Source organism: Schistosoma haematobium, chromosome 2, assembly GCF_000699445.3.
Source record: "Schistosoma haematobium chromosome 2, whole genome shotgun sequence".
In the NCBI taxonomy this organism is placed as follows: Eukaryota; Metazoa; Platyhelminthes; class Trematoda; order Strigeidida; family Schistosomatidae; genus Schistosoma; species Schistosoma haematobium.
This window is the reverse complement of record NC_067197.1, coordinates 17,025,657-17,310,753: the sequence shown is the minus strand read 5'-3', so window position 1 is coordinate 17,310,753 and position 285,097 is coordinate 17,025,657. Positions and strand designations below refer to the sequence as shown.

General features: G+C 35.3%; 9 protein-coding genes across 12 annotated transcripts; 6 read left to right on the top strand and 3 right to left on the bottom strand.

Annotated features, from left to right (window-relative positions):
• Window positions 1-19,535: 19,535 nt before the first annotated feature.
• On the top strand, window positions 19,536-25,542 carry MS3_00006352 (eukaryotic translation initiation factor 4E; the record flags this gene model as incomplete). 3 transcript variants are annotated; one of them, XM_051214480.1, is made up of 9 exons in its annotated part: window positions 19,536-19,748; window positions 19,787-19,925; window positions 19,964-20,746; window positions 20,789-20,860; window positions 20,900-21,234; window positions 21,496-21,589; window positions 21,621-21,692; window positions 21,727-21,909; window positions 23,254-24,077. In XM_051214480.1, exons 2-9 carry the CDS (start codon window positions 19,868-19,870, stop codon window positions 23,625-23,627), a joined length of 1,971 nt encoding a protein of 656 aa, XP_051067659.1. In that variant the 5' UTR covers window positions 19,536-19,748; window positions 19,787-19,867. The 3 variants fall into 3 exon arrangements, with proteins under 3 accessions (XP_051067659.1, XP_012792997.2, XP_051067658.1); XM_012937543.2 differs by having other exon boundaries at window positions 19,964-20,860; window positions 21,496-21,692; window positions 21,749-21,909; window positions 23,254-23,627; XM_051214479.1 differs by having other exon boundaries at window positions 19,536-20,746; window positions 21,621-25,542.
• A 15,397-nt stretch (window positions 25,543-40,939) lies between these two features.
• C1D (DNA-binding protein c1d) lies at window positions 40,940-47,077 on the bottom strand. Its single transcript, XM_035732299.2, has 5 exons — window positions 46,993-47,077; window positions 43,855-44,021; window positions 43,749-43,815; window positions 43,654-43,709; window positions 40,940-41,548 (listed from the first exon to the last, which is right to left on the bottom strand). The coding sequence occupies exons 2-5, from the start codon at window positions 43,987-43,989 to the stop codon at window positions 41,384-41,386; spliced, it is 423 nt and encodes a 140-aa protein (XP_035587607.1). The 5' UTR covers window positions 43,990-44,021; window positions 46,993-47,077; the 3' UTR covers window positions 40,940-41,383.
• A 12,125-nt stretch (window positions 47,078-59,202) lies between these two features.
• MS3_00010771 (uncharacterized protein) lies at window positions 59,203-72,391 on the top strand. The gene is made up of 4 exons (XM_051219172.1): window positions 59,203-59,440; window positions 64,756-65,214; window positions 66,772-67,350; window positions 71,526-72,391. Exons 1-4 carry the CDS (start codon window positions 59,225-59,227, stop codon window positions 71,778-71,780), a joined length of 1,509 nt encoding a protein of 502 aa, XP_051067657.1. The 5' UTR covers window positions 59,203-59,224; the 3' UTR covers window positions 71,781-72,391.
• A 50,691-nt stretch (window positions 72,392-123,082) lies between these two features.
• On the top strand, window positions 123,083-127,563 carry MS3_00000251 (uncharacterized protein). The gene is made up of 2 exons (XM_051208092.1): window positions 123,083-127,434; window positions 127,484-127,563. Exon 1 carries the CDS (start codon window positions 124,127-124,129, stop codon window positions 126,884-126,886), a length of 2,760 nt encoding a protein of 919 aa, XP_051067656.1. The 5' UTR covers window positions 123,083-124,126; the 3' UTR covers window positions 126,887-127,434; window positions 127,484-127,563.
• A 9,815-nt stretch (window positions 127,564-137,378) lies between these two features.
• NR5A2_1 (Nuclear receptor sub 5 group A member 2) lies at window positions 137,379-154,923 on the top strand (the record flags this gene model as incomplete). 2 transcript variants are annotated; one of them, XM_012937544.3, is made up of 10 exons in its annotated part: window positions 137,379-137,881; window positions 138,158-138,460; window positions 139,547-139,696; window positions 143,645-143,879; window positions 145,601-146,007; window positions 146,677-146,944; window positions 149,511-150,016; window positions 150,557-150,859; window positions 151,771-151,936; window positions 153,651-154,195. In XM_012937544.3, the coding sequence occupies exons 1-10, from the start codon at window positions 137,765-137,767 to the stop codon at window positions 154,193-154,195; spliced, it is 3,000 nt and encodes a 999-aa protein (XP_012792998.2). In that variant the 5' UTR covers window positions 137,379-137,764. The 2 variants fall into 2 exon arrangements, with proteins under 2 accessions (XP_012792998.2, XP_051067655.1); XM_051214478.1 differs by having other exon boundaries at window positions 137,379-138,460; window positions 153,651-154,923.
• Window positions 154,924-161,471: 6,548 nt separating this feature from the next.
• On the top strand, window positions 161,472-201,321 carry MS3_00006347 (uncharacterized protein). Its single transcript, XM_012937538.2, has 6 exons — window positions 161,472-163,424; window positions 182,271-182,644; window positions 185,574-185,661; window positions 193,765-193,818; window positions 199,175-199,288; window positions 200,016-201,321. The coding sequence occupies exons 1-6, from the start codon at window positions 163,355-163,357 to the stop codon at window positions 201,110-201,112; spliced, it is 1,797 nt and encodes a 598-aa protein (XP_012792992.2). The 5' UTR covers window positions 161,472-163,354; the 3' UTR covers window positions 201,113-201,321.
• Window positions 201,322-201,498: 177 nt separating this feature from the next.
• Window positions 201,499-208,506, bottom strand: MRPS24 (28S ribosomal protein S24, mitochondrial). Its single transcript, XM_012937537.3, has 3 exons — window positions 208,252-208,506; window positions 206,225-206,664; window positions 201,499-203,588 (listed from the first exon to the last, which is right to left on the bottom strand). The coding sequence occupies exons 2-3, from the start codon at window positions 206,534-206,536 to the stop codon at window positions 203,400-203,402; spliced, it is 501 nt and encodes a 166-aa protein (XP_012792991.2). The 5' UTR covers window positions 206,537-206,664; window positions 208,252-208,506; the 3' UTR covers window positions 201,499-203,399.
• Window positions 208,507-218,296: 9,790 nt separating this feature from the next.
• Window positions 218,297-230,904, bottom strand: MS3_00006345 (uncharacterized protein). Its single transcript, XM_051214477.1, has 5 exons — window positions 230,766-230,904; window positions 230,618-230,728; window positions 223,682-224,014; window positions 220,350-220,424; window positions 218,297-218,515 (listed from the first exon to the last, which is right to left on the bottom strand). Exons 2-5 carry the CDS (start codon window positions 230,627-230,629, stop codon window positions 218,411-218,413), a joined length of 525 nt encoding a protein of 174 aa, XP_051067654.1. The 5' UTR covers window positions 230,630-230,728; window positions 230,766-230,904; the 3' UTR covers window positions 218,297-218,410.
• Window positions 230,905-242,693: 11,789 nt separating this feature from the next.
• Window positions 242,694-256,531, top strand: GIGYF1_1 (GRB10 interacting GYF protein 1; the record flags this gene model as incomplete). Its single annotated transcript, XM_012937552.3, has 4 exons — window positions 242,694-242,781; window positions 249,009-249,565; window positions 253,671-253,869; window positions 256,197-256,531. The coding sequence occupies exons 1-4, from the start codon at window positions 242,742-242,744 to the stop codon at window positions 256,529-256,531; spliced, it is 1,131 nt and encodes a 376-aa protein (XP_012793006.1). The 5' UTR covers window positions 242,694-242,741.
• Between the last annotated feature and the right edge of the window lie 28,566 nt (window positions 256,532-285,097).

Here is a 285,097-nt window from a genome sequence, read left to right as displayed (position 1 = left end):
CAGTCGCCCATAAATTACATTTAATGACAAAACCTTGCTAATATCTTTGAAGGTATTCAACGTAATTAGTAAAAACAAACAAAATTATTCACTTATCCCGAAACTCGATTGAGTAATCGTTGTAGATGGTAATTTTATACCTTACTACAAAGTGGAATTTTGACAAATCTATGTAATCTACATTTGTGATTGATTTTTTTTATTATCTAGAACACTCACATACTCATTCATTTGGTGGCTAATCTAATGAGCATAAATGACGATGACTTACTATGAACTTCTAGTTATGTAATCTATTTCGTTTGATCCTCTTTGTATATACATATTGAAACAATGTCCTCAAGAAGTATTTTTTTGTACTATACTCGTTTACCTTGTTTTTAATATGATAATATTTTTGTCCTAATTAAACCATTTGTATAAGTATGTCATCCATAGAATGAATTACATCAAGTGAATTTCCTCTGAATTGTTCAACGTCACAGGACTGTGACCACGAAAACATGATTGCCAATTTAGATACTCCGACTTATACGACCAACTAATTACACAAACACCAGTAAGGGCAGCCAAGAGTCCTGATTGGTCCTTTTCCCGCCCAATCCTACCTGTTGAGTTCAGAACGCCAGTTTCAGCTTCCGCGATATGAATAATGTATTTCAAACTTACTAGGTTTATATTACCAACAAATCAGACCGCATAACACCATAATATAGAAAATAACATTTGTACAAAATCTAACCAAAAGTGGCTGTGATTGTGAGAAACTGTTACTAGTAAATTGGGAATATCTCAAGAATAGTAAATCGTATAATAATAGTCAATAGGTGAAATAAAAGCTCATAATGAAAGGAATATGAATAAACATATGTATAGCCACTTAACAGTTATACAATAAGAATATACATATAATATTAGTCCATAAATAATTACTAGCCGTTACCATTGATTTATTCTCGTTTGGATATCACGAAAATAAATACATAAAATTTAGGAATTAGGGCATAAGTATTTAACAATAAGATTTTCGGAAGAAAACATGCAACTAACGAAGGTCATATTTTTTCATCTTGAGTTTCTTTCATGATCGTCATCGATGAAAGCTTTCTTGTAGCTGTCCGACCAGATTATATGCTGAACTTTAGATAATATCTTGATTGAATTAAAAGTTTATGTTACTGAGAGGTCTGCAACAATAGAGCTACCATGGTAATTTTTTAAAGGATTTCATAATTTATACAAACATTATAAGCAAAGATGAATAGTGGTTAGCAGTGGAATCCAGGACGCGCGTTTCGTCCTACTCGGGACTCGTCAGTTGGACATACCTGCATTTCAGAGTTGATGTTCACTCCGAGACTCGAACACAGTAATGTTCGCTTCAAACGCCATCACGTTATCCACTTATCTATTGAGTCCTGATAGCCACCTGCTTGTGCAATGGGGTGAAATTATATTCACCTGATGTTGTTTACTTGAATCTTCCCATTATTATTTAGGACTACAATTGATCTGTCTCTTATTGATATGCAGGTACATCCAGCTGACAAGTCCCAAATAAGGCTAAACGTGAGTCCTAGATTCCACTGCTAGCAACTAACCATCTTTGCTTATAATGCTTGTGAATTAAGGCAATATACACATATGCCAATAAGAGACTGATCAATTGCAGTCCTAAACAACAATTGGGAAGATACAAGTAAACAATACCAAGTAAATTTATACAAATATTGTTTGAACGTATATTTTGCAACTGAACTCATCATAAGAATAATAATGAAGAGTCGTATAGTGAATCAAATTGATTTCTTTTTTCTAACTAGATTGACTTTCATTGTTAATATCATTCATCAAATTTTTTTTAACCTAATACATTTAAGTAATATGGTGTATGTGTAGCAATTAATCTTGTAAACTGAGAATTATATTCTTCCTTGTTTCCTTTCATTTTTAATTAGTTTAAAATTTTATCAAATAGTAATAGATCATTGATACTGTGTGTTCTTAATTAATATTCATTTAATCACATGTTCATTATAATCATATGATACATCACTTGGATATACACAAAAGATTTTTTTAAAAAATAGGGTAGTTACTATTTCTTAATTGTAATAAAACTACTTTAAAGAAGGAACGAATTGAGCGAAGAAATTTCTTTTCAATTAGTTTTTCATTATGGCTCTACACTAATATATATACGTTTTACAATAATAATATAATACTCATCGAGTAGATACGTTACGTAATAATTACATAATGACATTTAAATTAACCGTTTAAAGATCCCCGTCATATTAAAAGACTAATATTTGAACGAAGAATATTCTTTTCGATAAATTCTCTTCAGGTTCTACAATTATATATCCAAATTATTAATCCGAAAAATGGCCAGGTTAGGGGCAAAATACATCGTTTAGAGCATGTGAATTTAGGATTGTGATAAACAAAATACAATAAAATTGTTAATGTTAATATGACTCATATAGAATGTAAACTTGAATCAACTTATATGTTAAGTGAAATTTTAAGATCCATGATCAGAATAAATAAGAGTCAAATAGGGTGACAGAGAAATAATAGTGCAATTACAATTCGATCAAATAAGTAAGAGGTAATACGGAGGGATGAATGTGAAGTGAATGAATCATGTATAGGGAGATTAGTGATGTTTAACCAATAATACGAATAATAATAATAATAATAAAGAGTAATAATACGAATAATACAAAGATTTATGAATAAAGATAACAGGGACAATTACAATTGACTACGAAAGGTCATAGTCAAATTGGGTCATTCAATAGTTAAGATTACGATTGATTAATTGGCCTTGATGTTGGCCAGGGGAGGAGGAGTGGCTGAATATATTTCTTCTGTACGCATAGATCCGGTTTCTTCATTCGGATGGCTACTGCTTCAGCCGTTTGAAGGATTTTCAGTCTGACCAGTTTTGGCAAAAAATTACTTACCTTATAAATAATTGAAAAAGATTGGTTTATACTGGCACTATGACCGGTTTGTACTAAATGGGCAAATATTGAGCTGTTCACCTTCTTCATCAAACCTTTGTTTAACCACGCTGGAAGGTGTTCACGAGCACGAAAATGCAAATTCCTAGAACTTCGACCAATATAACTCGCTCCACAGGAGCAGTTGAACTGATAAATACAAAATGAGGTGGTCATTCTAGGTAATTCATCTTTTAGCTTCGGTGTAATCATTGGGCGCATAGAAAATACTAATCGTAGTTCTCCGGCGTTAAAAGACTTTTGTATTGTCCTACGTAATCTCTGAGTTAGTATTTCGCTAGCCGCATCCCCTCTGAATTGTAGACGCATGAACAGGGATTTCTTCTTCACTGTTTGTATTTCGCCTACTTTCGCCTTCGTGACCATATATTTAATTATAAACTTTCTAGGGTAGCCGTTCTCCCTGAGAGTATTATGCAAGGTGATAGGCTCTTGTTCGACTATATCAGCAGAACATATAGTGCGAATACGGTAACTAAGGTTTTTGATCAAATTCCGTTTGTACTGAAGAGGTACAAAGCTCAGGAAATTCGTATTCTGCCCAGTCCATGTACTTTTTCTGTTTATATTCCTTTTTAACGATCCATCCACTCTCTTAGTCAAGAGAACGTCCAAAAAGGCTATTCGGCCATCATTCTCTTCTTCAGATGTAAACTGAATGGCTGGATGCACTTCATTAAATCGTCTAAGGACCTCTTGCGGCGACGTATTATCTTTACAGAGGATGAACGTGTCATCCACGTATCTACAGTAAAATGTGAAGTTGTGAATAATCTTTTTCAGTGGACCATTTTCTAGTTTGGCTAGAAAAATATCAGCTAGTATAGGGCCCAGTGGTGAACCCATTGCAATACCATCTGTTTGTCTATATATTTCACCGTTGAACTTGAAATTTACATTCATGGTGCATTTGAGTAATAACTCTTTCACGACGCTAATAGGGACAGTAGTTTCAATTTCATTTTCTATCAGCTGTTCACCTATATATTCTACAGTCTCTATGAGTGGGACGTTTGTGAATAACGATGTTACATCCAATGACATCATCTTTAGTCCCAACGTATTCGCGTTTTTGATTTTATCAACAAATTGCAACACATCCTTAACACTATATTTTACAAGCTTTTCGTGTAGAGGTTTCAATACAGTTACCAGCCATTTAGCTATAGTATGGTAAGGAGAGTTATACATATCTAAAATAGGTCTTAATGGGACCCCCGTTTTGTGCACCTTTGGCAATCCATACAATCTCGGCAGATGGGTTCCCACTGGTTTAATCATTTCATATAAATCCGATGGGATAGCCTGTTGGTCCCTGAGCTTCTTCATATTATATTTTGTATATATTGTATATATTGTATTTTGTTTATCACAATCCTAAATTCACATGCTCTAAACGATGTACTTTACCCTTAACTTGGCCATTTTTCGGATTAATAATTTAGATATATAATTATAGAACCTGAAGAGAATTTATCGAAAAGAATATTCTTCGTTCAAATATTAGTCATTTAAATTAACGTTGATTAATTGGAAGAAAGAGGATTATTAATATTCAGAGTGATCAAGAAGTTGCTACGTTGCGTAATGTAAGAAACGTAGCAACTTCTTGATCACTCTGAATATTAATAATCCTCTTTCTTCCAATTAATCAATATTAATTTAAATGTCATTATGTAATTATTACGTAACGTATCTACTCGATGAGTATTATATTATTATTGTAAAACGTATATATATTAGTGTAGAGCCATGATGAAAAACTAATTGAAAAGAAATTTCTTCGCTCAATTCGTTCCTTCTTTATTTACCAAATGGCAAAATGGGAATTTTCACTATATTAAAACTAATTTACGTCCATTTACTCTATAACTAGTTAAACTTAGTGACAATTCAATGAAGGCAAAATAATATCCATTGAAATTGACTATATCTGTTAAATAAAACTTTCATTATATATTTTTATATTCTTTCTTTATAATCAAATTATGGAAATATAGTATTACATCAGTATTATCATTATTTACTAATTAATGAAAGAAAATTTTCTTTACATACTTTAGCTGTATCTTCATTTGCAAAAGAAATTAAAAAAACACTAAATAAGAGTTAAAGTTAAGATTGATGTAGGAACATGAAATTGTTTTTGATTGAGATCATGAACCAATTGATGTTAGATCACCATTGAAAACCTGGAAGCACTGGATGGCCAATTCGTCCTAATGTGGAACTCCTCAGCAGTGTATATTCACGTTTCTGCTAGCGGGATGAAATTATATTTGCTTGCTTGAAATAGTTGCCAGTATAAACAATTAGTGTAGAAAGGAAAATGGGATAAGTTCATCAGTTTTCTGTGAAAAACAGTTTCAGATATTCTTTCTGTACAGTCAGTATAATCCATAAATCTAGAATTATCATTTTTTTACAAAACGTTTAGTTTTTAAGATTGAATGGACAATGAACACCGTTCCTAACTAATTATAATCAAATATCAGCTTAAAAATTCACTTGGCATTGTTTGCTTGTATCTTCCCCTAATAAGACGAATCGTGAGTCCTGCATTTAACTCCTAACCACTATTTATCTTTAGTTAAATATCAGAGTAATTTTTCAGAAATTGAAATGAAAATCTGATCAACAGTTTCTGAAACACAATCACTTATCACAACAAGATATAATCAGAAATAAATTTCTAAAGTTCAATTAACCGCTATTTAAAGTAACACACGGCACAAAAAAAATACATGACTGATACTTTATTTCATATACATAACTGTGTGATAAGAAGAAAACTAACATTTTCAGTCCTGTAGCTTCTTTAACCAGGCTATCAACTAACTAAAGCCTTACGAGAGAAGAAACTAATCTCTGTTTGTTCAGGTTTTGTACTCATTCTCTCTAGTTTAATAACCATAATTTTAAACTGTCTATAATTAATATAATACGGTTTGCTTTACTGAAGAAATCGTATGCCTGAAATATGAAGGTGTCTTATTACTTAATGTCATGATTAATGAGAGATCGCAATTTAAGTTTGTATATCAGCTCGACGTTCTTGAAGTCTATTAGTTATTCAATCTCTCTCCCTTAAGAATTGATTGTGAATAATACAGATCAAGTTGGAACATGGTGACAAAGCTAGTTTCTATATTTTTCACTTGTTTGCAATGTTTTAAACCAAGTCACAACAAAGTTGTCGTTTAAAAACATAAAATTCCAAAGCTATTAGTGAATACTTATTAATCATAATTAAACAAACTGATATATTATCAAAAATCTGCTTTTTGATTGGAAATATTACAGACAAGTAGAAAATATAGAAACTAGCTTCGTCACAATGTCCCATATTGATCTGTATCATTTAAAACCAATTCTTAAGGGAGAGAGATGAATTAATTAATAGACTTCAAGAACATAAAGCTGATATACACTTTTAAACTGTCCAAGGTCTGCGTTACAAGTCACATCTTATTTTATTCACTCTTAACAGATACGTTTGAATAAAGTTCCATCGGACATGTTGGAATACATTACAATTTATTCTGTATAATGATGATAAGTAAATTATTTGACTTTTACAAATAGCTACATAATTCATGTTAGTGTTGATTTATGCAAGTAACTATATTTATTTGTTGATCACCAACATAGAAGATCTATGTCGAATGATTGGGGGCCTACTCGAGTTAGACGGGAATGGTGTGACCAACAGCTAAAGTCGGAATCACACCTCATGGTGTGCGACCACCACCACATGGGCCAGTTCATGGCATACGATTAAGTGATGTGCGTTGTTTTTCTTTGACACTGACAGGGATCGATGATCTGTTCGATCTCCAGAGACCCAACTGCCGGATGATTTGGCTAAGGCTCACTGACATTTCACTAGCCCTATATATTTGTCTAATCAAAATTATTCAAATGATGTTTACAAAAACTCTTGATTTATTAATCAATCAATGAATATGTTGAATATATGTAAATCGCAGATAATGAGATAGAAATGGGCATATACTTAGATATGAGTGGATTGAATGAATACATGAATCACTTCATTTATCAGTCATCGTTTATTTATGATATGACGGGATTAAAAAGGCAAAATTACATTGTTTTACTCAATGTGATGATTATTCAGAGTAATATTTGTTTTGTTTCCCAGTGTGATATTTCATTCGGTATAACATATGATATTCTTGTATTAAATTAACAGGGACCATGCTCAGCATGACATGCAGCATTAGATTTGTTATAAACCCAAGTATTTTTCATATATGTGATTTTATCCTAATTATTAATTAAATTGGGTGTACAGTCAATATAGAAATGAGTGTAATTTAGACTAGGGGTGGCGTCGTCGTGTTTTGTATTTAATCAATCTCCACTTGTACCAGCCTTGGTGTTCTTACTTCACCTCGTCGGAATTGCAGTGGTTACTAGTTTTACAAGTCTAAGTAATAAGCGATTCCGACATAGCAATCAGCGACAACCAGACATAATAATTTAATCAATGATCAATCTTAAAAACGTGTGTTATGGCCTAAAAAAAATAAATATATTGAGAATTTTTATGTTTATGATTGTCAAGATTTTACATTCGACTTGGTCAAGAAATAAGCTCAGAGATTTTTTTCAGGTTTCGAATTTCATTGGTAAGTGAGCATTAACCCAAACAATATAATCTTAGTCATTCTTATTAGAATCTATATTTCCCAATGAGTGTAAAAACAAAACATCATTTACTCAATGCCCAATTTTTGTAAAACCCTTGGATCTGAACTTGATTTTAACATCTTTACAGAAAGATCATAATTTCATTGACTGATTAATAACTTTAAAAACACCTATAATACACTATCTCATGGTTTAAATGACTTTTGATCATGTGTAATTTCTAGTTAAATATTTTTCAGATACGTGGATTTGAGTTATGTAGTAGATATTAACTTGTAGCGTGGCGTCGAGTCGCGGTTGACTATGAACACCATTACCAAGAAACACGTGTCAAATAAATCCCCCGGAAGCCAAATATCAGGAGATAGTTAATGGACCAAGTCGAGATATATTTGCTGGCGATCTCGTGGTATCGAAAGAATACCGAGATCATGCCAGGATACAAGTTTGGTTATAGAGCGTAACCGAATTCGCGCGAGTTCACAATCAAAGTGTAGGAATAATAATGGAAGCATAATATAGCTGTCATTAGCACAGTTAAACAAAGAGCACATTAAGCAAGCACAGGTAAAATTGGTTATAATAATAATTGTTTTCATTAAACCAATCGTGTTCTCGTGATAAAAGTGTGTCACCACAAACTCAACGATTGAGTGACACATTAAATTCCAAATCTAAACGAAAGGATTATCTGACGAACAACATATATGTAAAATATTAACAAACCACAACTCTTTAGATGTCCGTAACGTTGTACTCATCAATATATACAATAAAAAAAATTATATCAGAAGGGGTTTTGTGGATAAATAGTTATATAAAAATTATTTACAAACATATGATAGTGTAAATAATAGTTAGAAGCTGTGTCTACATTCGCAATCCTTGTCAACAATAATAATGAAGGCGATTGTCACAAAAAATGGAAACGGTTACATTTAAACAAGAGCTTGATGAATGTATGAAAATTATAAGTAACTATCAAGAGTATTAAGAGATTGTCATCTGAATAATAAAAAATGAAATGTTATGGGCTCAAGTAAATTGTAGTGTCGGTAGCTATGTTAAGTTCACACAGATTATTCTAGCTTTAGGACTGGCCAATTTATTCATCTTTCTTGAGTCACATTTTGACCTTGTTACTTATTCGCTTATCAACCTTAACTGTTTTTATATGAGCATATGTGTATGCACTTCCTATCCTATTCATCACATGTCTACAACTTATTTTCATCTAACTATAAATATCGATTAACATTTGATTAAATTGTGTCTGCTCAGATGCCTTCTCCACTGCGTGTTATTTAGCTTGGTTCTCTTCTCTTTGCTTCCTTCACTTCGTCCCTCTGATTGCCTGACCAGACCAACGAGTGTACAAAATATACGTATTCAAAAGTCCATTCTCGTATTTGACTTATTTAATTCCGTTATTCACTAACGCGATTTAAGTCGATGATTATATACGAGGATTGGTGAAATATATATTTCGACAGCAATCATTCAATAACAATCATTTATACAATCTAGTTGCAGTCAGATTCAGCACCACAAAAAATTACTCTGTAATGACACACAACAACCAAGGTGAGTTCTTCATCTTATGCTCATACTGATCAACATCGAAGTTGTTTAGTGAATTTCAAACAGTGTAACTTGATACAGAAACAATTAAAATATGAGTTATGATCAAAATGGAGGGTAATTCTGGATTCCAATGTTGATCATTTGAGGATATTGCGTTGGTGATCCTATTTTAGTGATAAATCATTTGACCAATTATGAATTCTAATTAAACATATAATTGTAAATCTACACCTCTACATAATTTATGCAACAATCTTTAATAATAAGTTTTCTAATAAAACCGTAAGAACGACTTAGTACAGAAATTCGGTACGCAAACCTCTGCAACAGCCTTACAAAGGACCTTTTCACGTGATTTCTCGTCACGAAAAGACCTTCAAGGTTGATCGACGCGGCCGTCGTTGAAAAAGTTGTAAAGACAACTAATAGTGCATTAAAATACCAACACACATGTAAAAATGCTGCTCTTTACTTACATTGTTTGTTACAAGAGTGTCTGAGATTTTGTCATGTAATCCATAATTATAATAAGTAGTTGGTAATTCCGGACACGACATGCATGATCCAAGGTAATGTATATCGGGAATAATCGAGTTATGAGGACGCTATTTGTATCCATAAATGTGTATAGCAATTACGTTACAGAACTGTTAACGTAGCAGCCGATAAAGTGAGAACGAGAAGCGTACGGGCAGAAATGGATCTGTCAGCGATAACTAGTATGCTATGCAAACACAAAACAAAACAATGACGGAAAAGTCACGCCCGAATTCAGGCAACAGTTTTGCGATCAGAAACAGTGAATGTATAAACTATATGCAACTATGGAAAATGTGTAAAATGACAAAAGTTTATTACAAAACTAGTTTAACAGTAAAAGTCTTCGAATAAATAGATCTGTGAGTTTCCGACATTGATGCTGACCTCGTTAATTTTACTGGACACAGCTAGCTGAAGGCGGTCGGTCACGCATAGGCACCAGATCACGAGTAGACCGTGCTTTGCATCCCTTACAACTGCCAACCAACTTAGATTAAACGCCTCTTGGCATAACGATAGCCTCCCAAATATATTTTCGAACCACTTTATTTCTGACTTCTGATTTCACTGGGTTGGTTTACTTACATTTTAAAGGTATTATAAGCAAAAGTGTTTTAAAACTCCGAATACTTGTGTCATCTTTACAAGTTAATGTGAGCCATCTCCATCTAACAACCAGAGCAAAAATTTTTATAGGTACATGGAACGTTCGAACAATGTGGGAAACCGGGAAGACCAGTCAAATATCAATGGAAATGAGGAGATACAACTTAGCAGTACTGGGAATCAGCGAAACCCACTGGACCCAAGCTGGACAGAAAAGGCTAGCTACGGGAGAGATGCTGCTATACTCCGGTCACGAAGAGGACAATGCTCCACACACTCAGGGAGTCGCTCTTATGCTGTCCAAAGTAGCGCGAAATGCACTTGTAAGATGGGAATCTCACGGATCCAAAATCATCAAAGCATGATTCAAAACAAAGAAGGAGGGGATCACGATTAATATTATCTAATGTTATGCACCCAACAATTACAGCAACGACGACATTAAAGATCAATTCTATGGGGGGGGCTGCAATCAATCATAGAGAAGTGCCCAAGAAAGGACCTCACCATTCTGATGGGAGATCCAAATGCCAAAGTTGGAACAGATAACATCGGATATGAAGATATTATGGGACGACATGGACTGGGACAGAGAAACGAAAATGGAGGAAGATTTGCAAATCTATGTGCATTCAACAAATTGGTCATAGGGGGCACAGTATTTCCACACAAGCGTATACACGAGGCTACATGGATCTCACCGGACCACACTACAGAGAACCAGATAGATCATATTTGCATCAATAAAGAATTCCGAAGGACAATGGAAGATGTGAGAACCAGGAGAGGTGCTGACGTAGCTTCAGATCACCACCTAGTTGTAGCCAATTTAAAACTGAAGCTAAAAAAGAACTGGACAAGTGGACAAACAGCAATACAAAGGTTCAATACAGCCCTCCTTGGAGATACTGACAAACTCAATGAATTCAAGATAGCTCTCAACAACAGGTTCCAAGCCTTACAAGATCTACTGAAAGAAGAAGAAACTACTATGGAGGACAACTGGAAAGGCATCAAGGAAGCATTAACTTCAGAGTGTCAAGAGGTTCTGGGTCTAAAGAAGTACCATCATAAGGAATGGATCTCTACAGAAACACTGGACAAGATCAAAGAAAGGAAGAACAAGAAAGCAGCAATAAACAACAGCCAAACACGAGCAGAGAAAGTTCAAGTATAACTTGAGTACATAGAAGCAAACAAGCAAGTGAAGAGGAGCATTAGAGCCGACAAGAAGAAATACGTGGAAGAACTAGCAACGACGGCAGAAAAAGCTGCTAGAGAAGGAAATATGAAACAGCTTTACAATACAACGAAGAAACTAGCAGGGAAATATAGTAAACCAGAGAGACCGGTAAAGGACAAAGAAGGCAGGCCAATCACTGAAATTCAACAGCAGCGGAACAGGTGGGTAGAGCACTTCGAGGAACTCCTGAATAAGCCGGCTCCAATGAATCCACCGAACATCGAAGCAGCACACACAGATCTTCCTATAAATGTCAATCTACCAACGACGGAAAAAATCAGGATGGCCATCAGACAAATCAAGAGCGGGAAGCAGCAGGACCCGACAACATACCAGCTGAAGCACTGAAGTCAGACATCGAAGCAACCACAAGCATGTTTTATCTTCTATTCAAAAAGATATGGGAGGAGGAACAAGTGCCGATGGACTGGAAAGAAGGACACCTCATCAAGATTCGAAAGAAAGGAGATCTGAGCAAATGTGAAAACTACAGAGGCATTACACTACTGTCAATACCAGGGAAAGTCTTCAACAGAGTGTTGCTGAACCGGATGAAGGATGCAGTAGACGCCCAATTTCGAGATCAACAAGCTGGATTCCGTAAGGATCGGTCGTGCGCAGACCAAATTGCAACACTACGGATCATCGTCGAACAATCAGTTGAGTGGAACTCATCACTGTATATCAACTTCATTGATTATGAAAAGGCATTCGACAGTGTAGATAGGAGAACGTTATGGCAACTTCTTCGACACTACAGAGTTCCTGAGAAGATTGTCAATATTGTCCGGAACTCATACGACGGACTACAGTGCAAAGTCGTGCATGAAGGACAGCTGACAGATGCATTCTAAGTAAAGACCGGACTCAGACAAGGCTGTTTACTCTCTCCCTTCCTCTTTCTTCTGGTGGTCGACTGGATTATGAAGACCTCAACATCTGAAGGAAAACACGGAATACAATGGACAGCTCAGAATCAATTAGACGATTTGGACTTCGCAGATGACCTAGCCCTCCTATCACGTACACGTGAACAGATGCAGATGAAGACAGCCAGTGTAGCAGCAGTCTCCGCATCAGTAGGCCTCAGCATACACAAAGGGAAAACTAAGGTCCTCAAATTCAAAGCGGAGAACAGCAATCCAATCACACTTGATGGCGAAACTCTGGAAGATGTAGAATCCTTCAGAAAACTGGGAAGCATAATCGATTAACAAGGAGGATCCGATGCAGACGTAAAGACGAGGATCGGCAAAGCAAGGGTCGCATTCCTACAATTGAAGAATATATGGAACTCAAAACAACTTTCAACCAATATCAAAGTGAGAATCTTCAATACGAACGTCAAGGCAGTTCTACTGTATGGAGCTGAAACTTGGAGAACTACAACAACCATCATCAAGAAGGTGCAAGTATTTATAAATAACTGTCTACGCAAGATACTCAACATCCATTGGCCGGATACCATCAGCAATAGCCTTCTGTGGGAGAGAACAAACCAACTTCCAGCTGAAGAAGAAATTAGGAAAAGACGATGGAAATGGATAGGACATACATTACGCAAATCGTCAAACTGCATCACGAGGCAAGCCCTAGCTTGGAATCCTGAAGGGAAGCGGAAAAGAGGAAGGCCAAAGAACACATTGCGTCGGATAATAGAAGCAGATATGAAAACGATGAATTACAACTGGACGGAGCTAGAAAGGATTGTCCAGGACAGGGTTGGATGGCGAGTGCTGGTGGGTGGCCTATGCTCCTTCACGAGGAGTAACAGGCGTAAGTAAGTAAGTAGTAATCTCCATATTTTGTCAGAAAAATGAAAAAACGGTGTCTTATGAATTCTTTCTTATACATACGCTTTCTGTCCTCCCTAGTTCTAATAGTGAATGGAGCGTCTAAGTTCTAAGCGTCTTCACGCTGTTCCGAGTTACGGGTATGTATTCGAAGTGATGATGTCACAGGTATTCAGTGTTTGACAACGCTTCTACCAGTAACACCTTCTAATATATTTCGTTCCCACCAAGAGAAATCAAAAGACAGAGTCGAGGAGACCGGAAGAGTATATTTGGCGATGACCAATATATCGGAATTCTCTGATCTAATCTGGCTAGCGATTGCGGTTGATGTTGAGCACGGCGTTACCACACGTGATCTGGTGCGGATGCCTGACCGAGCGCCTTCAGCTAGATGAGTCCACTAAAACATATGGTCAGCATCCAATGTCGAAAACTTACAGAGCTATTTATTTTAGGGATTTATTTACCGCTACAGATCACTCCCCCCCTAGTGGGGCAGTGACGACCCTAAGACGTGGCCAGCCAGAAGTTTAAACCCAACGAGTTTGTCGTTGGTAAACACTCTTCTGATAGCTTACTAAATTTAGCAGCGTCTGGTCGTCTTTCCTTACTATATGGGACGGAGGTTCAACATAGTAAAAAAGAAAATGTACAATGAAAATTTCGGATCCTCATAAACGTCATCGTTCTTTTCCAGCCGTCCTGGAAAAGAAAAATAAAATGTAAGTGCATGTCGAAATACACTCGTATGTGTGTAAAAGCACAATGTCAGAGAAAAAAATGGAAAATAAACTCATGAACACGTAATAGCGTTAAAAAAATTGTTTTTTTGTTTTGTTTTTTTTTAAATAGAAATAAAAATATATAAGCATATTAAAATTGTTTTTTTTTAAAAAATAATATACAATGTCGAGAAGTGCCTTACGTGCAATAGTCGTTTAAATGTTCTGGAAATCTCACCCTTCTTCCAGAACGCGTCGTTTTAAGTTTATTTTCGGATACTGTCGAAGTATCTTCGTGTGTGTTGGTTGTCGGATGAGGTATTATAAGTGTCGGAGTCGTGTCGTTCGATTGTACCGAAGGAAAATCCACGTAGATAGGATTTCCTTCTAAATACGCTGCTTTTAAGCGATCGATGCTGATGCTATCGTTGGTTCCGTTCTTATCGACTATATAGTACTTAGATTCACGTTGAAGAACTTTGAAGGGTCCTTCGTATGCTGATTCGAATGGTCGTCGATGCGAGTCTCGACGAACGAAAACGTGTGTACTATATCGTAAGTCAGGTTGAACGAAAACATCAGTTGATTGAGGTCGAGTGAAAGCAGGTTTAACTGAACGCATTGCGTTTGTAAGCCTGTTCGTGTAGGAGGTTAGATCCATGTTCATTGAAGAGGATGAAGGATCCACGAATTCTCCTGGAAGTCGAAGTGTCGTTCCATAAACGAGTTGAGACGCAGTGTATCCAATGTCAGCTTTCACTGCATTGCGGATACCTAGTAAGACGAGTGGAAGAGCGTCGATCCATTGTGAAACGTTTGCAGCTGATAGCGAAGCTTTCAGTTGTCGGTGAAAACGTTCTACCAACCCGTTTGCTTGTGGATGGTAGGCGGTCGTTCGGAAGCGAGTGATTCCTAAAAGTGTGGTCAGACGACGGAAAAGATCGGATTCAAACTGACGTCCGCGGTCTGTAGTGATGGTTGAAGGGCAACCGAAGTTTGCTACCCATCGTTCGACGAAGGTGCGGGCCACTGTTTCAGCAGTGATGTCCTTAATAGGTACTGCTTCTGGCCATCGAGTGAAACGGTCTACGCAGGTTAAGAGATAAGAGTATCCATTTGAATCTGGTAAAGGTCCTACCAAATCCAGATGAACATGGTCGAAACGGGCATCGGGAGTTTTAAACGAGCCTAAGGGACATTTATTGTGTCTGATAACCTTAGATTTTTGGCAGCTTACACAGGAGCGTGCCCACTCCCTCACGTCTTTATTCATTCCAGGCCAGCAAAACCGTTCTGCTATAAGCTTGATGGTTGCACGAACACCTGGATGAGAAAGTTTGTGCAATGTGTTGAAGACATTGCGTCGATAATGTTTCGGCACGATTGGGCGATCCCTACCTGTAGATGTGTCACAAAGCAGAGTTTCCTTACCTGTTCCCATCTGTTTGATGCGTAGTTTAAGTGTTGTGGACGATAACTCGTGCTGAAGATCACTGTCTTCTTTTGAAGCTCGGCGAGTTTAAGAAGGTCGATTCCTTGGAAACTGTTCAAGGAAGTTATACGAGATAAAGCGTCTGCAACTACATTGTTTGCTCCAGAGATGTGTTGAATGTCTGAAGTAAACTGCGAAATGTAGTCCAGTTGTCGAGACTCACGGGGAGAGTACTTGTCAGAAGGAGAGCTTAACGAGAAAGTGTGCGGTTTATGGTCCGTGAAAAGAGTGAATTCACGACCTTCGATGTAGTGTTGGAAATGCCGTACAGAACAATACATAGCTAGGAGTTCCCTACCGAATGTGCTGTACCTCGATTCGGTGTCTAGCAACCTTCTAGAGACAAATGCCAAGGGTTGCCAGGAGTTGTTAACCCATTGTTGTAAGACTCCTCCGATTGCTGAGTCGGATGCGTCTACTGCGATGCTAATGGGTGCTCGGGTGTCCTGATGTGCGAGCATTGTTGCTTTAGCAATCAGTTCCTTAACTGTGGAGAATGCTTTTCGTGCGGTGTCGTCCAAATTAATGGATTTCGCATTTCCACGAAGTTGGTCGGTCAGAGGTTTCATAAGTAATGCGCATTTGGGTATGAAACGTCTATAGAAACTTACGAGGCCGTTGAACGTGCGTAATTGCTTGACGGTGGTCGGTTCTGGGTAATCCAGAATGGCCGCCACTTTGGTCCTAAGAGGTCGAATGCCTTGAGCATCGATAGTGTGTCCCAGAAAGTCTAACGAGTCGGTTCCGAATTGGCATTTCTGAACGTTTACAGTAATGCCATGTTTTTGAAGTCGTTCGAAAACAAGATCCAGATGCTTGAGATGTGTTTCTCTGTCCGGACTTGCGATTAGACAGTCATCAACATACGCGTGTACGAAGTTGAGACCTCGAAAAACGTCGTCTATGAATCTTTGGAATGTTTGAGCAGCATTCCTTAGACCGAAAAGCATTCGCAAAAATTCATAGAGTCCGAAAGGAGTTATGATAGCTGTTTTCGGTATGTCGTCAGTAGCCATAGGGATTTGGTTATACGCTTTAACCAAGTCGATTTTCGAAAAGACAGTTGTACCTTTCAAGGTAGCTGTCAAATCGTGAATGTGAGGCAACGGGTAACAATCGGGAATGGTTTTCGCGTTCAATCGCCGATAGTCACCAGTTGGACGCCAATCGTTGCTGTCCTTTTTAGGGACCATGTGCAACGGAGATGCATATGGGCTACTTGACGGTCGTATGATTCCTAAGTCCATCATGTGATCGAATTCGTTTTTCGCTAACCTTAGCTTTTCAGGAGCTAGTCGTCGTGCTTTAGAGAATACAGGTGGTCCTGTAGTCGTGATGTGATGTGTAACGTTGCTGGTTACACACGGTAGTTTCGGTTGAGTTTGTTGTATCCCAGGGTACTTATCGAGTAGTGGTTGATAGAGTGGGTCTATCATATGTTTAACTGTGACTGGGGATACTCTACAACCAGTAAAAGAAGTTACGCAAACGGGCAAATTAGTGTTCCCGTCTACTAGCCTCCGTTTGCGCGCATCGATGATCAGATTGTGGTGTTGTAGAAGGTCCATACCAATGATTGGTATAGAAACATCTGCAACAACGAAAATCCAGTGTATGGGTTTGCGTAAACCCACGTTAAGGTAAACGTACCTTTTGCCATACGTAGCGATCGGTTTTCCGTTTGCCGCCTGTAAGTTTAGAATCGATTCGTGAAGCCGGTCGTTAGGATTTGCTGGGAGAACGATAACTTCTGCGCCAGTGTCGACGAGGTAGCGAACTCTCGTTGTCACATCTGTGACGAATAACAGACGGCTTTGTTCGCCGGCTACGGTTGCCGTTAACGCGTGCCGGCCTGGAAGTTTCCCGAATTGTTTTTCGAATCAGTCGGTTTCGTGCTGGGAAAATTGCAGGGTTTTCTGCAATTTCTGGAAAACCTTCCATACTGGTTATGATAACAGCACCAGTCGGGGTTATCCATCCCTCGTGGTCTAGAGACCGATCGCTTACGTGAAATGCTTCTACGTGGGCTGTGTGAGCGATTACGGTCGTTACGAAGATTAAGATAACGCGTGAGTGTATGACATAACTCGGTTATGTCATTCTGAGTCGTGTGAGGCTTTTCTTTGACTGAAAATACCTCTGTAGTAGACGATTTCGCTATTTCTAAAATACGATCGGCAGATGCAGCCAGCTCGTCTAAGGCGTTGTTCTGGAACGAGACCAGAACTGCCTGCACCTGTTGAGGAAGTTTAGATAAGAAAAGTTGTTTGAATAGACCTTCGTTGAAAGTTCTTAGGCCTATAACCTCTCTCATCCGTTGCAACATGTCTGTCGCAGAACCGTGTTGCAGGTCGATGTTATTGAAGAGTTGATCTAACCTTTGTCGATCGGTTAGATCTCCTCGTTTAAGAATCGAGCGTTTTAAGATTTCGTAAGGATCGGAAACATCACTAGTAAACATACTAGGTGTTACGTACCTGTTGAATTCGCGCGGTAGTGCCTTGACTACTGCGAGGAATTGTGCACGTGTGTCGATCACGCCGTGCTCGGAGAAGTCGGCTTCTGCGTAGCAAAACCAGGCTTCGATGTTGTCGGGCCAGAAAGGCATCAGTTGAAACGAAGGTGGGGACAAAGTCTTAAGCTTGAGTACTTTAGGTGTCTGTTCAGTCATGATGAAGTATGAAGTACGATAATGAACGAGGGGAAAATATATATATATCCAAGAAAAAACACGAAAAAAAAATCACAATGTTTAAAAAAAAAATAAAAAACAAGGCAATGATATATAAAAATCCCAAAAAGGAACAGACTCACAGTTGCAATTAGGTGTACCAGATCACGTCGGGTTCACCAATGATGATGTCACAGGTATTCAGTGTTTGACAACGCTTCTACCAGTAACACCTTCTAATATATTTCGTTCCCACCAAGAGAAATCAAAAGACAGAGTCGAGGAGACCGGAAGAGTATATTTGGCGATGACCAATATATCGGAATTCTCTGATCTAATCTGGCTAGCGATTGCGGTTGATGTTGAGCACGGCGTTACCACACGTGATCTGGTGCGGATGCCTGACCGAGCGCCTTCAGCTAGATGAGTCCACTAAAACATATGGTCAGCATCCAATGTCGAAAACTTACAGAGCTATTTATTTTAGGGATTTATTTACCGCTACAGAAGTATGGGTAAGTAGTTCAGGATTGCTGTTTTTCTCTCAAACGGGCATCAGATATGACGAAAAGATGCTCTGTAACCACATGGAAAGATGAATTTTGCAAAAAGCGCATTAAGAATTGTTTGATTAGCTCTTGCTTAAAACTCAAATAGATCTAGGTCACGGGTGTTTATAGGAATTGGTGTATTGGGTCGATTTACCTGTTATATGCAATCTACAGTGACGGAATTGAATATTTGATGCTTTCAACACTATCAATCCATCCTACGTTGGCAAAGGTGACTTTTCGTTAGCATTTTACGCGTTTTCAGATGTAAACAACAGTGTTTCGAATACATGTTAAACGTAGCGTTTAGATTTACGCACATGAATTTCATCCTGACTGGCTCTTCAAATTGTATTTAAAGTTGTAACCGTACTTAAACACAAACGACGTACAAACTAATGGTCATGATATACAAACGTCACAATACATCTAAAGAAAAGGAGACACCACAGTCAATTGTGAGGGTTCTAACATCACAAAGATATAAGTTGATGCCCCTTCATGCTTTGATTTAGCAGAGAGTTATCCAGTCCCTCAGAGATTACACTTCTAGAACCTCAGTTGAACATGATCGGCTTATCTAGACATGTTGTAGCTATAATTTTCACGATTGAATTTGTATTGCAGCGCTACTTCCCGTTAGTGAGGCGGACTGTTTGGAGCTTACGATTTCATGTACTCTTAGTAGGGGCTTGGGTTGTTGCAGGTATTGGGTTTGTTTTTGGCTGTTTCCTGGCCACTTATCAAATTGACAATCCTCCCTGCGTTTTTCAAATGGGTGAACGTAAGTCTGATGGTCAATGTGAGTCTAAGAGCTGTCGAATCCATTATACCCGAGTAAGTTTGTTCGACAAAATAATGTTCTACGCTATTAGGAAGAAATCCTGGCAGTTAAAGAAAATGCGGTTTCTACTGCTGAATTTTCGGACGAATTCTCTCGGATAAATGCTTCTGTTATGCGTTCAACTCGCGGAAGGCCTAGACCCAATTCTTTTTCTAAAACTCAGGGAGGTGGTACGTTAAGTAAATTCATTAACAAACGGTTTGTACAGAGAAGACTCGAGATGCTTCCAACATAGTCCTCGGTCCTCAAAAACGTTCGTGGAACACTGGTTGTCATGTCTCTCAACAGCCTCAAGGTCGTGAAACGTCAGATGCAAACAATTCTACTCGTTGGCCTAAATTTAGCTCAGAAAACCGATCCTACGACAAGCAGCATTGTAAAACGACTAGTGACTACAAAAGAGAGTATCGGTCCAACGATATTCGTGGCTCCGGTCGAGGTCGTGATCGCGGGCTGGGAAAACATGCTGAAAGTGCTCCGTTTGTTAAAAACCACAGCAGAGAAGACCGTTACAGTCATGACCGTCGAATTTCTTGTTCGCACAGCGATGATGAACCTGAGTGGTTTGCAGAAGGTCCTACCACGGTTAACGAAACGATTGAACTTGGAGGAATTTTAGAAGAAACCGTGGAATGTGGCTCACTCAGAAAGTGCGTAGGAGTGGAAAATGATATTTCGCAAGTTGATGATAGTATATTGACAAATTCGAGCATTAGTAATAGAAACGTCTTTGATGACAAAGCCTTGGAAGACGACAGCAATGCATTCCCTGAACAACCAAGCAAATCCACAACGAGTGTCACGGATCAGGTGATGTCCGATAATCAGGGAAGCCGTTTCAAACACCTGTTTCAAAAGAATGAGATATCAGATGAAAACAAGCTTCCGAACAAACCAGCTTCTTTAGACAATATCAACGAACAGTTACTTAAGTTGCTGAAAGGTCCATGCGGAAATTCTGCCAGTCATCTCAGTCCTGAAAAGAACAGTGGTATGGTATCTACAAATCCTAATTCTTTTTCAACTCTTCAAGTTGAAAATAAGCTTCGCTCTATTCTACTTGGACATGGCCCTGTTAATCCCCCGAATGTTGGGCCGGTCAAAGGTGAGTGCACCCTGATAATCATATAACTTAATTATTTAGAATCAAAACCAGCAGTACTAACTGTTGAAGAAATTGAAGCTCAGCTTAAATTACCTCAAGGAGATTCAACTGATATAAACGAGTCAATCGATCCAATCGTTGATCCTCTTACTCATTATTCGGATCCTTTCATAGATGATCAAGCCATTAAATCTCGTGGCATACCTATTGGCTCATCAAAAAACTGTGGCTTGTTTTCTCAGTCAGGAACGACTTCCAATCTGGTGCCTATTTTGCAATCACTGATGATCAGGAAACAGCAAAACTCCGTCTACTCTCAGTCTACAAATCCGCAGGATTCACACTCACATTTTGGACTGGTCTCAAATTTTATGGTATGCAATCTTTTCTGTGGACATTAACTATCGATAAATTCTCACATGTTTACTATTTTCTTATTGGCTCAATACAATAGTTTGCGTATGTTTCTTAATAGCTTGGTACTACCATTGAAGTACCTACTATGAATGTTAATGAGGTGTAGCAGCTTAGACCGATGCATATATGTACCTGGTCCTACTTTGTAGCTGACTGATTGACTGAACTTGGTATAACAATTTCATTTGCTCATCTAACTGATTTTTTCTTTCTTTTAGGGAGATGCCACGTCTGCAGGTCCATGTATTAGTCGATTGCAAAACCCAGGTGTCCCCCTTGACGTACCTTGTGATGTCGATCTACCTTCGCATGGTATAGTGATTTTCCTTAAATTACTTTTTAGGTCCCCTTCGTCAAATTTGGAATGGCACGAGGGATGTTGCTTCTCACACAAGCCCACAACTGCACCCCTTAGGTAATAACAGCAGTTTTACTGAATCTAAGTTTAGGTTTGTATCCTGATGCATCTAGATGTCAAACTATTAAAACTCCGGACTCAGGATTACCTGGAAGACCTATAGTTAAGGCCCAACAAAATATTTTCGCTGATTACAACTCAAATAAACAGGCACCAAACTCTACTTTCAATAATAACCAAAGCCATTTGTCTGTCAATCCATCAGTTCACCAAGGTAGGTAATGCCGTTTCTGTGTGTGTATGTAGTTGTGAAGGTTAGTTGTATCTAAGATTACTTATCCTCTTACATGTGATACAATCTTAATGACTACATTGTGAAATGTAATTTCCATATAATTCATAATTGATTCCTTTTTGTTGGAAGTTTGACTAATTTGAACTGACATTGCTCATCTTGCGTTTCGTTCATCTCATTTAGTTTTACGAAATGGCAAACTTTTCACTCGAAGCATTAAACTAAGATTGATGCCTGAGTAATTCTTATCATAATGCCTATTCATAATCAAAGCCATACTACTTCCCGAACATGAATACTACAGTAGTAAGCTGTTTCCCATAAGCATTATGTTCTGTTCCCTTGTCATTTGCTTTCTGTTCTTAGGAGCAAAATTATCAATTAACAGTCATCTCCAAAGTGTGTAGCTTCGTCATCAGTATTCTTTTAAAGTCTTATCATTTTGCTTCGTATCTTGCATCTAGCTTCAGCCCTGTTTACTCGGTGGTCCCAGCATTCTTTAGCAATGCTTCATAGTTACTTTTAATCAAGTAGTAACAACCGGATATTTGTTTTTTAAGGTCAGTTTTCACAGCCATAAGGCTAAGATGAAACCAGTTGCTGTTCGGCTTACTCGTTCTTGTTTTGCAAACAGACATCTTACCTACACCACGGGTGACTCATGCTGACAAAAGTCAAGCGGCCAGGTGGATGAGATTATGTTCATTTCCCAGACTCGCTGGTGTTTCAGTTTGTCGAATTGGTTAACCTAAACTATCCTAAAAGAGTTTAACGCATCATAACCCACTAAAATCCCTCGCTTTAAATTAACTTTAGTCCTGTCAACTGTATTAAGAGTTGGGAGGAGCCTATTTAAATCTACCATTTTCCAATTAGGCCCTCAATATAAATGAGTTGCATAATTATTATAACTTAGACCCAAGTTGTAATTGACAATTGCTACAGCCAGGTAATGTGACATTTTGGAGAGTGTTGCAAACAACTCTAGATTTTGGTGTTGGGATCGAAAATTTTTGTTATTTCTAACTAATGAATTTTAACCCCTCTCATCTGTGTAAAATAAATTGGTAGATATGCTAGTTTTCTACATTAAACACAGTTACTACCAACGTCCTTGTAAAGTCTGTAGTACGATTTCAACCTTGAACCGAAAAGTGAGTAGTCACTGTAAAGACATGTCCATACTCTGATCTGATCGTTTACATATTGCATACAACGAACCTAGGTGAGTTATACTGCGTTAAAGCAAAATTAACTCTTGGTTTACTGCAGTTAATTCATGTTTTATGAATGTTTTTAACTTTTTGTAATTATTATCTTCAGACTCTAGCCATCGTCTGCTTGATATGAATGTGAAGCAGTTCTACCTTGGCAGTATTGAGCCCTCAAATCTAAATAATTCTCATGGATCTTTACCGTGTTCAAAACAAAACTATGGAAATTTATTGCCGTTCCAAAGCTCAAGCCCATCACTAGCGTCATCTATTAATTGGAATAAGAATTCCTCTGCTCAACACCAAACTAAGGTTAATGAATCTCTAACTAGTAATGGAAGTTTGACTTTGTTATCACAACTAGTTGAGTGGGAAAAATCAAAACAACCACTTAGATCTAATCCATCCTTTAATCCAACGAAGGCGAAAACGCTAGAAGAAATAGAACAAGCAGAGTCTTCAAGAGCTAATATATTCTTTTGAATTTGCAAAACTCGTGTACCTAGATTAGAGACTCCCAGAAATTTCGTCGGGTTAATTTCATTCCTTACCAGATCTTGTAAATTTATTTTCTATATAAGATCTGCGTAGTTTTCGCATGTGCGGAAACAGTGTACATAATTTAATTTTCTTCACAAGATTGCGATATACTTGTTTGCGTAACTATTTAATTCTGTCAATACTTTTCTGTGAATATTTCCCTTTATACTGGAATTCCAGTAACAGATCCCTTTTGGTTTCCTAAAATTGCACTTCAGATGTGCTCAGTTTATTCTCATTTTCCCTTATTTTGTTGAATAACCACAGTTTATGCATTTCTTTCTGACAGTTTCGTGTTTTGTCGTTACTGACGTTCGAAAATAAAAAAAATGTTTCTTGGATACGTGTATATCTAAAAAAACATTTGTCTCAATAAATAAAAGTTAAGTCAGGAAATTTTTTCGTAGTTGAGATATCTATTAAACCTAGTCGTGAATGTGATTGTGCAATATGAACTGAAGCTCTTAACTGTTACTCGAATAGATCTAGTTGGACGTAGTGAAATACTGAGGATGGACAAACTGGTAAGTGAAGTCTTGACAAATGTTTAGGACGCACTATACGTTTTGTAAATAGCATTCAAGTACAAAGTACTTCGTGTTTCGATAAATTTAAATTATTAAATTAAATATTTTTGCCAGTTTCCGAAATATGAGGTTATTTAACTGAGTAACTAGATATATTCACTGTTTATGGTGGTCTTGAATCATGTACAAGGATCAGTTGACATTTTAATGTTGGAAAGTAAACTTGTTTTAGTCTAACGATCCTACTAACCTGTGCTATGCGTGGCATCACACCTAAACCGTACATTAGTTATGTTAGAGGGGAGTGTTTTCCAAAACGATGAGAGTTAGGATAAAAATGTGATGGATGTAGGATCACTGTTGAAATAAAAGTAGTGGACAATTCGCACCTACCAAGGATTTCTGTACAAAATTTTCAGCTTGTAACATTCAGTTTATTTGTAATGATAAGATTACATTGAAAGTTACGTCTACATTTTACTAGAAGAGAATCAGAGTGATAGATTCTGACGTCACATTGATATACAACATAATGGCAACGAGGAATTTTGTTTAATTAGAAATAGTCTGGTTTTTTAATTAAGTGTATTTTTCGGTATGTCGTCTGCTAACACTTTCCTGAAAAAGTTATTTTGGAGAGTTTTTTAAATTCGTTATTAGGCGTCACATAAAACTATGATTCCATTTCAAATAGACAAGGGTGTCGATTTTTACGGAAATATATTAGCAAATTTAAAAGATCCTTTGTTGGAAAAAGTTAATAAAAAATGAAAGTCCTATAATCTATCGCTTATGGATTTAAAAGTGCATATTACTTAGTAGTTTCTGAGTCAGGATAAAACAAATTACAATCATTTTTCTATTTTAAAATGGTTTCCTAACTAGTTATGTATTTATCCATGAGCCACATGATGAGAACTGTTAGTTTTTCTTCTGTCAACAAAAGTGTAAGATATTTTGTGTAATCCACAGTGTAACTATGACCACATATTTCAGATTGGAATTGATATCCATTAATTTTTGATTTCCAGTGAAATCTGTCCATGGTCTTTTCCATTCATTCCGTCGTCATAAGTTTTCGTTTTTTCTCTTCGCGTATAAATAAAACCAGTACGCTAGCTATAAGTCGTCAGATTCACTAAACTGGATTTGTCACACGTCAACTAATTAGTACTACACAAATAAAATTTCTGAAAGTTCATATATTCTTGGTCTAATTAGGTTTCATAAATTTAAAATCCTAACCATTTCGTCGAACCTAGACTTATTGACAGACTGTTATATATCCCAGTTCTTTTTCGTAATATTTATTACGAATATTTCTATCTGTCGAAGTTAATTCAAACATCCATGAGTAGTAAGTAATCTGTTAGAATAAAGCGTTGAATAAATTGTTCTGTAATATATATGTATATGGCTTAGTGGTTAAAGTTTTTAACTAACTGTCCTCTCCCTACTTCAGTTTCGAAAACCGGGTTGTGGTATTAGCTCTCACACTCAGAGTGTGATGAGTGGCTAAAATTCGTAGTTCTTTAGGCATGTAATAACGACCGTAGTACATGTTTCGAAATGGAGTATGTTGACACTTGCTAGGCTATAGTCGTGTACATAAGTATCTTTACAACAATTGAGCATTGTCTTTTAAGTATGGTCTTTGGAATAAAGGGAACAAATATTGTGGTGTGAAGTAGACTCATTTAATTTAATACGCTTTAAATATTTACTTATTAATTCCAATATGAAATGTAGTTTTGCATACTGAAGTCGTGGAATAATAAAATAGTACGTGATTCTGAGGATTTTCCTCATCCACACATGTTCAATCCATATAAAAGAAATCGATCATAGCAAACAAAATATCAATTAAAAATGTAGGCAAGTTGGTATAGTTTTTTACTAATCATATAGACGATAATGAACTGCTCACAGTAGTTTGTAAATATGTTTAAGAAGAAAAACGGTACAGTAGCTAGTACGGAAACATTTTCATTAGAGAAATCATGTGTCTAGTGATAATACCGTACAACAGCTTTGATCATGACTAAACTAAGTAAGAAATGCATCAATCAAATTGAATGAAGTACGATGACGAGATAAATAATTTCTATAAAATAATGGAAACATTCGTTAAAAAATGTTAAATTAGTAAAGCGATGCTCGTTAATCTATTAGCCACCTTTGTACAACAAGAAAATTTGGTTTCAAACGACGTGTTTGTGTAAAAGGGGGGGGGGCAGAAATTTTTATTATACAGATATCTACTTAATAAAGTAGTTTAACTATAAATGAGATCATGTTAACTTCACTTATTGTGATATTTGATTCCAGTATTATTGTTTTATTCAGACGCGTCCATATAAAAATTTTACAGTCAGTATCACAGGACTGTATATGGATTCGATAATCGCCGACTACGGCATCCAATTAATATAACATATACAGCAGATTAAATTATGTACTCCTAGTTTAAATTAATCCTATCGATTCTCTTTGAAAATATTAAAACCATTCTGCAAATTACAAATAAATATTCTCTTAAGGTTGACCGAATGCATAATCTTTAAGGTGAGCTCGTGAAGCACAGAGTAGGTCATTGTAAAATAATAAGATAAGGTGTGACCGATGTTTTCTTCTAATTCTTAGATAGGCAATAGAACGTTTTTGGTTTCAAAAATTTACGGTGTATTCAGGAGCTGGCCATACATCTGACCATTCTTGTTCTTAGTTTATTGTGTTGATTATCCTTTACAGAGGAAAAGTAAGTTTACTCCTTTCTTCATTTTCAAAAGACAATATCATTTGTATGAAACAAATAATATTGTCTTCTAAACAATCACATTAGGAATTCTTTTAGGAATTATACTAGTTCAACAATAAATCCTCATGAGGTATAATTATGATATTGTATTGATTTAATTTAAATTGACAGTTAACCTTGATTGATTCCAGATCTAGAGTAGTAAATCTTGATTTACTATCCCAAATACGTAATGGCAAAACTTTTAATTGCCAGTATATTATTTTAAACAATCATTCCCTTTAAAAAAATATATAGCTGGAACAGGTCATAAGACTGAATTAAATCCAGTCATTTTAGTTTGATATAGGAGTGATCTAGAGAGTGTATTTAAATTTATTAAGCTATTAATCATGCGAAAATTCGGATCCTCTTGTGTATTGAAAAATACTTACATTAAACTTACTCTATTATTATTGATTTCAACAATAAATGTGATATGATTGATGATTTTTCTCTTATTCTCCTTGTTCTTTGTTTGTCTCCATTTGTTTAGTTTGACCTTTTTAATTTGTATAAAAATATTTTAATATGTGATCAAAATATAATCTAATATGTCATGATCTAATGTTGTAGAATGATTCAGATAAATTTTATCTGATCGGTACAATATTCAAAATTCATATCAAATCAATGTTATGTAATACTCCTTAAATAAGATGCCCTATACAAACGGGGAAAGTGTAATGTACATTGTTTAGTATCATGTCATTAATTTATGCTAAATAAAAAAGGTTTTTAGTTGAAACACGTTTTAAATAAAGAGGGCAAAATACATATTATTAAACAGGTTTTCTCCAGATACTGGGATGCATTATATATTGTACCTTAATAACGAACAGAGCCAAATACAGTAATGGTCGGAAGGGACAGTATACTTAACCTTAGCCAACATTATGTACCGCCTAAACTTTAAGCAGATAGAAGCGACATTCGGTAGTTCATAGTTCAATTATGTAAAATATCAAATAGTATGTAGAATGAAGTTAAACATGTCGTGTATGTCGAAATGAACCAAACTCCTGAAATTCTAATTTTTTTTTGTTGATAATTAAACTTTTGATACTAAAGTATATGACTTGAAAATATCATTTTAAAATTTTCTTACTAATGGAGTAAATATGCCGACCTCACTTAATAATAATTACAACTTAAATACGTTTCCAGTTACTTAACAGAAATATCTGTGATTGGGACCATGGGTAACGGAGGCATATAACAGAGAAATTATTTACTCATAGTTACAACACAACTTGGTCATGATTTTCAATCTTGAAGGAAAATTTCCTAATCCACTGACTTCATACCTCTAAAAAGAAATACACTATGGTGTCCTTCCAACTAATCTAGTGGGAAAATTGCATTCTTTGATTGATATACTTTGATTAGGATTTATAGTCTCCCTACAATACCACTTATTTGAAGACCGATTTTCATATTCACATTTTTGTTGGATTTTCTCAGCGCATAAATGGGATTTACACCCATTATAAACAGTCTCATAGATGAATAACTGTATTTTTCACAACAGCACAAAAACAAATGATCAGAAGTGATCACATATATTAACTCAACGGGTCCAACCAAAGGACGGGTTTACTGCACAGCAGTTCGTTCTGATAAGAGTAGAGGATATTCGTAGGCTACTAGTATTCGATCATATGTGTCTTCGAAGCATTGCTCGTATATCCTGGGACGACCGGGTAAGTAATGCAGTTATTAGGAAACGGGTACCAACTAGGTAAGAATAACAAGTTGATTGATGAAGTCGTGAAAATTCATCAGTTGAGATGGCTGGGACATTTGTTACTTATGCCCAACCACCAACTACCCCGACGTGCGATATTTTATGGTACAGAATAGTGTAGGTTAGAAGAAAGCTAGGGGGAGCCAGACTAAAAGGTGGCACAAATCCATGAAGTCATTGACAAGTGGACTGAGCCATGTTGATAGGTGTAGACTACCTGGTTGGGATCCGCGAGATGATAGCAACCGATGGTTAGAGACCTTGAATGACATGGCTCAAAATCGTTTGCAATGACGCAGGTGCACCCACTCTTTGTGTTCTCTCAAATTCTAATCTGAATTCTTCGTATTCCTTTTTTTCGCTTTCCAAATTTATTTCACTGGATTATACTCCTTGAATAACATCTTCAAACCCTAATATTTCCGATCACTGCTTATACTCTTACTACCTCTACCACTACGAGATTTGAATCGACCACTGCATCTCTGTGCTAATGTGGTGTGGCAACTCGAACTGATGTACGTACGTACGAAGTTCTACGTTGTTACTGACTGACTCAACGGGTACTATAGTTTTAGTAGTACAATTGTATACAAATAAGCAGATAACGAAGCAATTATTTAAACACATACTAACTGATAGCTAAGTAGTAACCAATATTGTGTTGACTTAAACCTTGGTAACGATCTAATTTTAGCAACTCAGTTACGATGTGGAAACCAGTCCAAGTGTCTCGAAATTGTGTACACGATTTGTAGGTGGTTGAAAATTAATTTTGTGCCCACTATGTGACTCCTCCATGAACGATAAATTAGCCGTGAGTTTAAATTCGCAGTCTGATTTCGTATATTCTATTTAGGCTAATTGCGCTTGGGCAACGGTAGTAAGTAGAAAGCTAAATATTAATTAAGTTGGACGGATTTATTTCAGACATTCTTTTACACTGACAGACGATGAAAGAAACAAACGTGCCAACTTAGTGAGTAATAAGTGATTCAATATTTGTTAGTATGCATCAAATACAAGTAAGTATACAGACACATGATCACTAGCATAAATACATATATAAAGCATGATCAAGGTTACATGTGAGTAGTTGGCATAGCTAAGCAAATATCATCAACTCTGGGATGCAGGTATATCCAGCTGACGAGTCCTGGATTCCGATGCTAGCCATCATCCATCTTTACTTATAAGATGAGACTTAATTTGTTTTTTAAAGAAAAACATTGAATTCATGATTAAAATCAGAATCTGAAGTAGGCAAACGTGCAAATTATCGATCTGACATATCAATAATTATATAAACAAATAGGTTACTGTAGTAATTGATATTTAAGTGAATAATACTCATAATTTTAAAGATTTTAATGTGACACTTAAGTGTAAATAAGAATCTCGAAATTAAAAAAATCGATTAAAATCATCCGTATAATTTATTGATACATTAGATGAATCGATATAATTGATTTATTAAATCCTCCACTTAACAATACTGTTTTTAAAAATTTTAAGAATAAAAGTAAATTATTATTTACGTTCTAAAATAAATGTATTTGGTCATTAAATCAAATTAGGGTTGTGAATTATTGATAATCCAAAAAGAAAAGAAAGCTCATGGAATCAAGAACCATTAAGAGTAAACACTATTAGAAGAGAGGGGTTTTTTGGAGATTGTAGTCATCTAATAGTTGAATTCATAAGTCAATTAAAGCTAGACAACTATGAAAAATCTGGAAGAACTAGACAGTAGTTTCGTCCTAGTATAAGACTTCTCAGCAGTGCACATCCACAATCTCATACGTTCATCCAGTGCTTCCAGGTTTTTCAAGGTGGTCTAGCTTTAAATGACTCATGAATTTAACTATTGAAATTACTAAAATCTCCACAAAACCCCTTCTGATGATAAATAATTAATAAATCTACAAGGCATTTATAATATTACATTCGGTTCAGATTAATGCTTTAGTCTATTTTCAAGTTAGTAAGGCAGATAATATGGATAAACTACTTATTTTCCAAACAATATTAAAGAATAAATAAATACAGTGAAAATACGGAGACTATTTTTATTTTGGACTATCTTGATTAAAGGGAAACAGGATGATGCCTCAACATAAATTATCATTTGAACGAATATCAGTTTATTCAGTTGATTAAGTTAATGAGATAAATCCACTGTGAAGATGGTTTTTATCACAAACTGTATTCAACTGGTTTATTACTAAAGATTGAGAAGTATTGAACAGTTATTTCATCTTAGTTCGAAACGTCTCATCTGTATACAACTATGGCCATTCTAGAGAATGAATTTAAACCTCGTGGTCATTATGTCACCTTTAAATGACTAAGTTGAAATCCTATGATACATAATTCTAATTTTAATGAATTCATTATCTATTATCATCGAGGATAGCTATACTATTTCCTACATAGATGAAAGCCAGTATTCATGACTACTTACTAGGATTTTAGTAATCTATTTCAAAATTAGTCACGAATAGTTTATCACACAAACCAATTATCCGCCAATAAACTGTTCTTGAATAAAGTTATCTAAGACTACTTTTATTTAAGAGTTGGGTTGTTCACATAGATATTAACTTAAACTGCAACAGGGAATGTCGTAATAATAATTAGTATGGTAAAATAAAATGTACAACTTAAGTAAATGATTTCATCGAAAAGAAAATTTTATTCGCTGAATTCTCTTTATTTTTAATCATGTATTTGTTTATGGAATCTTTACAGTATGTCGTACATGTAAGAGATGACTAAGTAAGATACATTAATATTACAGTAAATTAATTAGGCAGTGAAATTATCAAATCACTATTCTGTTAAGAGATAAGATCAAAACGTTTTATTAGTAGATAGGATTAGAATTATTCAGACACATTTCAATGTCCAAGTAAGAAAATCATTATTATTCTACTTGACCAATTTGTTGATAATGTTAGACGGGAAAAAAGTCGAATATAAAGGACTTTTGATAGAAAGGGCTTTTGGTAAAAAAAAGCAATTCAATGATGAAATTTTTATTTCTGATAATACCGTTTACTAAAGCTGTACAATCGTATTCATAGTGATTTCATAAACATATATAAGTCTGGAGAAGAATGGAAAGTCTAGTCACGCAGCATCACCAGAATCATTCTTTAAAATCATTTACACGACCGGATGAGTGGAGACAAGGGGAGGTCAAGTAAGAAACTTGTGTACTGCTAAGATTATGGTAATTCATCACTTGAAGCCTGAAATTTGTGTGTATGAAACCAACACGTTCAATAACTGGTTAGTGTCCTCAAAGTAAAATATAAAAAATTTTAATAATAAAAACATAAAACCAACTGAAAAGAATATCAAGGCTACAGAAGGATGAGAGATTCTTTAGCAAACACAAATTTCAGGCTTCAAGTGATGAATTACCATAATCTTAGCAGTACACAAGTTTCTTACTTGACCTCCCCTTGTCTCCACTCATCCGGTCGTGTAAATGATTTTAAAGAATGATTCTGGTGATGCTGCGTGACTAGACTTTCCATTCTTCTCCAGACTTATATATGTTTATGAAATCACTATGAATACGATTGTACAGTTTTAGTAAATGGTATTATCAAAAATAAAAAATTTTCTGCTGATTTACCTATTTCTTCTTCAATGATAAAATCACTTACTTTTATCATTTGAAAATCTTATTTTGTTACGGTCTGACCATTACCCCTGTAGGAGAATGAGAAATTAAAATACTAAAACATCGACAGTGTAATACAAAATAAAAGCAATCAACAGAAATCAAAATTGAGAACAAATATACATTGTTTTCATTTATCGTAATCTGTTATTATTATTTACTACGACTAATACTATTTTCATTTCCATTACTTTTGTATTTGAATATGTTCCTTTTCCCTAAAACATTTTTTTCGCATTTCCTTCATTATTTCATACCAGATTATTTACGGCATCGTTTTAATTATTTTCCCTCTCGGTACTTCCATGTGTGAACGAAACATTCTGTGTTGATTCAATTTCCCTACTCATTATGCAATGCTTTGATTAATTACAGTCCTACATATCAATGGGAACATTCAAGTAATTAATACAAATAAATGGATGTGTTATTAGTTTTGTTAATTTTACACTACTTCGTTTATAAACAATTTATGGAAGCTACGCAATCTTGCATTGTTATCATTTTACACTATATAGCTCAGGATGTATAGCTTATGAACATTCAGTGTTCAAATCTACTGTTATGGTGGGACAAATATTGGGAAAGTTGGAACTTTCGGAGCTATTTCTCGGATTATTATTTAGATCTTTATGGTATAGTTAGTAAATGACTGCATGATTGCATTTTTATATTATCTTTGTCCCAAGCTTTCATTGGATCTATTGACTGTCGTTGTACGTTTTACTATTGATGATTAATTATGTACTGTTTACTCCGCCTTCGATCACTTACGGTATGATTTTGCTTAAGGTTTGACTTCTTATTTTTTGTGCTGTATGCTCGGTCATTGTAAGCATATTATTGCATGAGTTTCGAGTCATGATTAGATGTAACTGAATACAACAGTGAACTAATTTGCTTCCTGTCGGCATCTTCTGGTTGAGTAATGGATCAGAAAAAACTCAAGGATCAATAAGCGTTAAAGTCTTGATTATTGTTCATTAGTCATTGTGTAAATTTATGAAGTCACCGATCTGAGTGGGAATATGGTAGGCGATATCAATTAGTATGCCAAGCCATGACAAATCAGCGTTTCACAAAGTACGATATTTACACATGATATCAATAACCTAATACTAAGAAATAAATGGATTCGTTGAAATGAGATCTATTCACTGAATTTCGTGAGTTTGATGTGTTAACGGGAATTATTGATTTAAAAATTCAAGGATTTATAAGTGGTTTTCATCACATACTGATCTCACTTAAAGTACCAATGGAAACTAATGAGCAATGGACAACTGATTCATCCTAGTGTGGAACTCAGTGGTGCATTAATAATCTCACCAAGGATCTCGTGGAGAGCGCTTAATCACTAGGATACCGGGTTCATATCCGACAATAAACATTTCCAACTTCGACCAGCTTCAGATACAGCACCGTCGTCGTATGATTTCAGTTGTTACAATCCTAAATCCAACTGGTCAAGACTTCTTACTAGAACCTCGGAGCAAGTCACAAGTGAACATAGGATTATTGTCTTGTCAGAGAAATTTTCTCTTGAACAATGTTTCAAGTATAACTTGTTTTTCTTAATCAAATCAGTGTTTACACGATTATGAAAGGCACTTAATATAGAACAGATGGAATGTAGTTAGCAGTGAAATCCAGGAGGCCCGGTTCGTTTTATTTAAGACTCATCAGTTGGATGTACTTGCATCCCAGAGTCGATTTTCACTCCAGGTTTATTATATTTTAATAGTAAGCTAAATTTCTAACCTCAAATACTCGAACGACTGCAGAATTTGATGGATTGAACTGTTATATTCATTTAGATCAATAAAATATTTTAATCTGCAGTAGTTTATTATAAACAAACTATGCATTATACCTAAGTCCTTTGGAAATATTTCAACTACCTTTGAACTCGTCCTTGATCGTCCTGTGATTAGCCTTGCTTTATAAAAAAAATAGTAAAAGAAACTATATGCATGAAACTAATAAATCTTTCAATAAATGCTTGGTAATTAATATGGTTGTAACTCTCTAGTCTTTACATTTTCAGAGAAAATAGATAAGAGAGCAGGAGAGTCTAACGGTATTTGTTTGCTTAGCTGTTGACGAAACTAAACAAAATGTTTATTAAATGATGTTTCAGTAAACAAACAGTTTTCACTTACATAATAAAACTTAGAATAAATGATAAAAGTTAATGAATCACAAGTGTGTATACGTAAAGTTTTAGAGTTTAAAACCGGAAATACATTGAATATAGATTAAAATATGTAGCAACGACTTTATATATAATGGAATAACCTAATTTGTCATCCCCTTTTTCAGTAAAGTAATTCTTTTTCTATTTTTTTAAATAATCACAAGATTTTAACACAATATTATGCGCTCGCGCGCGAGAATGGTGTGTCCTGGGTTCGAATCCCACGAGATGAGATCGTGGATGCGCATTGCTGAGAGGTCCTACAATGGGCCGTCCAGTGCTTCCATTGACTCATGATCTCAACTATTGAAATAAATACAATCTCCACAAAACCCCTTCTGATATTACCTTTGTATTTTTGTATTATTTCAAACTTATAATAAAAGAAATCTATAGTAAATAGTTTGCTTTTAAATATTTTAATATAAGGTATTGTGAACTGAGTTATGATTTTTTTGACTACAGTTTCTCATAGATTCTTGTTCAAAATCATTACTGGAAGAGCTCGAGTAAAATATTTGTAGGTAAAAAATGGAACACTGAAGAAGCACAATAATAAAATATACACTGATATAATGTGTAGTAATCTTTAATGAACATTTTCAATATACTAAAACTCCAGAAACCAGTTGAATGTAACAGCCGAACTGATGAAGCACGGTTAAAGTTCAAGCTATTTCATATATGTACAGTATTTTCGCTACTGAAAATATAACTGTACATCCTGTGTGTATATTGGGTTTGTATTATAAGACAATAAATGAAGAGATTAGAAATAATCTGGTCATCAGATGAAGAAAAAAATATGAGTCATCTGTGATCTAACCGATTGCATTTAAAAAACAATTTGTGATTCATTTGATTAAACCGCACCAAATATAAAAAAACAAAAAAAGTCGGGAATTATTTATCCATAATACACTAACATCTGTGCTCATATGTAGAATTTTCTAAAGTAAGCAATATAAAGTCGATCGATGGGATTGTCATAGGTTGAGAAGATTTTATCCACTATACCGTGTCAGCATTTCTCTCTCCTAATAGGCTTGGTATAAACTGTTAGAAAAACAAAAGTTTGACAACATAGAATGATTAACTTTATGAACAACATAGACTGTTATTCTAGTTGGTTTTTCGATCAATAAAGTATGTTTTTCACATATATAGGTCTTGGTCACTTAATCGTGATCATTTAGTACAGTTATGGATTAAAACACCATACATAAATCTTAGTCCTCATTTCATTCAGTATTTGGAATTTAATGTTTATCAAACATACGGCTGATATATGTGATGAAAACTGTTAAATATCGATTATCGCACTCGGTTGCATTTGATCTAAAATTGTTTCTATAGTCAAGACAAGAACAGTTCGTTAAGTTCTATATATAAGAAGTTGATAATATCAAAAGAAAAGCCTAGCATATTACCTAAACTATTTATCTCATTCACATGTTACTAGGTTGGTGTGTCCTGTATAATTAATGAGTTCATAGTTCGACTTAATAAAGAATAAAAGGTCAGTTTATTGTGTTTAAAATTCCAAACCTATTTATGAGTCTTGTTCATCTGAGAAAAAACAAAATAGTGATTGAAAATTGAAAGTTGCACTACAAAATTCTTAACAATCACACTCTCTTGCTATAATACCTTAGGATTATTGTCAACAGACAAGAAACTTATTCCCACTAACCAAATAGACTGTTATTTGTTATCCATAAGAAATAAAGTAAACTGTCCTATTATTACTTGTTAAATTATTACGAATAATAGAGTAAAATATATTCATTTATATTATTTGATATTTTCTTGAAAATCAAGATATCAACTAAAAACAAATTCACATTTAATACATATGTAGAAATTTGGACCAAAACAATAGAAGGTAAAGGATTTACAAAACAGGGAAAAATGTGATAATTTCCTAGGATTTGAAATTCCACCATTGATTTGTGATGTAGTAATTTAAAAAAAAAACAATTATCTGGGTTTCAATATTGCAGTACGATTGACCTGCAGGTTGTTTTCAGTGAAATATAAAAAGAATTTTGTTCTAAATAGGAAAAACCTTAAAAATGATCAACTATTGTTTTACTGATACCGATTGTAACTCTTAGAGACTTGGGAAATACAACTCCTGAACATTTTATGACAATTTTTAATTAAGAAACAAATTGGTTCTTCGAAGAGCCCCTTCATTTGTTTCATTCTTTAATCTGTGCAATCGTAAATATATACACAACTCACCATGATAATTTATAAAGTTTGTTAATAATGACGATACTTTATCGATTATGGGGACAAAAAAATGAACTAAGGTGTGGAAAATATTGTTCTTATTACGAAACTAAAAAACGGAATTTGTGAATATTGTATAGTTTTCAGTTTAAATCATGAACTAATCTTGACTAGACCACCATTGGACACCTAAAGGCACTAGATGGCCGCTTCCTCCTAGTACGGGACTGCTCATGGATACCCAGTCACGACCTTGCATTGAGGAGTCAAGCCCAGAACTTTCAGTCTCACATGTAAACGCTTGGCCTCTTGACTACTGAGCCGGCATCCAATAGTGTCAATGTCTAACTTCGAATCTGCAATGCGGAGTCGTGGGTGCACACTTCTGGAAAGTTTCATAATAAGACAAAACGCCCGTCAAGGGCTTTCAGGTTTTTAATGGTGGTCTAGCTAGGATCAGTTTGTGACTTACACTATAGAGGTGGAACTTTGTAGAGTTTGATAAGATAATAAGCAGTGCCAAATGGTCGGTATTTCTGAGTTACTCCCTTATTGCACTTTCTATGAATTTACTGATACCAATTTTGAATCATACCTTTTTGAGCTATTCACACTAAACTCGATTCCTACCATTGGTATGGCTCCAAAAGAGCAAGTACACTGATAAATATATCGAATTGCCCGGATGCGAGAGCCTATCCTTTGGATTACTGATATCCATAAAGAAACTAATTAATACTGGTCTCAAAGTTTTTGAGAATGAAACGTTCAAGAGATCTCGCTACCACTCTATTTTATCTTATGTATTAGTGAATGTTTCCCATTTACTAATAAAGCCGTTCTCCACCAATTACCAAAACATTTTGTCAGCTCACTTTTCTGATTGATCAGTCAGGGTATCATCTAAAAGACCTTCCAGTAATCAATAAATCGCACTTAGTGGGAAAACTAATAGAGCTAAGAGATGGCGTTTATATTCAAAGATTAAAATATGGTCAAAACTTAAGAGCATAAATTACACTACTCGCTATTACTAAGTAATATAATCACTAGCAATTGTTTGAGGATCCATATTAATCTGAAATTGTTTTATATTTCCCATATATTTGAGAAGTATGATAACTTAATAATTAGTTATGAAAACCTTATAATTCTCGACGAAATATCTTTGAGATCTCTTCAAATTAAATTTTCAAAAATCTACATCGTGGAAATCGATATCCAATCAAACTTATCCACAGACACATGACGACAGCGACTGTCCCAAAGTAACTAATCTCAAAACTACAGTTCAAAAACAATGTTATTTGTGAGAAAGAAATTTAACGTAGAAGAAATTAGCTGTAGGATCAGTTACATAAGGAAAACAGTTAGTCAAGCCTGTTATTGTATCTTTGGACACCATGCGGCATGGTTGAGCAAATGATAGTTAAGGATGATTGTGAGTTCCAATCATTCAGACTTAATTGATATATGAAATCAGGTGTACTTGACTGGAGATTTTCACTTTATTTATAATAAAATAAATGGCTTCATGTGTTCGGCATTTTTATGCTTCCTAAAGTATCGGAATTCGTCCACAAACCAATCATTTAACTACAGAATAAGTTTGTACTATTCCTCTGCCTACTTAGCCACCGATATATCCCACACAAAAGAGGCCAAAAAATAAATTTTACCCTCTACTTTTCCTAGATTTCTTTTTACTTTTGTATTTCTACATAACCTTAGTATTCAGCTCTCAACTTAAGTAAAATTTGACTTATTGACGAAAATGTTTTGCTTATTCTCCGATTATATATCACGCAATCTATCACCCAATTAATTATATGTCTTAATTCGTTCATAAATAAATACTTCGGTCGCTAAAAGTACTCTATCTCTCTTCTTTCTTCAAATACTTCGTTAATCACAAGTATTTAACTTGCGTCCCGTAAGACTACTGTTGTTAGACCCAAAAAACCGTTGTTTCTAGCCATATCACAAGAAGGGTGCGCAAACCGAAATCTAAAGATGTTTTTTACTCCTTACTGGTTACGTTCATTATCCTCATTTCGTTCTTAGACTATGCACTGTACCATTTCCAGCATTTTTAGTTAACCGTAATTTGTACTTAAATTTCATCGTGTTGAATAAATGTATACATCATTTCAGCACATATACATCCCCAAATCAAGTAAATAAATCGTCAGAACTAATAATAATTAATTCATTTAATGTCCAACAGTAGTTCATAATTCTTAAGGTACCAATAAAACTAGCTAAAGATATACGATAAAACACTCGCCATTTAGAGTCCTATGTGCACTGCTCGTATATGCTCTCTACCTAGCCAGCTCATAAATATTGCTTCCTGTTTAGAAACTCTAGTAGTTACATGGTTAAGAAGATATGAGTTAAATATTTAAAATGGATACGATAGGCTTAGTCTAGTTTAATCCTGAGAGTTGTAAAGAAAGTTATGAATTGATGTGATCTGCTCACATAAAAATTCAACTAAAATGAGTTGTATTTTATCAATTCGAAAACTTAACCTTAAATTATTAGGTTATAGGACCAAAATCAACACTAAACTACAGTCAGTCAGTCAGTAACAACGTAGAACTTCGTACGTACGTTCATCAGTTCGAGTTTCCATGCCACAATTAGCACAGAGATGCAGTGGTCGATTCAAATCCCGTAGTGGTAGAGGCAATAAGAGTATAAGCAGTGATCGGGAAGATTAGGGTTTGGAGATGTTACTTAAAGAGTATAATACAGTGAAATAAATTTGGAAAGAGAAAAAAAGAGACAAGGAGGATTCAGGAGATCAAGATTTGGGAGAACACAAAGAGTGGGTGCACCTGCGTCATTGCAAACGATTTTGAGCCATGTCATTCAAAGTCTCTAACCATCGGTTGCTATCATCTCGCGGATCCCAACCAGGTAGTCTACACCTACCAACATGACTCAGTCCACTTGTCAATGACTTCATGGATTTGTGCCACCTTTTAGTCTGGCTCCCCCTAGCTTTCTTCTAACCTACACTATTCTGTACCATAAAATATCGCACGTCGGGGTAGTCGGTGGTTGGGCATAAGTAACAAATGGCCCAGCCATCCTTACCTAGTACCCGTTTCCTAACAACTTTGTTACTTACTCGGTGGTCCCAGGATATACGAGCAATGTTTCGAAGACACCTATGATCAAATACTAGTAGCCTACGGATATCCTCTACTCTTACCGGCCATGTTTCACTGCCATAAAGTAGGACAGAACGAACTGCTGCGCAGTAAACACGTCCTTTGGTTGATAGACGGATATCTGGCCTACGCCATAAATGACGCAAGTTGGCAAAAGCTAGTCGAGCCTTCTGTATCCGTGCTGAGATTTCGTCACACACCAGACCACAAGGGCTGATGAGACTTCCAAGATAAGTGAAGCGGTCGACACGTTCAATTACTTCACTCCCTATCATTAGTTCGGGTGTCAATGCAACCCAATCCTGAAGCAACATTTTGCATTTCGAGGGGGAGAATCGCATCCCGAACATGCTTGCATTGTTGCTTAGAGTGGTCAGAAGACTCTGCATTTGTCAGCGTCTTCACCAAATAAAACTATGTCATCAACATATTCTAAGTAAACAAGTGAACCTCCCGGTAGTAGTTCAAACCCTGGAAATCTAGACGAGGAAAGTGTTATCTCTAAACGACAAAGATGAACAAGAATGGAGAGAGTGGGCAGCCCTGACGAACACCACTTGAGATAATCAATTCTGATGACAGTTCGCCATAAGCTCTCACTCGACCAGTTGTGTTCGAGTAGAGAGCCTTCATAAGGTTAATGTACTTCTTTGGTACTCCTTTCAGTGACAAACACTGCCATAGAACCTCACGATCGACAGAGTCGAATGCTGCTTTAAGGTCGAGAAATACTACGACTGTGGGGCGTCTGAACGTGTGTCTGTGTTCTAGAACCTGACGTAGTGTGAATATCTGGTCTATACAACCACGTCCAGGTCGAAAACCAGCCTGATTTTCTCTAGTCTGCTCTTCACGAGCTTTGGTTAGGTGTCGAAGTATTATTGAAGCTAATATTTTAGACACTATATTAGTCAAACTGATTCCTCTGTGATTGTCACAAGAGGACTTTTGTCCTTTCTTATAGACTGGCACAATCAGTGATTGAGACCAGTCAGATGGGATTACGTCCAGTTCCCAAATTCTACCCAAGACCTCAGTTAATCTCATTGCTAATACTGGACCACCATCCTTAAAAATCTCAGGAGTAAACCTGTCAGGGCCTGCACAGTCAGGCTATACTCCTAACCCATACACAAAAGGCGACATAATTGATATATTACAGGTACTGATCACACCATTTGTACAATGAATTTATTCAAATGAGAAAAAACATCTGGAAAAGTATAAGTTTACATTTGATTGCTAATTCGTTTTTATACATACAAAACGAAACAAAATGAAGGTCTTCTCAATTAAGAATTATTATCATCACCAATACTAACTAGATGAATCCATGCGACGTTTCTTAGTTTTAGTATGAGCAGATTTCCATAAGGCATGTTTTACAAATCTTGTTGTAGCTTCTTTGTCCAATTTCAAACGTGCAGAGCCTTCTCTTTCGACTAACGATCTACACCTTTTCAACGCATTCATTACACGATCCTTTGCAAAAAATAAAAATAAACACATAAACAACACACAATTACAGACAAATAACGCGTTAGATGAGTGCAACTTATTTTTTTAAAAATCGTGAGCCCATAAAACTGTAATGCTAGGTAAGTAATGTTTTCAGTTTACTTGTTGATAGATATTTGTAGACTAGTGATTCAGAATGTCGTCAGTTTACAAATAATGAATCACAGATCCATAGTTATTTAGAGCTTTGACCACTCTCCTTATCTTGGAAGTCTCACAAGCACTCACTACAGATTTAGAAAACTCCCTTGGTTTTTGTCGAATTCCATCGCTTGTAGTATAGACAATAACTCCTACTCCCAACCAAGGGACGAGTGTACCGCATAGTAGTTCGCTTTGTCTTACGTTATAACTGTGAAACATGACATTTGTAAGTAATCAGTACTTGACTACAGGTGCCTATGAAGCATGTGAATTGTGACCAACTGGATTATTTCATCCAATTTTATTTTGAACAGTTTAGTAGACTTTCAAGACTTAAAGATAAGAGATATCGATTATAACCCTGTACATAAGTTTAAACTTAGTTAACAGAGTATAATTTTATTTTCCTAAATGTGGTGGATAGTTAATCGTATGCAAATAATAAGTTGTTGAGGCTTGTCAATAAGTGTTTTTTTGTTGCATTTAAAATTTGTTGCAAAAATGTCTGTAATATGACGGACGAGATATCAAGGATAAGACACGTTTCTATTACTGAATGGTGAAATTTACTTTTGCTTAAAGAAAAGTAGATCAATTTGATGGATCAAATGTATTTCAAAACTGACACGTTAATTTACAGAATATATAAATGATAAATAACACTAGGTTATGTACGTAGGCGCTTTTTAGTCCTGGGAAGTTATAACAATCAAGCAAACACACACTAAAAGCTAATGACTTCTACACTCAGACATGTTGCTATAGAACTAGCGGTAAATTTGGTTACTTGAGCACCAATAGAGGATGAGAGGTTTCCTGCCATAACATGAATATCCTACGGACGGGCTCATGGTTGAGCACTGTTGAGTTGTTCCACAATAGGACGAAATGGCCATCCAGTGCTTCCAATTTTCCAATGGTAGTCAAACATCGATCGGTCCTACTCACTGCCTTCTCGTGGCGGGGCTGTTGATTGCGAAATTGAGGGACGAAAAGCGGATGTCCGGCGCTTTAACCGGGTTGGTGGATACGGAGGATCCTTAGAAAACCACCTGCTTCGGATTTGGGCACCCGGGCAGTATCCTAACCCTCACATAAATCGAATGATTTATGCGGCACATATCTGTTTGGTGCCTCATACGAATGTTTATGTGTTTAAACAATAATAATTTCAACGAAATCTAAAAGCTCAAGCTTAATTTCATACTTATGTTGACCGAAATAGGAAGTCATAGGTTATATTATTTATTGATAAAAAAGGAGGTTAAATGATCATAATAAAACATACAGTTTGTTTAAAAATATGACATAAGAATAGGTGGTCTAGCAGGTAAAGCAATCAGCTCCAACAGTCAGGTAGAGGGTTTGAACTCCACTACACCTACTTCGGTTCGGAAAGTCTTATAGTACTGATAATCCATTCACAAAATTTAGTTTAAAGCCGATCACGTAAACCTGTACTTAACAGAGAAGTTACATTAGGCGGTGAATTAAAATTGCAGCTGGTTAAATTAACCCGTATTCTGTTTTCGAGCATATATCACACAAAATAAAATACTAAAATAGTAAATATAAGGAATATTTTGATAGATTTCTATGGGTAGTGAAGTCGTATTAGGTCAGTGTTCTAAGTCCAAAAGCAACCCGGAAACGAATTTTGCTATTACAACATAACAGTGAATGGCTTCTATAGAAACAGAACGTTTGTAAACAATTAGTAGAAAATGTGTTGTTCGTTGTTTGATTTAATTTAGGACGAAGGACTCAACACTTATTAATCGGTACAACATCCAAATTATAACCTATGTACAGGCTTCTCATTTAAAATGACAAACTGAAAGTTTTTAATGGTGAAAAACACCGTAAGAATACTGTCCATTATCATGAAAGAATAAGTATAACAAATACTAAAATAACGATCTTACCAATTCCTGCATAATAGGATGGCTTTGAGTTTCTACACCATTGCACCTAAGATACACTGAAGAGAATTATTAAAAAGGAATTCCTATCGACTTACTGAAAAACAAAGCATTAAAGGCGTAGCATAAAGACAGATCAGTTTTGATGGTATCCAAATCACTGACCTAAGACATTTTCTTGTTAATAAATTTCAATAGCATTACCTCAGTATTAGAATCATTCGAAAAGTTGCTAATTTTTTTTACAAGCTGTTCAATATCATCAGTAGCTTCTGAAAAAGAAACTAACTGAGCGCTTATTTCTTCAGGTATTTCATCAAAAATACTGCTGTCAACCATTCCAAGTCAACAAGACTGTGCAGTGCATAAGGCTAAGATGTAAAAATAATAGTAAACAACAGCAACTCAATCTGGCGACAATACTAATACAATTTATCAAATTACTACTTGCTTTACAATCTAGACAAGTAGTCTGTTAGGTTTACGGGTTCTCACCAATAATGGACGACCGTTCGTATGTTAATGGCTTTACCAACCAGTCAAATTGGCTTAACTGTACCCGCAGTGACATGATATAAACATGAGGTTATGAAACCATTACTCCTGGAAAGTATTTCCTTAGTTGTGAATTCTTAGAATAGTTTGAAACTATATACAAACGATCGAGCAAGCTGATTCCATAGGAAGATGTTCATTGCCAAGTGTTGGTCCGTCAGTCGATAGGCTTTATGGTACTAAAGCATATCGAAAAGAATACCAAAGTGCACCCTATGGAAGCTTTCTACTAAGACACTACAGGTTGATCCTCGGCTTTCGTCAAACTATTGTCTGAACCGACTAGGTTTATTGTTTAACTAGGTTGGCCATATTATTTAATTTTGGTACATGTATACCTCAAATGGTGATGAACTCTTCGTTTGACATTTTAGAGGCTGATGTAACATGAATCAACTCCTTAGATTCAACTATCTGGATAGTATACGACAGTTTAGTGGGGACACTTAGTAAAATCAGTTTTTGAATACTAAATGACAGAGCACGAAATTTTGAGATCTTGCTTTCGCTCATCAATGCATTAATCCGACCATAGTGACTAAAGTAGCGGAGCATGTTGGAGCGGTTATAATTTGTCAGTCAACCAGCTACAACATAAGACCAGGCATATATATGCGTCGGTCCAAGTTGCCACACTTCATTAGTAGAACAAAATGAACACCGAATTCATAGAGGCAATTACTTGAATGGCAGTAATACATAAAAAGGATTGCATACAAGGATATGATAGAGAGATAGAATTAGTTAATAAAGAGGAAGGTATAAAGTAATCTCACAGTTCAAGGGAAGACAAAGATTTTATACACCGGCGCTATTATGATCGATTCTGAGCCATGTCACCCGGAGTCTCCAATCACTGATTTTGATAGTCGCGCGTACCCCAACCAAGAAGTCTGAATCTACCAACATGGCTCAGACCAGAAGTTATAATTTGTGGACGAACTAATCAAATTTCAGATAGTCTTGTATTTTGGTGCGAAATTCATCCATCCATATGGTTAAATTGCAATTTAGTACTACAGCTGTCAGTTAGTGATGAAAACCCTAACCCTAATGTGTAGTCATAAATTCGTACTCTAGATCCAAGTTCAAACTTTTCGCACTAATTTATAACCCTTTTTGACCCTAGTAAGTAAGCGAATTTCCTGAAGATCACTTTGGCCTCGAAGATCGTCTATAGAGTATAGCCTCATCAACATGTCCACCACTTTACTGTCCATTAGTTTCACTGGTATTGTTAAATCAACATACCAAAAGGTCAATTAGTCTCGCTCAACTAGCGCAGCAAACGCGAAAGGACTGGATATACGTCTACATACCAAAAGGTGGGTGTACTGTTCAACAGTTCGCCCTGTATTCATTTATGGCTACTAAACATGGTCCGTGAGAGAAAAATCGTTCTTACGTTGTTTAGTCGTAAACAACTTCAAAGAATAGCTTAGGTATGTTGAAATCTCAGGAATATTTAATGCCAATTTTTAGTTTAGAATAACACAATGATAAACCGTGTGGTCAGGCTGTTTACCGAAAAGATAAGTGATCAGGAATTATGATACATACTCCTAGTTGATGCGTACCCTGATATGCAGTTCATACTGTGAATTGGAACCATGTTGCGAGTTGAGGACTTTTTGTTTGTTCTGTACAATAACAAGAATCTGTATTTCAAGACCCTAGGTTTTATATTTTTCACTAAGTTTATCTCCTATATTGACAATTCATTACAATCAATTTAAACACTTTTGATTTTGTTTTCAATCGTGTTAGCTCGAGTTGACGCATAATTCTACAAAATTTTATGTTATCCACAACTGGCTGTATATTAGGAAGCAATAAGCTTGAAGCATTACTGATAACCAAGTGACAGTCTCTGAGTTTAACTGACCAATCCATTTGAAAATGGGTTATGTGGTGGACGGCAGTTACTTTTTAAGCCAAGCTACAACCCATGTTGTAATGTACCCAATCTCCAAAGTTCGGAGAGCATCTCAGGTTTTCCTTAAAACTTTTTCACATCAGACCATGGGAGATTTTCAGGTTTTAACCCTAACTTTCCTAAATCTTCGATCGGAACTTCGCCAAGACTTCCAAACATACAGAGATTGCACATCCATCTGAGTAGTAATTACTACTTTTCGTTAACGAAAAAGTGAAACTTAACTGACATTATCTCTAGGAATATAACGGATATTATTAAAATATGCAAAGGTCGAAACACCATCAAAAGTATAATTACTTGCGAAGAAAAGTTGTAACGACCCAAACTCCCAATTTCTGGGGAAATTTCGTCCGTTTTGGATAAATTTAAAGAATGCCGCAGTAGAAAACTTTGGTAAAATGGCACAAAGACCCCAAGATTTCCCCAGGTCTGGGGGGAATCCCCAAGATGTTTGAGAAATTTTGGGTTTTCTCCATTATTTCCCCAGAATCACATAACACTGAGGTTTTTCCCCAAGATATCCTAGGGATAGAAAATACTTCGGAACTCGACTAATTAGTCAAATAAAACGATGATCAGTCTTGATGTTTATGAAAGCTCAAGCCATAGATTTTCAGCAAACGTTTACTCAGAGATATCCGATTGCAAAACTAACGTTTAAGACAAAATCGATAGTCGACTCTGATCATAGTTACCGGCTTTATACAACCGTTGGATTTCAATTAGAGTACGAAATAACACTCCTTAGAAGCAAAAAGCTCTAGAGAGCACTTAAAACATTTTAAGCTGATATAAATACGTAAACATCACTGCGCAGCATATGGAATAGTAGTTATTGAGATACTAACCAAACAACCTCGAAAAGAGTCTGCGTCAAGTTTGCCTTTACGACCTTGAACGGTTTTGTCCACCGCGGGCAATTTATACTTGAAGAGAGTGCTAGTTTGCATAGGTTCAAATGGTTCAAATGGTTGTGGACGGAATAGAAGAAGCTTTCGCTTAACAGGCTTCCGTGTCTAGTATCAGGGGATCACCAAATCCTCCAGGCAGGAATCTAGGTATATTAACAAGAAAACAGGAAAAGAAATTGATAAATCATAGTGCGATACTATCCTTAGTCCTTAAGAATAGTCCAAGTTGCCTCTTAAAGGACTCCTGGGAAGTCGCTTGAACTAGCTCGGCCGGCAGCGAATTCCAGTATTTGACAACTCTTAAGGAGTGGAAGTTGTGTCTACATTCCGTTCTGCTATGTTGTGTCTCCAGTTTTTGAGTGTTACCCTGTAGGGCCAGTGAAATGTCACTGAGCCCTAGCCAAATCATCCGGCAGTTGGATCACTGAATGTCGAACAGATCATCGCTCCCTGCCAAGGTCATGTACAAGCAACGCGCATTAGTTAATCATACGCCATGGACTGGCCCATGCGGCAGTGGTCTTACTTTCGCCTGTATCTACCTTAACTAATATATTTCTGTAATAACGTCCTTTGTGTTGTACAGTCTTCAAAGTATCTATGGTACCTTGATACGTCAATGGGGGTAGTCCACGTAAGATGCTGACCACAAGGTGTGACTTCGACATTAGCTAGTTTGTCACACCATTCATGTCTAACTCGAGTAGGCCTCCAATCATTTCGACATAGATCATCTACGTTGGTGATCAACACTGGTGAGCAAGACTTCGAGTAACGCAACCTATCACTATAATCTTTATTATTGTATTCTATACTTATTCTTTTTCATTTTTATCATCGCCTATGTTAATCTATCACTGTGAACTTTCGTTGCTTCATGTCAATGTTGATTAGTATTTAAACTTAAATACTTAGTTCAATCGACAGAACTAACCAATCAACTACGATTATAATCGCCTATCGTGGTTCTTTAACAAGCATTAGCAGCATGTAAATGCTCCTGTGTAATATGTTTGTTAAAATATCAACCACTCGTGAGTATAGCCACAAGGCAACACGAACGCATATCTCTTTGTACCTTATCCACTGGTATAAATAAGACAAGATTAACTATCGACTATAAATTCATCTTTCTGCTTAACCACTATCCACTAGAATGTTTTGCTTTTTTTACCACTGTCTGCCTAATTTCCAATTGCTGAGTTCCATGGCCAAACAGAGGATACGAATGCTAGAAATTCACGGTGAGTTTGAACTATAAATTTCCTGCGATCTTAGATCTCGTTTAGACTGTTCGTCAGTCTACAACGCTGTGTTAATCGAAAAATTTAATCAACAGTACCTCGTACATAATCCAGATTCAAACTACTGCCTACTTCATATCTTCATTACTTAGAGGCAAGAGTAACCCAGGCGAGTTTCATAATTTCATTAGATTATTTCGTACTATATTTATGATGCGTGATAACATTTCGTAGTTGCTTTCACGTAAACTAGTCATATATTCTGTCACTGCCGTCAAGTTTTAGTCGAAATCATGTACATTTATGACTCGTTAGTCGACATACTGTGGTAAAACATATTGCATGTACACGAGCACGCTTAGTCCATACCCCAAGTACACATGTTGTCGTACTTAATATGTCACTTAATGCTAGGTAATAAGCTCTTTGTATCATCCTTTTACGAAATGGCCACGTTACCTGGACCCTCTAAACCTTAGTTACATTGGTGGTTACCATTTTAATTAATGTTTATTATACCCCTTGTATTTGCTAATAATTCACACGGTAAATCATGGCTCGATTTCCTTATTACACAACAGTCGTTTTAATTCTATTTTCGGTTTATTTACATGCGATACGGGTTTGGAAAATATCTAAACGTCCTCGAAAATTCTCCACGAACCCAACCATAGTTTCGTATATGTTTTTATTCACACATCCAACTGTTACGCTAATCATACCTAAGCGAACGTTCAGTGCAACTGTCAATATACGTAAGAACGATGTTATTTAGACTTGACATTGTAACACATCTGAACTATTGTAGTTGTTCTACTTCGATGTCGTACTTCATTTTATGAAGTATTGTTTCCTCGTGGCTGTTATTTAACAGATGATTCCGGTACATCAATCGGCTGCTCAACTACTCGACGATTTACAACCTGTCCAGTTCAATTGGTGGTCTGACGACAATATCATTCGCGCGAATCATCAGTTTATGCAGTCGAGCGAATCTCCTGCAAACTGAAAACGATATTGTCGCCTCTATCCCAACACTGACAGCGTTTTTCATGGGTATCATTGACATGAGTCCAGAGTGACACTCTTGGTTTCTTATGTTCTTTTCGATATTTTTCTGTTCACTAATCGAACAAACACGCAGCATTCACCGTTTATCATCTTTTAGAGACTTCATCGTGCCACCTTTTGCTGTCGATTTGTAGCCTTCAACCCTTACTGACTGTAACAGCAGTCATCGACTTTTCAAACTGTGACTACAAGTTGGTCAATAGCTTCGCACAACGAAATCACGACCACTCTTCACTGTTATACTTCTGTACTTACGGTTAGTCTGTTAGATATAGGTATAACTAGAATTTGACACTAATTAATAGCTGTCAACGACACTGTCCGACTTACAACTTTAAACTAATGACAGTACAAATATGGATATCGATTGATAATACACTTATCCTACTATCGCTATAGCATCATTACTCTTGCGGCAGACTTAACGTTTGTCATCGGAGGAACTGAATTACTTTTCAAGGCTATATATTTCAGCGCGACTTGATAGAACAATAAAACGTTTTGTTCTTTTCATTATTTCTATGGTTAATCGCTTTACGTTTAACCAACGTCCTACTAACATATTATGACTCGCTGTTTCCCGACCAGTTTCTGCCGCCTCCTTTCCATTTGTTTTACAGATAAGCAATACCTGGAGAATTTATAATATTCGTTTGGCACTCTCTGGCGCGCGACTGCTCCCAACATGTTTGGTACCGATTCAAACGGCCGTTGAATCTGGTGGGGGAGTATTGTAGGGCCAGTGAAATGTCACTGAGCCCTAGCCAAATCATCCGGCAGTTGGATCACTGAATGTCGAACAGATCATCGCTCCCTGCCAAGGTCATGTACAAGCAACGCGCATTAGTTAATCATACGCCATGGACTGGCCCATGCGGCAGTGGTCTTACTTTCGCCTGTATCTACCTTAACTAATATATTTCTGTAATAACGTCCTTTGTGTTGTACAGTCTTCAAAGTATCTATGGTACCTTGATACGTCAATGGGGGTAGTCCACGTAAGGTGCTGACCACGAGGTGTGGCTTCGACGTTAGTTGGTTCGTCACACTATTCACGTCTAACTCGAGTAGGCCTCCAATCATTTCGACATAGATCATCTACGTTGGTGATCTACAACCCCTTAGGTTAGTGTTGGAACTAAGCTTAAATAGGTGTTTGAGAGGATGTCCGGAAGTGTTCAGGATACTATAAGCCATCAGAAGGTCACCTCTAAAACGTCTATATTCTAATGGGTAAAGGTTAAGTGAATGGAGGCGCTCTTCGTAAGGTTTAAATTTGAGTCCTCGAACTGATTTCGTGGCTCGCCGTTGGATACGCTTCAGCGTGTCCTTATCCTTTTGGAGTGAGGGGAGAAATACTATGTTTCCGTACTCTAAATGGGGACGGATGAAACTATTGAAGATTATATGGAAAGTTCTTCCGTCAAACTGTCCAAAAATGCGCTTCAATGTTGCCAGTGCAAGGTTTGCTGGGAAGGCATTTTTGTCATAGTTAGCGTAAGACTTTAAATCGTAGGGCACCAGGACTCCCAAATCTTTTTCGACTTGGATACTACTAGAGAGGAGTTTCCTAAGTTATAACTGTAGTTTGCGACATGTCGCAGATGGACTACTTTACACTTTGAAGTGTTGAAGGTAAGTCCGTTATCGTCTGCCAAACTTTGAAGTCGAGTCAGATCCTCCTGAAGTGCCTGTAGATCGTCCTGGTTGCGCATCACTCTCCAAAGTTTCACGTCGTCGGCAAAAGTAATAAGTCTGATGTTACCTGCTGAGGAAGATCATTTATGTAGATCAAGAAGAGAAGAGGTCCTAGTATTGAGCCCTAGGGGACCCCACTAGGACATTCCATAGCCTGAGATAAAGTGAAATTAACCCTGACCTTAAAATGTCGATTTTTCAGGTATGAATTGAGCCAATCGCTTAGAGGTGGTCTGATACCCAATCGTTTAGGCTTATTGATAAGACACAATTGGTTAACCTTATCAAAACCTTTTGAGAAGTCTAGGTGGATGATATCAACCTTCCCCTTGTGATCAAGGATGCTTGTCCATCTGTCCACCCCAGTCAGCAGGTTGGTAATACAAGAGTAACCCTTCCTGAAACCATGCTGTTGGAGTGAGAAGAAATTTAAGGACAGTAAATAGTCGTTTACACCATCACATATCAGGGACTCCATGATTTTTGAAGGTATGGAGAGAAGAGCCACCGGTCGGTAACTTGAAGGTTCATTGCGTTGACCTCCTTTGAAAATTGGTGTGATGTGAGCCAGCCTCCAATTTTCCGGTAGTGTGTGAGAACATCATGCTAAGCGGCGTTGCCAAGATTGAGGCTGCTTCCCTCAGTATAGCGGAATGGACCATGTCCGGGCCAGGAGAAGTGTCTAATCTTAAGTGATGCAGTTTCCGGAACACCAAGTCAGCGCTTAGGTTCACTTCGGAGAGTCCTGTGGAATTGCAAACGAAACTATCATCATTAAAGTTAATGTCGGTCGGTTGAAATGTCTGGGAGTATTGTTCAGCCAGAAGGTAAGCGGTGTCGCCATCGTTGTTGATCGGGCCGTTAAGACCTAGCAGTTGGGAAACTCCAGTTTTGACTTGACGAAGAGAGGCTGCATAACGGAATAAGCTTTTAGGATTAGAGGCAAGTTTGTCCATAAGCTTTGTTTGGTACTGGAGCCTGTCTCCTCTTATAGCCTTCGTGCACATGTTCCTGATATGTTTATATTGCCTGTACGCTCCGTCGTTATCAGTTCGCTTGTATTCCGCCCAACAGTGCCTTTTGCGGCTTAGCGGGCGAAGGGTTTGCATAAATAAGTACTCTGCTGACGCCCGACAGCCCGGAAACGTCGTTGAAAATCATTTCAAGTGTGCCATCTTCCTTTTTTATTGTCAAGTGTGAAGATTTATAATAAGTACGCAAATGCGGGATCAATTTAAAATAATCAAAGCCTAGTGGGCTTAAATTCCTTTTGCGATTTTAAAATCTTAGGAAGCTGTTATATTAGGACTGGAAAATTATTGCGGCCCATTTACTGGGTTACAGCTAGTTAAAATAACGATTCGAAAAATCATTCAGTCATTAATAAGTTGATGAATCGTGGGGGTTATTATTACTTATTCTTCCTCTGGAAAATTTGCACGAATATTCTGCCTTTTGTTTTTGCTGATTTCATCTACTTAGTAAACCTGTAGAATTATGGTCTACTATGATATTAGTACTGCTCTAATAATAGACCTAATCCTAAATTTGTAGATTTGTCATGATATAACTGCCTAATCCATAAGATCTTACGTGGAAGTCACACCATCGACTACACCAACTCACTGTATCGTATCAATTACCAATACATGATGTAGAACAAGGTTAGGCTAGAGAAAGAACAATATATTTAATATGAATAGAAGATATAAGGTAACATTCGGCAGAGACCACGCCTGCATGGCCGAGCCATGCCACTCGATCAACCCCAGTCCATTCAATTCATTCTTCGCGCCTTCTCTATCGTTAGATATTTATCCGCGTTAAATATTGAATATCTATTTTCTGAGTAGTCTCGTGTTCAGCTTTGTGGATTGTGCGGTTATTGTTCAATGCCACTACACTACTCTCCCACTAGAATCAACGTGATGTTGGTTCGATACCGAATTGGATGGGATCGTCGTGCGCCGAAAGTTACCAAGACTAGGAAGAATCCCCCGGGTAATGATAAGCTGAAAGATAAATCAAAAAGGCGGCAGCATCTGGTCGGGAAATACATGTAAGAATTTTTTTAAAAAATCTGCCTTCATGCTTAACACACTTAAAATGACAATTTGGGTGAAGATTATTTGAGCTATAAAAAAATGGGATTACAATAATAATAATAATAAAACGATGCGTGTTAATAGCCGTTGGTTAATAACTTAACGTATAGGTAGTAAGTATTTTGTGTTTAGAAATATTAAAGTAATGAATATTGTAGAAATGTTAATATTGGTATTAGTTTTGGTTTAAATTATGAAATCAAATAACGATTATGCCGGTAAGTTGTCCATATGAGTTGAATTCCAATTGCATCTGTATTAGTAGGCTAACTGAAGGAACAAAAGTATTACCGTGGAGAAGAATTCCAACTAGTGTTCCAGTTAGTTTGATACGGTTTATTTAGTTACGGGGAGATTTCCTCAACCTCATTTTTACTTGACCGTGATAGAATTTAGTAATACTACTAATACGCATGAATGGTTATCACAACAAAATTTAAATACGTGAATGATAATTGTATGAATTTTGGACAGATAACTAAGAGCGATTCGTTAAACATGATTGTATTCGTATGAGACATGGTTCAGACTCAATGTTCCGATCTGCCATAGAATATTTATTTATATTTATACCTACCGGTTGATGGTGCATACAAGTTAGTTGCAAGTATGCAGTCTATCATAAGGCGAAATACGAGTTAATTGAGATATAGTGATTAAGTTATTGAAATCAGTTAAGCTTATTTGTCATATTACGAAGTGATGTGGTGCTGCAAGATGTATTTAGCTAAATAAGTTTTTACAAGACGATTAATAGTGAGTGATGCTCATGTGATTATCAGGGAGAACATAAGTTGTAACCAGGGGGAGTACACTCCCAACTCATGTCTATGATAATGGCTTGAACCTTAGTCAGTGTTGGGGTAAATTCGACATTAATGTTTTCAGTTTGCAGGAGATTTGCTCGACTGCTTATACTGATTATTTGCATGCATGATTGTGTCGCTAAACCATCAATTAGACTGACAAGGTTTCGAGATATTTACTGAGTGAGCATCTGATAGAGAAACATACTGTAATCATCTATAGTGAATGAAGATAAAAGAAAAACAACACTAGCGATAATTATAAGTCAATTTGCTGACCGATTTTGTTAATAGTTTCATTAATTATATCAGTCATATTACGTGATTGTCAAGTTATGACAATGCTTTATGACGATATCCTGAAACTATTAAATTTAACTAGTTAGTGTTGAATGAGGATTAGTCAGTGGAAAAATAGGTATTGTTGCTTTAGGTGATTCGAAATTATCAGAAATTTATAACGTTAAAGAATCCGAGACACCTAATTTAATTATAAATTTCAATTCAGAAATATTCGTTTAGTGTTAATTCTAGTAGGCTACGGAGTTTTGGTTTTAAACGTTTGTTTAGCCAACAGCTACCTAGGGATTTAGTTATTTTACTAGTGCAGTTGATAGTACTTAAATTTGTAATCTAATTATCTAAACTATGTTCGCATTTTAGGCTGCTAATATGATAAACCAATCCATAAACCCAAATACGATTAGCAACAACGACTATGATGGGTTTATTGATAAATGTTAAAGGCGATCCAGATGATTTCTAAATTTAGAAGAAATGGAGATATAGTGTGACGTATGTACGGGCCAGGTTAACAAGCAGGTTGTTGACGTATATGACGATTTAAAAATAATGAACATGACCAGAAAATAATTTTAAAGTTTAGACTGCTTGTGAAACTTCGGGCAGGAATATGATGCGTTATAAACATTCCATAAGAAGTTACTGCATTTAGCCTAGGGACACTTACAAATATATAGCAAAAGGAACCGGAAAACATATACATGTTAAGTAAAAAAATTATTAAGTAAAATAGTTGAACTCGCCTGGGTTATTTTTGAAAATTAGATTATTCAGTGGACGAAATATATAACGCCATTCGTGAGTAGTATTGATCCAAAAGTATCCAGAATAAAACATGCAGTATGGCAATTAATTCCAGGGTGCGTGATGCTGTTGAGGTTTTTGACACTCGCTCGGATCAGAACAATCGAATGAATCCAGATAATTGTATGGTTGTCATTGAACGAACCATCTAAAAATGATTGCAGGAAACTTATAGCTGAAACTCACCGTATGTTTTTGGAGTAGTCATCCTCGTTGTTTGGCAATGGAACTCGAGAATATGAAATTAGGCAGGCAGTGGTCGGAAGAAAAGATATTACAGGATAGTGCATCGTTTAAAACAGGATGAGGTGTTAAGTGAAGGAACACTGAGAATTAGATCCAGATAACTATTTAGTCCTTGATCGCATTGTTAGTCAATGTATATTTACGCTATTTACAGGTCATATTTGCTAGAGCTTGATGTTTAAACAAGACTATGTCGCTGAAGCATGTAAATGCTATTACAGCTTGTTAACAAATCATCAAAGCTAATTAGTTAATATAGACGACCAGTTTTTATTATCGATTGAGCTAGTTTGTCATGAGGACTAATCAATATAACATTACGATAATGCATGTGAGCATTATTCAGAGGACTATTAGAATACAGGGTTAACATAAATATAAAATCGATCGAGAAAGTTGAAGTGGAAATAAGGATTAATAATAATAGGTTGCGTTTCTTTAGTTGGGCTCACCAATGTAGAATTATGGTCTACTATGATATTAGTACTGCTCTAATAATAGACCTAATCCTAAATTTGTAGATTTGTCATGATATAACTGCCTAATCCATAAGATCTTACGTGGAAGTCACACCATCGACTACACCAACTCACTGTATCGTATCAATTACCAATACATGATGTAGAACAAGGTTAGGCTAGAGAAAGAACAATATATTTAATATGAATAGAAGATATAAGGTAACATTCGGCAGAGACCACGCCTGCATGGCCGAGCCATGCCACTCGATCAACCCCAGTCCATTCAATTCATTCTTCGCGCCTTCTCTATCGTTAGATATTTATCCGCGTTAAATATTGAATATCTATTTTCTGAGTAGTCTCGTGTTCAGCTTTGTGGATTGTGCGGTTATTGTTCAATGCCACTACAAACCTAATTAAGTAGGGCTTAATATGCGAACCAATCTTGTAAACTGTAAATCACGCCTGCAAATATGGCGTATGCGTGCTCCGGCGAAAATATAATAATATTATCAGCTGCTTTTACTGCAAAGCTGTTCGACTTTTATCTTAAAATCTTCTTTATTCCGTCAAGTCATACTACTGTGACCTGTATATTCGGTGATTTTTGTGATGACAAAATAAAGATCTCATTTTTCGCCATTTGTCACACATTATATGCAACTGCATTTATATAAATTATCTATTGTCGCTCTGTATTGATGGTAAAAAACGGATACAATTGTTTGGCTATAATATACACACTGCCGTCATTGTTTCAAAATAAACACCATCTCCGGCATCTGTTCGGATTTATTGACCACGGCCGTTGGTTGAAGATTATAATAGCGTTATGATATCATTTCAGGCCTTCTCACACTACGTCGGAAATTTGGCTCGGATTATTATGAAATAATATTGTTGGATTTAATCTTCCTCATTATGTCGTTGGTGCCACCTCGTGTAGAGGAACCTTGTTAACTCAGTGAACTCATTTGTCACTGTTATCTCAGAGTGCAGCTTACAGGTAACATTCACTTCATGACAAACGTTATCATTTTTCTAATTTTTATAGCATTTATATTGTAACTGTAATTTGTTACCCATTGCTTTACTAATAAACAGACACTTTGGTTTATAGGGCTAATTCTTTTGGTATATCATCGGTAACTTCGCCTACTGTCGTATCTTAAACAAGCTCTTTTGCTGAGATCCACCACAATAAAAAGTCCTCAATCACTATGTATCGACGTTTATTGCACTGCACGGAAAGCAGGCTAAACCCCTACTGAATTTAGCTAAACAAACAGACACTACATTAAACAATATAGGAGATTGAAGGACATAATATTCAGATAAAATAAGTTAGTAAATATGTTTAAATTCTAACTTCAATGAGACGTTGTAGGCGAACATTTAGCCTCATAATTTCGTCTGCTACCGCTTTAATACGTAGTTTTTCAGTTCACCTGACTCCTACCATCCATGTAACGTTCTATACTGACAATAATTGGTGTAACTAAACGACTATTATTATTTTTCAGAGTACACGGTAACTCAATTATTGTTCAAATGAATTTAGTCACCCATGCTTATCTAAAAGTAACGCAATCCAATGAGTTAAAGAAGTGGCCTCTCCCTAGCTAAGTGGCTAGGCTATCCTGATCATGCAGCTTACGCTAAGAATACACAAAGTCTCTCTAGCAAACAACCTGTCTATTGAGTAGTAGAGGATGAATTATAAAAAGGAAAATACACGATGAAGTGATAGATAGATCATAAAATTAGACCATCACACAAATCATTTTCATTAATTTGGATAACGAAGATCAATATTGACAAGTCACCGGACTGGAAAACTGGGGACTTGTAGTAGTATTGGTTCTTAAAACATGACCTATGAAGATGAGCGTCCAATTACCTAAAAGATCTATTCAACAGTGATGAATGTGGCAACAAGGAATCGAACTCGCATGGCTTGGTCATACAGGCATGGTCATGCTGCATAACCTATCGTTTTTGTGTTGAATATAGTATATCTACCTAACCAAAATGTGTTCTTCGGAAACGTCAGACGTTATATTGCTGACTGTTACGTAGGATGAGCTAGTGTAGATAATAACTTAACTCTCACATAGGATCTTATAGATTAAACACTCACATAGTGACGAGTCTACAGTTTTGAGATTTAGTCAGTCATTTTGGTACCGAAGATAAATGTCCAAATAATGTATTTGGTCATAATTTTACAGACTGATTGTTCTGATTCAATGTGGAAACATCTAGGATGGTCTATTAACAAGGATCTTCACTTATTACACTCTCAATTCAATAGGAGAGCGCTATCAACCCCATAGTCTTCAGAGATGGCATAAATAATCCAAACCAACACCCAACAAAACTGTTTCTCTGTCAACGGTGTTATGCGTAGGCGCGGTGAGAAGTATGGTAGCGAAATGACGCTAGGCTTAAACTCCAACGTCTAGAAAGACAAAGGGTTCTATCACCAGTTTCATTCTCAGCTTGGGCAGCTCTCATTACGATCCTACGATTTCATTAATACTTACAGCAGATGCATCCACATATGGTGTGTGGGCTGTAATTTCACACAAATTCCATAATGGAATGAAAAACAGCAATACATGCATCTCGATCACTAACATCAGCAGAGAAACGGTATGGTCAAATAGAAAGAGAAGCGTTGGCGATTTTTTTTTGTTGTATGCAGTTTTCACAAAATGCTTTAGGGAAGAAAGTTTACGTTCTTGACTGACCACAAACCCTTTCACATAGAAAAATTTTCGATTAGGGGGATTAAACCTTCAGTAAAGTATGAATATCACTTAAAATAGTATAGAAATGTTCAAATCTGAAAATTTAAAGTAGTTCATTTGTAGCACTGTACCTCGCATGCAATTCTCGATTTCAGGTATCACAAGAAGGAAAACGATAGGTGTTTAAGTTCTTTAAGACTTTAACACAAACTTTCATTGTGACATAAATTTATTTCTAGTCAATCTATGAAAAGTATATTTAGCTAGGAGAACACTAGTAGATTAATCCAATACGTCACTGGAATAATTATAAAACTGTGAATAGCGTAAAAATATCCTGAACTTATATCAATTATAACGGCTTTATTCAAAACTCACTTGAACTCGCTTCGCAACACTACTGATTTATTGTTACAAGCTAGGGAAATGAATAGGAAAAGTTTACATTTTATTTACAAACATTTGGATGCATGCCCTAAATTGCCTTCAGGAAGAATGTTGTTAAGTGGTAACCACATTGATTCTGAATGTCTCGTTCATCAGAATTTCATACCTATTTAAGTTGTATTCAGAAAATTAGTTCAAAGTATTTCTCTAAATTAGACAAAGCAGTAAATTGACCTCTCAGGGACAACCTCCTTTCAAGGCGGGAATTCAAACGGCTGGTTTTATGTTCTCATGTGGTCGGTGGAGTACGACTTGGGTTTGGAAGAAAGTTTGACTAGAGATGAGTTGTCAGTACTTCATCAGTTTTATGAAAGAATGCTCAGTTGTCCACTTGATATATGCCGATCGAAACGTTATCTTGTCCGTTGGCTGCGCGCTCGCAGTTGGGATGTTGATGAAGCAGAAAAAATGCTGTATTCTCACATAAAATGGAGAGATGTTCAGAAGGTAATGCTCATGTTTAACATAAATAAGTTACCCACTTTCGTTTGTGGCTGTCTTTACTACTGGTTTCATTTTCTACTAATTTTTCGACTTTGCGATATTACCTATAGGGATTATAATCCCCCGACTTTGGGTAAATAGTGGGCTATTCTTCAAGCTCAACGAGAAACTAGTAATTTTCCCCATAGACTGGATGAGCTTTAGGGAGACGTTTAAATAAGTCAATCAGATATTGGCTCATTATTCACCCTTGCTGATGTCCTTTGTTAGTAAAGAAACTTATTTCTCTCATAGGGGTTTGCTATTTACGTTAAAACCTTACGAATTATAACTTCGATCCTAATGCATTCCGCAACGCTCTTCTGATCATAATGTGGTTCAAGTTTGTTCGCATACTTCACTTTCACCTGTCATGGTTATAAATTCATATGTCCAGTATAGGTAAATACAATGCACATATACCCAAAGGTGGCAAGTCTTATGCTTCACTGATAAAATCAAACTCATGTTTTTCAAGAAAATCACTATTATTCCCTAGTTTTTGTAATAAGCTTTCTGTAATGTCACGTTTTAACATTTCTTTTTCGCTCGCTAACGACCATTGCTTGATTCCAGTGATCAGTTGCCTGCAACCGCATTCGGTTTCTTATATCTATGCAAGCTATATTGAAAATCATATTAGCTTCCTGAGTAACTTTGTTGGTGTGTTTACATTCAATAATTTGTAACTTCTAATATCTTGTTGAAATGACATGCAATGCTGACTAGTGTTGGAGACGGCTGGAAGGAAGTTAGGGGTGGCCAAACCAAAACTTAGCATTAGTCGTTGAAGTTACTAACTTCTAGTCTGAGCCATGTTGGTATGTGCAGACTACTTGGAGTCCGCGTGACTATCGTAACCATTGGTTGGAGACTCTGGGTGGCATGACTCAGAATCGATCATAATGGCGCCAGCATATACACTCTTTATCTTCCCTTGGACTGACAAATTAAAGTGCCTCCCTTCCTGTATTGTATACACAATCCTTCTTTTATATATTACTGTCATTGAAGTGACTAATGTGAATTTGGTATTCATCTTGTTCCTGGTCCTACGCTTTAGCTGACTAATTTACTACACCCTGTTAACTAAATTAAACTTCTGGAGATAATCGTACAAGTGGAGCAATTAACAGACTCGGTTACCCTATCCTGTGTTTTTTAAAAAAAAGTAAATAAAGATTAGTGGCAAAGCACTACATATCAGTGAAACGTCATTTTAGCTACGGTGTCTGTGAAAGTCCCTAAACTTAGTGTAGATTTAGTTAATCTCATTACTAAGGACTGTAGTTTCACATCAAACTGTCTAACTGCAAGCTTTCGAGGTAAATGTGACGGTAGGTCATCAGTAAGAATAACCATTTGGGACGTTTTCGTACCGATTTGACTCATGGACTTACAAATAGCTGTTGTGAATCATGTACGTAAGATTTTTGATTTCAATTTGCGAGCTGCTAGCTGCAAGGCTGAAACACTCAAAGTTAATTACGATGGTACGGGTTCGTTCAGTTTTTGTTCCACTCTAAACTTTCATGCTTTTATTACCTTATAGTCAAACTCCTCCATTATTTCGTAGTATTCCATCTAGTTTTCTGCTCTTTTGTCTGTAACTGTTGACTGCCCATTACTTCTTTGTTCCGCTTTATACTTTGTGATATGTTGTTTGGTCGATCACTTCTCGTGGTTTATTATGTATCTTCGTGTCAGTAGATTTGAAATCTAACTACTAATCTGTAACTCGCAAATTTAAATTCATTTCGCTTACGAATATTCGGACAGCCAGTTGATTTTTCTATTTGCTACAAAGTGTGACTACTAGATGGATATTTAATAAGTTGCTATGTTCCGTTATTACTATTACTTTTATTATGGTAGCTTACTATTCAGGCATTAACATTGGCAAACAATAGCCCAAAGTGTCAATCTAAGCACATATTTATCAAATTATAGATGTCATCTGCCGGTCGATAGAAGTCGATTCTGTTTATTTTATTTCTAATTGCGCTTCATTCGAAGCTCCACTGTGATTATCATAAAAAACAGCAGTGTTCAGCTGTGATTTAGTGATTTAAGCGTATAACCTCCAACTGCTGAGTTGGATGTTCAAATTTCTCCTCGTTTATCTAGGTTTGAGCAACTGAGTAGTATCACTTTCACACTGAGAGTAAGGGAATCTGTACTAGGCTACTAATTAGCATCATCACTTTGCTACAATTAATTTTCCAAGCCAGTGGTGTTCAATCATGCATCTTTGGTTGTGAGATATTACCTCGGGAAAAATAAAGCTATTTTTGCAGACAATATCATACTTGAATACAAAATACCCACTAGACAGTCTCGTGGTGTACCATTGTTTTCTGTAAGTACCATACATCACAGCAAAAAAGCAGCTGGAAATCAATACAACTAAGTGTTCAGAGAGGATGTGATTTAAGCTAACTACCGTTATCAGTTACTTCTTACTGTCGGTGAGAATAAAAATAGTGGAAGACAGCACATTATACGAATAATGTTTACCTCTTGTTAATCTGTAATATCTGGCAAAAAGTTGTGGCTAATACATACATAAAACATATAGATGTAGTTTTTAGTGTGACTTAAGGTGATTCGAAATCGGGACTCGTTCCATTGCTATACAAACGTCGATTTCTCACTTCAAGTTCATTTACGACGAAGAAGAATATGATCAGAGGTACTTCAAGCAATTTGTCCCCTTGATAAATTTCGATAGTATAACAAGAAGACAAAGATTACCAGAACTATGTGATATATTAGCGCAATACATTTCGAACATCCTGATCACATATATACTTATTAAGAACATTTATTTACAAAAATGAAAGGTCAACTAGACTAGAAATGGAGGGTAAGAGGAAACAAGCATAATAAAAAAAATAATATGAAAAAATTCGAAACCTCGTCACTCTGGATAATAAGCTAATATTGTCAGAGTAGGTGAGAACAAACTGTTTTTGAATACACAAAGGGGGCTTGAATTTTCGTATGGCTAAGGCTTCGTTAAACCTTAGTATACGCCCTCTTACATTTTTGTACAACACCACAAAAGCCAAGTTAAAATCAACCTTATGACCTGTTCTAATTGTGTTTGGCAACAGAGGGTGATGGATGTTTATCCTTTACTATCTATCGTAACCAATGGTTGGAGACTCTGTGTGACATGGTTCAGAATCGATCACAATGACTTAGGTGTATACACTATTTGTCTTCCTTCAAACTATGAGATTAAAATCGTTCCATATCTTTCTTTCTACGTAGTAAATCTTTCTTCCTATACTCTATCCTTATATGCAATCTTTCTTTTATATATTTCCACCACTGAATTAAATACTTCTATGAAGTCGGTGTTCATCTTGTTGTGCTAATGAGGTATGGCAACTTGAACCGATGCACATGTGTCTGGTTCTACGTTGTAGCTGACTGACTGACTCTTATCGGGTCATTTGATTCTATTTGCTTCTGCAACCATTTATGTACGTATAGGTATCATTACCAAGGTCTGATTTGATCATTTCGAATAAATTGAGCATTGAGTAGATTGTTATAAATAAATAGTATATTTGTAATATCCCGATGAGTAGAAAAATTAGATTTTCTGACGTTTCGTGGCTTAGTGTAAGTCACTTCTTCAGAGAATAAATAACCAAATTCAATTTAGTTATTACAAATATACTATTTATTTACATTTATGTACATGTTCACACACCCTAATTTTGTGATCACGATTACTCCTCCCTATTTTTGTGTGACCACACACATGTTAATTGGTAGACACAGTGAGATGTGACGCAATCGTTTTTATGTCTTCTAGGTTTCCTATGAAGCATGAACCTTGTTCTTTCCTTGATAGTGACCTTCGCTGCCTAATACGTCTTGTTATTGACTGATTTAAACCTTTGTTTCTATAAATGACTATTTGAATCACCTCTAAACGGTAAGGTGATGTGGACAGGCTTCTTTTCTGCCAGTGCCATAGTACGTCTCACTGTAGCATGAACTCTCCATCTATTTATGAATTTAAGGGGATAGATATTTTCCATTAATGTTTTGTTTGACAATCTAACATCATCAGGAGCGTCATTTGTGCAAGTACGACCAAGCTTGTTAAATAAGCACCTTATCAAACCCCATTTGTATTGCACAGGGCAATAACTATAATAACTGAGGTATTGGCCTGTCCACGTTTGTTTTCTAAAAGTGAATCGTTTGATTAAGCCATCTTCTCATTTATTTAGAAGTATATCTAGAAAGGGAAGCTGGTCGTTCCTCTCCTCTTCGCATGAGAGACTAATATGGTTTTGAAGTGTTAAGTTTATTCAATAAACAGTTCATATCCTCCTTTCTTTCACAGACAACTAAGATATCGTCCACATGCCTCTCATAAAGTAACGTATTTTCGATTAGGTCTTCAGCCAGATTTTCAACATTTGTCACAAACACATCTAGAAATGGTCCTAACGGACTACCCATAGCAACCCCATTGATCTAGCGAAGGTATTTATCTTCAAAGTGAACTGGAATTTGTCAGTACATAATAGTAGTAAATCTAAGAATTTTTAAAGGGACAGGTAATTTAAAGATATGTAGTCACATAATATATCAATAGTCTCTTTGAAAGGTACATTTGTGAACAAGGGATTCAAGTCAAATGAACCCATTGCCCTTCCATTGATATCGATATCATCTAGATGATCGACCAATTCAAAAGAATCCTTCAGAGAATACTTACATAAACGTTTTGGGATAGGATCCAGCAATTTCTTTAGCCATTTGGCTAGGTTATATGTAGGTGATTGGCATATTGATAAAGTTGGGCGTAAAGGAATGTTTGATTTGTGAATTTTAGATAGTTCATATAAATACTCAGAACATATAGGTTTTAGAAAATTAAATTCCTCTTTATCAGTAATATTCTTGTGTAGTAATTTTACTAGGTTTGAATTTACTCTTCCCTTTAGTTTGCTAATACCTCCGAATTCAACACCAGGCATACACTTACTTTAATCACTGCGGATGGATAACATCTTACTTTTATATTCACATTTGTTCATGTTAACTGCGCCTGATCCTTTATCAGGTTTCAAAAAGACAATATCAGGGTTTGTTCGTAATTATTTTAGTGATTTAAAATGCTGAGTTGATATGCTTCTCTGCTTTTGTCCAGCATTATGAAATTGGTGTGCTATATTTGTTTTTAATGGACTTGTTTAATTATTTATAGTTGTATTCAGTTCATTTCTATCGTTTCCCGTCATTTATAGGTTGATACATTACTTGATTGCTATGAAATCCCAGACGTTATACAGAAATACTTTCCCGGTGGATTTTGTGGTGAAGATAAAGAAGGCTGTCCATTGTTCTGTGCTCCTGTTGGTCGATTCGACCCAGGTGGTTTTATGAAAGCCACTACACACGCAGAGTTTATTCAAAGTAGAATTTATTTTATGGAATATATCATACAGAGAGTTTTTTATGAGAAATCAAAAGAACATAATCGTTGTATTGACCAGCTGACACTTATATTAGACATGAAACATTTAAGTTTGAAACATATGCATCCATCTTGGATCCCCGTATTTTCGGAAATGATGACAATAATGGAAGCAAATTATCCTGAGTTTTTACGCATTTGTTATGTGATTAATGCTCCACCAATATTTGGAACTATATTCAACTTCATTAAACCTCTGTTAAGTAAACTTACACAAGAAAAAATCCATGTAAGTGCTACATTTATTCTAAGACCCACAATCACTTATTTAAACAGTTAACTCGTTTCATCTGGTGATGTTTCTTAATCAAATTAGATTTAAATTAGAAGGCTGTTTAGGGTCGCACTAGAGATTGTGATTGAAATAAATTCAGAACATTTAGCTCTTGAAGATGAAGTTTTAAAGATATTAGTGCTATCAGAACCCCAACATCGTAGAATAACAATGTATGCCATCATAAATCATAACATCACATGAACTGAATTTCTGTGATGATATATTACTGATGATTTTGTGTAGAATTTCTGGTAAATGAAAATCAGTAGTATAAATATAATTGATCAAGTGCTAACAGCACATATATACTATGAATAACGGTGAACTAGAATAATGGGATGTTTATTGCTTTTATTGTGGAAATCGATAAATAGACCTATTCTGATAAGGTTAGTTTCCAGTCATGTTGTCTCAAGTCTTAACAGATTTTTACCGTCTCAAGATGTAAATGTGCTTCAGTTAGGGTGTCAGTTTGTCTTGTCTGCTCTATTCCTTGAGATAAGTAGGAATTTCAGAGACTACAAATCCAATTCCAGCTTTACACGCCACTGCAAAATCTTGGGGTTAAGGTCTGTTCAACATTTTAAAATAATATCAGTCAATATAAGTTCACAATTAAAACTGTTCTCAATATAAACCCTGAATATTTCGTCCCTCTTCATTTTTTCAACCGAGTATATGTACTCCTTGTTTATTTTTACTCTCTTTGTGGCACAGTTAATTATTCATATATTTAAACAGCTGAAAATAAGTACAAATGGGTACTAAAATATATATGCACACGCAAAATTTGTGTTTGTGCTGGGATACTGTCCGTTTGCCCAAACCGAAGCAGGTGGTTTTCTTGGGGCCACTCCCCAAGCCTTTGACCTAGAGACCTAATCCACAAGAAAATGGAGCAACGTTAGGAAATGTGGTCCCATGATAGTCGGTGACCAAAAATAGGTTCACACGCCATTTATTCCCCTAGGATCCTGGAGCCCATGTGTACCATTCGCTTGGGATAGAGGTTTCCTGGCTCTCATATGTGTATCCTCGGTACCCGCCAACCTGGTTTATGCACTGGACATTTACTTTTCATCCTCCCAATTCCGTGAGCAACACCCCTATCACTAGAAGGCAGTGAGTAGGAATTCCCTGGCAGTGGCTGTATACGCGCGACCATATGAGAGCATTTCGGAAGGGATGGTAGACTCCTCCTCTCAACTGTACCAAGGGATTTTGGGGCATAGTGCAGTTAAAGAGAGGAATCTTAGGTTTTTACTTTGAACCACTAAAATTTGCATGTCTCAGAAAATATGCCACTGCTTTTTCACTTTTTTGTTCATTACGGTTTATTTTGACTGCTTCTCGTCTAACAGTTTTGATATCCAAAATAGACATTTTGTCACATTTTCTTCTAATAAACTAATCAAATAATATGTGGCGTCATTATCTTACAATGTTTTCTAATCTCATCATTTCACACATGAAACAATTATTAATTTTACGCTAACTTGTCGTTTTTAGGTATTAAAATCGGACTATCGTGCTACTTTACTCCAAGTAATTGACTCAAGTAAATTACCAGCCTGTTACGGTGGGAAAATAACTGATCCTAATGGTGATCCTCAATGTCCATCAAAAATTTCATGGGCTGGCCCCGTCCCTGCCTCTCTTTTTCGTAAAAAGCTATCAGATGATAAGCCGTCTGTGCCCAAACAGTCCGAAGTATCTGAAGAGGTGAAACGTTTTACAGATTGCGGCCGGGATTTGACTATGGTTGAAGTTGGTCCAGCTTCACGTAAAGATATTTCTATTGGAATGGTCGATGTAGGTGATGAGATTAAATGGTGGCTTTCATGTGAAACGCATGACATTGCAGTTGGTGTGTTCATGAAAAATTGTATTACAAATGATGGAAAAGTTACAAGTGATCCAAGTAAAAGTTCAGATACCTATATCGAAATGATCCCAATGAAACGTGTATCATCACATGAAAAAATTGTTCAAGGAACTCTCAGTGTTGAAAACTCGGGTGTATACATCCTTGTCTTAGATAATACTTACAGTTGGACAAAATCAAAACGCTTATGGTATCACTTAAGTGTAAGTTTATTTAAAGAAGTTCAGAATAGCGACCAATTTGTGTGAATTTCTGTTCTTATGTGAATTGATTACTTGGTGGTTGATCCAAACTATAGCTCAAATCCAGTTTCCACGTTTTTGATTTCAGTAGCTACTTATTCCTCTCAGACTCTAAGAAGCAGCCACTTAAAGTCAGGCAGGTTAGAAACTATGGGAAAATATTACCAACCCAATTTGTTAAAGTTTAGATGACAGACATCAGTCCATTTTACCAATAAATTATAATAGAGAAATGCATAGTCTCTTAAATACCTATAGTTATAATAGAAACTTTCTCCTTTCATAATCAGGTTGGCTTTTTCCCTACCTTCGGCCTACATTTGTCGAGAATCAGGTTAGAGACAGTCAAAATCTTGGTCCAGGATCTTTCTCTGACTAAATCTAAGCATTCAGAATACTCTATTTACCTTACTTCCTTTTACTGAAGACACCATATTGCATGATTTTAGATAAAGTTACGATTATTACCGTTATCATTACTACTCATTTCTTATTGACCTTAGCTGCTACCTTGATGTGGTAGTCGGGGTTGCCTATCGTAATAACTCAACCGATCTTTATTGGTTGGAACACATGTTTCTTTAGGCCCTACCGTGCTAAACAGGTTGATTGGTCAGTCAGTGCTCTTAAGTGCTGTTGGCAGTATGGGGGCGGTCATCACTTCCCGGTTGCCCACACCGTGAAAGGGTTCTTCTGGGGCTACCCAAAAAGGAAACTGGATTAAAGGCGGTCTTAGAGACCTGAGAGCGTGACCACAGTGCCCAAGGGACAACTGCTTGAGGTCGGTCACACACGACCTTTTTGTGGGTGATTTTCGTGTCAGCTCCGTACTTGTTGAGACCTTACCCCTGGAGACGGATATCCGTGGGATAAGGCGAGCTGTGCATTTTTAGGGTCGACCTTTTCTAACCACACGCCTGATTGTGGAAAGGCAGCATCGCTGTTATGCTGGTTGTCTGAGGGAAACATCTTACTACCGTCACACCTCTGTACAGTCAGCAATACAACTTCGCCCTCAGACTTTTGTTTTGCTGCTTTTAGTTTTACCGCTCTTTAACCGACCTGTCTGGCATGGTAGAACTTTGAGGAACTATTGTCTCAGCCCCCAAATGCCCTGGTACGACCGATAGTGGGGAGAGTCCGCCCTCCCTCTCGAAATGCTCTCACATGGCCACGCGTATATAGCCTCTGCCAGGGAAGTCCTACTCATTGCCTTCTGGTGGCGGGGGTGTTGTTTACGAAATTGAGAGGACGAAAAACGAATGTCCGGCGCTTTAACCGGGTTGGTGGACATGCAGAGTCCACCTAGGGGAGTTGGAAAACCTTGATTCCAAACCAACGGTGCAAATGGGCTCCAGTATCCTGTAGGAACAAATGGCACATAAACCAATCGTTGGTCACCGGCTACTATGGGACTGCATCTTCTTACGATGCTCCACTGCATTGTGGATCGGACCTCCAGGTCGAAGGCTCCGGGTGTGGGGCTCCCTAAGAACACCACCTGCTTCGGTTTGGGCACTCGGGTAGTATCACAGCCCTCACAGATATCAAATGAGATTTGTGTGGCGCATATATATTTGGTGCCTCCTTGTACCAATATCTGTGTTCAAATAATAATATAATATAAATGTCCCAGCCAGTATTGCTCGATTGGTTCATCAAGATAGGCAGGCCTGATCATCACGTCAAGGTAGCAACAACGGTCTTTTGATTGGAGAACGGTAAGCTAAATAAAGCCCATAGGCGAAGTCGTACTAGTGACTGTAGAGGCGTGTGACAACAGTAAGTTGTTTCCCCCTGACAGCCATTATCCACAGCGATGTTGCCTTCTCACAACGGAAGGAAGGGTTAGTAAATGTCGACCCTTAAAATATCATATCTTACCTCACCGCACAGATTTCCGTCTCCGTGAGTAAGGCCTTTTGGAATGCGGGGCTGACACATCGAAATCTTCCCATAAAAATGCGATGCACTGACGGCCTCAAGCAATTGTTCCTTTGTCTCTGTGTTTACACTCCCAGGTCGCTAAGACCAGTAGTAATTCAGGTTCCTTAGGAAGAAATACTCTTCCACAGTACAGACAGCCTAAAAGTGATAACGGCCCTCATACTTTTATCGGCACCCAAAATCATCTTGTTGACGATCGAATCCGTCCCTCACTTAATAATTCTTCTATTCCCTCAACTAACCCTTCTTATATATCTTTAACACAACGCACTACTGATGCTAATGATTCGAGTTCACGAAATGCTATTCCTGGTCTATTGAAACCACTCTAAACTACATGTTGCAGCTTTTAGTGTTTGAACCTTGTGTCAGATAGGAAAACAGGCTTTTTTATCTGGGACCCGAGAATCTTTCGATATCGCTGTATGTAGCGTCTCCGAAGTGCGCATACAGAATCCAAATACGGTCATTCATTTGACCTCACCCTGTCGATATTAAGCTTCGGCATGATTTACCCTTCGAGTGTCTGGATACCCCACTACTTCTTCCTACAGCCTCGTTGGTGTAGGTATGGCATTAAGTTCAAAAGCAGAACAGGCTTTGTTGAACTGTATCCCATTAGAAAGTCTCTTGTGCGCTGTTTGACTAAGCGGGACATTAAGAACTCGAAAAGATAGGAGCACACGCTGTTGCCTTTTCGTTATCTTTGCCGACGTTCCCACTGATTATAGCTCGTATGAAGTTAACAGTGAATTTTGTAGGAATTTATCCAACCTACTTCTAAAAGCTAAACGCTCTGATGTAATAACAGGTTACTTTAATGTTCAAGTAAACTAAACCAAACCGAAAGACACTTCGTCGGATCTTACTGTGTTGCGACTTAGCGAACAGATAATGGCGACGGTCTGTTGCAGCTGTGCTTAAAAAATCGTCTGTTTTTGGCAAACACCAACTTTAAACATAAGGAGAAACAGTCTGACGTGGATACATCCACAATCGACTCATCGATGGACTCAAATAAATCACATTGCCATCAGCTCATTCTAGAGCATATGTTTGGATTTGAATCACGCTCTAGTTCCAGCGTGCATATGTCTGCGTCTTACGGGACTTAGGAAACCTACAGCAAAAGCCCTTCAAAAGATATCCGTCTTCCAAACAAAGGGCGAGTTTACTGCTCAGCCATTCTCTCCGTTCTACTCCATGGATATGAAACATGGTCATTAGTAATAGAGGATTTTGGTAGGTTACTGGTACTAAGCATTGCTCGTGTATTCTGGGACCACGAAGTAAGAAATGCCTGGGTTTTGAGTAAAGTAGTTGGTAAATATGGGAAATGAATAATGGAGTAGTAAATCTTCATCAACTGAGGTGGTCGGGACGTGTTTTGCGTATGTCCAACCACCACCTACCGCGACGGGTGGTGTTTTCTGGTTCAGGAGTAGGCTGGAAGAAAGCTAGGGGCTGCCAAACCAAAACATGACGTCAGTCTATGGAAACATTGACAATTGGGCTTGGCCATGTTAATAAATACAGACTACCTGGCTAGAGTCCACGTGATTATCGTAACCAGTGGTTAGAGACTGAATGAAATTGCTCGAAATCGTTTGCAATGGCGCAGGTGCATCCATTCCTTGTTTTCCCCTAAATCCTGAGATTCTAAATTTCTCACAACGTTTTCGTTTTCATTTCGCTAATTTATATTTTCTTTCTGAGTCATATATTCGATGCCTAATCCTCCTTATTGCCAGTGATACTTTTACTACCTATTTTCTAGGATTTAGCCTGGCATCATCTCTCTGTGCTAATGGGGTTTGGCAACTTGGATCGATGCACATAAGTACAGGTTCTCCGTCGTGACTGATTGATCTCTTCGGATATATTCATATCGACTACTTTTTAATATATCCACTCAAATCTATTTGATCCATTTCACAAGTCTGATTTCTTAGATTTTATTCTCAAAAGCACCCATCATTTCTGTGTGTGGTTAGCTAACACTTTCAGGCTGCGGTTGTTTACGATTCATGTGTATTATTATTGTTGTTGTTATTGCTATCGTTATTATTATTATTATTATTATTACTGTCGGTTAGTATTACATTGTGGTAGTTTATTCTTGTTTTGATGACCTAATTCCTAGTGTCTCCTTTCTTTACTTTCTACCCTTCTCCATATATATTGTTCAGGTCACTGACAGAGTAGAGGATAATAAAAACAGTTGTACAATGTCAATGCCTTCACCAATAGAATCTTTGAATTCTAATTATAAACAACTCACTGATACACCTGTTAGTGATATAACCGTGATACCAATTCCAGAAGAGAATTATTATGCTTGTCGTATGGAGACTGGTGGAAGTATGGATTTAAATGTTAGTATTTTATTCCGCTTTCTTGTACAAATACTTATTCTACCAAAAATTAAACAACGTCCCAATTAAACTGGTGAAATCAATGAAGTGCACACATATATACACAAATACACACAACGTTCTAAAATCAATAAGAAAAAAACCAGCCTAACGAATTTATTACAACTAATTGGTTAGGTCAAATCACTACCATTTGAAAGTCTTTCAGTTATCCTGTAATTACCTGTTTTCGAATTTTTTAAAGTTTACTAAACATATAAAAAAAAGGATGATTAAGTATGCGATATTGCTTCCTTATAAACTTGCACTGCTCATTTTTTCCTTCTTCCTCCTTTGTAATATTTCTTTTCATTAAAATTGAATAGCTACATATCTTTGTTTCTAAGGTGTATTATACTACTAAGAATGTGTATTGTATTTATATTTCTTACATCAGGGCAATCTCTGGTGGAATACAAAAAATGGTTAAATAATAAAAACAGTTTGGGAATAAAACTTTAAATGTGCCTTTTTTTTTCTTTTCAAGCTTTCAAATTAGTGCCTCTTAAAGCATACTTCTAATTACTAAAAAAATACTTTATTGTTACAAGAGTTTCCTAATCTCTTCTGTTTCTTTATTTTCTTGTTAATATCTGAGAGTTGATTTTTTGTTACTCGAAAAAATACCATTTATTGAATAATTTCTTTATTCTGTTTACTACCGTTTTAAAAAAAAAATTAAATATGATGTGAATAGTTGTTTAAAGTAAATATGTGACATGAATTAGTGGATTTTCAATGAAATATGCACATTCTTGATGTCATTGAAAATTGAAATTAGTCAAAGAATCTGTATGAATTCGGGAGAATATTTAATAGGTGTTTCATCTTAGTTTTGATGCTTTTTTGAGATGGTAATCATTATCATGTTTCTGGAGAGTGGATGGCCTAGTAGTTTGAACGTCCAACTTTCAACCGTTGTGTCACTTCAATCTCGCATTTCGGTTTGGACAATCAGACACTGTTACAAATCAATGTTACTCAAAGTCAATTACGTAAACTTGTATTTGATTACTGAGTTGTATCAAATCTAATTAAGTCTTTTCAGATTAAATCTAAAACTAAGTTTTCAAGGTGAACAAACAGCCACTTGCTTAATTAAGAGAATTTCGATTGTATACGGTTTTTTGGGATTGAGAAAAACCAACAGGATGGTGCTCGTTTATCAATCTTGGAGAACCCCATATTTTCCTACCTATTTAGTAGATTATGATCAGCAGCGACTTTTTCCCAGTAGTTGTTGTATTGCATCAAGATCATCACGTAATTTACTGTTAAGTTTCATGCTTAAACTTTTGTTTGGTAGTTTATATTTAAGTGGTGTTCAGACGATGGCTTACTCATCAGAACACTTTTGTCAGTTTTGAACCCTGGTGCATATTACTTTGTTTCAAGCAGTTCACGTGTATAGCTATTACATAAAAAAATTCGTCGCTCAAAACTCAGTACACAAATCTTCACACGATTAATGAGTTACATTATTGACTAATCAACTGAATGGTAATTAACTTTATTGTGTCACAGGAAGTGCATAATTATTTTCTAAAACATTGTTTGAGCCTACCAGAAATTTGTTTTATAGAATCTCACATAAAACTATCTTGTTATTTTTCATTAGAAAACCATTTATTGTGCTTTAAACTAACCACCTGAGTATATATTCAGTGGTCAACTTCTTATACTTTTCCATAATAATACATGTCGAGGAACAGCTGTTAGTTTACTTAGAAATTCTGGTAACAATTTTAGTGGTACGAGTTATTTTGATTTAATGGAATTCTATCGTATTTATCATCTTAGTTTATTAAGTCATCATGAAGTTTTGTTATGGTGTTAAATTATAATGGTCTAAAAGTTCCTTTCGTAATTGAATTTACTAAAAAGTAATTTTATGAAAATGAATATTCAATAATAAGTTTTGTATCTACGTAAATGGAATTGGAGTTCAATATTTCATTAATTCGATCTGAACTCCTATACACCTAACAAGATCAACTTATTCAATTTGTAAAAAGTATTAAACTTTAAACTATATTTTTGTGGTTTCTTTGAACAATTAAAGTAAAATGTACTGTGGAAATTGTTTAATTCTAGTATAGCTTTCATCAAAAAATGGCTTTAATCGATTAACTATTGGGAACGAGAGATTGAACCTAAGGTCTCATACCATTCGTGATGTCCTTAGAACACTGGTTGGAAGCCATTATGCTCCACCTTGCCAACTTCAGTCAGTATTCAAAACCAGTCAACGAACATTCAGTGTTGTCGGTAACGTCTATCTAACTGTCGTCTTAGATTCCACCAGCTATTACCTGCCAAGAGTACTTCAAAAATTCATCTCAAAGCCAATTACTAGTGATTAAACAATCATTATTGTTTGCGGAGATTGTTCTTTTTGAATTTAGTTTTCACCGCAGTCTGATATTCAGTCAATTACCATTAAAGCTATAAAAGGTAAACGAGTGTTTAATTCGCATCTGTCGGGTCGTGAGCACTCAATCCTGAATTTGTTGAATGAGTACTTTTTTATTTCCTAGTAAAATTATTTTAAAAATCTAATTTATTAGACTAATGCGTTTGTAACGTACTTCTAGATTTCTAATAAACGAGTTGTATTTTTATTAGACACCAATTTAACGTTTATTTCACCTTTTCTATAACATGTTTAAGAGATGTTTTTTTCTTCATCAGCGGGTATCATTTTTCAACAACTAAATACATACGGGTTGATACTCAATAGTCTATTCTTCATAGTTTGTTTCTGTTTTTTAAATAACCACTTTTATTGGAACTTGTGTAAAAAAATTTAGAAACTAGTTACCCTTATGGTGTAAATGTTTTCAATATGTTCTATGCTTCCTATATTCAGTATTGATGAGTCGTTTTCTACCAATAAACTTTTGACAAACTGACAGTTAACTTATATTTTGATATTGTTCACTATTCAATTGTCCATGGAATAGACACGCGAGAAATATTGAAATTTGATAAGATTCATGTGAAATATGGTGTGACATTCCTTTTCATTATATCAAGTCCAACATAGTCTTATGCACAATTTTGTTTGATGTATATTTCAGAATATATAAGGCACGTTATTGTTGTTATTACTATTCAATTCATTGTTTAAATAACAAGAACTAAATTCAATATTCATTTATTCAACGTAACACTATCAATATTACTGAAATAGTTCATCTATATAGTATATGTGTTTCTCAAAAAGAGTTATATGAAATAAGCCAAACCTCAACGACCAGATCTTGCATAACTTATTTTCGAATATATACTTTGCAACACGAATCGGTCCTAATGAGACATTCATTTGAAACCATGTGTTTCATCTTTGTTTAGAAACCCTCAATTGTGGACACCTACCAGTCGTCTCAGATTCAACTTGGTTGTTGACGTCATGTTACCGAAACACATTCGCCATACCATGCCATATTTGGTGGTAAACACCTGAAATTATTCAACGAAAAACTATGAATTCTGAGCACATCGTAGGCGGGTTTTTTCAAATAGTGACTATTTTTGACAGGTGGTCCTCTGAGTTCCAATGGGAAGCCATGAACGGTAAAGCTCAACCATTTTGGGTGGGAGTCAATTACTCACCAATAGCATTTGAAGATATTTACACAATATTGCGAACTGACTGAAGTTATAAATATGGGCCACTAATTATATATACGGTGATATAGAGGTTGGACGCTCCGTGGGACAAGAATGTACTGGGTTTGATCCCCCGTGACATATCGCTGATGCGCACTTCTGAAGCGTCCCATACCATAACGAAGAAGCTTTCTGACTTCAGTGGTGCATAGTACGACAAATATGTATTCAGATTGATTGAGTCAGTAAACACTTGATTGTTCCAAAAGTAACACAGCGTTGTTGACGCAACGTAAAACGATTTATGGATAGGAACATATAAACTGAATAAAAAATATATTTCGTGTTCTAATTTGTGTCTTTCCCATTTCCAACTTATCGTATAGGCTTATCTGCATTCCAATGAGGTTTGGTGCTTCTGATGAGTCTCAAACTCAACACCGCGGCGAGACTATAATCTGTAGACGAACCAATCACATTTAAGTTAACAGGTCTTGGGTTTTGGCGTGAAATTCATTCACCCATACGGTTGAATAGCATTTTGGCATTCTAGTTGACTTCAGTTGGTAATGAAAACTAACTGCGATTCCTAACCTTAACGTCCGACTGTAAATCCTAATTCCTCACACTGGTTTATAACCTTCATTTAACCCTAGTGGGTGGGTGGACACAAGATCACCTAAAGATTGTTTAAAGATTCTCCATAAATTATAGCCTCTTACCCACAACGCTTTCAACACCAAGGTTGTATGCAATAGGCTACCAAACTTATGACAACTACCTCATGTTCAGTAAATATTAGTTTTAAATGATTCCTTCAGTCCTGAAGCAAATAATTATGAACGAGAAATCGCATCTCTAGGTTATAGAAGACTAGTTAAACTGAATATCAGCATTGTACAAAATAAATAAATGTAAGTTGTTTGTTTTTATCTCTAGTGTGCACACGTGATCACAGTTTTTGCTCGACCAACAAAACAATTAAAAATGTGTAGATGATCGCTAACGTATATTTGCGAAACCCAGGATAGAAGGAAGTTACAATTGACAAAACTAATCATTCTATGGGTTTTAAATACATGTCTTTGTCTATTCGAAATTTTGTCCAAGGTTACTATAGATAACACAACAAATAGCTATCCATCTGATCTATTATATGTCACTCTCTCGTTGACACTAAGCATAGAACTTAACATCCCGCTAATTAGCAAAAGCTATAGGGTTCTGTCATCATACCATCATCACAGACTGGACTATACGTTTTAATCATTGATATTTACGTGTTTTCAGTAGATTAAAACAGCGCTGGTAGTAGTGACGCGATAAATGTAAAACATTTTCTCATGTTTATTTGCTTTCCAAGTACATAGAAAATCATATTTACTCTTACCTCTGCGTTGTTCACCTCTAAATTTTATTTCATAATTTAGTCCAAGTCTATTTAAACATGAAACAAGTATTTATTTCATTTTAATGTGATTCAACTGACCTGGCTACCTGATTTAGTAATAATTACTAATTACATGAATTTACGACAAATTCACCAGAATATTGTAGTGGACACTACTCATAAGATTGTTTGTAATATGTTGCGGAACGTGGCGTCGAAGTTGAAACAGTCGTCAGACATAGAGAAGAGTTCCAGTAAAGTGAAAGCACGACTTAGGCAGAATACAAGGAGACTAGTTGTGAAGACTGAACGATGGGAATGGATAACTGAAGACTATTGTAGCAGCTCACGTGCAATTGAGCTTGTCCACATTTAATTATTTTAAACCCTTTTGCTAACTTATTTAACGGACAGAGTCATCAGTACAATAACAACTTATCTATATCATTGTACCTTTATTATTGTTGCACTTGTATGATTATGTATGTTTGAACATTGCTTACTGTCGATGCATATATTCATTCTGCTAGCCTTACTATTAGTCCCTTAACTGATTCGATGATTCATTCATTTCACTATATGTATATATGTACATTTTAATCCTGTTCATTGACTCGCTTATTCGACTCTCACGCTCACTGGGTTGCCAGCTTGCTTTTCGGCACTACTCTGTCTTGCTTGCTTAGCGTACCTATAGTTTTGGTTATCTGTGCGTGGTGCAATAATAAACATCAAAACTTCATATTCGCCTTCTGAATAATAAACCGTTGGAGCGTCATCTAGTGACGGTTATCAGGACGAACTGTATACGAAGTCTAAGGATTATATTGAATACCGACCACCACACTATGTAATATGTGTTATGTAAATGTACTTTAACTCACTATAAATATAGGTTCCTTCTGTTTATTGCCTTCCCCTACTCTATGAAATTACAAGTGAAATTCCTAAGCTTGAAATAAACAAATTAAGTTATTCGAATGAATTTTACAAAGATTGATTTAATTTGTCAGTTCTCATCAACTGAAATTAATTAATAACGAATACAATCTACAAATTAACTAGGTTTTCAGATAATAACTTTTTGTTTGAAGTTGAAATTTTCATATCCCTTTTGAAAATTCTGTTGTACTAATTGAGAATTTTGCCTGTCATATATATTATTTTTAAATTAGATTGAAATGTATGTTTAACAATTTATGAACTATCATCTAATCTTGATTTACTGAACAATTGTTGGAGTAAGTATCGTTACCAGGGTTGGACTTGATACCTTCAAATAAATTGAGCATTGGGTCGATTTTTACTCATAAAAATATAGTTGTAATATCCCAGTGAGTAGAAAAACTAAATTTTCGGATCTTTTGTGACTCGGTGTGGACCATTTCATTGGAGAATAACTATGTAGACAAATTAAGTCAACCCGTTTTCATAGTACAAAGGAATAAACAAGAAATATCTAGTACAATCAACGAAATCAGGTCTGACTAAGTCAATGTCATTACGGCAAATGTGATTTATGTGAGATATGTTTGTGTATTTATGTGTAAGCCTCTTCTATATGCAGTGTATTCACTTTTTCTTCATGAGCTGAACAATATACAAAACTGAATCAGTATGGGGCTCAATAAGGTAGCTGAGTGGTGTTCAAAAGAGAAGTTGGGGTTTATATGGCTGAGTGTATATGGATATTCTCTTGTAATACTTTACTCAACCTAGAAATATGCATAAATGACAAATTGTTATCCAAGTTTTATACAGTAGTAGATATAAGTTTCAGGTATTCCTACAGTTTGTCCTGATCAGAATAGGTCTCAAAATAAACTTCCAAGTCTCAACATCTGGGTTGCATAATTTGTAATCTTCATAACAATGAGTCAACTAATTTAATTTATAAAGTATTTGTTCGACCACATCTAGAGTACTGCATGTTTATTCTTAGTAGTGTTCTCGCAAAGGATAAATTGATGCTAGAATCCATTCAGATACGATTTACACTTTGCATTCTTGAGACTGATTGTATCTTAAATTATAAATCCAGTTGTAACAGACTCAGACTTGACCCTTTATGGGAGCGTAGAGTTAAATTCAAACTATTATTTTTCTTCAAAGTGTATAATAAACTATCTTTTACAGCCAATCAGGCAATTCAACATGCAGAAATTCCTAGTTATAGCATTTGTAACTTTGTCAGTGGTGGAACAATCTCATTCTAAATCTCTTCATATGAATTACTTTACCAGTAATGTTTCGAGACTCTAGAATAATTTACCACAATCTCTCTGTGAAATAAAATCACTCCCAACCTTTTTTCACTGCTTACACTTCTAAGGATACTCCATTCCACAAATGAGACTATAGAGACTCTGTATGTCTAGTTATTTTTATTGCTGAGCCCACTAAGTAAACCCCTGTATGCAGGTACTTGACACAAACAACGTCATTGACAACCTTAACTAGTCTGAATAATATTTAACACGAATAGTAGAGCATAAAATAACCTGATACATCTATTGTTGCACATATGACTGAATGACCTATTGAAGTAATCATTGCTTTCGTTGTTCCGTGCTTTCTGTTTCCATTTATTTTCCTCTAGTTATAGATGATTACAATCAGTCCGTTATGGCATTGGAAATGATCTTAAATATACCGTCCATAGATCAAAAAGATTCTCACTTAAAAATAGTTAATAGTTTCCGACTGACGCCTTGGATTGTTGGAATACATGTGAAAAATGTACTGCCTAAACAATTTCAGAACTAGAATACTTTACTCAATCTAATATTACATATGTCCTCTATCTTTAATATTCTTATCTATGTCAAGCTGATCACCCCTGTAAACTAACATGAATTCTGTAACTATTATTTTCAGTGTATATTTATTATTAGGTGGTTTTCTGTGTACCAAAGATTTTCTTTCGCTTGCGTCAAGGTTTCATGAGATGACTCTTCAATATAGAAGGCATCACAAACAATATATTCTAATCTTTAGACGAAATTCTGTGTTGTGGATCTTATTCTTTATAGGAACTAAAGCATTTAGAATGGTATTAGTTGTTTTGTAGTATATTTTAATTCTGTATTGTTCAAGGACATTTTGGGGTTGTATTGAACTATGGCAGTATGGAAAAACTACAGTACTAATTTATGGTATTTTATTCGAACTATTGGACTTTTAATGATCTTCATATGAAAATTATTAAATTGTAAAATGTTACTTTTATGCCTCCGTTCCTTTTGTCTACCATCTTCAGATGTAATAGCCTTGTTTGTTCATTCAAAGAGATTTAGGGCCAGAGACATTTTTGCACTGAATGGATGTATTGAATTAAAGTCAATATAATGATTAGAATGTGTAGGTTTTTAGTAGATAATTAGATTTAGAGCTTCATTTAGATTTCTTCTTATTAAGCAATCTAAAAATAATAGCTCACCAAGTTCACTTTCATTCTCGTAATTAAATTTGATATGGGATGAGAACGTATCGGTCAGTTTAGAAAAAGTTTATAAGAGTTTCTTCCTTTTCATGACAACAAAAGTATCTATCCATATATCCGGCCCGAATTCATGGTTTAATTTCATCGGCAAAAATATTTGATTCTGTATATGACATCAAATAGGTTGGAAACGAGAAATCCCATTACTGACTCTGTTTACTTACTTGTATAACGTCACTTCATGATTTCAGTTATGTTGATTTTCCATTATTTTGATAATCACAATTTCTAATATTTTGTTATGCCAAGTTTTCTATTCCCCATTTCTTAAGCTCTAATTCAAAATCTCTATTAAAAAAATTGTTTTTATAAATTCTAATCAATTTATTCTACTAGTTTTTTTTCTTAGGATTACTTAATAAGTGATGCCAATTTTTTTTTGCTTTTTATAAAACATACTTATCTCTATGCGATAATTATATTTGAAATAATCTCAGCGATGGTAACTGACTCATGTTATCCTATTTTACGAAAATCAATATCCATATATGATTGGTTTAACACAGCATCGATTTGATTGTTAAAAGTGATATATTTCTTTGATGATTTGAATTTTGATTATTACCCTGAAGAAATTCAAACAAGTTAGCTGGACGAAACGTTGAGATTATCTAAATTTCAATCTCTGAGATTATTTCAAATATAATTATCGCATAAAATGTCTTTTCTATATACTCGGCTCCTAAATTCTGTCAAACTATTCGTCCTAATCTTGATGAATATTCATATAAAAACTTATCTAGCCTTGATTATTCTTTCTGGAATATTCATTTTTGCTATAGATAATTAACCATTATAGATGATGACGACGATGATGATGATGATGATGATGATGATGATGATGATGATGATGATGATGATGATGATGATGATGATAATGAATTCGTTCTTTTTTCTTCTACTTTGATTAATTTTAGATCAACACTTTTCTCCAGTTCACCTGATATCATAACAATGGTGATTACGACCTATTCTAAGTTATAAATAGTTAAGGTGGATCCATGAAATAAATAGTCAATTCATATTTTCTCTACCATAGTTGTATAATTATTGATTTGTTTTTAATATATATTTTTTTTAATGTTTTTGCAAAATGAAGCATATTAAATGAATATTCTGCTGTACAATGTTCAATGATTTTTTTTCATTTACCATCTCATGTATTTTCATATAGATGTATTACATTACTTGCTTAATTAGATATTGTTTAACTCTTATCATGAGATATACTATTGAAAACATTAAACGTCATTTATTTATCATAAGTGGTATTAAGAACTTGAGTGAACATAATTGTAGTATATACATACATTTTTATGCAGTTAGGTTAAATAGATTTGTAGACCGGTAAAATACACTAAAGTCATATCACTTATGAATGAATGAAAAAAGTAGATATAAAAAGTAATCAATATGTACTAGCACAGCAATAGGACATATGTACACAAAAACATACAAACTTTGAGATATCATTTATCAAAATAATATCTATGTACGGAATTCTAAAAAAATGGTTAGTATCTCATATACTTATTAGTTAAATCATGTACAGTAGTAACCATAGTACTTGTATAAAATAGAGTGGACGCGTCATAAGTTCTTTATAGGTTGAAAGATTATCAATCGTAATCATAATGATAATTTTCTTGTCCAATAATAAAAATTTTAATACACAAAACAATCCTCACAACCGATTATGTAGTATTTCAGCAAATATCATTTTAATCTACATTCTGATTGTGGCAGAACTGTATTGTAACAACGACTCCGAAGGACTTATCAGCGAATCAGAAAAGATTTAAGCTATAAAGTAGTTTATAATCGAAATTAATTAAATCAAAATGAAGAAAGAGTTTCAGCATGGTTAATGAATGAATAGAGGTGAGAACTATGAGTCCCAGCAGAGTCAGGAGCTAAGATTATGGTCTTCACTACGAATCCACATCAGCTGTAATTCAAGAGTGTTTTGTCGCAATATGCTCGAGTTAATTTGGCGGAAAAACTAAAGATGCACTATCTCACTATTCAGGATTTTCACGAAATGATATCACCTGTAATTATAGAGCCACAGCATAAGTAAATATATTTTAGCAGCCCTAACCTCTAACTGTCGCTCAAATCACATCGAGTACATCCAATGTGTAATCAGTATCTTAGAACTGGATGTATTCGATTTCCACCTAACTACCATCCTGTGTGTTCTAAATTTCGTGCAAAGTAAGATAGCCGCTACCTAAATTCTTATTGGTTCCCTAAATGTTGTTATCTGCCACCTATCCAACAATCATGAAAGTTCCCCACTAATTTAGCTGCTAAAACTGCTCTCCGTCCATTAAATGATGAATATATTATAGTTGTCTTCTGTTCCTTCTAAGGTTAGATAATTAGATACATACGCCAACAACTTTGGTGTTTCTATTCCGGTTTCTTAATACTTAGCATAGCAATAATTGATGTACTTTTTATTAGATTTATATCAGCTCTCCTACAACCAATTTCGATTATGGTTGATTTTCGTTAAGCCATTTTATTAACTTAAAAAACAATGTTATTCGAACAGTAAAAATTCGTCTATTTTTTTGGTACTATTATGATCATTATCCTAACTGTGTAGACGTGTACGCTTGATCACATGACAGCCTACGCACATCTCTCTAGGTAAAATGTTGATCGCTCGATGAATCATTCTCTCTCCGTGTATATACGTACTTGAATCCTATGATTAGACTTTCTTTTGCCTCGCTGCACCTTGATTCGATTTGACCATAAATTCGCTCGCTTACGCATATTCGTCTCTGCTTCAAATTCACTCGACGTGCTTGTAACTATGTTGTCTGTATTATCCCCTAATAAACTGTAGTCACCGCTTCTTATTGCCTTATTTCAAACACCGTTGGGATTTATATAAAAACGGTTATCAAGGTGATTGATTAACGAAGCTAAGCCACTACAGATTGGGTGAGTGTATAAGGTTAACAGTCGTAGTTATCCGGTTAAATAAATTAAACACGAAGGTTAATCGGTATATTTATTCACTTGCAATAATAAGTATCCCAATTGTTTTAATAGGTAACCAATCAAAATATGAGTGGATGATTTTTTCTTAATTTCAATTATGATGACTACTCAAAAGTACAGTTCCTTAAACTAGATTTATGCTAGTTATTTTCATCATACACTGTAATGAACTATACCACAAAGAAGGATAGCAAATCTTTAAGTTGGACTACATAAAGACTTATTTATATACTTATGCAGCTTATTCGGGGAGATGTTAGGAAGAGATCATGGGTTCAGTTATATATTAATTCGGCGTAAAATTAATTATGATTATTTAAATAGTATGGAGTGTAAAGTAAATCGACGACGCTTAGTCCTCTGATAAATTTAGATTAATCTACAGTGATATACTTCGTCATCTCAATACATTATCTAAAATATGTATATTAGTGAGTGTATTATGTTGTTGAGACGTGATAGTTAACTTTACTACGAAAATAGAACTGTCGACACTCAATATATTGGACGACACTGGGCTTGCTCCTTGGTGACGGGATCGTAGGAGTGGATTACTGAGGAGTCCCATGCTAGGACGGGACAGCTATCCTGTGCTTAATTAGATAATTTAAGAACAAAACTGAAATATTTCCAGTGCATAACTTGATGTGTGGACGAGAATGATGATGATTGGTTGTCTGCTTAGTCAGACATGTAGGTAGTCTGACAGGTGTCAGATGAGTTATATATTCACTTATCCTTATTATCGTGACGCACTTATTATTGATTGTTCATTGTTGTGGATTGTTTGGTATGGAATTATATTTACGTTGTGGTCTGGCTAATTACGTGTTCTTGATCTGAGTTGTGTTGACGTCCTGTAGAATAGACACTGGGAGGGATCTAGTGTAGATAGTCGTTTAAGGTAACTTAACGTTCCATACGTGTAACGTGGAGACCCAATCGTTATAACATTAGACGAAGTAAACCGCGAGCGTTATAACATAACTACAATCAAAATGATAGAGAAAAAAATCTTTTTTTAAAAGCTCTTTAATCTTTGATCATATTAGTTTTGAGGTAAGTGTTTATGCAGTTTAGTAGTTTGAATAATAAATAATCAAAATGAAGTACTTATGTTGAAGTATTGTATTATATAAATATAAATAACAATAATAAATAAAACATATATGAAATATTAACTGGATTTTCGATAAACGTTCTCAAGTAGATAAGGAATTTCGTCATAAATTTTCATTAATTAGCAAACGAATAAAAATCGTGGAATAATAGACAGATGCTTTATCCTGCATTCGGATCCTTCAAAAGAGGGTATTTTTAATACAGTATCATTACGGAGAACAACATCTCCAAACTTTTGTAAACAATGGAAATGTGGGGAAAATCTTTGTTGTTAGGTAAGTTTACCTTAGACAGAGTATCCTGGATACTCACATCTATCAAACCTGAGTAGTCAACCGTTCAACAATATGCTTAAAAAGAACCTGAAATTTTGAATATACTAGTAAGTAGCTTCCAAAACTGATTTGACCAATAGGACTCGATTAGAAAAAATGACTAAATAAATATGACATAGGTCCCTACTCAGTGATCACGATGTAACTACACTTATTTATTGGTAATAAAAACAAAACTATCACCAATATTTTGATAATGATCAATTATTCAGACATAAAAAGTATTATATGCAAAGGTGGTTAGCAGTGGAATCCAGGACACGCGTTTCGTTATATCTAGGACTAGTCAGATGGATGTACCTGGATCCCAGATTTGATGTTAACTCCAGGACTTGAAGCAATATCGAGGCAGTCCACACAAGATACACATATGCTAATAACAGACTGATCAACTACAGTCTTAAACATCAATGGGAAGTTTCAACAAACAATACAAAAGGAAAAAGTATCGTCTAAATTTTTATTTATGTAAAATACGTCAAAAGATTGATTTGTTACTAGTTTACAGATGTCCGGATATCGATTGGTTAATTATGGATCCATCAATTTACTTATTCTTTAATGTATACTCTAAAAAAGGCTTTTTTTACAATTTATTTGTCATCATTCTTCTATGTGTTCATCTAAAGAGTATCTAATCAAGTGTAGTTGCGTTAACTTGTGGTGGAAACGGGTTAAAGGGATGAAATTGGGTAATGTTGGAAGTTATGCGTACTCAATGAATAGTTGATTGACGAGATTTTTCTTTATATCATCGTAATTGTGAGCATTCATTTAAATCAATAATTACTGTGATACCCTTTGCTTTTCATAAATTATAGATAATAATAAACTTGTTACTTAGTCTTTGTATCATAAAGAACTAAATATTTACGTTCAGAGATTTATTATTTGAGTTGTGGTTTTGAATTAAATGTGTATATTCGGTAAACTTTCAGTGTCTGAAATATACAAAAATAATAAAACAGAAAACTATGTAACTGGCTGATATTTATGGTGCTTTTATTAATGATTTGAGAACTGAGTGAATTTTCATGAAGCCCATCTTTGATATATAAAACAATAACATTATTGATATTATTTCATTAGCGTTAATAAGGGTCACAATAATTTGCATTATTAATCATATGCACAACGAAAGAACATTAAAAATTGTTTATTCGATCGCTTCTTATTTATGTTTGATAGAAACAAACTAAACCTAACTGGTAAGTGGATTTAGGTACTCAGAAATAATAACCAAAATTAAAAGGTAAACATTCGAAGAAAGGGATTAAGTACTCAAAATAGAACCAAAGTATACAATTAAATGAGTTTTGTCAAAATTTATCATTACATTTTGATAACTACAAGAAAAATGAAAACTAAGACTAATGATACCTTTGAGCTTATATGGCCTAAATCATTTCTGAATTATTTAGTTTATTCATTTCTTTATATCAGTGGAGTTGTGGTTTATTGATTGAGGAGTTCGACTTCTAGCTATCAAGTTAGAGGTTCAAACTCCACATTACCTGCTTTATCTTAGGAAAATATATATTTACACTAACCCCCACAATTAGAATGTGGTTCAAATCTAAGTATGCGAATTAATACCTGGTTAATGCATTAGTTAGTGGATATAAAACATAAAGTATCGTAAAAATATATTTAAAATGTAACATATACTAAACAAAAATTAGTAATACAATAATGGACTCTCATTCATTGATTTACGGTCAATAGCAAAATCAAATTTAAGTAACCAACTGGAAAACAAGGTATTATTATTATTATCAACTTGTAGATCTTAATAAGCAATGATGGATAGTGGCTAGCAGTGGAATCCAGGACGCGCGTTTCGTCCTATTTAGGACTCGTCAGCTGAACGTACCTGCATCTCAGAGTTGATGTTCACTCTGGGACTCGAACCCGTTACCATTCTCTTCAAACACCATTGCGTTATCCACTCAGCTACTGAGTCTTGATAGCCACTTGCTTGTGCAATGGGGTCAATTTAAATCCACCATTTAGATCCATTATTACTTACAAAGCTTGTGAATTAAGGCAATATCGAGGCATAAGCACAGTATGCACATATGCCAATAACAGACTGATCAATTGCAGTCTTAAACCTCAATAGGAAGATACAAGCCAAACAATACCAAGTGAATAGTAGATCTTAACTTTAAATAATTCTCATCATTTGATATCAATCAAAGATGAATCGAATAACCACTATCCAATCAACTTAAGACTTCTATTTTTTTTTTTAAAAAAAAATAAATACTCAACGGTGTATACTTACAAAGATTTGAATTTAAAGATTCCCTTCTAGACAATTAGTTTTCATTGATCGATTGATTATTGCTTAAACTAATAGTTTTATAAACTTTCACCATGTTAAAACTAGACTTTCTGTGTAAAACAACATTATGTAATAAGTAATGTAAATCAGAATATACTGAAAAATTATAAGGGTTTATTTCATGAACATTTTCCCATACCAATACAAAAGCTTTTTAAGTAAGTGGTTGATTATTTGGAAATATAGTACTGTATATTTGTAGATTGGTATTAATTACTGAGATAGTTTTGATCAAAGAAATGTCTTCCACTGTATGTGATTTGTTTTTTTTCTTTTTCGAAGAAGGAATAGAAAATGGAGTTTAATTGAACGGCGGGGGGGGGTATACAACCTTATAGGTTGGTTTTTATATTTTGAATCATTTCTGTAAAAAGTAATTCTGTGGTTTTCTACTAATAGTTGCTACTGATTATCATCATTTATAACTGATTAATTATTGTTGTATATTTCATATTTCAACTACGCAATGGCTAGTTACTTATAAAGAGGCTAGAGTAGTTAAATAATTTACTAAAAATTGACCAGTCAGAAAACAAATTTTTACATAGTAAATTGACAATAACTGAATGACTGTTAAAAACAACAAGAAAGTTGATAACTATTCCTTCTTAGTACTTCGGAGGGACTTTCAGAGTTGTACACCTTTAAGTTCTACGTTGTACACAAAACGTCATTCACCCATTTAGTATTCAATTTTCACTGCCATTAACTGATATAATCGGCAGGTAACAACTCAATTTCCAAGTTGGTTGACTTCTTATTAGCAAATAAGCAAACTCCATTGTAAGTGGTTATTGACAGTTTAAATGGTTTTTTGTAGATATTTTAAATTATTTTCGAAAATTTAACTTGATTAAATGACTAATTTTGATGGAGTTTTGTTCTCTGAGCTGGATGGTTTGGTCAGTTCAGAGAACAAAACTCCATTAAAATCATCCACCTGAGCTACAAATCTTTTCCACCATCTTAAATGACTAATTATTAACTTGATTGATTATAGACCTATAATTCTGAAGTATGATCTTATGTGAAGGGTATGTAGGGATTTATGATTGTTAATAATTAAGTAACCGTTATTCATTTATTTTCAATGGTTCTCCATTTGATATCATTCTGTATTATTATATTGTATGTTCATTTGCAAAGAAATCAATTAAATTAAATGAATTCATAAAACATTTCATAAATGTTACACTGGTTTAATCATTCAAATTTATTGATTAGGTGCTGTAGTCAGTGTGTTTTCATTTTTTTAAAAAAAAACACCCAATCTAGTTGTCATATTTATCATTGTACAAACATATCATTGAATGTAAACATCATTATTATAAACACTAATATCCTAAGAAATATCTTGTTGTTTAGGCTGACAATGATTGATTTGGGTTTGTTTTTAGTAGTAAAGAAATGAAAAAACGTAAGCAAATGTTACAGATATTTAAAACTAGTGAGTTGGTGTTGCTCGAAACATTTAATGTGAAATAGTTTTAAAAAAGGATGATTATTTAAATATACTTTTATAGACCGAATTGAAATGGTAATGTAATAGGATTTCTAGTCCTGGAATATTCAATATTTTGGAGGTATTAAGAATAATTTATAAGTTGAATGATTTATTCGTGAAGTTTTTATCGTCTTACTGAATTACAAGATCAGTGCATACATAAAAAAGGAGTAAGCCATTAGAATTTCTTTACTAATGACTAATACTTTGTTCTGTTGACCTGAAATTCAATCAGTTATTGAACATAACTGGAAAATCAGTAAAATAACCACTTATGGGGAAATTCTAAAAACTTACTTCTTTTTAAAGTATTTGCTAATGACATTGTCTAGAATGATAGTAAAAGCTTTGGGACTGAACTGTCCAGCTTATAAACTATATCTTTAAAATCTTCAACCTGGATTAAAATTATTTTCCATCATCCGAATTTAATAAACAGCTTAGTCAAATCAGTGCAAAATAAAAATAGAAGTTTTATAATAACATTTTACAATTCCATTTGTCAATATATTCATTAAATTAAAGAGAAGGTAATTGAACTATGAATCTTAGTTATTATCTTACAGTTATTACTAACTGACTTCAGGAGATACTCCTGGAGTTCTAGTGAGAAGTCGTCACTAGTGGAGTTCAACCAGGTCTGTTGTGAGATAGGAACTCACTAAAGACAATGGTGACGGTGGCGCAACTTCGTGGATTGATTGAAGTTATATATTAACACCATTGGATCCCGACTCAGTGGTCTAGTTGGTTAAGAGCCTGGCGCGAGACCGCTAGGTCCCGGATTCGAATCTCGCGGGGTGCGGGATCCTGGATGCGCACTGTTGAGGCGTCCCATACTGGGGCGAAACGGCCGTCCAGTGCTTTCAGGCTTTCCATGGTGGTCTAGCTTCAATTGACTCATGATTTCAATCTGTGTAATCTCCACAAAACCCATTCTGATTATTATTATTCTGTCGACTCTGGAACGGTTTTAACATTTCTAATGTTAATAGAAAATATATGCTTAAATGAACTTCAGTCAGTTGAGCTTTCTGAAAAAAAAATCATTAGAGAACTGATATAAGGATGTTTTTTAGCGATCTGCTGAAACACAATTTGAAACACAACTGAAAAAAGAAGAAAAAGTATTTGAAATTGTATGATTTTCATTTGTGAAACTTCATTCATTTTAGTAGTTTGTAAAGAATTGGTAAATTTGATTGTCATTTTTAATAGGGATTCACATTAGATAAAACTTTTATGAAGCCAAAAACCCAAGTAATCTTTTGAAAGAATTTGAATGAATTGAATATATGGCTTTTAGGATATAATGTAGATGTTATTAGATGTTTTTGTAAATATCTATTCTTAATTTCGGATTGAATGACTGAATACTTGTCTGAAAATGTCAGCTTTTGATGAAATACATACCTGTAATTGAAGTATAGTTTATTTGATAGAATGATCTACATGGGATGATTGCATCTATCTCTGCACACTGAAAGTAAAATACTAACTACTTCACTTGTAGTTTTCATGAACTTTCAGTATCTGTACAATGTTTATACCTAGAATATTATCTATTAGAACGAATATTATAAAAAAGATGGAATGTGGCTTGCAGTGGATATCAGAAGGTGCTTTTTATTCTATTTGGCACTCGTCAACTGGATGTATATGCTCATCCTTGATTTTATAACTATATTAATTTGTGTCATAATAGTTGTATTGAGGAAATCCTCCGTATGCCAACTAATGTTAATCAAATTTCAGTCAAAATATCTATAACGGGACAATCCAAGTCATTTCAAATTGAGTTAATTTATTATAGGTTTGTGTTAGTAGGTACTTAATTTATAATCTCAATAACCAGCCTTTGATATGATCCACTTTAATTTGATATATACTGAACAGGATGTTAACGATATAAATATCAGAAGCTTTGAGAATATGATGTAGTTCTGAGACTGTGTCTCATTTACCTAGACGAAAAAAACAGAAATGATAAAATTTATGACAGAACTTAGTGGTAAAAGTCAGTATGGAGTCATATAGTCAAGAATGAAACCAAAATAAATTTGATTATATTTTCAATGTACGAAAATTTTTAAGAAAACGATTAAAATCAGGTTACAAATAGTATCACATTCAAATAGACTGCAAAATGAACAAACCATATTTATTACCTACACGTCAGAAAATGATATGTACCTTAAAACTAGTAAACAAAATATCCTACTAATATAAGAGAAAAAAATACTTGTTATATTAAAAAGATTTATTCATGTAAATTTTAACTGGAATAGTATACTTACTTACTTGCTTACTTACTCACATTCTTACTTACGCCTGTTACCTCTCCTCGAGAAGCATAAGCCACATACTAGCACTCTCCATCCAAACTTATCCTGGGCAAGCCTTTGCAATTATTTCCGGTTGCTATTCATCCTTTCCATGTCTGCTTCCGATTCCCGAAGTAGTGTGTTTTCCGGTCTTCCTCTTTTCCGTCCCACATCAAGATTCCAAGTTGGCACTTGCTTCGTGATGCAGTTTGGTGATTTTCGTAATGTATGTCCTATCCACTTCCATCGCTTCTTCCTGATTTCTTCCTCTGCTGAGATCTGGTTTGTTCTCTCCCACAGTAGGTTGTTGCTGATGGTATCCGGCCAACGGATATTGAGTATCTTGCGTAGATAAGTGTTTATAAACACTTGTTGTTACGATTTTATGTACAGCTTTTTATCACGTGATTTATCCACCAATCAAAATACGGCTTACACAATCTTAACACTATGCCAAACCAATGACGTTCAACCAGTATCAGCAGTCTAGCGTCCTTATCGGTCCTATATCTTCCTAGCCCGTCCACTTTAGTCCAGAACACCAATACCAGCTTCTGAAATATGAATCGAATCGTTTATTTCAGACATACTCGGTTTATATATCAACCAGACAGACCACAACGTACCATAAAATATAAATTAACATGTGTACACAATAAAGCCAAAAAGTGCCTGTGAACGTGGGAGGCAGTAGTCAATAAACTGAACATAGCTTAAGAACAGTAAATCGTACAATAATAAATTATAGGTAAAAATAAAGCTTATAATAAGAGGAATATAAATACCCATAATGTAATTACTGAATAATTATACAATAAGAATATTTATAGAATATTAGTCCATTAAGAGTCCTCGGAAGTTACCCGTAATTTAATCTTCGCTCGAATATAACACTTGTACCTTTTAGTGTAGTATAAATGAAGGTGAATATGGCTGTTAGTTACTGTCGTTATTAGTCTCCCTAAAATATCAACTTCACTTATCTCCATACATAATTATCTGGATTGTATAAAAAGGAACCAATTTTGTATCACAAAGTGAAGTTAGTTAGGGAACTATTAAAAATAAAGGACGGCTTTACACTTGTTTCAATTAATATTAAATATATTTTCTATCATATCCCAATGAATTTAGATGCTACCATTCAAAATTGTGGTAATTTGATTTGGTTATTTATTTACACTAAATAAGTGGTTTACATTAAATCACAAGACATCAGAAATGTAGCTTTTTTTACTCATTAGAATATAAAAAAAATATTTAATAACAACTTTCTACACAATGCTCAATTGATTTGAAATTATTAAGTCCAACTTTGGCATTGATACCTACTTGTTTTAATTCTTGTGTAAAATTTGTTTTCATCGTACACTCCCTACCCTACACGTCGTTGATTTGAAGACGTTTATGAAAACGCCAGAATTTAAAAATAAAGTTGATATTTGGCAATCAAAAATGCCTTATTAAAGTCAGTTTGTAATGTTACTTGTTCACCAATCTATACGTAATCTCAACATCTCTAACTTAATCAATAACACAGGTTACACCTTCTTGGCGTACTTTTAAGGATTTCCCTTCTATAAGAAATTCACTAAAACGGCGAGACTATAATTTGTGGATGAACCAATCAAGTATAAGATAACGAGTCATAGATTTTGGCGCGAAATTTACTCATTCATTCGGCTAAATAGAGTTTTAGCATTATAACTGATGTCATTTCGTGATGAAAACCCTAAACCTAATTTCTAACCTTAAACATCAACTGTAAATCATAATTCTAATTCCCCACACTGGTTTATAACCCTCATTTGGTCCTAGTTATTAGGTGGACATTCTCATGGTCACTCTAGCATCTCTCAAGGGTCGTCCATAAAATATAGTTTCACCGCTAAAACATATCTTCAATTTCATTTTGAAAGTAAACTAACATTATTGAAGATGGCACAGGTATTCAGTGTTTGACAACGCTTTTACCAGTAACACCTTCTAATATAACTCGTACCTACCAATAGAAATCAAAAGACAAAATCGAGGAGATCAGAAGTTGTATTTGACGATTGCCAATATATCGGAATTATCTGATGTAGTCTGGCTAGCGATTGCAGTAGATGTTGAGCACGGCGTTCCCACACGTGATTTGGTGTGGATGCATGACCGAGCTCCTTCAGCTAGGTGAGTCCACTAAAACTAATCTAGTCAGCATCCAATGTCGAAAACTTACAGAGCTATTTATTTTGGGGATTTATTTATCTCTGCGTTATCAATGAGAATTGTTTTATCATGATAATCGTTATATTCGAAAGTATCTAATATCATGTAATATAAAGGATTTTAATAGAATAATAACTCATTCAATTCATATTACTTAATAAGCTAATTTCATTTGTTTAAAATTTGAAACATAAACAATTAAATATTGAAATATAATTTGATTTATTTATTTAAATTTACTTCATTTAACATAATTACTTTTATTATTTTGTTATTAATTCGATTAAATAATTATATTTTCATTGATATATTTTAATTATAATGATATAAAGGAGTGTTATTCTCACCTCATATTTGCTAGCTGTTTACCAGTAAAGTCAGTTGTTTTCCAAAATTGATTTATTTTTTAGTTTCAATGGTTGAAATCATGAGCTAGACCACCAGGTCTGTTGTGAGATATCAGCTCACAGAAGACAACGGTGGATGTATCGCTCAATTTTGTGGATTAGTTGAAGTTAGACATTAACACCATTGGATGCCGGCCGGCTCAGTGGTCTAGAGGTCAATTGTTCGCGCGCGAGACCGATAGGTCCTGGGTTCGAATCTCGAGAGGTGGGATCGTGGATGCTCTTTGCTAAAGAGTCCCACTATAGAACGAAACGGCCGTCCAGTGCTTCCAGGTTTTCAATGGTAGTCTAGCTTCAATTGGCTCATGATTTCAACTAGTGAAATTACTAAAATCTCCACAAAGCCCCTTCTGATATTTTTTTAGTTGTAAACTGTATTGTTTGATTTTTTCAGGCTGTTATTTTTCAAACGTAGTTCGATAATTAGGTTCGTTAAAAAATGGGTACATTTTATTGTTTATAAATGTTATCAAAATAATTCATCTTAACACCCACACTTTTTTCCTTAGGAATTCTTACTTACTTACGCCTGTTACTCCTAATGGAGCATAGGCCGCTGACCAGCATTCTCCAACCCACTCTGTCCTGGGCCTTCTTTTCTAATTCCATCCAATTCTTGTTCATTTTTCTCATGTCTATTTCCATTTCTCGGCGTAATGTGTTCTTTGAACTTCCTCTTTTCCCTTGGCATTGAGGAATCCATGTGAGGGCTTGTCTTGTGACACAGTTGTGTGCTTTCCTCAATGCGTGTCCTATCCACCTCCATCGCTTCTTCCTGATTTCTTCCTCTGCTGAGATCTGGTTTGTTCTCTCCCACAGTAGGTTGTTGCTAATAGTGTCCGGCCAACGGACTGAAAGTATTTTGCGTAGACAACTGTAAATAAACATCTATCTTCTGGATGATGGCTTTCGTAGTTCTCCAGGTTTCTGCCCCATACAGTAGAACTGTCTTGACATTTGTATTGAAAATCCTGACCTCGGTGTTGGTTGACAGTTGCTTTGAGTTCCAGATGTTCTTCAGTTGTAAATATGCTGCTCTTGTTTTGCCGATCCGCGCCTCCACATCTGCATCAGATCCACCGTGTTCATCAATGATTCTGCCCAAATATGTAAAGGTTTTTACATCTTTCAAATCTTCTCCATCAATTGTGACTGGATTGGTGCATGCTGTGTTGTATCGGAGAATTTTGCTTTTCCCTTTGTGTATATTGGGACCTACTGTTGCTGAGGCTGCTGCCACACTGTTCGTCTTTTCCTACATTTGTTGTTGCGTTTGGGATAGAAGGGCCAGATCATCTGCGAAGTCTAGATCGTCCAACTGCATCCTAGATGTCCATTGTATCCCGTGTTTCCCTTCAGATGTTGACGTCTTCATGATCCAGTCGATCACCAGGAGGAAGAGAAAGGGTGAGAGTGAGCAACCTTGCCTAACACCGGTCTTCACTTCGAACGACTTTGTCAACTGTCCTCCATGAACGATTTTGCAGTGTAATCCATAATATGAACTCTGTATGATATTGACTATCTTCTGAGGCACGCCGTAGTGTCGAAGAAGTTTCCATAGTAATGTTCTGTCCACGCTATCAAATGCTTTTTCGTAGTGAATGAAGTTGATGCGGAGTGATGAATTCCATTCAATTGATTATTCCACAATCATCCGTAGAGTTGCGATTTGGTCTGTACACGATCTATCCTTACGGAATCCTGCCTGTTAGTCACGAAGTTGGGCGTCTACGCAGTCCTTCATTGTGTTTAACAATACCCTGTTGAAGACTTTTTCTGGTATTGAGAGAAGAGTGATGCCCCTGTAGCTATCACACTTGCTGAGATCGCCTTTCTTCGGTATTTTGATCAGAAGTCCTTCTTTCCAGTCTTTTGGTACTTGTTCCTCATCCCAAATCTTATTGAAGAGAATGTGGAGTATCCTTGCAGTTGCCGCTACATCTGCTTTAAGTGCCTCTGCTGGAATGTTGTCTGGTCCTGCTGCTTTGCTACTCTTGATTTGTCTGACGGCCATGCCAATCTCTTCAATTGTTGGTGGGCCAACATTGATTGGGAGGTCCGTGGGTGCTGCATCGATGTTGGGTGGGTTCAGTGGAGCTGGTCGATTCAAGAGTTCTTTGAAGTGTTCTACCCACCTGTTTTGTTGCTCTTCAATGTTGGTGACTACCTCGCCTTCTTTGCTTTTCACTGGTCGTTCTGGTTTGCGGCGATTTCCAGAGAGTTACTTTGTCGTGTCATACAGTTGTCTCATGTTTCCTTCTCTTGCAGCCTTTTCCGCCATCATTGCTAAATCTTCGACATATTTACGTTTGTCGGTTCTGATGCTCCTCTTCACTTGTTTGTTTACCTCTGTGTATTCAGCTTGTGCCTTGGCTTTTTCTGCTCTTGTTCGACTGGTATTGACTGCTACCTTCTTGTTCCTTCTTTCTTGAATCTTATCCAATCTATCAACAGTGATCCATTCCTTGTGATGGTGCTTCTTGTGGCCCAGAACCTCGTGACATGTTGAAGTGATTATTTACTTAATCCCTTCCTAGTTCTTCTCCATGGTAGTTCCCTCTCCATTGAGTAGATCGTGAAAGACCTAGAACCTATTGCTGAGGGTTATCTTGAATTCATTGAGTTTGTCAATATCCTGAAGAAAGGTCGTATTAAACTGTTGTGATATTGTCCGCCCCATTGTCCAGTGCTTCTTGAGTTTCAATTTCATCTTGGCGACCAGCAAGTGATGATCTGATGCTATATCAGCTCCTCTCTTGGCCCGCACGTCCTCCATCGTCCCCCTGAACTCTTTGTTGATGCAGATATGGTTTTGTGTAGTGTGATCCGGTGAAGTCCATGTGGTTTTGTGAATGCATTTATGTGGGAATATAGTGCCTCCTATGACCAGTTTATTGAAGGCACATAGGTTCGCGAATCTCTCACCATTTTCCTTCCTTTCTCCCAGTCCATGTCGTCCCTTGATGTCTTCATATCCAGTGTTGTCCATTCCAACCTTGGCATTGAAATCTCCCATCAGAATGGTCAGGTCCTTTATCGGGCACATCTCGACGATTGACTGCAGCTTATCGTAGAATTGATCTTTAACATCTTCATTGTAGTAGTTGGTAGGCGCATATCATTGGATGATGTTCATTGAAATGTCCTCTTTCTTTGTTTTGAAGGAGGCTTTGATGATCCTTGGTCCATGAGATTCCCATCGTATAAGTGCATTTTGTGCTTGTTTGGACAGCATCAATGCAACTCCTTGTGTATGTGAGGCATTTTCTTCTTCATGGCCGGAGTATAACAGAAGCTACCCTGAAGTTAGTCGTTGTTGTCCAACTTGCGTCCAGTGTGTTTCACTGATCTCAAGCACCTCTAGGTTGTATCTCCTTATTTCTGCAGCAATTTGGAAGGCTCTGCCGGTGTCCCACATTGTACGAACATTCCATATACCTAAATAAATGGTTGCTCTGGTTGTCAGAAGGGGCATCGGCCTCGTAACTTCTAAAGGAACTCGGCTTTCATCACGAGGCGTCGTAGTTCTTCTAAATGAAGACGGTTCTGACTCCCAGGGCAGAGTTTAAAAGGTTCGAATTATTTTTTCTGGTTGGCGTTTTTTAGCGAGTTAGCTTTCTACGAGATGGGGACGCTAACCCCATGCCCAACCCTCCTCCTTTATCCGGGCTTGGAACCGGCGGTAGCTCCCGGAGGGACTCCAGGCGGAGTTTCCTTAGGAATCCATTAGACTGTTATTCATTTTAGAAGATTTTCTTAGACATTCTGTGAAATTTACCATAGGTACACATTGGTTAACTTATACTTTTTCAGTATATGTAGTCGTCTATAGATATCCATAGACGGGATAGAAAATCATAATAAGCCCAAGATGAAGCAAATATTTTATTAAATAAGGTTAAGATAGATGAGTATTTATGTTGAAAAACGTATATACCTCTAAGGTATTAAGAATAACTAACAAACAGAGAACGCCAATTGTTTTCCTCATTTTAATAGCTATTTCGATAAAACGTTTCAAACCTAATCTATGAGGATAAAAATCTGTGATAAATAGAATGGTAACCAAGTAGTATTATTTGCAGCACAATAATATAATTGCTGTTCATGCATCAAACGCAGTTCGACTTTATTTACACTGATTTACTATTATTTTCGATAATATTATGTAATCATTAATTAGTTTATACTTTAATTGTTCATTGTAACCCTTCCCCCCTCTCTACATAAAACAGTCAGTTGTTTTCAGCATACAAATACACATTATTCTTAATATTATGTAATGTAATATTTTTCCTTGTCTTTCAATTAATATAATTTTGTATACCATGTTAATTTCATTAAAGTAGGTGAAACCTTTGAATCAGTTTTCCTCTGTAAATCATATTCTTGCTTTGGTTAAATTTATCAAATAATCCAATTTTAAATGACATTATTTTATTCAACTTCTGATGAAAATGATTTCTACGGAGACACTACCCAATAATTAAACGAATAATAATTTCAATTGAACGAATATAGACAATTAATATCTATTCATTATATTAATTTCAACTTCATTTTTATATTAATGATCACATTGTGACTTTGATTATATATTCAGAGATGGGTAACATTTAAAGTGTTTATAAAATCTAGGTTTAACTGAATAGACAAAAACAATAATGTATTTTTCATGATATATTTGACAAATAAAACAAAGTACACACCAGCATGATTTGATTTTACTAATTGTTCTTTCTACTTCTGTTTAAAACAACCATGAGTATAAATTCCGTGTGTACTCACGTGGTATTATAAAAGAATTGTAACTTATTGTGATGTTAAATAATGGAAATCTAAAACCGACATGTTGCACTTGTTAATGTATCCACCTAGGAAACCGTGGATGAATATACTGGAATTCATCTATTCAATATTCCATGGGGGAGGAAAATTAATTGTATCACCCGAATTGACCATGAACTTTAGTTTGGACAATTACTTATCATGGATAAAACATTTATTGAATATAACTCTCAAATAATCACAATTTCAATGTTCATAAAAAAGTAATTAGTTACAGTATTGCTCAACTGATGCTGAAAATCCCTAGCTGTAAGTTTGTTTTCAACTCTTGAGAATGAGGTAATTACCCACAGACGGCATTAGGTGATGTCGCTCTATGCAGTAAGTTGATTGAAGTTGGAAATATGTACCATTGATCCATACATAAACTGCTCATTTGGAGACCTGCATTCTGTGGATTTGATCCACCCAGTGAGTATGAGTGTATTATGTTGAGAAGTCACAAACTAAAACGAAACGCATGTTGAATGTCCCCTGTTTTTTAGTGGTTTCCCCCTCATCTAGCTAGTATTAACTTATGAAGTAAAGCAACCACAATCCAAGCCAATCCTTACAACTAATTATTACATGAATGTTATATCAACTGTTGCATCAAGTTTTAGAATTTTTACAGTAAATGAAGTAGTTCAGTAGACTGAAGTTAAAAACTATATATGGATTTAGCTTTGTTTTAATTTTTTCTCCTAGTAAGTTGTCCATGAAAAACGGAATTTCACCTTTAATTTCTGAACAGCTTCAGTAATATTTTGTTTTTGCTAGAGAGATAATTTGAAAAATATATTTCCTGACTAACTTTATGTTTTATCTTCTATTACACATGATTTTATTTCTAAACTTATGTAGCAGGTGATAATAAGTTGAAAGTTCTGTGTCTAGTTGATCTACAAGCTAATACCTTGAAATTGTTACCTGAAACCTCATGGAAACGGATACATTCCATACGATTTAAGTTCATGTCACTTGGTATGACAGTTATACAGATTATTACAGTACAGTCTGTATATAGACAGTAAGGGTTAGAAAAATATGACATTAGTAATTGGACATTAATCATTTATCGTGAATGTTTCAGTTATATATGAGAAATTATTCAAATTCTTTATACAATTGTATTTCATCCTTTCCTAATTAATGTTATTTGTTGACTAATAATAAGAAACAATAAAGAATAATTACTTATTTAGTTGTTCGTATTAGAAAAGAATATTTTTGGATAGAATAATCTTGTAATCATGCTCATATAGTACTACATAGTTTCATCATTACAATTTACATTCGTAGTTCTTATTATAAATAAGATTACTATCATTCTTATTTAATTTACTTCCTATTGATCACTATTTTACACCCATGTTCTATGTTCATTTCATTTTGTTTTTTTAATAGAATCAATTTTGATAGTATCTGTAACATTCAAAAAGAGTAATTGTAATTCTTTTATTTAAAACAACAGAAATATTCATTACCAATTTTAAAAAGAACACAATAGAATATCTTTGTATGATGATATTTTCAAAATAGAATAAGATAACTTTAGGGTTGGATTTATCCGCAACGTTTCCATGTAAGCCTAATGTTTCACTCAGTGTAATAACGGTCATGTCTACGTTCATGTAATCATAGAATTTGTCATTTTATATTGTATTTTTTTTTATTAAATAACTATATTATGCTGTAAATTTTGCTCTGGTTTTAATTTTTTATTCGCCACGTTCGACTGAGTTACACTGTACGTTCATTGCATGCTGGGATGATATCCCAAGTCATTGTAAGTTTAATCACATCGTTGATTATTTTCAGATAGACCAATAGTGTATAATGTTACTAAAGAAAGGTTTTTTGTGCTTTAAACTATGTTTTTTATGAACAACTGACTGTTGTCTTCAGTCTCAAAGCAATATATATTTCCTTTGTCTTCTGCTAGGTAAGTTCGACTGGCCTATAGTTCGTGTTTTGGGTTTATCGGCTGAACTATGTCCATTTAACTACTTTGAGTAACATGTCTGTGCAAATGAAACAATAATTATGACAGTCGCTTAGTTTAGTATTCTTGGTTGTCGTATAATTCAGTTTAGTTTATAGATTCATAGTATAGTGCTTGAACCCCGTAACGAAATAGATCAGTTTAATAAGTAGGGCTGCCTGTTTTTAATGGGTATACTGATTCAAATCAGTCTGAATAAAAATAGGAAAAGAATGCCTTTGGTACTGTTGCTGTTATACATCATAAGATAGCTTTAAGTATGTTTGGTGTTTATTTTTAGACTGTACGTCTAGCACTGTCCATATTTTGTAAAATTTGAGATAAACAGCAAAACACTAAATGTTTATATTCTAATTAGTTTTTGTAATTTTTAACTCATACATATTGATTTAAATAAAGTATGTGCGGGAACGCGTATATAGGGAGGAGCAATCGTGATCATTGACTCAATAAGGGTGGGTGAACACATACCAAAATGGCAGCAGAAACAAATGAATTCCAATGGTGAAACAAGATCACAGGGTAGACAGACATCATCCCCCATTAAGAAACATTTGATTGAGACTGGTCATAAGGTTGACATCAAGTCAGCATTTGTAATGTTATGCAAAAACCTTCAAGGACATATACTAAGTTTTATTGAAACCGTGGCTATTGAAACCCCCTTTATGCGTTCAAAAACAATTTGTCCTTACACTTAACCTACCTTGGTAATTCTGATTTACTATCCAGAGTGGTAATCACATTGTTTTTGTGTACTTTAATATCATTTTCCTCTTTGTTATGGCTTACCTTTAATCTATCTAGTTGACCTTTAATTTTCATATGAAAATGTCTTAACAAGTATATGCGTGATTAGATTGTTGGAAATGTATTGCGCAAATATATCACATAATTCTGATAAACTTCGTCTTCTCATTGCATTATCGAAATTTATCAAAGGGGCTAATTGTTTTAAAGTTAAGGAAATTAAAACAAACTATAATTATGTACAAAATGAATGAACAATTTAAAATGAAGAAATGAATTGATAAACATAATTTGTTTATATAAATTAAGTTATATTACTTATATTGATATCATCAATGAGTTTTCGATATTCATTTTTCGTTGTTGTTGTTGTTGTTGAATCGATCAAATTTCCTTATTCGGCTAAGAGATTGGTAGAGATTGTTTAATTTGGAATATGTTTCCATTACTGACTGAGTGATGAATCGTCGGAATTTGACTCATTTGCAAACTGGTTTCATATTTAGCACAATATCTGAAGGTTTTCCATACGATTTCTAGTTGGGTAGCGAGTATGGGTATTTCTACGGATATTCTAAGACTAGGCTAAAACAGAACTCCACCTGTAGCTCTTATAGGATCACTGCCGGTCCCGAGCTCACACAAAAGAGGAGCGTTTGACACATAGTCAGCAACACCATCCCGGACAAAACAACATTACTTAAACAACGTTGACTAAAATAAACAATTTAAAACATTTACACTTTTCCCTCTGACTTGAAGAATCTTCATTCAAAAGAATTATCACGCATCACGGTGAAAGTTGGTACTCTTCGAGAGTCAAGAGGCCGATATCCCTTCTAACAACCAAAGCAACAACTAATATAGCTACATGGAATGTTTGGACAATGTAGGAGACCAGGAGAACCAATCAAATAGCAGTGAAAATGAGGAGATACAACTTCAGGGTGCTCGAAATTAGTTAAAGATATTGGACTTAAGGTGGACAGAAAACGATAGATTTGGGAAGGATACTTCTGCACTTTGATCAGGGGTAAGAAAGCGCTCCACACACTCAAGTAGTCACTTTGATGCTGTCTAAAGAAGCACGTATCTATTCATAGAATGAGAATCTTAAGGATCCAGAATCATCAAAGCATCTTTCAAAACAAAGAAGGAAGGAATCACAATCAATGTTATCCGATGTTATGCACTCACCAATGATGGTGACGACGACGATATAGATCAGTGAAGTGCCCATGAAACAACCTGACCATATTGATGCGAGACGTAAACGCCAAAGTCAGAATGGAGAACATCAGGTGTGAAGATATCATGAGACACATGGACTGATTGTGAGAAAGGAACAGAAACAAGAGATATGCGAATTTACATTTATTCAACAAAATGTTTATAGGTGGCATGATATTCTTCCACAAATGCATACACAAAGCTACATGAGTCTCATCGGATCACACTACACGGAACCACATCGATAATATTTGCATCAATAAAACTTCAGAAGTACAATGGAAGACGTAAGAACCATGAGAGGAGCTGACATAGCTTCTGATCATCGTCATCATCTGATGTTTGCTAAGCTGAAACTGAAGCTAAAGAAGAGATAGACAGGTGGAGAATCAGTATTACAAATGTTTAGTACAACGTTGCATTTAGATACTGACAAACCCAACGAATTCTCGATAGCTCTCAATAATAGATTTCAAGCCTCACAGAATATACTGAAAGAAGAAGAAACTACTATAATGAACAGTTGTAAAGGGATCAAAGAAGTACTAGCCTTAACAAGTCAAGAGGTGCTGGGCCTCGTGAAGCATCATCATAAGTAATAAATCTTTATCGAAATCCTGGACAAGATTCAAGAAAGCAAGAACAAGAAGGCTGCAATTAATAACAGCCGAACGAGAACAGATAAAGTCAAAGCACAATCTGAATACACTGAAACAAACAAGCAAGTGAAGAAGAGCACTAGAGCCGACAAGCAGAAATACGTAGAAGAGCTAGCAACGACAGCGGATAAAGCTGCAACAGAAGGAAATATGAGACAGCTGTATGATATGAAGAAGAAACTAGTAGGGAAATATAGTAAACCATAGAGATCAGTCAAGGACAAAGAAGGCAAGCCAATCACTGAGATTCAAGAACAGAGGAATGAATGGATAGAACATATTGAAGAACTTTTGAATGGACCAGCCCCACTGAACCCACCAGACATCGAGGTAGCACCAACAGACCTTCCTATAGATCTCACTCCACCAACGATCGAAGAAATCAGGATGACCATCAGACAAGTCAAGAGTGGGAAATTATCAGGAACTGACAATATACCATCCGAAACACTGAAACCCCACATAGAAGTAGTTGCAAACATGCTCCACTTTCTATTCAGGAAGATTTGGGTGGAGGAACTAGTGCCGACACACTAGAAAGAAGGACAATTCATCAAAATACCAAAGAAAGGAATTCTGAGTAAGTGTGAGAACTACAGAGGCATCACACTACTATCGGTACCAGGAGAAATTTTCAACAGTGTGGCTGAACCGGATGAAAGATCCATTAGACGTCCAGCTTCGAGATCAGCAGACCGGATTCCGTAAGGATTGGTCATGCATAGACTAAACTGCGACACTACGGATTCTCGTTGAACAATCAGCTGAATGGAATTCGTCACTATACATCAAATTCATTGATTATGAGAAGGCGTTTGACAGTGTAGATAGGAGGGCTATATGGAAATTTGTTCGACACTATTGTGTATCTGAGATGGTCGCCAACATCATCCAGAATTCATACGATGAACTACACTGCAAAGTGGTGCATGGAGGTCAGCTGACAAACTCATTCCAAGTGAGGACCGGTATCAGAAATGGTTGCTTACTCCCCTCCTTTCTTTTCCCTCTAGTGGTTCACTGGTTTATGAAAACCTCCACATCTGAGGGGATGCACGCAATACAATGTACACCTCGGAATCAGTTAGAAGATTTGAACATCGCGGATGACCCGGCCCTTCTATCCGAAACACTTAACAAATGCGGATGAAGATAACTATTGTGGCAGTAGCTCTGGAAGATGTGAAATCTTTCACGTATCTGGGCAGCATCATTGATGAACGTGGAGGATCTGGTGCAGACGTAAAGGCATGGATTGGTAAAGCAAGGGCCTCATTCCTACAGTTGAAGAACATATGGAACTCAGGAAACTGTTAACTTACATCAAAGTCAGAATCTTCAATACGAATGTCAACACAGTACTTGGAGAACTACCACAATCATCATCAAAAAGGTAAAATTTTGTACTGTCTACTTAGGATACTCAATGTCCGTTGACCAGATACCATCAGCAACAGCCTACTGTGGGAGAGGACAAACTAACTTCCAGCTGAGGAAGAAATTAGGAAAAGGCGTTAGAAGTGGATAGGACATACATTACGGAAGTCACCAAACTGCATCATGAGGCAAGCGCGAACTTGGAATCCTGAAGTGGGACGGAAAAGAAGAAGACCGAAGAACACACAAATTGGGGAATCGGAAGCAGACATGGGAAGGATGAATAGCAACCGGAAATAATTGCAAAGGCTTGCCTAGGATAAGTTTGGATGGAGAACGCTATTGGGTGGTCTATGCTACTCTATGAGGGGTAACAGGCGTATGTAAGTATGTAATGACTCGTAAGCAATGGAATAACTTGTAACCATCGGGTTGAAATCAAATATATGACATTTCTAAATTTGGTCTTTCCATTATATCGTGCAACTGTCATTCACTTCAGTTCTATTGCGTCCTGAAGGCGTAAATGTGAGCCAGTAGATCTCAATACAGTAGTCGAAAAGTAACATATTACTCTCGATATATGTTTGGAATGAGTGTGACTCCGACCTAGGTCATTGACTTGAGATCAGACACTCTCTAATGACCGCGTTCTAATAATACGTAATTATTTTAACATCATTCTATAATCAGTATTAGATTTAAAGTAACACATGTTTTACAATACATCAATTAGTTTTGTCCATTTTAAGATAAACCCATTGGTTGATCAGATATACTTGTTGATAAGTGGCTAAATAAGTGAGACAGTAAAAATTTAAACTTCAGTTTATATTATCCGGAAGTAATGTGTACGTGAGTAATAGAATTTGAGTAAAATCAACCAAGGAGGAGCAATATTTTCTCAAGTTATTTATTAAATAATCATAACGGCTTTACCCATGTCATAAATAATGGTAGAAGTTTAACTATCAATTTATCTTATATGACTTAATCTAGTAGTAAAGCATAGTTTTTTGTGACCTACCGTAGACCAAGTCAAGTTAATTGCTCTCATAATATAACCATGAAATGTCAAGCTTTATTTACAGCTGCTAATAATAACAATTAATTCTCAGTTTACCCATATTAAAACAACTTAAGGGGAGATTAGTAAAGAGAACGTGAGATTCTCAATATTAGATATTTGAAGGCAATTAACAGGAAGGTCTGGACCTAGGTTTTGTGTTAACTGGCACAAGTCACTATGGTATACCTGAAGTTTTCAGGGGATTTGAGTCTTTGTTACCTCACTTCACAGTCTGAGACATTATTATTAACCAGTTCAGGCCGCGGCCAACTCCTAGTAAGATTGAGATATTGGAAATAAATATTCACTAAGTGATAACCAATGTTATTTTTATTCACTTCTTAGTGCTAGTTGAATTCTATCAATCGAGCTGTAATATGGACACTATAATACATAATTCCTATGTTACGTTTTAGATTCATTTTTTCAGTCAATTGGATATAATTATCTCACGTTAAGGAATGGCAATCAGCCTCAAAGTAATTGATCGACGGTAATTAGATGTAAACAACTTCATATTTAAATACGAAAGATTGGTTCAAATAATTTAGGTTGTAAGCAGCTGATGGGAACCTAACGAAATAAAATGAATTCATGCTATTCTACACCAATCTTTGTTCTTGCTCTCTTTAAGTTTTCTTTTCGTCGAATTTATTTTCAAAGCTATACAATCACAAACATATATGTATACTTATTTTTTCAGGATGATAATAATTACAATAATAATGATAATAAACTTCCGTTAGACATGGTGACAGTGAGTTTAAATAAACAAAGGTATTAAAAAATTTTAAACAGGGAAACTAATAATCGTTTCATTATTAATGGCTTAAATATTCATCAAAAGATAAATAGGGAAATTATCATTGAAAAAGGATGGCTCAGCACGATAAAATGTTGAAATTGAGATTAAATGTAATCAGGAGGATTGTAGAAACAGAAATGAACTTCGTATTTATTAGTACCAGAAGGAGTTTCTGTGAGTGTTATAGTAGTTTCAATAGTTGAGACCATGAGTCAATAGAAGCTAGACCACCATGGAAAACCTGGAAGCACTGGACGGCCGTTTCGTTCTATAGTGGGACTCCTTAGCAGTGCGCATCCACGATCCCACCTCTCGAGATTCTAACACCGGACCCATCGGTCTCAAGCGCGAACGATTGACCTCTAGACCACTGAGCCGGCCGACATCCAATGGTGTTAATGTCTAACTTCAACTAATCCACGAAATTGAGCGACACATCCACCATTGTCTTCAATGAGCTACTATATCACGACGGACCTGGTTGAACTCCACTGGTCACTGCTTCTCCCCAGAGCTCCAGGAAATACCTCTTGAAACCAGTCACTAGTGGGCATATGCTGATTAGTATGAAAAGGGTTTTTTTGGATATTATAGTAATTTCAGTAGTTGTGATCATGAGTCATTTGAAGCTAGACCACCAGGGAGAACCTGGTCAGGGATGCGCACTGCTGAGGAGTCCCACGATCGGATGAAACGGTCGTCCAGTGCTTCCAGGTTTCCCATGGTAGTCTAGCTTCTATTAACTCATGATCTCAACTATTGAAATTCATATTTATTGTTCAGTTCTTTTCAGCTTTAATATTGATTTAACTCGTTATAATGTCATTCATTCTAATTGTAGTAACTAAACAATTCTGCCGAAGTTATAGGGAAATATCAATCATTTGATCAGAATCTATTCTAAGTGAAAATTTGTTTTCTTTGATAGATGGATTCTTTATAATTGCATTACTTGTTTGTTTTTTATTTTTGTTTTTCACTTGGATGAATGGAAATCCAAAACATTGATTATAAGCTTAAGAGTCGTTAACTATGTCAAACGTTATTATTATTATTATTGTTAACATGTGATCGACAAAATTATTGAATTTTCACATGGAAACTAATTTAAGAACATTTCGAGTATGTTACTGATTGTATAATCACAAAATAGATTAGTTACATTTCAATAAAATAATGACAAAAATAATTCAAGTGAGATTGTATAATTTTAGTCAGCTGTTTCTATCCATAATTAATAATGTTCACAAAATTTATCAGTTAAAATGTTTCTTAATCTAGACAAATGAACACAGAAAGCTGTGACAAATTAAAGGTTATTGAAGGAGTTGTTTGTGTAATAAGAGATGATTGAACTAATACATCTTAAGACAAGCTGAGATACGTTATAACTACAATTCTGAAAAGTTAACTTGGTTAGTATTTTGTAGTCATTTTACATCGACGGAATGATTTACATATACTTAGCTGGACAATGATTATGTCATCAAAAAAAGTAAAGATCAAGATTTGTTAAGATGGACGCAAGTAGCTTTAGCTAAATCCAAAAATCTATATGTAGAAAATGAAGACAGTTTGATGAAACATACTGAATAACTTGAAAGGATTTGTTAATTTCGATTTGGTGTCTTTTGTTAATCAATTGCCTTAGTATGATATTCCCGGTTGACCTTTATTATTCCTGATTAAGCCATCAAGTAAGATGTTCGGAGATTGGATGACGGAACTGCCTAATTGTGTACTTGGTAAAACTTGTTTCATTGGAACATTTGAAATTATAAGTTCACATGGATGAGATGAATTCACATCGGTCTATCTTTCCGACTGTAATAATTTAGTTCTTCAATTGGGAAATAATATTATAATCAGCTTACACTAACTGACTGTGCACAATTTATAAGGTACATTTGAGTTTTCGGAAGTGAATATTTCGAATAAATTTATGAACTCCCACAAAATATCATCGTTTACCCAAATCCACCTAAAAGAAACCATCGACATTATCAGCCAAAATTTAAAATATATATCCATGCCAAAGGTATAACTCAGCTAGTTAATAAAACTATGCATAGAAAAAGATCAGTTCAAATGCAACAGAAAATCATGTTGTCAAGTGTGTGGTTTAGTAATGGGTAATCTTTTGTGACCTATTCTCCCTTAGAAACTTATTGGGAATCAGGGAAGAACAAAAGTACTGGCTATCATCATAAACATAGTACTGTATGCAAGATATATTGATATATTATTTCGTGTTACAATAAAAACCATATAAATTAGCTGTTTGAAACATTTAACATGGAATATTATAATATCAATTTACGATGGGAAATGGGTTGGATAGGATGCTTCACTTCCTAGACTTTGGTATCGCTTGAAGAACTGACCATATACCCGCGGTAAAAACATGAAGTGAACACTATATATTATTTCACAGCTTCTGTCCGATAAATTTGAAAATCTTCCGTCATAGTTTAAAAGTTATTTTTAAAAGACGAACGAGGAGAAAGTATGTTAAAATAGAAACTTCCTCAGAAAGATGTCTACCCTTGTTCATTTACAAATACATATAGTATGGAACACCATACAAGTAGGGAGCCTATGATCCAGAGAAGAAACATTTATTCATCTGATTGATCTTCGTAGATGGCCAAATTGCCAAGACGACTAATCAAGGACTGTAAGGAGCTATGAATATAACAAAATCGACACTAATCAACATTCAAGACACATACCATTACCTCAAAACTGAGAAGACTAGTGGACTTTCTATGTCATCTTACCAAATTTACAAGAACGTGCAAAAGGGTCAGAAAAGCAAATATTTCCGCTCATTTTAGCTAGTATAAACCTAAGAACCATCTCAGAGAGGAAAGTAGTTTTTACAGTTCGACTGAGCACTACCTTTTGAACACAGAACACAATGTTCCCATTCATAATAATCAATAAACAATACAGTTTTATTCTGTTACAATTCGTAGAGACCATAGTAGTTTGGTGAAAACGACCTTTTTTTAAAAAAAGATTATGTGACTAACCTTCGGCTACCTTGGTAAGAAGTTATGGTTATTGTTTGGTAATTTAATGATATTCTCAATAAATCTTTCGTCATATTACGCAACAAACTTCTTGAACTATCACTATTATTACTTTTATAAAGAAATTCTCTCAAACTTTAGTTGACGCTACAGTCAAACTTTCTAAATTATATGACTGATCTTTCATGACAAATTATTGCTTTAAAATTCCATATCAGTACTTTGAACCAACTAAACTTATAAGCTTGTAAGTAACTTAACAGAGAGCAACAACGTTCAATGAATTCATCACATTATGCAAATATTGTCTTTTTTGTTTTGTTTAAATTTATAAAAAGAACCAATAGGATGAACCTTTCTAATTTGCTTACTTAAAAAACACACATTTATTTGACCTTATCTACACGCTTACTCATCTGCTCACTAAAGATGGGTGTTACTTTTGTATAGAAAATTGCTTTCAATAACACAGGCAAACTATTTATAATGGAACAGTTAGTTATCGAGAGAAGATTCATATAATCTGTTCGATTTATATGTTAAGCTTTATGGATCTTTAAAATATCCCAATCAGTAAAGTTCAAAGAAAAAATAATAACTTTAAGAGATATATGGAAATTATCATTATCTTATTAAAATCTATAACCATTGTCTTCTGGCTAGTCAATAATATTTGATTGGATTAGTTAAGCAGACTGGTTTTCTTTACAGTTAATTTATATCGCTAACTAGTGTCACTCGGAGAATCATTCAAAATTATGGAGGCCAAAGAAGCATTTAGTGGAGATTACGGAATCGACAACAATAAGCGCTAATGTACTGCAACACCTAATGGGAATATTCATGAATGTCTTTAAATCTTAATAATTTCAAGCTATTTTGAGTGGACGATCAATAAGTTTATAAACAAATGTCCATATTTTCAAACCATTGGCATTCAGATTCTTTAATAAATAAGCTGCAACTTTTAATCAGAAATAACTCTCTTTATCTACCGAATTAAGTATAGCACATTTAAACTTTCAAAAGAACTTTTTGCATTTGATAAAAATTTATGGGGGAATTACTGTTATCCCCTAATCGCAAATAGTAATAAACACCTCAGAACTAGTTCATGAATGTAGTCTATTTTAGTGCACTCTTTCAAAATACTGATCTCAGAAGACAGAATAACAGTTAACTGCTCTTTATAATGCTTGGACTGGTCTGACAGTCAAATGGTGGAATTATACAAACATATGAGATTTTTTTCTAAAAGTTACTTTTGAATAGTTTTTATCAGAGGACAGATGTAGTTTAGTTCATGAATAACCATTTATTTTTCTACTCAGAACGCTTACCACAATTCATTCCACTAACCTTGTGAATTTTGAACTCATAAGAAAAGTTCATTGCCAATCAGCATTTCCAAACTTGATTATTATTTATTTATTTGATTTATTTGAACACATAAATATTGGTACAAAGAGGTACTAGATACATATACGCCACACAATCATTTCATTTTATTTGTGTGTGGGTTGTGATACTGTCCGGGTACCCAGACCGAAGCAGGTGGTTTTCTTAGGTCACACCAGGAGCCTTCGATCTAAAGGTCTACTCCAAAAGGCAGTGAAGTAACGCCAGGAGATGCAGTCCCATGTTAATCGGTGGCCAACAATTGGTTCATACGCCATTTGTTCCCTGAAGATCCTGGATCCCATATGTACCATTGGTTGGGAATCAGGGTGTTCTAAATCCTCTAAGTGAATCCTCCATGTCCACAGCGCCGGACATTCGCTTTACGTCCTCTCAGTTTCACAAACCACACCCTCACCATGAGAAGGCAGTGAGTAGAGCTTCCCTGGCAGCAGCTGTATATGGATGGCCATGTAAGAGTATTTCAAGAGGGAGAACTGACTATTCCCACTCTCGGTCGTACCAGGGCATTTAGGGGCGGTTATTATTGACGAACACGAAATTAGAATCAAATCTGAATTTTCATAAATATTTCGATACTTCAAAAAAAGATAATCAGATAATTAAAGTACAAAATGGAATTGTCAAAATATAATAATAAATATTCCTAGTGAATTCTATGAAATATGACATAAAAATATTTGAATGATTTCATAAGATACCATTTCAAATAATACATATTTGTCATTAAGAACTGCGGTACATTAGAATAATAGAAAACATTTATATTATGATATTTAAATTAACTTTCAGATAATAATAATTATTATCAGAATGGGTTTTGTGGAGATTTTTAGAAATTTCACAAGTTGAAATCATGAGTCAATTGAAGCTAGACCACCATGGAAAACCTGGAAGTACTGGACGGCCGTTTCATCCTAGTATGGGTCGCGGATGCGCACTGCTGAGGAGTCCCATACCAGGACGAAACGGCCGTCCAGTACTTCCAGGTTTTCAGCTTCAATTGACTCATGATTTCAACTAGTGAAATTACTAAAATCTTCACAAAACCCCTTCTGATATTGACCACTTATTATTATTATTTTTTAATTTGATGATAAATTCATATTGAAATGTCAAGATTTAGATTGACGAAGGTAATTTTCATCATAAACTTAGTAATAAACAACGAATTATTATGTATTAAGTAATATAAGATAGTTATTTCATTCTGGTTTGAGATTACACAACTGATTATCTTACTTGTTTAACTTGGATCAGAATTTATTTTCATAAAATGTTCAGTTAATAAGTGAAGTTAACCAGTAAATTACAGTTTGTATGAGTTTATATTTTCTTATACTGATGATTTAATAAAGTTCAAACGATAGGAAAACTTGATATACAACCTGAAATCAATAATTCCAAATGAGTTGGTAACACAGGGTTTTTTGTTTAGCTTTTGCCTAGTATTCCTCAACGATTTCTAAAGACAATGTACTACATTTTCTTAAGATATTTCAATCAAAATACAATAACTCATATAGATGAAATTTAACAAAAACTCCACCATTTTATTAGCAATGCAGTGCTGTTATATATCTATTGTAAGTTTTGTTAGTTACCTGCTTATAATATATTGGGAAACAATCCAGTATTTTAAATGTAAAAAGTATCACCATTGCTTACTAATGAAAACGGGATTCAAGCTTTATTCGCTTCATTGTTATCATTATCTTTACCGGTGTATAATTCAGCGATCTTGTGTTCAGAATGTATTGAAAAGTTCTAGTAAATAAATTTCTTCTTATAAGACTGTCATTGTAAACAATGCTGAATTTACTTTGTTATGATTCCACTTTTAATTGATCTCACTTCTAATTTTCAAATTGGTTATATGTAGCAAGAAGTTGTTTTCCTGTAATGAAAATAGTGAACAGACATTGAAAGTTTAACAGTTAATACATTACAACCTACCGGCCATGTTCATTAATAATATTTTTTTTATCTCGATAAAAGTTAATTCTGAATACAGTGAAACTATAATTTATGAACAAACCAGTCAGGTTTAAGATAAATCTTGAATTTCGGCGAGAAATTCATTCACTAATTTGGCTAAATACCATTTTGGCACTATACCTGATGTCACATCGCGATGAAAACATTAAATCTAATTCCTAACCCTAATGTTCAAATATAAATCCTAATCCGAGTTCCCCATACTAATATATAATCCTAGTAACTAGGTGGATATTCCAAGGTCATTTCAGCGTTACTCAAAGATCGTCCATAAATTATAGTCCCACCCTAAATACGCCTTAGTAATCTCGAAAAGAAACGAAATGGACATTTAGTTGTCTGTCATCTTTTTTTGTAGCTTTTGAAATATAACAATGTAAAACATATTGTATAAAAAACCTTGACTTAGTGATAATTAAGTGTTAAAATAGGGAAATTTCTAAAACTCGGAATCATTGAACCAGAAAAACTGTTTATTTTTCCTCAAGGAATTCAATTAAACCATAGAATATTCAAAACAAAACAGGGTGAAGAATACACTTATTTTCTCAAATTGAGTATCTAGTCATCACTTACAATTTTAAATCAATCGTTTTGTGTTTTGAACTGATAATAATTAACCGAGAAAAAGATGTGATAAACAGGTCTTTAGTTAAATTGTATTTTGTAAAAATATTCAGTAGTAATGATATGCCAGAGTCTAAGATATGATTGGAACTAATTCTATAGTGAAATGAAGGAAAATATTTACAACTATGTCGAGTGATTTTGATGAATTACATTCACTAGAATATAAAGCTTTGATTGTCGTTCCGGATAATATTGTCAACGCATACAATCATAAAAGGTTCTTCTTGAGAACGACCAGTTTGCAGAACTCAACACCACTATAACCATAATGTATTTCAACTATTTCGAGAGATGATAAACATCTAAATCTTGTATGTGTCATTGAATACATGTGCACGTTTGTTTTGCTTTAAGGCTAAGTAGGAATCTATTTGGAAATACAATTTGTTTTTTAACCATTTATTTTACAGTGAAAACAATTAAAGAGTATTACTCAGTCACTTTATTTGTGGCTTCATTATGAACTAATAGCTACAACACTTTACAAGAAAACACTGAAATCCAAAGGCTTTTTGATGCTTTCTGAACTGGTAAACTATTAAGTCTATTATGGTGTGACTTGAACGTGAACATAAATTTATTCTAACTTTTGAACAGACAAATGACTTTGATCTTTTTGGGTTATTCTATACACTCATATATTCGATCTTATCGATAATTCACATGTAACCTAGAGCCTTTATTAGACATGAAAGTTTTCGTTTTTCCACCAGCTTACCATGTTTCATATGTTGCATATTTTCATATAAATGTCATTCATAACTCCGCCTGGAGCTGTTACACCGTTACTGCCGGTTCCAAGCCCGGACGAAGGAGGGTTGCGCATGGTGTCGGAAACCCCATCCTGTAGAAGAAAATCTGAAAAACACAAACCAAATCAAAAGAGTTACGGAGCCTCATGGTGAAAGCTGAGATTCTTCAGAGATCATGAGGTCCTTGCCCCTTCTAAAAAGCAGAGTACTAATTAAAATAGGCTCATGGAATGTTCGCACAACATGAAAGGCCGAGTGGACCATTTCAAGTAGACTTGAGAATAAAAAGATATAATCTGGTAATGCTTGAAATAAGTGAAACCCACTGGACGCAAGCCAGATAGAAAAAATGAAGAAGGAAATGCCTCACACACATAAGAGGTGGAAGTGATGCTGCCCAAAGAAGCACGCATAGTATTCATAAGATAGGAATCTCATGGATCTAGGATCATCAAATCATCATTCAAAACAAAGGAGGGAATCACAAACAATGTTACGCACCAACAATTATAACGATAACGACGATACAGACCAGTTTTGTGAGAGGCTGCAACCGATCATAGTGAAGTGCCCAGGAAACGACCTGACAGTCATGATGGGAGACTTAAACTCCAAGGTCAGAATGAAAAACATCGGGTATGAAGATATCAGGAGACACATGGACTGATTGTGAGAAAGGGATGAGAATGGTGACAGATTCGCAAATTTATGTTCATTCAACAAAATGTTTATAGATGGCACAGTATTCTTTCACAACCACATACACAAAGGTACATGGGTATCAGCGGATCACACTACAGAAAATCACGTCGATAATATTTGCATCAGTAAAAATTCAGAAGTACAATGGAAGACGTGGGAACCAAGAACGGAGTTAATGTAGCTTTTATTATTATATTGTATTAACAAGATCAATCGCTAGAAGATATAAAAAGTTAGATAGGATCTATATTTCATTTACATCTTTTGTCGTCATCCCCATTAGTGTATTCTAATCCATGATCACCAAGCTATCGATAACTAAGGATTCCAAAATAAACACTGGAAGGACTAAAAAATAATAAAGGCTGAAGATGATATCCTTTATAGATTTACACGTACAGGTGAATCACTAAAAGCTTCTTTCCAAGTTTGGTTCTTTTCATCAATATACACCCATCACCTTAAGAAGGATCGAACTGAAGTATTTCATAAATTAATGGCGGTTAGTATATTTCACTTGGATGAAGAATGCTGGTGGGCGGCCCACGCTACTCCATAAGGGGTAACAGGCATAAGTAAGTAAGTAAGTAAGTAAGTAAGTAAGTAAGTAAGTAAGTAAGTAAGTAAGTAAGTAAGTAAGTAAGTAAGTAAGTAAGTAAGTAAGTAAGTAAGTAAGTAAGTAAGTAAGTAAGTAAGTAAGTAGGTAAGTAAGATTTCATCCTAATGACAAAGTAATGTCGTGATTATAAAAACACCTGAAGCACTGAGTTCGACTTCATATCAAGTCATGAATGCGAACTATTGATAAATCTCGGTTTAGGACAAAAGATGGCTTCTCAACGATCTCTATTTTTCTTCGCTTCTCCAGCTGATATCTGCCAGTAACCAAGACCTTTATTAAACTAAGTAACTCTTCATAAACCGCCTAAATAAACTCCTGGATTTTATTAGAAATTGGAATTATTTTTTTGTGATACCTATTATTGAATACAGAAAAAATTAATGGAAATTCTTTTGGATTTAGTGTGTCACCATTGATGAGGTTATACACTATTATTTATAATTTCTTTGTATATTATTCTCATTAGTATCGGTTAGTCAGTTTTGTTTACAACTGCAAATTAATCTTATTATCAGTGTAACTGATATTTTTATTAAGATGTACATGGAATTCATCTCTTAAGCTTCTGTCTTGTATAGTATAAGCATCTGACTTGTAATTGAGGTTTCTATATTAACCACATCAGTAAAGTTAAAATGAACAATTAGCTGAATTTTGGAGACTAATCTGCTGAAATAGAGTCCTCATTTTTTACGATTAATTACTTCTTGATGTATCGATATGAACATTTATAATTAAAACCATCGAAATATTATATTACTTTCATTTTAGAAGTAATATCGACTAGTATATTATGAAACTCACATCTGACAGACTTCAGTTACAGTTTAGTTTATCACTTATGGAAGATAAACTCAAATATTGTCGAAATAAATTGTTTAAAAATAATCAAAAGAAGTGCTGAAGCTAGTTTTTCATTTCTGTCCTCATGAATTTTAAATAAATTATACATCTATTCCAACTAATGAAATAAACACAGTTTTGTGAGGTTTACTTGAAAGTGTTTGTACCGCTGTCATTTCCAAATAATGATTCTTTGAATTCCTAGATCAGTTGTTATCCTTTGATATTATTGTGGTACAGTGAGATACATAAGAATAGGGATATCCAGATAAAATCATTACAATTATTTGTGTCAAACGGAATCACTATTATCAGTCGATATGAAACATCCATATTAAACAACCTTTTTTAATCTTAATTATCATTCCACCATTGTTAGCTAAATCTCAATTATATTTAACACTACAAACAAATTGTAACAAAACAAATCAGACGACTGATCATCTGATTATAAACGGTAGTTCAACAGTAAATCTAAATACCACCGATAAAAAAACAGTGAGATTGATAACTTTGGTAATATTAATTCTGTCCAACGTGTTGTTCACATTTTAAGGCTAATAATAATAATAATAATAATAATAATAATAATAATAATAATAATAATAGTAAATACATAATATTTTTATTAACTGCCGTTAGCCTGGTCCAACTTATTAATAAACTATGATAATATTGAAGGCGGCCTGCTTGAAAATTTGGCCTACCTATTCCTGCCATCTAGATATTTCAACAAGTTATCTGTTTTTTGTTTGTTTTAACAGATCATTATGTCACTTAATTGCACAACCTATTCAGGTACATTTGTGAAAAGTTCACGACCTCTCGCTGTACAAGTTAGGAAAGAGTATAATCAGCGACATTGTGGTTGCTCGCAATATACATAAAAAGGATGCACATTATTCAAGATGTCAATTACTGAACTACTAATGTAGTGAAGGAGAACACAGGTGAGGACAACCAAGTTATACTTACCAAAATTACAGAGTTACTTGGTAAAATAGAAAAACCATACTATAATACTTAATTTGCAAAATGTTCAATAATTGTCTCGAACTTCATTGTTCTTGCATTTCCATACTAATTACTTTCTATTCCAGCTCTTCCTTTCTTGATCTTCCCCATCTTCTGCCGCCAGACATTACATTCCTGACTCGCGTCATATACTACTTATATCAATATAAGTAGCACGCACCACACTAACATCTAATTGGCGATCACTCAATAATTATCGTCAGGAACGATTAAGAAATAAGAAACAGAAACTTATTGAAATACGCTGCTCTGGGAATTCCATATTCTACCAAAAATATAATATTGGATGAAGCTATTTACAAATAAATAACTAATTTTTTCATATTTAAACATGTGGATTCTTGTAGGTACTTCAATTTCAACAAAATATACAGTGCTGGAAATGTATAACTAAACTTCTCAATCTGTTTCATGAAGAAAAGCCCAGTAATAGGGAGTATTTTTATAGTTTTATTTTATATAAATTTGATATACCGTATAATTTGTCAGTAATCATTTGTGTAGACTTTGATACATTTATATTCGTAAGTATTTTAAGTTCTTTACTTTTAAATTTTGTTTACAATTTACAGATTCTAAATTGTGTTTCGTCACAAAAGTTTGTTCCGTGGTAAAAGTTATCTGTTTCGTCGCACACACACATATACACACTTCCTTTTATTGTTAACGCTAAGCTGTATATCGTTGTCTAACAAATTAGTTCAAGTGAATCTACTAGAAACTACACTGTTTTGTATCAACCTGATATAAAGTATGGTAGAATTTTTATCTTTTTTAGTCATAAATATTCTGCAGCTTATATTTCCATATGTTACAATAACATATTCCCCTTTGTTTTTCTCCTTGGTTTTATAATATATAATTCGAATGATACCTTCATATTGTTACACTAAACTTAATTCGTAAAGATTTTTTGAATCACAATTTTTCTCATTTTCTTCTTTGCGTTACTGTGGTATTTGTATGAACTAATGATTCCTTTGTACTTGATGACTGCTTGATTTCGAATTCCAAATATAATGCGTTCGTTGGTGTACGCATAGATCTTCTTGGTTAAATTGCGTTATGTCTGGGATTCCTAGTTTGTACTTTAATTCAAATACTTCAAACTATCACAGTTTCATGTTACGATACAGACATTTTCATATGATAATCGTACTGTAGGAAAAGGGGATTTGGTAGGAGCTAAAAATTTTACTTAAATTTGAAGTTTAACATAACCCTAAAACATGCATTCTTGTTTGTCTACCATTTGACCGATAAGTGATTAATTTCCTGACTGCTTTTAATTTTATGCTGATTCTCTTGTCTAACTATTGCTTTCAGAACTCCTGATAATAAAAAAACACCAAATCATAAATCTTTGAGGTTGAAAATGTTTGAATATTCAGCTGTAAATCCGTTTTATTCGGGTCATTTAAGCACCAGCAAATAGTGTCAAACTGCTGAAGTTTTTTAGTTAGACTAATAACATCACAGCAACTGTATTATCCATTTGTTTGAAACCTTCGTTTTGTGTAAGTTCAGATTTATTGTTCAGCTAAAAATTTATCGGGCAATGTATAAGATATACAGATCATGGGCTCGATTTTTAATGGGGTTGCAGGCAGGAAAGCTTTGTCAAGATATGCTGAACTAGAGTGAAACATCTATTTACTGCTATCCAGTTTTACTTAGTTGTCTAAAGTAAACATTTCTTAATTATGGAAACAAACTTTTAATTGAATAGTCTTCACAAACTCTTTACTTTATTGGTAACAAAACAATTTTTGAAAATATCAAGTCGTATTCATACACAAAGGATAGAGCATACACCCTGTTGAGGTTTATGTAAGTCACAGTAATCAGAAGACTAAAAACTGACCTCTGTTATAAGATATTAGTTTGTGTTTAATTTCCAACTGTCATAGTGACGAAAGTTAATCATGAAAGGGACCTCGACTCAATATTTTTGTAATACCAATCTCAAACCAATGAATTATTTCAGTGTATTCTTTCTTCTCTTTGTCTCTTCTGCTAATAGGTATTTGTTGTTGTTGTCCATGGGCGATGCTTCGATGTTGGGTGGGTTCAGCGGGACTAATGGATTCAAGAGTTCCTTGAAGTGCTCTACCCACCTGTTTTGCTGTTCTTCAATGTTGGTGATTACCTCGCCTTCTTTGCTTTTCACTGGTCGTTCTGGTTTGCGGCGATTTCCAGAGAGTTACTTTGTCGTGTCATACAGTTGTCTCATGTTTCCTTCTCTTGCAGCCTTTTCCGCCATCATTGCTAAATCTTCGACATATTTACGTTTGTCGGTTCTGATGCTCCTCTTCACTTGTTTGTTTACCTCTGTGTATTCAGCTTGTGCCTTGGCTTTTTCTGCTCTTGTTCGACTGGTATTGACTGCTACCTTCTTGTTCCTTCTTTCTTGAATCTTATCCAATCTATCAACAGTGATCCATTCCTTGTGATGGTGCTTCTTGTGGCCCAGAACCTCGTGACATGTTGAAGTGATTATTTACTTAATCCCTTCCTAGTTCTTCTCCATGGTAGTTCCCTCTCCATTGAGTAGATCGTGAAAGACCTAGAACCTATTGCTGAGGGTTATCTTGAATTCATTGAGTTTGTCAATATCCTGAAGAAAGGTCGTATTAAACTGTTGTGATATTGTCCGCCCCATTGTCCAGTGCTTCTTGAGTTTCAATTTCATCTTGGCGACCAGCAAGTGATGATCTGATGCTATATCAGCTCCTCTCTTGGTCCGCACGTCCTCCATCGTCCCCCTGAAATCTTTGTTGATGCAGATATGGTTTTGTGTAGTGTGATCCGGTGAAGTCCATGTGGTTTTGTGAATGCATTTATGTGGGAATATAGTGCCTCCTATGACCAGTTTATTGAAGGCACATAGGTTCGCGAATCTCTCACCATTTTCCTTCCTTTCTCCCAGTCCATGTCGTCCCTTGATGTCTTCATATCCAGTGTTGTCCATTCCAACCTTGGCATTGAAATCTCCCATCAGAATGGTCAGGTCCTTTATCGGGCACATCTCGACGATTGACTGCAGCTTATCGTAGAATTGATCTTTAACATCTTCATTGTAGTAGTTGGTAGGCGCATATCATTGGATGATGTTCATTGAAATGTCCTCTTTCTTTGTTTTGAAGGAGGCTTTGATGATCCTTGGTCCATGAGATTCCCATCGTATAAGTGCATTTTGTGCTTGTTTGGACAGCATCAATGCAACTCCTTGTGTATGTGGGGCTAATACGTATTTGCTATATTATATGATAAATTTTTTTCACTCTTCTTAAACTAAAATCTTAATTTTTTTGTTAAAATAGTAAAAAAAATGATTTATAATTATTTATTTCAAACGATTTGACGCTTTTTTAATAAATCATTCATCTATTTATTGAATCAAGAAACTACTGAACTTAAATAGTTACCATATAGATACATAAAGAAATAGGTATAAATATGATATAAAGCTAACTTTTATAAAAAATGTATTTTGTTGAACTCATGGTTGAGATGACATATATTTATTTTTAAAATTCTCTAACTGTCATATTTTCATAATTTCTGTCGTTTTCTTTGCTCAAAGTAACTGACTACGTCATATTAAATTATGATTATCAACAAAGAATTCATTTTTAAACCACAACTTTCATCCATCATGTCAACTTCATTATACCAGATATACTCACAACTAATAATTCTAAAATTTTAAGTATCATAATTCTAATCGTTTCTAGACATTACACTTTAAATCCCTAATGTTTATATATATATATATATATATATATATATATATATATATATATATATATAGTTTTAAATTTATTTTACGTCACTGACAAGTGGACTGAGTCATGTTGGTAGGTGTAGACTACCTGGTTGGGGACCGCGAGATGATAGCAACCGATGGTTAGAGACCCTGAATGAAGTGGCTCAAAATCGTTTGCAATGGCGCAGGTGCATACACTCTTTGTGTTCTACCAAATTCTAATCTCCTGAATCCTCCTTGTCTCTTTTTTTCTCTTCCCAAATTTATTTCACTCGATTATACTCTTTAAATAACATCTCCAAACCCTAATCTTTCCGATTACTGCTTGTACTCTTACTACCTCTACCACTACGGAATTTAAGTCGACAACTGCATCTCTGTGCTAATGTGGTGTGACAACTCGAACTGATGTACGTACGTACGAAGTTCCACGTTGCTGTTGACTGACTGATTGACTTACGTAATTATATAATCCACTAAAATTACGATCAGATCAATTTTTCCAAATGAAAAGAAACATTAATACCCACATAGATTTGCATAAATCAATCAAAAAACAAATGAAATGTAAATGGTGACTAGAATATATATATATATATATATATATATATCCACTCAATGATACATATATACATGAACAAGAAGGATAGTTAAACTAATCTATTAGTCTCCTTACAGAGACTATTTGCTTTTACCAATTAAATCAATTAACCTACTTCCTTATACAGGAATTTAAACACTCACTATCACTTTTATTCATTAAGATAAATAAATGATTTAATTATTCTGCAAAAACAAAAACAAAAAATGGTTTCATTTTCTTGTAATTAATTTACATACCTACTTATTGATTGAAATTAATTACTTTAACTATCAAAACAATATGAATTTTATTTATTTAAGTTGTTTTAGTCAAAAAGAAGTAATGCTCATTTACGTACTAATGTCATTTGGTGAATCATTAAAAGTAATGAAAAATTAAACATAGCTGATTAGTTCTAAGTTTTAAAATTCCTCGAAAGTACATAGTGACAACTTAACGCTGGTCTAGGAATTACAATTTTCGGTTTATTTTTATTAATTTATAAGTCTATAAATATGAAAATTATTTTTCCTTTTTTTTTAAAAAAAACTATATTCAGATTGATTATTCTAAATTTTCAAATAAATTTACTCCTAAAAGAATATTTAAACGGGTAATTGCTTTCAAATATCATTATCAAGTTCTATAATGATAGATCCATATTGTATTGCAAAAGCCAATATAAGACATACATGGGTACTTTGTAAATGAATTTGACAACTTTTGCATCAACTATGACTTAAATAAGTTGAAAGTGTATTAACTATAAATTCGAAAGGTTATTCAAGAAAAAAATAGAAAAAAGATAAATATAAAAGTGGATTAGCGGTTTGAGTTCATAATATGTAGCCTTTGTAAAGTTTTACCCAATAGTACGAAATGGAAAACGAAGAGACCAAATATATATCTCTTTAGAATACATAACATAGATTTTACTGAGTTCATCTCCGTATTTTAAATTATATGTTAGAGACATAGTCTTGTTTTTGTTGGTAGGTTATTTGAGTCTCGGTACAAAGTCTAAAAGGGTTTCAATCTTGATGCCATGTTCACTATCTACCAGGTGAGAAAAAAGGATGTCTTCACAGGTTTAGTGGTATATTTTCCCAACCGTGCGTACTCATCTGCATGACTATACAAGAATAAGGCACTGTTCTCTGAGCCAGCTCAGAGAACAAAACTCCATCAAAATCATCCACCAGAGCTATAAATCTTCTCCACCATCTCATTGTGACACAGTATCAGATTATCTAGTTGATAAGTGAACTACTGATTATTTTTCGCCACCTTTTAAAACATTTTCAACTCTAGACGATTTATAATTAAAATTTCCTCTTGTAATAGTGCGAAACAAAATTCTACTGTTTTTAGTAATACTTCTTTATACTATATATGAAAATATATGTGTTAAGTTTGTTTTACATTGTTCCTACATGTTCCTTTTCTACTCTTTTGTATGTTGTTTTATACTACTTATTTACATTCAGTAGGCAGCTGTATGCCCAACAATTTTCACACTTACGTTGTAACTCAAGTTGTGCTGTAACATTCTGGAATGTTCACAGATATCTTTAACGTTTAATTTACTTATCATTGTATTTATCATTATAATCACTGTAATTTAATTACTGTAACGGTTATACACTGTTTTATGCATTTGTTTAAACGCAACAGTTTCCATATTGCTTGCTCTTGGTTCGAGTTTCGGTTGTTCATAAACTGTTATCAAATTTAGACACAGCTATCGGCTGTCTTTGGACTATCGTATGTTGTAATCATTCTTTATGTTACTCTTACAGGAAGTCTTTGCTATTTTCATTCTTGAACGACGCGTTTAAACGCCTAGACACCTCACAAGTTGAGGTTTGTAACTAAATTTTGTGTATTATTTAATAAAGAACCGCTTTTGTAGACAAATCGTTGTTTTGGAACTTCGATTTTGCGCGTATCTCAATCGGGGTTACTTGGACGCTTCGATAGAATTAACAGTTCTCAACTTTGGTCTCATTTGGTGTGGATACAGTTCTGAACTTTGGTCCTAATTGGAGGGAATACTTGCTGTAACGAATTTGGTCGGAATCCTGTTTGGTTCATTCATCCCAACGATGACAGTTCCCAAGACACAGACAATTCCAGTGCTGAAAATATTATTCCTTCAGTTTCTAAGGTGAACTCACCTATTCCTTTAAATCTTGCCTTTGATATTGTTAAACCTAACCCCAAAGACAGTTGCTCGGTAGGAGACAACTATATAGAGACTAGATACAGCGTAGAAGACGAAGTGGACTCTAGGGAAAGGGAAGTAGAAAAGATTGAGCTGGAGATTAGAGAACTCCAACTACGCAAGCGATTGTTAGAGCTAACTCCGAACTCTTCAAACAAAGTGAGAAGACCTAGGGAGACTACCGAATTGTCGGGGTCTCGATCCGAGGATAAAACTTCAGTAGTTACGGCTAGTCACCGATACACCAATGTACTTTCGAGCGATGAAATGCAATTCAAAGCACAGGTAGATAGCGTCAAGGCGCTATGTGTGTCAGTAAGCTTACCGAAGATAGAAATCATGAAGTTTGACGGGAGCCCTCTGAAATTTTGGACGTTCATGAAGGGTTTCAAGGTTAACATAGCTGACAGAGTAAATGATGACACTCAGAAATTAATGTACTTGATACACTATTGCGAAGGTATAGCAAAGGATGCTATAGAACACTGTGTTTTATTACCAGAAAAAGAAGGTTATATTGAGGCAATTAAACTTCTACATGAACGGTTCGGCAGACCACATGACATCGTAGAAGCCTTCTTAACAGAACTGTTAAGTGGATCACCATTGAATCAAGACGACATATCGGGCCTACAGAAACTGACAAGACTCATGACTAATTGTAAGATAGCCTTGTCACAGATGGGCAGGAATGCCGATCTGAATTGTTCGACCAACATAAAACGAATAGTGAAACAACTACCACGTAGTATACAGTTTAAATGGGCGGAGGCCGCGGACGATATTTTAAGAAAGGGGCTAGAGCCCAATTTTGATGATTTATTGCAATTCTTAGAAAAGAAAGTGTCAATCGCCACAAACACATACGGACAGTTAGCAAGCGGAAGCTATAAAGCTCAAACGATATCGAACAACCGGTCGGCTTCCATAAGAGCTAAGATCCATACTTCGTCGATTAAAGGGACAGTCCATTGTGTAATTTGCTCGGATGCCCACGAAGTCGCGTCTTGCCCTCAGCTGCTGGAAGTAAGTCACAACGAAAAAGTAAAATTGCTGAAGAAGTTTAAACTTTGCTTCAATTGTTTAAAACCCAATCATCGAGCCACAGACTGCAGACAACCCGTGTTGTGTGAAATTGATGGATGCAAGCGACGCCATCATAGAATTCTTCACAACACAGAACCTGATGCTAAACAAGCATGTTGTAACTCTACTCATACTACTGGAACGTATTTAGGCTTTGTACCAGTCAGGCTACATGGTCCCACAGGTTATGTGGATACCTATGCATTGTTAGATAATGGCTCAGACTCAACATTACTGCTTAGTGACGTGGCAAAGCAGGTAGGAATTTCTGGTACAGTGACAAGATTAAACATATCTTCGGTAATTGGAGCGTCATCTCAGAACGCTGAACTTGCCAATTTCGAAATTGAGTCTTTAGATAAGACCAACCGAATAAAAATCGAAGGTGCATATACTATAGATAACTTACCTATTAAAAGGGCAGAAATCCCACCAACGGACTTCCAAGAAAGATGGAAACACTTGAAAGGTGTACAGCTACTCACCATAGCCTGTGACAAGGTTGGTTTGTTACTTGGTGTCGACGTTCCAGAGGTTCACTGGGTCCTCGATCAGCGTATCGGAAAACCTAAACAACCCTATGCCTCACTAACTATGTTAGGATGGGCTTTATTTGGACCAACGGACCAACTTATTAAATCTTCAGTCTTCATAAACGGTTTAGAAGCAAAGAGTTCTATCGAGGATAGACCCACGCCACCCCTTTCTTTGGCCACAGTAGCGCCTGAAAACTCTTCAAATCGTTCGTTGCCGTTCATAGATGATCCTGGTTTATGCCTTAAACACTCTCCTGATGTGGCACTCTTAGTCGATAATGATGATGTACACTCACTCATAGTAGCAGCAGCCGCTGTTGAGACTGAAGATTCCAGGGTTCATCAAGGTTTACCGCCAGTTCGTTCTTCTGGATTTGACACTCCACCTGATTCAAGAAGTAACCGACTTATAGACACCTTTGATTCTGTATTTAAAGCGACAGACGAGAATCTAATGGATTTAGAACAAGTTATTTCATTACCAGCTGTTGACGATGAGTACCTTCTAAAAACTGCCAACGATCGTCATGTCGATACAGTAGTGAATATTGACCTTAGATGTATTTCTCCTCCAGACAAAATTCTTCCAACAGATAGTGGCGAGTTAATGTCATCGAAAACATCTGTTATGTTCTCTGCCGAAACAGATCTCCCTGGTGTTTCTGACGTAAACGTTAGTGCTAAGTCTGTGATACTACTACACGAGTCATCAATTAGTTGCAAAGCAACAACAACTCAGTTCTCTGCAAATACGAAACTTGTATCTCCTGTAGTGGCGTCTGCTGAGAGTTCTATTGACATCAAGCGTGATAGAGAGAATCAGAAAGATGATTGTTTTAGTCAGTCTGCTGATGATGATGAGAAGTTTACGACAACTACATCCATGTCCCCTTTAGTTGGGTTAGACAAGCAGATACAACATCCATTACCAGACTTTAAGGATAGTAGAGTAGCTACAGAAATGACTCATTGGAACATAGAATGGCACCATAACACTCCCTACGCAAATCATCATCGAGTATGGGAAAGATTAATAGGAAGCATACGCAGACCTTTGAGTGCAGTATCTATGTCCTACGAGACACTCACCACCTGTTTGACTGAAGCAGAAAGAATACCTAATGATAGGCCACTCTTACAGACGCGACCAAAATGGACACAAGGAAGACGAGATTTACAAGTTCGCGGTCCAGTCTTGATTATTGGGGACACTTATGCACGAAATAACTGGCCTAAAGACCTCGTGGTAAGTTTTGACCCAGGAGGAGATGGTCTATGGAAACAAGCGAAGATCAGAACGTGGAAAGGTACAATTATTAGAGACATACGTAAAATTTGTTTATTAGAAGGAGCTGACGACCGAAAAGTAGAGAATAGAGAGACTTTTCAGAGTGACTGTGGCTAGAGTAAATCGTACCATTGTCACCTCTGAATGTTTTTACGTTAATACCTAATCAGCGAAAGTAAGGAAAGACATGCTGTCTTTGGGGGGCGGTGTTAAGTTTGTTTTACATTGTTCCTACATGTTCCTTTTCTACTCTTTTGTATGTTGTTTTATACTACTTATTTACATTCAGTAGGCAGCTGTATGCCCAACAATTTTCACACTTACGTTGTAACTCAAGTTGTGCTGTAACATTCTGGAATGTTCACAGATATCTTTAACGTTTAATTTACTTATCATTGTATTTATCATTATAATCACTGTAATTTAATTACTGTAACGGTTATACACTGTTTTATGCATTTGTTTAAACGCAACAGTTTCCATATTGCTTGCTCTTGGTTCGAGTTTCGGTTGTTCATAAACTGTTATCAAATTTAGACACAGCTATCGGCTGTCTTTGGACTATCGTATGTTGTAATCATTCTTTATGTTACTCTTACAGGAAGTCTTTGCTATTTTCACTCTTGAACGACGCGTTTAAACGCCTAGACACCTCACAAGTTGAGGTTTGTAACTAAATTTTGTGTATTATTTAATAAAGAACCGCTTTTGTAGACAAATCGTTGTTTTGGAACTTCGATTTTGCGCGTATCCCAATCGGGGTTACTTGGACGCTTCGATAGAATTAACAATATGTACGTCATTTAAATGGTTATAACTTGTTAAGTGGTACAAAGTTTATGGAATTAAATAACTGTAGTACTTGTATATAATTATAAATGTTTCGTAAATAACACTTATTATATAAAACATTATGTCTTCAAGCTTGAATCACTGGTGGCTATTTGATTACTTACTTTTTAGCTCTGACAATCGCTAATTTGGATGTTAAATCATATAATATCATCATAAAACATCTTCGTATGTCTGATATTATTTGTGCATTTAATTCAGGTAAGTACATTTGGTTGACTAAATGGATGATCTGCTTTCTACAGACATCTTATTTCTCATTCAATAAATGCATTAAGTAACTATAGTACATAGTTATATAGTACAAGTTACAATTTTGTTTACGACCTGAAATTATTGTAAATATTATTTATGAATGGAAACGAAATTAATTGTATTTTTACTTTATTATAGAACAATTTCATCAAAATTTTTCCTTTATAGCATGTTACAAACCTTGAACAATTTGTTTACCGAGACTGGAGACCGTTTGCACAAATGCTGACAAGAGTTATCATAGAAAGAACTTACAGACACAAATCAGAACTAGAGATTGATGCATAAGAAATGGAATTGTATTGTATCATTGGTACACATCAAAACGCATAAAAAAATCTGATTTCACAATAGGTGTATTAATTATTCACCATAAGTTTACTACCTGTAACTTCGTAGATAATAAGAAACTTGAAAAAGTAAATGTAACATGGTCTATATATCTTACATATATTTACACATTACTATGGCACATAACTAATTCAGTCAATGTATAGTTTACATATTTCTAGAAGCATTATTTAGTTTCGTTTTAATGCTGACACTTAATAAAAATCTTACATGAAAACACATTCAAACCAGAGGTGATGAGATTTTCCCGTCCTAATATGATGTAATCTTGCTGTAGAATTAAAAGATCCTCTATTACAGAGAGAGTCAAACCTAATTTCAACCAGACAATACCCACATCAACATTGATTGTTTTCCATTTCTAATCACAAAATACTTATGCTGACGACAAGTTAAGCTATTAATCAGCGGTTATTACTTTGCATATTAATGTGATTTGTCAAAATATCTCTGTACTAAATCATCCTCCATTACAATAATCCATTACATATATATACCGGTCAGTTGCTGCCGCCTCCTTTTTACTTTATTTTTTAGCTTATCAATACCCGGAAGAATTTTATTATTCTTTTGATAATGTCTGGCACGCGACAATCCCACTAGATTTGGTATCGAACAAACCACAAGTTGCTTCTAGTGGAAGAGTAGTGTTATGGTATTGGATCACAACCACATGATTCTTGAAGCTGAACATACCATATATATCCATATATAATTACTGAGAGGATTGATATTCAACACGTAACGCTTGGAGGAGTTCGGGAATGGTGGATGCAGGAAGGATTGTTTGGTATGCTACGACTCGGCCTTGAAGGCGTGGTCATTATGTGTAACTTTATGCCATTTAAATAAAAAATATTATTCTACCCCCAGCCCAAATGTGTCCTTTAGACGGGCTCCAAATCGTCACGATACGACGAGTCAGTGTAGACAACCATGCAACTTTCATGTCGAATCTTATTTAATGTGTAGTCACTTCAGGACATATCTACCATTCTGCGATTAAGTCTATCATAATAGTGACAAAGATAAATGTACTAATACAGAAGTAGACCATGGTCCTACAATACTCTCACTCATTACCTTGATAGTTATCGTAATCGCGGACGCCCCGAAGCTCCCCGGAGAAGCCCGCCACAAAAAGTCCTATTTTTAGACTACGAGAAACAGATGTCTCTTAATGATGTTCCTACCACATCGTGTGTGATAAGACTTCTGGAAATTGCGGAAAACTCTGAAGTCCCTGCAACTTTAAACCTTCCGTCACGACAAAACTTTGGTAAGAGTTCCTCACCGTCACACGTTAATGGCAACTGTAGGTGGTGGACATAGCCGTCTGTTATATGTCCCCAGTGTGATGACCGAATTTCGCTACCTCCCCGACACTGGTGCCGACATAAGAATGCTTTCTAGCATACTAATGACCATTACGAAATCCGGTCTTTAACTTACAGACAGTAAATGGAAATCCTATAACTGCATACGGTTAGAAATGAGTCTGACCATCTTAAAGCCACTTGTTTCGAAAGGAACCTTAATTACTTTGAAATTCCTAATACACAATCGAACTTATCAACCTCACAACTGCGATGCCAACCCACATAGTTAACAATGACGACGACACTTTGCCAGAATCTAAAAACCAGCCCAAAACAACGCGCTCAAAAATAATGGTAAGGTTCCCGGTGCACTTGAACGATCACTACACATAGGACATTGTATAAGGTTTTGTTTTGTCTCTTTTTTCACATCCTACAACCACTTGGTTGTATTCTCAGTTTTTTGTATTGTCTTGTAAGAAAAAAATCATGTTTTCCTAGTATGGTTATTACGTGCATATTATTAGTTTTCTCAAGTTAAATCCAAAACAAATCTTTCTATGCTGTTGCGTTGCGTGTGTACTCATAAGTACCTGTTGTTTTCGCACAATTTGTTTCGTTACACAAGTGCGAGTATATCTCAACGTTCACCTATATTTTCTTCGTTTTATCCTTTATCAGAACGACCAAAAATAGTGAAAAAAAAGATGGGGAACATCATGAATCGAAATTTTCACTAGACATTCTTTTATTGTCATGTTGTACCATATGACCCTTTACATTGGAGAGAGATGATCAGGTGCTGCTGGACGTTAATGGTAACATCAGCGTAATAATACGTGATACAATTACTGTTGCCATTTTTCAGCTTGCTAGGGCTCAGTGACATCTCACTGGCCCTAAAAGGTTATTGGTACCCAGTATTCCCACTATCCGGTGACTTACCATAAGCCGAATGATCAAAAAAGAAAACTCACCGATGTTTAAGTGTTTCATAGTAAATTAGGAAAGATTTGTAGTGACTCACATTTATTACGAGAACACGACTGGTTTAATAAAAACGCTTATTATTATAACCAAGTGTACCAGTGACTGTTTTAATGTGCTTTTGTTTGACTGTGCTAATGACAGCTATTTTGTACTTCCATTATTATACTCCCACTTCGATTGTAACTTCGCGCGAATTCGGTTACCTTCTGTAACCAAGGTTGTATCCTGGCACGATCTCGGTTTCCTCTCGATGCCACGAGATCGCCAGCAAATATAACTCGACTTACTTGCCTTCTGGTATTTGGCTTCTCGGGGATTTTATGGGTTTATTTGGTTACGTTCAACCTTTGCCTTCTGATTTATTTGGCAGGTGTTTCTTGGTAGCGGTGTTCATAGTTAATCTCAACTCGACACCACGCTACAATTGGTGATCCCAAAGTTTGGAACACGCCTCAACCTCTGGTCAAATCTTCCAAAGAAGCCAATTCGGTGAGTCTAGGATTTATCTATCCACGTCTGTCGTATATTTTCATATTGTTTAATATATAATATACTCGACATGACGGATAACGATAAGAATAGTATTAATATAATAGATTCACATGTATGTGTACCGAATCCTTGTCACTTATTATTCGCGTGACGATGAATTCCACGCTTTATTCGAGAAATTTTCCCCTATTAACTATTCTCCTTGCTGACCCGGCTGCTTGGTACGGAATGCATTCGCATACGCATTAACGTCTACCTCCCAGCATCAAATGGTTGAGTTGAACGGTTTCACTGCCAACTTAAAAGTGCTCTACGAGCACACGAGAACGACAACTGGTACGAAACCTTATCGCTCGTCCTCTTAGGTATTCGAACGAGCTTGAAGGCAGATATACAATGTTCCGCCGCTGTACTGGTATACGGCACGACATTGCGTCTGCCCGGAGAATTCTTCACACCACGGAGCAGACCTAATTTCGGTAAATCAGACTACGTCCATCGACTGTCTGCATTTATGCGAACGCTGTCTCCGGTGTCAACTCGAATACAACATCGACAGGTCGCTCTCCCTCGAGAGTTATCTACCTGTTCACATGTTTTTGTACGAGTAGATTCGGTACGCAAACCTTTGCAACAACCTTACGAAGGCCCTTTTCACGTGATCGCTCGTCACGAAAAGACCTTCAAGGTTGATCGACATGGCCGCGTCGAGATCGTCAGCATTGATCGTCTCAAACCAGCACACGTCGATGACAGTGCCCTATCCGACAACCTGAGATTCAATGCTAGACCTATCAAACCTAGCGGGATCCTTAAATCTTCTTCAGGTCCCACGCTAGATGCATCTACGCCCTCATTCTCACGCCCCAGTCAACAGCACGCGTCACCTGCACCGTCTACGGACAAGACGACAGTCTCACGTCCAGATCAGCAGACCACGCCGCCCTTGACTTCGGATGAGATTGCAGGCTCACGCGACACGAACGAGATTACCGTCTCACGTTCCGGTCGCCGAGTACGGTTACCCGTACGTTTCCGCAACTAGCCGCACAATTAACAACCGATACGGTGTAGGGTTATTCCTATGCTACACGCATGCTACACTCTTCTCTTTTTTGATTTTCTTTTTGTTTCCTGAGCCCACGCCTTCGACCATCTCCGTTTGGTACCGTCGACTTCAGTCAAATTTGGCGAAAGCAGGCCTGATCACCCACGCCCTTGTCAACGTACTCAGTCGATATATTGGTTTCGAATGCTTGGCATACGCTTGGTCTCGAACTTGGTCGTTATGGTCGCTTCTGGTTCATCGGCTCAACGTGGTTTCGTCCTACGTCTGCAGCGTTTCTGGTCCGGATCCCTACGAACCCCTCTTCAGATTCTGGATACAAACCACTCTGGTGTAGCATGCCACCTCAAGCAACAAATACAGCACATCGCTCCTGGTACCGTTCTCCGAAAACGACCTTCGTTGGCAACTCGACGATCAACGATGGCTTTCCTGTTCGCCAATTCTTCCGTCCTACAATCGCTCGTCAGCCGATCAGTCCCACGATTTAAACCACTATTTATCGAAAGTGTAAACCCTTTCTAGCGGGAGGCTCCTGTAGTGACTCACATTTATTACGAGAACACGACTGGTTTAATAAAAACGCTTATTATTATAACCAAGTGTACCAGTGACTGTTTTAATGTGCTTTTGTTTGACTGTGCTAATGACAGCTATTTTGTGCTTCCATTATTACACTCCCACTTCGATTGTAACTTCGCGCGAATTCGGTTACCTTCTGTAACCAAGGTTGTATCCTGGCACGATCTCGGTTTCCTCTCGATGCCACGAGATCGCCAGCAAATATAACTCGACTTACTTGCCTTCTGGTATTTGGCTTCTCGGGGATTTTATGGGTTTATTTGGTTACGTTCAACCTTTGCCTTCTGATTTATTTGGCAAAAAAGACAATTCATTTGGAATCAAATAAAAGTTTCACTGAAACTATAAAATGATCACTGTTGGATCACTACTGAAAAAGTGAAGGCACCGGACGACCGTTTCATCCTAATGCACGACTACTCAGCAACGGGAATTCACGATCGCGCACGTGGGAGTTTTGTCCAGGACCATCCGTCTCACCTGAACGCTTGACTTTTGGACCACAAAGCCAGTCTCCAACGGTATTAGTGTCCAACTTCCACATATCCGCGTGCTGGCTAATCGTGGTTGTCTATATCCCTTTACATTTGTACAGGTAGATAACCTTCGTTTTATCGATAGATGGAGCCAGACCGGTAGTTGTGTAGGTTTTCATTCATACTGTGGAAAGTAACATTTGAAGCTCAAAGTTCTCTTTTCCAAATATACAAATTTTTCAACGTCCAATGTAGAATAGTAGGGAATGTGATGCCTACGAAAAACAAGGAAGTAAACAAATAATAAGTTAAAATGCTTTAAAATTACAAAGATGTTTCCAGTCAACTTTTAACTAAAGGACTTAAGTCCTCACGGGACGGTCAAGAAGTCATGCCACGGGTTTTCGCGTACACGTTACATGTTGACGAGAATTTTGGATGTCGCTATTTATGAGCTAATAACAGCATTTTTTCGTCACACATCATTTTTCGTAATGTTTGTGCCTGCTACATAGCTTTTATTCCAGTTTATTAGTGTTTATTCAGACTAATGTGGTTATTTCTAACAATGCAAACTCAGGCAAGCGCAATTCACCATTTATGAAGTCTAAAATAAATCGAACTCAGAGTTTTGTCCAAAAGTGAGCTCCATAACCTTTAACATATGACTCACATCCCTGATTATGGTAGTGATGAACATGAGTGTTGGTAATTGTTTATAAAATGTAGGTTGAAACAGTTATGCGCTAAACTATTTATGAATATTATATAACTTGGCAATGTAAAGCCATGAACAGTTCTAACCATTATAAGTATAATCCTTTTCGACTGAAATGATATATTATTATGTAACGTATCTGAAAAAATTATCTGAGTAACAATTGACGTTCATAGAATTTTCTACTCGCTTTATGAAGATGTACGGGAACTGTGCGTAACACTACTGTAAGTGTCACATTAATCAGTCACACATTCTTCCTAAACAAAGCGATGCGTGTTTGTTTTGAGTATGGTAACTAAACCATGTCGTAGTTAATACTAGTTTATGGTGTGTTTGTTGTAGGGTTTACGAATCATTTTCTGTAAACAGAATCCTCAGTCACTGACCAAATTATAAACAAAATTCTAACGCATCTTGACGAGTAATATCTAAATGGTGCTTATCAGTGTTTTATTATTGTATTTAAATACTGAAATGCTAATAGTATTTTGGACATTGTAATTGGATTTTTTTCAGATTTCATATTACTAATTGAAGTTTTGAATCCGTTTGTTTGGTGTTTGCAGTTTATTTGTGAATACCAAATGACTAGATGAAATTCTAGAAGGGTTAGAAAATGAAGAGCACTGTTTACAACAACTAAGACACTTATAGGTGCATTCTGTTAGCTGCTATTTCATTTACTTATTGAATTAGATACAGATAACGAGGTTTAATAGTCTATTTGACGATTGATTTGTTGTTTTTCAGAATTGCATTAAGCTGAGAAGGTCTTTATACGTCTTCTGATATGTAAATTATGGCTTCTGTCAACTAATTTAAAAGCTCAAACCTTTCTAATAGTTAAGTCTATGCTGGTGAACAACTTGGCGAATTTCAGAATATGGAAGATTATATGAAGAAACAAATTACAATTTGACGATATTTTTTTTTATATAGACTACTGCCAAATTTATTCATCTGATGAATTATTTAGACCTATATAAAACAAGCGTACTCACTCTTTCACATTATAAATCTCGTTATTATGTAGAATTATAATCTAGTTTGGTATTAATACTAACTCGATAAAAGATCTAGTCCCAAAACGGTGAAACTTATGTATACAACGCAACATTTCGGCGAAACTTCTAAACTGATTCAGTACTACAAGTTTTCTCAACGAAATGGGTATTTATAAAGCAAACATTAAGTTGGTTTTAGTTTCCACCAACAGTTATCCGTTAAGATTGTCGGTATGCCTCCTCATAAAACGACGAAGAAAACGAAAATAAAGATTGCGCAAAAGTTTATTGATGCATTATTACCACTGGTAAAGAAAGAATAACATCAGATGCAGAAAGACAACTTTACAAGTCGTATATACACTGAAGTCGAAAACACAACGATGACGCTTTTATAGTAAACAGTACATGTCACGTCTCCACACTTAGTTATATTCCGAACCGTATCTTTTATTGTAAAGAATAGTGCACAAAGATAAGTGTTTGGGAAACTGCAGTCTTACTTAGTAGTTGATGATACTGAAGTAAAAATTGTCGCCTTTTCTCTCCACCATTATCATAAAGTGTTCACCATATTTCTCAATAGTCTGTTGTTTGTGCATCTTATGGCTTCGCTGAATCTGTATGTACTGTTCGCTCTGTCTGGGTAATGATATTGTCGTGTAATTATGGAAGTTATGTGTATTATCTGTCATTCATCATCTGCATTTTCTAAGAATATGATGAGTTGTACAGTTTATGCTTCGTAACTGATTAAGCGTACTTGTAAGAGTTCGTCTTCTTACGTATGCCAGCAGAATATGACGGCAAGAATATCGGCATTTTATAAATGTTCGACGCAAGCACTCGCAAGCGCTTGCATCCACTTCATAATGCTTGCCGCAGTCGATCATGAACAAACAGTCATCATTTTCGTATTCAATGTAAAGGAAACGCATCTTTTCCAACAAAGCCTTTAACCGCTCAAACAGAGTAAGTGGGTTAGTCAACGGAAGTAGTCGTCGCGGGGCATCGTGCTTATAGCGTCTACCGGTTATTATCGTTTCTTCAGCAGTTCTCCAAATCCACTCTCTGAATACTCTCTCAGTTCACTGTTTGGCCGCAATTTATCAAATACTTGCAGTCGCGTATAACAACCTGAAATATACTTCTATACACCTACCCGTGATGAGTTGAGCTTATATAGTCTTCGCATCAGCAGCTGTGACCTGCTTACCAGTTCGATCCTTAATACTTTCTATTAATTCATCAGTTTATATTGATTTCATTATCACCGGCTTCAAACTTTCTTTTTCATCTGAGGATCACAAATCACCTACGAACTAATACAAGGATGATTGTGAAGCATGTTGTATGATATTATGATATTCCTCACCGTCCAATTTTACACGGAACCTTGATTGGCAGTTTAGAAACTTAGACCTTAAACGTCATATGTTAGTTAAAGTTCTTACGGGTTTGATTCATTGTTAGAGCTTTTGGCTTACGTCTATGACCAAATGGGTGATGATACACTACAAACATGTATTTAAATCTCATGTCCTTCACCACTTTACTTTCACTGTGAATGTAATTAGTATGGGTAGTCCGAGAAGGGATAGAATTATTCTTCCATACTTTTTGGAATTCCTTTACAAAACTATCAAATTCAATCCACCTTCCGAAACGCCTGTTCACCAATATACATTGAAATGCCTCACTGCAAGCAGCACTTATTAATTATCAGAAATAGTTATTCCCTGAAATAATACTTTAATAACTGAAGAAAGTACTACAAACAATGAATACGTACGGGTCACTTGACATTTCGTCTTATACCTTGCGTAAAATACCGATTCACACAAACTTCGTATATATATATAACTTTTGAGTTATTCTCAATACGCTGCTCTATGGACCACACCAAATTCTAAACAAGGATAGTGAGATTCAGTGGAGAAATCGCTATCCCAGATCAAGATACGAGACAGAATTTTCAGAAGACTGCTGAAAGTAAATCAATCTTTGACTAGTTTAAAGCTGAAAAGGCGGCTTGAATATAGTTGGAGATTCGTAACAACAGAGTTATATGTTTAATGTAGTTGTGAATTCCAGTAGAAGCCAATAAAATTCATTGATATGGGACTTTTGTATCAAATGCTTCCGAGCCTTTGTAACATCAAATGAGACAACTTTGGTTACTTGAGAGCAATATTTCAAGTGACTGGTACGTTTTTGAAATGTGCTATGTTTTCAGCTCAACAGAGTTTGCCTCAGTAAATTGGAGCCGAAGAAGTATATGGGGTTAATTTTCAGGGTGGTCGCATCGGACGATTTACAGCAATTAAAACTAAAGAAATGAGAACTAGAAAATCACTGAAATTTCATGTTTCATTCAATCGATGAAAATGAAAGTAAGGTATTTGACACATACAATAAGTGAATAAAATACTCACTACGACCTATCTGAATGTCGTAGAAAATAGTAATTCCAAGTAAGCAAATTAGAAGAGGTTTACTGTCCGCCAAAAGTGACCATCGTCTTCAAAACGTATTGAGTATGAATTTAGATACTTCATATTACGCACTTAGATTTTACCCCAAAGGTTAGAAAAACTGAATTTAACATTTTGCACGTCGTTTAAGTAATGCAAACTGATTTCTCAAAGTCACCCAGTTCAAAACAAACTGGATGCCCATACTTATATGTATTTTGTCAATGACAGATTCTTAGAATAAACTTGTATTTCCAACAGTCAGTCAGAATGTCTAACATCTGTACATTGAAAGTTATCACAACACATCTAGACCCATGCGATAATTATTCATGATGCTCGCTGAGTAAAGCAGTGCCTGTTTAATAAAATGCTATGATGCAGTCCAATAAAGCTCTTCAGTATTGAAGATCATGTTCTTCATATCATCACTTATACTTTTAATACACCAAATATATTTCCTCGGCCGCAAAGTAAAAATTCAAATTTCGCCGTATTTGGTCGGCCATTTTTGTTTTTTCAGTCTTATGGTGAGTTGGTGTTGCATAAGTGTCTCTTACAGACGTGTTTCCTTTATTTATAACGTATTTTTATCGGTTTTTCGCCGCACTTACTGCTTATATCCTTGAAGGCTATGCCCTTCAGAAGACCTTCGAAGGTCATTTTGGAAGGTCGCTTGGGTTGACGTCCTTGCGGCTGATAGCTATGTCGAAATTCCTGTTTTTACGATTGTACATGTCAACTAAACAGCATCTACTTATTCTCCCCCATTCAATGAAGGGTCTTATGTAACTTTCTGTTCCTAGTTAAATGAAGGAATGGCAGCGTCTGAAGTCACGAGTCCAACAGATATCCAAGATGATTTAAAGAATGAAAGCTTGGAGGCTACTGTATCTCTGGATAAACTCATAATGGGAGGTGCACCAAAGTCATCGGGATCAGTGTCTACCAGTGATGATCATGTGCCTGCCACAACTTACGTTACAATCCATCTCCCGGACGGAACCCAAGGATCAACTCTGAGTCAACAAAAATTGCAGGAACTTATCATGCACTTGTCCCAGTCTGGTCAGATTCAACTACGAGAAGATAGCAAGATTGTGATAGATGTAAGTCAGCTCATCATGATGAGCTATTACTGCTAAATAATGCCGTAATTTCTGTATTCCTCTTCGGTCATCCACTTAAACTTGCAGTGGCTTCATAATAACACTATTATCTGTAGTTATACGTAATCATTATGCATCTAAATATAACTGCCAGTCCTATTTGCGTAGTCTTTCTACCTGCCTGTGATCATTTTTGATATAATTTAAAATTCTAAAGCCATAGCCCGCTATGCTATTTTTCTTCATGAACTCCAGTCGTATTACTCGCTGACATTCTTGGCTCCCGTAAGTTGGCAAGGTATGCTAGGCCTTACAAAAACTTAAGTCCAACGTTTTTCAGAGTTTTCCCATATAGATTATGACGATTTGCAATTGAAACAGATACTATCGCTAGATACTAGAACAGACTAAGATCTGCACTGAACGGCTAGGTCATTCATGGTTTTACTCATGCTAAGTTCCCCAGTACGTCATTGTCTTTGGCTTGGAGCAGTAAAGTATTGTTAAGACGAGCTATCAAGTGACGGTAGGTCATCATGAAGACATCTTACTTATTTGGTTAACTGACCACGAAATATGGTTCAATCAGACTCTGAAACGAATGAATCATTACTGCGGTTTTTAATATAATGATGATATTTAGATCACCTCAGTGACTGAACTAGCAATATTGGGTGTACTTTGTAACAGTAGGTGGAGTAAAATGGACGTATGTGTACTGACCCCAACTCACGATCAAAGCATATTATAATTTGGATATCAGAATTTCGGAAGTGATCAAATTTCCTTCGTATTAAGTATCGCTCAATTTAAGTTGGAAGTCATTTATTGGTAACGTTGACAGCTCCTGTGATGCATGTTAAAGCATGATATTTTGTAATGCATCCTGAAATTAAGTTACTGAGTTATTTGTGTTTATAAAATAGTTGAAGCAATGAATATGTGAGGATCTGTACTGAATAATGAAAATTGACTATTCGATGAATGACTGTAAAGTGTTGATCTTACTGTTTAATTTTTCCTACTTGGTCTTATCGTAATTAACTTAATGATGTTTTCTAATGACTTTATTCCCGGCGAATCCAGCTTAAATTCAGCGGTAAGTCGGGTGACCAAGGGGTTCAAACAAAATTGGAAAATTCTTCGCTCCAACACTCTGCCGTATCTAGTGGTACGGCATCCCAAATACAAACCATAGCTTCCAGCATCCCTCATCGTGTTTTACAGGTTGGCAGCGTAAGTTTGATAACAAAATAGTTTAAGTATTAGCTATAATTTTGCCCAAGTTTAGTACTTGTTTGTTTAATCTATGGTTAAATAATCACAATACTCGTGTAACATATTTCAGAGTTATCTGTACTTATTAGTGGTAAACGCCACTTTTGTGGTAAAAATTATTGGAACACCTTCAATGGTGTTTGATCTACTCATCCTAAACTTTTATAAGACGTTTTTAAATATCTGCTAGTAGGATAGACTTCTCTTTTTTGTGCCCACCATAATCATATTTGTAGCAGTATGACTAGCGTCATAAATGTGTCTAATTATCAACTTGAAGTGTGTTATATTTTCATTGTGTAACTGGGTACACGGTTTGCAGTTAGGTGATAAGATCTTTCTCTCTAATGTTAGAATTTGCCTGCTTTCCGTATCGTCTACATAAAACTATAGATCCCGTTGTGCTGTAAAGTTAATTGCAAAGACCGAACGAAAGTTCGGACTTTAATTGTGAGCCTCCTTTGACCGACCAGTTTTCATATGTTACATAAGTTTCTCCAGGCACCATCATAATATTTACAGTAAACATTGGCCCACTTATTTTCGAGATCGGGATGTTTTCTGGCTAAACAGTGGTTATTCTACAGTTTTTGAATTGAGATCTTAAAACTATACGGCTTTTTAGGTGGGAAGATAGTTATTTCCCCATCAGTATGAATATCGTTACTTTCATCTATTCTTGTCAATTTCCCCAGTGTATCCATATAGAGCGTAGCATGTTGGAATGATACACCCTAAAGTCGGATTCAAAGTTTTTCCCTATCTTTGATCAATCAAATTGTAGTAGATATTATCTGTTCCTTTATATCAGCCCAGTTCTCTAGTTCGTGTTTTTTTAAATCCTAAACTTCACTACTATCTTTTCCATCTATTAATTTCTTTCTTACGTACCTTCATGGCTGATGTTGTTTGATAAATAAAAGTATTCTATCTTCGACTAACATGTAATTATCCGATTCCCAGTGTGGAATGGACTGTTGATCGTCATTATTTAGTCGTTTTAACTGCATATCCCCACACCGAGTGTTACTTATTAGAATAACCGAGATATCAGGTGAAAAAAAGAACGTCACCATATTTGTCTTTATTGTCCTTTATCCCAATGAATAAGTAAAAGCAGGGATTCTTGTGTGATAAACAAAACGTCTGAAGTAGTAATGGGTTGGTAGAAAGTTAGGGGTGGACAATCCAAAACGTGACGTTACTCCATGAAACCTTTGGTTGTTGGGTTGATCCATGTAAGTAGGTTCAGACTTCCTATTTGGGTTGGGTGCGATTATCGTAACCAATGACTAGAGACTATATGTAACGTCTCATAACCGGTCACAATGGTATAGATCCATTCACTTTTTTCTGTTCCCTAGACCTTAAGTTTTAAAATCATTTACTCTCTATTCCATGGGTAATGTCTTCGTTTCGGTCAGATTTTCTGTGCCTTATTTTTAACGACATATAGTACCACTATTTCTGCTACTTTAGTATCAATCTTTTTGACTTTACCTCATTGTATTGATGTATTTTGGCGACCTGAGCCGATTTATATGTCAAATCCTACTTTACTTGTGACTGACTAACTTGTGATGATCGTAGAAAAACTAATCTGACTAACATTTTCCAACAGATCCCATGCCTTCTACAGAACTCGGATTTTAACCAACCGCTATTTTCTCTCCGTAATCTAAAGACAACATTTCACTCGTTTAGTCAAAAAGCCCAATGGACGTTTTTGACTTTAAAGCGATGGCCAAAGAAAGTTATTGCACTAATCAGGGCACTCTATCCAAACTTGTAGTGATGTAAGTGACTATGCAGATGTATCAACAACTTAGCATCATTAGATTTCATCAAGGATATCCACTGTTACTATCCTTGGTCATATTTATCAAAACCTTACCCATGGAAGCAGTTATGTTTGTTCCAGACTTTTCAAAGACCGATTTCTAGTTGGGAAACCAACTAGCCGATCTTAAAAATACAGGCGACACAGTCTTAATAAGCGAAAGCCTGAAAACAATTTAGAATCCTCTGAACCCTCGGGAAAAAACCAAAAAATGTTGGATACGCCCTTTGGACTCGTCTAACGTGAGTTGGTCTTCTAAAACTGATCTGGAGCAACGACTACTATTTGAGTTTGTGAATCACTTTAACTCCCAAACACTGGATAGAAGAAATTAAAAGTAAACAAGAACACAAAATATACTATTATACAGTTATAGAGCATTCAATAGTAGATAACTGTATGAAAACATAAATAGATGGTAATCCTATATCAGAATATTGTTGGCGCTGCCGAATAGCCGATATTTTTAATCAATATTGATATTCTCTGTAAGATCCCAAAATTCACTCAGCACTAAGGACTAGAAAACATGAAAGGTGCTATTCAGTAACCTAATGGTATAAATGATTCAATTTTTTGGGAGATCAATGACCTGGATGACTTGATGATAACTTATCAGTCAATCAGTCATGCACAGTGTTAAAATTTAGCACGTTTAGGCATCAGTTTAAATCGCCACGTCATATTTTCACGACAAGGTGAAATTATCCAAATAAATCTCAGTAGTAATAATAGCCGCATCAATGAGTTATGTCTAAATGAATATTTACAAAATCGTTAGGTAAAAATCGAGAAAGTGGACAGTCCTGATGAGCATCAATTGCTATTATTAATTCTAATCACAGTTTACCGTAGGCTTTAACTCCAGTAGTTTTCAAGTAAACAGCCTGTACAAAGTTTGTACACTTCGGTACAAGTTTCTTTGGTAAATTGTCATAAGCTGTCGAGTGCTGCCGGGAGATCAAAAATAACACCACAGTCGGACGTCGGTAGGCACGTCTATGTTCTAAAACATGATGAAAGGTGAATACTTGATCTACACACGTCCAAATTTAACACCGGCCTAATTTTCCCTGGTTTGCACTTCATGCTAACATCTGTGACTGCAGCACTGGGTAAGGGATATTTGAGTATTTCTAGGAACATCCGTTTCATCAACCTAGCAGATATTACTTACCGTTGAATCCTAACCAGAGTTTTCTGTCGATCTCGTGGTCATCTAGCACAAACAAAGTACTCCGCGCTAGTTACCCTACTAATTACATCACATTTGGATCTGTAAAATTCGGTGAGACAATAAGACAACCTGATATTAGTTAATGTAAACTACTTGTTGATTTATCGCACAGCAATCGGATTGGATTTTCATGAAATTATATCACAGTTTGGTCATTTCTTTGTTATTGACAAAGGGCACTTTTAATTTTCAGAGACATGTCTCATCTAGTTTTGACTTGTATATTCGCATTTAAACTAACTTTTCATCACTTCTGTATTATATGAGCTAAAGTATCGCGAGACTTCGGAATTTACCTCCATAAGTTAATAGCGTACGTCATCTCATAACGGGTTTTCGTTAAATATTTTGATTTTATATGTCGAAACTTATAATTCTAAACCAGAAGCTAGCTTTACATGAATTATATGCTTCTTTTTTAGAATATCATTATTAAGCAAATTTCAAAATCTTGACTGCTTTAAACTGGTGTAATAATGTATATTTTTTTAGTAATGCTGATTCGTTCAATGTCTGTATATTATTTCTGACTCCCTGCTAAATTATCGTCTCTGAGTAAAGTCAGAAAATACATTTCATTTCCCAATATCATCTGAATGATTGGTATGCTAGACAATAAAACTCCAGTGTTATTATTTCTGTCGGATAGTTCAAAATTAAATTCTCTGTTTTAGACGGTGTTCCGGAACTACAATTTAGTCATATCAAGTTTTCAGAATACCGCATAAATAATGTCAATTAGTTGTCATCATTTCACATACCTTTTTGCTCAATAACCGAAGTATAATATTACTACATATATCGCTTTGTACTTTACCTTCTTTTCTAGTCGGGTTCCGATGGAGTTCAAATTGTACGCACTATACCTTCTTTTGTTAGTTCTACCACTCAAATAATTTCATTTCCCACCGTTGCAACACAACAACCAGTCGCAGCCCAGTCAAGCAATCCTAGACAACAAATCCAGCAACAACCTACTTACATTCTAGTCCCAGCAGCTCAGCTAGCAGGTGGTGGAGAGAATCAGGTGTTTGCAAGCACACCTATACGTGCTGTTACAGCAGGTAGGCGAAAATTAATTTTAAATTGATTCGCATTCGCATATATTATGTTTGCACGAGATGCCTTTTTTAATTTCGAGTATAATTATTCAGACATTACTTACATCAGATACAACACTTACCTATTTTCACCAAATCTGTAACTATTCTTTTGCTATCGAATACTTGAATTAAATACCCCTTACTATTAGTATTCCTTCTGAATGGAGCATCGTTTAGCTTCTATAACTACATTTGAAGGCTTTTTGTACCATTGACTAGTATGCAATCATTTCATTGTGTTCAACTGAGATATGTTTTGTTTCGCTTGTTGTCCTGGATTAATAGATTGTATCATCGTGATAGTTTTTTTTTAATTTTTTGGTTGCATTAGCTAGTAGTTTACCAGTAGAATTTAAGATGCTCATTTCCTTCTATCTGAAAAATCAGTTCTATATACCTCAAATATTAGTGTTATAACTTGTGAACCTGTGTGCCCTGTTTATTGTATAACTCAACGATACCGCCAATCAGAGATCAGCGAATTATCGATCGAACTGGTGACGCATAAAACACGTGCGCGCAGCCTTAGAGTCCTTATTGGTCCTGCTTTCCGCCTAGCCCAGCCATTTGAATCCAGAACACCAATCTTAGCCTCTGCAATATGAATCATTTATTTCAAGCATACTGGGTTTATATATCAACCAGACAGACCACAACGTACCATAAAATATGAAAAAAATTGTACAAGAATTAGCCAAATGTGGCTGTAAATGAGGGAGGTAGTAATTAATAAACAAGGCATAATTCAAGAATGGTAGATCGCATAATAATAGTTCATAGGTAAAAAAAGCTCATTATGAGAGGGACATGAATATGAACAGTTTAGTTATTTGACAATTATACGATAAAAATATACTCATAGTATTGGCCCATAAATGGATCCCAAAAATTACCATTCATTATTCTTATCGGGATATAACAGTTAGTTTCCTCACTGAGAATCGAACTTAGAATTCTCATTACCAGAGGTTACTATAATGATTGGATTAAATTGTATTTGAGTTATGTCTTAATTGAAGTCTGTAAAGTTCCAAGTCTAGGTTTGCTCCGATGGATGTGAATGATTTCCTAATTTAACCAGATGGTTCATCATGAAGTATCGCCTATCGAAGTAACCTTCATGATGTCTCAGATATTTACATCTATTATTGGTAATACACACAGAAATTTTACCAATATAATTTCATGCAGTTGGTTCCTTTTATGAATATGAATAAAGTCAAAACAACAATGGAGGTATAATAACATAAATTCATTTTATTTTTTAGTTCCTCAGTTGCTTACAACTGTATTCGTATTAAAATACAACATTGAGATACATGAAGTTGTAAACCTTAGTGACGGAGAGAATTGAAATAATAACGATTACTAGTAATAACTATATATAATCATAGGTGAGGTCATTTTAAAACGAAATTCAGGAACATAAAAGTGAGGTAGTAATTACACTTAGTCCGAAAACTGGTAAAATGAATTGTGTAACAATTGAAGAATTTATGGAAGTTTAAAACTGTCTGAAAACAGGTGTAGAAAAAAAATAAAGCGATGAAGAGCTGATGATGTGGGATTCGAAATCGATAAGTTGAGTTACGTTATAAGTTGCTTCACTGTGAATCACCCAATCAGTCATAAACTGTAAATGACAGGGATGAAATTAATAACTATACGTTTTCTGTTTCTAGGACACACAATGCTTCGCACTTCTGGAATAGGTATTAATAATAATCAAAATATTAACACAAGCAGTGTTAATTTAGGTTCAACTGATCGAAGTATTATTCTAGTACAACAACCAGTTGCTGGGACTAGTATTCACGTTGGTTCTACAGGTTCAATCGTTCCTGGTTCAAGTAGTGGTAGTGGTACCACTTTAGTTCCTTTACGACAATTAGGCGTATCTACTTGTGGCGGCAATGGATTGGTGTCTAGTGCAGGTTCTACTCGTCTTATTGGGTCAAATGTTGGTATTGAGCTGTTTTCGAGTACAGTTGGATCACGATCGTCCCAAGGTCAAGGAGGTTCAATGGGATTGGTAACAATTTCAGCGAATGCAGGTGTATCTGGGTCCTCATCCTCCGGAACTCCTCAGGTATCGTTGTTTTTGTTACCTAAAGTAGCTAACGATATGTTATTATTCTTCTGAATTTGTGATTTTATCCTTCATACACTTTATTTCACAAGCCTGTTCACTGTAATTAATATTGTTTCCATACCATTCGTTTTTGGCTTGTTAGATTTAAAGATTGATGCTTAGCACATAAGCAGTTTACATTTTTGTCTCTTAACTGATTAGTGTTAATCCCATTTACAGAAAAAAGGATTTCTATCACATTTTTCATAAAAATGCAGACGCGCATTCAATATAGGTGATGTTAATATCTTGGTTGTGTTCTCACTTAAACCATATCATTTTATAATTTTCTTCATTCTGTTTCTTCACAATATCGTCATTTAACTTTGTGTAGCGTACGTGTTGAAGCTGCGTTGTATCAAGTCTTTTGTGTGTTATAGAATAAATAATATCTATAAAAATGATATCGCCTCAAATTTTAATCTGTATTGAACAATTCAGTCGTTTTACATCCATTACTGATTATCGCTAATTCAAACACGAGTTTTGTATAAGTTGCACATTGGTCTCCATAATATTCAGTTTTATTCTGCACAGTGTGGTCAGTTCTTGTTTTAACAAAATACCTGTTTTATTATACCTGAACCTCCTCTCCTTTCAACATTCTCTTCTGGTTAATGTTTTCAGCGTGAGTCAACTTGGCAGCAATATGTCAAACAGTTCACGAAACTGGGTCCCTGTCCAATCTGTGGGGATAAAATCTCTGGTTATCATTATGGGATATTTTGTTGTGAATCCTGCAAAGGCTTCTTCAAACGGACTGTTCAAAATGCTAAAAGATATGCCTGTCATCGCCCTAATGCTTCTTCTCGATGTGAAATAAATGTAGCTTCACGCAAGAAATGTCCAGCTTGTCGCTTTCTAAAATGTGTAGATAAAGGAATGCGTATTGAAGGTAGGTAATCTTGGTCTGTGAACTATGTAGGTCTAAAGTAGATTAAGATTGCCTAATTACCATACAATATATCTTTGCCAGAGCATTTTACTACTAATCGTTTTTGGTTTTTACCATAATATCTATTTATGGTACGTACATTGACTGATCTACTTTCATAGACCCTTTATAAACTATACTTCATCTAACGTTTCAGCGATGGATCATTCTGATGACTTATCTATCGACATAGTTGTATTTGTTGAGGACGCTGGCAAAATGTATCTATTGAATGCCTTGCATGCGTTATCTCCTAAATGTAAAATGTTGCTCGACGACTGTTCAGCCTCAACATGTAAATTAATAGTAAGAGATGAATTATTTGAACGCGTCAGTCTGGTAAGATTGTGAATCTTGATCAACTGAGTTGGTTAAGAAATAAATTACTTACTCCCAAAAACTTACCATGACGCTCGGTGTTGGCTGGTGTAGTAGGCGTAAGTTGACAGAAAGCTAGGGGGCAGTCAAAGCAAAATGTTGATTCAATCCATGAATTCATTGACTGTTGATATGAGTCATTTTAGTGGATTCATCTGCCTAGTTAGGGTCTGCGAGATAGTCTCGACCAGTGGTTGGAGCCGTTGTGTGAAATGGCTCAGAATCGGTCGTAGTGACGCAAATTCAATCATTATATTCAGTTCTGATATTCTTTCGTGTAAACTTTTTCATTCTCAAGCTATAATGTGATTGTTTGACCTTCCTCATCATCATTGGTATCATGACTATTCCGACTGCCCCACAATTAATCTAGCTCATGTCGTTTTTTCCAACCGTTGTATACAGCTTGGTAAAACGCATACTTTTTCCCGGTCCTATGATGATTAGAGCTGACTACTTGATATATTGACAGTCAATATGTTCTGTAAGGTTAATCTTTTCTCTCGGGAGTCTTTGGTTCGATACTCGTAATGTAATGCAGATAGGGCTATTGTACAGTGTAACCCTCCTTTAATAAGTAAACATATCTTTCCTATTTCTAAAAATGTCGATAGTTGGAAACGTTGAACGAGCTTTAATTATCCGTACCAAACTTCATGTAGTTACTGAATGGTTATAACAAATATAATTCTATAAATCATGTTAGTGATCACTGTGAAATTTCCATCCTTTCTTATAGATTGGAACGTTTAGTGAACTAGGTTTAAATAAGTTTAACTCCCAAACTATAACTAAGAATTCAGTTTAGTTGATAATCATAGACTACCACTCTCAAACACTTCAACAGTTAACTTATTGGAGCTGACTACTTTATAGACCTGGATTTGATAGTATGGTTTTCAACATCGTAATGATATGAATAAATATCAACTGCAGGGTAGTTGGAAGTCAGTCTAGCTGCTCTTCAAAACCCTCCACCAATCTTCCTAGTATCCTAGTCTGAATGTTACACAAAAAGCTTACCTTTCAAAACGTAGTTCAAATATTTATTAATTCAAATGAAGGTATCAAGGTTTTGTATCTTTCTTGCTTTCTACTGAATTTTGTCAACCAACTTATTGTAACAAACTACGTATCATACCAAACTACTTCAGTATAAAGACTTCCATTCTACTTTCAAGTCCTTAGCTAGTTCTTCCCTGAATGTACTTTTGACATAATAATTTTTTAGATAAACTCAAGTCTTCCTGTAAGGCAAATACATTCGTGTTCACAAGAAAACATTATCAAAGTCCAAAATATGTTCTGATGTGGGCGACAATTCTTTATTGATTCGATACGACGATATCTGTATGACTTACGTCCAATTTTTAATTAATGTTGAAAGTCACTAGATCTGTGTTTTTCTCTTTCCAAATCTGGTACTCCCTATAAATAAATGGTTGATAATTAGTAAGGTGAATTGAAGTAATGTTAACAGTGTGCGGGTAATTAGTACTTCCTGGCTAAACTGCATTACAGAATGATCTTTTCTCTTGATAAGCCTGGAAAAGGAACTGAATTAGTGTTCATAGTCTCATCATCTTAGAGGCGTGACAGAGCAGTTCAATATATAGCTGTTTGAATTCTCTCAAATACAATCTTTTTCAGAATATTTACTGTCCGTTAGTGTTCACCCTATAAATTTTAACCTTTACTCTGGGCATCGGAAATTAATAGATCAATATCCTACTTTCTTTGATTCAACTTTTTCTGAGACAACAAAACTATCAGACGTACTTGTTGGCTGTGATAGACGCCTTACTACTATCAAATCTACTGTACAGTCATTATTGAGGCACCATCACGAGACCTAAAATTTACTGATTTTGTTCATATCACTTACCAACTAACTTATCATAGTCAATATAGTTCAACTGAACTATCAAAACCACTGCGTCAAGGTAACAGCTACAATTGTATGTCGACTCAAACTATTCCTAATACCAGATGTTGTAAGTTCTTTATCCAAGATGTTCAAGAGTTTGTAATCTAATTTTCCTACATGTAAAATAGTAAAGTATTTGCTTATTTTCGCTGTATCTAAAGATATTAACATTCAGTATGCTAGATAACTTTTCGCTTTGTAAATCATGAATTCCTCGCATAGCTATTCGTTCGGATCGTACACGTGGTGGACGTAGCATGTACCCTGGTTCACGTTATCTGCGTCAGATTGCAGCACGGGTTAGTGGGACTCACTCTGCTCCTGGTCTGGGCCTCTCTAATTCAGCTATGGAATTTTCAACTTCAGATCTCGATGGGAGTATGCTACGTGGATTGACGGACCAAAGTATTATGTCAGATGATGCGGATCAACTTTCTTGCTCTGTTGTCGGACTTGCTGCTCATACTCTAGGCCCTGATGGTTTGCCAGCTTCAGAAGACGCGGGTGGTGGTGTTTATCTGGATCCTGGTGTTCTCGGTACTCATGATAATGATGATGAAGAAATAGATTCCGGTAGTCTACGTGTTGAACCAAACATTTTAGAATGTGGAAGCGGAATTGTCGGTGGTACTAATTTCTCAACAAATGTTTCGCCGTATTTAGGTAGACAGGTAATTATCGGTGGTTCAAACGAGTCGATTCCACGTACTAGAGAACAACTACCAAAGGTAGGTTTCTGTTTTGCCTTTATATGCTATTTGTTCTATTACTTGAAGACAATCACATTATTTTGTTGTATCTGAGTTGGGCCAATCGTCATTTGTTGCTGCATTGTGTCACTAGCTCTATCACAATTTCATACCATTAGTTTTCTCATAGATATCTTTTGTATGAATTCCTGCGTTGATGCTGTTAGCCACACAGTTAAGTGATTGAGGGTAGTTGACTCTCAGGCCTTGAAACTAGGTTCCCTCGAGATTTTAGGTATTGCTTGCTGATGAATATTAGCTAGGTCCAGGGCTCTCTGTCGGCTCCTTCCAACCACCTAACAAAGCCATCACTAGTATCATTTTTTTCAACCAAAAATCCTCTCTTCAAAGCGTAAAATAGATCATATCGTACAATAATGAAGATGCTAATAAAAACAATGTGTTAGGGGAATAACAGATAGTTATTAAGATGTCGTTTGTTTCTGTTACCACGAGTTGCTTCAGAAGACCATAATTTGTATTATAAGTGACTCATTTTATATTTCCTATGTACCCTAGATTATTCGGGATATTCTCCTTGTGGAGGAGACCATAGAAGCGGAACCCGAAGATTCACTAGAAATCGATGCTGCGGTTGCATCAGAAACTGCAGCACCTGAGGGGGTTTCAGATGACGAGGCAGCTGTGTACCGCGCACTGTTGAATTTGGCAGACCAACGTTTATATCGAACAGTACGTTGGTCTCGAGCACTTCCAGACTTTTCTATACTCGACACGGATGATCAAATACTTTTAATACAAAATTGTTGGGCAGACTTACTGTGTCTTGATTGTTGCTGGCGCTCTTTGCCCACTCCTTCGGTAAGTATTTAAATTTCTTTGTGTGTGTATATCGTCAATAATTGATTGTATGTCTTGTGATACCACTGCAAATCCCATTCGATTGACTGGTTATTTGGCTTTCGTAGCATTACACTTCAGTAATGCAGTCATAATGAATATGTAAGGTAACATAAACAGAGTTATTATCTGATGAGTTCTCAGGTTAAATAGTTCAATTCATTTTATAATATACTAAAAATGATAACTATTTTCGTGAAGTGGTTTTACTAGATGTTTGTTTGGTGTAATACATCTTGAATTAAAACAGGATTCATTATGTTACATTTGATCTATCAGAAGATATTCACCAAACACAACTTACTTGACTAGAGGGCTTAAACATTTTGGTACAATTCTTAAATAATTACTTGTTTATGTATGTTGTTGCTTTATTATTTATTTTTTAAGATCTAAAATATCGGAAAAATTTGTGTATTTGTAGGGTGGAATTACTCATACTTTCACAAAACTCATTATTTTGTATCAATGTGCTCATTTTTTCACTGTCTTTTGGTTTGTATAAAATATTTTCTCTCTCTTGTTGGTTTTCCTTTAAACAACTGAACTGTTTTGAAGCGACTTAATTTCCCGGATCGATAAATTTTTGGACAAATTAGAAAAATTATTCTTATCCTAACGGTTAGCAATCGGTTTTGAGTACTCGATTCTATATTATGATTTCAAAAGGAAAAAAAAACACTTCAATAGTTTAGATGACCAGCCAATTAACACACATTTTCGTCGTTCCTTTCAAAATATTAATTACCTTAACAATTTGAACATATTTTATTTATTTAATCTAGTAGACCGTACGAGTATTGTGTCAACTGTGATTTTAATGTTATCAATGTAGCCTATTATTATTCTATAAATAAATGTATTATTCCTAGGAAATTCGTCTCACCTCAAGTAAATGTATCAATCTTGAAGCTGCACGTGAAATGGGTGCTGAAGAAATAGTTGAGAGAATTTTACAACTCACTCAATCTTTAACAAGATTACAACTGGATATTGTGGAATATGCATGTTTAAAGGTCATTGTCCTCATGCAACCAGGTGGGTTCTTTTTTATTTTACTTTCAAAATAATGGAATGTAAATCAATCTTGTTTTTTTTTCTTTTTGGAACCTAATGATATAGTAGGCTCATTGAATGAAATCTTTTAGTAATTCACATTTGTATTCACTTCGAAAGGTTTTTAATTTGATCGAATTTCTATCGATAATTCTTCATTTTGTGTAGTTTCAACTTCATCAAAAGAAACACTTATTTTTCCTATTCAGTTGTTTTAGCTATCTCAACAATGTTAGATTAGAAGGCTGTCCAAGGTTAATCTTATGTGTTGAAATTGTGGAAGATATTATCTAGTATATATGATGACATTTCAACTACTGTTTGTAATGTTGCATTTTCTAAACTGAGTAGAAGAGATCAATCAGTCGTTTATTTTGGGACGGACGGTACAAAATATTGAACAATAATGTAATGACACAAAGATTCGAAAAAAACCTGTGAAGGTAATCATTCACAAATAAGGTTATTAAAACGCATTAATCTAATACTTGTAGGATGACTTCAGAAAGACTTAATTCAGGATGAAGTATACAATTTTCGGTATTTTCTAGAACAACTGTGGAGGCTTTCTAATTTAACTATTCAGCTCAAAAAACGCGACGTTAATATATATACTAATCAACTATTTAAGGCGGTCTGGAGTGCTGCTGGAAGGTACGACGGCGATTTTCGCTTTTCAGATGCTCATATTGCAGAACCATGAGTTTTGTAGGCCATGAAAAGGAAACTGCATTAGTAGTGGTCTTGAAGGTGTGGAGGCATGACCAAAAAACCTAAGGGATAACTGTTTAGGGCCGGTCACATACGGCATTATTGCGAGTTTTTAATAATATTAACTCGTAGTTCAAAAGCCCTACTTCCAGATATAGAAATCTGTGGAGTTATGTGAGCTGTGACCTTTTTGTAGTTCATGTTTTCTATTAATTCTTTCCTTTGTGACAGAGTGACATCGCTGGATGTACTGGTTATCTGAGGAATAAACTATCATTACTTTCAAGTACGATCAACAGTATGACTTCGTCCTGAGGCCTTAAGTTGCTATTTATAGTCTTCCTGAATGGTAGGACTTTAAGGAATAAACGTTACAACTAATATTGCTCGATTGTTCGTCATGATAGGCAAGCACAATCAACACGTCAAGGTAGTATCCATGTTCAGGATTTGACTCGACAGTTTTATCTCGCTGTGCTAACATGGTGTACTAACGTAAACCAAAGCATGTGAATTCCAGTTTCCATATGATGGCTTGATAAACTATACTGATGTCAACCTCTTCAGATAAAATTTATTGACGACTCTTTCGTGACACATCTCATGCTTAAAGGAAAAATATCGGACGAACATTTCTGAAGAAAGTATGAACTCTATTTAATAAGAAACTATAACTGATTACGATGTACACTGAGAATATTTAGCCTACTACAACAATGGGTAAGCAAATAACTTTTAGATTAACATTACAGCCAGTTTATAACCACTAAATTCCTGTTAAAACAATTATAGATTGATTATAATGGAAAATTATCTAACGGTTATGTTATAAACACAAATAAATAGCGATTAGTGATAGTAGACAAGTGTAGTTTAATAATGTGAATTTTAATGATAGAAGTGTACATTATTTCTAAGTTAAGCGTTTCTGATATGCTAACTGGTTTACAACTAAACATATATTTTGACTATTTTGAAAAATCAGATTTGAATAATTTAAAAGCAAGTTCTCAAGTTCGATCCTATCAAGAATCTGTTCGGCGATTACTAATGGATTATGTCACCAAGTCATCACCTGATATAAATGATAAGTTTAACAAATTGATCAATCGAATTCCTGAACTACGCAAAACAAGTCAGGCTGCTCGTTTGATGCTTGTTGATTTGGATCTATCTTCTTATTTATCAACTAATTCTCTTCTAATGGAACTTTTACGCAGTGATATTCAACGATATACACCAAATAATGGATCACACAATTCGACAGAATCTACAACAGCAGTATCAATGCAAGGTTCTACCAATTCCGGTATAAAAACTGTCTCAGTCACTTTAGGGGCTGACACTGCAGAAAATCAAGGGGAGAATACTACAGTTACAATGGTCCCATCATCAGGCGTTACTGATTTATTATCGTTACCTAATCATACTACAATTACAACAGTAACAGAGAGTAGACTAGATGAAACGATCACCAGTAATAGTAATACTTCACTGACTACTTCTGAAGTTGATGTTATTTCTAAATAGTTCAACTTTTTTTATGAATATTTGTTATTATTATTATTATTATTGTAATGATTATTAGCTGCCCATGAATATTTGATTTATACATTGTACTCGTTTTCTCACTGTTTCACGCGCCACATTTGTATAAATGGCACTTACAATGTTATTTCTAATATCTTCGTTAGTATACATGCCAGCACAGATTTTACTGTAAATACTTTCCATTTTGGTAAATAACTAATTTTCCAAATATTACTCGCTGTTTTTCTTGTTTTCGGGAACTTTGTGAATAGTTGTGGTTTTCACAACCAACTCTGTCAAAGTTGTTTAGGCGCTCTTTTACACAGGCATATGTATGTGTTCTTAGTACACAGATTTTCCTTCATTATTTCCCTCTAATCCCGGTTATCTGTTGTATTCTGTGCACCATTACATCTAACATATGTACATATATAGATATATTACTGATGTTTATGTCAGTAGCTTAACTCTTTGTTCTTTTTTTAACCACAAGTTTCGCATATATAATTTTCTTTTCAATATATACATATTACCATCAATAACAATCAGCACATATAAGTATGTCGCACTTATCGCTAAATGTAACTATATTCACACTGTTAAATATTGTGGTCAATTTACTATACGTTTAGGAACAAATTTATCAAGGAAGAAATGTTATTCGTTCTATTTTTCAGTTTTAATAGCAGATTAGTTTTTCTGCGTTTTCATCTTCCGTTCCTTTTTATGAATATATATATATATATATATATATATATATATATATATATATATATATATATATATATATTTGTTGATATTTTATCTAGAAAGATTATTTATCTATACTAATACGATTTGTTGATTGGTAAAATGCACTTCTCATTATTATAACTTGTCATTCTGTTTGCTATATTCTCTCCCGTGCTGTTGTAGAGGCTCAAATAACGGATACCTCTATATGGTTATCATCTTATGTAGTTGTTGGATGGTTTTCACAAAGTCACTTAGTCTGTGACATTAACTTGCGAGTGTTGAAAGTAATAATGAGTGTATGCATCCTGTCCTGTTGTTTTACCTCATTGGTGTAAAACGTAGTTTTTAATAATACAGATTTTTAGGTTACTAGAATTTGATCAATGATGTCTCACAACCGTTACTCGTATATGTTGGGACCGTCAAATGAGTAGTCCTGAAATAAGACAAATGTTATTAGGTAAATATGGTCAATCAGACGACGAGCTAGCGGATTTCCACCAATTGAGACATTTATTTTGGATGCCCAATAATCGCTTGACTGGATGCGCGACATTTGATATTGTAGAAGTAGGATGGACAAAAGCTAGGACCGTATAGACCATGATGCGGTATTAGTTCATGAAATGATTGGTTGGTGGATTGAGCTACGTTATTAGGTTTAAATTACTTGGTTGGGATGGACGCAGTTGTTGAAACAAATGATTGGATACAATGTGTGACGTCTCAAAATCGGCTGCGATGACATGCATTTACATTTTGTCTTCCCTCAGAGTTCTGAAGCTATCTTATACTTCATTTCTGTTCCACGAATTCGTTCTTGAATCATTTTATATGTCAAATCTTTTCTAGTACTAGTATTGGTACGGAATTTACTGCTACTGAGATTTGTCCGAATAATTTCATCTTGTTGCGAAGATATGACGTAGTGATTTAAAAATTGTGCATGACTCACTGGTTGACTTGTTTTGTTGTTGAGCTATTTACAGAATTGAGTGCTGAAGAGTTCCGACTTTCTACCCTTATCTTAACCAATTTTTATGAACTTGCTAATAAGCGACTTAATATAAAGTCTTCACTTCCTTGTATCTGCTGATTATCCCTTATTATGAATAGAGACATCAACTGGAGATATTTTCATGTCAATATTTTCGCTTCGTTTTGGACACCGCTTTGTTAATCATACAAAATTGTAAACAACCTTCGAGTATCACAGCTAGCGCAATACTATTTCTAAGTAGGAATCCAGTTACGTTCTACAAAATCATTGAATTTTGCTTGAGATAGCTTTCTACATTAGAAAAAGTATATTTTGTGTTCAGCCACCTGTCAAATTGTACCCTCCATATATTTCATGAATAAATCCTGCGTGAAAGATCTCAGTAGCATGCAACGTTCATGGGACATTTTCTAATTTAGTAATGTGGTTAGTCATAATCCAACCTCATTTAATTCATAATATGGGGTGATCATTATTTAATTCTACTGTATTCTGACTCAGTACTTACCGAAGAATGACTCTATTCATTGTGAGGTTAGTGTACATAGTGGAGTTTCAAAGCTGGGGTAAGAATTATAGTCTTGTTATTTTCCATTTCTGTTGATGTCATTCCTAGATTGAAGCTATTTTCAAATTCGCTCTAGGTGTTACATTATTAGTACTAAAATAATTAGTATGTCGAAAAATGAATAAGTGAAAAAACAGTCAGTGTATCTTAATTCCATTTCATTTTGTAAATAACATGAGTGATAATATCACTTTCCTAAATTCCAACATCATTTATCAGTTCTCAACTATTTCGGTTTACTTTAGTACTCTTGTTCAGTATGAAATTAAGCAGTCACTTGAACTCTTCCTCGAATTCATTATATGATAATTCTTGGTTTATATAAATTCAATCAGGTCAGTCATAAGTAGTGTAGAACCGGGAACACTTGTGGATCTGTTCAAGTTGGTCTACTCACCGAGATAAAATTATTAAGACAGATAGCAGAGTAATAGAATCGTTAGTATTATTAAAGATCATAAAATCCCATTTGATGCAGAGAATATATTTGGAGCAGAAAGAAAGTATCCATGATAAGAAGAACGTATAAAAAATTTCTAGAACTCTATCTAAAATAAAGAGTGAATGTATCTATCATACTGAGACTAATTCTGAGCCATACCACTCAAATTCTCCAACCAAAGGTTACGATAATCAGCCCTATTTAAGCCTCAGATAACTGTTGAGGCCAGTTTCCCCCGTTCCGTACTGGTCAAAGTGATTCCTCTGTGGTTATTACAAGAGGATTTCTATCCTTTCTCATAAACTGGGACCATCAGCTAACCAAACAAATCAGATTGGTTTACGTTCAGTTTCCAAACTTTAGCTAATACCTCAGTTAGTCTAATTACTAAAACCTGGCCATCATTATTGAAGGTCCTCAAAATTCATTCTTCAAGTCCTGTTCTTACTCACTCTAGATTGGCTCTGAAATTTCCAACTTTGTTAAGAGTCATTGTGAAGGGCTTATTTCCATCTCCCATTCTGGTAGTCCTGGAATAGTAAATAACTGAAGATCTACAAAACATTTGAACTATTCTCCAATTAATCCAATCGTCTAAGATGAGTTTTCTTGCATCTATTAGATCAGTAGTCGCCACCGAAACTGACAAATATTTCCTAGCATTTGAGTTTGGCTAACTTGTAGATATCATTGTTTTTTTCACAGTCATTTGGATATCATGTCCTTCTACTTTGGTGTGAACATCACTTTTACGATTGATTGACTGTTTCTCTAGTTTCTCCAAAAATATACTCTTGAATTATTCGTCACTAGGCTGGACTTTAAGAGTTCTTCCTAATGTGGTTGTCGGAATGACCGTGTAACTCCTGCTGAGTTTCTCCAACGCATGCCTTTGACGATACAAATTTAAAAACCATTTAACTAACAGAAATCCTTAAGATATTATTTGGAACATAACTGATCAGTATACTCTTTAATAATAAGAGGAGGAAAGTTTGGTGGCATCATAATGCCTTAAATCAGTGTCCATCAATGAATACTAAACTAAGCGTAAATTTCTAATGACTGAAAGAAAGGTTCAGTGCAAAATGTATACAGGATTAGTACTAAATTTCTTGTCATTCACTTCAATGATCTCGTAAGGTTGTTCATTCATGAAATTCTTTGTTCACTTTTATCGCATATATATATTATACAGACAAAAATATCCTACTATTTAGTGAGTTACTATTTAAACAAACTTAATCATTGACGTATGAATAAAAGACATAGTTAAGCATATATCTTGGAAATTCAACAGTATTTTGAATAGGCCACATCAGACTTATTTTTACCAAGCAGCTACGTTTATACTACTTAAAAGTAGCTTGTCTTCAGAGCATAAAATTTCTGGAGTTTCTGTAATGAATCTACCAATTAATCTAAACAGACATGATGTGTGTAATAAAGTTAATTCGAGAACGTTTACTCTCAAAATTAAGCATTTGAGATCTTACAGTTCTGGCTAAAAGAATTTTTTAGGTCAAATAAAATCAGGGCATTATCACTGAGATGAAGAAATGAAATACATCGACAATAAATTAAACTGTGAACATGAATTTTTTTTAAAAAAGCCATTGCTTAGTTCTACCACACAAGTCTTGAAAACGTTTAATAAGTGAGCATTTTAAGAAATTAATATGACAATTTCCTTATCCTACTCGGTTTCGTTACAAATTAAAAATTTGTTTTTGATACTAATCAACTAACATTGTAATCATTATACCTTACTACAAAGACGTTGGAGATTCCAGTGACAAACTATAGATTATCTTTTGCATATATTTGAAACAAGAGCTAGGTAGAAAACTTTAATTAAAGATAAAGAACTATCCGCTTATTCTAATAGTTAATATTCTGATTCCTTTTAGTAAATATTTCTCACTAATATTTGTCGAATTTTTCTTCTTAAAAATAAATTTTATTCACAATAATCTCTTGATCATAATTTTCTTTTTCTTCATTTCCAAGTAAACGTTTTTCACTTAAATTTGTTTATATAATATGATATTGATGTCACTGTGAATGAAACCTCTTTCCCATAACACTATGGGACTTTTAGAACGTTATATTCATATTACTTTGAAGCCTTCGTTGACTATCGATAAGGTAATATAGATTTCTTTAAGCTTTTAAAGAAAGATTCCAAAGCTTATGGCTTTTTAATTTATTCGTGTGTGTAGCTATATGACATTTAAATAACATGGTTCAATATATATATATATATATATATATATATATTAGCTACGTTAATCAACTAACTACTTCAATTACTACGATAGTACAACTGTTCACGTGTACATATAAAGAGACATATTTAGATTGAAATCAAATCTATATAGGTAAGTTGTCTAATCTTGAGATTATAACATCAAAGTGTTTTTTAGTGTTCTTACATACATGTATGGGAAAGTAATGAATTAGGAAAAGAGATTAAAGCATTATATTATCCTAACAATTAAATGGCTAATTGAACTCAGTATCTAGGTTTATAAGACGATGGCAATTGAAGCGAATGATATGGGGTTTAAGTACTGGAGTGAACATCAACTCTGGGATGCAGATTCATCTGGCTGATGAGTCGCAAACGGAACAAAACGTGCGTCCTGTACTCCACTGCTAATTACATTATATGTATAAACTTCAGCATACACCTGGTATCTTTTAATATTGAATTGGGATCGATATGTCATAGATTTAAATTAATCCAGATACATGAATGTTGTCAGTCATTGTCGACAACCCAGTTAATTCTATACTAGGAGTTTATTTTCAATTTAGAATAACTCAAAATGCGAATAGCAGTTTTATAGTACTAATATAATTAGGTTAGGTATCTGTTAAGAAGGTCTCAAATTAATTTGCTTTTTTCCCTTTGCTAGTAAATTACAGTTCCAGTAAACAAGTGTATCCTCGATTACTTTTAATTCATCTTACTAAATTAGCTTTTGCTATCCTCTAATTAGTTATTTTCCCATCTCGTTTTATTATGTGTTGCCAAGGTTATTATAGTTACTATATAAACGAAACTGTTATATCACATTTTCGACTTCATGGAATAAAAAGCTTTGTTACCAAGATCTACCTTCTCTATCGTGACGTTTGGGTGATTAATAAAGTTATTGCATTGTTGTTACATTTTATAAAGGTGAAGAAAGAAAATGAAACTTTGTTTCCATTTCAATGGTACAGGATTATGACTTAACAGCACAATTTAAAAATTTAATTATAGGTAATTCTACATGTTCCTACTGGACTTCTAATTCATGCCAGTTTTCTTTTGTCAATATAACCATAGATTGTGCTTATGGCAAAGGTATGACATATACCAATTGCTTATTCCATATATACCAACCATATATATATATATATATATATATATATATATATATATATATATATATCACACGTATTAAACATGTATTTTATGTAGTAGGTAATGATCATTTTGAGTTTGTTCAATGATACATTCCTCAACAGTTTACATACTTCTCTCATGTTCATTAAATGTTTCTTCAAAAATCTCCTAGTTCATCGAATAAATTCATCACTGCTATTGGTTGATTTTATTTTTCATTTCATTTCAACATTTGCTGTACTATTTCAAAATTTGCAAACCATTAGTAAATTTTCTTTCTTTCTCAGATTTAATGAAATGCTTTAAATTTAATTTAAGTTTATTTGTTTAAAATGAGTAAAAATTAATTACTTTTGCCTATATCAAAATTAATCTAGTTGGTAGTAATTTATTTATTTATTTAAACACATAAACATAGGTACAAGAAGGTACCAAATAGATATTTGCCATATAAATCACGACTTGTGTGAAGGCTAGGATATTGCCCGGGTGCCCAAATCCAAAGCAGGTGGTTTTCTTAGGGGGCCAAACACGGAGCCTTTGACCTAAAGGTCTAATCCACAAAGCAGTAGAGCAACGTCATGAGATGCAGTTTCATGGTAGCCGGTGACCGATAATAGGTTCATACTCCGTTTCTTCCCTCAGGATACTGAAGCCCATTTACACCATTGGTTTGCAATCAGGGTTTTCTAACTCCCTTAGATGGATTCTCCGTGTTCATCGACCTGGTTAAAGCGCCGGACATTCGCTTTTTGTCCTTTCAATTCCGTAAATACCCCCGCCACGAGAAGGTAGTAAGTAGGACTTCCCTGGCAGTGGTTGTATGCATGTAGCCAATTGAGAGCATTTCGAGAGTGAGAGTTGACTCTCCCCACTCTCAGTCGTACCGAGGCATTCGGTAGTAAGAAAGATAGAGAGAGAGAAAACGATTTTCAAAACGGTTTAATGGTTCAATAATAGAAAGAAAATACTAAACAAAACAAAAAGTTCATCTATTCTACTTTTTTTCGAAAAACTGTTTTCTATTTTACTTAAACTTAGTTTACTACCCGAATCGTTTTCTCTCTCTCTCTATCCATATATATATATATATATATATATATATATATATATATATATATTCAGTCTTGTGGTCAGAAAGGTATACTTGAGTTTAGTTTATCCTTTACTGTGTTAGACAAAATTTACAACAAAAAAAGTACCTAGTAATCGGTTAAAACAGTTAAAACACGATACAGTTTTAACTCGCTTTAACAACTCTCCAAATACAGTAAATATCAATAATTGTCATCCAGATGATTGTTTTAAATTGAATGATAACCAAATAAAACAGTTAAAGAGGATTTAAATGCCATTATTCATAAGTACATTAATGTAATGGGGCACGTCGAAGGGGTTTACCCATTAAATCTCTAGAATTAATTGTTGTGTAAATAAGTAACTTGTTAAAATACACTATAAATGATCAGATAAAAAAATATAGCTGACCCGATTGTGTTTAAAAATTTCCAACCCATGTTGTCACCATCTGCTATATCAGATATTCAGCATTCAGGGAAGTTTAAATCTTGACAAATAAATTTTCTCTATCTTTATCTAGTATTCTACACCTAACAGTAATATTCAATTAGCTCTCCCATCGTACGTAAGTAGTACAAATATATGTATAGTAGTTTCGATTTATTAAAAGTTTATTCGGTCAGATAACTAATAGGTAAATCATTCAAATAATCGGAATGTGATATTATGTATATGAGATATCTAACAGTAACTAACCGTTCTCTATATAGTTTCATCCTGATATCTGGTAGTTTTTACCAATAGTTTGAGAACTATCAAGTTTCCCTGCTTAGCATGATCAAACGGCAAACACCTTTGTCAGTACTGCTTTATTAAGACGCTGGAATCTATGATCATTTTTATCTCAGTATAGTAGTTACGGTCGGGTATCTAGGATTGAATTTTACTGGATATCACAGACTCTCTTTAGCACCAGCACTCATTGGAGATCGCAGGCTTACTTTCGATTGTCTATTGTAGTAAATCAATATTCTAACAAAACTTTCAAAATAAGATCTAGTTAATAAATTGTGCAAAAATCTGTAAATTCCACTTTTACTATCACTAGTTTTCTTGGTCACTGTTTCTGGTCATATTCACAGACATTTATAATAAAATAGCATTCTTTTTTAAATATAGTGAAAATGACACACATGTAACTCTGTGTATTACCCTTTCCACACACTATTCTCAAAATTACTTTGTCATGTGAATATATTTATCTATAAATCAATCCTATTGGTGTTATGCATCAATGTGTAGTTTACTTGTCTGTATACGTGTTAATAACTATATGTGCATGAAGGCTGGTGCCTTATAAACACAAATTACTTCACGTGTACATAATCAATCTTATATATATATAGGTATAATCACCATACAACTCACACAATGTAACCTGCTCATCTACTGGTTGTTATTTTTAGATTTCAATTAAGAATAATTTCTGTCTAATAAAACATACCATAATTGGAACCACTTCATAAACAGTAAAGAACGAGGCATGGAAATATCTTGACACAGTCACCTTTCAAAGCAAAACAAAACAAAAAACGAATCGAGTATCTCTTTTTGCAAATGTTGAAACAAACAATTATATTTCATAAAATATTACCAATTGACTGGATTGATATCTTTGGCGGTAAATAAAATTTGAAGTTTACCAAGTTTAAACAAAATTCACAGTAGTAGTAGTAGTAGATCATTTTTTTCTTTTTCATAATACTCATGAAAAACAAACAGTAACTTAGTGATTAATTTTCTTTCTGATTACAGTTTTCACTTGAAGTAAATTTGTACTACTAATGATATATGAATAAATTCAACAGAAAATTATTAACTATAAAATGCATTCTACATTAATCATTTTCTATGAATAATACAAGTTTGCATTTCACAATGATGCAATTAGTTAAATGTATCCATATATCTATATACAGTAATACATCTAATATATAATGTTTATACCAACTTGGATATTATCTCTATTATTGTATTTATATGTTACAAGTGAATTATATTATAACGGTAAGTAAATCTTAGATGTTCTACTTTATTTATTTATTTAACAAAATATGCATAGCTTACTTACTTACGCCTGTTACTCCTCGTAGAGGAGCATAGGCCGCCCACTAGCACTCGCCATTCAACCATGTCCTGGGCAATCCTTTCCAGTTCTTTCCAGTTGCTATTCATCTTTTTCATATCTGCTTCTACTTCCCGACTTAATGTGTTCTTTGGCCTTGCACTTTTTTGCTTTTCTTCAGGATCCCAAGTTAGGGCTTCCCTTGTGATGCAGTTTGGTGATTTGTGTAAAATTACGTAAATTTGCACTGAGTAAGATATTAAGACCCATTTTCTTTTGCTTTAAAGATGAGAATGAATTTTCAGATGTGAATTGTAATCCTAAGTAATAACAACAATGAAAGTTCTGTAATAGCTATATTTTCATCCATTTTGTTTATCTTCAAAATAAAAAAAGTAACAATGAAACACACAATGGACTTGTGGTAGTGTCGGTAAACATACTACTTACTAACCAATATCAGTAACTAGCGAAATGTCTTAATTTGAACAAATCATTTTCATGAAGTGATTAACTAAATTTAAACTAAAATCTCAGTGTAAGAGGTTATGAATAATTTATTCCAGTTACTACTATAATCAGTGTATTAAAGTCAGTATTGTTCAAAATATACCAATGAACACTCGTCATATATCAATGATAAAGGATGAGTATGCTTTTTTAATAAGTAAAATTCATTTATTGTACAATTTTCACTTTTACAAGTTCAAGACACAGAAGTAAATCAACAGTTGAATCATACGAGATTCAGCTATTAGTCTTCTGGTTTATATCGAATCCCGCGTGCCTGATCGTGGATGCGCACTGCTGAGGAGACCCATACTAGGACGAAACAGCTATCCAGTGCTTCCATGTTTTCAATGGTGGTCTGACATTTATCGATTTATGATTTCAATTAAAACCCAATAATCTCCACATCCCTATAATAATAATTCATTTAAGTTCATTTGAGTAGTCAAATCATTTGTTCCACACGAAGGCATGACAACCTATACTTGATTACCCAGTTTCGTGAACTAATTCCGAAACATATGCAAAGATTTTACCAAACTGTATTCTGTTCTCAGTAATAAAAAAACCAGGATTCTAAAATTACAAATGGTAACAAATGCATAATTATTTCTGTAAATTTTCTGATAGACAATCCTTTCTACTCACCTTTATTAGTATTAATCTGTAAGAATTCATTTACTTAAAACAGTCCTTTAAATATTGCAACGTTTATTACTAGTTTTGTTGCAAGGTTAATAAGTATTCAAAATTATTGATCTGCAGAAAATCTGAGGTATAGGTGTTTCGCTACCTGACACTCTTCAACAGGGTTTAATCATTGTAATAACCTGTACTAAATAAAAACCGAAGGTCAAAATAAATTCAGAACTAAACGATTCATAATAACTCTCCTTGGACAAATAGTCTCAGGCGATTTAAAATTGAGTTACATAGAGTCATGATCGGATATGTTACGGATGTTGAAGAATTCCTGCAAGATTGGGATGTTTACACTAACTATTGACTTAGTATCAACTGATGTCGAATTTAATTAATGTTGGACGAATTCTAATGTTTGCCAGACTACAGATATGTCTTGCTGATGAGCCGAACTAGCACGAAGCCTAACTGAGGTATTCTTACCAACTGCTTCCAACTACCTGAGAACAAATCAAGGCACCATAATATTCACTGACTTATCCTTATAGCTTCGTTAGGAATTGATTATCAGGAATCGACTAACTCCAAGGCACCGAACAAAAGCAACAATAAGCACTGCTTGGCAGTCAATCAGTATACAAACAGCCATCAAAGTCTACATTATAATAATTGTACATTGTATTAGTTATAACTTATGACCTGAATCGAACCGCTTCACAAAATAGTCGCCGATATTTTTTGAGGGAGACTCAACCCTACTGATTACTGTTTAAGAGCGATTAGTCAAAATAATCTATTCTAATTATATGAAAAGAAACATGAACTGACTAATATTTGGTTGTGTCGTAAGCTTCCTTTCAAGTAAATTGTTAACCGATAAATATTATGCTGAGATTCATTTCATTTATTTTGGATAATTTTGTTCGGATTAATTGAGTAATTATGAAGTTAAATGCTAAATTAACTGGAGCTTTCCTATTTAAATCTAGTTACATTGGATGTTCTTTGTTTATTGAATATTTTGAGAACTGCGGGGATATACACTTTGTGGTCATAATCCATTAAGAATTTAACGATCTCATATGTTAATGCTGCTTCCTTTCTGGAATACGTATTGTAAGAACATATTCAGAAAACTACATAGAGGTTATTTTTAAATGCTTGCTTTCCCACGTAAAGCTAGTTGCGAAACACAGCTGGAAGTGATTATAGTAGAAGATGTGTTTCCTTTTCATAAATAGTTTTTCAATATAGAAATATGCATAAACCCCAAATACAATTTTCGATGTCACATTTCACGTCTTCTCTCTATTATTATGGTCTTTTTGTGTCATTTCAAACAACCGCTTTAATCCCATTGATAAATTATGTCAAACTCTTTATACCAACTTCTAATTATTGCAACTGTAGGCCATTTTCAAGTGATAAAAAAACCTTGTAATACAAGGATTTATTGTCAGTTTTCGAAATCTTGTTTATTTTTTAATTTGTTCAATTTGGCAAACGAAATCTAGTTTTTGAAAATTTTCATTTTAGTATTTAACTATTGACATTTTTAAGGCGCAAATTGGCTGAAGCCACTTTTAAAAGTACTTATGCTTCATATGGTCGATGACTAGTCAACTGATAATCGTAATTACCTCGGTTACAAAAATAATGATAACAATACTGAAGATAATACTGATAATACCAATAATTAGTTTATCTGAAGTTACGTGCCTTGTAACTATCTTGTTTGCTTTAATATCTCACCTTTTATTTAAAATCTAAGTCATGTTAGTTTATATTGATTCAGAAGTGTCCAGTGACCTTTATTTACTTATCATTACATAAGTTTATTAACTTCTGGATAAATATGAAACAGCTTTACTACATTTACTGGCATGGATTTTCCAACTGTCTTTATACTAAGTGACTAAAATAAAATTCAAAGTAAATATTCTCAAATGATGTATATTTTATTTCATTTTCAAGTTGAGAATCAAAGGAGTGCGCTGACATTATTATTTATGTGGAAGTTGTAAAAATCACTGAATGTTGTAGTCTATATGATGAATGTGATTCAATAGAACAATGAGAAGACGGAGTTGATCTCATTGTTCTATCGAAATTTATAAAAGGGACTAATTGCTTTGAATGTGATTCAGTCAAACAACCACGAGACTGTTCATTAGTATGTAGTCACAACCCCATGAAAGGCTAAACTCAGGAACTTTGAATCTCCTACCAAGTGCTTAACTTTCAGATAACAGAGTTGGTACCCAGTGTTTTACCGGCAAGCTCTATACATCTATTTCTCCAGGCTATCCATCTATTCATCGGCTGTTTAGTAAAAAACAGATCCGTGAGGTAAACGAAAAATATATAATTTAGTTGTATAGGTGATGCGAATCAGTTCAATTCATAGACAATTTATTCAGAGAACGATGACAACTGAAGTACTATTGGAAACCATAAGTATTAATCAGCTGTTTTATCCAAGTTTTGAACTCTTCAATGGTGAGCACGTCTTTCCTCACCAAAGATTGAACTCAAGTACTTTAGGTGTTACTATTAAGTCTCTGAGTCGAAATCCATGATTCCAGAACTATTTTTAAGACCAATATTCTATAGAGACATCTACTCTGATAATAAACATTTGCTCATTGATAGCTACCTTGAAAAACAATTTCAAGAATCTTATTGCAAAGCCATGAGTAACGTAACCCAAATAGATTATATATAATAAAACGATCACTCAACATAATGAGTAGAATGAAGCTAAAATTGTGAACCATTAAATGGTAACTAACTGGTATAAAGTTCAAGCTTCGGTTGAATGGCCTAATGGTCTATGACATGATTCTTAGTGAGGTTGTAGGTACATCCTGCTATAAGCTCATATTCTAGAACAACACACCCATCTGACACTAACTAATTTCTTTGGTTGAAGTCAATCTGTATGATAAACTATCCAATTTCATACTAGACAATCTCTCAACTGCCATAAAGGTTATTAAAACTATCAGTCAATCTCCCGCACTAGTGACTGACTTCAAAATGCATTTTCTGCAGTTCTAGTGCGAAGCCGTGACCAGTGGAGTTCAACCAGGTCTGTTGTGAGATATCAGCTCACTGAAGACAATGGTTGACGGTGGCTCAATTTCGTGGATTGGTTGAAGTTAGACATTAACACCATTGGATGCCGGTCGGCTCAGTGGTCTAATGGTTAAGCGTTCACAGGTGAGACCGATACGGCCTGGATTCGAATCTCGCGGATCGGAATCGTGAATGCTCACTGCCGAAGAGTCCCACAGTAGGACGAAACGGTTGTCCAGTGCTTCCAGGTTTTCGATGGTGGTCTAGCTTCGGCTGACTCATAATCTCAACTATATATATTTAGCGCCTAAACAATGAGTTGACTATGCGAAATCAATAATAGCTGAAATATAGTAAATATTGTGTTTTTTCTTTAGAAAAAAAAAAGAAAACAAACCATCTCTTGTAGAGAATGTGTTTGTGTTCATTTTCAATTGGTCGTATGTAAATAATGTCAGTTTTTATTGAATAATGAAATATGAAGTTAGCTGGTAGTTTTTTTTTAAACAAACATCATTCCAAAGAAATCATTGCACTCATTTTAACAGAATATTGTTAAAATGAGTTTTATGTGCTTTATTTAATCAAACAAAATTACTGTTAATTCTTTGTGTGAATAGAGTAGATGTTTTTTTTTCTAGAATTCAAAACGTATTTAATTGAACATTATAAAGTTTATAATCAATGAAAGTGAAATAATTTCAGTAGTAATTTTGGATTATGGCCAAAGTTGTGTTTTCTTTTTTCCAAAATAAATAAATAAATAAACAAATAAACAAAGATGGTGTTTGATTTTGTTTGTTTTATCAAATGATAATTAATTCTTGTTTTCACTGATTTTAAATTTTATAATAATGTACTAATTAATTAATTTGACTGACCTTATATTATAGTTTATCACATTAACAGTTATCTGTCATGTACATATATGTGAGTGTATGTATGTGTGTGTGAGTATGAACTATTCATGGTTAAAATAGGCCTCAAATTCAAAATCACTATCATATATATAATCTCAATATATAGTGTCCGCAATGTAGAGTCACCTAGACTGATGGCCACATTGCAACATGATCGATAGCATTCGATCTGCACTAATAAGGACTAGAAACGCATGACATTGATCGCCATCCAGTGATCAATCAGTTGTGATATATATATATATATATATGTAACAATAGAAGTTTTGGAAATATGCTGAACAGGAAACATTTGGTCTTGATTTTTTGGCACATAAGTATTCAAACATGAAATGAATATTTTTCTATTCATTCGGAAGCATATAAATTGGAATAACAACTATGGTTATTATTATATTTCAAGTATTCAAGTCTTAAATAAAGCTTCATAAAATTGAGCTCTATACAAGAAATAATCTACTGATCATAACCAGTTTAGCATTTTGGTGTTAAGTATTGTATAAATAATTGGTCAATAGATTTTGTTTACTTTTTAGCCTCAGATAATCTAGTATAATAATTATTATTGTTACTAGCAATAGTAGTAGTGTAGTGAATGAACATATAGGTGAGGGAAATTTAGTACGCAACCACACATTAATTTATTAAAATGTGAAAATCATACATCAAATGCACCATTCGCACATTTTTGGATTGTCTCTTACAAGATTCATTGTTCCTTCATTACTGTTGTTATCTTGATTTCTTTCAGTTTTCTTCTCTCTTCTCTTCATTTCAATCTCCTCAACCTTCCGCTAGCAGATATTCAACTTCCGTCTGATGTTACATACTACTTATATTGGCAAACATAAGTAGTATACACCACAGTGGTGGCAATAATTACGATCATATTAAAATAACCGAATTCGTCGGTTTAATTTAGTTAATTTCTTCATTTATTTTTTAGAAGAAACTTAGGTTTGGAAAATTATCATCCGGAGTCACAGTGAAGTAAAAATAACGGAATCCCTATGATATTCTGAAAGCGTGAAGTAACTTAACAAAGAGCTATCACTAGAGGATTTTGAAATAGAAAAAAATTTATTCAACCAAACTTTGTAGGTATCAGTGCCAAGGGTAAACTTGATATTTTTAAATAAATTGAGCGTTAAGCAGAAAGTCAATGGTAAATATACTTTTATAATATCTCGAGTAGAAAATTGTATTACTGACGTTTCATGACCTAATGTTAGTCACAAAACGTCAGTAATACAATTTTCTACTCGAGATATTATAAAAGTATATTTGGTACCAAATCAAAATTAGTTTTTTAGTAACAGAGGTTAAGAAAATTTTCAGAACGAAGCTAAATCAATGATTTGAAAATAGCTGACTTTATCTTCATAAAATGTACAGTGATTTCCATTATCCAGTGGTTTATATTTCGAATGAATTTTGATCAGTCTTAGTTGGCACATGTTCATCTTGTGTGAATTTTCCTTATGTGGCCATTATATCACAAATTTATGTAGACCAAATGAAATGGTACATAATTGAGGGTAAACCTAGCTGACAAGTCCTAAATTGGACGAACCAGGTGTCTTGGATTCCAACACATTCCATCCATTCTGTCTGGAGTTTTTTCAAAACATGAATATTTTACAAGCCATTATCTGTGAATTCGTTAAATCGTAAGCTCACTCTTCAGAATTTTCTTTCTACAGTAATTTAAGCTGCATTTCTTTGAATTGAAAATTTTCATATTTTTACCAGAATCATTTGTCGTTAAACTTTATTCTAGCGATAATCATCCACTAGCTTTACTCGATCGCACTTAGTAAATATCCAAAAAACCTTGTACAGGACATTTGTTTCTTATAGTTTCGAAAACAAAGAATCAATAAATATCTGCTTTGTTCCATTTTTGTAACCCATGGAAGCACTGAGTGCAGACTTGGTATGGGATGTGACCTAGATCTTACCAGTCAATATACAAGGTTGGTTCAGAATTCCTTAGTTCATTTTTTTCAACTTCAATTGCTGATTGAATTAAAACGTCATTTCAGAATTAATTGAATTCATCCGCCAAGATTTTCTTAATTATTCAACTATTATCTGTTTATTATGAAAACAGCTAAATAATGATTTATCCATACTAAATCATTAGTGAATTGATAAGGCATTTTATATATGTATTTGTTTGGTATAGATTAAATATCTTTTAAAGTGGTTAACATAATTTCAACCGGAAAATTCCTTTCTATTGTTGTGTATATTCATTATTTTCACATTCTTATTATTAACTTTATCAGAAAATACTCATTCACTTAGAAACATACTTTGTTAGTTAGTATAGACAAATTTAATCATATACATACATCAAAACTAACAGTTTGAGTTTATCGATTTAAATAAAAAGCGATTTGACTTGAATAATAATAATAATAATTGTTAGTATGGATAATACTATAGAGAAGTCCAGTCTTTTATAGAGGTATTGGTTAGATTTATTTCCAGTTATTTACATTGATCACATTGCCAACTGGTTAGTGTTTTTTTATCCATGCCCAACCCTCCTCTTTTATCCGGCCCTGGGGCCAGCAGTAGCCTCAGAGGAGCTGCAGGCGAAGTTGGATAGAACTAGGAAGGAAGGCCCAGGACAGAGTGGGTTGGAGAATGCTGGTCGATGGCCTATGTTCCATTGGGAGTAACAGGCGTAAGTCAATAATATTGCCAATCGATCAACTATTAACCTGATTTGAATTTCTATGACGTTTAGATGAAAATTTCTGAACTAACATTATTAATACCACTTCGTTTTCTTTAAATGATGAAGTCTGGTAACATCCTTTTCTAGCTTTCGTTCTATATAACTTTCAATAGAAACGTAATGTATTTGGTAGCTTATATGAAATGAATGAATATGAAACATGTGTAATTATAAGTTATATATAAGGAGCATTATTTTTCACAAGAATATACAAATATTAATAAAAGTTTACATTTCACAAATGATTCATTTATTTAGGAATCATCAATGTACACACAGATTAGTAATTTACATTGACATGAGAAATAAATTATGATTAGTTTTATGGCGATTCTTATGAAGCTTGGTATTTTCTATAATAGTCCATGGTAAAGTCATGGGAACTCAAAGCTAGAGTCCCGCTGTGGGATGAGACAGCCTTCCAGTGCTTTCTGATTTTCATTAGTTATTTGACTAAATTTTTATTCATGATGTAGACTACAATACTTAGTAATCTTCACAACTCTCCAACAAACAATATATTCTTAAATTTCAGCACATTTCATCGATTTTCAGCGATCAAGTCTCTTCTATTTCGCAAGTGAAGTCATTTGTGACAAACATCACTTACAAATTAAACAAACCTTCACAAAAAGCCTTTATTGTGTTATAAAACGCAGTTAATAAACAGCGTAACAAAAAAATCAATCGAAAGTATTTTATCAACAAAATACATAAAAACTCATACTAAAAAAAATAACATTGACCAAACAAAAAACAATTAAGCCTAGAAGTTACGAGAACTGACCTTTGTAATAAACATAAACATATAACATGGTTTTAGTCTTTTTGCGTCCTCTGAACTCGATGGTTAGGTTGTGAAACTTATTTTATCGTTCATTACTTCCACTTGCAGCAAATGCTTTTGATGTCATGCAGTAAGTTTTACCATCAAATCACATAGCTTAGAGTGTACAAAACACGGAAAGACATCTAGCTGAGCTACAAATCTTCTGGATCATAAAAACTGGTAGAAAAAAATGTCAAAGTGAAGAGTGTATGACAAATAAAGAAGTAATAAACACTCTAGGTTCTAATTTATATAACTGTTACAATAAGTAAAAAGTCGGTTAGTTGATAAAATAGCGTTAGTTTGTAAATTTACTAACAAATCATGAAAGTGAAGACTTTTCATTAACATGTTTGGCTTTGAGAGGAGAAAAGGATCACATACAATTTCATAAACAAGCTCTACTTTCTATCTTTGATAGGTTACACAAACATGTATTAGCTAGCCTTCTTCAATGTAGTTAGAGAACTACGTTAAAAATAACTGCAGTTACATGACAATTTTTTTCACTTATTCACCCTAAAATATGAAATCAAATATATAGTTTAGTTTTAGCTAAAAAAGTAATACTAGAGGACTAAATATCTCCAAAAAATACTAAAATGCTGTAGATGAATATTAAGATAGTGGTTGCAGGTAGTCAACAGGAAACACTAAACCTAGGTTTTGTGCTACTTGGCATCCGTCAGCAAGGTGTAATCTTGAGGGACTGATGCTCCCTCACGGATTTGGCCCCGTGTCATACAGCTTCACAGTTAGATACGTTACCACTGATCTGTCCAGGCCGCGACTGACCTCCATTAGGACAGATGTATTTACAATTAAGTGATCACTGGGTAGTGATCAATGTCACGCATGCAATGTTGAGTTACCTAAACTAGTGACCACATTACAACTCAATTGACAGGATTCGATCTACACTAAGAAGGACCTGACACACATGACATTGATCACCACGCAGTGATCAATCAATTGTAAATAGATGAACATTATTTAACTACCGTACTCCCGAAATTTTCTGTGTAATACGAGTTAATCTAACAATGAATTTAAATTCAAAGAAATTGTGTCCCTTTTACACAAATTTAAATGTTTACTAAAACTAATTAACGATTAAAATGAATTTCAATTAGAATCTAAAAAGATGATACAATCCTTTCTCTTGATACACCCTATTTCAATTTATTTGGGTCATTTTTGTGGTGTACGTTCTCTCTCTGTGTGTGTGCGTGTGGGGGGTATTTATAACCGTCCTTCAAAATTTTGTATGCAGTGGGTTATTTAATTTTATACTCTATGGAAATATCCTTTTTTTTCTCGTTAAATAAATCAACTGGATTTAATTGATTGAAAACTAATTAGGAATTAATGATGTATATTTAGAATCGATGCTATTCGTTATAGTTAGCTTTTGGGTATCATTTTAATATCATGTAATTAGCAAGCACTGTAACACATAATCTTTGAATTTATTTTCTCGATGTAGCTAATTTAAAGAGTATTTTACTGAAAAATGGTGCTTTAATATTTTTAATTACATTGGATAATATATTATTGAAGAATAGATTCAAAATTGACGCCTAGAATCTCTTTTTGCCAAAAACTTTTTAAATTGTTTTGAGTAACATTTCTTATACAGTAGTTATTATACAGTTAAAAGAGGTTGATGATTTCGTTCCAGTGAGAGCTAATTTCGTTTTAACTGCCTTTTCAGTGTCCTAATGTAATTGGTTGTTAATGAATACTCATCTGATTGAATAGCAACATATTCCAAATTATGTGAGTTGGCATAAAATCTATGACAATTACATGACACATACTTATAATTGCTTTATAAACTTACTGTACTGCTCAGCAAAAATGTCTTTTTTGATTCTTCTCTATTGAGAGAAAATTACTGAGGAGTATTCTTCAATGAATCAGTAATAATGTAAGTTTCAAATGAATAATGTGAGATTATTTTAGGAGTAATAATATTAATGGATAAAGTAGATAAATAACATCTAAACGATTATTGCACTAGGATATCAATTTCTTGAATATCCCAATAAAAATGCCATCATTTTTCCCAATAAATATGTCATACATATATTTTTGTGAATTAAACATTAGATGAAATTTGACTGCGAAAAAGAACATTGAAATCAATATAAAGTCCCACAAATGAAGTTCAAGATAACGCATTTGTATAATGACGTAATATATCAAACAAACTGTGCTACATCAAAACCAAGAACTTTTACAGCAGCTCTTTGTCTAAACAAAGCGCTTTGTAATAATACACCATACACAAACACTGATGAGGGACAAGTAGCATTAAATCTGGATCCAAAGCTTCCTGTTGATTGCCTGCAACTATCTAACATTAATCTGTATATTACTTAAATTTACTTTTTAAAATCCTCGATTTTATCCTATTCGTCTAACTTATTGAGTTTCTCCATTAGTTATTATTTCATGGATAACTAAAATTATAAATTTAACTCAAATTCGCATACTTCAAAACAATGATCTCTTCACTAGATATTCGATATACTGTCATTTCGGTTGCATAGTCTACAAGTTGATAAACGTTTGAGCATAAAGTAAACTATCTATCGATCTTGATGGGGTTTTATTCTCTAAACTGCAACAAAACTCAATCAAAATCCCATTGTGAAAATTAGAACAACACATATAAGCGAACAATTGTTTTCAATTAGATCTAATTGAAAACAATTGTTCGCTTATATGTGTTGTTCAATCAAAATCATCCATCTGAGCTACAAATCTACTCCACTATCTGTAACTAATGAAATAAACAAAATATCTGTTGAATATGTTGTAAGTTAATTTAGAGAATATTCAACGGATGATTTAATCTCTGTAATAAACAATACATCAATTTCAAGTACAATTTTAATCATTTTATTCATGCATATAACTCAGATAATTCATTGTATGTGATTATTTTCAGAAGGGGTTTGTGGAGATTTTTTCAGAAATTTCACAGATTGGACTCATGAGTCAGTTGAAGCTAGACCACTATGGAAAACCTTGGAGCACTGGACGGCCCTTTTGTCCCAGTATGGGACTCCTCAGCAGTGCTCGTCCATGATCCCGCACCCCGCGAGATTCGAACCCAGGACCTATCAGCCTCGCACCAGGCGCTTAACCAACTAGACCAGTGAGCCGACCGGGATCCAACGGTTTTAATGTCTAGCTTCAACCAATCCACGAAATTGAGCTACCGTCAACCATTGTCTTCAGTGAGCTGATATCTCACAACAGACCTGGTTGAACTCCACTGGTCACCACTTCTCAATAGAACTCCAGGAGTATATCTTGAAGTCAGTCACTAGTGAGCAGATGATTATTATCAGGAGGGGTTTGTGGAGATTTTTTAGAAATTTCACAGATTAAAATCATGAATCAATTGAAGCTAGATCACCGCGGGGTGCGGGATCGTAGATGCGCACTGCTGAAGAGTCCCATACTAGGACGAAATGGCCGTTCAGTGCTTCCAGGTTTTCCATAGTGGTCTAGCTTCAATTGACTCATGACTTCAATATGATTATTTGTCAATATTAATTTTTACATGATTATCGAAAAAAGAAAAATAGTAATTCAATGAAATTTATGAATAATTATTTTATGAATACAAATATTGTTGCTACTTACTCTACATGATCATGTTCAACATGTTTATTTGAACTTTCATCAATATATGTATCAACAAATGATGAGGTTACCCGCAGAACACTAAAAGATTTATAAATGTTCATTATTTTACTGATTTTATAACATTCATTGAATTTGGACTGTTTCATTTTTCTTTTTTTTCTTTTTTGTTGATTTTTGTTTTTGTACTTAAAATAAGGGTGTATTATAATGATGAGACAATGTGAACTGGTAGTTGTGATAATATACACCTAGATACATGTATACATGTAAATTATCTATTACATTAAATGTGATACATATGAAAATATAATCAATGAACTGTTGTAACTAATATTATACAATAGTGATTATAAACACAAAGTATGTTTATGAGTAATAAATAAAATAAATTTTCAAATTCGCTTCCGATTTGTTCATTATTTAATACAAAAATATCAGTTATTAAAATGGCGGGTAGTGGCTAGCAGCGGAATTCAGTTTGACGCATGTTTTGTCTTATATGGGACTCGTCAGCTGGATGTGCCTGCATCTCAGAGTTGATGTTCACTCCGAGATTCGAACCCAGTACCGTTCGCTTCAAACGTCATCGCGTTATCCACCTGCTACTGAGTCCTGATAGCCACTTGCTTGTGCAGTGGGGTGAAGTTTAAATTCACTAGGTGTTGTTTTAATTGCATCTTCCGTTTGTTATTTAGGACTGAAATTGATTAGTCTCTTGTTGGCATATGTGCATCCTGTGCGGACTCCCTCTATATAGCCTTAAGTCACAAGCTTTTTGATCAGAGATGGATAGTGGCTATCAGTGCAATTCAGTTTGACGCGTGTTTCGTCCTATTCGGAACTCGTCAGCTGGACGTACGTTACTGGGTCCGAGTCCCAGAGTGAACATCAACTCTGGGATGCAGGTACATCCAGGAGTAATATGAAAACAGACTTTATGGTATTTAAGAGTAAATACTTTGATGTACTATAGCCATACTGTCATATGGCCTAATCAAACATTTAAGAGCACCTATTTTCCATTTGTACAAAGTTGCAATAAATTTTCTTTTTTAAGATTTATTCCAACTCAATAAATCTATATGCTAATCCTATGTACGAGTGGTCTTTTATCAACAGATTACAATTTACTGTTGTAATAAACATTGAAATGTTAAATCATTGTGATTGTCATCACCATTTTCTTCTTAGCTAACATTTGAATACATAAAATAGAGTTAAATTAGAGTTTATCTATTCAGAAAATATGATGCTTTAAAAACAGTTGAATACAGCTGAACTGATAGAAAACTTTCATGATTAAAGATGAATGACCGATACTAACTATTGCAAAATATCTATGAAATGTAATATACTAGTTTTTAAAGTTTTACGGTAAATATAAGACAAGTTTATTGTAGAATTGTATAAACGACGCTTCCATTTCTCCACTGTGACAAAACTTCTAGTACCGAGTAAAACTATTAGTATTATTTTTATCAACCCACCCCCTGTATTACTCATTTAAAAGACCATCATCATAGTAATAAATCTGATATTTTACTATAGAGTATAAATAATATTTCACCTCATCAACACTATGATTCTTATTTTTTTACTTGTCCAGTTTAACTACGTTTTATTTCTCATTTAAACCTCCAGAAAACATTATCGTATTGTGATGGGTTAAATAATTTGAGGTAATTGTCACGAAAAACTGAACATAGATTTTATTCTAGTTGATACTTGTCAACAACGTGTATTTTGAATCGTGAAGAGACTGATGCGGCATGTGAAGTTCAAACTCGCTTCACTCAGTTGCACAGCCAGACAGATATTACTGTTGAGCTTTTCGAATGACTACTACTATCTTAATGTAGGATTGACATTTTTTACATAGACTGATCAATGAGCAGTAATATTGATAAATAAAATTCCATCAGGACAAAGGACTAGACAAACACATTTTTAATTTACTACTCAATGATCAGTCAGTGTACTATGCAATTTGGAAAGGCTTTTATATGAAAGAGAGTCACATAACTAAAATTATGTTGCAAATAATCCTTAAGTTGATAATTTAATTGGTCAGTGTTTGTTTAAAGTTTTGGTTTTCTTATAACGATGATTGACTGTAAGATAGTTCTACTAGCCAGTAAAACTCAAGTGGTACTAAAAAATAAACGATTATGTATAATAAAGAAGTTATTTCTCTCTAACTTGCCATAACATTTAACGGTTGTGTTCATTTGAATATAAGTGTATTACTTGTTTCGCATACAATTCCACTAACCTTTTAAAACGTTATTCTGGGTTTAAATAAATAAATGAGTACTCCTTCAGATCTTAAAGAAAATGTTATCTTTTCACTCTCTGAAGTAGTTAATACAATGGAAATACAGAGGTTTCACGTAACACTAACAACTCGTGGATGATTCAAACATAAATGAAAAATATACGAGATCTAATGTGTATGGATGACCTTGTTTATAATATGATCAAATCGAATAAATAAATTAAGCGGTCAATCTCGTTCGTTCTTAGATGTCTGTTAGTTAACACTTATGTTATGCATTTCAGATGGAGAATGTGATTTAATAACATGCAATATGGTGTTGATAAATGTGTTACATTTTTCAAAAACATAAATACAATTTACATGCTTCTATACCAACCAATTTTAATACGATTTAATCTTATTTAAGAAATGTTTTACGAATTTAGTGTTTGCATATAAGAAAGTATGTTATATCGCTGAAAAAAAAGTTAGTTAGTTAGTTTAAAAAAGCATCTCATTTTTCAACAACCTGAAACTATGTCAGCTTATTTTACATGAGCAAATGTAACATGGTATAGCGTTTTCATGTACCAATAAGTATAGAAATCCATATACACATAGAATTATTGATGAATATGGAAACATCACATTTCATTGTGTACAATCCATACTAAAATACACACATGAATTATGACTGGTTAATAATAGAAAAAAAACATTTCTGAAATTTTTTTTTAATTTTCTACCTCTTTTCCAATTGTTTTGTTTATTGTGTTCATAACAATTACTATTTCACTGTTAATCTTTACTCGTGTCAGTATGTTCAGACAATAAAATACTGTACACCTGTCTTTTTTTTTAAAGAAAAAATCAATATACTCAAATATATTGTGTCATGGTAACAATTGTAGATCGTACTGTTTACTTATCAACATGTGTGTTTGCCATTGTAAGTTAATAATTAAATTGTTGATACTGTTACTGGAGCCATCATTATAAAAGTCTTTATTTTATATAAGATAAAGAATTTAAAGCTTAGTCATGGCTTAGAAATTAAATTTATAATAATCTTTATAAAAGCTTTTTTCGCTTGTAATTATTACATAGTTGTCTGTAGTATTTTTAAAGAAAAAAGAGGCTTTATACAAGTTATTTTAACCTTAATTGATTGGTTTTTAAGGGTTTATTCAATAGCTTATTTATCATTGTTAAGATTTAATTGAATCCCATTGGTCATATATTTCAATTTATTAACTTATCTACCTATGTATTACTCTAAATAATTAAGAGATTGAAGTTTATGTAATTCAATCACAACAATTAGCAATATAATTCACTTGATATTGTTTTACTTGAATCTTCCCATTGATGTTTTAGGACTGAAATTGATCAGTCTCTTATTGGCATACGTGCATACTGTGCGTATGCCTCGATATTGCCTTAATTTACAAGCATTATAAGCAAAGATGGATTGTGGCTAGCAGTGGAATCCAGGACGCGCGTTTCGTCCTGTTTGGGACTCGTCAGCTGGATGTACCTGCATCTCAGAGTTGATGTTCACTCTGGAATCATATAGAGTTAAAATATCCTGTCAGTGTACAATATTCACTCAAAAGTTTTGTTCTAAATGTTTCCTAATAGTTGCTAACTTGTATAAAAACTGATTTTTATACGTACTATTGGTTTCCTTAAAAATATAAAGTATTAATCTGATTATCAAATTATTGTTATAACAACAACCAAAAAAAACTAATTTCGAAAAATTCAATAATGATTATTAATAATGACAAGATACAACTCTTTACTGCTTAAAATGTTTTAATTATTGTTCAGTATTTAATGTGTCCAGCTGCTTGTATCTAATGATCATAAGCATTGTTCAATGAAATTAAAGAAATATTTATTACTATCAGATGGGTTTTATGGATATTATAGTAATTTCAGTGGTTAAGATCATGAGTCAGTTGAAGCTAGACCACTATGGAAAACCTGGAAGCACTAGACGGCCATTTCGTCCCATTATGGGACTCCTCAGCAGTGCGCATCCACGACCCCGCCCCCTGCGAGATTCGAAACCAGGACCTACTGATTTCGCGCACGAGCACTCAACCACTAGAGCACTAAGCCGGCATCCAACGATATTAATGTCTAACTTCAACTGATTCATGATCTTAACCATTGAAATTACTATATTATCCACAGAACCCATCTGATATTAATCAACATATGTTCACTAGTGACTGGCCTCACGAGGTATATCCTGGAGTTCTAGTGAGAAGTGGTGACCAGTGAAGTTGTGAGATAGTAACTCACTGATGACAATGGTAGATGTGTCGCTCAATTTTGTGGATTAATTGAAGTTAGACATTAACACTGTTGGATACCGGTCGGCTCAGTGGTCTAGTTGGTTGAGCGCCTGGCGCGAGGCTGATAGGTCCTGGGTTCGAATCCCGCAAGGGGGCGGGATCGTGGATGCGCACTGCTGAGGAGTCCCACACTGGGACGAAATGGCCGTCTAGTGCTTCCAGGTTTTCCATAATGGTCTAGCTTCAACTGACTCATGATCCTAACTATTGAAATATTTATTACTTACTTTTTGATAAGTAGAAACTTAGTTATGTTTCGGAGTTTACTCCATCAATGAAATAAAACATTTGACATTTTAACTATCTAGTTGCAAGTTCTACTTTGATTTGGTAACTCTTCGAACTTTTCACATACAACGTTTTTCTCTTAATATAATAATATATTCTGAAAATAATAATTACAGAATTCATGCCAGGTTACAAGCATGATCAATTTGATATAAATAGTAATATTGAATATAGAAAATAAATATGTGATATAAGATTGTTTAAGTTTACTAGTTCAAAAATTGTTTAAATAGTACATTTATGACATGTATTACAGCAATGCAATACAATGCATTAGATGGGAACTTTTAATTCTTCTTAAGTGGATATCTTTTTGACTTATGAACGGCGCATTTAAGGTCATTTCCCGTGCCAGAACTAATCAATGATAATTATCTACAATAACCATTTCAAAAATTAAATGAATGATTTTTGATAAATATAAAATTAATATATTACTTCATTATGTTCACTGATTTATTGAATCTTACTAGTATAGGGGTTGTGGATGTTATTAAGTTTTTGATTGAGATCATGAGCCGATTGATGTTAGACCACCTTTGGAAGCCTGGAAGCACTGGACGGCCGTTTCGTCCTATTTTGGGACTCCTCAGCACTGCGCATCCACAATCCCGCTCTCGGGATTCGAACCCAGGGCCTTCGGTCTCGTGTAAACCTATGTAAAGAAACTACTTTTAATCTATTAATGTTTTATACAATACACAATTGATTTTATTGATTTTATTTAGAGTATATTTAGTTGTTTTATTGAACATTTTGTTTTAGGATTTTGTCATTTCATTGTATATTTTCAGTGTTTGGTAATATATTACGTAATATGATTAACAGGCTATTTTTTGATCAAATTTACCTGAATAATTTACTGATTGTATAATTTCTACTTAACGTGCATCTTACATTTTTCTCTTTGAAGGAATCTTAGAGGTCCCTTTGGTTGAGTTGTTTCTGACTTCAGTAAGAATAGATATATGCTTAAAAACAACATGTTCCTTTACTGATGCTCAAAGATGAATGATAGTTATGGAAAAATGTATCCATAGCTAAAATACAACTCCTTGAAGATAGAAGATAAAAGGTTTATTTGATATACAAAAGGTTGATTAAGAATAATATTTCAGCACGCTCATTTCTTTGCATTATCTATTAATGGAAATTGAATATATATATATCACTTAAACAAATGCTATAATCAACTAGACCGTAAATCAAATAGCCAGAATATAGTCGAATATCATATTGAATTAGCGTCATAAAGAATTAATTCATAGTCTCATGCTTGATTTGCCAACAAAACATTGAGCAAATATTTTGGGATATTCTTTTAAAATCATGGGATAAAATCACTGTTCGTTTTTCATAAGATAACACTGACCATCTAAAACCAAACGACGTACTTATTTTATTGGAAAAGTTCAGTTTATCGTTTTAATGACATAATTTATTTCACGAAACTGTCATCGTTGTTTTTACTATATATTTCTTCCAGAAATTCATGGCTTTGAAATAGGTAAAACAGATTTTAAACCAGAGTTGAAAGCGAATCATGGTCCGAATTTTACTCAAATTACATGTCGTATAAATCGTCCAAAACCAAATGCAGAAGTCTACTTGACATGTCCTGCCTTAGGAGAAAGTACAACACATGAAAATTGTTACCAAGGCTGTCAACCGACCAATCCTTGCACTCACTCAACACAGTATCAGTCTGGATGTGTACCACATGACCAAACAGTATTTTGTCAGAAAATTGAATTTCCTAATGGTACTGTTGTATTGAATTTAAACGTGGATCGAACTGACAAACGACTGGCAGGTTTATGGTCTTGTACACATGCTGGTCTGGAAAGTACCAAGTTTGAGGTAAGATATTTTTGTATGTCAGCTTTATGAATGCTAATTGAATAGGAATACACAATTTACTTTATGGTATACGGTGTACGGTAATGCATGGATGCATATTATGTTAATTGAATCACACAAATATCATTCGATTTCTAAAATTTCACTCGATTAACGACCTAACATATTCATGCTGAGTAGCAACTATCTATCATTTCATACATTTCACCAAACACTTGTAATCCGTGAGAACATTCATCTCTTATTTAAATGAAATGAAAAAGACTACTTGAGTTGTTTCCCAACCAAATTTACGAACAAACCTTTATTAAAAGATTAGGAACAATAATTTAATGAAAATACATAACAAATGTTGGTAAAATAAATAAAGTTATCATTTGTACTTCCACGCATATTGCAATAACTAACCCTTATTACTAATTAAACAGATCAAACTGAAAACATCGTGAAAGTTATTAAATGTCATATTAAAAAGACTTTCTACATCTTATTTATATTTATATTTAACGTCTAAGCATAATATTAGGCCGATAGTGTTACTTTATGGAAGGTTTTAACCTTCACCTAACTATACACCGTAACCATAAATTTTATCTTCATTTTTTGTCTAACGAGCAACTTCTCTAGGTATCCCTTACTATAGACGGACACTAGTTGAGAATCTATTGAAAAATATAGAGCTTTGAGCATCCGTTTCATTTTATTGCACAAATCCATAACAATAAATATTCATCAATTCCCATAACACTAAACTCAACACTACATGGGTCTCGTCTCGAAACTCATAATAAGACAAAGTTCTGTAGCGCATTTTTTGAATTGTAATCACTATTTTAATATAATATGATCTTGATTCCACGTCTAATTCCTGACTTAAAGTCAACTAAATCACTTATTCTAAAACTTTATTGATGAGGAGAGTTGTCTCCATAACTAAACATAACTTTCCATAAAACATTCAGCTCAATAATCACCTTCAGCTTGATTTTTCACATTAATAGTACTTCTATGATTTATCAAATCAAATCAAATTTAGTAACTTTAATTGTGTATAAGTTTTGCATTAGAAATGTTATCAGCTTTGATGTGAATTATTAGATGAGTTCGATTCTTTTATGCTATGAGCATCATTTTAAATGTTAGTATTACAAACTTTTCGAGAATTTAAATAAGAAATATAAATGAGACAAACTAAGTTATTTCATCATAGAAAACAGACAAGGGATTAAAAATAAATGAAATATATCTTGGTTACCTGTAGTTTAGAGATCCTTTGTTTATTGATTGATTTGAAGAATTATTGTTCAGTTATGAAATTTAGGGACCCATAATGTTTCAGTTTAGAAACTCTTGTTTAAGATTATATGTCGTGGTTCGTATGTGAAAATCTAATAGTGAGAAACAGGAGTAGTTAGTTATAACTTTTAACTATCAACAGATTGATTAACAAATTTAAACCGATGTCTTCTGAACACTGAAGAGATCAACATTTGGATAAACAAATTTCTATACATGTTTACATTCACGTTCTATGCTGAAGGTAATGAAGGATATTTCTAGCCGGCTAATGTACATGAAAATATAAGTATCAAACTATGAGTTACAGCTATGAATATAAATGATATGGTACCGCTCTCTATAAAATGTAAACCCAATGTTGCTTTCTACATAAACTGATATAATCTGGAGAACAATTAAATAATTAGTGTACGGTTCTATAGACGTCCAAAAGTTAAAGTTTTCAATAAATATGTAGTTGATGTAGAATCATGACGAGAATTTTTTGTTCAAAATAAGTTGTTATGTTTCGCCCAAACTACCAAATCGCATATTACCACAAAAGAGATATTAACCAAAGGAATTATGAGTGAAAATTTTATCTTTAAATGTTATATCCTCTTTTTTTACTGAAGGCTAAATCTATATAAAAACTAGAGGCAATCTTTTGTTTTAAGATGTACGACTTTTGAATTATTCCAATAATGCTAAATCATTGAATGTAAAACCGACATTTATAATGACTAATTACTATCAGGTTAATAGATGGCATCAAATCGAAAACAAACATCAATATGTAAGAGATAATGTTTTTTTAAAAGGGACATAAAGACAAATTCTTATTTTTAAACCAACTTCCCAACAAATGATTAAGTTATTCTCATATATTTATAAGAAAATTATCGTTAATTATTATTCATCATCAGGATCCAATCCTAAGCATCATAATTCAGCAATGAACACAAATCTTTCAGTCACAAAGTTTGATTCTAGCTCTTGATATAATCGTATCTAGTCATTTTGCGGAAAAATGTGATCCACTCCATTATGTTATAAATCATGCTACCATATCAGAATATTAACCAAATTATTCGATATCCCAATGTTTAATAAGTTATGAACACTATACACACTTATTTATAAAAAACGTTGTTCCGCATGTTGGAATAACCTGATACCAAAAGAGAACAACTTTAATTGAACTTCACCTGGTGTTGTTTTACTTGTATCTTACCATTGTTAATTAGGACTGCAATTGATCAGTCTCTTGTTGGCATATGTGCATCCTGTGCGGATTGCCTCTATATAGTGTTAAGTCACAAGCTTTTTAAGCAGAGATGCATAGTGGTTAGCAGTGGAATTCAGTTTGACGCGTGTTTTGTCAGTTGGATATACCTGCACCCGAGTTGATGTTCGCCCTGGGACTCGAACCCAGTACCATTCGCTTCAAACGCCGTCACGTTATTCAGGTACATCCAGTTGACGATTCCCAAATAGGACGGAACCCTCGTCCTGGATTCCACTGCTAACCACTATCCGTCTTTGTTTAATTGAACTGTTACATATTATTTAAATGTATAACTCATGAATTTAAGAGTGTTTATTAGAAATCATTCTAAATTTACTTCGTTTTTCTTGTTTAAAATCACAGATAGAATTAAAAAGTTATTCAATTATGAATGAAATTAATCCACTTTCAAAACCTGTGGTAAAACAAGAGAAACATGACTCAGATACAAGTGAGTTCAACTGAAAAATTACCAATTTTTATTAAGTTAATTAGAAATTATTATTATCCCCAAAGTAATTGAACTTGAAATTTACAATTAATTTAAATAAAATTATAAATATTAACCTGAATCATGCCCAAACCCTTTAATATTATGAAAAGAAAACAGTCGAAATAAGGTAAAAAAAATTCTAGATTACAGTCATTTTAAACTTTCAAAACTAAAGTTAACCAACAATTGTCAATGAAAATCACCCTTTATAAAATCAGTTTAAGCAGAAATGATAAACCTCCTAGTTCATTGAGTTGATGTAAAGTGGTTGAAGTTAAGAACATATGTCACTGTAACTCAAGTCAATATCTCCATACTAAATCATACTCCAAAAAACTTCCAGATATAGGCTTATATTCTAGGATAATTTGAATATGCACATTACAATGTGGATTTAAAGTATCATCAGATAACTGCTGAGTAGCACTTTATTATCAGTAGCGGTTGAATTAATGATGACCTGGGACAATTTTATTTTTATTTTATTTTAATACATAGATATTGGTACTAGGAGGCACCAAATACATATGCGCCACACAAATCTCATTTGATATGTGTGAGGGCTGTGATACTGCTCAGGTGCCCAAACCGACCATTGTATGAGTACTTATGTCCAATGTGTAGATATTATCATCTTCGATTGAGATCATGAACCGATCAACGTTAGACTATCATTGAAAACCTGGAAGCATTGAGAGGCCTTTTCGTCTTGGTATTGAACTCCTCATCATCCCACACACGGTACTCGTACGAATGGTCTCAACTAGGACTTAACGATCTCCACAAACCTATTTTGATAATTTTCATTTTCAATGTTGTTGACTCTGTTATTGTCCTTGCAAACAATAAAGGTGTTATGTGTATACTGACTGAATTCATCAGACAAGATCGAACCTATATACTCTTAGAATAGCGTGGAAAAGAACAAGCTAAAAACATTCCCATAAATCAGTTGTCGTGGTATTTTTATAGAGGAACACACGTCTAAATGTGAAGAAGAAATGGTCACTTTGGACAAAATATGAAAAGTTAACATAACCAGATACTTTTTAAATAAGTCCGTCTATTAAAATGCTTCAGAACATAGTCAGCTAAACTAGTTTATAAGGTTTGTGCTGACTAGAGAATCATAGGTTTGTTATCGATATCTAGCGCAAAAGTATATGTAAATTAGTTTGACTGATTTTATAAAGTTAATTACGCACTCAGAGGACATTATTTCATATATTCGTGAATACATACTACCATAATTGTCAAAAAAATTAAATATATAAATAGCACAGTCTTTTCTCACATATTTGATGTTAAGTATACCTCAAATCTAGAGGAATTATTGTCATATATAAAAACTTTTGTCTAAATTTGATCGAATAGTTTCACAGTGTTTGGGCGCCGAGTTGATGTGGGACATTAAAGAGGAAGAATATATTTGTCAAATTTCAGCGAATGAATTTGAAGTAAATCCAACTTACTTATGCACACAATCTGTCATCTCAACACTTTTCTTTTCACACCACATGCCACTTACACACTACGTTAAACATTGTTAACGTTGATTGAATGACCAATTCAGTATACAGTGAACTGGAGAACCATGTACCTATTTATATTTGATAATTTTGATGTTTGATTATATTTCCCTGAAAAAGCTTGGACCAGATTGCCAGGCGAAACGTTGGATTTACTTCAAATTCATTCACTGAGATTTTACAAATACATTCTTCTACTTTAATTATTGTCATTTCTATAATAAATTTCGAATAGTTTACAAAAGGTTTACAATAATTTCTCTTATAAGTTATAACTTTCATGAGGATCCCTGATATATGTCCAATATAGTAGATTTAGACACTTTGGTTCGCAATACGATAGTCCTACTTCTAGTCAAATTGGTTACTTCCATTTCACGTTAAACACCCTTATACAAGACCCCTTTTATTTTCTTCACTAGCCTCCCGTCATCTTATGAAATAATCTTAATATCCATTGATATTATTATTACAGTTGATCACTTGATGTGAATATGATAATTTAACGTTGGAACTGAGCAGTTAATGAGTCAATTTTTATTTCTTTTCTTCTTATTATCATTTAAAGCCCGAGAACTAACTGATTCATCCATAAATTGATCATTATAAAAAGTGAGATTTGACCTGATAAGTAGTTATCTTATTTACTTATACCCATCGTATTTTTCATTTCAACTGCTTTAATCTGACTAATTCTTAGTTACATTTTATTTTTATTTTTCAAGACAAATGGTGTACACTAACTAAACTTACTTGTTTACTGATCTGCATAACATTGGTGTAGATTAATAACAAAACAAAACTAGACATTGTGAAATGTTTATGATATGTGAATCAAGATCATTGTGGTGTCTAGATTTGAGTTCAACACAACTTGAAAAAAAACTAGTTGAAAATGTCTGTTAAAATAATTGAAATAACATTGAATTCTTCCTTCGTGATTATTGGTCAATTTTTAGTCATATAGGTGATCAATGCCAAAATTTATCATAGAGTAAAAGACAGAATTTTAATTCATTTTTCATAGTAACGTGTTTTAAGATTTTCTTAAATATTCATTAAACAATTGGAAGTAGGTCAAACTTGGATGAAAAAATTATCTAAAATTAAGTAATAAAAAGTGTGTACATAATCAGACGGTGGGAAATATAGACGAAAGTTGGCAAAGAGTGACAAATAAATACAATATATGAAGAAATCAATAAAACCGTTTAATAGGTCATATCCAGCCAAAGAATAGACCGTGCTGTCACGAATTTCTTTTAAATACATAAACAAGGGTTATGTGGTTCGGATTCCTATAGCTCCTGATACATGTAGGAGCCGAGAGCGAACAGCATTGGGAAGTGACTATGGTGTGAGATAAATCACTCAAAATGATTCACTCATATCAACCGTCTGGCCACCGTCAACCGGATGTCCCAAGATAGAGTTACATATTGTTTTCATTATACCCTTTCCGAAACGAGCTGGAAGATGTCCACTCACCCATCAGTTAAGTTCCCTGGAAATACCCCCAATATAGCTGTCTCCACTGGAGCATCGTAAGAGGCAGACCGAGGTAACTGAGCTTTTAGTTGAGTAGATATCACTGGTCTACTAAGTAATCTCAATGTAAGACTAACTGTATAAAATGTATTTTTAAATGTCGTCACTAAATTACTAAGCAGCGGAATTCCCGCTGAATTGTAGTTTTAGGAAAAGGGTTTTCTTACAAGCGGTTCATATCTTAAACTTTTTGAAGAAATTTTCGTACAGCCAATTTCCGTAAATATTTCATTGACAAAGGCAGACTGTTTCATTCTCGATAGATTTCTTTTGTAGTAGATGGGTGTTAAAATATAGAAGTGTGTGCATTCACTAGCAAAGGAGCTCTTTCTATACACGCTTCGGTGTACACCTGTCCTTTTACTATTAATTTGTACTTTTTGATTATAAAGTGTAGTTATGCAATGTAGTTCATTTTGATTAACGTTTCATAAATTGTTTTGGCCTATTTAACGTTTTCATATATTCATATAAACATTTATGTTTATTGGTATAAATCCTAATGATGATCCACTTGACAACAATATTGTTCGCTTTTATTTGTTAAATTTTCACAGAGGGGATCATTAATATTTCAAAATTAATTGACTACCTATTGGTAGAAGACAAACATAGGACATCTTAAATTTCAGAACAAATATGTGTCTAGTAAAATACGCAACCGCTGTGTTGCATATCGTAAATGGATTCAATTATACCACATATCTTAAATAATTTAATTGATTTAAGATAAGTGAGTATAATACCTGTCTTGTTCCTGAATTCGAGTTGGTGATGGTTGCTTATTATTTTAATAACTTATTGAGATTCATTTAGAATTCCCTTGAATTAAAATCCATACTCTCTTATCCTAAATCAGTTAAATTATTTAAAGATATGTGGTTTAATATCAGAAGGGGTTTTGTGGATATTATAATAATTTTAATAGTTGAGATCATGAGTCAATTGAAGCTAGACCATCATGGAATATCTGGAAGCACTGGACGGCCGTTTCGCCCTATTTTGGGACCCCCCAGCAGTGCCCATCCACGACCCCGCCTCATGAGATTCCAACCCAGGGCCTATCAGTCTCGCACTCAAGCGCCTAACCATTAGAGCACTGTGCCGGCATCGAACGGTGTTAATGTCTAACTTCAACTAATCCACGACATCGTGGATGCGCACTGCTGAGGAGTCCCACAACATGACTAAACAGCCATCCAGTGCTTCCAGGTTTTCCATGGTGGTCTAGCTTCAGTTGACTCATGATTTCAACTATAAAAATATTTAGTTTAATTGAACATATTTACGATATGTAACCCAGCATTTACGTGTTTTACTAGACAATAATAAATAAATAGGCTAATTATAGCCTACTAATAATCTGTTATATGTATTTTGTCCAATTTTTTCATTGTGATATTCATTATCACTTGGCAAATCGAGTTGTGTAAATCGGGTTTTTCTGTTAAATGTTTTTAATATATTCAGATAAAAGTATACATTGAGTTTAACTTGGTGATATCCGAGACCATAATAGCACAGAAGTTATTTTCTTAAATCGATAAGATTATGGAAAATTTTCGACTTATGTTAAATCTATCACGAAAAACCAAATTTACGAAATATGACGCTGAAATTTAACTGATTATTTGCTGTTGAATGATTGCGCTGAGACCAACTTATTTTCAAGGTTATTGAAGATTATGGGATTTATTTTTGCAAATGTTCCACCATGGATAACTTGTTATTCAAAACGTTTTTATTTCCTCCCTTTACTCATTCCGCATTCTTTTTTGGTATTTTAATCATTACTGGAATTATCACTGTTCTTCATCATATTTCTTCGTCATCTTTTCCTTTCTTAGTCCAGAATGAAATCACCTAGACTGATGTATTATTTCTACAATTTCTAAAATGTTTTTGTAAGTTTGTTCACCCAACTACAGACGAATGGTTTCGTAGAGAATTAAGTATATTTTATCACAAACCATTAAGAATCAGGAAACAAGGAACAGTTGTCCTTTCTTGGCTCGAAACGTATTGGCATTGTCTACTAACGACGTTATAAAACTCACGACATGTATGTCCCACAGTAGACAGGAAAAATTATGACTCCTGACCCAGAATTCAGTAATTTACATCTTCATTGTTAATTAATGTGTAAATTAGTGCAATTTCTGCTTGTGTCACTGATAATTTGCATCTCATTAAAACTTTGAGAGGATCACCTTCAAACTACCTGGTAAATAGTGCATGATTATATTTTAGAGATTTGGTTTGATGTAATGCATTGTATATTGTGACTTTAATGATCAAATAGTAGTATTCATAAATACAAATGGCTAAATGGGACAAAATACAATCCCTAATGTTGCAACACTTTTAATAGTTAAAATTACCATTAGTAATAACCTTAGCACTCTCTGATATCAAATTACAGGAATTGCACTTTAAATACCTATTAACTGAAACACCCTAAGTTCAACAGTTTACTATACCATTATTTAGTTCGTTTCAGCGAAGTATCCTTTCAATTTTTTAGCACTTATTCTTCATTTAGACTTCAAGGTAAGTACAATAAGTTGTCTTTCGTGTTCACATTGGGAAGGGATGACTGACATATTATATTGCGCTATTGTTTACCTACTTAGTGATCTGAAGTTAGTGTGTTCATCTATAAGTTATTAGTATTTATAATGAAGTAGCCTGGATTGATATAAACATAGGAATTATGAGGTTATCTGAACTAAGATTATGGTATCAGACGACAAACAATATGCTTGGAACTTTCATTTTTTTATTTCTAACCAAGTTTAAACTTTACGAAATGGCATTGAGAGATTAAAGGTAATGCTTCATTTTAATATTGTTTCCCAAATGATAAGAATCTGTCATTAAAAGTGTTGAGACAGACTAAGTTAATATATTAATTAGCTCAGTAAGTATATTACCGTACGGGAAACTTGGGTATCTCTGTTTTAAATGTGACTACTATCAATTTGAACTGTAATTTTCTTTTTTAATGTTTTAAAACTACTGAAATTGCAATTCAGTAGTTCCCGACTAACAGTTACGGAATTTCAACGGGCTGAAATCATGAGTCGATTGAAGCTAGACCACCATGGAAAACCTGGAAGCGGGATCGTGGATGCGCACTGCTGAGGAGTCCCGTACTAGGACGAAACGGCCGTCCAGTGCTTCTAGATTTTCCATGGTGGTCTAGCTTCAATCGACTCATGATTTCAACCTGTGAAATGTCTAAAACTCTCCACAAAACCCATTCTGATAGTTACGGAATTCTTTGACAATGAATTATTCGTAGGTGGTATCATAATGACTTAAGTAATCTGTACATTTGTTCTGTATCCTGCTGTCTTTTTATATCTCGAGGTAGCTCAACACAAGATCTTTTTATTCCTATTCTATAAGTTGCAATTCTAGGCCTGAGAACATAGTTCGTATACATAGTTACTACTATCCTATAGTCCTAAATCGAAATGATAAACACAGAAAAATAAATATGTGACTAAAATTTACATTTATCGGTTATATTACTGGTTTTTAATGACAATTCATTGAAAATTATGTGCTTCACAAATATAAATATTTGTACTGCTGAACTATTTTCCCCTGTATATTTAAATCACAGTACTCCTGAAGGATTTCAAGATAGATATTTACCTTTACAAAGCTCTACTTTTAAGCGGTTCCTATCACTAATATGACTATGTATAGTAAATTGATCTACATCAAGAATGTAAACAAAGTTTATCAATTACTGAGTGCAATTGTCGTTTTACGCAAGCCAAGACAGCCTATTGAAATGTCTGTCTGAATTTACTCGATTTCGAATTTTTACTTAGTTGGTATTATTACTGGTTCGTCAGAATGTTTTAAATTTCGGGTTTAATATTAGAAGCCATTAGACAGCGACCGCTAAATTCAGTTCCCACTTAGTTCTGATCCTCACCATTGCCTATTTCCAATTATCGAGGTGGAACGCAAACTTTTAATAAGATTCCAAATTTTGTTGCAGATCTTATGCATAAACTATTTAGTTAATAAGTGAACCTTTTTAGGATAGAGTTATGAATGTGAATCAGTCACTGAATAAAAATTTGTTTCACTCTTGATTTCTTAGCGTTGATCAGATCCTAAATTTAGTGAATGGGCGATTTGTCGATGAAGTTATCATCGGTTTACTACAAAACATAACTAGTATTAACTGATGTTGTTTTGCATGTTTAAACTATAGATAAATCAGAAAAAGAATAATAGATAAGGTGCTCAGAATTTTCAATTCCTCTTTTTTGTAAATCCCTCTCTTTGAGTTAAGATTTGATTGAAAAGCGTTACCAATCGGATCGGTATTCGAAAATGTTTTAATACATAACACCATGTATTTATATATTGTTTCACATGCTTTGATGTGAAGGAATTGAACAATCCTTACCAAACCATGATTAAATTATATAATAAAAGTAAAGTTCTAATAATTTGTTATTCACAGTCTTAAGTAATTCACACAAACTTGAACAAGATCCAGTTTTTATACTACGAATATCTATGTACCAGTGAATAGGATTCCGAACAAATTAATCTCAAATAATCAACATATAAATTTCACAACGACTGAAATTGTTTACGCTGTCTTTGACATTAAACAACTGACCCGTAATATTCATTTTGACAATGAAAGCATTTCAGTTCAGTATAGTAAACTCATTTTTTCCACATTATAACAGAGGCTATGTATTTATCAAAATGATTTGAGAAGCAATAGAAGGATACTTCTTTGTGTTTTCAAAACTAGATAATTAATAAATGCTTACAAATGTCAAGATGATTAACTATAAGTAAAATTGACAGCAAAATAATGTCGGTAACACTTCTGAATGATATTGAAATGTAATGAACTAACTGAAGTTCGCAATTAATTACAATTATTGAAAATGATGTATACTTATATTATATATATGTATGTTTATTTATTTATCTACAGAGATTTTACGAAACACACACTCTAATCAAAATAATTTGGTCAACAATCAATCAAGTAAGTAAAACTTTATTTGATGGTGATACGAAATCAATTCCTCCTGCAGCTCTTCTAGAGCTACTGCCCGTCCCAAGCTTAAGTGCAGGAGTGTTGTGCATGGGGTCAGCAACCCTATCCCGTATAAAACAACCTTGCCAAAAACAGGCTAACCAGAATAAAAAAGTTAAACCGTTCAAACTCTCCCCTCCGGGTTGAAGGATCTTCACTCAGAAGAATTATGACGCCTCATGGTGAAATACGAGATTATTCAGAAATCACGAGACCGATACCCATTCTAACAACCAGAGCAATAATTAATATAGGCAAATTGAACGTCCAGACAAAGTGAGTGACAGGGAGGATCAGCCAAATAGCCAAGGAAATGAGGAGATACAACTTGACGGTGTTCGGAACCAGTGGAACCCATTGGACTGAAGACGGACATAAAAGGTTGAATTCGGGAAAGATGCTGCTGTACTCCGGTCACGAGTAAGAAAACGTTCCACACAGTTAGATAGTCACTTTGATGCTGTCCAAAGAAGCACGTAATGCACTCATAGAATGAACATCTCAAGGATCCAGAATCATCAAAGCATCATTCAAAACAAAAAGGGAAGGAATCACAATGAATCTTATCCAAAGCTATGCACCCACCAATGATGGTGACGACGACGATATAGACCAGTTTTATGAGAGGCTGCAACCGACCATAGTGAAGTGCCCAGGAAACGACCTGACAATCATGATTGGGATACCTAAACGCCAAAGTCAGAATGGAGAACATCGGGTATGAAGATATCAGGAGACACATGGACTGATTGTGAGAAAGGAACGAGAATGGTGACAGATTCGCAAATTTATGTTCATTCAACAAAATGTTTATAGATGGCACAATATTCTCCCACAACCGCATACACAAAGGTAGATGGGTATCAGCGGATCACACTACAGAGCAGCACATCGATCATATTTCCATCAATAAAAAATCAGAAGCCCAATGGAAGACGTAAGAACCGTGAAAGGAGCTGACACAGCAACATATCACCACCTGATGGATGTCAAGATAAAACTGAAGCCAGAAAAGCGCTGGACAGCTGGGGAAAAAAACAGTACGAAGTTCCGATACAGCCATCGTACGAGATACTGACAAACCTAATGAATTCGGGACGGATCTGATCAACAGGTTCCAAGCCTTACAGGATCTAAATAAAAAGAAACTAACATAAAGGACAATTGAAAAGGTATCAAAGAAGAACTAACTCCAACAACTCAGGAGGTGCTGGGTCGCAATAAACATCACCATAAGTAATAAACCTTTATCGAAATCCTGGACAAGATTCAAGAAAGCAAGAACAAGAAGGCTGCAATTAATAACAGCCGAACGAGAACAGATAAAGTCAAAGCACAATCTGAATACACTGAAACAAACAAGCAAGTGAAGAAGAGCACTAGAGCCGAGAAGCAGAAATACGTAGAAGAGCTAGCAACGACAGCGGATAAAGCTGCAACAGAAGGAAATATGAGACAGCTGTATGATATGAAGAAGAAACTAGTAGGGAAATATAGTAAACCATAGAGATCAGTCAAGGACAAAGAAGGCAAGCCAATCACTGAGATTCAAGAACAGAGGAATGAATGGATAGAACATTTTGAAGAACTTTTGAATGGACCAGCCCCACTGAACCCACCAGACATCGAGGTAGCACCAACAGACCTTCCTATAGATCTCACTCCACCAACGATCGAAGAAATCAGGATGACCATCAGATAAGTCAAGAGTGGGAAATTATCAGGAACTGACAATATACCATCCGAAACACTGAAACCACACATAGAAGTAGTTGCAAACATGCTCCACTTTCTATTCAGGAAGATTTGGGTGGAGGAACTAGTGCCGACACACTAGAAAGAAGGACAATTCATCAAAATACCAAAGAAAGGAATTCTGAGTAAGTGTGAGAACTACAGAGGCATCACACTACTATCGGTACCAGGAGAAATTTTCAACAGAGTGTGGCTGAACCGGATGAAAGATCCATTAGACGTCCAGCTTCGAGATCAGCAGACCGGATTCCGTAAGGATTGGTCATGCATAGACTAAACTGCGACACTACGGATCCTCGTTGAACAATCAGCTGAATGGAATTCGTCACTATACATCAAATTCATTGATTATGAGGTGTTTTACAGTGTGGATAGGAAGACTATATAGAAATTTGTTCGACCCTATCGTGTACCTGAGAACATCGTTAGCAGCATCCAGAATTCATACGATGGACTACACTGCAAAGTGGTGCATGGAGCACATCTGACAAATTCATTCCAAGTGAGTACCGGTATCAGAAATGGTTGCTTACTCTCCCCCTTTCTTTTCCTTCTGGTGGTTCACTGGTTTATGAAAACCTCCACATCTGAGGGGATGCACGCAATACAATGGACAGCTCGGAATCAACTAGACGATTTGGACTCTACCGATCACCTTACTTTTCTATCCCAAACACACCAGCAAATACAGGTCAGTATAGCCAGTGTAGCAGAAACCTCTGCAGCAGTAGGCGTCAACATACACAAGGGAAAAATCAAGATCTTCAAATACAACACGGAGAACACTAAACCAATTAAACTTGATAAAGGAGCTCTGGAAGAAGTGGAAACTTTCATGTACCTGGACAGTATCATCGATAAACGTGGAGGATCTGGTGCAGACGTAAATGCAAGGATTGATAAAGCAGGGACAACATTCCTACAATTGATGAACATATGGAACTCAAAACAACTGTCTGAAAGCCAATATCGAATCCAGAATCTTCAATACGAACATCAAGACAGTTCTACTTTACTCAGCTGAAACTTGGAGAACTACCACAACCATCATCAAAAAGGTAAAAGTATTTATAAACAACTATCTACTCAGGATACTCTATGTCCGTTGACCAGATACCATCAGCAACAGCCTACTTTGGGAGAGGAAAAAACAACTTCCAGCTCAGGAGAAAATTAGATGTTGGAAGTGGATAGGACATACATTACGGAAATCACCAAACTGCATCAGGAGGCAAGCGCCAACTCGCAATCCTGAAAGGAAATGGAAAAGAGGAAGGCAGAAGAACACACTACGTCGGGAATTTGAGGCAGACATGGAAAGGATAAATAGCAACTGGAAAAAACTTGAAAGGGTTGCCCATGATAGGGTTGGATGGAGAATGTTGGTAGGAGGCCTATGCTCCTCCATGATGAGTGACAGACCTAAGTAAATAAGTAAGTGATACAAAAACAGAATTCCAAATAATCATAAAAAGAGTGACCTTCGCCAGAGTTTTCTGGGTATTCCGTATTGAGGAATTAACTTGACTATTTAAAGTTTAATATTTATCAAATGGTTTGTATCATCCAGCACCTATAGGACATTAATTTATCTTTACCATGCAAATGTAGTTTTCATTAAAGAAAATCTGCCTAATAAATATGGTTGTTTGGATTTATTAACATGAAAAAACTGTCAGTATCCAATACAATACGATTAACCTTGGTTCTGTCTTACTAGGATAATAGTTCTTGTTGAACAGCATAAATATATTTAACAAAATAGTCACTAGAAAGACAGAGTGCCTGTTGTTCACAAATTTGCTACCGGCAATTCAAACAACTAACCTACTGATAACATTGAGAGATGGTTGTACAATACCGCTAACTTATCGAAGTTAGACATGTCGAACATTAAGTGCCGACTCCTTAGTCTAAAGTTAGATCACTCGATGCCAGACCTGAGGTCCTTGTGTTTGACCTTCAGTGGCGTCGTAGATATATGTTGTTGAGTAGTCTCACTCTAATACCACCTATGATCATCCGAGACAATCAAGTTTCAAGTGATTGTTTGACTAAAGTCAATCTATAATGTAATCAAGTGTGTCTGCTTAATTTCCTTCACAGTGACACAAGGCTCGAATAGACTTCAGTATATCTGCTGGTATATGATGAATGGAATTTTTTCATCACTGATAATCTTCATGATGATTTGTATGATAATTTTAACTGTATGGAGAATGACGAAGGTATGATTACAAAACAGCCATATATGTACTCAACTAGTGACCTTGAAAGACAAAAACTACATCATAGTATAGAAAGCGAATATTAAGTAGACAGGAATAGAGAATCGATAAAAATAAGCTCGGCGTCAATAGTCTACAAAAAATATGGTTTAAAAGCATACGAAAGGAAAAGACTTCAAAATTTACATCGTTTATCAGCATGATTCAAATAAAATAAAGTGAATATCTACAATCGTATGTATATAACATTTTACTCCTTGAAAAATGAGATCTCAATCAAAAACTTAATAATCTCCACAACCCCTATACTAGTAATATCACAAATTCCTATTATTCCATAGTTCTGACTGATGATTCATATTAATTTGAGTTCTTGGTGAATATTATATTTAAACCATTACATGTGTGTCAACTTAGTGACATTTTCATTTGATGCCTAATATGATTTTGGTATAGTTAAACAAAGTCAAATTTAACATCTAAAAATATTGTTACATAAAATTCACTCTTTCAAAACTACCAATGTTGTGTTGACTTGACTGGAATCCTTTAACAGTCTACGACAGATTACTCAAGATTACCATTTTTAAATTCTTGTTATTTATGATTAAAGGATTTGGCTTTCAAAACTTATAAAGAAAGTTCAGAGATCATTTCCGTTATTTATATTTGGTTGTTCTATATAAAACTTGCCTAAAAAATTGTATTTTTCTACCATTTAAGATTGATTATAAAACTTTAGGTAACTCCTAATATCAATCAATTGTGATGCCTAAAACACTAGTTCGTTTATACTGAGTATCACACAAAATGTACAAAGTTAATTTAAAATCAGTGAGAAAACATGAATGATATTCAGTTTATGGAGATAAAGTTTTTAAGGATGAAAATTTTTCCAGATCTGACCTACCATACTGATTTGGGTTTTATTCCCTTTGACTAGTCGAAGCGTCGTTTCCAGAGTCTACTTTCGGATCAATAAATACAGCGACTTTTTTATTATATTACCCATTTGCAGTTCACATCACCCCAATCATATCGTCTCACATATCTGTTTCGAACATCGAAGCTGAGAATCTATTAAGAGTGATATTTGTGGATGTTTGGATTACAACATTAAGAGAATTTGTTAGTGAAGCTATTAACTCGATGTAAGTGTTTCGTTTATATTTGTAAGATGGAGGGATTGTTCATAGGAGTATTTCATGGCATCGTCTGTTAACGGAAGATCAAATAATGGAATGAATATCAATTGAATATCATACTACTTCTGTTTCATTTGATCATAATACAATACTGTATTGTTGTTCTTTTCTTAATAGCATCTTATATGAGAAAACCGGAAGTATTACTTACTATACTATCGATATTGATTTTATCAATTCTTATCAATTTGGGATTCTGCATTCGATGTTTACTATTTCGTTCCTATATTGGTAAGCTATCAACTAGAAAATGGAATTGTCAATTTTTATATTTACTATGTTAATTTATATTTTCTGGACTTTTCTTCAGAATTTACTTTTCAAGTATAATCCGGAATTAAATACATCTTTCCGTATACCTTTAACAAAAACATAACTAATTCAATATTCATCTTGATTAGTTATTCGTTTAGACCTTTATAATTACTATCAAACAAAAAAAGTCTATGAATTATTATTAAGATTAGGCTAAATCGACATTTTTTCAATAAGTCATGAAGTCTTACTTTCCATAATGATCAGTTATTTCCTATGAGTATAATTAATCAATATGTTCAAAAACGATGAATCTACATTATATGCGAAAATTAATCAATGTAGTCAGGAAAATCAGCAATTGTAATGAAGAAACATACTTGCGCATTGGACATATTAGTTATAATAGAAAATCTATAGAAAAAATGAGATAGTAATACCCAAATCGCCGTTTCCTTACACCAGTAAATTTAAAGTTAATATGTATATGTATACACAGAGATAAAAACTTTGATCAAAAGTAAACCTCATTTACAGTATGATTTGAACTAGTAGGCATCAAACTACTAACACGACTCTTTACTAAATGGGCCACGAAACTTAACCATTAATTAAGTTTACATTCTGTTCTAACTTCTAAGTGAATTGTTTTAGTCTATATTATTCTCTCCTCCTTGTATTTCCTTATTTTTATGTGCTTCAGACGCATCACAAGAAGGATCAAGTAAAACAAGTTGCCTAGCTGCTTGTCTTTGCTTACCTGATGAAATGAGGAAGGGTTCACTAATTATGACGACACCAATTCTACCTCGAGCAACTATGACGCCGCATATGAATCATGTTAGAATAAATGGCTCAGATCATGGAGTACTTAATTCGTCATACAGCTTATCTGCTATACAAAAAATCCCTTTACTCTACAATGGTACATCATATAAGGAGAATCCACCTACAAATTACATTCCGACAAATTCATTACCAGGTACTTTCAGAAAGAATGGAATGCAAAACCTGAGAAACAATAGCATACCACAACAACAATTTGGAGGATTAACGCAACCTCAAACTTTAGATATGGAGAATACCAATCTAACAACATTTCCTATGATTGATGACACAAATAAGTTTGTTAGTTTCACACCAACATACATTCGAGCTCCATCACTTAATACTCCTTCACCAAATCTTAATCGTGACGTGGTGAACAATTATGGATACTCACCACAAACTCCGGTACGTCATTTTGGGCAGGGTGAAATTCACTCATTTCCGCAGTATTTAATACGAATGCAGCATCCGCATGTCATATACGACGATGTTGCTGGAGGAACATCAAGTATTGTAGGGTCATTGGGTCATAGCCCAAGTGGTAGCATTATAGACACTACAAGTTTGCAAACTCATTTAGCTCAACTTCAAAATATCAATGTAGCGAGACAAAATAATATATTACAACCAACTAATTCAAGTTTCTCTAATCTCATGAACCTATCCCCGGACTCTAATATTCAGGGTCATTATATATCACTCCAACCCTCAATAAGCCATAAATTAGCAGACGATAAGATTGCAACTTCGATTACTTCATCAGTTCCAGTATCAGTGTCTACACCAACTTCACCTAATTACTCAGGTCAAACCCGGTCAGATACATCTGTTATCCCAAGTGTTTCCTCGTCAACGACTGGAAGTTCAACTAATTCGCAACAAACAGTAACATTGACCCAAGCTGACAAATCATTAAATACTAATATATCAAGTATAAATCCACCTTCGACATCTTCCCCATCAATTAGTTGACTTGTGGCAAACACAACAAACAACTGATTCTTACTCACTTGGATTTAATAATAACTGAAACATAAAAAACAACCACTAATTTCTAGTGATATTAATTGAGAAATTTTATGTACAATACAAGCTAGATATCGAAGAATCTGATATATTTCATATCGTTCAATCTTTGCAAAAGATTATTGTTATTTAAATGAGAATCCGCGATTGTTGTCATTAGTTTTATACAACCACGTTTCGTAAAATTCTTTTTAAGTAGACTTTAGAACCATGTTTATAGACACTACTCAGTCAGTCAGCTACAACGTAGTACCAGGCACATATATGCACCGGACCAAGTTGCCATACCTCATTAGCAAAACAAAATGAACACCGAACTCCTAAAGTAGTTAATTCAGTGGTGGTAATATATAAAAGATTGCATATAAGGATATAGTACAGGAAGAAAGAATTAGTCCATAGGACGAAAGGTATGAAGTAATTTTAATATCACGGTTTAAGGGAAGACAGAGAGTGTATACACCGACACCATTGTGATCGATTCTGAGCCATGTTACCCAAGGTCTCCAACCATTGGTTACGATAGTCACGCGGACCCCAATCAGGTAGTCTGCATCTACCAACATGACTCACACTAGAAGTCACTTTAAGGACTGATGCCATGTTTTAGTTTGGCCGCCCCTAACTTTCTCCCAACCATCCCCAACACTAGTCAGCATTGCTCGTCGTGGTAATCGGTATTTAGGTATACGTAACACGTGGCCCAACCACCTCAGTCGATGAAGATTCACAACCTCATCAACTGATTTACCATCGTCAGACACCAACCCATTAGGGTTGATGAGACTACTTCACTCCCGATCCTTAGTTCAAGTGTTGACGCAAGCCAGTCCTAGAGCACTATGTATGCACCAATGAATTATATTTAAAAATGGTAAGGAAAGACATGGATCTCTGTCCTTCTCTTACTTAAAGTAGTATTATTCAACAGTGTACATAACTTACATGGTTTTCCGATGAAGAAAATACACAACGTCCAAGGATTGACCCGGTGGTTAGAGTAGTGGTTGAGTCGACAGTTTGAAATCTGCTGCTTAGATCTCACATAGAAGCGTGAATTATTAGGGGCGATGCGAAAGTTAAGTCAAAGGTTTATTACTATCACTTATCTAATACAGAAAGTTTGAATGAATCGTGTTTATGTATATGTAATCCTCCATGTATGCTACTGGTGACATATTTACTAACATTTAAGAATAAACTCATAACTTAAAATTAGTGTAGGAATGTGAACAGATAATACACTAAATGAATTCAGCAATAAATGCCTTTAACTATAATAAAACACCAAATGATATTAAGGTTTCATCCTAAGCAAATATCATAGACTACCAAATCTTTGTCTTATCAATGTCCAAATTATTTATGAAACTTACATTGGCTGAAATATTTGGTTGACAAAGTGTTGAAGAATGGAATACAATTTACTGCTGATGCTACAAACCCATTAAATGTGTATCTGTACTATTTTGTAAGTAGAAAATGAATTTTCAGTTAGTGTTCAGTGGATATAGGCATTGGCTTTTGAAAGGCTGTTTCGTGGTCTTAGAAACATACAAACGAGGACGTCATTAGTCTGACTTTCGCATTATGACTAAGCTCAGATTTAACTTAATGAAATGTATCTCTGAGAAATATTCTTTATGTACAAAAATGGACTGGTTTATGAAAAATGTTAGAAACTTGGGAAACAAAACGGATATGCATGACTAAACTATTGCTAGGTTAGACTGTCTTAAGTTTACTTGTTTCTCTGTTTTGACTGCATGTAATGTTCAGAGTTGTAATCTACATAGATCCACTACAGTAAGCAATTTTATGCTTGCTGATCAATCATTCTTGAAAATCAAACAAAATTTCCTTTCTGAGCTCAGTATTTTCAGAAGCAAAAACATGAAGGATATTGTAAACTCAATCGAGATTAAAGCTAGCTTAAATTCAGAAGTAACAACATTAGTATTCGTGAATATCTGATACTGAAAATTAGTAGGACAGAACAAAGCAATCCTATCGAACATTCTGAATAGTTTTATGAATTTGTTTTAAACACTGATATCAAATTATGGGAGAGAATCACCCTTAAAATTATCAGAAAACTATTGGATTGGTCGAAATTTAACGAGAATGACTATAACTAAATAGGCAGTATATTAAAGGCTATAATAATGATACACTGTACAATATATATCACTTTTATGAATACAATATAATAAATAATAATTCAGTTCAATGATTAAATATATCGAAATATAACATCATTTTTGGATATCACCAATTGTACTTCTAGTTTCACAACACATCGAAGTATAAGCGAAAGCATTTCTTCTGTGTAACCAATGAGGAAACTGGCTTCTCCTGGAGATATTCGCTTTAATAGTAAAAAAGCTACACGTATTACGTTACATTGTCGTTTGATAATAACCTTTTGGGTGCGTAGAAAATAAAGTAGTTAAAAATAAATGTGATTTACACCGAAAAACAATAAATATAAAACTGTATTATTTGTCGATAACACAAGAAATTTTATTACAACAATCGGATAAAAGAATACACGATATAAATGAGTATAAAAATATTACGAAAGAGTAAAGAAACGTCATATTATCAATAAAAAAAATAAGAATAATGCTTAATAATAAATAAAATTAATTTGGAAAAACAGTCAAAATGGATTTCTTTCAATTAATGAAATTCACTTAAGTTTAATGATGAATCCACTAAAAACTGTAGAAAGATATCTACTGCCTTTTAATATGTCATATCTGACAACACTCAAAGCTACTGCCTCGCATGATCATTAAGAACCCAACCTGGAAATCGTAATGGATCGGTAGTTACCAACCCACAAAAGCTTTTTACCCCCTGTAGACGTCAATTATCAGTATAGGGTTGTGGAGATTATTGAGTTTTTTTATTGAGATCATGAACGGATTGATGTTAAATCACCAATGAAAACCTGAAAGCATTGGACGGCTGTTTCGTCGTATTGTGAAACTCTTCAACAGTGCGCATCCACGATCCCTCTCGCGGGATTCGTTCGCGCGCGAGACTGAAGCCCCTGGATTTGGATTGATTATTGGCGATAACATCTTATTATGAAAATGAATGCTTCCAGGGTTTTTAATTATCAAATGTGCGGTACATAGGCTGTGACGCATAAATGTACGACATAAACTACCAGTGAAATGCTGTAATCAGTTCTTGAATTACCTACCCTCAAAAATCACTGAACCGTAGTAGTCACGTAAAGACACATCACAATTAAACAACTTATTATTATCATCTTCCTTTATATTTTAAGTCGTTCTCATCTAAGAGACAAAATGTTATGGATTTCAAAGTGTTGGGTGACAATACTTCATTATTTCGATACGTAGAAGAACTGGTTTTATTATTTATTTATTTTAACACATCGATATCGGTACAAGGAGGCACCAAATAGATATGCGCCATATAAATCATACGATTTGTGTGAGGACTGTGATACTGCCCGGGTGCCCAGACCGAAGCAGGTGGTTTTCTTAGGGGACCACTCCCCGAGCCTTTAACCTAAAGGTCTGATCCACAAGGCAGTGGAGCATCGTAAGGAGATGCAGTCCCATGGTAGCCGGTGACCAACGATTAGTTCATACTCCATTTGTTCCCACAGGATACTGGAGCCCATGTCCACCATTGATTTGGTTTGGAATCCGGTTAAAGCGCCGGACATTCGCTTTTCGTCCTCTCAATTTCGTAAACAACACCCCCGCCACGAGGCAGTGAGTAGGACTTCCCTAGCAGAGGCTGTATACACGTGGCCGTGTGAGAGCAGTTCGAGAGGGAGGGCGGGCCCACCCCACCCTCGGCCATACCAGGGCATTTGGGGGCAGAAGGACTGGTCGCAAAAAGGAAATCTGATTTTAGCTGAGATAATTATCCGAACAGTTTAGTGAAAATATTCGCTGAGATAGTTTGTGAGGGTTTAGTTAATCCAAAGATAACTTTTACGACTGACTGAAATCATTTGAAAAATATGTAAAAACGGGAGATCAGTCAACAGCTAATACACACTAGTTCGGAACTCAAATGATACGTAACCTTGACTACATACCGAGTCGGACCTACAGCCATCAAGACTGATGGCTGAGTCATAATAATTTGTTACTTGACATTAGTAACCTGCTGCGAAATCGATGTCGCGAACTTTTAATGGGGAGATGTAATATATCCTAGTGAAGATTAAACTATATATAATCTTATTGTGTAACTATTGAGTGACTAGATTATGTATATTTATATTCCTCTTATTATAAGCTTTAGTTTGACCTATAGAATATTATTATACGATTTACTACGCTCAAGTTATACCAAGTTTATTAATTACAGTCTCTGACAATCACAGCCATTCTTTGGCTTGATCTTGTACAAATGTCATTTTTATTTTATGGTGTGATGTGGTCTGGTTGGCTTGTATATAAACCAGATATGTTTTAAATAGATTATTCGTATAGTGGAAGCTGATATTGGTGTTCTGGATCCGACAGGCAAGCCTATGCAGGAAAAGTCCAATAAGGACGCTAGGCCACTTATACCAGTCAAGACGTCATTGGTTTGGCACAGTGCTAAGATTGTATAAGTCGTATGATGATTGGTCAGTAAGTCACGTGGTATTTAACAGTGCTAAAAGTCCCGACAGTAACCTGTGCAGCTGGTTAGTTATAGAATGAAAACAAGTGTCGCCCGATCGCATCAAGTGGTGGTAGCACTGTGTCATAAACCTAATGATATTGAAAATGGTGATCCAAGGTTTTTGACTCAGTGATTGAATCTTGATGTACTACCACGAGAGTCAATGCTCCTGAGTTACATTCTGTATAGAATCGAGAGTATGAGCTAAAACAATTATCAGATGACTTTTTTACTGAATTTTCACATTCCAATCTGAGATGGACAGAACTTTCAAAATCTGAATTTCCGTAAACTAACTCAACGAAGTTATGCATCAAAACCAGATTTAGCATCAACATAAGGGTGCAGTGTGGAAACATTATATAATTGTGTACAACTAAATAAACATACTTCACTTTGAACCAACAAAGGAAAAGTTCCATTAATAAATGTTCGAATGAACTGGTCATGAAGGGTAACTTCTGAAGTGTAACGGTCTTCTCCTTCCAAATTTGAAGTATTCCAAGAATTCCAAGACTTCATTATACCGATTTGATGTGGCTTTTTTGCCTGCTCGTAGGTGAGGGGGTGGGATTGATCTCTAGTTCGACGTACCACCCCAGCACGAGTGTTCTTGCAAATCGTGTTTCCTGTGTGTATTTTTTTACTGGTGACGTACGTATCAGATATTACACGTTCACAATTACGTAGCCGTGCAAACATCACGAAGAAAAAGTTTGCAACCAAAGTAAGTTAAGCAGAGTAGAAACGGATAAGTAAGAAGCTATCTAAAAACTGTGAGTGATCAACTTCAAAGTTAGTATTGATGACTGGGTACTCTACAAAGTTACCTGAAAGGAAAAGTAAATGACTTGATAGCAAGGTCTAAATCCATAACTATTATTATATACCCTAATAGAAGCAATAAACAATGCGTTTTAAAATGGCAAACAACGTAAGATAAGGTATTTGATATATTCAACTACTCTCTAAAATGGTCCCTGGTGTCAGTAGCTATTTTAAATTTCTAACGATTATAGGCTTTATAAGATACGATCAACAGCTTATTTAGCAATCTCAGAGAGGAATTTTTTACCTAAACCTTGGTTGTAATGCTTTTGCTTTCATGAATTATACGTCTAGGGACTCGATGGTTTTTAATAATTTTCTAGGGTATAGAAAATAAAACCTAATTACCTGTAGTACTATTTAAGCGCCTTTTCAGTGGCTTGTTTTAAGTTGGACATTTGACAGGATATGAGGAATGTTTTGAGAAACTAAGGCAAATTCCTTACGTTTTTCGGGTATGCAATTGTTTTAAAAATAAATGATGCCAAAACCGTTATGATTCAAACCATAAGGTACCAGGATGAATTTTATATTACTGCTTATTACCTGACAAATAAACGACTCGAGCTTAGTATTTCGCTTGACTACGTAGGTTGTTTATGGAAAATGAGTTAGTTAATGTTAGATACTATCCCCATTTCTGTTTAAAAATATCACAGGTATCCCTCTGAAAAGTACAGTTAGAGTACAGCTTTTCAGATTGACCCTGTACGATGAAACAAACTCAACGATCTTGAATAAATAAATGACACAATCTTGTATGCTGAAGTCTTACGGACTTTGGCATGTTTCTCTGTTCCTAAATCCACAGCGGGTTTGCAACAGTACCTAAACTGCTCACAGGGAACGAGGCGGTCAAAAGCGCCAATCAACTAACTCATATTGACAGTCACATCAGGCGTCAGGGGATTGGCATCTGATGAAATCTTCGCAAAGATTAAGAAGGGTAGGATGGCTTCGCTAACTTGTGACGCCTATAGTGTGGTAGACATACCTATTCTTTAGACGTGGGTAAAGTATACTGTGTAGCAGTATGCATTGCACAATTCTATAGCTGTGAAACATGGCCTATGAAATGGAAACGTGTAGGGCGGAAGTGCATCGAGGACGTTCTGGGAGTATTTCCAGGCATAGTGCAAGAAAAAAGTAGATCAACCCGGAGAAGGCATTCCATGGAAAAGCAACATTAGTAAACACGAGAAAACGGCATTTTCGGTGAAGTTTGTTAAGACCAAGGCACAGAACTAGAGAAAGATACTATGTGTTGTGTAGTACAAGTATGTAACCCGATGAGCAAGATAGATCAAGCATCAAATATTTGTCTGATTATGACTATATTTTAATCGTTCCAAATGGTCTTCATAGTAAATTGGCTACAACATTAATACATTAATACAGGTTCATCAACCTACTATCCTTATTACTGAAGACTGAACATAGAAAAAAATAGACAAAAGTAAACTACATGGATGAAAGTCAGATTTCGGCGTGAAACTAATTTTCGCATAATAACTGGTCTGAATTCATGATTAGAACCCAAATAATTCATGTACAAAAGCCTACTGTTCGTGTTAAAACAGTCTACTAACCATAATTCTGTTGAGTTTTTTTATAAATCGTTTGACTCGGCTAAAAATAGGTAACGGTCATGCACAAACTTTGCTCCCACCAAGAAGTAAACTGTGATTTTGATACACAATGGACGTTAAGAAAAACAATTTTCCCTCAAACGTTCCGAACACACTAAGAAACCGTAAGAAGCCAAAACTTTTGAATACATACCATTTCGATGTCCAATTTACAGTACAGATGGTCAAATGGTTGTGGATGGAACAAAAGCTTTTGGTTAACGACACTTCATGTCGAGCAGCAATTGATCACAAATGACCCCAGGCAAGCCTGAAAAAATAATTAATAATAAGTTGGCAATATATACTACTTTCAGTCCATATGCATATTACAGATGGCAGTGGTTACTAGGTTATCAAGTGACGGTCCAAAAACATCGATGCGGTTTGTTCTGTCGCACCTCTTGACACCTGAGGTTGCCAGTAAATTCACGTTACTTGGCACCTCTTCAAAACGAGCACTTCAGAAATGCAAGTTTTACGGCTGCATACGAAGTAACCTATATCTATTATTTAAACTTCAGGTGCCTTAACTAATCGCTTTCTGTCATCCGCTGTCAACGAAAAAGACCTTTGTAAGCTGTAAGACATCGCGACACAAGGCTACTTTCACGATATCCGAGGCGAGATGATAAAGCGTAATAGAAGAAAACAACATCAGGTATGTACTAATTTAAAGTGATAACTTCCCCACGACTCTATAGTTACAGTCAACAATATTGACGAACATAACCGTAAGTTCAGCTTCAAGTATTTGGCTGTGCCAAGGTATGTCATTGAGATATGGTTGTGACTTTTTTTCTTTCTTTTAATTCAGAATTCACGGGACGACTACCTCAATTCTCAATAGCTGAACGGACGTGGCTTAAGGGAATAGTCCGTGCAATTTTCATTATGTTCTACCTCATTTTTAATAAACAATTTTCGGTAAAAGAGCTTACTTTATTACTTACATGGGAAACTATAGAAGTGTTGAGAATGTGTGTTTGAGTGTCAGTGAAATTTTGGTTAAATGCACATTCCTTATAGATAATACATCACCTGTTCCTTCTTTTGCAGATAATTTCAAATAACAATGAATTAGCAATTGCAATGGATATGCAAAACAATCGATGCTTAAGCCTCTGCTCTAATGTGGTACAATAATACTCTTTTCCTTTCAAATAAAATTTTTCAAAAATATACCGGTTTTCCAGTGCATTGATGATTTATTTTCGTCTGTTGTTGGGAATGAAGGCGAACATAGGAGACCTTTGGGGTTATGTCAATGGATCGAAAATAGGGAGTTCTGTGTGTATTTAGGCGAAAAGTAGACAGTTAAGCGTATAAGTAGGCAATTCCGCGGCAATTCAGGCGAAAATTCGACAATTCTGCGGATATTTAGGCTAAAATTCGATGTTTAGGCGCAAAGTGAGTAATTTATCGACAAAGCGACAAAAAAGGGGGAAATCCGCATTATTTACCCCGGACAGGCGAAAAAGGCGACATTCTGGCGCGTTTTACCCTTTATTTCCCCTTTGTTCGCCTTTATTACCCCTTGTTGATCACCAACGTAGATGATCTATGTCGAAATGATTGGAGGCCTACTCGAGTTAGACATGAATGGTGTGACAAACTAGCTAATGTCGAAGTCACACCTTGTGGTCAGCATCTTACGTGGACTACCCCATTGACGTATCACGGTACCATAGATGCTTTGAAGACTGTACAACACAGAGGACGTTATCACAGAAATATATTAGTTAAGGTAGATACAAGCGAAAGTAAGACCACTGCCTCTTGAGCCAGTCCATGGCGTATGATTAACTAATGCGCGTTTTGTTGTACATGACCTTGGCAGGGAGCGACGATCTGTTCGACATTCAGTGATCCAACTGCCGGATGATTTGGCTAGGGCTCAGTGACATTTCACTGGCCCTACAATACTCCCCCACCAGATTCAGCGGCCGTTTGAATCGGTACCAAACATGTTGGGAGCAGTCGCGCGCCGGAGAGTGCCAAACGAATATTATAAATTCTCCAGGTATTGCTTATCTGTAAAACAAATGGAAAGGAGGCGGCAGAAACTGGTCGGGAAACAGCGAGTCATAATATGTTAATAGGTCGTTGCTTAAACGTAAATTGATTAACCATAGAAATAATGAAAAGAACAAAACGTTTTATTGTTCTATCAAGTCGCGCTGAAATACATAGCCTTGACAAGTAATTCAGTTCCTCCGATGACAAACGTTAAGTCTGCCGCAAGAGTAATGATGCTATAGCGATAGTAGGATAAGTGTATTATCAATCGATATCCATATTTGTACTGTCATTAGTTTAAAGTTGTAAGTCGGACAGTATCGTTGACAGCTATTAACTAGTGTCGAATTCTAGTTATATCTATATCTAACAGACTAACCGTAAGTACAGAAGTATAACAGTGAAGAGTGGTCGTGATTTCGTTGTGCGAAGCTATTGACCAACTTGTAGTCACAGTTTGAAAAGTCCATGACTGCTGTTACAGTCAGTAAGGGTTGAAGGCTACAAATCCACAGCAAAGGTGGCACGATGAAGTCTCTAAAAGATGATAAACGGTGAATGCTTCGTGTTTGTTCGGTTAGTGAACAGAAAAATATCGAAAAGAACATAAGAAACCAAGAGTGTCACTCTGGACTCATGTCAATGATACCCGTGAAAAACGCTGTCAGTGTTGGGATAGAGGCGACAATATCGTTTTCAGTTTGCAGGAGATTCGCTCGACTGCATAAACTGATGATTCGCGCGAATGATATTGCCGTCAGACCACCAATTGAACTGGACAGGTTGTAAATCGTCGAGTAGTTGAACAGCCGATTGATGTACCGGAATCATCTGTTAAATAACAGCCACGAGGAAACAATACTTCATAAAATGAAGTACGACATCGAAATAGAACAACTACAATAGTTCAGATGTGTTACAATGTCAAGTCTAAATAACATCGTTCTTACGTATACTGACAGTTGCACTGAACGTTCGTTTAGGTATGATTAGCGTAACAGTTGGATGTGTGAATAAAAGCATATACGAAAACTATGGTTGGGTTCGTGGAGAATTTTCGAGGACGTTTAGATATTTTCCAAACCCGTATCGCATGTAAATAAACCGAAAATAGAATTAAAATGACTGCTGTGTAATAAGGAAATCGAGCCATGATTTACCGTGTGAATTATTAGCAAATACAAGGGGTATAATAAACATTAATTAAAATGGTAACCACCAATGTAACTAAGGTTTAGAGGGTCCAGGTAACGTGGCCATTTCGTAAAAGGACGATACAAAGAGCTTATTACCTAGCATTAAGTGACATATTAAGTACGACAACATGTGTACTTGGGGTATGGACTAAGCGTGCTCGTGTACATGCAATATGTTTTACCACAGTATGTCGACTAACGAGTCATAAATGTACATGATTTCGACTAAAACTTGACGGCAGTGACAGAATATATGACTAGTTTACGTGAAAGCAACTACGAAATGTTATCACGCATCATAAATATAGTACGAAATAATCTAATGAAATTATGAAACTCGCCTGGGTTACTCTTGCCTCTAAGTAATGAAGATATGAAGTAGGCAGTAGTTTGAATATGGATTATGTACGAGGTACTGTTGATTAAATTGTTCGATTAACACAGCATTGTAGACTGAACCGGTATAAGTCCAGAATTAATTTAAGCCGAATACATAGCATTACCTGACGAACAGTCGTAAATTTATAGCATTCGTATCCTCTGTTTGGCCATGGAACTCAGCAATTGGAAATTAGGCAGACAGTGGTAAAAAAAGCAAAACATTCTAGTGGATAGTGGTTAAGCAGAAAGATGAATTTATAGTCGATAGTTAATCTTGTCTTATTTATACCAGTGGATAAGGTACAAAGAGATATGCGTTCGTGTTGCCTTGTGGCTATACTCACGAGTGGTTGATATTTTAACAAACATATTACACAGGAGCATTTACATGCTGCTAATGCTTGTTAAAGAACCACGATAGGCGATTATAATCGTAGTTGATTGGTTAGTTCTGTCGATTGAACTAAGTATTTAAGTTTAAATACTAATCAACATTGACATGAAGCAACGAAAGTTCACAGTGATAGATTAACATAGGCGATGATAAAAATGAAAAAGAATAAGTATAGAATACAATAATAAAGATTATAGTGATAGGTTGCGTTACTCGAAGTCTTGCTCACCAGTGTTGATCACCAACGTAGATGATCTATGTCGAAATGATTGGAGGCCTACTCGAGTTAGACATGAATGGTGTGACAAACTAGCTAATGTCGAAGTCACACCTTGTGGTCAGCATCTTACGTGGACTACCCCATTGACGTATCACGGTACCATAGATGCTTTGAAGACTGTACAACACAGAGGACGTTATCACAGAAATATATTAGTTAAGGTAGATACAAGCGAAAGTAAGACCACTGCCTCTTGAGCCAGTCCATGGCGTATGATTAACTAATGCGCGTTTTGTTGTACATGACCTTGGCAGGGAGCGACGATCTGTTCGACATTCAGTGATCCAACTGCCGGATGATTTGGCTAGGGCTCAGTGACATTTCACTGGCCCTACACCCTTTTTGGGTTGTCTGGGTGATGTCAAGTTTCTTCATGAAACTCTTGGGGGAACGTTTGAATATAAACCACATACCCCATCTACATTAATCTTACGATCTAGGGTAGCGGGTCAGTTATTCACCTTAGCAAACATATGCGTGATGAAGTTGTGGAAGTGCACCCCCACAAAAAAAAATAGTTACATAAGTCTTCCACAGTGATGCTGACCTTAATAATATTAATGGAAACATCCCTAGCCCAAGGCTCGGAGTCTAGCATCAGCACCAGATCATATCTGAGTACCCCATAGTGCGCATTTCCTGAAACTGATCAGCTTAGGTTCCATACAGTAAGGTATATCTGTCTTTATTTCAAGTATATCTCATTCAATCATTCTTGATTTTTTTTATCTCAACGGCTTTGAAATCAGTACATAAGAAGAAATTATGGGTAGTAGCACTTCTGAGTCTTGAGTATCGGTGACCTTAAACTACACCATTGGGTTCAGAATAAACTTACAGATAAAAAACCGTTGTAAACCAAAGATTCTAAAGCCCCTAAGAGCACTTAGAATTGACTTACGAGCTGATAATTTAGGAGATCAATGAGTCGGTCTCCTCTGTAAACCGGAGTGGTGTGTTCTAGCTTTTGTTCGTTTGGGACCCCATCTTAGTTGGGGGAACGTTAGGGTAATAACAAAGGGGGTATTGTCAAAGATTAAAATCCTTTTCTCAGTGTGGCATAGTGGGCAGTGCCTTATCTCGAAGACGTTTCCTTGTTAAGGTGCTGATTTTTGTAGTGTTCTAGCTTCGTACTCAGATTCACCTTTGAAATTCCTGTTGGTCTGTATTAAACACTGTCGTTTAAGTTGTTTATAGACAGAGGTTGAAATATTTGTAAATACTATTTTGTCCGGTGCCCTAGAGCATCACTGTCACTTTTGGACGACTGCTTGGAACTAACTCTATATTTTGTCTATTGAAAGGAAGCCACATAATGCTCGACCGTATTTGGTGCTGATACACATCTCCCATTGGTGTCTTTACCCAATCCCTTCTGAAATATTTGCAAGTGTTATCGTCGCTGGTTTTTCTGTGTTCCGTTCAACAGTATCTTTTCATTTTAAGCACTAGAATGGTATGATTACATACGGCCTTAGTTTACTCGTAACTTTATGGGCCACCTTTGGTACATTCTGAATTTTTGTTCATTATGCTATGTCAAGAAAGAATTCCAAGAGTACATTAAAATAAGTTTAAGAAGAGCTGTGACATTCAGGAAAATGAAATTTTAGTGTGTGTTAACTTCATGGCTTTTTAGTACGGTTTTACGAATAAAAGTGCATCAATGTTGACTACTTCTTCTTAAGGTATGCAGGAGTTAGACGCTTTCTCCTGGGAACTCCCCGTTTGTGAAGATGCAGCCTGTGGGTGAGTGCACCTGGGTGTTTACTTCATGAGTTCTTATTTTCACATTCTGAATAAGCCCTTCAAATCCATGTATCACTGGCATAGTTTACTTTATGAGGGACAAATTACCCTAAGACTGTGGTGTGTGTCCTAGTTTAAAAGAATGACTTAGTCATTCGATGATACGATTGTCCTGCTAGTTTTCAGTTGTGGGTCTTTTATAGATAATTTCAACCTCACATTCCACAGTATTAGGCAGTCATACTGATTACTAAGCGAATTCATCTACGTTGGTAGGCGCTTGAGTATACACTAAATGATATACCATAGTATGAGCAATATTTCCATCACAAAACGATTTTTGCTAGGATAATTTCAGCATTGGCATCATTGGTTTTGTTTGTTCGCATCGGAGTTAACTTCTTAGACGTTCGAACACCCATGTTGCTTGAATCTGGCAGAATCTAACCTAATGGTTTGTGAGAATCAATACCGATTCCATTCAAGGTTGTCATTAATTTCGAGATACCGCTGGTCAACTAAAACTGACAAACACCTTTAGTGTTCAAGCAATTGAGGTTTGGATGATGAAGATGGCACATGTATTCAGTGTTTGACAACGCTTTTATCAGTAACACCTAATATAACTCGTACCCACCAAGAGAAATCAAAAGACAGAATCGAGGAGATCAGAAGTTGTATTTGACGATTGTCAATATATCGGAATTGTCTGATCTAGTCTGGCTAGCGATTGCAGTAGATGTTGAGCACGGCGTTGCCACACGTGATCTGGTGCGGATGCATGACCGAGCGCCTTCAGCCAGGTGAGTCCATTAAAACATGTGGCCAGCATCCAATGTCGAAAACTTATAGAGCTATTTATTTTGAGGATTTATTTACCGCTACAATGGTTATGGATAAATTTGTACACTGTGTAAATGCAAGTTTTTAACAGCTTAGGTTGATTAGATAACAGTTCGCCGCAAAGATCTTCGTTATGCCAGGACATTACAGATCAATTATTCGTTTACCTCCTTATTTTGTATAGGCATTATATTTCCTATTGTTTTACATTAGATGCTGAAAAACTCAGTGTAATTGAAAAAGATAACCCCGCTGTCCAACTACTGAAATAAACTGAAAGATAAACCAAAAAAAGCGGCTGCAAGTGACCGGGATATACATGTAGCAGTTTCAGACATGTTTGGTTTGTAGCGTGGTGTTGAGTCGAAATTGACTATAAACGCCACTACAAGGAAACGCGTACCAAACAAATCAGAAGGCGAAGGTTGAACGTAACCAGATTTATTTCGTTGGCGATCTCGTGGTATCGAACGAATACCAAGATCGTGCCAAGAAATGGTACAAGCGAAAGCAGGAGAACGGAGTACGTGCGAACAAAGCCGAAAACCGCGGAACAAAGATGAAAGGCAATGGAAGCACAAAATGGCTGTAATTAGCACAGTTAAACAAAAGCACATTAAAACAAGCACTGGTATAGTTGGTTATGATAATAATTGTCTTCATTAAACCAGTCGTGTTCTCGTGATAAAAGTGAGTCACTACAGGTTTAACTATTAACGTGCCTAAACTCAAAATCCAAGTGAACATTTTTTAAGAGATAAAAAAGGTAGGATTATCATATTGAAGAATGATTTAGCATAGAGATCTTTTAACAAGTCACATTAAAATGCATAGTAGTAATAATTGATTAAGAGCTTGACTTGTGAGCAGCATAAGTATTTCGTGCTTAGAAATATAAAGGCAGTCAGTATTGTAAGGATTTTGTTATAAGTATTATCGTTGGTTTAAATTAGAAAGTCAGTTAACCTTTATGTTAGTATGGTGTCTGTGTGAGTTTATTTCTATTTGCATCTGCATTAATAGGCTAACTGAAGTAACAGAAGTCTGACAGGGGAGAGGAAGGATTCCCAATAGTGTTCCAGTTAGTTTGATAAATTTAATACGATTTATTTAGTTACGGGGAGATTTCCTTGACCTCAGTATGATTAACCCTGATAATATTTAGTAATACTACTGATGCACATTAACTATTATCGAAAATTCATTGAGTGCATGAAAATAGTGATAATTTTGTGAACTTCTGACAGATAGCTGACACTAGTTTGCTGAACGTGAGTGCATCCGAAAGAGACATGCTTTAGACTCAGTAATTTCATGTGAAATAAACTGATTATTCATATTCATACCTATTGATTGATGATGTATACAAGGCAGTTCGAAGTGTCAAGTTTAAGATAATATACAGATCGATTCGTATGAAATTGGGTGGTTGGAAGGTGGTGGAATCGATCAAGCTTATGACCTACTAATATATGCAACATGGTGTCGTACGATTTTTTCGGCTAAATTAATCTGTATAAGATTATAAATGGTGAGTGCTGCTTATGAAATTATCAGGAAGAGCATAAGTTGTAACCAAATATTTCAGAATATTACACGACACACTTGAGTTCCAACACAAGCGTAAAAAGTGCTAGGAATACAACTGTTTACTGAATATAAATAAGTAGTGTAAAACAATACGCAAAAGAGTTGAAGGGAAGTGAATAAAGACAGAGAACATAAAACAGACTTAGCACTATTCATCTACCTAAGTCTTTGTATTGAAAGATTAGATTTAAACTGGTGGGTAGCAATGTCCTCTGTAGTGCATGAGTTTTTTCATTTTCATTCTTTTTGAGCCGACTCTTCAGACTGTACATATGATTTTGAAGGAAACTTCTGGTGGTGTTTAGCATAAAAACTGTCAGCATAGAGATGGGGTCACTAATTGACCCACTCCTAGCTTACTATTTGATTGTTAATTTCGAAAACACCATACTGAGACCAAAAATCGACAGCTTCTATCAATACAAGGGATATTCGGAAGACACTTTCATTATTTGTGGTAAAAAGTCAGTCACAATGTGTGCGAAAGCAGTCCGTCCTTCTTCCATGATATTAGCTTCCCTTTCTATCTTCTATAATCTATCGCTTTTTATCTTATTTTGTTATTTCTACACCCTACAAACTACTAATTAGCAACTATTAAAACTTTTAATTATTCTGTTCTTAATAGCTATCAAGTGGAGAATTATCTTCACCTTTCCACTTTTTCACTAGCCGGTTATTATATAACTTCCTTTCAAACTCTGATTTTAAATTCAAGACAAGATACCCCCTTCAAGTTTTTTAAACATTTAGCACCATTATATCCTACTATAGACTACTATTTTAGAAAACAAAATCAGCTATAAATACGATTGTACAGCTTAAGTAAATGAAATTGTCGAGAATAAAATTTTCTTTGTTGAAATGCCCATTCTTCTTTCAGAGCTGTTCAGAAGACTCGATGTAGATTGAGTATGTTTTATTCAGCAAATCTTGTCCTATATGCTTCGTTCAAAAGCATCAAAAGCACCAGATGTATGAGATTACTGATTACTAATGGTAGGAGTTTGATGAATATCTCGCTATGCCTCATCTTTTATCAATCAACACCTCTATTATAGAACATCGAAAATCCGTACTGCATTTCCAGGATTATCTTTCAAAGTCATCCACGTGGTCAAGCAGATAGATCGATAGGAATACAAATTAAGAACGCATGCATCACTTGTTCAAGTTCAAACTCTGTATATAAGTGTATAGCTCATCTCCGATCTTACTGTGTTCTTAAACCCCTTTCTGCTTCCATATTTAATGATCAATTGTTATTGTTCTCTTATAGTTTGCCTGATTACCAATTACCTGTTATTACATTTTATTTCTATTTTCTTTGTCATTTCTATATTTGCCAACCGTATAATTATCTTTTGTTTGTGAACTATCTTCATATTATTTTTCATTAACCTTTGGATTACAATACACCCTACTTTTAATATTCGATATCTTCAAACAGTCTGATAACGCGATCCTATATTATGTTCTAATACACTACCATGAATGTTAAAAAAATATAAGAACAACTGTACAACTGAAGTAAATGATCATCATAAAAAATTTCTCTCTATGAAATCTTTTTACCAAAAAATAAAAATAAAGATCCATTTGTGAATTTATTTGTTTCCCAGTAGAAGTACATATATAGTACCATCATAAAGAACCAAAGTATTTATTCTATTCCTCCTGAAGTAAAGCTTTCGATCGGAAATTACATAAGAAGCAACATATAACGGTGTCTTCACAATAGGCTGATCGACAACATACAGGACATTTGACAAGCTGAATATAAAAAGAAAATGAATAATCACTTAATTTAATTTATACATTAACAGCTTAAGATATATATGGATATTTTAAATCAACAACTACCTTCTTAACTCCATCAGCGAATAAAGTTTATTACAATGAATATTTCCCATCTATTAATAAAATATGATTTAACGGTCATCTTTTTACATTTAAAAATTTAACACTACTTCTATTCCTTGCATACAGTTCACAAATACTATATGACGACAAAATTTGTAGAATTTTATTAGATCAGCTGACGCAGGTTTCATTAGCTAGTATATTTATCACTGAATATTCTTCGTTTTATTTATGTTCATGGCGTACCCTATTGATGGGTCAACTAGCGATTTCTTTATGAAATTCTAACTAATAGCCATATATGGTAACCATATTTTTAATAAGAAAGTACATGTAATCAGTTCATAAGTTTGAACGTATGTAGCATACCAGAAGGTACCGCAAGACTCCATTTGAAGTACCATAAACATACATATATCATGATTACTCCCCGTCTTTTACTCGAAGTATCAAGATCGATCCATGAAATGAGTAATCTTACAGAGTTCTTTCTGTCTAAACAGAACAAGAACAACAGCGTTTGAAGAACAAAGTGAATTCATTTTGTTTCACAGTTCCTCATCACCTAAAAACTAAAATTACGATTATTAATATAGTTCTTAACAGATGTTTGGCATACCTTTATTAAACGTAACCAAAATCATAACAATAGTGATAAAAATGGAAATACAAGTTATGTGAACAAATATAGTTAAGATCGAGGTATATTTATGTTGGGAAGCAATAATTCAGAAGTTATGTAAAAGTATGAAATTAATGAGTGATCAGGTAATCGCTAAACATGATAAAATAAACAAATATGTGTTGTATTGTTTGAAGTTAGATGTGTGCGTGACTGAGGGTCCTGGGCTCTAATCTCGTGTGCAGGATCGTGGATGCGCACTTCTGAGAGGTTTCATACTAGAACGAAACGGCCGTCCAGTGCCTCCAGATGCTCAATGGTAGTCTAACACTGATCGACTCATGATGTCAATCAGAAAATATGTGAACGTCAATCAGATAATGTAAGAGGTGAATATCAGAAGACGAAATAAGAACAAGGTAAATATTGGGGACAGGATTGAAAAAAGACTAAAAGTTGAAATTAATAAATATTATTAGGTGAACCCTCGATCACCATGCCAGAGAAAGGCTAACCAAACTTTTCTTCTGTATACATGGGCCGGATCAGGGACGTTTGATAACGATTGCCTCTGCCAAACGGAGTGAGATTGATATTTTCTTTAGCAGTTGATTATTTTGAAAGCATTATTTACATACACTTTATATCCACTGTTTAAAAGATGTCTGACAATCGCTTTTGCAAACGCCTTACCTTTCAGAGACAACAGCCTCTATAAGGCTTTCTGAATACATTCCTAGAAACCTTCAGCTGAAAGTATGCGAAACGTTTGTTAATTATTACAATTATACCAATAATTTTAATTTTAGGTCGTATGAAGGTGATGAGAAAACTATGAAATAGAATGAATCCATTTTATTCACCAAACCCTGTTGTTCTTGCTCTTTTTAAATTTATCGAAGGATCTAGTTGTATGAAGTTCTTTCTATCTGTTAACATATTTTCTGCGTTCCCCTCATGCTTTGATTGTTCTACGCTCAGTAAAATACAGAAAAGCATGTTAGAAGTACAATATTACTAGTTGAACTGACAGTTAACTGTATTCACTAAACTACATCACACTATTAGAATAACTTTGAACATATACAAATATTTCACTCAAACATAAAACACTTCACTTACTGGTACAGTCGATTTCATTCGACCAGGCCGTCCAAGACATATTTGACATAATAATAAGTCCGTAAAATCATGAGTCTAAAAAATAATTTATACATAAGTTACTGATGAGATGAACCGGAAATGCATATTTTTTCATCTATTATTTTTTTCACACGTCAAGAATTTAAAAACTTGATTATTCAAACAATTGATGACGATGATACTATAATTTATGGACGAACCAGTTACATATAAGATAACAGGTCATGGGTTTGGGAGCGAAATTCATTTATCCATTTGGCTAAGTATTGTTTTGGCATTTTAGCTGATGTCAGTTCGTGATGAAAACCCTAAATCTAATTGCTAACACCTGCCATCAACTGTAAATCATAATTCTGATTCCTTACACTGCTTTATAACCCTCATTTGGTCCTAGTTATCAGGTCACTTTAGCGTCGCTCAAAAGTCGGCCATAAATTATAGTCTCATTATAATAGTTCTTATAAATTTATTTCAAATATATGTTGATTCATACAAACCATAACTAAATGAATTTTGTAAGAAAATACAGACACAGTCTTATCATTTAAAATCGTCAAACTTCTAGTTTAAATCAAAAATAACAGTCGACATTAAAAAAAACGTTTACATTTTAAGTCAGATTGTGACTATGTACCCTAGCTTTAACTAATAGTACTCTCATTTAAATGAAATAACGGATCAAAAACTCAATGAATTCGATAACTTTAGCCATTCCATAATACTGTGCCACCATCTCCCATTATCTTGTGTGTGTAACTGCCTCAATCCCGACACGGTCGAACTTCAATACCCAAGGCTTCTCACTAGAGCTCTGAGAATTACTTCTCAAAGCTGGTCACTAATGAGCACGAAACTGAAGGTCCTGCGTTCTAGTCTTGCGTGAGGAATCGTGAGTTTGCACTGCTAAGGAGTCCCACGTTGGAACGAAACGGGCTTTCAGTGCTTCCAGGCGCTCGATGGTGGTCTAACATTGATCGCTTTATGATCTAAACTAAAACTCAACAATCTACACAATCCTATAGCGATATGTAGATAGATTTGGATGATAAAAATGTAGTTCTCAGTGAAATTAGCACGTATTTGTGGCACTGAAACAACAAATCAACGGGAAAACGCTCAAAAATTTTAGGTATGGCATATTGAACAGTGAAAAAGGAAAGTTATCGTCACACATAACACTTGATTCATGTTTTCAAAAAAAGAAACGATTTTTTACTTGTATATTGAAAAATCATTGAGGTTAAGTTGGGGAACTTATACAAAAGTGCAGTAATTCAGATCATTCATCTACCTACGTAAGAAGTGTGAAGCTAGACAAATCATGTGACCGACGAGTTGTCCTAAGCTTATTGAGTATTTTGCTGATATTCACATACTTGACCTTGTTGACTCCTTTAACAACATTGTACAGATTCCCGTACAGTCAATAATTAGCACTTACTCAAGGATCATCTTGTTATGGTTTTCCCTCTATCTATATTTTTTTCTTTTCTGTGTGTCCGTATATTTTATCCATTACTCGCTTTTCATATATATAACCGAATCAAATAAAAAAATAAACGATCTGGACATTTTCATTATCTTGAACGGTTATCTGCTCATCTTTGAATACTTGAAACGCATTCTTGCAGCACGTTTCAAATTTGGTCTTTAATGCCACAGTTGCATAATAGTTATCCGAGTCATTATATATGGAAGTGAATGGAGAATTATATCTAACTGGAGTAAACTGAGAGCACAAATGTAATGGTTTCTAGCATATAGTGATATAAAAAGCCACTTTGATTCAGAACATTTCAGACTGGTAAACCTGAAAGTTTCACAACCTGAGGGATATTTTTAGATATATGATGTTTTATACATGTTATCATTCAAAATATATACACAGTAAAATAGTATACATAAACAGTCCTAATAAAAAAACACATAAAACCATATCTAATGCGACAATTGAATAAACATGAATGGGAATTTGCATTACCAAATTATCTTGACTAAATAAAATAAAACTTAGTTCATTAATGCATTATATTCAAATTAATCTACAAAAGTTGGATTAATAAATTAAACTACTTCATAAAAACATTCTTTAAAGTAAATAATAAATATGTTTTGTGATATCCCAATGAATAGGAAATTGTTCTTTTGATGTTTTGTGACTTAATGTAAGTCACTTCTTGTAAGTAAATAAATTACCGAAATAAAATTAACACAAGTTTAAACAGTATAAAGGAAACAATACTGTTAGTAAAACCAAAATCATAACAGACTTGAAAATGGTAATGCCAAGTTATTCTGATCAAGGTGATTTTGTATGACATATCACTGTATTAATTTGTGAGCTAAAAGGTGGGTGTGAATAATGTATACATTTGTAATGTAAAGTAGTGAGGCTGAAGTTGTGTGTGTGTGTGTATGTGTGTGTAGATTGTTTGGAAAGTGTATACGGTCAAATGTAGTTGTTTGATCAAACAGTCCATGTCGGATGAATAGTCAGGCCTGCTGTCCTACTGTGAGAAGAAGGATTTAGCATTATATGAACCGCTTCGGCTATTCGCTCCTCTTTATAGTTGGGAAAATCTTTTTAAATTATTTCGATATTTCTAATACCAATTTGGTGATTATTTAAAATAACATGTGCTGCTATTGTTGATTAAAATAATAGATTTTCCAATTCTACAGGATTATTAGGAGGTAATTTTATGTGGCTTACGTGTTTCTGGGTACGAGTCGAGATCTCACGGGAAGACTGTCCAATATATAACATATCACAATCGACACAACCTAATCTGTAGACACAATTTTGTCTAGGAGTAAATGGGATCTTATCTTTTATTTTAACTAAAGTGTTTCTTAGGGCGTTAGTTGTCACATAGAAAGCTTTGACTTTGTAGATTTTCAAGATCCGTTTTAATTCCTCTATCGTACCCTGGCGGAGAGGTAAAACTACGGTAACAATCCAAGATTTTTCATTAGAATTGTTGTTTTTGATAATAGTCTTAGGAAAATTATTAAAGCGTAGGATTAAGATTAGATAATTCTGTTGTCCCATGTTGTCAATAAATTAAAAGGAACAAATTAACCTTAAATAATTTAAACAATTAGACTTAGCTTATTAAAGGATTTTAATCAAATTCCAATCTTCTTACACAGTAATGTTTAAAGGCTTTGAACGAATCATAAATTAGACAGTCGACAGTGTAAGCTGGTCATCGGTTGTTCAGAAAAAAACATGGTAAAACTAACATCTCCAATACAATAAAGGAATCAGACACATAAAATCACTATTTATGTTTATTGTGTGAACTTACTTTACGCTGGGGGCAAATACCATTAAGGCAGGCATCAATGGAAGTTACTCTACAACAGTTGCATAAATCAGCAACTGATAAACAACATGGGCAACAAGCAAAAGGTTGAAGCTGATTAACAGACGGTTTGACATTTGGCGTACGGTTCGCTAATATGGATTTTACAATTGCATAAATTATACCGATAATTAACAAATAACCAAAACCGCATAGAAGTAGTAACAATGAGAATGGTATTGGTAAATCATATATGAAATTTTGAAAAACTGTTGAACCTTTACGACTGGTTAATTCAGCTTCAGCTACATCATCTGGGACTTGAAATACATCCAACTGTAAATAAGTTAATATAAATTACTAAACAAGGCTATAATGAATAAATGAAAAGCTATGTATTTTGTTCATTACAAAAATAAATGTAAGTTATTTTTATTGATGGAAAAGTTTGAAATATAACTAGCGTGCCAGTGGTTTTTAATGATAACGATATTTAAATAGTAATATTTATCTACTTGTGATCTTAAGAGTAAAAGAATTCTAGTCAATCTAAATAAAAAAAACTGAATGGTATAGCTTATAAGTGATGAATGTTTCTTATCTTTGAATCAAGAATCCATAACTATCGTAGCAGAGTAATATGAACCCATCTATTTCACCCGTACTCTTTACCTGTTTACAACCTATGAACAGTAGTATTAACCATTAGAAACGAAACATATATGGATACTTTATGAGTTAGATATGTAGATATAGAGTAATGTGAGAAAATAATAACGGAAGGATTAGAAATTGTCTAAACCTTTGCCTATTTACAGCTTAAATATGTAATATTCTAGGAGGGTAAACTGAGAAAGGGATATGAACAGAATTTTTTTTACAAATCTAAGATTTATGTCATCGACCATGAAATACCTAAAATAAAATACATAAACTAGCTGAGCACACCTAAAAAGCAAAAATGAAAAACCATAAATTACAATTAAGATCATAGAAAAAGTGTTGTGTAACAATTTCATGAAAACGAGGTCATCAACGAAAAACGAGATTGATAACTATCTTGTTGGATTCATAAACTTTGTTTAAACTTTTTATTGCAACAAACTCGGCAAAGTTCAATAAATTCGAAATGCCTTTTTTTATTATCTTGAAAATTTTTGAAACCCCAACATCATCTCTACTATCGGACAAATAACTACCAATCGCACTGTTGAAAAACTAACCCCCTTTTAGTATTACATTTTGTGTAAAGTGCTAGAAAATGTGTACACTGAATCTCCATTCTGTTCTTCCAATATATGTGTTTTGGTACGAACGTAACCTTTTAGACAGCTGGATACAAAATTAGAAGGGAATTCGTTTACACCCAACTTTTCGAATGTTCCTTTTTGTCTGGTATAGAGGGACCATCTTACCCACTGGGTAAGTTCATTTTTGTATTGTCTTTAATTCGAAATCAATTTTTCTAGCCACCTCATCACCTTTGTAACCAAGTTTTGTGGACAGGCTTTTCCTCAACTGTAGCAAATGCCATTTCCATTTTTCTAGCCTTTCTATAACGAGCTACGAATTTTTACAGATAACCATTATTATACTAACAACGTTCATTCTAAATAACTAATTCGCGTTCCTGTTCTCTGAACGCAATCTATGTATGCGGTTGAAACAGCTCTGAATAAAGTTCTTTTATAGATTATTGAACAGAAGCTACTGAAGTTGAAGCATAACTATGATGATTAGAGTATTTGAATTATAGTATGAACTAAGAATCCCAGAAATAACGTAACCGGATCGAGAAGTACTAGATAGGCACAAACGAATGTACTGTGTTTAGGATTCGAAATCAAGTATTCAACAAGTACAAAGGAATCACTAGTTCATTCAAACACCACAATAACCCGCTCCACATTTTATTTAGATAAATATATCTTTCCAGTAGGCTATTTGAATTGTGATTCATACCAAGATCCAGAAAATAAAACGTTTCATTGATGTTCCGTTACAAACTTAATATTGGAGTGTTCTCTACTAGAAAATTATAGCCCATGAGAAGCATCTTGATGATCATTACAGGTAATTAATGTATCATCAACATACCTGACATACACCATTGTGTCGTTAAATACCGACATATAATTTGTAAGGTTTATTCTGGTGGCATCGTGGTAAGTTAATAAAATATATCAAATAGAACCACAAATTTATCAAAATTTTCTAGCTTATGAGTATATTGAAAGGTATCTTCCAAACTATGGACAGATAACCTAGGACGGTTCGGCCTTAAATAATTGATTATACATTTTGTAAGTTTGTGAGAACTAGTTACATTATTAAGTAATTTTGTGTAGTATATATCTTGTTGCTTACACAGTACGGGGTTCTTAATACAAATAAAATTAGATTACAAAATATGTCCTATCATCACTATTAATATGTAAAGATGACGTTTTAGATGATAACTGAATGTGAAAACCGAAAGATGAATTCATTTATATTAGAAAATTGTTAACCATATGCACCTGAATTTTAATTTCAATGTTCAAGATGATATTGAGAGTAAGAGCCAATCGTTTTAAATATCACGATAACCAACAACAGGTATGATATTTAGGACTAAATTTAATGGTTTATATTGTCTCATCGTTGATTATCAGAACTAAACTTGATCAAACCATCCTAGTACAACGTTTCTAAGTGCTGCTCCTATGAAAAAGTTAATTGAATTTTGGATAATAAATCAGAAGAATAAGAAATCTTATTTTGCAATTCGAATAGCAGAAAAAAGAAAAATATAAACACTTAGTTCCTTTTCTATTTCATGTATACTTTAAAAACGACTATTTGTTATATTTACCAATTAAAACAGATGTATAACATTAAATAAGAAAGATTAGTTCAGCAAAAAGTTCTCTTTTCGGCGAATTCATTTTCAAAGCTGTACAACAGAAGTTTATTATCAGCACTATTATCATCCTGTAAAATAAGTACATATATATTTGCAATTTTACAGCTTTGAAAATGAATTCGCCGAAAAGAGAACTCTTCGCTGAGCTAATCTTTCTTATTTAAATGTATAACAACATAATTAAAAAATTTGTTATATCGATGAAAATTTCCCTTAAAGACAAAAATAAAACAAAGTTCATCACAGCAGAAAGCAAACTGTATTAAGTGTTTAAAACATAACTACTTTCTTTTCAGAACTAAAGTGAACTAAAATATTTTAGTGAATAACTATTACTAGTTGTAGGTCATTCATACCACATAGGGATGGATGAAACCAATAACACTATATAAAGGTAGGTTCAACTTAAACTATCAATACACTTTTACTCATAGGCAGTAAAAAATAGTTCTTTTACCGTTGATACTTATTTCGTATAAACTAAGTTAATGATCGGAAGTGAATCATTTGCTCAATACTGTATTCAACCAACCAAACTGTGGTGTTAACAGGGATTTTGCCGTAAACCACTAATTGTTGCTTTTGGCAAGAAACTGTCACCGAATACCGAGATATACAACCGAAATAACCGGACAGTGGTTAAATACTGTTTAGTAAACAACACACTTATCCTGCACATCAATACTCTAATGTCCAGTCTATAAGATAATTCCTTTAGTTGCACAAATATTCACCCCTACCTTTCTATTCCTCTTGTGTATCCTACAGTTCTAAAAATGTATTTGCCCTAAACGATTTGCCTATTTTCGAAATATAATGCCCCATTTATTTTCGTTGCTTGTTGATACTTTCAATGATATCAACGTGTTCTGTTATATAATTTGCTGTATGTTGCATAGGTCTGCTATGATTTAACTGGCTGAAGGATTTACTTTCCTCGCAAAAGTGTTTTGAAAGAAGCCACTGGAGTTAGAGCACTTTATTGTTCTAATTATATTAATTTTTTCATATTTATTTTGTTTCTCATACGTGTAGTGTATGTTAGACAAATATCGTCTCTTGATTTCAATGTCTTTAGGTATCATTAAGTTATTGGTTCCATATTCTTGATAAGGTTATGAAATTTGCAGCCTAACATAACAATTGAGATGTGAAGTCGAAAATGGCTGTTTTCTGATTGGTTACTACAAATGAACTCAACTAAAAGGCCCTTCGTACTTTACCAAGTAGATTAAAAAATTGATGTTTGTCACCAAATAACTTTAAACTATTTAAGAATAACATTTACAAGCTCTGACAGATTTAACTTGATTCAAACATAATGGAACATCGATTAAAAGGTTATTTGATTATACCATTTTTCAAGATTGACTCTACTTGGATGAACATTAAAACGTAAGTCTTAAGCATACCGTCAAACTTTTAACATACATAAAGTTTTATGATATAACAACAGCTAAATCAGATAGTGGTGAAGACGTTTTTTGATTCGTACATGACTGTTTATTTGCCATTCAGTACGTTTTGTATTTTATGTTCTATTTGAACACATTTAACCGTTTATAAACTCTAATCACGAATTTTTAAACTTTGTGACTAATTTGTCAAGTATCTGTTGAAGCTCTATCCCATATTACCGTATAAAAAGATATTGTAAACAACATCTATTGTGATTCTTAGCATCTACATAAAGTATTATTATTTATTTGATAGAATCCAGATTATTTATTACAATACACATAAAGAATAGTGGTTTGAAATGACTGTAGAGACGAATTGTGAAAAAAGTTGACAGACTTATAACATTTCATTTTTAATAAGGATAAGGACTGATTTTGGCACAGCAAGTTGTCTCACCAAGATATAAAGGCTCAAAACTCAACCTAAAGACCGGCAACCTAGACCGGAGACTAATTTATAGCTATGTCCCCTCACTCAAGATACCGAAACAGTGGTCACCGACGACTAAAGAGAGTAGTGAGTTTGAAAGTACATTAGGAAGTAATTAAATTTGGCAGGAAAGTATTCTACGACTAATGAATTAACTGAGTCATCAGTATCATCATGGAATATTATGTAAATTATTAAACAGTATCTAACAATAAATAAAAAAGGGATTTGTCTGAGTGCATGCACAAGTGATTTCGAACTGTTATCCTAATAAATCACTCTTGTGTGTTCCAAAGAAAGTATTGTTCTTAAAATTACAATTCCTAAATGATACTACTGAAGAAATTGTGGCTCACAGGTTAAGAAATGCGGTAAAAAGAACATTTAATGCAATCAGACTGAGTGCCATCTTCTACAACCGCCCCATAATAAGAACGGCTAATAAAGACAGATTGCCTGAATTCGCCACATCCGTGTGCACTTATCGATTCAACTGCTCCTGTGAAGCCAGTTATATAGGGCGTACAATTCGGCAAGTCCGTCATCGTATAACAGAACACCATCCGTCGTCGTTGAGCAAAGGACAGGTAAGAGTGATTAAGAGTTCCATTCTCGCTCACTTGGTGGACAAAGGTCATCAAGTTGAATTGAGTGAACATTCATAAAAATATTTTGTTAGTTCCTTCTATTTTTTGTATATTATGCAACATGGCAACTGCTTGATTTTCGAACAATTATTTTGATCATTGATCCTCTTTCTTCCGGTTACTCAATGTTACTTTATAATCGATATGTCATTATATAATTATTACGTAAGGTATCCACTCGATGAGTATTGCTTCATTATTGTAAACATATATATATATTAGTGTAGAGTCATGATGAAAAATTGATTGAACAGAAATTTCTTCGCTCGATTCGTTCAATCTTGTATGCGTCTCAAGTATTCAAAATAGACATTAATGTCCATCTGATATTATGCAAAGGAACCATTGACTTTAAATACAGAAACTTAAAAATATGAAGCATTTAGATTTTGTGAGCATTATTTATGGCCCTAGAATGATTACTAGTATTTATTTGTATTAACCATCATTGTCATAGGCTGCTGTATCACTTGCAAGTAACATCTGCAGCGGTAGATATATCCCTAAATCAAATAGTTATGTACGTTTTTGACATTGATGCTAACCTCATAAGTTTTACTGGACACACCTAGATGAAGGGCACGCATCCCCAACAAACCACGAGTGGGTAAGCCGTGCTATGCATCTCTTACAACAACTAACCAGCTTAGATCAAACGCTTCCCGATATATAGATAGTCTTCCAAATATACCTTTGAACCACTTTATTTCCGACTTCTGATTTGACTGGGTTGGTATATTTCGACTGTAAAGGTGTTATATGTAAATGCATTGTCAAAACTACGATACCTGCGGCATCTTTAGGTCTACTAGACATAGTAACATAAAATTTGCTTTAGTGACGTCGTAATACAATCACTGTAAACCAGAGTAGCTAAATGCAGCAGATTCATGATCTCCTTCTATTATTTACTCAGGTGAACACTCTTTTATCAGCGGCTTGAAGCTGTTATGTAGCAACTTTCACTTGCAGTTTGATGTTCAGGAATAAGAGCAGCAACGTTTAAAGCACTCATCAGGATCTTAACCCTGTAAAATATCATCGTAAAGAAACAAAGACACGACTGCACGCATACTGTCAATGTCTTTCTGAAGTGACATTTAGCTGTAAATAATGTCGAGAGTATAATTTATAGACGAACCTATCAGATTTACCACAAAAGGTCGTGAATTTTGTAGCGAAATTAATTAATTCACTTGTTGTTAGTTTGTTACCAAATATCAGATATGCATATCTGGTTCCTAAACCTAACTATCGACTGTAAATATTAATCCTAATTCCTCACACTGAACTATAACCCTTATTTAGCCGTAGCATATAGGTGGACATTCTCAAGGTCTTTAGCGTCGCTCAAAAGTCGTCCATAAATTATAGTCCACCTAATTTTCCTATTAATTTACAAATAGTATGCAATGGCTGCATAGGTCATATTAACTTTGCTTCAAAAATCTATAAAAAATGGTGTGTAGCTCATTTTAACAATAAGTATAAACTTACAGGAATTGGCATGCTAACTGTAATGAGCAACTCTATCAGTTGGCTGGAATAGACGTTGGGGTAAATCCCCCGATGAAATGCAAGTATATCCTTAGCTCAATTGGCTCTAGACTAATTGCAACTGCTCAAATAAAAGTACAGATCTAACCAATCAATCGAATAATAATTGCGTTGCTAACGCCACTTAAATTGCCTCCAAAATTTGTTAATTAGTACTCAGTTGTAAAAACAAACTGTACTCTGTAATTCTTCAGAGCAAGGAAAGCTGGCTACATTCTATATCTAATGATCGAATCTCTTGATTTTTGATTTACTTCTGTCAAGTCCAAGAGGAAATTATCCCTGGAGTAATCCGGAGTATATAAATGAGCTATAAACTGAGGGATTATTAGTACAGGTCAGCCGAAGACATGTATGATTTTACAATTGCTCAGCGCCACCACGCTCGCTAAAGAGCCGGATATATTCACTGGTGTTTCTTGAAACTCTTGACCGAATGTATCTTCACAACGGCTAGCAGACGACAACTCAAATGGCTAGAGACACCGAAACACTAAATTAAAACATTTTATAACTGCTGTATTCATCGCATTTTTTTCTGGCTGTAGGGTATAAGAGCTGGAGTACAATCTAACTGTAGTCTTTGGCGATAAACATAGTATCCACATTTATCAACGGCTTTACGGTACTGATGTAGTGTCAAATAAAATGTACAGGTACAGCGCACTTGTCCTTTTCAACACTACTGACGCTACGAACAGATTATTGTGTCTCAATTTTCCACTGGTTCCTACCGCATCATTGGTAAACATGTCAATATCTCATTCTAGGAATTCGAAAAGCGGTACTAACCATTGTATTATTCAAAACATTAGAGCGTGGTTACAAACACATTCTGACAATTATGTAGGATCACAGCAAAAACAGCAAAAACTCCCGGGAGACATATACAAGCAAGTTTCTGATATGGCAGAACAATTACTTCACAGTTCAGCTAAAACCCTAAGTGAAATTGAAATTAGGACAATTTGTTAAAAATCACAGAATTACAGTAATATGGTGATAAAACTGAAAATCACTCGCTCTAATTAAACGGACAGTATCATTTTTCCTCGCTGAGTAAATTCTATTGTTTTGATCGTTTAATACGTATCAAGACTACTGTTTCCACTTTAATTGAATTTATTTCAGTTAAAGTATTCGATTAGTGTATCGTTTCTGTTTCTAAATTAGTTTGTCGTCGGTACTTTTGAGTACTTTGTTTTCTATTGTATCTGTTAATACTTTTGGTTCTAACAATCCACAGTTTTCCACTGTTTTTGTTCATCGATCATCTTTGTCTCTGAGTATTATTGTACCTAGTTTTTTTTTAAAAAAGACCCCTGTTTATTAACTGGACAGTGAAAAAAAGCAACTGCCAACTTCCGAGCTGTGAAAGCGGCATGCATGCGATGAGTGCAAAAGCTGGTACCACGAAATTTGCACGAATTTAACGCCTGTGGCTTTCAAACGGTTCAGCAAAAACGGTTGCGTATGGCTTTGTCAACAGTGCTGTTCGGATGCGAACACCTTGCTAACCGAGGCCATCTCTTTGTTGAATGCCACAAGATAGTGTTTTGTCAAGCGTGGTCGGGACACATCTGATAGTACTCGCTCTGTCGACACGCAAATTGGTGTGAAGCAAACTCAGGTGAGTCCGAAAACAGTGACTCACACCGACCAAAGGAGGAAAAACAGTCTTCAAAGAGGTCTGTCTTAAATAAAAACTCAAGAAAAGAAGTTTCTTCTGTCCCCAGTCGTCTAAATGGTATCCCTCATGAAAGGCCTAGAAGCCGCAATCGCAAGGCTCGATCGGTTTCTATCGGGAAACATAACCTGACCTCCCAAGTCGTCGACGAACCTTTGGAACCCCGCAGTGTGTTTGGCGTGACTGTGGTTTCTTCTGCAAGCAAAGTTGAGGAATGGGTACAAGTTGTAAGGAAGAAACAACATAACGAAATAAAAGGGAATCCTACCCCATAAAAGTAGTCGGGAAATCAAAGGCTGATCAGAGTGACAGATCAGCTATTTATAATAGGATCAAGAAGAGTGAAAGCTCTGAATCAAAACTCGTCTTGAGCATGACATTGTGCTGATAAAACAGCCACTTAATCAACGCATGCCTCGAAATATCTCAGGAGTCACCTTGCTAAAGGTGTATAGACTAAACAGTCTAGCGGACTTGAACCCTAATCAATCCAGACTGCTTAAAGTAGTATTCAAACCTTCGAATGAACGCGACTTAATTCTACAGGGTGGACATAAATTAAAGGGTTCAGGGGTTTTTATCCGTAAGGACTTGCCGTTGGCAGACCGTGTAAAAAGACGGGAAGCAGAAAAAGAACTACAACTTGGGTTAGACGGCGGCGAAAATGACCTAAAAATTGTTAATTTTCGGGTTGTAAGGCTTCGACAGAGAATGATGCCGAAGCCACTCTGGGTGAAGCACGAAGGCACTTAAACAGGCTTCGGATCTGTTACACCAATGCACGAAGCTTACTCAATAAGCGATCGGGACTAGGTGTGTAAATTGACTCTACAAAGCCAGACATAATCACAGTCACAGAAACCTGGCTGACGCAGTCTATAGATAGTATGGAGCTTGACTTCGAGGGTTTTACGTTAGTAAGGACCGACAGAATACAAAAGCGTAAAGGAGGAGGGATAGCTCTATTCATTAGGAATGCTATCCCATTTGCCATTATTGACAGTGGATTCCATGAGAGTGGGACGTGTGAATGCAAGGGATAATAGCTGCTGATTGGTTTGGTCTATCGCAGTCCAAGCTGTGAGGTAAATGAGATCCTGTTAAGCAGTCTCAATACTTGGTCACAAAGTGGTCGATGTCTAATCCTAGGGGACTTCAACGCACCAATGGTAGACTGGGAAAATCTGCGAACTAAATCGTCAGAAAATTCCTTCGAGCAGGAGCTAGTTGATGCTATTATCACATATGCCCTAGTGCAAAATGTGAAAGAAGCGATTAGGTATGACTCGGACACTGAATCATCCTTACTAGATCTTATATTGACTCACTATGAGGATAACGTTGCGAACCTCCATTACATGCCACCCCCAGGTAAAAGTGATCAAGCAGTTTTAACTTTTGACTTCCATATAACTGTCAATCTAGAGCACGCGTTAGCTCAATCCAGACCTAGCGTCTGGAAAGCAAACATACCAGACATCATGCATCAGCATCGTTAGTAGATTGGACAATAGACCCAGAGTCCTCAATTGAAACGGCTTGGGACGCATTTCGAAATCTATACTTAAAAGTTTCCGCACCCCACATCCCTTGGACTATACCATGGGGTCCGAGAAACTCTCCACCATGGGTCAGTAGGGAGGTCCGCATCCTTCTCCGTAAGAGGAGAAAAATGTGGGATAGACTTGGGTTACTGGGGACTGGTGAGATAAAATCTCAGTATCGAAAAGCTCGGAATACCTGTGCCTCGACCCTCCGTATGTCTAGAAAGTTGTACGAAGAAAAAACTGTTAAGGAACCCATAGAATGTCCCAAACGACTGTACTTACTTACTTACTTACTTACGCCTATTACTCCTAATGGAGCATAGGCCGCTGACCAGCATTCTTCAACCCACTCTGTCCTGAGCCTTCTTTTCTACTTCCATCCAATTCTTGTTCATTTTCCTCATGTCTATCTCCATTTCCCGGCGTAATGTGTTCTTTGGTCTTCCTCTTTTCCTTTGGCCTTCAGGATTTCATGTGAGGGCTTGTCTTGTGACACAGTTCGATGCTTTCCTCAATGTGTGTCCTATCCTCTTCCAGCGCTTCTTCCTGATTTCTTCCTCCACTGGGATCTGGTTTGTTCTCTCCCACAGTACGTTTTTGCTAATAGTGTCCGGCCAATGGATCTGAAGTATTTTGCGTAGACAATTGTTAATAAACACCTGTATTTTCTGAATGATGGCTTTCGTAGTTCTCCAGGTTTCTGCCCCATACAGTAGAACTGTCTTGACATTTGTATTGAAAATCCTGACCTCGGTGTTGGTTGACAGTTGCTTTGAGTTCCAGATGTTCCTCAGTTGCAAATATGCTGCTCTTGCTTTGCCGATCCGCGCCTTCACATCTGCATCAGATCCACCGTGTTCATCATTGATGCTGCCCAAATATGTAAAGGTTTTTACATCTTTCAAATCTTCTCCGTCAATTGTGATTGGATTGGTGCATTCTGTGTTGTATCGGAGAATCCTGCTTTTCCCTTTGTGTATATTGAGACCTACTGCTGCTGAGGCTGCTGCTACACTGTTCGTCTTCTCCTGCATTTGTTGTTGCGTTTGGGATAGAAAGGCCAGATCATCTGCGAAGTCTAGATCGTCCAACTGCATCCTAGATGTCCACTGTATCCCGTGCTTCCCTTCAGATGTTGACGTCTTCATGATCCAGTCGATCACCAGGAGAAAGAGAAAGGGTGAGAGTAAGTAACCTTACCTAACACCGGTCTTCACTTCGAACGACTTTGTCAACTCTCCTCCATGCACGATTTTGCAGTGTAATCCATAATATGAACTCTGTATGATATTGACTATCTTCTGAGGCACGCCGTAGTGTCGAAGAAGCTTCCATAGTGTTGTTCTGTCCACGCTATCAAATGCCTTTTCGTAGTCAATGAAGTTGATGTAGAGTGATGAATTCCATTCAATTGATTGTTCCACAATGATCCGTAGAGTTGCGATTTGGTCTGTACACGATCTATCCTTACGGAATCCTGCCTGTTAGTCACGAAGTTGGGCGTCTATGCAGTCCTTCATTGTGTTTAACAATACCCTGTTGAAGACTTTTCCTGGTAGTGAGAGAAGAATGATGCCACTGTAGTTATCACACTTGCTGAGATCGCCTTTCTTCGGTATTTTGATCAGAAGTCCTTCTTTCCAGTCTGTTGGTACTTGTTCCTCATCCCAAATCTTATTGAAGAGAATGTGGAGTATCCTTGCAGTTGCCGCTACGTCTGCTTTCAGTGCCACTGCTGGGATGTTGTCTGGTCCTGCTGCTTTGCCACTCTTGATTTGTCTGATGGCCATGCTGATTTCTTCAATTGTTGGTGGGCCAACATTGATTGGGAGGTCCGTGGGTGCTGCTTCGATGTTGGGTGGGTTCAGTGGAGCTGGTCGATTCAAGAGTTCTTTGAAGTGTTCTACCCACCTGTTTTGTTGCTCTTCAATGTTGGTGATTACCTCGCCTTCCCTGCTGTTGACTGGTCCCTCTGGTTTGCGGCGATTTCCAGAGAGTTTCTTTGTCGTGTCATACAATTGTCTCATATTTCCTTCTCTTGAAGCCTTTTCCGCCATCGTTGCTAAATCTTCCACATATTTACGTTTGTCAGTTCTGATGCTCCTCTTCACTTGTTTGTTAACTTCTGTGTATTCAGCTTGTGCCTTGGCTTTTTCTGCTCTTGTTCGACTGGTATTGACTGCTGCTTTCCTGTTCCTCTTTTCTTAAGTCTTATCCAGTGTATCAACAGTGATCCATTCTTTGTGATGGTGCTTCTTGTGACCCAGGACCTCATGACATGTTGAAGTGATTGCCTCTTTGATCCCCTTCCAGTTGCTCTCCACAGTAGTTCCTTCTCCATTGAGTAGATCATGAAAGGCCTGAAACTTATTGCTGAGGGCTATCTTGAATTCGTTGAGTTTGTTAGTATCCTGAAGAAAGGCCGTATTGAACATTTGTGATATTGTCCGCCCCATTGTCCAGTGCTACTTGAGTTTCAATTTCATCTTGGCGACCAGCAAGTGATGATCTGAGGCTATATCAGCTCCTATCTTAGTTCGCATGTCCTCCATCGTCCACCTGAACTTTTTGTTGATGCAGATATAGTCGATTTGGTTTTGTGTAGTGTGATCCGGTGAAGTCCATGTGGTTTTGTGAATGCGTTTATGTGGGAATATGGTGCCGCCTATGACCAGTTTATTGAAGGCAGATAGGTTTGCACATCTCTCACCATTTTCGTTCCTTTCTCTCAGTCCGTGTCGTCCCATGATGTCTTCATATCCAGTGTTGTCCGTTCCAACCTTAGCATTTAAATCCCCCATCAGAATGGTCAGGTCCTTTGTTGGGTACTTCTCGATGATTGACTGCAGCCTATTGTAGAATTGATCTTTAGCGTCTTCATTGTAGTCGTTGGTAGGCGCATAGCATTGGATGATGTTCATTGAAATGCCCTCTTTCTTTGTTTTGAAGGAGACTTTGATGATCCTTGGTCCATGAGATTCCCATCATATAAGTGCATTTTGTGCCTGTTTAGACAGCATCAATGCGACTCCTTGTGTATGTGGTGCATTTTCTTCTTCATGGCTGGAGTATAACTGGAGCTCTCCTGAAGTTAGTCGTTGTTTTCCAACTTGTGTCCAATGTGTTTCACTGATCCCAAGTACCTCTAGGTTGTATCTTCTCATTTCTGCAGCAATTTGGAAGGCTCTGCGGGTGTCCCACATTGTACGAACATTCCATGTACCTAAATAAATGGTTGCTCTGATTGTCAGAAGGGGCATCGGCCTCGTAACTTCCGAAGGGACTCGGCTTTCATCATGAGTCGTCATAGTTCCTCTAAATGAAGACCTTCTGATTCCCAGGGAAGAGTTTAAAAGGTTCGAATAATTTTTTCTGGTTAGCGTTTTTTTAGCGAGTTAGTTTTCTACGGGATGGGGACACTAACCCCATGCCCAACCCTCCTCTTTTATCCGGGCTTGGGACCGGCAGTAGCCTCCGGAGGGACTCCAGGCGGAGTTACTGCAATTTATTATCATGTGCAGGCCATTTTACACGATAGCTAGGAGCAGTACCTGTTAAGTACATTACTTCTGAGAAAGTGGCTTGCGCCTTTGTTTAACTATGGTTAGCAAATTTCCGCTGTCTTTCAACTATCACTAGAGACCATGGACGCTAGTTGGAATCTGGACATTTCATTTGTCTAGTCACACTACTAGAAATTACAGGATTTCGAATGACCACCTACCGTTTACAGGCGAACGGATTGGTTGAACAATTTCATCGACCATGGACTGACACTTTTCCACTCATGTTACTTGGTATTCGTGATGCAGTGAAATTTGACGTTTAGTACGCTGCAGCACAACTCGTTTACGGGTGATTATGAATCTAAACTCTTACATGGGCGGGCTTACAAGCACCGTGCGTTAAGCCTGTTTTTACTTGAGCGCAGTCAACTGATGTTTTAGTTCAACCTGCCTTACGATACAGTATATACGTTTTAATACGTCACGATTCATCACGATGACCTATCGAAACGGCATATGATGGACCTTTCAAAGTCTATCGTAAACCTAGATACAATATCGTCTATAAAAACGGAACTAACTAAAACGTCAGCACTCACTCTCGTAAAGCTGAGTATTTAGAAGGAAAACCAAACGACGCTCATTTTCCTCCTGTGCACGAAACGAGCGTCACAACTACCATACCCTACCTAGTAGTCAAAAACCATAACGAACGTTCGCTGACATATGACAACTAGTTGTAAATAACGCTCTCAGAAAGGAGGGTAAGGTTTACAGAACACTTGAACAACAAATGCCTATAGGACACTGCATAATGATTCGTTTCATCTCGTCTTTTTGTCATGTATTATCCAATATGCCTATAAATGTGCATTTTTTGTTTTTACTAGAAAATCCGAAGAATTCAATGTGCAACATTTTTTACGCTATCGCATGTTATAAATACTCATGTATATCAGTTTTTACTTCCTTCGCACATTTTGTGTCATTACACGTTCATGAGTGTATTTCGAAACTTACTTATAATTTCTTTTACCCCTCACAAGGCAGCTGGTAAGATGAAAACCGACGAAGATAACAATAAATAGAATCTTTCATTGTACTTTTGGCTGATTGCTATTATGTGCCACATGACTCTTCATATCAGAGGATGATGACCAGATGGTGCTGAACATAGCAAGTTATCAGGAGTATGTTTACCAACGACAAGCCCGTTACGTTTAAACTTCTGTTTGGCCTCGTCTTGGGTTGCTCACTGCTTTATTAGGGGAAGGGTGAGCTGTAGCGGTAAATAAACCCTACAGAATGAAAAGCTCTCTGATTTTAAACATCCAAGAATATTGTGCCACCTATAAAGTTTTTATTGAATGAACATAAATTGACAATCCTTCACTACTCTCGTTCCTTTCTCACAATCAGTGCATGCATCCCAAGACATCTTCATACCTGATGCTGTCCGTTCTGGCGTTGGCGTTTAGGTCTCCGCTCAGGATGATCGGCTGCAGGCTCCCATAGAACTGGTTTTTATCGTCTTCATTACTATCATTATTAGGTGCATAATACTGGATAATATTCATAGTGATTCCCTCCTATGTTTTGACTGATGCTTTAACGATCTTGTATCAGTAAGATTCGCATCCTATGAGTGCACTACGTGTTTCTTTGGACAGCATCAGAGCAACTCGTTGAGTGTGTGTAGGATTTTCCTTGTAGAGGTAAATAAATCCCCAAAATAAATAGCTCTAAGTTTTCGACATTGGATGCTGACCATATGTTTTAGTGGACTCATCTAGCTGAAGGCGCTCGGTCAGGCATCCGCACCAGATCACGTGTGGTAACGCCGTGCTCAACATCAACCGCAATCGCTAGCCAGATTAGATCAGAGAATTCCGATATATTGGTCATCGCCAAATATACTCTTCCGATCTCCTCGACTCTGTCTTTTGATTTCTCTAGGTGGGAACGAAATATATTAGAAGGTGTTACTGGTAGAAGCGTTGTCAAACACTGAATACCTGTGACATCATCATTGGTGAGGCCGACGTGATCTGGTACACCTAATTGCAACTGTGAGTCTGTTCCTTTTTGGGATTTTTATATATCATTGCCTTATTTTTTATTTTTTTTTTAAACATTGTGATTTTTTTTTCGTGTTTTTTCTTGGATATATATATTTTTTCCCCTCGTTCATTATCGTACTTCATACTTCATCATGACTGAACAGACACCCAAAGTACTCAAGCTTAAGACTTTGTCCCCGCCTTCATTTCAACTCATGCCTTTCTGGCCCGACAACATCGAAGCCTGGTTTTGCTACGCAGAAGCCGACTTCTCCGAGCACGGCGTGTTCGACACACGTGCACAATGCTTCGCAGTAGTCAAGGCACTACCGCGCGAATTCAACAGGTACGTAACACCTAGTATGTTTACTAGTGATGTTTCCGATCCTTACGAAATCTTAAAACGCTCGATTCTTAAACGAGGAGACCTAACCGATCGACAAAGGTTAGATCAACTCTTCAATAACATCGACCTGGAACACGGTTCTGCGATGGACATGTTGCAACGGATGAGAGAGAGTATAGGCCCAAGAACTTTCGACGAAGGTCTATTCAAACAACTCTTCTTGTCAAAACTTCCCCAACAGGTGCAAGCAGTTCTGGTCTCTTTCCAGAACAACGTCTTAGACGAACTAGCTGCATCTGCCGACCGCATTTTAGAAATTACGAAACCTTCTACTACCGAGGTATTTTCAGTCAAAGAAAAACCTCAAACGACTCAGAATGATATAACCGAGTTATGTCACACACTCATGCGTTATCTTAGTCTTCGTGCCGTTGTCAAACACTGAATACCTATGACATCATCATCCTCTTCGTGACCAGAGAACAGCAGCATTTTCCATGAATCTAATCTCCTCTGTCCGGCTTGGGTCCAATGTGTTTTGCTTATTCTGGACACCTGTTATATCTCATCTCCGAATCGATATGACTTGTATTCCCAGTTTCGCATATTGTCCGGATATTTGGTGTGCTTATATTGATTGTTGCTGTGGTTGTCAGATGTCGCATCAGATACCTGACTCCCGAAAATCTCGGTCTGCACTATGAGGCGTCATAATTTTTCTGAATGAAGGTGCGTGAACTGAGAGGACAGGTTATCTTGTACAGGATGGGGTTGTCGACCTCATGCTCAACTCTCCTCTTTTGTTCAGTGTTCGGCTCTGCAGTAATTCTTGAAGGTATACGGGTGGAGTTAACGGCTCTCGTTGTACTGTGAATTTATAGTAGAACGGGTGAAAAAGTCTAAGTCCATTTTTATAGAATTGCAACTAATAAGAAGGATTTTCAACACATATGTGTGATATGATGTAACTTACTAAATACACTGAGACTTTGATATTTCGGTACAAGTGAACGATCGCTCTCTAAAAACATCTCTGTTGTACATCCTTCATCGAATGTGATCGCCTAATCTTGACAAAATTTGGTGTCAAGGCTAATTAATTAGATCGAGCAAAACACCTCGTGGGGACAGTGTCAGGATATGACTCCGACGTCTGAATGAGTGCCTTCTATGAATATGTGTTAAGGTTTATATGGTCAAAACCAGTTGAGAATGGTCAAATACTCAAACATTTTGATGCCCCCTGTGTTCATTTTCCTTTCATGATAGGTGGTGATTATCGTTTTGTGCACTTATCCAAACGCTCCTTTTCCCCACCTAATAATTGAACTGACGCCAAATAAACACTACAACATGAGCCTAATCTAATTTGTTCAGTAGTGGACGTACGAGCTATCAGCGGTTGAATGCCATTATCTGAGTCATTACTTTTCACTGATCGTGTCAAACTTCGGGAAAAAGCTTTCAACCAAGATAATGAGTTAACACATCAAAAAATCCAATTCTACTTAGAAGTTAAGCGGATAACAATGCAATTACTTTCGGCAATTCAAAGAGTAAAACAATCCACCTGAATGGCATTGCAAACTACATTTACAACCATGGTGATTCGCCTTTGAAAGTTTGGCAGGTACCCCATGACCCAAAATTCCAAGCTAGCTATGATGAAAAGACATTGCGAGAAAATCTTGTATTGGTAATGCTGAATCTCGTTTTTGTCAGTTTCTCAGTAAGACTTTCAACTCATTTTTTAACAGTTTTATTCAGTCATACATAAAGTACAGAAATGTGTTTTTACATTCACTATAAAAAAAATAAGGATGCACTAGAACGCATCCAACGACGAGCTACTAAATCAGACTGTGGACTCAAATTCAAGCCATATAAAGAACGCCTTCAGCGACTGAATCTCATTGGAGCATACTCATTGGAGTATAGAACTCCTAGAGGTGAACTTTACGTAACTTACAGACAAAGATGCGGCAGGTATTCAGCATTTGACAACGCATTTATACGTAACACCTTTATAATCAAAGTATACTAACCCAGTGAAATCAGAATTCAGAGCTGAATAGGTTCGAGGAAACATTTACAAAGCTATCGGCATGTCAAGAATAGTTTGGTCAACGGTGGCTAAATGTTGTAACGGACACGCAGCACGGCGTGACTGAGCACCTCTAGCTAGGGTATGTCCAGTAGAACTGATAAGGTCAGCATAGACGTTTAAACTCAGGTATTTATTTATCTTAAGGATTTACTTACCTCTGCACAGGATCATTAACAGTAATGAGCATCCCCTTATATATCTATTTAAGCTCAGTCTCAACACGAACCTAAGAAGTAACACTCAGGATCAGGAGACAACATAGCAGAGCGGATTGTGGGAACACTTTCCACTCATTAAGAGTAGTCAAATTCTGAGATTTCCTACCGGATGGGCTGGTAAAAGCGACTTCTAAGGGGTCCTTTAAGAGAAAACTTGACATTTTCTTAAGGACTAAGGACAGCGTCTCAGTGTAGTTTACTAATATTTTTTCCCTTTTATTGTTAAATATACCTAAGTTTCTACCTGGCAGCATCAGTGATCTACTGCTGCTAGTTACGGAGGCCCATGAAACGAATGCTTCCTTTATGCAATTAAGGACCATTTGAAACCATGTGATGAAGCGTTCCTTAAATTAATAATTATTATCATTTGGAGTATGTGACTTAGAAGTGACCTTCTAATGACTTACAGCATCTTTTTGTAATCTAAGTACATAACCGACATTTAAATATTTATTATCCATGTAAATTACGGTTATTTAAACCCAATATGTAGTTTAAGTAGTTTGTTCAATATGTTTGTTTAAGTCACCATTCCTTCTGTTAGCGCAAAGAATTGATTGAACTTAAGGTGTTTTGTTACAACTATCGTCATGACAGCCTCCCCTGAGCAAGTGGACAATTCATTTCAGAGTAAGTCAATTTCGAATTTGTACTCTTCTTGTCGTTTTGATAAATTTGGATAAATCGCTTGGATAATTTGACGCTTTGAGTGCTAATTGAAGTTTACTGTGTGATAACTAGATAATCCTAAGCAAACCATTGAAACCGATTATTACTCCCGGTGTCACATTTGATAGCAATATACTCCAGGAAGCAGCAAACTGTACTGAAAGTTGGTCTAGTTGTTAGTGTCTCAGACTTATTGAGTGTTGGGTTGTGACTTTCATACAAATGTCAATGTGTCTTGAAAATCCTAATCCAACTCCCAATCCTAATATCTCCAATTTATAAATCTCATTTAAACCTAGCAAGGTAGACATTTTCAAAGTCAGTTTAGTGTTGCCCAAAGGTTGTCCGTAAATTGTGGTCACCGTTTATCATACTGTTCAAGGTTTCGTTCACTAAACATCGTGTTCATTATTTAGAAATGTCCGACTTCAATCAAGGTTCGATCATGAACTATTGCTTTTCTGTAACCACTGGTCACGATAATCAGGTAAATGGTATTCGTGATGTAAAATAGTTTGGCCTCAGTTTACTAAGTATTTTTATTTCTGATGCTCCCAGTATCTCATACTAATACATATATACACAGGTTATTAGATGTTTTACAGCTTACTGGAAAGTGCGGGTGCAGATAGGCTCGGGTCGGTCTTCAGTAAATACTTCCCATTTTAAGGATGCGGAGTGCATGCTATACAATAATTCATTGATTAATTGCAGTTTGCGTAACTTGTTTCAGTGTATACTCAAAGTCTAGAAGTCATCAGCTAACAGGTCCATACTGCATACTTCAGCGTTGTCCTCAAAGTTTCATCGGTAGCGAAACTGAAGGTTAACGTTGAAACTAAACAATCATATTTCCTGTATGAAGCGATTAAAGGGAATAGTTAAATACCATCAATCTATTTTGTACTGTCTCCAAGATGTCGGTAGGTACTCTGTATCTTTTAACAGATAATACCAGATCACAATCCTGTATAATAAAGCAAACAACCCTAGTATTAAGAAACAATTGTCAGTAAACAACACCCCCTACTCACTGCCTTCTCGTGGCGGGGGTGTTGTTTACTAAAATGAGAGGACGAAAAGCGAATGTCCGGCGCTTTAACCGGATTCCAAACCAATGGTGCACATGGGCTCCAGTATCCTGCGGGAATAAATGGCGTATGAACCAATTGTTTGTCACCGGCTTCCATGGGACTGTATCTCCTTACGATGCTCCACTGCCTTGTGGATCAGACCCTCAGGTCGAAGGCTCGGGGTGTGGCCCCCTAAGAAAACCATCTGCTTCGGTTTGGGCATCCGGGCAGTATCACAGCCCTCACACATATCGAATGGGATTTGTGTGGCGCATATGTATTTGGTGCCTCTTTGTATCAATATCTATGTGTTGAAATAAATAAATAAAAATAATAACCATGACAGTTCATGCGTTTGTTAGGGTAAGGGTGTAATCAATGCATTCATGACCTTTACGGAAACCAGACTCCTCATGAGTCAGCCTCACAAGTTTTGCTCAATCTGTGGGGTATGACTAAAGTCGGTTTTTAAAATCCGACTGCAACCACATACTCTGTGGTAATTATCTCATGTTTTATACACACCCTTTTTCAAGGTAGGGATGATAATCGTCCTGGTCTGAAATTAAATTCTCAACAATTAAATTCCTTAACTAAACAGTTCACTCCTATCCTCGGAAAATGTTAGAATCATGTCGTCTAACTGTTAACCTGGGAGGTTTTCGGTCATTGGAACTCAGCGTAAAACTTGACACAAGAGTACATCAATCCAAGCTGTCATACCCTGTCAGCAAGGAAGATTTGTCACGAAAAATCCCCGAGACTTTAGAAGTTGTCGTTTCCGGACCCTCACGTTGTTATACGTATCCGTGCTTAACAACCACTAAAATACAAATCGAGTGATTTATGTGGTGCATCCTTGTACCAATGTTTGTGTTTAAATAAAAATAGAAACAAAATAAATGTTTATGAGGCTCTTAGGTAAATTATTTCTGGAGATAGGTTGCTTACTTTTTGAAACCTATCTAGAGATGATTAATCTATCTGCCACCTACCTCACATGTTTCGCTGATGTCAGGGTTCTCTCTGTTAGTGTCCTATTCGTTACGTTGCTAGCCAATTAATAATCTTGGAGTACACTACATAGCCACCCGCTTTCATGCCGTTGATATGAAACATAATGTGAAAAAAGAATTGTTTCAGGCACTAGTTTTTAATCATGTGTCTTCGAAGCATTGCTTGTGTATCGTAGGATAACTGGTTAAGCAATTCTGAGGTTAAACATAGAGTACTAAACAAACATAACAAGTCGGTTGACTTGACTTTAGATCTTTTTTGATTGTAGGGGCTTGGACGTGTTACATGTACCCCTTAATAGGGAATGCTTTCTTGAGCAGACGTAGGCTCAAAGAAAACGAGGTCGATGAACCTAAGAAATAGCATTAGCCCATAAAATCATTAACACGGATTGAGTCGTTAATAGATGTAAGCTACCAGGTTAGAATATGTGCAATAACCGTGATCAATACTTTGAAATATTGCGAACAGTTGCAGTAGTACAGATCCGTTCATTATTTGTCCTCCTCTAGATTTTGGGTTTTCGTCTTCATAAGTACCTCCCTTTCGAATTATATTTTCCATGTTTATTCGTTTTCATAGTGACTGCTTCCATAATTTCCATTCTTTTACTGTTCGTCGTGTTAATTTTATTTTGTCTCAATGTGGGACAGCAATTTGGGCTAATGCATATTTGTATCAGGTTCTACATTTTTTAATCGAAAAGGTTTTGTCAATTCTTTCGCGTTAGATACTCATGTTTTGACATATTTGTAGTCTGTCAATGTAGACGGACCGGTTTCGTGAAGTTGTAAAGAGCTTTGGAAAGCCTAGTATTTATATGCCAGACATTCATCAACTCTTGGGCGAATTTATTTGTTATTTTTATGACATCCTGCAAACCCATCCTATTCTCGTCTTCACTCTTTATTGAGCTGATATGTCTTGATGTTTGGTAACAGTCCGATTGTAGCCAATTTGTTTACATCAATCTACTTCTGGCAGTCAGTTACATGCAACAAATCTTGACATACACGGATCGGTTCAAATTACTATACCACATTAGCACAGTGTGATAAAATTCTCAAGCCACACCCTAGGTTAGTAGGAGTAGTAACAGCATCATTAGTAGTAGGTGGGATTAGTTATAGGAAAAAGTATGAGATTTGGGTGCGTACGGTCTAAAGGAATACGAAGAATGAGAGGATTTTCGCCCTCTTGATCGATTCAAAGTCGTCACCCAACCTCTCTAACCCCTAGTTAGGATGATCATGCAGACTCCAACAGGGCTTGGTCCGACGGTTAATGGCTCTGTGGACTAATGTCACGTTTTATTTAACAAACTCTAGCAGCGGCCTGAATGTTGAGACGTTCGACATGGCCACTAAGTCCCAGGTTCGAGACCTACTATATCTACGCCGTTTAGGCAACTGGGTAGTATGAGTAGCCCTCCTAGCGTGACCCATTCAAACACCTGCTGAATAAATAAGTCACGATACTCGTGAACCAGGCAACATCACCTTTCGAGGTCGTCACGATCAGGCTTACGTAACATCCCAACCACGTCAGTTGATGTGGATTCAGTATCTTGCCAACCGGTTCATCATATATACCTAGTACCTTATGCCTAACTTCAACACTAGTTACTCGGTAGTTTCAACATAAACGAGCAATGCTTTAGGGACACATGATCAAATACTGGTAATCCAAAGCAAACTTCTGCTCAGTAAACTTGCCCTGTGTTCGGCTTATCAATGTTTCATCTGCACAACAGGTGATGCATATTAGCAAAAGCCAGCCAAACTTTCTGAACCCCCATCCACTCAGGACAGTGGCTTTTCTGATCACGACGACGCAGCGTCGTGAACATACGTTTACAAGAAACAGTAGACCTTTACACAACCATACTACTAGTTGATTGTAATATAGTTAGTGTTAGTTCTAGGTGGTGTTCAAGTTGAAGGACTTCAAATGGCACATTGTCGACGACTCCCAGAAGTTACCGTTAGCTAGCGATGACTAATTTATATAAAACTGAAAAACATGGAACTCACTGTCCAAGCCCCCAGTGGGCACAACATTATTTGTCGGACGGGCTTAGTTGGAATCACCTACTTGACAATAAAACTTATACACTTTCCAACTAGCTGCTACGTCTACACTTATGAAGTTATGAAAGTTATTAACATGTTTCCAGATATGCAAATATTCAGTCGTTCTTGTCTTCCACACTTTCCAAGGTCGAGCTAATAGTTACACTTGGTTCCTGTAGACGGGTAATCACATGCCCCATAAGGCAGTTGTCAAAGTCCCATCACATGCAACCTTTTTATTAGTCCTGTATTTCACAGACATTACTCTCGGCATTACAAATCGATTGGACACGGTGTAATGCGACATTTTTAGTCTCTAAACTTGGTAAGAATGCAGCGTCGCTCAAGCTACTGGTTATTTTTAAATCCACCCCTTCATAGTCTGCAATATAAATCCGTTCTCTGACGGTTCGCTAGTTCTAACCTTATTACCGTTGAACTAATGTCATTGTAGGACCTCAGTGACAGTATTCAGAGCAACAACTTGGTTAAGTCATCACAGTAGACGAGGCTGACTATTATATCGAGGGAACATTTATAGTCGAGTTTCTGTAACTCAGTGTTTGTATAATTGCTGTATCGTTTACCTTAATTATTCATGTCTGAGCACTTGAATATGAAAGGATAAACTTGATTAATGTAATCGCTTTTTAGTGGGCGATCGCATACCATACCGTCTTGTATGGCGTGGGTTGGGACTACTAAAAACTATTTTGTAACCATGTTTAGATTTTGTTCTTTCTCCACTCGCTTGTCATGACATTCTTCCAGGTAGACAGAACAGCTAAATATATCTTTTCACTAGTCTTAATGTATCATACACGATCGGCCGTGTTGCACTATCTTATTTGTCAGCAGTTTCGGAGGAAGTCAGTATCGGATGTCCATAGTTGTAAAAGTTTTAGAAGCAACATGATGATAATTGCTTAAAAGTTTTTTAGTGGACGACGTCATGTTGTATGATTCATTCTCTCCACAAGAAATGTTTGACGAAAAACATGCTCACTACTTCCAGCACAGTTCAAGAATATGTTAGTGCATCATGCTTAACTGCCTATTGGGTAATACACTAATTTCTCATCACTTAATGGATGTACGACTGAATAGTTCCAGTGTTCATTACTTTAACGGAAGTTCTTTTACTAATTAATTTTAATACTAGTGCTATGTGAGGAAAGACAATATTGCCTTGTTCGTAGGATAATAATAATGTCTGAATGATAGGCAACATAATCATCGGGATTGTCTATTTACTCAACTAATTTACCAGGTGAATTAGTGTACTTGGCTTCGGACCAGACCAAGTTAGGAGGCCAATCATACTAACTGGCTGGCGAATTGGGTTTCGGACTTGTGACTTGATTACTGAAAGACCGATGCCTTAATCGTTGACCTTATCGCCTTGAAATGTTTGAGACATTACATTTCATTAAGGTCTCAAACATCTTCATGTTCTGATATGCTAGTTCTGTTACTTTTCATTTTGATTCCTCTTTGCTCTCGATGTCCATCATTATCGTCCTCTAAGCTGTAATTCTAAATCTCCATCTAATTCAGTTTGCTGCAGCCAAATGTACTTGGTTGCTGAAAAATTTACATCCGGTTTCTCATTTTCAACACAAATGTAACAACTGAAGTTGATATATTGTGCCTAGTTTTATGTCATAAAGGAACAGTTATAACGTTCTGGTACATTCAGATGCAAACTAGCATAAACTTAGGGTTTATGTTCGTTCTGTAATCGCCGTTTAATGGTCCTGTTGTTAAGTCCCAATTTTACCGTATGACAAAAGGTATCCATGTCTCTTGCTTTTAAATAGTAAATGTATTCAAGGCATTGTTTGCGGTTAGTGGGTTTGTATTGTATTAGATAAATAAATATAAGGTAAACTACTTACGTACTCAACTGACTGGTAAAATTGTTTTATCGTTCACTGACTAGTTCGTGGTACCCCAGAAAATTCATATCCTTTCTCAATTTTTGTTGATATAAATCCTTTCAGCCTTTAAAAATTATTGTTTTTAGGTATTCCGGAATCTGAAACTCATTTCCGAAGTGGAAACTTAGCACTCTCTCACTTAGATGATGTCATCGATTCTGTAGTTTCTGAAGCTATTGAATACGCGGATAAGCCACCGGAAGAACGAACGCTCCCCAAACTAATCCGTAAAGCTCCACCACCCCCACGTGTTCGGCCACCTTTAAATATGGGCGAATTTAATCAGGGGCGTAATTTCGCCACACCTAATGGTCTAAATCAAATGCCATTTCTAACTGGTGGTAATCAGTTTCAACAAAAACTTAATGAGCAGTTCCCAACAATGGTCCCTTTCAATACCGGTCAAGCTGCTACAGCAGCGGCGGCGGCAGCAGCAGCAGCTCAACAACAATTACTAATGCAATACAATGGTCAGTACCCGGCTCAACAACCACAGCAACAACAACAACCGCAACAACGTCAACAGCAACAGTACTCTCAAGCTGCACATTTCCAAGCTCTACAAAACCAACAAGCCCAATACCAGGCAGTGAATGCAGCTGCATTGGCCCAAATGCAACAGTTGCAACGTCAACAAATGCAGGTATGTTTGGTATTTTGAAGGACTAGTGTATATGCCTTTCCTTATCTTTTTACTGGTTTGTGTTTTGGAATTATTATGATTTAAGATTCGACAGTAAGGAATTGTAATAATGATAACAATTTGTCATATTGTTTACGTTACAGTTTATTATTATTGACTATCAAAAAACAGCTTAAACTCTACATTTTTTGGGAGTGCTCCTAAGTGCTTGTTTCAAATTAAATTCGCTTTTGTGGTCTCCGTCCCTGACCGTGTAGTGTTTTCTTTAAATTGTTCACTGGTCGTGTGTGATTTTTTCTGAGGTCCTATACATTTAATAGCTATTCGACTTTTTAGTTTGTTTTTCATAGTTACGACAAATGTCAATGAGTTTGAGGATGTGTCATTCCATTCGTTGAATTGCTAGGACTCTCGAAATTCCTTAACTATTCGAAATTAAGAATGAATAAATATGATGTCTTTATATTGAGTTAAATCCAATTACCAATGTTTATTGTTGTTGAATTCCAGTGCAGTGTTATTGTTCGTGTATACAGTCTAACAGATTTGTTTCTCTTTTATCAATAGATGTTAGATTCAATGTGCTTTTCATATGATTGAATGTCAATACGGACTTTTTGCTTGTATCACTATTTCAGTTTGATACTTTTTGCACCCTACCGATCAGTCATATACACTATTAATAGGGGGAGGAACTTTTAACTTATTGAGATTATAAGTTTTTCAATAGTGGTCTAGCTTAGATCGACTCGTGAATTCAACTATGATAGTTGAGGTTGCACAGATTCACATTCATATTTCTTATATTCAAGTTGTGATATCCAAAGCTTTCTGAAGTTTCATTCACAAGACACAATCACTTTAGCAGTTGCCTTAGTGTCAGGTGTTATTAAGAAAAAAATACTCTGCATCCATAAGCAATTAAGTTAGGTGCTCTGTTTGCTTTGTGAGGTTAAGCTTTGAAGGCATTTTTCCACACCCCACAATTCCACTTTTTTGTTCATACTCTTAATAAAACGTATTTGTATTCGTATATTTTTTCGATAGGCTACATTTTCCATAAGTCGTCTATGTTAGAAAAAATCCGACCTGAAAATAGATTTACTGTCTTTTCGTAAAACCTTAAGAATTGACCGTGTTTCGTTTGTCTTTGTTTTCCTCTTCCCCACCACCCACCCTATAGCTATTGTAGTCAGACCTTGTTTATCATTAGTCATTGACTGGGTAGAGAAAAAAACTGGTTAGCATGTGAGCGACATACAGACAGGACATAATGCATATGTAGCATCTGCGTTGGCGTGGTTCTTAGCACATTGATATATAATATTGACCCTGACTAGGCAAATGTCTTAGGTTATTTGTCTGCATGTCTAACCAAAAATCTTGTCAGCCAATTTTTAAAGTTTAGTCTGTCGGTCCACCAACAAAAATAGTTGAACAAAAACTGTCAACGCATTTTTTTTATTTATTTGAAATGGCAATTGTGTATTCACATTACATAGTAGTAGTATATTCAAGCTGAAAGAATCAACAGTGACTACATTGAAGACTGAGTTCATCTGTTATTAATGTTCACAACTTACTGCAAGTGAACAAAAGACTTATCTACTATATTTGACCATCACTGGTCGTTTCTTGTGTAATTGGCGATCTGTACAAATTCATGGTCGCCTTTTAGCCTAGTGAACTCAATCGGAAATGAATTTATTCTATTCTATATATTTGTACGCCAAACGTCGTGTTCAGATGATTTAGCAGTTATGGTGTCTAGTTTCCTCTAACCTTACCTACTTCGCTTTGGCCAGAAGAATATTATTAATATCCCTCACATAAAGTGCGACTTAAAGAAGGGTTCCCAAATCTGCATCCATGCGAAGAGTGAATCGGAATTCCTCGTATTGAGGATGTCAACTTTCTGTTTCTGCGCCTACTTATAAGCTATTTCATCCAAAATTAATAAAACAACATCCTTGGCGGCGTTAAATTGAACCATTCTTGATAAGTACCTATCTACGATAAAGTAGTTGTCTAATGATTACTGATTTTGTCTAGCGTTAGTGAGTTTCTTATGTGAACTACAAGAAATGAATGATGTACACATGTCTCTGTTAGTATCAATTTACTAAGTTCCCTGCCGTTTATGTTACGTTATTATATCTAATAAAAACGATGTTTATTGTTGTTTATACCAACATGATTATAAGAACGAGTCTTGCTAATTTGTAAAGATTCTTGTTAGTTTATATCTCATACTTTTCACTTGATAGAATTGTTATAACGATCATTGTTAGGATTTTATTGATTGTATCACTTATTTTTATTTTTGGTCACCAAACAGGGATTCAACATTATACCTACTTCTAGTTATTATCTCAACAATTTAACATATGAACTTATAATTGTTGTATTTGCAAGTGCTTTTACGAGGCTAAAGTTTTACTCATAGTAGACTAGCTGATAACCAACTTCACTTTAGATCTGAATTATTACCTTAACAATCTCATAAAAAAATGATTTCAGAAAAAGGCTTTTACTCAACATAGTTATATGAATTTATTTTGAATGTTCTCATTCAACAATGAGATGAGTATTTAGCTTTTAAAAATTAATTTGAGCGATTTATTAAAAAATGGGAAATTATGAAATTTCCTCTAAATATCTTACTAGGCAGTGATCAGTAATCTCACTTCAATAAACAATCAAAACTACCCAATTAGTATCATTTTTGTGTCAACTTTCTTTAGTTTTTTCTTGGATATACTTTTAGAAATAATCACTAACCTTTTCAATGATTACTCTAATGGAAGATTTATTTGTTAACGTGGAGTATGCACGGTTTCTGTCTAGTTTTTTTAAATGTTAGTTTGCTACCTTCATCTTTCCTATTCTTCCACAATATTGCTATTCGACTTCGTGTGGTACATAATTCTTGTTCTCTTTTATACAAGAAAATGTCTTATCTAAATAGGTTGAAATAATTATTGTTATTGAAGCCTTGTCGAGGTAGCAAAGAACTAGACTAGGTTTCGTCAATTCGCGTTACATGTAGAAAAGACAGTGCCTGTGTTTTGCTTATCAAAAAGAGAGTATACTATGTGACGGTTCACTGTCTTACTTTATGACTAAAATATGGTTATTGAATGCTAAGGAATTGTGTTAACTGCAGATTTTCGACGAGTGGAAACTGAGCTAGAATAATGAAAATTATGGAATAACACCAATCGCATGATTTGCGAGAATTTAGAAATTGGTTTTAAGCCACATTATATAATATGTATCTCTTGTAAGTTCTGTCATTGGTGTTCTATATTCATTATTAAATCTTATTTCCCTCTTCAAGCTAGATTTCTCATGTTAGACCCAGTGTTTTTCTCCCTGGTTATTTCCCTTTTTAATATATTGATAGATTTGTCAACTTAAGTTGGGAAATACGTGTACTGATTCTTTGAGATGTGTATTAATTAATGTTTCATTCTCTGTAAAGTCATGAAATATCACCTTTCACCAGGTAGTTTGCTTGACTTTGTATTCCATTCTATCTGCTGAAGAGTTATTTGTCAGTACCTGACTAAAACGATATCCTGACAATTCATTGTATTACTGTGTACACTATCGTTTATGGTCTTTTTCAACTCCCCTGGTCGTGTGATTTGTTTTTTATGGCTGTCATCTAAAAAACGAGTAATATCTACTAACCATCACACTTCATACTTTTTTCCTGCTAACTTTTTATTGATTAGTATCTAATCAACCTGATAAGCAGTCATTGACAGACCATTAGATTTTCTGTCACATTTTACGTACTGAACGGTGAAGTTGTATGACAGCCAGTCAGTTACAAATAGAAGGAATTATTAGGAAACTCAAGTGGTACTACAAGTTGTTGGTGGTTGACGTTTTGCTCATTCATTATCTAATATTTCCTATCGATCATTGAGAATATTATTCCTATAAAATTGTTTCAAATACGTTGTTTTAACATGTGTGTCATGTGAAATATTACAGTACGTTTCTTGCTAATTTGATTATATCCTGAAACCAATGAATGGTAGACGGGACGTGTAAGCCAGAAAATCCTTCATATCACTTTTTCGTTTTTCTCTAGCGTCAGCAGCAGCAGCAGCAACAACAACAACAACAACAAATGTCTACTCCTAATCGGCATATGTTATATTCAGCATCGGGTTCTCCTCCTATTAGTCCAGCGGTTATATCAAATTCCCCAGGCTCGCAACAACAACAAGCTTTAGCTTCTGCACAACAGCAGTTACATCAGCTATATGCAGCTGCTCATCAGTTACCTGGTAATTATTACTATCTTATGAACATTGTTTAAAAAAAATAGATTTACATTTATTGTCATTATAATTATGCCACTAATAATTATCTCCACAGGGTATCGGTAGTATTCCTTATTATTTATTTATTTATTTATTTATTTATTTTAACACATAGACATTGGTACAAGGAGGCACCAAATACATATGCGCCACACAAATCCCATTCGATATGTGTGAGGGCTGTGATACTGCCCGGGTGCCCAAACCGAAGCGGGTGGTTTTCTTAGGGGGCCACTCCCCGAGCCTTCGACCTGAAGGTCTGATCCACAAGGCAGTGGAGCATCGTAAGGAGATACAGTCCCATGGAAGCCGGTGACCAACAATTGGTTCATACGCCATTTATTCCCGCAGGATACTGGAGCCCATGTGCACCATTGGTTTGGAATCCGGTTAAAGCGCCGGACATTCGCTTTTCGTCCTCTCAATTTCGTAAACAACACCCCCGCCACGAGAAGGCAGTGAGTAGGACTTCCCTGACAGAGGCTATATATGCGTGGCCATGTGAGAGCATTTCGAGAGGGAGAGCGGACTCTCCCCACTCTCGGCCGTACCAGGGCATTTGGGGGCAGTAGTATTCCTGCTAATGTGTATGTAGTTTCTCATCGAGATCAATACACTTTTCTATATGACCTTTTCTTGCTCAGTTGGGTTATGGATAGGTACTTATCAATGTTTGGTTATTTTACTTTATTTTGTTCGAAATATATGGGAACACAACCGAATGAACTATCAGTTACTTAACATTAAGGGTTATAAAGTCCTTGGTAGATGCGGTTGTTGGCGACATTAATTCGTAGAAAAACGTTTTGGTAAGCATTTTTAAATGGGGATATTTGAAACGAAATCGTCCAAGCAACCGTAACCAACCTTCAATAACTTCCTGGTGTAGGTACAGTTTGGTTGAGATTTATTTTTCAGCTTATTGTTTGCATAACTTCACTGTAACGAAAAACCCTACGTAAAACAATACTCTTAGATTCTATTGACTACTTTAAGCCGTCACGAAAGTTGTATGGTTATTTTTAAATATATGTACAATTATCCTTTTGTATCAAACTAGTTGTATTTGGTATTCAAACTTTAAAGTCTTAAACTCTTGGGTGGGAACTGCACTGACTAATTAGGTCCTTTGCGGAAGTTAAGGTGATTCATACTAGGTACCTATACTTCAGTTGTATCCGGAGATGATTTACTCCTTCTGGATACAGCTCTGTTTCAAAGCCTATGTTGATCCGATAGTGACATTTTATATACACCATGTTCTCGACTCGTCCATTTCACCTTCCAGTTTCTGAAAGGTAATGTTAGTTCTTTTAGGACGTTACTACGTTATTTATTGTTTGTTCTTTAGGTCGACGGGTTAGTCCCATCAGTACTGTTTAAATACCTGCTTCGGTTTGGGCACCCGGGCAGTATCACAGCCCTCATACATATCGAATGAGATTTGTGTGGCACATATGTATTTGGTGCCTCCTTGTACCAATATCTATGTGTTAAAATAATAATAATAATTTTAAATACTTCGAACTGTAAACAACAGTTATGTTTGTTGAACATCATATCTGTGTCACACAAGATTTTAGAAAGTATTAATGAGTTTTTCAAACCCTGTTTCTCTGTTGAGTTAAAGATGTCAGTCCATTGCTGTTTTCCAGTTTTCATTCTGTATGGAAAAAAGGATTATAAGTTGTTGCTGTCTATTGTCGCCATTTTACTAAAAATGAGGAAAATGCTTGCGGCAAACTAAACTGAATGAGGCTTAAAATTTGCTGAATGTCTCCTAGAAAACACCATGGTAATATTTGTGAAGAAGGACTTGTATTTTTGTTCTCTTTTGAGATCAGTAAGTTGATAATCCACTTCAAGCATTTAGTTCAGAATAAAACATTATTGAAACATGAGATCTGAGGGAGATGATGAAAAGTAAATTTATCTACACCATTGCACCTATGTATGATCATCGGTTACCACAACTATACAGACCCTAACCAAGTAGTCTGCACCTACCAATACGATTCAGTTTGAGCGTCTGTGATTTTATGTACTAACACCAAGATTTGTGTTTAACCGCTTCTTAGTTGTCTGTCATCCACGTCCTACATTGATAAACATCGTGGATCGAGGTGACTGGATATACCTACCCAAGTGGTATGGCTTGCTTAGCTTGAATTTATGTGTATCATATTTAAATATCTATATCAAATGTTAGCTATTAATTAAGGCCCTAATTCTGTATGCCATATAATTTTCGAATTTACAACCAAGCCACTTCAATGTATTTTGTTATCTAGGTATGATGCAAACGTTCCCTCCGAATCAAGGACAACAGCAAGCAAGCATTCAACAAACTATACAAGCTCAACAACCTCAAGTACAACAACAACAAGTATGTAATCAACGCGTTTGGACAAACGCTGAACAACTTCAAGCAGCTCAACAACAACAGCAACAACAATTAGCGGTTGCAGCAGCTGCTGCCGCAGCGGCATTTAATCCCAACTCAGTACAACAGCAATATATGCAACAACAACAACAGCGACAACCTTCACCCCAACAACAACAGCCGAATCAAGCAGCTCAACAACGTATGACAAACGATTTCCAAACCTATGCCTATCAACATTAAATTTTGTAAACAGAACAAGAGCAAAAAACCTCTTTTCAGTCAAGAAAATTAGTCTACGTTTGTAATGTTCCCTATTCATATATATATATATATATATATATATATATATATATATATATATATATATATAATTTTTGTGACTTTATTTCACGCATTTGCCTGTATGTGTTGACTCATCCACTACAGATCTGCAATTTAAAGAGATAAATTCAATTTCTAATATTTTTAGCCTGTCAACAGCTGCCTTCTCTCGTTTATCTCTACGTCACAATTTCAACGATCTTCCTTATTCTTCTTTTTTCTTAACAACTACTAATCAAAGGTTTCGTGCCTTGTTGTTGCATTTGTGTTCTGGATCATTATCTTCTTTCAACTTTTCTGAAACTTTAAATAGGTGTGTGTACATGTTTGCATTGTTTATTGATAGAAAACCTGTTGTACAGCTAGGTCGTTTTTGTTTATTCACTTATATCTTTAAGATACTCAACATCACTACTTAAATTCTTACACAGTGTACGCATTTAATTTTTTTTTAAATTTTGTTTTAAGAATCTAATAATTGTCCAGTTTTTCTTTGGGAACAAATTCTCTGCAATATCTCATATATATCGAGTTAATGTATGCCAACAACTTCACTAATGCTTCATTATTTGCCTAGTGACCATTGAGTATTCTTAATTTTTGATCTGTTTTTCTATCGAATACTGTAAATTTATGACATTCCATATTTTTAGGAGATATGTATGTTAAGTCAAATTTTTCTATTACCATTTTACATCACTTATTAAATTGCGACTTCACGATTCATGCATATAATAGGGAACTGTGGTATGTTGAATGAAATCCAAGTTTCTACCTCCGTCAAAAAGAAAACATGGATTTCTTTCATATTATTTATGTGTGTGTAAGTTGATTGTTGTTCTGTTTTTACGAAAGGAAATTTAATAATAACTATTCTTATGACACTTTGTAATTTCACACCATCTCCCATTTATTATTGTTTATTGGACAATCATTCTATTGCAGTCAACAAATCTTCTATAATTCATAATGCACTTAATTGTTTTTAGTTCATCGTAATGCTGGGTTTTTTATCTGACGACATCAGTAATTTACACTTTCTGTTTGTCCAGTCAGTAACTTGGACTTGCTATTTTTATTCTCCTTTTTTCACTAACATTACTATTACTACAAGATCAGTGTTCATTATCCGTATTACCTTTTTACACATGGATCGCCTCTATTTTTCAACTTGGTATGTTCCTTATTTGTTAGTTCTCTATATTCTATTGGAAAAGAACAAAACTTTGTGACGTATTTACGCTTATCAGGATAATTATTGTTACTACTATTATCTCTATTTCCTGTATCCTATTCATTGTGTAATTCATGTCAAAAGAAGACAATGTCCATACATATAAAGTTAAACTTTTTTTGTTTCATTGACATATTTAAACGCCTAACTTATTCACAATGTAAGACTGTCTTCAAGTGATATGTGCAAATCTATTTCAACATCAATCAATAACAATCTAAATCATCTAGTTTATGTGAAAACTAGCTACAATGTTTTGAATCAGCAATACGTTTTTCTTGGTTGACGCGATGCCACACAACGGAATGCTAGAAAAGTGTTCAAGAATGAACGGAAGTGTAAATTAATGAGTATATGCAATCCACAGGGTGGAAGTATAATCATAAAAAGTAAAACCCAGATGATTTACTCGGCTTTAGATAGATTTTTAGCCATTTCAACTGATGTTTGTCGTCCTAAATTCTCGAATTGTTCAGCATGTCATAAGGTTCGATGTCCTATCTAGGAACACCACTATCAAGTACCTAGTCATGCAACAGTTTCTTTCATGGAGAGCTTATCTATGATAAGATATACGGTATGTTTCTTGTTCCTCAGGACAGATCTGTCATAGCCGTTTGATTTTAAAATCGACCTTATATCCACAATAGTTTAAAGATTATCATATTTTCTTATGAGTTATTTGTATTGAATGACTTTCTGAAATCTGATTTTAAGCTGAATTATTTTGTTAGAAGCTTTATTATCACATGGGAATAGCGTAGACAGTTGAATATTAATTAATGATTCAGAGTAAACTTTATGATTAACCTGATGACTATCAGGTCCCTGTAGAGAAATCAATTTGTTTATTTTCATGATCAGGTAACTCAGCATGTAAAAGTAACATTCAGCTATGATTATTACAACCTATAGTTTTATAGATGTTGTTTGGCTGATGAATTGTATTCACATTAGTATACACTGCCGTCGTGTATGCTAGTTTGGAATTTACTAAGGCGTTACGGATTACTTAAAATGAATCACGTTTCATAGACATTATGAATATGGGTAATCAAGCTACACCTTCACCTTTAGTTACAGTCAATCAACTTATTAAACAAGAGTATATAATTAGCCAAAGAGGTAAAGAACAGTGATTGACCAAGTGATCCACTGTTTTTAAACGATCCGACATTACACTCTAAATGTTATTCACAAGGATGATTATCAAAGTTCGTTTTTGCTATCTAACAAGTGTAAGTTTTTTGAATTGCTTATCTTTGCGGGAAATGAGTTACTTTGATGCTCATCGTCGGCTCAAAGTAGGTTATGAGGATTCTGCATGGAAGCTATTGGAAAACAGGTACACTGAATTTAGGAACTCAACATGGTTTCACTCAAGAATCAATGACATGATTCTATCCAATGCATTGATTTCGTTACCTTTAATCCTCCACTAACTGATGTTGAGTGTATCCCAATCAACAGTCAATGAAAACATAAACTATAACCAAATGATTAGATTTATAACACTGGAGTCTGGAATCGTTTGGCGCATCAATCGTAGGCTTTTAAAAATCACTGGTTTTATCTGTAGTTATTACATATATTACTCCTAAAACAGTTATATTGTACGGCCATAAAGTGATGAGGGTTTATTACAGTGCTTACTTTTTGCACGACTGGGATTTCCTTAAAGTTTTGTATGGTAGACTCCCTATATACTATGATGCCGAATAGTCATTAGCTATATTAGCATTTTGACACATCCATTATATGAGCGACGGAAGTCTGCTAACGGAAATGTGTCGTTTTCAAGAAGCAGTTCGAGTTAGGCGAAATAATCAAAGCTCCCAAGTATTAGTATTCATTTTTGAACAGTTTAACACAACTATGCATACAGAATTAATGCTGAAGCGAAGAATTTATGTATCTATATATGACTCGATATCACAATGCACCTATCTCATTTTTAGTAACCGTGAGCAATTTTTAAGAAGCCCTAGAATTAGGTTACATGCTAATTGTCATTTGTAAGCTGTATCAGTAATCTTATGGAGGACTGATGCCCGTAGTAGTAGTAGTAGTAGTAGTAGTAGTATTTGAACTGATGTCAGTATCACGTTCAGGGAGATCACAACTGAGTTATCAGGGTCTCGGTAGGACTGAGATCAGTAATCAAGACTAGGCAGTAATAATTTAGCTTACTATTCACTGGTCAATCAGTGATAGAAGTCTCATACAGGAGTCAGTTATGATTTGAATACCTGTGTGATATCGCCTTTGGATGTGATATTAGATGACAGTATCTTGAATTCTAAATGAACTATCAATCCCCGAAAGGTAGATGCTCCTTGCTGATGAGCACCAATTTGCATAAAACTTAGGTCTAAGCCATCCTGCTGATTCCATCTTCCCATCTAACATTACAGAAGTGTGCTGACTTGTTTAAGAAACAGCATGAATGTGGATTGATAAATCGAGGCCAATATATGTGAGAATAATCCATTAAGTTTGATCATTTATAAGAACGGTATTTGAACATTATAGAAGGGAAAACTGAGAATTGCGTGAACTGACTGTCATGTTAAAATCAGTACAGATCACATCAAATGAATATATTTTTTCAAATTGATCTTAAAATGAGTACGTGAAAATCATGCAAGTGAAATATTAATAGCAATATACCTTTAAATGTATAGATTAGATTTAAAACTTTTGACAGATGTAGCACAGAATAAAACTTAATTGTAGCTGAAGATGAACCGTATACCTGGGATATTGTTTACTGGTTATATGGAGTTAGTGTAGTTATGCTTACATTTCAAGATATGTTTGATGAATTTGTAAATGAAATCGAATATATTAATAGATACATCATAGAAATCCTCAATAATTACTCTTCTCGAAGGAATCTGTTTTCAGAGAAACAATATATAGATAGCCAGGATATGAACATCCAACAATTAATGCTTACATACTTTCATCTTAACTATGATTTCTAGTCACCTTTATTATTCATATAGTGCATTATTTCTACGATAGTATATTACTTTACTTACATATAAAGAAAAGCGAGTAATTAACTTAGAGAGTAACACATGATGTACTTCTTTAGAAGAAAAAACCAATTGTTAAAAATCTATGGATAAAATAGGGTAATCCGAAAACGATAACTAATGGCCAAGAAAATGTGAAAGAGAAATCCATAGTTTTTTTATTTTTCTAATCCTGTTTTAGCACAAATTCCGATGAATTGTTTCTACTGTAAATAGTAATAATTTTGACTTATGGAATGGCATTGTGATTTCGATTGAATTGTATACTTTATTCAAAAATCCTGTGAGCGGAATCGTGGACGCGCACTGCTGAGGAATCCCATGATAGGATGAAACAGCCGTCTTATGATTCCAGGTTTTCAATGGTGGTCTGATATCAGTCTGTTCATGATATCAATCAGAAACCTAAAAATCTCCACAACCCCATACTGATAATTACCAAGTGCTCACTAGCTGTGTGAGGGAATTCTCGGAGTTCTAGTGGGACGCCGTGACTAGTGAAGTTAATCCGTGTCAGGTAGAGACAGGTATCTACCTCACTATAATGAAAGATAGTCGCGCAATTTCGTGTATTGGTTGAGGTTAGACACTAACACCGTTGGCCGTCCAATCCTCTCAGGTTTTCTTTGGTGGTCTAACATCAATTTCTTCATGATCTCAATCAAATAAATTTTTTACTGATTAATCACAATCACCTATTTGAATCTCAAAGATTTTTGTGAAAAGTAAAAAAGTGAGGTTGAGATCATTCTGTTTGAACAAATTACTCATACGCTTTTTGTTTACAAAGCTTTGTTTAACCAGTTATTTTTACTGTAATGTTATGCGATCTAATTTGATTCATTATTTAATACTGCATTTCAAATAATCACAAATGATTGCCAGTTAGCTATATGTGCCTGTGATGAAATTTTCAAGTTCAAGTGTTTTATTTGTGCATTCGTTCAAGATTATGACTGATGAACTATTATGTGTAAATGAAGAAATCATGAATGAATGTGGTCTTCACATAGGAAAGATAGTGGTTATCCATTTTGAACCGTCATTTACTAACATAAAAATTGGATACCTGTGAGTCATTTGCTGTATTCACTTCAATTAACTGATTGAAATTGAGGTTGAAGTTTATCTAGAACTTGACAGAATTATGGACTAATCGCATTTTGAATGATCGACCGAACCATGAAATGAAAATTTATTCCAGTCAGCACATACTGAACCGTTTTGTAATATTTTCTTACTATGCTCTTCGATAAAACCATACTCCAGTACGATACTATTGAACTGCCGAGTTGGAATTAAGTAATCTATGCTTACCATTCATGACTTAGCTTAATCAACATAAATTCTGGACGAAGATCACCTTCAAATAAAAGAATGTTCACTAGCCTAAATTAAGTAATGAAATAATTTTGTGGGTGGTTTGACAATTGTATGGTAAGCTTAGTTCAAATATTCATTTTGGAAATTCATAAACTATCCAAGATTCAGTCGCATACTATATTTGAGACTTTAACATTGAACCAATATAAGGATAACATGATGTTGTTTTTTTATAAATAGACACTTACAAATCAAAATCTAATGAAATATCTCTTCATTCAGATTTGTAAACTTACGGAAATTACTGAAAAAAATACCCTAATTTTCTTTCGTCAAGACTTTCAGATACTCTAGTGTTATCTTTTCAATTGATTCGTTATTAATCAAGACATCTCACACTACAAAAAAATCCTTTTGCAGTTCAATTTCAAATGACTAAAACGTTTGTATGCTAGTCAGAAGTAGATCTGACTCATCCGTATCATTTAGATTCGTATTGTTCGGCCATCCAAACAAGTGTGTTGGATATCTATTTATCATCTCTATTGTGGCTTATTTTTCTAGTAAACACTATTTCGTTAAGCTGTACAAATACACCAAGATGAGTCCAAGTTCTAGTTCTAACTTAATTTCAATGAGTTGCAATATTTTGACTGAATAAATCCGATAGGTAGATGTTTAATAAATTTTAAAAAATCTTAAATTGCTGGGTCTGATCTGAACCTATTATTTCGCTGTATGTGTACAGGATGCAATTGTCAAATTTACACCAAGCCCTTCTCTGTACATTATGCTTGTGTCATGTGAAATCCGCACAAGTTGCTACAATTGCCAATGCTTCTATCTTCATTAAATAAATTGAGTTGAATAGCTTCGATACAGAACAAACTGGCCTAAACTTGGATTGAATTGGACTATATTTTTGATTGGAACAGATGGGTGGTAGTAACAAAATGAAATTGGTACGTCTCCTTTTGAACACTTTTGTCCAACATTAAACTGAACATTATGATTCTAAACTTCCAATGGTTACTGTTTAACCTGACATCTTTAAACTACAGTGCTACACTGGTCGTCTTCTCCTGCATTTGTTGTTGCGTTTGGGATAGAAAGGCCAGATCATCTGCGAAGTCTAGATCGTCCAACTGCATCCTAGATGTCCACTGTATCCCGTGCTTCCCTTCAGATGTTGACGTCTTCATGATCCAGTCGATCACCAGGAGAAAGAGAAAGGGTGAGAGTAAGTAACCTTACCTAACACCTGTCTTCACTTCAAACGACTTTGTCAACTCTCCTCCATGCACGATTTTGCAGTGTAATCCATAATATGAACTCTGTATGATATTGACTATCTTCTGAGGCACGCCGTAGTGTCGAAGAAGCTTCCATAGTGTTGTTCTGTCCACGCTATCAAATGCCTTTTCGTAGTCAATGAAGTTGATGTAGAGTGATGAATTCCATTCAATTGATTGTTCCACAATGATCCGTAGAGTTGCGATTTGGTCTGTACACGATCTATCCTTACGGAATCCTGCCTGTTAGTCACGAAGTTGGGCGTCTACGCAGTCCTTCATTGTGTTTAACAATACCCTGTTGAAGACTTTTCCTGGTAGTGAGAGAAGAATGATGCCACTGTAGTTATCACACTTGCTGAGATCGCCTTTCTTCGGTATTTTGATCAGAAGTCCTTCTTTCCAGTCTGTTGGTACTTGTTCCTCATCCCAAATCTTATTTAAGAGAATGTGGAGTATCCTTGCAGTTGCCGCTACGTCTGCTTTCAGTGCCACTGCTGGGATGTTGTCTGGTCCTGCTGCTTTGCCACTCTTGATTTGTCTGATGGCCATGCTGATTTCTTCAATTGTTGGTGGGCCAACATTGATTGGGAGGTCCGTGGGTGCTGCTTCGATGTTGGGTGGGTTCAGTGGAGCTGGTCGATTCAAGAGTTCTTTGAAGTGTTCTACCCACCTGTTTTGTTGCTCTTCAATGTTGGTGATTACCTCGCCTTCCCTGCTGTTGACTGGTCCCTCTGGTTTGCGGCGATTTCCAGAGAGTTTCTTTGTCGTGTCATACAATTGTCTCATATTTCCTTCTCTTGAAGCCTTTTCCGCCATCGTTGCTAAATCTTCCACATATTTACGTTTGTCAGTTCTGATGCTCCTCTTCACTTGTTTGTTAACTTCTGTGTATTCAGCTTGTGCCTTGGCTTTTTCTGCTCTTGTTCGACTGGTATTGACTGCTGCTTTCCTGTTCCTCTTTTCTTAAGTCTTATCCAGTGTATCAACAGTGATCCATTCTTTGTGATGGTGCTTCTTGTGACCCAGGACCTCATGACATGTTGAAGTGATTGCCTCTTTGATCCCCTTCCAGTTGCTCTCCACAGTAGTTCCTTCTCCATTGAGTAGATCATGAAAGGCCTGAAACTTATTGCTGAGGGCTATCTTGAATTCGTTGAGTTTGTTAGTATCCTGAAGAAAGGCCGTATTGAACATTTGTGATATTGTCCGCCCCATTGTCCAGTGCTACTTGAGTTTCAATTTCATCTTGGCGACCAGCAAGTGATGATCTGAGGCTATATCAGCTCCTATCTTAGTTCGCATGTCCTCCATCGTCCACCTGAACTTTTTGTTGATGCAGATATGGTCGATTTGGTTTTGTGTAGTGTGATCCGGTGAAGTCCATGTGGTTTTGTGAATGCGTTTATGTGGAAATATGGTGCCGCCTATGACCAGTTTATTGAAGGCAGATAGGTTTGCACATCTCTCACCATTTTCGTTCCTTTCTCTCAGTCCGTGTCGTCCCATGATGTCTTCATATCCAGTGTTGTCCGTTCCAACCTTAGCATTTAAATCCCCCATCAGAATGGTCAGGTCCTTTGTTGGGTACTTCTCGATGATTGACTGCAGCCTATTGTAGAATTGATCTTTAGCGTCTTCATTGTAGTCGTTGGTAGGCGCATAGCATTGGATGATGTTCATTGAAATGCCCTCTTTCTTTGTTTTGAAGGAGACTTTGATGATCCTTGGTCCATGAGATTCCCATCATATAAGTGCATTTTGTGCCTGTTTAGACAGCATCAATGCGACTCCTTGTGTATGTGGTGCATTTTCTTCTTCATGGCTGGAGTATAACTGGAGCTCTCCTGAAGTTAGTCGTTGTTTTCCAACTTGTGTCCAATGTGTTTCACTGATCCCAAGTACCTCTAGGTTGTATCTTCTCATTTCTGCAGCAATTTGGAAGGCTCTGCGGGTGTCCCACATTGTACGAACATTCCATGTACCTAAATAAATGGTTGCTCTGATTGTCAGAAGGGGCATCGGCCTCGTAACTTCCGAAGGGACTCGGCTTTCATCATGAGTCGTCATAGTTCCTCTAAATGAAGACCTTCTGATTCCCAGGGCAGAGTTTAAAAGGTTCGAATAATTTTTTCTGGTTAGCGTTTTTTTAGCGAGTTAGTTTTCTACGGGATGGGGACACTAACCCCATGCCCAACCCTCCTCTTTTATCCGGGCTTGGGACCGGCAGTAGCCTCCGGAGGGACTCCAGGTGGAGTTTGTTGATAACAGAGGAATCCAGAGTTCACGTTTTCTCCTATTTGGAACTCTTTAATTGAATGTACCCTCAACTCCGTTTTGATGTTCACATTGACTCTTGATACTGATATTTAAGTATGTCCAGCTTATGAGTCTTAAATAAGCTGAAGCGATCATCGTAGATTTCACAACTATCCACGATTCATCTTTCCTATCAAAGTTGTAACAAAAGGATTATACCGAGGTAATACACACAGGATGAACAAATTCCAATAAAGAACGATTAAAATTCAGCGATAAATATCAACATTTTGATAATTTCATCTCTTTGAAATGATGATATACATATGTTCATTCTAAGTCTTAATTAGAACTCTTAGTTTTCACTGATAACCATTACTAAAAAACAATCCTATTGTAATTGAAGTTAATGTTAACCCTTCTGTACAATGATTTTACATCCTAACGTTAATAATAATAATAATAATAACAATAATAATAATAATAATAATAATAATAATAATAATAATAATAATAAAAGTAATAATAGTAATGTTGTATCATATCACTTTCACTAGTTAAAGAGTACAAACAGAAGTATGGAATTGCTTATATATTATACAGTATTAAGGCTCATTAGTGAAATTAAACGTTTTAAGATGAGAGTTTTCAGCAATATCATTTATGTTATTGATGGTATCATTTAACACTTCAAAAGTTCATAATGATGATATTAAATGACTTTACTTTTTATCTAACTCATTATGATAAACAATTTCTTATCACAAGGGGTTTTCTGGAGATTTTAGTAATTTCAATAGTTGAAATCATAAGTCAATTGAAGCTAGACCATCATAGAAAACCTGGAAGCACTGGACGGGCCGTTTCGTTCTAGTATGGGACTCCTCAACAAAACACATCAACGATCCCGCTCTCCATGAAATTCGAACCAAAGACTTATCAGTCTCGCACGCAAGCGCTTAACCATTAGACCACTGAGCCGACATTCAACGGTGTTAATGTCTAACTTCAACCAATCCATGAAATTGCACACTGCTGAGGAGTCCCATACTAGGACGAAACGGCCGTCCAGTGCTTCCAGGTTTTCCATGGTGGTCTAGCTTCAACTGGCTCATGATTTCAATTATTGAAACAATTTCTTATCCATTGTTTTAATAATTTAATAGTTTTTTTCCTAAAATGATAAGCATGCTTATATATTGTAAACATTTAATCATGTGGAAATTCAAACTTTCTACATTATATTTTACATATTTCTAAGGTAAACTAGAAAATTTATTTTTATTATATTCAATATTAATTAAATGGAATTTTCATTTTAATTATTACATCATTGTAGTTAAGCAAGAAACATTTTAGTTAAGTATCACACCTAAACTAAACATTTTAAAGAAATTACTTTGCTACTCTATTCAATTAACCAATTGTTATGTAATAAATTTAGGGTGTTATACTGTTTATTTAACCTGATTTTATCATTATTTTTTAATATTGTTACATTTCAATCTATTATATCTGATTCACTGAAAGGTAAAGATGAAAAATAAGAAAAACCCAGTGAATAAATTCTTTATTTCTTGAGAGAGAATCTTCCAAAAAATAGAAAATACGTAATGAATTTGTATTTTCAGAAGGGGTTTGTGGAGATTTAAGAAATTTCACAGATTGAAATCATGAGTCAATTGAAGCTAGACCACCATGGAAAACCTGGAAGCACTGGACGGCCGTTTTTAAAATCTCCACAAACCCTTTCTGATAATCATCATCTGCTCACTAGTGACTGAATTCAGGAGATACTCCTAGAGTTCTGGTGAGAAGCCGTTACCAGTGGAGTTCAACCAGGTCTGTTGTGAGATATCAGCTCACTGAAGACAATGGTGTACGGTGGCGCAACTTCGTGGATTGGTTGAAGTTAAACATTAAAACCGTCGGATGCCGGCTCAGTGGTCTAGTTGGTTAAACGCTCGCGCGCGAGACTGAAGGCCCTGGGCTCTAATTCCGCGGGCGGCGGCGTGGATACGCACTTCTGAGGAGTTCCATACTAGGACGAAACGGCCGTCCAGTGCTTCCAGGTTTTCCATGGTGGTCTAGCTTCAATTGACTCATGATTTCAATCTGTGGAATTTGTATTTTTTTAAAAAACCCAACAACATCCGTTTATAGGAAATTACTGTGGAAAAAGTAACTGATATTAATTTTCTAAATTGGATACTATTATACCAGGTAACATAGTGAATTTATACATAGATCAAAATGATCAGAAGAAAAAGAATGTTACATTTAGTGGGAAAACGTTCATAAAATTAGCTATCATTCGAGATTGATTAGAATGAACTTAGAATTAGAACATTCCATCAATCTCATGCCGGATGTTTATGTATACGGGATTCCTAAAAGTCTTATACGAAACGGAATAAATTTCTGTTGTGGTATATGATTTTCTAGTTTTCATGCTTAGTTATCAGTTTAAAGATGAATAAGAAACATTACCGTGATCAGTAAAATGGATCTCTTGTTCTAATAACTTTTAAAATCCTGATCTTAGTCAATGAAATCTGCATTCTATTCTGTCCTTGTAGGGGAAGCCATAGATTTAAGTTTCATATTAGCCGGGATTCGTTCACAAAGTGAATCTGCAATTTTCAAAGATTTGATGCTTTCTGCAAGATTCTAGCACGGAAAAACATAAGCTGACGTGTTGCTATCAATTGCAACCAACTGTCTAACAATTACCTATAGAAATCTTTGTTAGAATTTTAAATTATCAAGGAAATTGTAGGAAAGGTCTCTTTGTTTACAAAGTTTGTCCGTAAGTGCTGGTTTTACTGTTTACAATTAAATTTTATTTCTTTATCAATTGAGTGTTACCAGTGAAACTCTGATCTTCATTTCTCGTATGTACTTAAGTTAGTTTGACTGTTCTTGTCTGAAGTATCCGTCAGCTAATTTATAATATTAGACTAATAGCAACTTGTTTCTTTATAGATTTTTAATTTAATAGATTTTAATTAATAACTTTACTTATCTTTGTTATTTACTCTCAGTCAGATAAAACTATACATGTCTATTGTATTACTAATCGTGTGTTGTGCACTACGCATATACACACAAGTAGTTTATAACTATAGTCAGGAATAGAATGTCTGGCAGCAGAAGGTCGAGAAGGAAAGAACAGGAACGGAAAGCCATTGGTATGAAAATGCAGGAACAATGAAATCTAAGACTATAGACTGATATTTGCAAAAGAAACAGTCAAGTTTGAGACAATGGATTGATATTTTGCAAATTAAGTATTTACTGTATTGTTCTCAGATTTTAGTAAGATGTTCTGTAATTATGTGTTCAAATACATTCGATTGTCCCCAGTCGTTTTCTTGTTCGCTACAATATTACTACAGAGGAAATTAATTTGTTTATGAGATTGTTTTATGTGAATAAAACATGAATAGTTGAGTGTAGTTGTACGTTATTGACTTCATTATTTATTATGAGATATTGAAAGTGAAGTCAGACAATGACATCTCTTAAGAAAACTAGAGCTTGTAAAGTAAAAAAGCTTTCGAAATATAACAGATTTTGAGTTATGATTTGTTATTCAGCACCACTTCAATATGTATTCTCCTTGAAATGTTTACACTTTGTATTAAACGATACTATCCAAGTTACTGTTCATTATCTGATTGTCTTTCGTGTAAACACTTCATTTCTATTAACGTTAACCATCCTTATGGTTTTATAGGTACAGGGTTCTGTTTAATAATCTAATTCCTTAAGTATTATGTTATCCAAGCGGTAACGAATATCCTAGGTTTATACCTCCGAAGATTCAACAACGGTTGATGACTCAATAAAAAAGAAATACCAAACACTTGCGATATACGACGATTATATCTCAGAAAGACATTGGTTACAACCAAGCTTGAAAAAGGTGAATGGGGAATTCAATAATTTAAGGAGGTGATTAGAATATTCTCAATCAATTCCAAATCACATAATCAAAAATCGGGAATGTTTAACTTTTAAAAATTCAAAGATAAATTGATTGACTCATGGAACAGCAATACTACCGTCTAAATATTTTATTCTATTCTAGATTCTCTTCAGTGTATGACAATAGTATGGAGTCTAAAACGAAATTACTTTTCAGTGTTCTTTAGTTCCTACTGGTTTTGCAACTGATGTCAGTCTTTCTGAGCGAAAATTTTCTTCCTAAGAATTTAACTCCATTGATATACGTTTGTAGCGAGACTTTGTAGTGTCTAATGATTTATTCACTTGTGATCTCCCTTTCACGAAACAAAGTAAAATCAAGGGTCAAATCGACAGATTCACAGGAGTGTGTTTTGAATTATTAAGAAATATGAAAACTATAGCCAGGTAAGCAAGACACTAAGTAACTTGAAACAATGGAATTCAATCAGTCTTCAGACAAACAAACAAAATTGTGTCTAAGGATTGTCAAGTACCTGAACTTTCACCAAATGGGGTTTTCTACAAATGCGTAGTGACATTACTGCTCCTAAAACTAAATAATACAAGTCAAGTGTACTTACTTACTTACTTACACCTGTTACTCCTCGTGAAGGAGCATAGGTCGCTCACCAGCATTCTCCATCCAACCCTGTCCTGGGCAATCCTTTCCAGCTCCTTCCAGTTGTAATTCATCCTTTTCATATCTGCTTCTATTATCCGACGTAACGTGTTCTTTGGCCTTCCTCTTTTCCGCTTCCCTTCAGGATTCCAAGTTAGAGCTTGCCTCGTGATGCAGTTTGACGATTTGCGTAATGTATGTCCTATCCATTTCCATCGTCTTTTCCTAATTTCCTCTTCAGCTGGAAGTTGGTTTGTTCTCTCCCACAGAAGGCTATTGCTGATGGTATCCGGCCAATGGATGTTGAGTATCTTGCGTAGACAGCTATTTATAAATACTTGTACTTTCTTGATTGTGGTTGTTGTAGTTCTCCAAGTTTCAGCTCCATACAGTAGAATTGCCTTGACGTTCGTATTGAAGATTCTCACTTTGATATTGGTTGAAAGTTGTTTTGAGTTCCATATGTTCTTCAATTGTAGGAATGCGGCCCTTGCTTTGCCAATCCTCGCCTTTACGTCTGCATCTGAACCTCCATGTCTATCGACGATGCTTCCCAGATATGTGAAGGATTCTACATCTTCCAGAGTTTCGCCATCAAGGGTGATTGGATTGCTGTTCTCCGCTTTGAATTTGAGGACCTTGGTTTTCCCTTTGTGTATGCTGAGGCCTACTGATGCAGAGACTCCTGCTACATTGGCTGTCTTTATCTGAATCTGTTCACGTGTACGTGATAGGAGGGCTAGGTCATCTGCGAAGTCCAGATCGTCTAATTGGTTCTGAGCTGTCCATTGTATTCCGTGTTTTCCTTCAGATGTCGAGGTCTTCATAATCCAGTCGACCACCAGAAGAAAGAGGAAGGGAGAGAGTAAACAGCCTTGTCTGACTCCGGTCCTTACTTGGAATGCATCTGTCAGCTGTCCTCCATGCACTACTTTGCACTGTAGTCCGTCGTATGAGTTCCGGATAATATTGACAATCTTCTCAGGAACTCCGTAGTGTCGAAGAAGTTTCCATAATGTCCTCCTATCTACACTGTCGAATGCCTTTTCATAATCAATGAAGTTGATGTATAGTGACGAGTTCCACTCAACTGATTGTTCGACGATGATCCGTAGTGTTGCAATTTGGTCTGTGCACGACCGATCCTTTCGGAATCCAGCTTGTTGATCTCGAAGTTGGGCATCTACTGCATCCTTCATCCGGTTCAGCAACACCCTGTTGAAGACTTTCCCTGGTATTGACAGTAGTGTAATGCCTCTGTAGTTTTCACATTTGCTCAGATCTCCTTTCTTTGGAATCTTGATGAGGTGTCCTTCTTTCCAGTCCATTGGCACTTCTTCCTCCTCCCAAATCTTTTTGAATAGAGGGTAAAGCATGCTTGTGGTTACTTCGACGTCTGATTTCAGTGCTTCAGCTGGTATGTTGTCGGGTCCTGCTGCTTTCCCGTTCTTGATTTGTCTGACGGCCATTCTAATTTCTTCCGTCGTTGGTGGGTTGACATCTATAGGAAGATCTGTGTGTGCTGCTTCGATGTTCGGTGGATTCATTGGAGCCGGCCTATTCAGGAGTTCCTCGAAGTATTCTACCCATCTGTTTCGCTGTTGTTGAATTTCAGTGATTGGCTTGCCTTCTTTGTCTTTGACCGGCCTCTCTGGTTTACTGTATTTCCCTGATAGTTTCTTCGTTGTATCGTAGAGCTGTTTCATATTTCCTTCTCTAGCAGCTTTTTCTGCCGTCGTTGCTAATTCTTCCACGTATTTCTTCCTGTCGGCTCTAATGCTCCTCTTCACTTGCTTGTTTGCTTCTATGTATTCAGCTTGTGCTTGGACTTTCTCTGCTCGTGTTTGGCTGTTGTTTATTGCTGTCTTCTTGTTCTTCCTTTCTTTGATCTTGTCCAGTGTTTCTATAGAGATCCATTCCTTATGATGGTGTTTCTTTAGGCCCAGAACCTCTTGACACGTTGAAGTCAATGTTTCTTTGATGCCTTTCCAGTTGTCCTCCATGGTAGTTTCTTCTTCCTTCAGTAGATCTTGAAAGGCTTGGAATCTGTTGTTGAGAGCTATCTTGAATTCATTGAGTTTGTCAGTATCTCGAAGGAAGGCTGTATTGAACCTTTGTATTGCTGTTTGTCCACTTGTCCAGTTCTTTTTTAGCTTCAGTTTTAAATTGGCTACAACTAGGTGGTGATCTGAAGCTACGTCAGCTCCTCTCCTGGTTCTCACATCTTCCATTGTCCTTCGGAATTTTTTTGATGCAAATATGATCTATCTGGTTCTCTGTAGTGTGGTCCGGTGAGATCCATGTAGCCTTGTGTATACGTTTGTGTGGAAATATTGTGCCTCCTATGACTAATTTGTTGAATGCACACAAATTTGCAAATCTTTCTCCATTTTCGTTCCTCTCTCCCAGTCCATGTCGTCCCATAATATCTTCATATCCAGTGTTGTCTATTCCGACCTTGGCATTTAGATCTCCCATCAGAATGGTGAGGTCCTTTCTTGAACATTTCTCTATGATTGACTGCAGCCGCTCGTAGAATTGATCTTTAATGTCGTCGTTGCTATCATTGGTGGGTGCATAACATTGGATAATATTCATTAAAATCCCCTCCGTCTTTGTTTCGAATGATGCTTTGATGATTGTGGTTCCATGAGATTCCCATCCTACAAGTGCATTTCGTGCTACTTTGGACAGCATTAGAGTAACTCCCTGAGTGTGTGGAGCATTTTCCTCTTCGTGACCGGAGTATAGCAGCATCTCTCCCGTAGCTAGCCTTTTCTGTCCAGCTTGGGTCCAGTGGGTTTCGCTGATTCCCAGTACTGCTAAGTTGTATCTCCTCATTTCCGTTGCAAGTTGACTGGTCTTCCCGGTTTCCCACATTGTTCTAACGTTCCATGTACCTATAAAAATTTTTGCTCTGGTTGTTAGAAGGGGCATCGGCCTCGTGGCTTCCGAACGAACTCGGCTTTCACCATGAAGCGTCATAATTCTTCTAAGTGAAGACCTTCTAACTCTCAGGGCAGAGTTAAAATGGTTTGAATTATTTTTTCTGGTAAGCGTTTTTTTAGCGAGTTAGTTTTCTACGAGATGGGGACGCTAACCCCATGCCCAACCCTCCTCCTTTACCCGGGCTTGGGACCGGCAGTAACTCTAGAAGAGCTACAGGCGGAGTTACAAGTCAAGTGTATGGTGGCAATATTACATGAACCCTTAAACAAGTTATTAAAGTTTTGACGATTTCATATTTCACAGGTTGAAATCATGAGTCAGTTGAAGCTAGACCACCATTGAAAACCTGGAAGCACTGGACGGCCGTTTAGTCCTAGTATGGGACTCCTCAGCAGTGCGCATCCACGAACCCGCTCCCTGTGGGATTCGAACCCAGGACCTACTGGTTTCGCGCGCGAGCACTTAACCATTAGACCACTGAGCCGGCATCCAACGGTGTTAATGTCTAACTTCAACCAATCCACGAAGTTGCGCCATCGAACACCAATGTCTTCAGTGAACTGATATCTCACAACAGACCTGGTTGAACTCCACTGGTGACGGCTTCTCACTAGAACTCCAGAAGGTTCTCCTGAAGTCAGTCACTAGTGAGCAGTTGATTATTATCAGAATGAGTTTTGTGGAGATTTTATTAAATTTCACAGGTTGAAATCATGAGTCAGTTGAAGCTAGACCACCATTGAAAACCTGGAAGCACTGGACGGCCATTTCGTCCTAGTATGGGTGGTCTAGCTTCAACTGACTCATGATTTCAACCTGTGAAATTTAATAAAATCTCCACAAAACTCATTCTGATTTCATATTTTCCAGTTTTATTTGTATTTTCAAAGTTTAGTTGAAAACTTTGTACACAATTCTGTCAAAAATTGTACTTTACGTATTCGACTCATTTTGGTCTGATGCTTCAGTATATCTTCCCATAAAGCCTCTCGTATTTGGCATTTTGCTGTCCCACTATTGGTGCTGGTCTGTTTAGGAGTGTAATTAGCTTAAGAAATCATGAGATATTAAAAACTGTTCACATGTTGAGTTTGGTCACAGGCAAAGAAACTTATTACTAAAAGGGTTTATATAGAAATGAATTAACTGAGTGAATAAATTAGATGATAACTAATTTTGGATAATTAAAAAAGAAATAAATAGATTTACAAATAGAGAATAAAATATCCATCAATAACATTTCAAAATTATTTCTGTGACTTGTAAGTCTGTGTATGATGAAGGACCTTACAGTCACTTATTTTTGAATAGACGTTTCTGATATTAATTCAACTGATAGCATCAGTAGTTTAAGAAAGATAATTTCATAATGATTGCGACCGTTATCATCATGAAGGCGGAGTAGATAATGTCTGCTCTGTATTCTCTTTCTACAGGATAGGGCTATAGCAACCCTTCGTTTTATTTATGTTATCAAAACTGGATGACAACAGCTCAGATATTGTGAAGGGATCCTGTTTGTGTATTACAGACAAACGAAATTATGAAAATATTTGAATTCACGAACACGAACTGTGGTGGATGCATGCAATATGGTCAAGCTTAATAGTTAAACATTAATTATATTGGAGAGTGTATGACTTTCTATTTGTCATATGAGTTCAAATCATGTGTATTCTTGTATTCAATATTTTGTATATAAGCCTGTTGTCCTGTGAAAATAAAAATCTTATTCCACTCGGCATCTGTCTTGTCTTCCGATACCAGTTCAGTTGTGGATTTACATAGATAACTTAACCTCTTTATCAGTTAGCAGTTGGTAATATTGTAATATTGCATATTATGAGTCGATTAGCCCATTTCATTCACTAATTTAACAATCTCCGAACGTCTTTTCCTTACAAATCATAGGAGCCGAATTCACAACAATATAATACATACCGTATTTTATTCATAACTGTAAAAATAATCATCTACATTTGGAGGCTTACTGAAATGTGGTTTACAAGACTACTGTTTTAAGAAACGCAAACGTTTGTAAGTAGTGATGACTATCACATCATTATTGTAATAATAAGTTTCTCCGTATTTCACTCTGTGGTCCTTTCCAATTTCATGATCTGTCGTATTTATTGTGTAATGGTTAAACCTATGTATTTCTGGTAAGTAGGATGTTTATACATAGCGAACAACTGAGTCTGAAATCATCAGGCCTATACAGTGAGATAACCCATGTAATGATAACTGGCTACTTTATTCTTATTATGATAATTTTCTGGCATTACCATCAAAATATCAGACTAAATATATCTTTCATGTAATAAAACTTCGTTTATAGAATTGGAAAAGATTATCGTTCCTCTCTTCAGAAAAAAACTACACGAAATTCCATTTCCTTTATAAAGTAGCAAGACTATATCCAAAATGAGTTCACTATGTTTAAAAAAATCCATAACTTTTCCTTCATCTGATGTAGTCAGAAGGACAAATACAAAACGAATCTCACTTCAGTTTACAAGGTTTTGTGAAAACCTGAATTTAGATGTGACCTCCTGAAGCGTATTTCTAGGTAATATGTTTATAAACAGATAGTTAGTATCGTCTCTATATGTTTACGACTTTATACCATTATTCTCTGAATCCACTGTAGCAAAACTTGAAAAGTCTGTTCTCACTTCCTTTATCTAGATGTGTAAGCCGCAACGAATAATGAATTTATGATTCATAAAACAACATGCCTATAGCAAAATGTACGCTCGAATATTTAGCCCATTGATGACGAACAGATTACATATATATTACTCGAAAAGTAACTACAACTTTTATTTTGACCATTGAATTTCAAAGTCAATCTTTTTGATCAGAACGCTTGTTATCTTAATAAAATGGATTGTCCGTGATTAACATTCAAACAATTTAGTGGGATCTTGTTAGAATGGGATCGATGAAATGGCAAACAGTTTACTTGCATAAAGTCTACTTATAGTTTCAGAAAGTTTATTACCTCTTCGTTCACATTGTTATTCTCTGATTAAATGCATCTGAAAAGGGATGAAAACACACTAAAGTTAAGATATGCATCATCACAAAAGTATGTGAATTAACAGTACTACGAAGACCGATATAAAAATTGAGAGGATGCATGTGTTATTACTGATGGTAATGAAGTAGTCAAAATAAATTGATATTATCACAAGTGAAGATTTAAAATTACAAAGTTCAATGTTTGTATACCAATATGAATTGGACAGTTGACGGGTTTAAATAAAACACTGAAACATTTTGTGCACTGTCATCTGCTCCAGCTCAAGTAAATCTTAATTTATGATCTCATGGTTGACCCTCATGGCTTTTAAAATGTTATTCAAATTTTTCATGTTAAAATGTGAGTACTTGCATTTTACTGTGTAATAAATGAATTCTTGATCTTCACTTGGTTTTGAAATTAACTGTGGTTAATTAATAGCCTAATGTACATCACTGTTTATGGTTTCGAGAGATCAATCATGGTTCCAGATTGCACTAAAGATAAAACATACGTGAAGAGATACATCATACTATATATCAAACTAGTTTTATATGGAAAAAGTATGCTTTATGACCCCTAATGTAAACCACTAGCCTAAATACTTACCAAAATCTTGTCATAGAATAAGACTTTATCAATGGGACGTTGGCGTTATGTGTAATAATCAATGGAAATTTTTATTTTATTTGTTAGTAACAATATTCCACATATTATACCGAATAATGTACATGGTACATTATAGGCACTGGAAATATGTTCAGAGCAAGTAGAAGCGATTCTATCCACTTAGATAATATTACTAGTTACTTTGCTTTTCACACTACTGTTTCTTAAGTTTGCATGTACAGTACTCTCAAGAACAGATTACGCTTTCACATTATTGCCAGAAAATTTAAGATTACGAATGATATTACTTAATTCCATTCTGTTCTTGTGTTTAAGAACACGCTTGTATTATTTTACGTGATGATCAATCTGTAACAGAGGTATTTGTCTGTTTGTTCACCACATCTACTGACCTAGATTCTAGTCTAAATTCATTATAAGAAATTCACTAATGTTGTAGAAGTCTTGCTTTCAGTTGGTAAGAGATTCTATTTATGAATTCATGTTCTTCAGAACTTTTGACATATAACTTTGATGTAGTGGGATCACACTAATTATAACTATTCGGAAACCACTAAAAGTGGATAATTCATTTTTATCGCTTAACACTTACATATTTAAAATTAAAACACGGATTTCAGCGAAGGGATCTCTTTTCAACGAATTTATTATCAAGCTGTACGATCGTATATATATGAAAATTTTGTTTTTGTAAAAGTACTAATTCCGTGAGGAAATGTGAACACAGTTAATAAAAAGGTTATAATACTAGATTTATTTAATGGTCTAAACAATAATAACTTTGACTGGAACTTTTGGTGATCATTACCAAAGATCTGTGAGTCTGTTTAAAGACATACAGTTTACAATAAAAGTCCTCTCATGCTCTAACAAAGTAAATCAAATAATCCTTTTCATTTCACTTTCATAAAACATATCAAACATACATTTTTACTTTATATTCGTTATATTACTTGACACAGTTGACAGTAGTATAAGAATATTTCCCCTACTTACTTAAGTCTGCTACCCTAGTGGGGCATAGGCCTGGAGCCAAGAATCTCTAACTAGATTTGGCCTAGGCTCCAATTTCTGGTTGTTGCTAAGTGCTTTTCATGCCCATAAATGCCCAGAACCATGTATCACTTCATCTACCCTTTCATCTTTTAACTTGTAGATTCCAATTTAGGGCATACTTTGTGATGCCGCCATATATCCAACGTGTGTCCTATATAGTTCCAGCAATTTTTCTGATTTACTTTTAGGCCAAAAACTGCATTCTTATCTGCCCCAGTCGAACTTTGTCGTTGGTTTCTGGTCAGTATATCTTAAGACAGTTATTCAAAAATACTTGTGCCATTTTAATGCTAGTTGTAGTGGTTCTCTAAGATTCAATTCCGTACAATAAAACTTCCATAAGATTTGTATTAAAAATTCTAACTTTGGTGTTAGCCAGCAGTGTCTTCCAAGTTCTAGATGTTCTTCAATTGTGAGAATATCGCTCTTGTTTATTTGAACTTTATTTCCATATTTGGTTCAGTTCCTCCTTGCTTACCAATGATGCTGCTCCGCTAGGTTAAGGCTTCCATTCCTTCCAAAGCTACTCCATCAAGTGTGATTTGGTTAGTATTTCCTGTGTTTCATTTCAGGACTTTGATCTTTCCCTTGTGTATGTTGAGGCATACTCCGATGGAGGTTGCTGTTACGTTGTTTGCTTTCACCTGCAAATCTTACAGTGTACGGGATGGAAGGGCTATGTGGTCTGGACAGGTCAAATCATCCAGTTGTTTCCTGAATGTCCACTGTTCGCTGCGCAGCTCCAAAGATGTGGAGATCTTTATACATCATTTGACAATAGTCAGAAGGAGAGAAAGCAAGAATAAGCAGCCTTGCCTGACAACACTCCCAAATTGCAATGCATCTATGAACTGTTCTCTATGCATATCTTTGTAATTCAGTCAATCGTTGGCGTTTCCTATGGTGGTGAGAATAGCTTCGGATACGCCACAATGTCAAGGAAGATTTTATAAGATCCACCTGTCCATACTGTCGAGTGCTTTCTCATAGTCAAGGAATTTGATTCATAGTAATGAGTTCCATTCAGTCGATTGTTCCACAATGATCAACAGTGTCGTAGATCGACCAGATCATGATCGATTCTGACAAAGTTCAGCATGTTGGTCAGTGGCATTTAGAAGTAGTTAAATTACTGTATGAACTGGGACTCCCCGAAATAACGCAATTTAAACCCAATTGAACTGAGTGAGCACACAAGAACTTAATGTATTTGGGATTCGAAATCAAGCGGAAATCAAGTGCTAAAGAATCCTTAATTTGTAACAGCTTAGGTTGGTTGGTTAAGAGTTGACCCCAAACAACCAAGCATGTGCCAAAACAGTATTGTTCAATTATTCATTCACTTCCTTATTTTGTATAGGCGTTATATTTCCTATTATCTTGTATTGAATGTTGAGATGTTTTGTTTGTCTGAACAAATAATCCCACGCTCCACTGTGACTGAGCGAAGATCTGAATAAAGACCTATTCACTATTTGTCTGGTTTCTTCTATCAATAGCACGAGGGTTACCAGAGGCACAAAAAGTTCATACGAACACCACATGGTCTCTGATTCGTGCGTCTACTGAATCTTTCATTCGAATCAACAACATTCTGTTGAAAACGATTCCTGGTACCATCAGTAGTGTGATCCCTCTGTAGTTCTCACACTTACCCGAACCTCCTTTCCTTGGTACCTTGATGACATCTCCTTCTTTCCAGTTTGTGATTGCTTGTATTTTCTTCAGTATTTTTCTGAAGACAATGTGGAATATGTTTGCAATAACCAGTGTATATGACTCGAGTGCTTTAGCTGGTATACTATCTGACGCTGCTGCTTTTCCAACATTGAGCTGTTTGATAACCACATTTAATTTTTCGATAGTTGGTGTGGTGATATTTATAGAGATGTTCGTGTGTGCTGCTTCTATTTCCAGTGAGTTCAGTGGAGCTAGTGTTTTTATGAGTTCTCCAGATTGTTTTACCCACCTGTCCCAATAACTTGAACCTTGGGGACTGGTTTTCCTTCTTTGTTACTGTCTGGTCATTCTGGGTTTCCAAAACACCCAGGTAGCTTCTTGGTCATTTTATATGGTTCTCCCATATTTACTTCCCTTTCAGCCTTTTCCGCTGTTGTTTTTAAATCTTTTAAACATTTCCATTTGTCAGTTGTAATGCTTCTCTCTTTCTGTGTATTCAGCCTGTGCTTTGTCTCTTTTTACTCTTGTCCGGCTGCTGTTGATTGCTGTATTCTTGTTTTTCCATCCCTAAACTTGCACGGGGTATCTGTGGAGATTCATTCATTATCCTTGTGCTTCTTGTGGCCTAGATTCCACTAGTATTTTGAAGGTGTTGATCCCCTAACTTCATGTCAGATGTTCGCCATGGTTGTTTTCTTTTCAGCCGGTATATTTTGTGGGGCTTGAAAATTGTTTATGAGATCTATATTTAAATTTATGAGTTCGGTAACGCTTAAGAGGAAGACTGTGTTAAACATTAGTGTTGTGGTATGTCCGGTTATCCAGCACTTATTTAGCTTGAATTTTGAGTTGATCACCAAGTAATGATCTGAAGCTACATCAGCTCCTCTCTTTGTTCTTATGTCATCCATGGACCTTCCAAAATTTTCGTTGATATAGATGTCATCGACCTGAGTTTCTATAGTATGATCTGGTGAGATCCGCTTGGCTCTGTGTATGCCTTTCCTAAAAATAATCTCCTCTACTCAGTTTTGGCCAAAGGGTTTCGTTTATTCCCAGTGTAGCAAGTTTGTATAACCTTATTTCCACAGTTATCCGAATGGTCCATCCGAACTCTTGCACTATTCAGCCATTTCGTATACCTGTTCGCTTTTTATACCGATTTTTGTGAGAGACGTTGGATTAGTGACGACTGAAGGAATTTTGACTTCCATCATGAGACGTCGTAACTCTCCAAAATGAAGATCTTTCAGTTTCCAGGGTGGGGTTTAATGGTTTAAATGATTTCTCTGGAACCTCTTATCACAGTTATTGTTAGGTGAGGTAAGTAACCACAAGCCCAACCTTTCCACTTATCTTAGAGTGATACTCGCAGCCACCACGGAAGAGCTATGAGATAAGATTTTTCCCTTAGTTTCTTTAAAATATTGCGTCAACTTTTTAAGTTCACTTGAACCCGATGGTACTTCTCATGATAATTAGTTTTATGCTGCTCACAAATTTTGTCAATTTTCAACCACAATAAAAGTAAACTACTCTGACACAGGAGAACTATGGCCTTAAAGGGTAGGATTGAAAAATGAAGATATTTTTCTACACATTTGTAAATGTTTGTATTTCGCAGTTGATGATAGTCTGGACTGAGTTTGATTAATATTCGCTCGTGCGCACGTTCGTTGAGAGGGTTTATCCTTTCAGCCTATAGACATAGAGTTTCAGGGTTTTAGATGCAGTTTTTAGACTTATGTGTTCGGCCGCTGGTGTACGGCTGTTTACAGCATTATGTATTAGCCGTGAGTGAGGATGTAGGTAAAACCAGATGAAGAGTCCCAGATGGGATGAAACATGTGTTTTAGATTCCCTGGCAGTCATAATATAGATCTACGATAGACCTCTTTCACATGATTTGCAGAAGCAAATTACTTATATCACCCCGATTTCATGTGGTTGAGCTTGCCTATTCTAATGAAGCGGTCAAGCTTTATCGACCGGAATATTCTTTTCTTTAATTCGTACCACACCAAACAGGTCGGTTAGAGAACGGTAAGACCAAAAGCAGCAAGCTCACGTCGGGTATACAGAGACTTAAACGTAAAAGTATGCTTCCTTCAGACAACCAGCATCTGCGGAGATACTGTCTTCCTGTAACGGAAAGACGTCGGAAACGCTCCGTACTACTATTATCACAGCTCGCCTCGCCACACAGGCATTTTGGTGTGCAGAGCCAATGTATCACAGATTTCTGTCGAAAGGGTTGTGTGCTACAGGCCTCAGTCAGCTTCTACTTCGGGTCTGTTGTCACGCTACTACGTCTCTATGACTTATAACAGTAGAGTTTAATTTTCGGGTCCCCAGAAAAAATGTTCTCCCAACTGTAGCGGGATCCGGAAAGTGACGGGTCTTCTCATACCTCTAACAGTCTGGGCGATTCCTTTTTTCATGACCAAATACATTCGTCACGTTTTAATATTCCTGTGATTTTATTATCAACCTTTCCTCCTTTGCTCTCTCTCTCTGTGCTCAACTAGTTTTAAATTTTCAGCCTACAAAATGTTATTCCTGGCATCGTAAAATCATGCTCTAAACTACACGTTAGAGCTCTTAATTTTTTAACCATATGCTAAAAAGTGTGACAGACTTCATTAACTAGGACGTATGCTATCTCCGTAACATATGTACACTACCTCTGTGTGGTTATTCACTTTACTTCACATGATCACTGGAGATAACTGTCAGGATCTTATTTCCGTGTACCTGGTGACTTGAGAGTAAATTCATATGTACTTGTAGAATTATGGTCTACTATGATATTAGTACTGCTCTAATAATAGACCTAATCCTGAATTTGTAGATTTGTCATGATATAACTGCCTAATCTATAAGATCTTACGTGGAAGTCACACCATCGACTACACCAACTCACTGTATCGCATCAATTACCAATACATGATGTAGAACAAGGTTAGGCTAGAGAAAGAACAATATATTTAATATGAATAGAATATATAAGGTAACATTCAGCAGAGACCACGCCTGCATGGCCGAGCCATGCCACTCGATCAACTCTAGTACATTCAACTCATTGATCGCGCCTTCTCCATTGTTAGGTATTTATCCGCGTTAAATGTGTAATATCTATTTTCTGAGCAGTCTCGTGTTCAGCTTTGTGGACTGTGCGGTTATTGTCCAATGCCACTACACTACTCTCCCACCAGAATCAACGTGATGTTGGTTCCATACCGAATTGGATGGGATCGTCGTGCGCCGAAAGTTACCAAGACTAGGAAGAATCCCCCGGGTAATGATAAGCTGAAAGATAAATCAAAAAGGAGGCGGCAGCATCTGGTCGGAAAATACATGTAAGAATTTTAAAATATCTGCCTTCACGCTTAAAACGCTTGAAATGAGAATTTAGGTGAAGATTATTTGAGCTATAAAAAATGGGATTATAATAATAATAATAAAACGATGCGTGTTAATAGCCGTTGGTTAATTACTTAACGTATAGGTAGTAAGTATTTTGTGTTTAAAAGTATTAAAGTAATGAATATTGTAGAAATGTTAATACTGGTATTAGTTTTGGTTTAAATTATGAAATCAAATAACGATTATGCCGGTAAGTTGTCCATATGAGTTGAATTCCAATTGCATCTGTATTAGTAGGCTAACTGAAGGAACAAAAGTATACCGTGGAGAAGAATTCCAACTAGTGTTCCAGTTAGTTTGATACGGTTTATTTAGTTACGGGGAGATTTTCTCAACCTCATTTTTACTTGACCGTGATAGAATTTAGTAATACTACTAATACACATGAATGGTTATCAAAATAAAATTTAAATACATGAGTGATAATTATATGAATTTTGGACAGATAGCTAGGAACAAATCGTTAAACATGAGTGTATTCGTAAGAGACATGCTATGGACTCAATGTTCTGATCTGCGGCAGACTACTTATTTACATTTATACTTGCTGGCTGATTGGGCATACAAGTTAGTTGTAAGTATGCAGTTTAGAATAAGGCGGAATACGATTTAATTGAGATATAGTGGTTATAAGTTATTAAAATCAGTTAGGCCTGTGTCATATTACGAAGTGATGTGGTATTGCAAGATGTATTTAGCTAAATAAGTTTTTGCAAGATGATTAATGGTGAGCGATGCTCATGTGATTATCAGGGAGAATATAAGTTGTAACCAGGGGGAGTACACTCCCAACTCATGTCTATGATAATGGCTTGAACCTAAGTCAGTGTTGGGGTAAATTCGACATTGATGTTTTCAGTTTGCAGGAGATTTGCTCGACTGCTTATACTGATTATTTGCATGCATGATTGTGTCGCTAAACCTTCAATTAGACTGACAAGGTTTCGAGATATTTACTGAATGAGCAACTGATAAAGAAACATACTGTAATCATCTGTAGCGAATGGAGATACCAAGAAAACAACACCATTTAATGGTAATTATAAGTCAATTTGTTGACCGATTTCGTTAATAGTTTCATTAATTATATCAGTCATATTACGTGATTGTCAAGTTATGACAATGCTTTATGACGATTTACGCTAACTTGATATTGGCCATGGAATATTTGGTGATAGATAGTAGGGATCAAACGAGGGTCAACGTTGGAATGCAGTGGCATTGGTCCTTACCACATAATATTCAAAGCTGAACATGAGACACCTCGGACAATTCATATTCAACAATTAACAAAAAGAGAAAGTCAACAATGGAGAAGGAGGGAGGTATTAATTAAGTTCAGGGGTAGCATGGCTCAGCCTCGCAGTCGTGGATTGATTTACACTGAATATACCATATCTTCAGCCTAAGTATCATATTATTAATTGTTACGATACGATGAGTCAGTTCAGACAATGATGTGACTTCCACGTAAGGTCTTAGAGATTAGGCAGTCACATCATGACATATCTATAGTTTTAGGATTAATTCTATAATTATAACAGTATTAGTAACGAGGTAGACCGTAATTCTACAGGAATATTTTTGTGACTACATGTTTTGCCTGAGCAACGCTACTTACTACGTCTACCTCTTTAGTCTCTATACTTTATGTATATATATCACTAGCACGGATGTATTCTTTAAAGTTTTGTACAGACAACACCGTTGACGGTACGATCAGATGAGTCAGTATGGACAGTGATATCACTTAGATCTAGGGTCATGTAGATTAGGCAACCACACCGTGGTGAGACGATAGTCTCATTCTGGAACCGTTACTCTAGCAGTATAGATAATCACACTGATAATGATTTCAGACCTATGTCACCCAACAGCACTAAAATCAAAAGCAGAACAGACACAACTTGAATGTAATTAAACAAACAGTAGATTGCGAGATATCCGACCAAGATAGAAAACTAAGAACACAGCCGCGC

Bases quoted from the DNA above. Each gene is read 5' to 3' on its own strand.
- MS3_00006345 (XM_051214477.1), bottom strand. The intron at 220,425-223,681 runs GTAAGTTCACAC...ATTATTTTTTAG, and splicing joins GTATTTGCCCCCAGCGTAAA to ACTCATGATTTTACGGACTT. The intron at 218,516-220,349 runs GTAAGTGAAGTG...TTTTATATTCAG, and splicing joins GAATGAAATCGACTGTACCA to CTTGTCAAATGTCCTGTATG.
- MRPS24 (XM_012937537.3), bottom strand. From the start codon at position 206,536: ATGTTTGCACGGCTACGTAATTGTGAACGTGTAATATCTGATACGTAC. The intron at 203,589-206,224 runs GTATGTTTATTT...CGCACCCAAAAG, and splicing joins CTTTGTTGGTTCAAAGTGAA to GTTATTATCAAACGACAATG.
- MS3_00006347 (XM_012937538.2), top strand. From the start codon at position 163,355: ATGTTTATACCAACTTGGATATTATCTCTATTATTGTATTTATATGTT. The intron at 182,645-185,573 runs GTAAGATATTTT...TTAAAATCACAG, and splicing joins TGGAAAGTACCAAGTTTGAG to ATAGAATTAAAAAGTTATTC. The intron at 193,819-199,174 runs GTAAGTAAAACT...TTTTCTTAATAG, and splicing joins TTTGGTCAACAATCAATCAA to CATCTTATATGAGAAAACCG.
- C1D (XM_035732299.2), bottom strand. From the start codon at position 43,989: ATGGTTGACAGCAGTATTTTTGATGAAATACCTGAAGAAATAAGCGCT. The intron at 43,710-43,748 runs GTAAGTCGATAG...AATTCTCTTCAG, and splicing joins CTTTAATGCTTTGTTTTTCA to TGTATCTTAGGTGCAATGGT. The intron at 41,549-43,653 runs GTAAGATCGTTA...TTTTTTGCAAAG, and splicing joins ATCCTATTATGCAGGAATTG to GATCGTGTAATGAATGCGTT.
- MS3_00010771 (XM_051219172.1), top strand. From the start codon at position 59,225: ATGTGGTCGGTGGAGTACGACTTGGGTTTGGAAGAAAGTTTGACTAGA. The intron at 59,441-64,755 runs GTAATGCTCATG...CGTCATTTATAG, and splicing joins AATGGAGAGATGTTCAGAAG to GTTGATACATTACTTGATTG. The intron at 67,351-71,525 runs GTAAGTTTATTT...TATATTGTTCAG, and splicing joins GCTTATGGTATCACTTAAGT to GTCACTGACAGAGTAGAGGA.
- MS3_00000251 (XM_051208092.1), top strand. From the start codon at position 124,127: ATGCAATTCAAAGCACAGGTAGATAGCGTCAAGGCGCTATGTGTGTCA.